Genomic DNA, 280,128 nt, shown 5'->3' on the forward strand with positions numbered 1-280,128 from the left:
CCTCCCTCTCCCCTCCACTTCTTCCCCCGCCCCTCCACCCGGCGCTCACACGCACAAACTATCGAAGCTTCTTCACGGATACCTTCCAAGTATTTTGGTTCAGGGCACCCACGGTCTCCGGCGGCTCGTTACAGAGCAGGTAGTGTGCGATTCCATGGAAAGGATTGTCTCTCTTATCGCGATGTACTCCAGGACCGAAAGGGCCATTTGTGTTTTCCACTGCAGTTCTGGATTTCAGGAGACAGTGCAGCTATCATCCATGCGTTATAGGTAGAGTCAACGTAGTTATAACGACACGTTCCGGTCTTAAGGCCGGCCTTCCGCCGCATTCAGTGGACGCACACCCGAGGTGCGTACCGGCCGACTCCTCGCCAGTAAACCTGTCTGTTCCCACTGCGGTGTCCAGCCGAGGCTGCCGGCACACAGCCGACCAGTAACTGAATGCAGGTTTGAAGACGGAGACGAAACAGCGGGGACGCTGACCGAATGAAACCGAGGCACACAGCGCATACGGCCGACGTTTGCACCGTTCTGCACTACTTTCAGTGCACTACAGACCCAGAGCTAAGTGGGAGAAGCGAACCAAACTAAATGCGGCAACTCGGTAAAGGGCCGCCGGAGGCAGTGGGTTCCTCTCATACCACAATACTCGGAACGTATCGCTGAACAGCCCTGAACCTATGTCGGTGGAGTTTTGGTTCACTTTCAGTATAAGTAAAAGGTTTGTCGACAAATAATACCAAATGCCTGTCTAGCAGCAAGAAATGACAACAGAGAAATAAATATTTATCGGTAGTATCAGTAACACCATCAGTTATTTATACTAGCTTTATTTAATTGCAACCGGTTTCGGTGATGCAATCTTCCACCTTCTGGCCCCTCTGCAGCTTAAAGAAACCGTCGGCGCCTCTGGAACTTACCGTTTATGGTGCATCTAGTTCCACCACATCAAACACACATTGCCGTGACAAGAGTCACGTGTCGTACCTCCTTTTCCCGGCGTAGTGCAGCGACATGGACTCAACAAAATGTTGGGAGTTCCGTGCAGAAATATTCAGCCGTACTGCCTCTGTAGCCGTCCGTAATAGCAGAAGTGTTGCCGTGCCGGTGCAGCATTTTGTGAACGAACTGACCTCTCCATTATAACCCATAAATGTTGGATGCGGTTCATGTCAGGGGATCTGTGCGGCCAAATCATTCGCTCGAATTGTCCAGAATGTTCTTCAAAATAATCCGGAACAACTGTGGACTGGTGCACTGTCATCCATAAAAATTCTATCTTTCTTTGGGAACATTAAGTCCACGAATGCCTGTACATGATATCAAATTAGTTAAACATGACCATTTCTAGTCAGTGATCGGTTCAGTTGGCCTAGAGGATCCATTCCATCTCGTGTAAACACACCCCTGACAACCACAAAAAAAAAAACACACACACACACACACACCCCTGACCACCGTGGAATGTAACAGACCTACTAAGAAGGAGACTGCCTACACTACACTTGTCCGTCCACTTTTAGAATACTGTTGTGCGATGTGGGATCCTTACCAGATAGGACTGACTGAGTACATCGAAAAAGTTCAAAGAAAGGCAGCACGTTTTGTATTATCGCGAAATATGGGAGAGAGTGTCACAGAAATGATACAGGATTTGGAATGGACATCATTAAAAGAAAGGCGTTTTTCGTTGCGACGGAATCTTCTCACGAAATTCCAGTCACCAACTTTCTCCTCCGAATGCGAAAATATTTTGTTGACACCGACTTAGATAGGGAGGAAAGATCACCAAGATAAAATAAGGGAAATCAGAGCTCGTATGGAATGACATAGGTGTTCGTTCTTCCCGCGAGATTGGAATAAAAAAGAATTGGAATAATAGATAATTGTGAAGGTGGTTCGATGAACCCTGTGCCAGGCATTTAAATGTGATTTGCCGAGTATCCATGTAGATGTAGACCCGGTCCCTGGAGTGCGTGGCGTACTGGACCTCTCTCTCTCTCTCTCTCTCTCTCTCTCTCTCTCTCTCTCTCTCCCCCCCCCTCTCTCTCCCTTCTCCCTCTCCCCCTCTCTCCCTCTATCCTGTTCCCTATCGATCTGTTCGCCGTCCTCGGGCGTCACCGTCTCGATTTCCCGCTCGGCCGCGGCCATTTCGCCGGACAGGAGGAAGTCACCCAGAGCGTAATTTATAATCTCAGCGCAGAGCAGGGGTGGACTGGTTGTGGTTGTGTTTCTCCAGCCTGGCGACTGCGCACGCGAGTCCGGAACTCTCCTTTACAGCGCAGCGTGTGTGCGTGTGGTGTACCAGTCTCATTCTTCCCCATTCTGTGCTATTCACTTACGTACATCAACAATACACATTTTTTTCTCACTACATTCATAGAACCAGTTTCATACCGTTTATCTGTCGTTCCACTCCCAAACACTACCTGGAAAAAATCAATGCTTAAATCTCTTTGCGCGAACTCAGGTTTACCTTATTTTATCTCTATGGCCACTTCTCCCTCTCTAGGCGGGAGTCGTCAAAACATTTTCGCATTCGGAGGAGAAAGTCGGCGATTGAAATTTCTTAAAAGGATCTCGCTGCAACGAAAAACGCATTTGTTTTCGTGGCAGCCTATCCATTTCGGGTAACGTCATCTGTGAGCGCTGTCTTCCATATATCGCGATAGTGCAAGACGAGCTGCCATTCTTTCGCCTTATTCGGTGTCCTCCGTCAACTGTAGCTGGTTAGGATGCCATAACGCTCAGCAGTACTCGAGAACAAGAAAGACAAGCGTAGTGCGGGCAGTCTTCGTAGCAGCACGTTGCACCTTCTGTGTGTTTTCCCAATAAACTGCACTCACGGTTCCTCTCCTCCACTACATTTTCTGTGGGCTCCTTCCACTTTAAGGGATTCGTAATTGTAATTCCTAGATATTTGGTTGACAACGCCTTTATATATATATATATCAGGTGTCCTCCACCAATTGTATCTGGTCATCTTAAACAGAGGTTGTACAAATGCAGTCTTGGGTGAGAAGTTGTCAAGTTGAGAAGACAGAACGTTATGGAACAGTGGAGACAGCCGTCTGACAGTTTTTATGTTATACATATGACAGAAAACAGTTTGTTTCATTTCCGTGTTGATAACATGGCAGTAGGCACTCAGAACTTAAAGCAGTCACATATAGTGTACCTCAGGGTTCTGTTTTGAGTCCTCTGCTGATTCCTATATACAGACATTGCATTGTCAGGGGACGCTAAGTTTATCCATTTTTTCAGAACGTCCGATTATAGAAATAACAAACGGCACACAGATGTTTCTGAAAAGGGACCTAATCAACTGACAGAAAACACCATCAGGCGGTTGATGGCAAATGCACTGTCAGTACAGTTTCGCAAGGTCCAGCAGGTACTTGAAGCCCACCATTTGTCACACAATTCCACAAGCTGTGAAGATAGCCTCCTCGCTGTTACCGTGGCGCTCTTCAGCGATCACTCAAACGAACCTGTGGCCGTTCGTGCTGGCCTCCTTTGTACTGGCCCGGTAGGCCCTGCTCGCACCGTCTGTGAGACTGCTTGCAGACGGCCCATATCACCTGCAGCCGGCCTTGCCCGCGGCTCTGCTCCCTCCCTCCCTCCCTCCCTCCCTCCCTCCCTCCTTCCCTCCTTCCCTCCTGCAGTGGGCCCTCTCAGCGTCCATTTCCGCGTGCGGAACGGGCCGCCGTGGTATTAAAATGAAAATAAGTGCCATTAGCACTTGAGCACCGAGGATTCTGTAGAAAACTTAATTAGGCACACTGATGGAAAAAGATTGGAAACCCAAGGAGTAGTTTAGCGACGTAAACGAAAGTTTGTAGTCGTGTTTCTACATCTGAAAGCTGTCTGCCCAAATATCAGGCGTCCTATAAATACACTCTATAACGGTCGTGAGCGTCATTTACCATTCGGGTTGGACGTGGTGAGTTGAGGTTAGTCAAGAATGCGTTTAAGGCGACAAAGAGGCCATTATCAACACATGAGTTTGAACGGGCTCGTGTAACAGTGCTGCGAGAAGCTGGATGTACCTTTCGCGAAACGGCAGAAGGATCTGGCACGAACGTAGCCACTGTACGTGACTGCTGGCGGCGGTAGTCAGGAGAACGTACGGTCGCCAGAAGACCGGGCTCCGGACGTCGACGTGGCTCTCCCGAGAGGGGAGACCGTCGTGTTCGACGTCCGGCTCTGGCGCGTCGTACTGCGCCTGCAGCAGAAATTTCATCTGCACTTGACGCCGCAGTGACTCAACAAAGTGTTGCAAATTGGTTGCTACAAGACAGACCCGAGCCAGACGCCCTGTAGCGTGCAGTACACTCACCCCAGAGCACCGCCGTTTGCGACTCGAGTGGTGTCAAGCGAGGGCTCATCGAAGGGCAGGGCAGGGTGGAGGTGTGTTGTGTTTCCCGACGGGAGCTGCTTCTGCCACGGTCGTGTGCTGGTTAGGTGGAGGCCAGTTGAGGATTTGCAGCCAACCTGTCTGCGTGCTGGACACACTGCATCTACACCTAGACTTGCGGTCTGGCGGGCGATTTTGTATGGCAGTAGGAGCACTGTCGTGGTTATCCCACGTAACCATTCGACTTCTTGTGCTGCCGTTCATGAACAGAACTCCGGGTGGTGTTTACCAGCAGGATAACGCTCGCCCACGTACCGCTGCTCTCCAGAGTGTCGACACGTCGCCTCGGCCTGCTCGACCACCAGATGAGTCGAGCACACAAGGGGCGTCGTCGGGCGACGGCTCCAGCGTCATCTACAGCCGTCGTTAACCGGCCCTGCGCTGGCCCACCAGGCGTGGTGCTCCATCCGTCACACGTACAACACAATGCATGCGCGCATTTAACATTCTGGCGGTTACACTAGTTATTAATATACAGCATTTCACTTTCTCACTTACGTTAACCATTTAAAATGTTACCTAGACAAACGTTTTCCCGAAATTTGACTACTCTACATTAATAAATTTTTCGTGTAGAGAATTTTTTTCCGTTCAGTGTATATATACATCATGCATCTCAAGAATGGAGAATGTAGACAATTTCTGTCTGTTACTTACATCGACCCTGGCGGGATACCAAACTATGTGCCATAAATGGCCGTTTCTTTTGATTGCATTGCCGTAGAATCTTAAATGTCGTAAACGGATAAGGGGCTGTAGACTTTAGTAGGTGACATAAATTTCAACTTGATACGTGTACCCGTTGCTAAGAGACGGAATTTTTAACAATCGTAAAGACAGACAGTAAAGTGATCGTGTAAGAAATCGTTTTCACCGGATGATCTACGAAACCCAAAAAACGAAACATAATTATAGAATGCATTTGGAAATCGAACACAGGCTCTCCGCTCCCGAGCCAAACGCCTTTCTCGCTACGTCAGGGAGTGTTTCCGGTGAACAGCGTTTAACTTTTATGGGTACGTATGCGACAATCACAAAAGACCCTTTTCTCGATTTCTAGGGAAATATGCGTTTGCAGACTCCATATGTGATGATGAAAAATGCTCAATTTTCAGTTACCTATCGATCCCCTCAAATTTTAGTCCATTGCGTGTGACGAACTTCAGGAGTCGTTTTCTCGAAAACGAAGTAGATGGTGAGCCAAAATTTTTTGGAGATTTTTCGTTTTAGGTTTACTCAGGCGATCTGCCAAATATGAGCAGAATCGTTTGGCCGTGTGTGAGGCTTTTCCATTGTTAGATGAATAGAGCGGGCGCAGCGACTGGCAACTCTTGTGATACTAGCAGTCATCAGCCACAGGAGGTCTAGTCTCGGAGTCTCTCTTATTTACACAGAACATCGAACTAACCGAAACTTGGGGGCAGCAAAAGTATTGGCGGGAAGGAAAATCGAATTACATACGGCATCCCCTTCACCTCTTTTGCCCGGTTCTTCCACCGACGCGCTTCACTCCAGAAATCGGCAAAGATTTGAAGCCTTAGCCCTCCCTCTTCCCTCTGTGCCTCGGTGGGAGCCAGTCTCTCCATGCACTCGTCACGGCCCTGTTTGGAGATGCCGAAATCACGGTTAAGGCGTTTTGAGGACAATGGAGGAGCCTTTTTCAGTCGCCCAGAAATTGCGGGTGTGACGATCCACAGACTGCTTTTTATCGTCCCCATATCATTTCCATCCAGAACACTTCCTTCCAGACAAATATCCTCAGGAACGACTTCCTAACACTTAAATTCACAAGCAATGTCAACATTTTGTTTTCTTTCTTCCAAGTTTTTCTTGCTTTCTACTTTCCCCCAGTCAGTTAATTTTATATTCAAATGCCAAAACCGTACTCTTAAGTTTATTTCCTAATTTAATTCCCTCAGAAACGCTTGATTTACTTCGACTATGCTCCATTACCCCTGTTTTATTTTAATCCTCTCAATACCCAAAGGTGGCGGGGGGGGGGGGGGGGAGAAGGTACTTTATGCCCAGTTCTTGAAAATATTGTAATCCAGTCAGTTACTTTATATTTTAAAATTTTGAAAAAAAATTTAATATCTTTTAATGGAATTCTCCTACCAGGTTCCATATACGAGTATATACTCGTATTATATTTTTCAGGTAAACTTAACCTAACAATTTGTCGTAATAGAAGATGTCAGTTGGCTCAATGAATGTCGTTCCAGGACCTTACAGTAATCTTTTAAAAAGTATGTTGAGAATCAAAGTCAACAGTAGTGGACCAAACCCTCCATTTTTAAAGTTTTTTATGGTGGTCATAATCTCGGTAGTGCACGGAATTGAAAGTGGTTTGATACTGCTAAGATGTGTCAAAAGGTATTTTCATGTTCTGGACGCTCCTTACACGTCAGTACCGCTTCAAAAATTAATCTGTTTATGTAAGTCAACACCAGTCAACAAATTTCGCTTTTTTAGGGTGGTACAAAGTGCCCTCCTCCCCACGCCGTTGGTAATGCGCGTTATGGAGAATGCCTTGGTATTGCTAGAGTTAGTCCATGTCCATCTTATAACCTTTACTACATTGTTTCAAGACTAATCGAGTCCCTTCAGCTTATCTTCCATGTCCGTTGCTATGTCTGCCAGCATTACAATGCCACCGGTCAACAAAGCTTTTGAAACTTCCTGGCAGATTTAAATTGTGTACAGCACCTTTGGTTCTATCTGGCAAACACTCTACCACTTGCCTGCCATTGACACAGTTTTAATCAGTCAAGATCGCTCTGCTGGAGTGTGAATAGTCGCTTCGGAAGCAGTTTTTATTCCTTCTCACTAATCTTTATTTCGTCTTCCGAAGTTGTCGTAGATTGCTTGTTCTATGGTGAATAGCCTGGCGGATAGGCTAAGCAACTGCTGTCTCCTTTCTCTTCAAATTCTAGATGACCTTTGTCATCTATTTCATCTGTGATAACATATTAAAATCAAACTGTCTATCCTGATCACATTTGTCAAAGGTGTTTTCTTCGTCCATAAACGTGGGTTTGTCTTCCTTCAATTTCACTTATTCGTACGGTGTTGCCTGTCCGTTCCAAACTGAACTTCCCTCAGATCACCTTCTGCTAGTCGTTTCATGCTCCTGTAGATGATACGTCGCGTCCTATTTTGCAACCGCGACAAGTTAAACTGATAATATTCACACCAGTCGGCAGCACCTGTCCTCTGTATCGCGATTATTACGCTTTTCGTGTAGTCTGGTGCTATCCGGTCACGCTGACTGGCTCAGACGTTGAGTGAAGCAGCAAACTCTACTAGGGGGCAGTCCTCGCCAGAGCCCTCTGGCAGCGAAGGCCTGCACTACGGGCGGCTGACTGGTAGAGACATCTACTAGCGGAGTGGCGAAAAGTGAGCGACTTAATTTATACGACTGTGACTAAACACACTGTGTCACCACTGCTTTGTGTGTGTCAATTACCATATTTTTGCGTACTTTACATGCTACATTGTACACAGTGCGTTGCATTCAACTTGCCTTACTTGTAAATTAATATTAATAAACCAGTTTTATCCACGCCTACACGCATTTGAGATGGACGTGTGGCACTGAATCTAGTAGTAGCAGTTATTTATGTTTTCATACCGAGCGTAGGAATCGTTTATTCATTTTCATTTTGTGCTATTTTTACATTGTACATTACGAAAACAGTCGCACTGTATTGTGGGTTCTAGAATTTTAAACAGCAAAGACAACTATATTTATTTGCAATGTACCTTCAGTTGTATATCAATAATAGAATTCCATCATACCTGTTTCTTAGACAGATTCAGCCCAACTTACGTAATGTGTAGAGGTGGTAATATAATTTTGCCGGATCCACAAGATTCCCTGGTACAAAGAAGAGCCAGAGTGCTTGTCTTAGTAGCCCACTTCACATTCATCAATTAATTCGTCCATTTGTGCTTTACTTTTTTTAAGTATGAATTTTGACAGAATTTTGTAAATAACTGGGAGCACTGAAATCCCCTTATAGTTACAGTTTCATCCACTTTCTCGTGTAATTGGTGGATTATGGCACACCACCATTTGTTACGGATTATTTCCTCCAGGCATATATCTGTAAGAACTAGTAGTATGTGATATGTATAGGCGTGTTAGTAAAATCGCTGATAAAATAATTTTTAATGTTCAGTGTTAACTGTAAACAAAAGATGAATGAAACAATATTTTTATAACATCATTCAAAATACTAAAAAGCTGAAGAATATCACTTAGGTGGATATCATCCATTTCTTTTAACAGAGAGATAATTCGTGTTCGTGGGACAGCATCACAGCATATGAAATTTGTATTTCTCAGACCGATGAGTACAATTTGTTAAAATAAAGTATTGAGAATGAACTATAAGAAAAATGTGTTATGTCGTTTTTTCAACACAGCAAAAATCACAGGAAAACCCAGTTTGATTTTCTAATAGTTCTTTCGATTATTGTAATATCGTGCATTTCGAATTAACAGTGAGTTACTTTTAGGAAAAAATATCGTGAAAATGTACGAAGTGTTCGAGTTTCTGTATAATATCTCACTGCACTATATTACAAATGAAGGAGTGCAACAATGGAGTGCATATATATGCCTATACAGGAAGGAATAAGAAAAATCTGGAGGTAATAATAACGGTTAGTGTCAGCGACAGCATAATTGGGTGGTGTTCGTAGTCTGTGAGTGGGCTCCACGTGGGATCCGAAGCACGGACCCCACGGGGGTTCCCGGCATGCTCCACATGCACGGGCGGAGGTGGAGGCCAGGGTAGAGAAATCTGAAAATTCCAGCGCCGGCCGGGGATTGAACCCCGGCCCGGCTGGGGCTATTCGCCCCAGCCGAGGCGCCGGAACGTTCAGACCCTCTGACCACTAGACCACCGAGGACCCCGGCTGCGTGTGGCTCTGAAACCGGTGGTCGTGCCACTTCCCGCTGTGTTTACAGCGGCAGACTGGCGGAAGTGTTGTGCTGTGTTCACCTCCGTCTCTCTGTGTTTACGTCGGACAGCGGCGCAGTCCACATGTACGCTAATAAGTTTTGTTTTAGTGGATTCCTCATTTATAGCGTTTATCGCTAAAACAACCGGTTTGCGGGTATATCAGACTGTTAAAAACGCTCAAAATAAACGGTTTCTGAAAGAGGTGTGCTTTTTGTGGCAATTAATGTATAGACAGATCAAAGGTTGAAAGGTTTGGTCTCTGACTTTTTCATTATACCTAAAACAAAAATATCGGACGAGGCAGGCAAAGAAATGAAAATGTAGTCTTTTTCGAGAAAAGTAATGAAGAGTTGAACACTACATTAAAATACCAGAGTTCTCCAACTGATTCTAATTAAGGCATTATGGATAGACAGTATAAAGGATGAACATTCAGATCGGAGCTATAGTTCATGTTGTCCAGTTCCAGGGGCTGCAAATAGATACAGGCAGCATATCAGCTGGGTTCTATTTTTATTATAAACACTGAATGAATTGTTCAGTTTTTAACCTATTACTGTTGTCTTTCTGTTTTACAGAAATGACAGACAAGATATAAGCTTTCGTGTAAAATTTGGAGCATTCGTTTTCTTCAACTATTGTGAATGAAATGGCTCTGGGCACTATGGGACTTGACATCTAAAAAGTCATCAGTCCCCTAGAACTTAGAACTACTTAAACCTATCTAACCTAAGGACATCACACACATCCATGCCCGAGGCAGAATTCGAACCTGCGACCGTAGCGGTCCCGGGTTCCAGACTGTAGCGCCTAGAACCGCACGGCCACTCCGGCCGGCATTTGTGAATGAAAAACCCGTATTGTAGGCATGTATGTTCAATTACTGTATAATATGAATTGATATACAATTGATCTTTTTTGTAACAGAAATAAAAATGTTCTTTCAAGAAATTCAAATGGCCAAATTAGGTAGTAATCGAAATACAGTATTCAGCAGGAACAATCACTTAGCAGTATTTAACATTTCACGAATGAATTAATCCATTGGCCAGTATTTGTTGTGCGGTCTCTCTCTCCCCCCCCTCCCCCCACCCTTCTAAGTTTCCTTATACTGCTCTTCATCCAATACCGTCGCCTTTTGTTTTGTTCTCGTGGTCCGACTACTCCATGCCGCGGCCGTGCGCCATATCTTATTCTACTGATTCTCTCTCTCTCCAGGCAGGTTGCTGATGCTGTAACAGCGAGTGTCTTATTTTTCCAGCTGCTGAATGATGAACGCGTCTTCAATTGTTCACGTCAGTTGTGAATACACATCGAATTATCAGTAACTCATAACTTCAAATACATCATGCAATATGTCTGACCACACTGAACTCAACTTTAAGATCTCATTGTTAGATGTACAGTCTCCACATGCCTTCAGCGGATACCTTATGGTATGCGTGTATTGTCGAGGGTGTTCGTGACACCTTCAAGGGGCTCCACCGAGGCATAAGCGTCCAGGAAGACACGACTACCCTTCCTTGGTCAGCACAAGCGTCTGCAGTGGAACACACGTCATTTTACGAATAACGCCGTTCAGTAAGCCGACTCCTTTCAGATACGATGTCATTCAAAAGTGATACAAATGCTCGAGAAGCCAAAAAACTTCGTACCTCCGACAAATATTTTTGTGCTACAAATGACAAGCCTGGCGAACACCTTCTGCTCTGTTCCCATTGGTCTTATAACAACTCAAGCAATGGAAGTGTTACGAATAAAAATTACTCGCTTTCGTTTATAAAAAAATTTATTTAAATCCCAGAAATGTTAGCACCACTTCTGTGACGAATTTATATATTGCTTCTTTACGTGGTTATTAGTAAAATGTTAGAAAAAGACCTGTTACAAACAAGACAGCACAAATACCGAAAAGTAACTGTTGTTCAAAACGGTTTTTCCAATCGCTACTCCACGGACACCCGCGTTCTCCAGTATGGCTCGGTTCGTCTTCGGAGGGCTGCTCGGACGCCACCCCCACTTGGCTGATGAAAACTCAGCCAGCCTACTGCGCCTCGACACGCCGCTAAATCACCGAATCCGAGTACCACGGGGAAATTTTCTCCCCGCCCCTTCCAGAACATCTGTCATTCGTTCTTTGCTCAGTTTCACTAACCAGAGTCTTCCCTGCCTCTGACCAGAACAACGGCCACGCCCTCTAGTCCAGCACAGTCCAGCTTACGTGTCTCCGGCCGGCAGGGCAGACGCGTAACTAGAGCGCTGTTGCCGGTGTACTATCTCGACACAGGACCAGAGCTGAAATAAATTGTTTTAACTACCATTGCAAAAGTTAGAAAAATACGGGATGGATTCGAAATAATACGGCACTCGGAGTCTGGCGGATAAAAACCGCCAAAATTCGGGATTTCCAGGGAAATTTGGGAACCGTCGTCGGGGAGTGTTTTCGGTGAACAGCGTTTAACTTTTATGGGTACATACGCGACAGTCGCAAAAGACCCTTCCCTCGATTTCTTGGAAAATACATGTCTGCGGACTCCGTATGTTATGGTGGAAAGTGGTCAGCTTTCGGTTACCTACCGATCTTCTCAGTTTTGAGTCGACTGCGCGTCATGAACTTTGTAAGCAATATTCTCAAAAAGGCTGAAGTATTGAGCCAAAATATCTTAGAGACTTCACGGTGTACGCAAGCGATCTGTCATGCATGAGCAGAATCGTTTGGCCGTGTGTGAGGCTTTCCCATTGTTAGATGGGTAGCGCGGGCGCAACGACTGACAACTCTTGTAACATTGTTAACCAGCCACAGAAAGTCTGTTCTCGAATTCTATTTAATTTACAAAGTACGTCGTATTAACCGAAACTTGGAGCAACAAAAGCACCGGCTGGAAGGATAGGTAAATCACGTACCGCATCCTCTGCAACTCTCTTGCCGGCTTCCTCGTCTCCCTCCAGAACCTCAGAAATCGACAAAAATGTTGAAACCTTGGCCACGCCCCCCCCCCCCCCCCCATACCACCCCGTGTCTCTGCGCCCTGGATGGGAGCCAGTCTGTGCACTTACTTGGCATGGCTCTTTTTGGAGATGTCGAAGAGTTCTTCAGTCACGTAGAAACTGTAGGTGAGATAAACCACAGACTACTGCATATTGTTACTAGGTGACTCCTGTCTAAAAACTTCCTTCCAGAAACATATTTTCAGGAAAGACTTCCTAACACTTAAATTGATATGCGATACCAACTATTTTTTTTCCTTTTTAAAAAGTTTAGCTTGTTACTGCCAGTTATCTCTTCGTATCCTTTCTTTAAAAAGTATCGTAATCTAGTCAGTTATATTATATTTTAAGACTCCGAATGAAATATTTATTGCTTTTAATGAATCCTCATTCCATTCATGTTCTAAACTTTTCCCTTAAACTTAACCCAAAGATTTAAATCTCAGTATCAGATGTCACTCTCCCGTGTCAGTAACAATTTAAAAATTATGTTCTTGATATAATTCAACATCACTTAACGAATTTTGTTTCTTAATTTTTTAGGCTTTGTATAAAGTAAGCCCCTCCATCCTCCCCCTTGTTTATGAATAATTTATTGGTATTGCTGGGGTTAAATTATGTTCATCTTCTTATGTCTATTATTCATACAGTATTTCAAGATTTTCCGGTTCTCTTCAGCTAATAATCCGTGTCCTTCGGTATCTCTGACAGCTTTAAATGCCACCGGCAAAGAAAGCTTTCGAAACTTCCTGGCACGTTAAACTGTCTGCGGATCTGGGGAACTCGAGCCTTTGTCTTCCTCTTACAAGCTCTGTACCAATTGCCTGTGAAAAACACAGTGTTAACCTGGTAGGAACATCTCTCTGCTGCAGAGCGAACTACTGCCATATGAAATACATAAGCCTTTTAATAAAATCCCTAAGAATGAATTTCCTTGTATATATGGTGTTAACGGGGACAACAAATGATGTGTTAAACGATATATTTCACCTTATTACCAGTGAACACAATAAAAATCACAAGAATAAGCCATTTACGTATCAAGACTTTTTCATTGTTGTTCTGTGTGACATCAGGCATTTGGTTTCGACACAGAAATAATTCAAGAAAGATAGGGCAGGAGAGGCTCACTCAGCCGTGGTGAAGGCAACCCTCCTAGGGATAGAGTACCCCAATATCAAGACTCCTGGTCCTCCAGGTTGGGGGTTGTGCAGAGGGCTACCAACCCACCCATTTAAAAATACGAAACGGCCAGGATACTCAAAACGCCAGCCTCGGAAACAGGACAGAATTTACTGGAACAAAAACTGGCAGAGCTACAACAAATTCTCTTTTGGATCATGGAATATTAGAAGCCTGTATCGCCCTGGAACTGCTCAAATACTAGCAAACGATTTAAGAAAATATAGAGTGCAACTGGTAGCTCTCCAAGAAGTAAGATGGCAGGGAACACGTTCACTGAAAATAGCAGACGTGACAACGTATGGAGACTGCGGTCAGCGCCATGCATTTGGAACCGGTTTCTACATTCATCAATCAATAGAGGACTCAGTAAGGGAGTTCAAACATGTTAATTACCGTATATCATATGTAATTATTCAGACGCAGTAGTTAAACATTACATTTCTAAGTGCACACGCACCCACAGAAGTAGGCACAACGTGAAAATAGTGTTAGAAGATTTTAATGCCAAAGTAGGAAAGGAAGAAATCTGCAAACCAACCATTGGCAATTTTACTTTACATGAGGAAGGTTGAGACAATGGGGGTTCGACTTATAAACTTTACAATGTCAAATGGTCTCACGATAAGCAGCACAAAATTTCAACATAAACGCATTCACTTAGGAACGTGGATATCACCAGCTGGAAAGGTAGTCAATCAAATAGATCATGTAGCTATCCAGAAACGATTCCAAAACTGTACTAAAGACGTCAGAACCTTTAGGGGGCGGATTGTGACACAGACCACATGTTAATGGTATCAAAAATGAAAGTGAAACTCAAAAGGAAAGTAAATAGAAATAGAGAAGAAATTACAACATATAACATAGGAAACCTGGCGAAAGTAGATATTAAAGAAAATTTTACAAAAGAAATTAAAAGCAATCTAACAAAACCGAGACTGACATGCAGAACCACAGGATGTCGAAAGCAGATGGCGACACCTGAAGGGCTGTATTCAAGAAGCAGCTTCCAAAATCATAGGTGAAAGAAAACGACCTAATAAAGTTTGGTTTAACACGAAGTGTCATGAAAAACTGCTGGAAAGAAGAAATGCGAGGAATGCATGGATTAAAGAAAGGGACAATATGACATTGAAGGAAATATACTATAAACACCGTCAAGAAAGGCAAAGAACCCTAAGACAAGAGAAAAGGGAATACTACAACAATATTTCCGCAGAAGCAGATCCACATTAGATCACTTATTAACCCTAAGACAAGTAACTGAGAAGGCGTGGGAATTCAATGTAGATGTCCACATATTATTCGTAGAATTTAAAAATGCCTATGATAGCATACACAGACTGACACTCCTAAATATAATGAAGGAATTTAAAATACCTTCAAAATTAATCAGATTAGTACAAATGTGTATAGATGAAACTTTACGTCGCATAAAGACACCGGTCGGAGAAACTGGAGATTTTAAGGTGTGCACTGGACTCAGACAAAGGGATGCCATTTCACCTGTTTTATTTAACCTTGTCCTAGAGAAGAGCGATAGAGAATTTTTTAAAACCAGTCCACAAGGGATCCAGCTACAGGTTGTGAACATTGTAAGACTTGTTTATGCATATGATGTAACACTAATAAGTAGTTCCAAAAGAGAATTAATCAGAATGATGCAAAATTACTACAAAATTGATGAGGGAACAGGATTACATGTTAATGAAGAAAAGACAGAATACCTGCCCATAAGTAAGAAAACCAGAAAAGATGCAGCTATCACTGTAGATGGATTCAATTTCAAGACTGTTGACCACTTCAGGTACCTAGGAAATCTTTTTACTAATAACAACAGAACAGACATAGAAATAGATGCCCGTTTATCAAAAGCAAATTAGACACTTTTTAGTTTCATCAAAATTCTAAGGAAAAGATCACTTAGCAGTAACCTCAAAATTCGCTTATATCAATCGAGCATTATACCTGTGATGTTATATGGATGTGAAACATTAATATTTAGAAAGAAAGATGAAGGAAAACTGTTAATATTCGAAAGAAAAATACTAAGCAAAATTTTTGGACCTGTATACGACGAAAATAACATGGTATGGAGAATAAGAAGAAATGAAGAATTAAGAGGGCTGTACAAACACCGTAACATCGTCGAAGTGCTCAAGAGGAGAAGGTTGTATTGGGCAGGCCATATAGCAAGAATGACAGAGAATAGACTAACTAGAATGGCATTCAGCAGAACAATAGATGGAACGAGAGGAAGAGGGAGACCCAGAATCAGATGGCGGGATATCATTCGGGAGGACAACAACTAGGATGAACAGCAACTGGACAACAGCGCATTGGACAGGCAGAAGTGGAAGAGGCTCATAGAGCAGGCGTATGGTCGATAAGGCCCTTGCCACATGTAAAGTAAGTGAGTGTCCTTTGTTCGTTACTGAAAATCTAGAAGGAACAGTATACGAAATATGTATTAGCGAAGTCGTGAAAAATAAATCTTTTTAACGATGTTCGGCATGTTGTCATATTGACATTCAGCACTCTAAAATACACAGTAATAAAATGCTTTCATTGTTATAATCCTAGAGATATCATAACGTCTATTTCGTACTTAAATTGAGACATTTTAAGAAAAAAGTATCTGCCATTTCCTTTCGTAGAAGATGTATCATAATATTTTCAGGATACTTGTATCAGAAATGTAGGATTAGAAATTTACGTATAGTGAGGTACTTCAGGAAAGAAAGGAAAACTACTTATATGATTAGCACAATAGAGTGCATTTCGTTTTACAGTAAGTTTCTTAAAGGAAAAAGTGTCCTGAAAATATACGAAGATGTGCTCTAGAAAAGAGTTTATATAGTCTTTTTTTTCGTAAAATATCTCGCAATACTATATTATAAATGTAGGAGTACAAAAATGAAATATACATTTATACATAGAAAGGAACAAGAAAAGTTTCTGTGGGACCAAACTGCTGATGTCCTCGGTCTCTAGGCATACACACTACTTAAACTAACGCTAAGGAGAAAACACACACACACACACACACACACACACACACACACACACACACACACACACACACACAAAGACACACGCACACACAAAGACACACGCACACGCACGCACGCCCGAGGGTGCACTCAAACCTCCTACGGGGGAGCGGCGCGAACCATGGCAAGACTTCTCGATCGCGAAAAGCGGATTCTCAGTCCGCCAAATGCAGTAATTCTGCTTATTGACGAACCCATCCAAATGAAAGTGGGCTTCGTTGCTAAACCAATCCATATATGCACATACTAATTACCATCATGCCCTGCGGCCAACCTTGCAGTTTGAACGTCCTAACGCAAACCGTTCAGGAGATACGACGATTTTATTTCGTATGACTCAATAACTGTCACCCTGTACTACCTTCAAGACGGTTATTGCCGCCGTAATATATTCTCGCGATAGAAATTACAGTGCCGGACACTCGAAGGTATGGAAAAAGGGAATGGTCCGATGTGTGCTGTGGGACTGGAGGAATAGATTGCAACATTCTAAAAAACAGTTTGTTTTGGTGCAGTGTGAGAGAGAGCGAGGAGAGCAGCCGTTCCGACGTCTGTTGCAGTGCACAGATAATTGCCCGACACTGGGAGCACGGTGCACTACATCCTACGTAACTGCCTTCATTGCTGCGCACAGGAAGTCATCCGTGATCAAGAATTGCTTCCTACTGACTTGCCAGCAACACAAACGTCCGCTCTGGAATTTCGTACTCTCGTGGAAGTGGAAAATGAATGCCCATAGAACGATGTGTGGACAGACGAAGCCCACTTCCATCTCGAAGGACGTGTCAATACGCAGAATTGCGAAATACGGCAACGGGAAACCCGCACGCACGTCAGCCTGTAACACTTTATACTCCAAAGGTGCAGGTTGGCGGCGTCGTTCCTCGTGGGGCCGTATTTTTACGAGCAGATGAGTCCTGTTGTCTGCACCGTCATTCGAGCCCTCCAGCAGCGTGGGTGGGATCATTTTTACGCGATATGGCGCTCCTCCGCGCGTTGCGCAACAAGTTAAGCGGCCTCTGCAGAGGCGCGCCTGAAGTGCGAGAATTGTCAGCCACTTCTGACGGTGGGGTCACCTGAAAGACGTTGTGTTCAACGCTCCAGTGACAAGCTTAACTGAACTGAAGGCGCGCTTTGCGCAACGCCACTTCCGAGGCACTCCGATGTGTTGTGGAACTCGCTGTTTAGCAGAAAACGGTGGACAGCATACTGAACGTGGCTTGCGCCAGTATCACGACGATTGAAAACTGATGCCATTTTGATGTTCTGCGGTCAATTTGCTTTTTCTGCCAATTTGGCACCAGGACAATTAAATACAGATGCCTTTAATTTTTATTGGATTTGTAACTTCAGAACATTTAAAGCACAATTCTTCCCATCCGCTGTATTACGACAGGTCCACAACTGTTGACGCCGAACGTGTGCAGTCATGCACAGTGAACTGGACAGGTGGTGTAACGTTTAACTGACACCATAGGCATCGTATTGCTATTCATCTGCAACCGACCCCCATCAACTGGTAAAGTTTTAGTTAATTTTTTGTTTTTTGTTCCATTACGTTTCTCTCTGGGTCAGAATATACTGTTCAAATTTGACGTCACTCTGATCAGTGGTTATCTTTGTACAACGTTTTGAAACTGGTGATTGAAACCCTGTAGGCAATTCGCGTCACCCTTTTACAAGCGCGGACTCGTTTAACTGATGATTCGATAATATTCGCACCAGTCGACAGCCGCTTTCTTCGGTATCGCTATTACGCTTTTTGTGCAGTCTGATATTTTTCGGTCACGTTGATATTCTCAGACGTTGAGGAGTGAAGCAGCACTCTCTACTAGGGGGCACTCCTCGCCAGAGCCCTCTGGCAGCGAAGGCCTGCACTACCGTCGGCTGACTGGGTACGGGACTATAGTAGAGACATTTACTAGCGGAGTGACGAAAAGCGAGCGACTTAATTTATACGACTGTAACAAAACACACTGTGTCACCACTGCTTTGTGTGTCAATTACCGTATTTTTGCGTACTTTACATGCTACATCGTACACAGTGTGTTGCATTCAACTTGCCTTACTTGTAAATTAATATTCATAAACCAGGTTTATCCACACTTTCACGCATTTGGGACGGACGTGTGGCACTGAATTTAGTAGTAGCAGTTATTTATGTTTTCATACCGAGAGTATTTCTACATTGTACAGTATCAAAACAGTCGCACTGTAATGTAGGTTCTAGAATTTTAAACAGCAAAGACAACTATATATATTTGCAATGTGACTTCAGTTTTATAACAAAAATAGACTTCCCTCATACCTGTTTCTTAGATTGCTAGATTCAGCCCAACTTACGTAATGTGTAGAGGTGGTAACATAATTTTCTCAGATCAACAAGATTCCCTGGTACAAAGGAGAGCCAAAGTGCTTGTCATAGTAGCCCTCTTTATATTTATCAATTAAATCGTCCATTTGTGCTTTACGTTTTTTAAGTAATTTGACAGAATTTTGTAATTAATTGGCAGCACTGAAATCCCCTTATAGTCACAGTGTCATCCCCCTTTTCGTGTAGTTGGTGCATCAGCATCCGTCACGGATTATATCCTCCAGGCATATATCTGTAAGAACTAGTTGTAAGCGATATGAATAGACGTGTTAGTAAAATCGCTGATAAAATCATTTTTTAATGCTGAGTGTTAACTGTAAACAAAAGGTGCATGAAACCATATTTTTTAAAAATTATCATTCAAAATACGAAAACCTGAAGGATATCACTTAGGTGCAAAAAAGAAAAAAAAAATCATTTTACACTGTCTTTGTGGAGATCGTCCTTTTCTTTTAACAGTGAGATCATTTAAGAAAAAAAATTTGTTTTCGTTATGGAAGTGTTCGTGGCACAGCATCAAAGCATATTAAATTTGTATTTGTCAGATCGATGAGGAATGTTAAAATAAAGTATTGAGAATGAATCGTTTTTTTGTGGTAATGCCATTCAGCACACTAAAAACCACAAGAAAATCCAATTTCATTTTCTAACTGTGAATTATTTTTAGGAAAAAATATCGTGAAAATATGCGAAGTGTTTGAGAAAAGAAAAATGAATAGAATCTTTTTTTTTCTGTAAAGTATGTCACTGCACTAAGTTACAAATGGAGCGCAACAAAGAAATATATATGCCTACACAGAAAGGAATAAGAAAAATCTGGAGATGATGGTAACGGCATAATCGGGTGTTGTTCGTAGTCTGTGAGTGGGCTCCACGTGGGATCCGAAGCACGGACCCCACGGGGGTTCCCGGCATGCTCCACATGCACGGGCGGAGGTGGAGGCCAGGGTAGAGAAATCTGAAAATTCCAGCGCCGGCCGGGGATTGAACCCCGGCCCGGCTGGGGCGAATAGCCCCAGCCGAGGCGCCGGAACGTTCAGACCCTCTGACCACTAGACCACCGAGGACCCCGGCTGCGTGTGGCTCTGAAACCGGTGGTCGTGCCACTTCCCGCTGTGTTTACAGCGGCAGACTGGCGGAAGTGTTGTGCTGTGTTCACCTCCGTCTCTCTGTGTTTACGTCGGACAGCGGCGCAGTCCACATGTACGCTAATAAGTTTTGTTTTAGTGGATTCCTCATTTATAGCGTTTATCGCTAAAACAACCGGTTTGCGGGTATATCAGACTGTTAAAAACGCTCAAAATAAACGGTTTCTGAAAGAGGTGTGCTTTTTGTGGCAATTAATGTATAGACAGATCAAAGGTTGAAAGGTTTGGTCTCTGACTTTTTCATTATACCTAAAACAAAAATATCGGACGAGGCAGGCAAAGAAATGAAAATGTAGTCTTTTTCGAGAAAAGTAATGAAGAGTTGAACACTACATTAAAATACCAGAGTTCTCCAACTGATTCTAATTAAGGCATTATGGATAGACAGTATAAAGGATGAACATTCAGATCGGAGCTATAGTTCATGTTGTCCAGTTCCAGGGGCTGCAAATAGATACAGGCAGCATATCAGCTGGGTTCTATTTTTATTATAAACACTGAATGAATTGTTCAGTTTTTAACCTATTACTGTTGTCTTTCTGTTTTACAGAAATGACAGACAAGATATAAGCTTTCGTGTAAAATTTGGAGCATTCGTTTTCTTCAACTATTGTGAATGAAATGGCTCTGGGCACTATGGGACTTGACATCTAAAAAGTCATCAGTCCCCTAGAACTTAGAACTACTTAAACCTATCTAACCTAAGGACATCACACACATCCATGCCCGAGGCAGAATTCGAACCTGCGACCGTAGCGGTCCCGGGTTCCAGACTGTAGCGCCTAGAACCGCACGGCCACTCCGGCCGGCATTTGTGAATGAAAAACCCGTATTGTAGGCATGTATGTTCAATTACTGTATAATATGAATTGATATACAATTGATCTTTTTTGTAACAGAAATAAAAATGTTCTTTCAAGAAATTCAAATGGCCAAATTAGGTAGTAATCGAAATACAGTATTCAGCAGGAACAATCACTTAGCAGTATTTAACATTTCACGAATGAATTAATCCATTGGCCAGTATTTGTTGTGCGGTCTCTCTCTCCCCCCCCCCTCCCCCCACCCTTCTAAGTTTCCTTATACTGCTCTTCATCCAATACCGTCGCCTTTTGTTTTGTTCTCGTGGTCCGACTACTCCATGCCGCGGCCGTGCGCCATATCTTATTCTACTGATTCTCTCTCTCTCCAGGCAGGTTGCTGATGCTGTAACAGCGAGTGTCTTATTTTTCCAGCTGCTGAATGATGAACGCGTCTTCAATTGTTCACGTCAGTTGTGAATACACATCGAATTATCAGTAACTCATAACTTCAAATACAAATGCAATATGTCTGACCACACTGAACTCAACTTTAAGATCTCATTGTTAGATGTACAGTCTCCACATGCCTTCAGCGGATACCTTATGGTATGCGTGTATTGTCGAGGGTGTTCGTGACACCTTCAAGGGGCTCCACCGAGGCATAAGCGTCCAGGAAGACACGACTACCCTTCCTTGGTCAGCACAAGCGTCTGCAGTGGAACACACGTCATTTTACGAATAACGCCGTTCAGTAAGCCGACTCCTTTCAGATACGATGTCATTCAAAAGTGATACAAATGCTCGAGAAGCCAAAAAACTTCGTACCTCCGACAAATATTTTTGTGCTACAAATGACAAGCCTGGCGAACACCTTCTGCTCTGTTCCCATTGGTCTTATAACAACTCAAGCAATGGAAGTGTTACGAATAAAAATTACTCGCTTTCGTTTATAAAAAAAATTATTTAAATCCCAGAAATGTTAGCACCACTTCTGTGACGAATTTATATATTGCTTCTTTACGTGGTTATTAGTAAAATGTTAGAAAAAGACCTGTTACAAACAAGACAGCACAAATACCGAAAAGTAACTGTTGTTCAAAACGGTTTTTCCAATCGCTACTCCACGGACACCCGCGTTCTCCAGTATGGCTCGGTTCGTCTTCGGAGGGCTGCTCGGACGCCACCCCCACTTGGCTGATGAAAACTCAGCCAGCCAACTAAATCACCGAATCCGAGTACCACGGGGAAATTTTCTCCCCGCCCCTTCCAGAACATCTGTCATTCGTTCTTTGCTCAGTTTCACTAACCAGAGTCTTCCCTGCCTCTGACCAGAACAACGGCCACGCCCTCTAGTCCAGCACAGTCCAGCTTACGTCGTCCTGCGTCCAGTTTGCGGGTCTCCGGCCGGCAGGGCAGACGCGTAACTAGAGCGCTGTTGCCGGTGTACTATCTCGACACAGGACCAGAGCTGAAATAAATTGTTTTAACTACCATTGCAAAAGTTAGAAAAATACGGGATGGATTCGAAATAATACGGCACTCGGAGTCTGGCGGATAAAAACCGCCAAAATTCGGGATTTCCAGGGAAATTTGGGAACCGTCGTCGGGGAGTGTTTTCGGTGAACAGCGTTTAACTTTTATGGGTACATACGCGACAGTCGCAAAAGACCCTTCCCTCGATTTCTTGGAAAATACATGTCTGCGGACTCCGTATGTTATGGTGGAAAGTGGTCAGCTTTCGGTTACCTACCGATCTTCTCAGTTTTGAGTCGACTGCGCGTCATGAACTTTGTAAGCAATATTCTCAAAAAGGCTGAAGTATTGAGCCAAAATATCTTAGAGACTTCACGGTGTACGCAAGCGATCTGTCATGCATGAGCAGAATCGTTTGGCCGTGTGTGAGGCTTTCCCATTGTTAGATGGGTAGCGCGGGCGCAACGACTGACAACTCTTGTAACATTGTTAACCAGCCACAGAAAGTCTGTTCTCGAATTCTATTTAATTTACAAAGTACGTCGTATTAACCGAAACTTGGAGCAACAAAAGCACCGGCTGGAAGGATAGGTAAATCACGTACCGCATCCTCTGCAACTCTCTTGCCGGCTTCCTCGTCTCCCTCCAGAACCTCAGAAATCGACAAAAATGTTGAAACCTTGGCCACGCCCCCCCCCCCCCCATACCACCCCGTGTCTCTGCGCCCTGGATGGGAGCCAGTCTGTGCACTTACTTGGCATGGCTCTTTTTGGAGATGTCGAAGAGTTCTTCAGTCACGTAGAAACTGTAGGTGAGATAAACCACAGACTACTGCATATTGTTACTAGGTGACTCCTGTCTAAAAACTTCCTTCCAGAAACATATTTTCAGGAAAGACTTCCTAACACTTAAATTGATATGCGATACCAACTATTTTTTTTCCTTTTTAAAAAGTTTAGCTTGTTACTGCCAGTTATCTCTTCGTATCCTTTCTACTTCGGCCACCGTCTGTTACTTTACTGCTCAAAAATCAAAACTCTACTCCTAGTTCCTTTTTCATTTCCTCAGAAACGCTTGACGTAATTCGAGTATACTCCATTACCCCTATTTTAATTCTCGCAATATGCACACACATACAGACACATAAGTATAAAAAGAAGAAAGATTACATAAACAAAGGGATTAATAGAAATCAATTATAGACATTAGTTTATGTTCATAATCTTTGATTACTCCTGGATTCTTATTAAAAACATATGCACGTATAAAAAGTAAGTCAGAAAGCTCTTGTCGTTGTGTAGCATGTAGAATATTTGATTCGTTCAGTTTTTGTTCTACTAATTCCCGGTTAACTTCAGTGTCGGTCTCATGTACGTTATCACATTTGTTCACATAATACACGGTGGGATACGAATACTGTACAGTGACATGGGGTTCTGGGTTTACTGTGTCATATATGTTGGGTGTGTTAATCGGGTAATTACCATTACCTATGTCTGTTTGAGTTTTGTAGGTTCTAAATGTGTCCATACCTATCAAGCAGTTGACTATGAGTTTGTCTACTATTAAAAAATTACACTGCACAGAGAATTGTTCGATGTTCACGGTGATAAGAACTTTGTGTGCACTGAGTCGGTTCTGCTGCCTATAGCGGTTTGTACTTTACAGTTTTGCACTGTCAGAACATGAAATTTATTCAATCTTTTTAATTCAGTGAAAATTGCTTCAGACATTACTGCTTGCACTTGTTCTTCCAGTGTATTTTTCGCCGATTTTAGTTCATATTGGTATAGATCGTCTTTTATGCCCCCTTGTTCATCGAATCGTACGAAACATGTTTGCAAATCTGGTTTGCCGCCATCGCTTATAAGGTCTATAGGATGGGGCTCCACTACGACCTATTCGGGTTTTCCTGCGGTGTAGTCTGATCTACTTCGGTACACGGGACAACTTGTCAGTTGTACTGAGTGATTGTTTCTCCAGTGTGTGTCATTTCCAGTTCGCGACATGCTTTCTCGTGTGTTCATATTGCTGTTGTGAAATGTTGCCGTATTGTGGTTTTGCTGCGCAAAGGTTGGCTGCGGTACGGTGTGTTGTATGTTATTGTTGTTGCCGCGCGCCGACCACCGATGCGGCTGACTCTTTTTCATATACACGCGGTGCATAATTTTGAGAGGAGGGATTGAAATTAGCTTGTGGATGGTAATCGTTCCGGTTATACGGAAAGTTTTGTTTAAATCTCTTGTTCCTACCATTTCCATTACCACGGTTAATGTATCCTTGCGGTTGCACGTACCAGCTTTGCTGTGTGTTCGTATCTGGCCCTTTGTATTGACCATTCGAGTTACGTTGTTAAGGTGTTTGACGCACTATTTGTTAATACTTTCTCTTGATATATTAGGTCGATTGAATCTAAAATGGATAGAAAATATTCTGTGTCGTGCTCAGGTGTATTAATTAATTTTTCACAAATGTGTGACGGCAAACGACTTTTCAAAACATCAACATGAGAAATAGGATTCGTCCAATAACGTGTTTTGTTGGGATACTTCTCTAAATATCATCGCAAGCTACCATATTTGCTATTAAAAGGGGCGGGGTCAAAAACTTTTCGCCCAAGTGTCTCCTGTACAGCTTCTGACAAGTATTTGTCACGAAATGCCCGATCTAATTGTAAATGTGTGGAACAACGCTCACAACAGAACACCGCCTTGCGTGTTCCCAACAACAAACCTGATCTTTTGTGCTTCGGCGCCCGCATCTCGTGGTCGTGCGGTAGCGTTCTCGCTTCCCACTCCCGGGTTCGATTCCCGGCGGGGTCAGGGATTTTCTCTACCTCGTGATGGCTGGGTGTTGTGTGCTGTCCTTAGGTTAGTTAGGTTTAAGTAGTTCTAAGTTCTAGGGGACTTATAACCACAGCAGTTGAGTCCCATAGTGCTCAGAGCCATTTGAACCAATAACCCTTTCAAACACATCATTGATTAATTTACATTCCTACACTACCTTTTCCGCTGCGGTGCTGGTTTTGAATAAAGTACCTGCTTCAGCTTGCGAAATTACGTGAGATAAATTTTCATTTATTTTGGCTCTTTCCTTTTTGGCCCAGACTGATTCGATTTCAAGTGATGTTACTTTTAAAGTGAGTTCAATTATTGCTGCTGGCATATTTTCGTACTCCTTGTGCAGTTTGGTTACTACGGCAGAGATGTTCTTTACTGTGAAAGTTAATTGTGTTTGTGTAGCTTCCAGTTTCTTGTGTGTCTTTCATCGCTTTTATTTGCTTCTCGACTGTATCAAAAATATTCAAATGTGTGTGAATTCCGAAGGGACCAAACTGCTGAGGTTATCGGTCCCTAGACTTACACACTACTTAAACTAACTTATGCTAAGAACAACACACACACCCATGCCCAAGGGAGGACTCGAACCTCCGGCGGGAGGGGCCGCCCAGTTCGTGACATGACGCCTCAAACCGCGCGGCTCTCTACTGTGTCAGTCTGCTTGTTAAGAGTGTCTAATTTCTGTTTTATACCCGTAATGTCACTGTCTGCTTCGGAAAGTACATCCAGTTTTAGCTGTTTTTCCATGTCTTTAAATTTTACATTCATCTCCTCGCGGAAATTCTTTGGACAAATCACTGATCTGCTGTGTGACTGTATCCTGAAAATTTCTTAAAACTTCTTTTTGCTCTTGTTTTATGTGGTTTATGTCTTGTGTGACTATGGTAAGGTTTTGCGACAAACTGTCAAATTTTGTATTTATGTCCGTTCGCAAATTGGTGTTTATATTTTTTATGTCTGCACGCAATCTGGTGTAATTGATGTTCATACTATCCAGTTTTTGTAGTATAGCGGCAAGTGCGTCATTTTGGCTGTTATCTAATGTACTTTGCTTGTTGACAACTGTACTCTGCAAATCAGCATTTGAATTTCGTGTGATGGGTGACGGTAAAGCGTCGTCAAAAATCGTGTTATCTGTGCTTCTCTATGTTTTCCTGTGCGAACAGAATGTTGCTCGCAGAGCTGTAGTCTCATCCATTGTCATCAACGTGTCCTCAAAGTCAGAACTCTTGCAAAAATGCATCAAACATCCCCCATCTTTGAGTAAGGCTTTCACAGACTGTTTCATTAAGCTCAGCTTAAATAATGTGTATAGGGGGTACTGCAAATATTTTTCGGATCTACGTGATTCTTTTGTAGAGAGAAGAGCCTAATATCTTGTCATAGTACTTACGACATATATTAACCAGAGCAACCACTGCCATATGAAACATATTGGCCTGTTTGTCAGGGATTTTACTAATTCTTTTTCACAAGTAGTGTTAACTGGACAACAAATGATGAGTGAAACGATATTTTTCGTCGCATTAGCATTCAACTCATTAAAAATCAGAGAATAAGCGAATTACGTATCAAGATTTTTTTTCATTTGTGATGAGTTGGATTTCATTTAAGAAAAACGTCCGTTATTAAAAAATGTAGAAAGTAGTATTTGAAATATGTGTTAATACCGCCGTCAAAAAATGTTAAGTATTAACCGCAAAAATGTGCGGTATGTTGTCATCCCGCTACGGTCGCAGGTTCGAATCCTGCCTCGGGCATGGATGTTTGTGATGTCTTTAGGTTAGTTAGGTTTAACTAGTTCTAGGGGACTAATGACCTCAGCAGTTGAGTCCCATAGTGCTCAGAGCCATTTGAACCATTTTTTTGTTGTCATCCTCAAGACTAATATGCTTCATTTGCAAAATTGTTTTTCATTGTTGTAATTCTGTAGCGTTCATTTCGTTTTTACAGCGAGATTTCTTAATAATATGTGCCATTTTTCCCTAGAAATGTCTTCTTATATTTTCAGGATACTTGTAGTTCTAGATTTGTAACACAGCATTACATAAAGTGAGATACTTTAAGAAAACGAGGAAAACTACATAACATTATGTAATCAGTGTTAGCAACAGCATAATCGGGCTGTGGTTTGTAACTGGAGTGTGGGCTCGATGTGGGATCGGAAGCACGGACCCCACGGGGGTTCCCGGCATGCTCCACATGCACGGGCAGAGGTGGAGGCCAGGGCAGAGAAATCTGACAATTCCAGCGCCGGCCGGGGATAGAACCCCGGCCCGGATGGGGCGAATAGCCGGAACGTTCAGACCCTCTGACGACTAGACCACCGAGGACCCCGGCCGTGTGTGGCTTGGAGCCGGTGGTCGTGGCGCTTGCCACTGCCTCTCTGTTCAGGTCGGGCAGCGGGGTGTCATGCTCGCCACCGTGTCTTCAGCCTACGGCTCTCCTGTGCGACCGAGTTTCATTTTAATGAATACTTCTTTTGTGTGGCCATAATGTTAGTAACTGCTTTAAAATTACTCAAACTAGGTTATCCTTGCCCCTCTCCGCACAGGTTGATCGCAACAGCCGTGTAAAGAAACCTGTATACACTTGCGTTAAATGTTTTTGTAATTCCAATGTAGCCTGATAATGAGCTGTCGCTAAGTAAATAATTTAGTAGTCAACAAATTTTGTGATTTGTAGCGTTATTCGAAAACCTTTTCATATTTTGAAACAGTCAGGGTCGATTAATGGTCAAACTGGCTTCAAATTAAGGAAAAAGAAGTTCTGCAGTGCCAGGCGCTTTCTCCCGCTGCTGAAAAAATTTCCGCTCAGCAACGTGTAGAATGTGACTGGGCGGCCAGAGGAACCACGGGGCAGAGAGAGAACACGCCACAACCCAGCTTCAGAAACTTCCCAGGCCTCGGTACGGGAAAGCCAGTCTCAGTCTGCCAGTGCACGCGCGTTTCCCGTCACTCTCTCATTCGTAGAACTAGTAGCTCACCCGTGTGCAGGGGTTTTGGCAATGTGGCAGAGAGGATGCTCAAATCGAACTTAATCAATATCATGTCAGTTAGGTCGTTGCGCGACGTCGTCTTCCTCTCTGGCTTGAGAAATACTCGCAGAAAAACACGTTCTACATATCGCAGCCAAATTAACAAACAACCTGTGGGGTGTATAACGTGCCGCCGTGGGAGGCCCTGCCGCGAGCCGTGCTGACACCTGCAGTGTTTACAAAGGAAAGTCTTCGTATGTTACAGAGAAACCCCTGCGTTTAATTAAGACCGGTAAAACAGTTTTATGGTTACATGTAACAACACATGACGGCATGTTGAAAGAGAGACTGAAAGAGGGTGGCAGGGTGATGTACTCGTATACGTGCGTGTTATAAATCCTTTCTCTCCGTCGTACCTCCTGTGTGTTACCACAGGTGACGTGTCACTGAGGCTGCTGCAGTACGCGCGAGGTGCCTGTTTGCTTCCACAGCCCTGAGTGTAATCCTTAAGTTCTAACGAATGTTCACCATCCTGTAGTCTTCCACACTTGTTGTTCCCTAACAGCACGTCGGTCGTGAATCAGTTGTGTTGAGGCTGTAAGAAACTCTTAGCGAGGATCTGATACTATGTGAATAATGAAATTTTCAATTTTATACGGGATGCCACTTGCTCTTTACTAGCAGAACAATTAAATTGCACTTTAGTCACAAATAATTTCTTTTCTTCAACAAATTAATGAACTGCGTATTTGTGCAATTACGAGCACACTGTCCTCAACTACACGTCCATGTAGCCATACATCGCTAATGAAGTCTTAACCTGACACCGACCGCGGCAGGCAACATGTCTGTCCTGCGACACCGCCAAAACTAGCTCCGATCTTACAGCCGAACCACTTCGCCCGCCATCCAAGCTTGTGCGATCCGAAGTGCATCGTCTGCCTTTCCGTTTACCAGTTGTATATCGGTTATTAATACTTGCGAAATAGTGGAATGATAACACGCTATTGAGAGATGCTTTAATTTGTAATGTAAGTAAGTATGCTGTTTAGTTTGTCTAGTAATAATAATAGAACATCGTCATTTTGGCGCGCAGCTTCCGAACACAGCAGCCAATCGCGGAGAAGGAGCACAACTTAGGCGGTCTTTCTGACAATACCCGTACCGAACAAACCATCTGTCATCGGAACGTCATCTTGTCACTGCTGCCGTCTCAACTGCTCTAAGAAGAGCTTCTTGTACTCGAATATGACGGACCCAAAGCCAGAAATATTACAAAATGTTACGATGTTTGGATGACATAAAAATATCGCGAACCGTTGACCTGGCCGAAGTGACGCGGCTTCCCTGCCTCGACGACACAGATAGCCGTACCGTAGGTGCAGAGGCAGAGGCCGAGGCCAGACAAACGTGTACTGCAGTCACTTGAGTGGTTGCAGGGAAGCCAGTCCAGCCTCGTCACGTGTCCCCGCCGTGTACAGGGGATGCGTAGGAGTATGGGAGCACCGCAAACGCAGGTCATTAACATGCGTAATACGGCGTGGGAAAACCGTCCGTCGGCATTGAAAACACGTTCCAGTCGTCGCGGAATGGATAAATACAGGTCCTGTGTGGACAGATGGAGGGAGCATTGCGTACACGAGGTATAAAAGGAGAGTGAATTGGCGGGGCTGTCATTTTGTACTCGTGTGAAACGTTTTCCGGTATGATTATGGCAGCACGACGGGAATGAAGACTTTTCGACCCGGAATGGTAGTTGGATCTAAACACACGGAACATTTCATTACAAAAATCGTCGGGAAATTCAATATTCCGAGATCCACACTGTGAGGAGATGCCGAGAACACCAAATCTCAGTCACTACCTCTCACCACAGACAACGCAGTGGCCTACGGCCTTCATTTAACGACCGACAGCAGCGGCGTTTCCGTAGAGTTCCCAGTGCTGAAAGACAAGCAACACTGCGTGAAGTACCTACGGAACTCAATGTGGTACGCTCGACGAACGTATCAGTCAGGACAGTGCGGCCAAATCTGGCACGGGCTACGCCAGCAGACGACCGACGCGAGTGCCTCTGCTAAAGCACAGACATCGCCTGCAGCGCCTCTCCTGGGCTCGTGACCATAGCGGTTGGACACCAGACGACTGGAAACCCGTGGCCTCGATTTCAGTCGGTGAGAGCTGATGGCAGGGTTCGAGTGTGGCGCAAATCCCACCAAGCCATGGGCCGAAGCTGGTTGTCGCTCCATAAAGGTATGGGCTGTGATTACGCGGGATGAACTGGGTCCTCTGGTCCAACTGAACCGTTGGCTGCATCAGTTATTTCCGCCTACTCGGGGACCATTTGCAGCCGTTCGTGGGTTTTGTGTCGCCAGACATATCACTGGTCCACAGTTGTTCGCAATTGGTTTCGCGAACCTTTGGACGATTCAAGTGAAGGATTTGACCATTCACATCACGTGACATTAACTCCATCGAACATAATCGAGAGATCAGTTCGTGCACAAAATACTGCACCGCCAATACTTTCGCAGTCAGAGACAGGTATAGAGGCGACTTGACTCAGTATTTTTGCAGGGGACTTCCAACGACTTGTTGAGTCCATAACCACTTTGAGTTGCTGCGCTACGCAGGAAAGGAGGTGGTATCCCATGACCTTCCGTCACCTCATCGCCAATCATTCTTCCAGCAAAATAGTGAGGCGTTGGGGTAACGGCAGTGAAAGTGGATAGCAATCACACACCCTTCTCTCCAAATTAGACTCCAAAGGGTGAATAATATTGAGTTGTGGTGACAGTGGTGTGGCCAGGTGAGATGGGACAACTCATGTTGGCCCTCACAAAACCAGTCCTGGACAATGCGAGCTGTGTGAACAGGAGACTGTCCTCTGGGAACACTGCATCGCCACTGGGACACAAACATGGACCCCATCAGCCCAACTGCTCACATAATCCTTGACAGTATCTGCGTTTTGTTTAGCCCATGTATGTACTGACACTCTCGTATCATTTTAAAATTTTACGATAAATACGAACGAAAACGTTTTCCACTGGAAATCACTTTATTGTGTGTCAAAACATTAGCCTTTAATTTTATAGACTTTCGGATTGTGGGATGTTGAGTGACGAGTGGGGTAGTGGTTGGCTGATTGCAGGGCACAGTGCCGCAGTACCAGCTGTTCTGTGACTATCGCCGCCACCACCACCCATTTCGCTGCTGCTGCTGCTGCTACTACTACTACTACTACTACTACTACTACTACTACCCCCCCCCCCCCCCCATGCTGCTGCTACCACTACCACTAACAGTAGTTGTTTCGCGACCCCCGTTACAGCTTCTTCGTGGACACGCAAACGCATAGCTGAGACGGTTTTTGGACCCAATGATGGTTTGATCCTAGACCAAAATCGCTCGTCCCTAATAAAATATACTGATACAGCTGTGTATTGTATAATGCATTTCTAATAATTTAAAACTAATGACCTGAGAATAAGCAAGAACGAAGTTCCATTTAACATATTCAGAAAAAAGATAGATCAGTTAAAATCTATTCCTTAGTTGGCAATTTTATCCACATGGCTCAGAAGCTGTACAGAAGAAATGAGAGAATATCTATCGGAAAGAGAACATTTGAAAAAGGATTAAGAAGCAGTTACTAACATCTAGAAGAAAAGATTAGCTAAACGTTACATCTGAGGTGTAGTGTTATACAGTAGTGAATCATGGACAGTTCAACAGAAATCAGAGAGAGATTTGAAATGTGGATATGGAAAAATAATGATTAAGGTGAAGTGGAGTGACAGAGTTAAGAACTAAGATTATTGGAAGTACTGTAATTAGAACGAGAAAAAAATTTTGACTGCGGCATATACAGCGAAGGAATTGTCTGAAACGGAGACTTATGTTGGCAAAAGTGGAAGGAATAAAAGGAAGGGGTAGGAAGGACGACATTAGAAGAGTAGGAACATACAGATGACAGTAGATGGGCTCTCCATCGTGTCCTGTTTCGGGCAAAGTTTAAACCTGTCATCAGACAGATACACTGAAGAAGAAGATTGCATAAATTAATCTAATATTCATACGTAAGGCGTTTTGTTAAAATTCATTTTAATAGTTAAACACTGTTCAAAAACGTTCTTTAAGGACCGCATTTCGCTTGTGCGAAAGCTTATTTTTAACAGGTTTTTTTTCGAAACTGTTGCATCTGACACAGAGGAAATGTGTTTTACAGCCATAAAATTCTCTCTTTTTCATTTTTTAACGGAACACAAAGTTTTCTGCGTGTGCTGTGCTTTAGTTTCTGTAAACATCGTACCGACTACTTCAGCAATGTCACCGTTACTTACAGTGACTTGCTTGAGAACGGCTGTTTACTTTTTTTTCCTTTGCTGCGCCACATGTGTGACACGTGGAGCTGTATGACGCAGAAGGAGACGCTACACACCACACAATGTTGTTACAAGTCTGCTACTGTGTTGTCCCTCTTATTTAACAGCTATTGACTTGCGTTCGTGCGGTAAAAATTATGATTTTTCACAACTTGTGATTAATCAGGTACAGTTTTAAACATTTTTAATCAGTCTCATCTACTTCGATAAGTACGTATTTATGTTTTCTTTTTTATTGCTGAAGATGGCCAATAAGCGAGACTGTTCCAATAAATATTTTAAAAACTATAAGGTTGCGGCAACTCTCACGATACTATGTGATCTGATATTGAAATAGTGTCATCTAAATGAAGCAAAGTACATTTGGTTGTACAGTTTGTTTTTTCGGATAACGTTGCTGTTTTTCTCCTCTTCCACTCTCCGTGTTAATGTCTGTTCACACAGAGCGGTAGATGGTATCGCAACCAGATGTACGACACTAGGCGGAACGTCACTTAGCCCGGTGCCCAAGGGTCAGAGAGAGATTGTGAGACACCGCCCCTGACACAAAGATTCAGAGTATGTTACCGGAACTAAGGAACCTGCAATTTCATGACAGTCTGTCAGTGGCCTGGACAAGGCTCATGGCGGCTTTTCAACACAAACGTCGCATCGTAAACTCCAGAGCAGCGAAAGAAAAAACAGAAAAATGTCATATAAATATTTCAAAAGATTAGTAAATAAATGTCAGACTAAATTTCTCTCTCGACAGTTGGCAATTCAAGTGAGGGCAGTGGAAGTTTGAATAATTGATAGAGCGATTTAACGAAAGTTTGGCGGCTGAAGGAGGAATCAAGAAAACTCGAAGGACATTTTTCCCTTCGTCTTCCTGTCTTCACGTTACAACCCCACTCCAGTAGGAGGTTGCTGTTTCTTACCCCTGACCCCTACAGTATTTCTTTCCAGGTGCAGTAAATACTATGTGTACCAAGTTTGGTCGAAATGTACCCAGGGGCTCATGAGTTCTTCAGCCCCGGCTTTGCCCACATATCCACATGGCACATACACAGAAGAGCCGAAGAAACTGGTACACCTGCCTAATATCGTGTAGGGCACCGTGAGCAACGCGGCGTGGCATGGACTCCACTAATGTTTGAAGTGGTGCTGCAGGGAATTGTCACCATGGTTCCTGCAAGGCTGTCCATAAATCCGTAAGAGTGAAGATCTCTTGTGAACAGCATGTTGCAAGGCATCCCAGACATGCTCTATAATGTTCATGTCTGGGGAGTTTGGTGGCCAGTAGAAGTGTTTATACGGAGAAGAATATTCCTGGAGCCACCCTGTAGCAGTTCTGGACGTTTGGGGTGTCGCATTGTCCTGCTGGAGTTGCCAAAATCCGTTGGAATGCACAATGGACACGAACGGATGCAGGTGATAAGACGCGATGCTTTTGTTCGCGTCACCTGTCAGAGTCATACTTACAAGGGGAGGCCGCCAACTGTGAAATTCAGATTCGATTCATACTGCGCATAATAAAAGCTCATGGCCAGAGGTGTACTGTGGCAAAGCACCAAGATGCACTTCTCAGCCGTTGTCGAGAAAATCGACAGTTAAAAGAAATCGTTGCGGTGAAATACTCTCTACGATTAATAGTTTTCTATAGCGTCGTGGCGCAGCGGTAAGCGCTCCGGTTCGAAATCCGAAGGTCGCCGGGTCGAATCTCGCGCAATGCAATTTTTTTTTATTATTAGTTTTTTGTAATTCAAATTATATATATATATATACACTATTAATGAATTACTTATGCATGTTGGTGAAGGCGGATCGCTCTCCAATTGTACCGCCTCCATTTTTCCGTTTTTTTAACAGGGTGTACCAAAGCTCTCCCGTCCGCACTGATTTTCGACGATGTTATAAGTTGCGCTAGGGACCACATCTACCTTCTTTCGAAGTTAGCAGGCAACTACGCTGTTATGCGGCGGCTCGTTTCGGCCAATTCAACATCCGTCCTTCAAGTGTAACGAGCGAGTAACGGAGTTTATATATCATACCTGCCGCAGCAAATTTGTGTTCGTGGGGTCTCTGTTCTAATTCGAACGTTTGACTTACGCTATAAGTTTTCGTTTCGGAATACCGTTTCTACGTCTTCCGTTAACTATACGTGGTTAACATTATGAAGACAATTAATAACATTTGTGAAATACAACTTTGTTTGCGGAAAACATAATGATGTTCGAAGTCGCCAGTTTTTCCACGACAAACGACTTTCAACAACTTATTATATGCATAATTGTTGCAACTGATTGCCGGGTTTTATATATATATATATATATATATATATATATATATATATATATATATATATATATATTTATATATTATTTGAATTACAAAAAACTAATAATAAAAAAAATTGCATGGCGCGAGATTCGATCCGGCGACCATCGGATTTCGAACCGGAGCGCTTACCGCTGCGCCACGACGCTATAGAAAACTATTAATCGTAGAGAGTATTTCACCGCAACGATTTCTTTTAACTGTCTATTTCCTCGACAACGGCTGAGAAGTGCATCTTGGTGCTTTGCCACATTACACCTCTGGCCATGAGCTTTTATTATGCGCAGTATGAATCGCATCTGAATTTCACAATTGGCGGCCTCCCCTTGTTAGATGTATCAGGAGTCGCGTATCATTCCAATTGCACACGCCCCACACCATTAGAGAGCCTCCACCAGCTTGAACAGTCCACTGCTGACATGGAGTGTCCATGGAATCATGAGGTTGCCTCCATATCCATACACGACCATCCGCTTGATACAGTTTGAAATTAGACTGGTCCAACGAGGCAATATGTTTTCAGTGATCAACAGTTCAATGTCGGTGTTGACGCCCCCTGGAGAGGTTGCGCAGTCATCAGGGGTACACGAGTGGGCCTTCGGCTCCGAAAGCTCGTATCTATGATGTTCCATTGAATGGTTCACGCGCTGACACTTGTTGATGGCCCACCATTGTAATCTGCAGCAATATGGGGAAGGGTTGCACTTCCGTCACGTTGAACGATTCTCTTCAGTCGTCGTCGGTCCCGTTCTTGTAGGGTCTTTTTCCAGCCGCAGCAATGTCACAGATTTGATGTTTTACTGGATTCCTGATATTCACAGTTCACTCGTGAAATGATCGTACGGGAAAAATCCCCTTCATCAGAGATGCTGTGTCCCATCGCTCGTGCGCCGACTATAACACTACCCTCAAACTCAGTTAAATCATGATAACCTGCCATTGTAGCAGCAGTAACCGACCTAACAACTGCGGCAGACACTTGTCGTCTTATACAGGGTGTTACAAAAAGGTACGGCCAAACGTTCAGGTAACATTCCTCACACACAAAGAAAGAAAAAATGTTATGTGGACATGTGTCCGGAAACGCTTACTTTCCATGTTAGAGCACATTTTATTACTTCTCTTCAAATCACATTAATCACGGAATGGAAACACACAACAACAGAACGTACCAGCGTGACTTCAAACACTTTGTTACAGTAAATGTTCAAAATGTCCTCCGTTAGCGGGGATACATGCATCCACCCTCCGTCGCACGGAATCCCTGATGCGCTGATGCAGCCCTAGAGAATGGCGTATTGTATCACAGCCGTCCACAATACGAGAAGGAAGAGTATCTACATTTGGTACCGGGGTTGCGTAGACAAGAGCTTTCAAATGCCCCCATAAATGAAAGTCATGGGGGTTGAGGTCATGAGGGCGTGGAGGCCATGGAATTGGTCCGCCTCTACCAATCCATCGGTCACCGAACCTGTTGTTGAGAAGCGTACGAACACTTCGACTGAAATGTGCAAGAGCTCCATCGTGCATGAACCACATGTTGTGTCGTACTTCTAAAAGCACAGGTAGAGTATCCCGTATGAAATCATGATAACGTGCTCCATTGAGCGTAGGTGGACGTAACTAAAATGAGCTCTAACATGGAAATTAAGCATTTCCGGACACATGTCCACATAACATCTTTTCTTTATTTGTGTGTGAGGAATGTTTCCTGAAAGTTTGGCCGTACCTTTTTGTAACACCCTGTATAGGCGTTGCCGGCAGCAGAGCCGTATTCTGCCTGTCTTAGTATCTCTGTATTTGATTTCGCATGCCTGCACCAGTTTCTGTGGCACTTCAGTGTATACTTGCACACACATTTCACCTGTATCTCTAGGCACATAAAAATTTCCGAATTGTGTTGTAAAGACATCCTTAATGTGGAGTAGCGAATGTCATTTTTCGTGGTATTGTAATAACGTAAATGACTGTACGGTACGGCGCGCTGCCCCAGAAGTAGAGCAAGTTGTTGGGTACACTCAGTGCTGCTGTGTTTGGCCTAGCGGTTCTAGGCCCTACAGTCTGGAGCCGAGCGACCGCCACGTCGCAGGTCCGAATCCTGCATCGGGCATGGATGTGTGTGATGTCCTTAGGTTAGTTAGGTTTAAATTGTTCTAAGTTCTAGGGGGACTTATGACCTCAGAAGTTAAGTCCCATAGTGCTCAGAGCCATTTGGTGTGTGCTGCAGGCGGCTGATGCGTCCGGGCTCGTCGGCGCCGTGGCAGGAGGCGCTGCGGCTGGCCACCAACGAGTCGCAGCTGGACGGCTCGGCCGCCAGGGACTACTTCCGGCCGCTGGAGGACTGGCTCGCCCAGGAGAACCAGCGCACCGGCGAGTACGTCGGCTGGCTCTACGGTGGGTACCGCACGCTTCCAGGGACGGCTCAAACAGAAGACATATTATAAGGAAACACACACACAGGCTGATTCAGCTGCCCCTACCGCTTTCGTTTTATGCAACCCGCAATGTTGACATCCATAAACCACGCGCGAATGTTTAGGTTCCCTCGCTAAGCTCGACTAAGCCTCTGGCGCAATAATACGAGTGAATTGAGAAAAAAAAAAAAGCTGACAATGGTATGACGGAGTATAATCAACACCATGCTAGAAAACCTGACGGATGGGGCTGAGTATGGAAGTAGGGCTGCATTTGAAGGTCATTGTTGTATGTTTTACTTGAATGACTCCAAAATAACGGCGCCTAGCGAAAAGGAATCCCAGTACAAAATTTCCTACAAAAATGTCCTGTTAATTTTTACTGAAAGACTAACAGTTTGCATGCAGCGAATGAGAGAACACGAAACTGGCGTGTGGTTTACGAACGCCGACACTACGGGTTGTATAAAACGACGGAGGTAGGGGCAGCTGAATCAGCATATACTGTATAATTCATAGAATCTATATGCATTTTTCTGAAACCTTACGTAGTGACCACTTTTCCCAATGTAACGCAGCCGGTTCGGACATACGTATTGTACTCTGGAAGTCGGCAGCAACTCTCTTTCGGCTGATCTACCACTGGCTGGGGGCCTACCTTTCAATTCTAGCACTTGGTGCTGTTCTCGAATTAAACTATCGACGGTTCCATACATTCTATAAATGTGCCGAGTTGAAGAAAACTGTTTTTCTTGCATTGTTTATAACATGCCAGCGTTGATCTTGCTAAATGTTTCTCCTTTACCCATTGAGGTCGGCTTCTAGACTGAAGTGAGGGTGCTGTCTTTCCCTGACAGTTTGTTAAAATGAAGCGGTATTTTTTTCTGTCAACTGGAATGCTATTCTCCATACAACCGTTGTAAGTCCATAAAATCGCTTTTACATTTCAATAATATAATCCATTAATTCTTCACTGAATCCACTTCATAAACTTCTCACATATTTTTGTCTCCTGCTACATCTCTAGTTTTTCATAGAACTCTTATTTTGATCATGTTACAGGCAACATGAAACGGCTTCGCTGGTATAGAAAAAGGCATTTATCTTTGTCACCTCAGTCGGGACACGTTACAATGGGTTTTTGCTCTGATTTCCTGACATCTCCATACGCTAGTATTTGAAACAGTGCCGTTTTAATATTACGACAAAAAATAAAAGAACAGAGACTGTTTCAGTTAATTTGAATTAATTAATTCGAAATCGTCACAAAGGGAAATATTGACGGATAAAGGATCCAGAAGTGATTCAGTGAGATACATGGAAGTAACGGACTTCTGTGCGGGTAAGCATGTTGGCCGCCTTTTCTGATCGGACGCCGTGTCAGCATTAGTGGTTCACACACGAAACAACGAGCAACCATATCTGTACGACAAAAGACAGTTTTTAAACACTGATATAGTGTAAAATTGTCACTCTGTTTAGAAGCGACATACCTTATATCAGACTGAAAGCAGAAAGGTATTTACTGAAATATAATGGAAAAAAACGTCTTCTGCCAAACTCTCTGACAACAGTGATGGTGCATGCGACAGAACTAGTTTGACCACTCCTCGGCAGGCACGCAATTATAATGCTCACCGCCAAAAGTAAGACAAATTAGAATGTTCTCACTAAAGTATTTATTTCCAAAGACTTACTAAAAAAGTTTTTGTAACTTGCAAAGCGGACAACAGCAACTAACTACCGTTAATGTCATTTATTTACACAAATAGCAGCCTTTCCCATTTTGAACCGATAGGTTCATCCTCTTTGTATTACTTGCGGTGTTGAGGGGGAAAAAAATCTGCCTACAACTAATGTAGACGACAGCAAACGTAATATGAGCGTAAACGGTCATCTGGAGACGAACCTCTCTTTTAGATACTGGTAACGCCGCCCTTTGTGTAAAATAAATACTCATACCATTGTTAACAGTAGCTGGTTGCTGTTTCCTTCTTCTCAAGAATCACCTTGTATTCTGCGCACAGCCACAGCATCAAAAAATGTCACTTTATGACAAAATGGAAGGAAGAAAGTATCTGTTCCAAGTGCATCACATAGGATGAGAAAAGGAGAAACAATATGTGCAACACAATAAACACATTGACAAATATAAATGAGACATGTTTGATACAAGTTAATGATTAAGTGTAAATGCGCAACAGTACAACACAATAAGCATTTTCAGAAAAACTCTGGTTATATAGTGATCACACCATACATCAGCTTTAGTGGATCAGATCATTTTTATTACATATTTTAAATTCTTATATTGTATAGAAGTGTTTTTGTAATATTTCTGAAGACATTCAGTGACACACACTGTGCTGTAGGTGGAAACATACTAAATAAATAAATAAATAAATATATATACATACAGGGTGTTACAAAAAGGTACGGTCAAACTTTCAGGAAACATTCCTCACACACAAAGAAAGAAAATATGTTATGTGGACATGTGTCCGGAAACGCTTACTTTCCATGTTAGAGCACATTTTATTACTTCTCTTCAAATCACATTAATCACGGAATGGAAACACACAGCAACAGAACGTACCAGCGTGACTTCAAACACTTTGTTACTGACTTCAAACACTTTGTTACAGTAAATGTTCAAAATGTCCTCCGTTAGCGAGGATACATGCATCCACCCTCCGTCGCATGGAATCCCTGATGCAGCCCTGGAGAATGGCGTATTGTATCACAGCCGTCCACAATACAACCACGAAGAGTCTCTACATTTGGTACCGGGGTTCCGTAGACAAGAGCTTTCAAATGCCCCCATAAATGAAAGTCAAGGGGGTTGAAATCAGGAGAGCGTGGAATTGGTCCGCCTCTACCAATCCATCGGTCACCGAATCTGTTGTTGAGAAGCGTACGAACACTTCGACTGAAATGTGCAGGAGCTCCATCGTGCATGAACCACATGTTGTGTCGTACTTGTAAAGGCACATGTTCTAGCAGCACAGGTAGAGTATCCCGTATGAAATCATGATAACGTGCTCCACTGAGCGTAGGTGGAAGAACTAAAATGAGCTCTAACATGGAAATTAAGCATTTCCGGACACATGTCCACATAACATTTTTCTTTATTTGTGTTTGAAGAATGTTTCCTGAAAGTTTGGCTGTACCTTTTTGTAACACCCTATATATATATATATATCTGTGTGTGTAACTCTATATATATATATATATATATATATATATATATATATATATATATATATAATCTGTGTGTGTGTGTAACTTTTCTGCGTTTTCTGTCTTTTATATGTGTTACGGATACGTATAGAATCTCACAGCTTATGGCTGTTGGCTTTCCTTGATATGCACCAAGCAGCTGAGAGTAGACAGCATTTTGGGCTCTTCAAAGCTCAGATTGGATTAATATCTGAGCCTTATAGCCTTTACACTTGCTTAAAAAATTTCAGTTTACCGGTTCCTCGTATAATTATGTCTGACGGCGTTTGATCGTTACATAATACTGTGAATACCTCATCCTTAGGTTCTACAAAAAGGCATTCATTTGCTCTAATTTGTGTCCATACACTTTCGTTCAATATCACATACTTTCGAATACAATCAGCAGGAATTTTACTTATCAGTTGAAGCATTCTACCTTCACAAACGTCTGGTAATGGCCAGAGTTTGTATATATATATGAAACACACTGTTGTCGACTAATGGGATGTTTAGTACGCACTTTAATATATTACCAGCAACAAATACATCTAAATCAATCAACTTCCTTAACTGGTACCCCGTGTCTTCAGTTAGAACGACTGGGAATTGCTTATCTTAAGTTGAAGATATTTTACAACTGGTATAGGGTTTATTAAATGTGATTCTAATAGTCCCTTCTGAGCATTGACAATAGCTGTTATCGATAAATCAAAATCTCGCTCTAGTTCATTTAATATTGATACCAACCATATAAGTTGCTCATTTAGTGTCAGTGAAATAGCAGTTTTTCTTAATTGTCAATCTGTTGCAGTATGACAATTCAATATCCCTTGCATAATTATCTTTTCATTTCGCACTACTGAGTTTACAGTATGGTTGAAACTATGTAACATTGCCTTAACAACAGTTACCTGTTCTTTTGACAACCTAAGTAATTCCTTCTGTTCTCCTTCAAGCAGGTTGATCTTTCTTTTAAAATAAGATGCGTCATCTTCATCTAGTGTTCCAAAAAGTACTTTGCTTATTTCACCAACAAAGTTTAAAATTCCACGTTTTCTAATCCTGTGCACGTGACGTACTAATTGCCGTATTAGACCTTGTTATTTTATGTACATGCTATTGTAGCGCCTGTTTTGCACATATTCAATTGTAAGAGTTTTTTGCTGGCAAAACTCTACTTCCCTTGCTGCTAAGTTTTCAGTGGACTCAAATTTTTGTTTTAACTCTGCTAGATTAAAGTAGCTTATGATTCTCCGGGTAATGCTATATAAACTGACCGTACTTTCGTTGTCATGGTATAAACCTGGGGACAACTGGAATTCGGTAACCTGTAGATCGAGTTCTGTCCTTACTGATGCAGATCCCGTAATTAGGATTACCAATCCTATCTTCATGAACGTTGCCATTTTCCTGCAATTTAAAAGAACTCTTTTACTCCATTTGCATGAAATTTTAGGTACTTGTTCCTTCTTAACTGAAGGACCTTTTACTTCAGTTACAAGATATGGGCCTTGCCATTGACTAACTTCTTCGAGCGACTCCTTCATACGCTTTCATCCAATACAAGCACCTCGTCTCCTATCTCAAACTTCCGTGGATTTTGTGTTTTGTCATAGTATCCTACCCTTTGTTTGTGCCGTTAATTCTCGTGTGCTCTGATGCATATTTCGTAACCTTTCTTTCAATGTAAGAACATAATCATTGTAAATTACATCTTTGAGCCTTTTCTGTAATACACCTCGGACGTTGCATCTTCTTGCAAAGAACAGCTCATGTGGGGAATAACCTGTGGCACTATGCAGAAAAGTGTTAAATACAAACACTGCATATGGAACCCAGGTGTCCCAATTCATTTGATTTTTATTTATATAGTGTCTCAGTCAAAGTCCTATGTGTTCTCTCTAATGCTCCATTAGCTTGCGGATGGCAAGTAGTAGTGTGGATATTTTCTGTATGTAATAATCTATACTCTCTTCGCATAGTTTCACTCATAAAATTTGCTTCCCATGTCACTTAATAATATCGATGGTATGCCGTCTCTTAAAATAATTTTCTCTAGCAACCGTTTCTGCATCTTGTTGCTCAATGGGCTCCGCTACTAGAAATTTTGTTAATGCATCTTGGAACGTAAGTGTGTACTTACGGCCTTGATCCGTTAGTGTGTGTGTGCGTGGGGGGAGGGGGGAGAGGGGAGGTAACTGTGTCAACATCATAATGCTTAAATACGTGTTCCGGGATCCATGCTATTTCCATATGCATCTTAGTTTTACTTTGTGTTAGCTTATTTCTTTGGCAGTTTTCACACCATCCCATGTACAATATCGTTTAATTCTTTCATACGTCCTACCAATTCCTTGATGTCCCCTAATTGGTGAGTCATGATAATGCTTACGAATTTTCAATTTCTCTCCTGGGGTTAGGCTTTTTAATTGCTCTTGGGCTTTACTTTCATCTATGGCTTCTCCTGACTCGACACTATCATTTACTTCCTGTTCATTTACATTTGTTTCTACATTCTGACTTGTCTCAATGTTTCGTATTCGTGATAGCGCACCTGCTACCAGATTTCTTTGCCGCTTTTGTATACAATGTAATAGTCATATTCTTCGAGTTTGAGCCTAAATTTTAACAATCGCGATGAAGGGTCTGATACACAACTTACCCACAATAGTGGTTTATGATCCGTATAGACAGTGAACTTACATCCAAACAAATATGGTCGAAAATGTTTGACTGCCCAACATACGGCTACATTTCCCATTTGATTGTACTATAATTTTTCTCAGCTTTATTCAAAGTTCTCGATACATATGCAATAGGTAAATCTCTTCCTAACATTCCTTGTGATAAGACTGCTCCAAGCGAGGTCTGACTCACGTCTGTTGTGACAAAGTCCTTACTAAAATCAGGGTACTGTGAAATAGGGGCATTCAACAGTTTTTCTTTTAGCTGTTGAAACGCCTCTTCTTGCCCATTTCCCCCACTTATAGATAGTTCCCTTTTTCAACAATAGCTTTGCTATCTTACTATAATAAATAAATGAAGTCCCATAATCCTTTATTGAGCGTAGTGGAATGATGCGGGAGACCCGCACCGCTGTACTAGGCAAGGTCCTAGTGGGGGTGGTTTGCCATTGCCTTTCTCCGACCGTAATGGGGATGAATGATGAAGATGACACAACACCCAGTCATCTGGAGGCAGGTGACAATCCCTGACCGCGCCCGGAATCGAACCCGGGACCCCGTGCTCGAAAGCGAGAACACTACTACGAGACCACCAATTACTATAATTGTCCAAAAATCGCTGATAATAGCCACCTAACCCAAGGGACGCTTTCAACTGAGTTGTGTTCGCTGGCTGTGGATACTGTTGCACAGCTTCTTTTCGCAGGAATTCGCGTTCGTCTATAAGCAATTTTAAATTATACCATCTGAGTGTCTCAGAAACGCCTCTTCTAGTCTGCGATTATGTTCTTCTAATTAAGAACTGAAAAATTATCACATTGTCCAAATAAATGAATACTTTCTCACCTTGAAGTCCCATTAAGACCATATTCATTAACTTCTTAAAAGCATTTGGAGCTGTTTTCAATACCATAGACATCCTTTTATACTCATAATGTCCGGAGGGAGTGCTAAAAGCTGTCTTTTCTTGATCTCGTTCATCTAATAACATTTGATAATAGCCCTTGGCTGGATCCAGAGTGGGAAAATACTTTGCCGTACCCAATCCATCTAAAATATCATCTGTCCTTCGTAAAGGATATACATTATTAACTGTCACTTCATTTAATCGTCTTTAGTCCGCCACTACACAATATTTTTGCTTTCCACTGGCGTCCATCTGTTTGGGCACTAATATTAAAGGTGAACACCAGGCACTATTACTGGGTACTACAATGTCATCTTGTAACATCTTATCAATTTCGGCCTGTAATACTTCTCTGCCTGTAGTATTCGATAAGGCCTCATGTTAACTACCTTTCTCTTGGCTTCTGGAATTAGCGGAATTTCATGATTAACAGCCTCTGTATAGGTTAACTTATCTCCCACAATTGGAACACATCATTGTAAGCTAGACATATTTCTATTGTAGCTTTCTTCTCTTCACTATTTACGTGATTTACACGGAGCACTTATTTTAATTTACTGGCTCTGGATTTCTTATCTGAATTTACTTTTTGTACCTGTCTTACCGTCGCTTCTTCGACCAGAGGTAGCTCCTCGGTTAACAGTACAGGATCCTCTAATTCAACTTTCTTTTCATTAGTATTTAAGACACTTATTATACACTTACTTTCCCCTACAGCAACTAATGCATTGGGTACAATTATACCTGACTGTAATTCTTGTCTTGGAATGATCACTTCCGCTACATCCCATAAACTTGCTCGTACTTTTACAATCTTTTCTTCTCTAGGGCCTACAATTAACGTACACTTTTGTTTCACTGTACTTCCTTCACGTCTCACGGTAGGTTTACTATCATAACAGTTTTCTAATTCTGCAGCCAGATCGACTCTCAAATCTGTGTTCTGCAACACCTTTGCTGAACTGCGTTTAGACCTTTTGTCAGGTTCTACCTTTACTAACTCGAATTTTATCGAAACTGAATCATTACAATTTTCATTTCTTGCCTTTCCAAAATCATCTCCTTCTAGGCAGCAACGATTAAACCATTCCTTTGAGGGACTCATCAGCCTCTTACTAACATTTTTCTTACGTGCGGCTCTTACCGCCATAGACTACTTTCCAACGTGGCTCCTACCGCCGTCGAAGTACTCACTCCTTCCTTCGACACATCTTGACGTCGTTCCACGTTTCCGACCATAAACGGTTAAACATTTCATGGTGTCTCCATATCGCTAGCACCCTCAGTACTCTTCACGTTCCCAGTAGCGCTTCCCAATGCTCTCTTAACGACAAGTACTCGATACGACTCTTGTGCCGTTCGCAACTAAAATCGTTTTCCACAAATCATGTCTCTTGTACCATAATCTATAACTGCCTTACGCTCTGCAAGAAAATCTCGGCCTAAAAGTCCGTCTAATGGCAGATCCAATTCTGCCCCTATTACATGGAATTTGTGTCTTACAATTCCGTCTTTTTCAACCTGTAACTCAATTTCTAAGGCGCCTTCTGTTTTAACAGCATCATTACTAGTACCTTTAATTCCAATACTCTGAGTAGGATCACACTGTTCTTTTTCAATAGACTTATTTGTGCCCCACCAGGGTGTCTACGTGGACAAGAAAAAAAAATTCCCGGATTTTCCGCTTAAAAACACAGTTTCTCCCGGATGAAATTACGTATAAAGCGGGTGAAAATACATCCGTGTTAAGTAACAGTATGCTTTCCCTCGGAGCTGTAAAACCTATCAGTCCTTTGACTCGTAAGGACGTCCCAGCCCTTTAGGAAACGAAATCCAGGAAAAACAATGTGTTTGGAAAGTTGTTTGATGCGAGACAAATGCACAAAGTTTATTTTCGTATTGCGAAAGCATATACACAAATTACAGCACGGTAGCTTCCGAAACTCTAAAATAGAGATTGCGTTGAGCGATGCACTTTTGTCAACCAGTCATAGCTCATGTCACGTGATCTCGTTAGCGAATGACGGCAGTTATTCAGAGCACGAGGCCTAAGAGAAAGACAGGCCGCGGCGCGTACGTTACGAAGGTAGGCCGAGCTCGCTCAAATCAGCAAAGTGCGTTTCTACACCGGTTAACTCGTAAGTAGATGTGTATGTACGAGCGAGAATTGCATCGTCTATTGGCATCCACTGTTATTAGTTCTACAATGATAGGAAGTCCGTAGGCCTACTAACAGGCTCTAATTTGGCAATTAAAATCGTGCCAAAATGATTAGCAGTTGCGTAGAAAAGTCGAGCTGTTCTGGCATGAAGAGACTTGTGACATTGCTCAGTAACACATTATGCATATTTTTTTGAAGGTCAGTTACACTTTTTGTGATCGATTGCATAATTTTTTATCTATGGAAGAACAACATTAAATATGAAAACTAACCTGAAGCTCGGTCTTTTTTTAGTGTGTGTTACACGTAAAGTCATATCAAATACAAATGTGCCAGTAAAATTTTAAATAGTGGCATAAATGACTTATCTTCTGGGCCCGACATTTTTCAAATGGCTGATCCTCAAAGTGTTACGTTTTGAATGAGAGTTATAACGCTCTGTGATTTAAGAAATTCACTGCACATTCTCGCACGTAACATAAATCATCTTGCGTGGAAATTTACTTTGTAAGCAACGCATCTCAATCCACTATTTGTAATATTTTCAGGTGATCTGTTAGAAATGTAAACAATTGTGACGTGACGCACATCGAATGCACATTATTTGTTACGGACGTACTGCATAATCTTCGACCTAAAGCCTTTGACACTTTTCGGTGTCGGCAAACTGATCTGTGCATTGTGTAAATTACCCATTTCTATACAACTATTTTGGTGTTATTCTCTGATTTATGTTTCATTGCTGCAGTATTATTCAGCAGTAGTGGACTAAAGTTCTTTGTCAGCGTATTAGATCTTACACGTCAAACCTACAGAACTTTAACTGAAATCTAAAACAATGAAAAATCCGGGAATTCTAAAAAAAATTCCCGGGTTTTTCCCGGATGTCCCGGGCCGTATACACCCTGCCCACTATCTATCAAAAGCCTCATTGGATTCCATATGCCCTTTTCACATCTTACCGTGATATACTCATTTCTGTTAGTGCAGTCTACCTTAAATATCTTTCCCGATAAGTCGCAATGCGCCTCCTCTTAGTTTCCCTTTACCCCATATTTCTTTCGCATTAAGAGTAAATTCTTACAGTATTAAGCGAAATGACCTTTTTGATTACACTTAAAACACACAATATTTGCCATTGTGCCGTAATGTTCCCCATAGACCTTACCTTCTTTCTGCAAAACGTTCTTTGTCGCCCTTTTCTTCTTTTCGCAGTTTCATCTGCACTAGTTCTGTGCCTACACTGCGCACCCTCTTATCATCAGAACACTTCTTTGCTATGTGCCCCAGTTTTGCACAATTAAAACACTTTTGAATTTTATGAGATTCTATTTTCTGAGCTCTCCTTTCCATTGGTTTCTCTCGTTCAGATGCGATTGCGCTTTCTTCTGTTGATGCAATATCTACTTCTTCGGAGAGCGTTATTGACTCTCCTCTAGCCCTTACTATTGTCTCAATATTGGTGTCATATAAGCCTTGTATGACCTAATTTAAACACTAACGCAAGGCTGCCCGCTAACTCTGATTCTGTCATCAGCCCTTTTATTGCCTCACGGAACTGGTGCTGAGGTGCATATATTCGCGAACCTCATTGGGCTACGTTTTCCTACAGTTCCTGTCTGCTCGTGAACATTTTGCAAGCGTAATAGTCTAGCGTAACTTCCTACTAAGATAACTCTGACTGAAGGCCAAGTGGCAGTTACATCTCGCACTAGCAATTTGCTTCTAGCAGCCCCAACTATACGTGCTGCGCTGGTGCTACCAAGTCGAAAGCACTGCCACAGTTGTCCAAAAATTCATTTAATTCTGCCATATTTCCATCAAAAGGATGCGATAGCAATTTAGTAGACTCACTGATGTTCATTTATTGCTTTGGAGGTGCCTGACTATCAGAAACATTTTGTTGATTACTGCAGCGGACCCACAAGTCTGTCTTCTTGGCGATGTAGCTGCTGCTGGTGCACTACTACGGTCTCCGATGTCGTCTTCTTCCGTGGGTGGAGAGGATGGAATGGCGTGCCCTCACGCCCGTAGTCGACCTGCGATGCAGGGGCCTGGTCGAATTCGCTCGATTGGCGGGCCTCCTTAGCCCGTCCCGTCTTCTTCTGTGTGACTTGCCTCTGAATATCTGCCATGACTAATTTCTCTTTCGAAGCCATCAGTCAGTCTCAACTTCGGGCTGAGCTTTATCTGAAATAACAAACTTCACACCAGGTCGGGTTGACGGAGGAGATAGAGAAGATCCAAAGAAGAGCGGCGCGTTTCGTCACTGGGTTATTTGGTAACCGTGATAGCGTTACGGAGATGTTTAATAAACTCAAGTGGCAGACTCTGCAAGAGAGGCGCTCTGCATCGCGGTGTAGCTTGCTGTCCAGGTTTCGAGAGGGTGCGTTTCTGGATGAGGTATCGAATATATTGCTTCCTCCTACTTACACCTCCCGAGGAGATCACGAATGTAAAATTAGATTCGAGTGCGCACGGACGCTTTCCGGCAGTCGTTCTTCCCGCGAACCATACGCGACTGGAACAGGAAAGGGAGGTAATGACAGTGGCACGTAAAGCGCCCTCCGCCACACACCGTTGGGTGGCTTGCGGAGTATCAATGTAGATGTAGATGTATTCCTCAATTTTATGGGCCGTAACTTAATGGTTGGCAAACCTACGCCAAATCTTGTCCAAACGTTGCAAATGATACCCAAACCCCACACCTGGCACCAAATTTTTATGTCATGTCTGATTTGTTTCCTGCGAGCGGATCAGGAAGAGGGAGCTAGACACTAATCTGGCTGAGTGGGAGTGGGCTCGTCCAACTCGTAGTTCTGAAGCAGAATAACTTTAAACCAGGGAACTCGGTGTGATTGTAAATAAGCTTTTGAAGAAGAGTGTTGGAGTAAACATTACTCGAGCTTACGAGGCACTGACATCTGAACTGAACTGTGGGAGGTGTTACTAACATGTAACTACTACTCTGTGCAACTGAATGCCGCGAGAGTCTAAGTCCCGCCCCCTGAGGCGGAGTAGCGCAGCGATGACGTCGGAGGCAGAATACTATCGGAATCCCTGACAGGCTGTTAAGCTGTCGTGTATATAGTCTCCTGTGACGGTACTATGATGCCCGGGGAAACTACCATTGCTCTGTCTGCCTTCCGATCCCCGAGTCTGTCACGTAGCCACTGTGAGTGGAAGTTTCCTATTATCACGTGCTGCGCCGCGCCAGCTCTTCTTTCCATCTGTCAAAGCACCTTAATCCCTATAACAGCGGCTCCTACTGCTATGTTACAGGACCGTAACGTCACAGACAGCTTAACATACGCCTATTCGTGATTTATTCACGACATTTTGTTTCGTTCCGTTTTGTGTTGTAAGTCTTATTCTCACCTTTGTGGCATTGTTTCCTTCAGTACAAGGGACTGATGACCTCATACTTTGGTCCCTTCCCCCCCCCTCTTTTCCACCAACCAACAAACCATCTTTCAAAATTCTGAAGGGGGAGGTGTCACATACAGGGAGGGAAAGGCTATTTACAATTTATACAGAAATCAGTTAAAGGAGTTAAGGGGCATTAAAGGAAACAGTGGTTGGGAAGGGAGTGAGACAGGGTTGTAGCCTATTCCTGATGTTATTCCATGTATATATTGAGCAAGCAGTGAAGGAAACATAAGAAAAATTTTGGGTAGGAATTAAAATCCATGGAGAAGAAATAAAAACTTTGACAGAAAAACCTCAGAGACAGCAAAGGACTTGGAAGAGCAGTTGAACGGAATGGACAGTGTCTTGAAAGGAGGATATAAGATGAACATCAACAAAAGCAAAGCAAGGATAATGGAATGTAGTCGAATTAAGTCAGGTGATGCAGAGGGAATTAGAGTAGGAAATGAGACACTGAAAGTAGTAGATAAGTTTTGCTATTTGGGGAGCAAAATAACTGATGATGGTCGAAGTAGAGAGGATATAAAACGGTAAGAAAAGCGTTTCTGAGGAAGAGAAATTTGTTAACATTGAGAATAGATTTAAGTGTCAGAAAGTATTTGTATGGAGTGTAGCCATGTATGAAAGTGAAACATGGACGATAAACAGTTTAGACAAGAAGAGAATAGAAGCTTTTGAAATGAGGTGCTACAGAAGAATGCTGAGGATTATATGGGTAGATCACATAACTAATGAGGGGGTACTGAACAGAATAGGGGAGAAGAAGAATTTGTGGCGCAAGTTGACTGGAAGAAGGAATCGGTTGGTAGGACATGTTCTGAGGCATCGAGGGCAGTGTGGAGAGTAAAAGTCGTAGAGCGAGACCAAGAAGTTTGCACAGGATGGGGAGCTGCATCAAACCAGTCTCTGGACTAAAGACCACAACAGCAACAAATAAAAACTTTACTCTACCCTTAATCTTAATTATTTTCGTCCTTTTAATACCAAAAATCACATGAATGTTGGTTTACTGTGGCCCTATAAGGTAATATAATAATTTTGAAAGTGGTTAACATAGCCTCAATGTGTTATTCTGTCGTAAGATAATGGTTATACAGGGAGGGGCAAATAAAAGTGGACTGGAGAAATAAGTTCTTGTGTACAAATAATCACAGCAGAGGAAAGGAAATCCAGTACTCTCATGACTATAGCAGATGTTGAAAGTGACCACCATTCATCTCATGGCACTTTTGAGCCTGGGTCAGCCAGTTGCTGACGGCGGATCGAAGCTGGACTGCTGCTATCTCACCCGAAATGTTTTGCTGCAGTTCTTGAAGACTATGAGGGTTGTTGCAATACACCCAGACCTGAGAGCTCTCCACACAAAGAAATTGTATGCTGACAGATCAGGTGACTTGGGAGGCCAGCTAGGGCTGTGACCAGACTGACCTCTGTTAACAACTCTTGTCAGGTGTGAAGATTGAGTAAATATGCTGCCAGATTCAGCTGGCTGTACAGGGACTTGCTCCAACCTGTTGGAAGTAGCTGTAGGTCTTTTCCTTCTCCTTTATTGCTGCCCACATGGTTTCAAAATGTTGCCAATGTAAGCATCTAATGAAAGAAGATGGGACCAACAAAGCAGTGTGCAGACGCCACACTCCAAACCCCCAACATTCTGACCGTGGTGTTTCGTGGAAGTCGTGCAAATTTTCCGCTGACCAGAACCTCCTGTGATTCTGTGAATAGACATAGCCACTCAGGCGAAACAAGGCATCATCAGACATAAAGATCAGATCCACGTCCAAGCCAGTCATTGTTATCTCAGCACTCTCAAAACTGGAGGCGCTGAGGAGCAACTGCCGGTTTTAATACATGAACAACAGACACTTGGTAGGGATGCACGTGCAGGTCCATATGGAGCATTCATTCGCACAGTTGACATGATACGGTGGTCTCTTGTTATAGGCATGAGGTTGATTTGGTAGGACAAAGTTACTATACATTACAAGATTTTGTTGGAAAAACTATCCAAAAGTGGCACAAAGTAAGCCCACTTTATGGTACAAAGGTGTTGCAGTGAATGCATAAATATTAATTTTGATGTCTTATTACAAATACGTACTTTATTTATTTTGACATACTGTAATGGCCGATTAGCTGATACGAGGACTATCACGAATCTACCAAATTGTACCCTTCTGAACACATTATCGCATATTTTATAAAAACAATTCACAATTGTAAATACTGTAGTCACACTGACACATTCTGTATTCCAGCAAATCTAATGCTGTTACGACCAAGAGAACACACAACGAAATAAAATAACAATAAGCTGCAAGACAAGTGGTAGCATAGTATTAACACTCATTGTATGTGGAAAGAAGGACGCTACTAACTGAATCTATTACTGATGAATGATGATTGTCATTTTCACATAGAAATTGCACTAAATGTGTAATAAATGTCCACAGATTCGTTTATATGTGCATGAAACTGGACGCTGCATTTCTGTAAGACGGGTTGTGTCTGACAGCTGTTTACCACCGCTCGTCAGCGGCTGCTCCACAGAGGTGAGTCCCTTCTCGGAGGCATGCAGTGCCCCAGAGAATGCCGAAGCTTGTGGAAAGTGAAAGGATGACATCACGAGGGCAGTAGTAGAATTCATTACATCACTAGCCTGTGAAGTGGAAAGACTGTTACTGTTTATCAGAGAAATATATTACGAGACGTATTTGCTGCCATCTTATTCAGTTCAAATATAATGTTTTGTGAAGAAGCTATGTTTCTTGTTTCATCAGTTCAAAAGATACACTCCTGGAAATTGAAATAAGAACACCGTGAATTCATTGTCCCAGGAAGGGTAAACTTTATTGACACATTCCTGGGGTCAGATACATCACATGATCACACTGAAAGAACCACAGGCACATAGACACAGGCAACAGAGCATGCACAATGTCGGCACTAGCACAGTGTATATCCACCTTTCGCAGCAATGCAGGCTGCTATTCTCCCATGGAGACGATCGTAGAGATGCTGGATGTAGTCCTGTGGAACGGCTTGCCATGCCATTTCCACCTGGCGCCTCAGTTGGACCAGCGTTCGTGCTGGACGTGCAGACCGCGTGAGACGACGCTTCATCCAGTCCCAAACATGCTCAATGGGGGACAGATCCGGAGATCTTGCTGGCCAGGGTAGTTGACTTACACCTTCTAGAGCACGTTGGGTGGCACGGGATACATGCGGACGTGCATTGTCCTGTTGGAACAGCAAGTTCCCTTGCCGGTCTAGGAATGGTAGAACGATGGGTTCGATGACGGTTTGGATGTACCGTGCACTATTCAGTGTCCCCTCGACGATCACCAGTGGTGTACGGCCAGTGTAGGAGATCGCTCCCCACACCATGATGCCGGGTGTTGGCCCTGTGTGCCTCGGTCGTATGCAGTCCTGATTGTGGCGCTCACCTGCACGGCGCCAAACACGCATACGACCATCATTGGCACCAAGGCAGAAGCGACTCTCATCGCTGAAGACGACACGTCTCCATTCGTCCCTCCATTCACGCCTGTCGCGACACCACTGGAGGCGGGCTGCATGATGTTGGGGCGTGAGCGGAAGACGGCCTAACGGTGTGCGGGACCGTAGCCCAGCTTCATGGAGACGGTTGCGAATGGTCCTCGCCGATACCCCAGGAGCAACAGTGTCCCTAATTTGCTGGGAAGTGGCGGTGCGGTCCCCTACGGCACTGCGTAGGATCCTACGGTCTTGGCGTGCATCCGTGCGTCGCTGCGGTCCGGTCCCAGGTCGACGGGCACGTGCACCTTCCGCCGACCACTGGCGACAACATCGATGTACTGTGGAGACCTCACGCCCCACGTGTTGAGCAATTCGGCGGTACGTCCATTCGGCCTCCCGCATGCCCACTATACGCCCTCGCTCAAAGTCCGTCAACTGCACATACGGTTCACGTCCACGCTGTCGCGGCATGCTACCAGTGTTAAAGACTGCGATGGAGCTCCGTATGCCACGGCAAACTGGCTGACACTGACGGCGGCAGTGCACAAATGCTACGCAGCTAGCGCCATTCGACGGCCAACACCGCGGTTCCTGGTGTGTCCGCTGTGCCGTGCGTGTGATCATTGCTTGTACAGCCCTCTCGCAGTGTCCGGAGCAAGTATGGTGGGTCTGACACACCGGTGTCAATGTGTTCTTTTTTCCATTTCCAGGAGTGTAGTTTGGACTTGATGCTGAAAAACTTAAGATTTCAGTCCACAAACCCAAAGCAACAAGAAGACTTATGCAGGGTATGCAAGCAAAGAAAAGCAAATCAGATGATCTTACTATGGTTCCTGTACTCTTTCATTTGTCATTTTTAATCTAATTACAATTAGCTGAGGCAGAACGCCGGTAAGGGTTTAATGTTATGTTTACATTGAGGTCATTGGAGTTGGAGCACAAACTCGACAGGTTTCAAGGAAATCAGCTATGCCCTGCCTGGGAACTCTGAACTGTGCAAGTTGGAAGTAGCACTGCGACATGTTCTCAGTCTCACCACTCACCTGCCTTTAATTTATGTTAATCCCTTACATCTCAGCATTTATTCACAGTAACTACTCCTTCCTTCACTCCATTTTTCACCGTCCCCTGTCCAACCTCTGTTACGTACAATGCACTTAGCTTTTCACTCTTATTAACTCATGCATGATGTTTTATACATATAAAGATGATGTGACTTAACAAACGAAAGCACTGGCACGTCGATAGACACACAAACATACACACAAAATTCAAGCTTTCGCAACAAACTGTTGCCTCAGGAAAGAGGGAAGGACGAAAGGATATGGGTTTTAAGGGAGAGGGTAAGGAGTCATTCCAATCCCGGGAGCGGAAAGACTTACCTTAGGGGGAAAAAAGGACAGGTATACACACACATATCCAACCGCACATACACAGACACAAGCAGACATTTGTAAAGGCAAAGAGTTTCGGCAGAGATGTCAATCGAGGCAGAAGTACAGAGGCAAAGATGTTGTTGAATGACAGGTGAGGTATGAGCAGCGGCAACTTGAAATTAGCAGAGGTTGAGGCCTGGCGGATAACGAGAAGAGAGGATATACTGAAGGGCAAGTTCCCATCTCTGGAGATCTGACAGGTTGGTGTTGGTGGGAAGTATCCAGATAACCCGGACGGTGTAACACTGTGCCAAGATGTGCTGGCCATGCACCAAGGCATGGAGTTGTTCTTCACTGTGAGATCAAGATGTCATCAATAAATCTGTACCAAACTTTGGGTTGGCAGGCCTGAGTAACCAAGAAGGCTTCCTCTAAGCGACCCATGAATAGGTTGGCGTACGAGGTTCAAAATGGTTCAAATGGCTCTGAGCACTATGGGACTCAACTGCTGAGGTCATTAGTCCCCTAGAACTTAGAACTAGTTAAACCTAACTAACCTAAGGACATCACAAACATCCATGCCCGAGGCAGGATTCAAACCTGCGGTCTTGCGGTTCCAGACTGCAGCGCCTTTAACCGCATGGCCACTTCGGCCGGCTGGCGTACGAGGGGGCCATCCTGGTACCCATGGTTGTTCCCTTTAATTGTTGGTATGTCTGGCCTTCAAAAGTGAAGAAGTTGTGGGTCAGGATGAAGCTGGCTAAGGTAATGAGGAAAGAGGTTTTAGGTAGGGTGGCAGGTGATCGGCGTGAAAGGAAGTGCTCCATCGCAGCGAGGCCCTGGACGTGCGGAATATTTGTGTATAAGGAAGTGGCATCAATGGTTACAAGGATGGTTTCCGGGGGTAACAGACTGGGTAAGGATTCCAGGTGTTCGAGAAAGTGGTTGGTGTCTTTGATGAAGGATGGGAGACTGCATGTAATGGGTTGAAGGTGTTGATCTACATAGGCCGAGATGCGTTCTGTGGGGGCTTGGTAACCAGCTACAATGGGACGGCCGGGATGATTGGCTTTGTGAATTTTAGGAAGAAGGTAGGGGTGCGGGGTGTTGGTGGGGTCAGGAGGTTGATGGAGTCAGGTGAAAGTTTTTGTAGGGGGCCTAAGGTTCTGAGGATTCCTTGAAGCTCTGCCTGGACATCAGGAATGGGATTACCTTGGCAAACTTTGTATGTAGTGTTGTCTGAAAGCTGACGCAGTCCCTCAGCCACATACTCCTGATGATCAAGTACCACGGTCGTGGAACCCTTGTCCGCCGGAAGAATGACGATGGATCGATCAGCCTTCAGATCACAGATAGCCTGGGCTTCAGCAGTGGTGATGTTGGGAGTAGGATTAAGGTTTTTTAAGAAGGATTGAGAGGCAAGGCTGGAAGTCAGAAATTCCCGGAAAGTTTGGAGAGGGTGATTTCGAGGAAGAGGAGGTGGGTCCCACTGTGACGGAGGACGGGACTGTTCCAGGCAGGGTTCAATTTGGATAGTGTCTTGGGGAGTTGGATCATTAGGAGTAGGATTAGGATCATTTTTCTTCATGGCAAAGTGATATTTCCAGCAGCGAGTACGGGTGTAGGACAGTAAATCTTTGACAAGGGCTGTTTGGTTGAATCTGGGAGTGGGGCTGAAGGTGAGGCCTTTGGATAGGACAGAGGTTTCGGATTGGGAGAGAGGTTTGGAGCAAAGGTTAACTACTGAATTAGGGTGTTGATTGGAATTTTGAGGTTTTGGGGGGAGTGAAGCTGGAAGTGGGAGATTGAGTAGATGGGAGAGACTGGGTCTGTGTGCAATGAGAGGAGGTTGAGGTTTGCTGGAAAGGTTGTGGAGGGTGAGTGAGTTGCCTTTCCGGAGGTGGGAAACCAGGAGATTGGATAGTTTTTTGAGGTGGAGGGTGGCATGCTGTTCTAATTTGCAGTTGGCCTGTAGGAGGATGCTCTGAACAGCTGGTGTGGATGTGGGAGAGGAAAGATTGAGGACTTTTATTAAGGATAGGAGTTGACGGGTGTGTTCATTGGCTGAGTTGATGTGTAGGTGGAGGATTAGGGGGGTGAGGGCAATGGATTGTTCAGTTTGGAACTGGTATAGGGACTGATGGAAAGAAGGGTTACAGTCACAGATGGGAACTTTAAGTGTGAGGCCTTTGGGGATAATGCCAAATGTCAGACAGGCCTGGGAAAATAAAATATGGGAGTGTAATCTGGCTAGGGCGAAGGCATGTTTGTGGAGGGAATGTAAATAAAACTTAATGGGGTCGTGGGGATGTTGTGAGGGTGACATGGTATTAGAAGGTGGAAAGTGTAACATGAGGCTGAAATGAATATAAAAACATATGGGGAGAGATAAAGGTGAACTAGAAAGCAACTGGAGATCTGGTGTGAAAAAAGGCGAAAAAGTGTTGGTTATAGCTGGGCTATGGTGAACTTGGGTTGGTAGACAACGATGTGCACAAAGGTTAGGTGGTTGTGTTGCCGCCAAAACACGTTAAAGGGTGGAGCAATTCGGGAAAATTTCGAAAATTAAAGGGAACAGCCATGGGTACCAGGATGGCCCCCTCGTACGCCAACCTATTCATGGGTCGCTTAGAGGAAGCCGCCTTGGTTACCCAGGCCTGCCAACCCAAAGTTTGGTACAGATTTATTGATGACATCTTCATGATCTGGACTCACAGTGAAGAAGAACTCCAGAATTTCCTCTCCAACCTCAACTCCTTTGGTTCCATCAGATTCACCTGGTCCTACTCCAAATCCCATGCCACTTTCCTTGACACTGACCTCCGTGTGTCCAATGGCCAGCTTCACACGTCCGTCCACATCAAACCCACCAACAAGCAACAGTACCTCCATTATGACAGCTGCCACCCATTCCACATCAAATGGTCCCTTCCCTACAGCCTGGGTCTTCGTGGCAAACGAATCTGCTCCAGTCCGGAATCCCTGAGCCATTACACCGACAACCTGGCTTTTGCATCCCGCAACTACCCTCCCAACCTGGTACAGAAGCAAATAACCAGAGCCAATTTCCTCAACTCCTCAAACCCAGAACCTCCCACAGAAGAACCCCAAAAGTGCCCCACTTGTGACAGGATACTTTCCGGGACTGGATCAGACTCTGAATGTGGCTCTCCAGCAGGGATACAACTTCCTCAAATCCTGCCCTGAAATGAGATCCATCCTTCATGAAATCCTCCCCACTCCACCAAGAGTGTCTTTCCGCTGTCCACCTAACCTTCGTAACCTCTTAGTTCATCCCTATGAAATCCCCAAACCACCTTCCCTACCCTCTGGCTCCTACCCCTGTAACCGCCCCCGGTGTAAAACCTGTCCCATGCACCCTCCCACTACCACCTACTCCAGTCCTGTAACCCGGAAGGTGTACACGATCAAAGGCAGAGCCACGTGTGAAAGCACCCACGTGATTTACCAACTGACCTGCCTACACTGTGACGCATTCTACATGGGAATGACCAGCAACAAACTGTCCATTCGCATGAATGGACACAGGCAGCCAGTGTTTGTTGGTAATAAGGATCACCCTGTGGCTAAACATGCCTTGGTGCACGGCCAGCACATCTTGGCACAGTGTTACACAGTCCGGGTTATCTGGATACTTCCCACTAACACCAACCTATCCCAACTCCGGAGATGGGAACTTGCTCTTCAATATATCCTCTCTTCCAGTTATCCACCAGGCCTCAATCTCCGCTAATTTCAAGTTGCCGCCACTCATACCTCACCTGTCATTCAACAACATCTTTGCCTCTGCGCTTCCGCCTCGACTGACATCTCTGCCCAAACTCTTTGTCTTTAAATATGTCTGCTTGTGTCTGTATGTGTGGATGGATATGTGCGTGTGTGCGAGTGTATACCTGTCCTTACTTCCCCCCTAAGGTAAGTCTTTCCGCTCCTGGGATTGGAATGACTCCCTACCCTCTCCCTTAAAACCCACATCCTTTCGTCTTTCCCTGTCCTTCCCTCTTTCCTGATGAGGCAACAGTTTGTTGCGAAAGCTTGAATTTTGTGTGTATGTCGACGTGCCAGTGCTTTCGTTTGTTAAGTCACATCATCTTTTATATATATAAAACTTCATGCATGAGTTAATAAGAGTGAAAAGCTAAGTGCATTGTACGTAACAGAGGTTGGACAGGGGACGGTGAAAAATGGAGTGAAGGAAGGAGTAGTTACTGTGAATAAATGCTGAGATGTAAGGGATTAACATAAATTAAAGGCAGGTGAGTGGTGAGACTGAGAACATGTCGCAGTGCTACTTCCAACTTGCACAGTTCAGAGTTCCCAGGCAGGGCATAGCTGATTTCCTTGAAACCTGTCGAGTTTGTGCTCCAACTCCAATGACCTCAATGTAAACATAACATTAAACCCTTACCGGCGTTCTGCCTCAGCTAATTGTAATTAGATTAAAAATGACAAATGAAAGAGTACAGGAACCATAGTAAGATCATCTGATTTGCTTTTCTTTGCTTGCATACCCTGCATAAGTCTTCTTGTTGCTTTGGGTTTGTGGACTGAAATCTTAAGTTTTTCAGCATCAAGTCCAAACTATCTTTTGAACTGATGAAACAAGAAACATAGCTTCTTCACAAAACATTATATTTGAACTGAATAAGATGGCAGCAAATACGTCTCGTAATATATTTCTCTGATAAACAGTAACAGTCTTTCCACTTCACAGGCTAGTGATGTAATGAATTCTACTACTGCCCTCGTGATGTCATCCTTTCACTTTCCACAAGCTTCGGCATTCTCTGGGGCACTGCATGCCTCCGAGAAGGGACTCACCTCTGTGGAGCAGCCGCTGACGAGCGGTGGTAAACAGCTGTCAGACACAACCCATCTTACAGAAATGCAGCGTCCAGTTTCATGCACATATAAACGAATCTGTGGACATTTATTACACATTTAGTGCAATTTCTATGTGAAAATGACAATCATCATTCATCAGTAATAGATTCAGTTAGTAGCGTCCTTCTTTCCACATACAATGAGTGTTAATACTATGCTACCACTTGTCTTGCAGCTTATTGTTATTTTATTTCGTTGTGTGTTCTCTTGGTCGTAACAGCATTAGATTTGCTGGAATACAGAATGTGTCAGTGTGACTACAGTATTTACAATTGTGAATTGTTTTTATAAAATATGCGATAATGTGTTCAGAAGGGTACAATTTGGTAGATTCGTGATAGTCCTCGTATCAGCTAATCGGCCATTACAGTATGTCAAAATAAATAAAGTACGTATTTGTAATAAGACATCAAAATTAATATTTATGCATTCACTGCAACACCTTTGTACCATAAAGTGGGCTTACTTTGTGCCACTTTTGGATAGTTTTTCCAACAAAATCTTGTAATGTATAGTAACTTTGTCCTACCAAATCAACCTCATGCCTATAACAAGAGACCACCGTATCATGTCAACTGTGCGAATGAATGCTCCATATGGACCTGCACGTGCATCCCTACCAAGTGTCTGTTGTTCATGTATTAAAACCGGCAGTTGCTCCTCAGCGCCTCCAGTTTTGAGAGTGCTGAGATAACAATGACTGGCTTGGACGTGGATCTGATCTTTATGTCTGATGATGCCTTGTTTCGCCTGAGTGGCTATGTCTATTCACAGAATCACAGGAGGTTCTGGTCAGCGGAAAATTTGCACGAAACACCACGGTATGGTCAGAATGTTGGGGGTTTGGAGTGTGGCGTCTGCACACTGCTTTGTTGGTCCCATCTTCTTTCATTAGATGCTTACATTGGCAACATTTTGAAACCATGTGGGCAGCATTAAAGGAGAAGGAAAAGACCTACAGCTACTTGCAACAGGTTGGAGCAAGTCCCTGTACAGCTCTCTTTCTAATTTACTTCATTAAACTCAGATGGCATAATCATGTACAGTATTAAGCACTTTCCTCTCCACAGTTAGGCCTGGAGCGTGTTCTAGTCTCGCCATATCTTCCTTAGTCTTCCCCAGACTTCTCTTTTTGATGTGTTTGCTTGTTTTGGAAGTCTTGTGGCGGCGTACAAAGTAAATGTAGTTAAGCACTAGACTGTTATTATAGTATATAGATTAAGTTTGTACGATTTCCTTGTCTCGTGTTAATGTATACTTCAACTCGTTCCACATGCTTGCTCCAACCATTTTCATCTCTACTGTAAGTCTATTTCATTATTGAACTAGACTGGAGGAAAACTTTCATACCATGACCAACAGTCATTATACAGCTTCATCATTCTGTATTCACTGCACTTACACTCCTTCTATGAGCAGTCACCATGTCAAACTTCTATACCATTATAGATGTGGGTGTACCCTTATTTCTCTTTATAAAAAAAAGAAAGTCGTTCCCTCACTGGATTGACCTGACCAAGGTATAGACCATCTCTTTTAAGGGTCCATCTAACCTTACCTCTCTCATACCTGTATTAAATGGTACAGGTCATTCACATGACTGAGGTAAAGGCCATTCCTCCTACGTATCTGCCTACCCTTTCCCTCTTCTACAACTCACCCATGATTTGGGTATGCCCCATCTGAACATCAGTTACTAGTCCCCTTTTTGTATCTTTTCTCACTAAACTATATGTTTCTCCTACAATTGCTTACTGCAGACACTACATGATTGCTCTCTATCAAAATATCTTAACTCCTCTCTTCTAACTTCCTTTTTTCTCTCTTGTTCATGATACATGTAACATCACTACATACACATATTTCTTACACTTATGTATCTTGCTTCTACATACAGATAAATGTAGCTGATCCTTTACTTTCTTATAATTACTAGATTTAGCCAATACAAAAGATTTTATTCCAGATATTTCTTTGCTTCTTATTTGGCCACACATGTTAGTACGCCATCAGTTTGTTTTGCCTTCCATCTCCTACCTAGACTCTTCTCCCCTACAATGTGTGGCAAGACTGACATGTCACTTACTTAACACTGGGGGGGGGGGGGGGGAATCCTGTTTGTCTATTGTCATCGTCCTATGTGAAATAGGCGATGGTGCAATCCTACTGTTTAGAGAGACAAGTATGTTAGGATCAAAGAAGAAAAGAAGACAGTACCATATAGATGGATTCCCTTACCACCCCGACCCCAGGAACCTCATCTGTTAGGTACTTCACCAAGGCACAGGAGAGAGAAATTGTTAGGCATTCCCTACAGCATGGACTTGCCACAGCTTCTCCATCTCAGACAACAAAAATCTGATCCTAACAAACATCTATGAAATGCAATGGAATAGGCAAGTATTTTCACGTAAGTCATCATCAACAATCATTATAATTTCTGTGATTGGTCTATTAGTCGATCTATGATTGATAGTGATGATATGATTAACCTTCCATAAAAATAATTCAATATGAATCAAGCAGTTCTATTATTTCTTCTTTATGTTTAAAAACATACAAAACAAAGAGCCTCTTATTCTAAATTCCAGAATATTTAGCTTACTAATCTTCAGATAGCTCATCCAAAGATCTTGTGATTTAAAGCATATGTCATAGTGCTAGAACTTCCTCCACTTTCTATTGATATCATCACATGATAAATAAGAGTTAAAAACATTCTTATTCTTGGCTTTTCGTGTACTACATATACACTGTATCTGTATAGAATTTTCCTAGAAATGTTGATTAATAGTTAAGTTTAATAACTACACTTGTGGCTGTCTTCATAAATGTGCCGAAGCAGTTACTATTGAATAAACACGAGATGTGGCTGGTGGCCAGCAAATTTGCAAAGGGTGTGAACTCTCCTGGGGCCTAAAATCTTTTAATCATATCTATATTGTATAATCTTTCATCTTGCTTTGTATCAGAGTCTATTGGATATACTGCTTTTGGATGTTAAAGTTCAGAATATATAAGTGGCCCCCTGCAGACTAAAAAAAATTTGCTCCTTTTCTTCCTTAAATTCGAGCTATGATGAAAATCACATACTAATCTTCCCATTACTCCTGCATCACCTATCAAAACTCGAGGCAAAACCTATGTTTTGCTATCTTCCCAGGTTTTTGGTAAAGATGTAGAAAATAGGTGGGGTGGACTTCTCCATCAGGTTTGAATTTTGGAAATTGCTTTGATAAATTAATATTACTTCCAAACTGTAACTGCTGTAATAAACTGCTCCATAACCCAATGTTATTTATGCTTGCCTTCTTAAGGATTTCCTGCTTAGTACTCTCAGTAGCCTCCCATAGACTCATTCATTCTTTTTTTGTGTTCTTCAGCACCTTTCTTGAAAAGAGCATTAGTAGTATGATTGTATTTTCTCTCGTATAGTAGAATTTACAAATTCATTTAATCACTCCTCCAAATTAGTTTTAGTTGTGTTCATAATTTCTCTAAATTCTTTGCATTGTTCTAAAACAAATACACGCTTATTTACTGACCTATTTTGCTATCTAATTCTTTGAATTGTACTTTTACTTCCTTGTGAACTGGGCCAAAGTGTTTGCAATGTTAGAAGCTACATTAACTATTTCCTGTTTAACGTGTTCTTTTACCTCTAATTTTAACTCCTCTTTCATATTTTCTACCTTGACAGACAGTTCATTAATTTTTTGGACCACTTTGTCAGATAGTTGCTTAATATTACAATTAATTTTGTCAGACTTTTTCGTAATAAACCTTTAAGCCATTCTGGAGTCTCTGCGGCCATTTTTCTAGTAATGACAGGCATATAATGGAAATATTCTCTATTATGTACCCTCTATTATTCTAATAAATTGTTATTGCACATTTTTCTTAAACGCGGTAAAACTGAAACACTGTCACTGTCACTGTCAAAAAGGTTTTCTGTATTTTCTGAACAGCTCACCTTTTCCGATGAACTGCACTCTACATCGTATAGCCACTGCAACCACCTGTACCAAAATGATTTGTACTGCCTGGCACAGCCGATATCTCAAACAAAGTGATAGAGGGACTGCACTGTGTCGTACAGCAGAACCCCTGCAGGGTTGCTCAGATACTACTGCATCCCTAGCGATGTTACGGTTCGAAATCTTCTTCTCCGAACCCGCCAAGCAAGTCTTCTCCTTCAAACCGCCAGAGAAATTACTCCGTCATTGTTAAAACATTCTTTTATTCATGTGAAATTGTTTACTTGACACATAAATAACTAAAATTCCTGTAATACTTATACCACTTTTATACGAGTATGGTATGTATTCAGATTTTGAGAATTGTTCTGATATTGCCTTTCGTTTTTTTTTTTTTCTTAATGAATCGTTGTTTCAATGCTCCGTGTCCCGTACTCTGGGAGCCAAATGAAGTGTTTTTCTTGTCAGTTTAGGGTTTTATGTAGCTGCTGGCATACCTAGCAATTTTCTTGTATTACACACTCATTTAATGTCTGCACATACCAAAATGAGCACCTGTGCACAGCATATGTTATACTTAATATTATTCTGTCACTATCACCTTCCCTTGTCCTACACAAATAAGTGTGAAATGTCATCTGTATACACAGCATGTAACACTTCAAAGTCCAATGAGACAGTTCCCTTTAGCAAGTTCTTCATAATGGTGATAGAGGTGACCAGTGAAAGTGAAGTAGTTGAACTTTAGAATGATTCTCAAAAGTATTATAAATTCTTTTATTTAATTTGAATTGAATTTCTTGTATTTAATGAAATTGTTTTCAATATTTCTTATACTTTACATAAATGTGAAGACAATATTTAAATTATAATTTTGTAGGCTTCTAAAAGTGACAAATTAATATGTCAAAACTGGTAAAGTGGGATAATATTCTTAAGTATAAATTTCTATTCTGAATTCATTTATATGATTGAAGCCTGCTGCTTGTTGAGAGCTCATCTCACAACCTGGTGCACGATGAAGTGGTAAGGATTGCTGACAGAGAGAGAGACTGACAAGTGTAAGTGCCGAACCTCGATCGATAGAAATGTACGAAAGGCTTATGCAGGCAACCGAGGATTGGTGCAGAGAGACTTTCTCTCTCAACCGCTGGCACCTGATATGACGACATGTCCTTCTCTTGTTTTCTACAATTCATTCGGAACTTTGGCCGTAAAGGCAACCTTGAACTTTTCATTGAAATAGCAGGCTCCAGACATATGGAATCTTTCACAGGGGTGCCATATGCACCCCTAATGACACAATAGATGCTGCAAGGATCTCCACATAGATGTATATGTCCCATCCTGTTAAGGGTATGGTTTTCAGTGTAATATTGAACTTCCTAATTTCACTTTTTTTTTTAACGTAATGTGCATAAAATCCACTGAATTTTGGATAATGTACCTTTTTTTCTTTTGTATTATGGAGCCCTTTGTTGGAAAATTAGGAAGTTACAAGTATTACCACACTTTAGAAAGTTTAAATAATGTTTTACTTACACTCGCAAAAAAATGTAAATAGATAGAATCCGGAATGTAAAGAGAAATTGGGTGGAATGATAAGACACTAAAGACATAGAGAGACCGAAGCAATGAGTGAGGGTACTGGCAGGAGCTGCTGCGCTGAAGAGTTCAGAAGCAGCCAGGTGAAGGAGTTCTGCCTGGAAGTCGACACCCTGCTTGTGCTTCTTCAAATCCACTCCTACTGATGGTATGTGGTACTGGCAGAAGGCTTAAATGTAACTGTGTTTACATGATTAAGACATGTAGCTTGCTGAAAACATTTTAATTCTGTACAAGATGACATAGGAGAGGGGAAGTTAGTTGAGTGGAATTGACAGTGTCTTCAAAAGAGATCGTAATGTGGACATCAGTTAAAGGAAAAGAAGGTAGAGGAGTGTAATCAAATTTAATTAGGTGCCAGAACTGCAGTTGATGCCTCAGAACGTGTCCCTCGCAACTGATCCCTTCTTTTAGTCAGATGTACCACAACTTTCTCTTCTCCTCCCCCCCCCCCCCCCCCCCCAATTCTATTCAGTACCTCCTCATTAGTTACATGATCTACCCATCTAATCTTCAGAATTCTTCTGTAGCACCACATTTCAAAAGGTTCCATTATCTTCTTGTCCAAACTGGTTATTGTCCACGTTTCTCTTCCATACATGGCTACACTCCATACAAATACTTTTAGAAGAGACTTCCTGACACTTAAATCTATAATCAATGTTAACAAATTGCTCTTCCTCAGAAATACTTTTCTTGCCATTATCAAGCTATACTTTATATTCTCCCTACTTCGACCATCGTCAGTTATTTTGCTTCCCAAATGGCAAAACTCATTTACTACATAGTGCATAATTTCCTAGCCTAGTTCCCTCACCATCACCTGATTTAATCCCACTACATTCCATTACCCTTGTTTTGCTTCCTCCTTTCAAGATACTGTCCAACTGCTCCTCCAAGTCCTTTGCCATCACTTACAGGATTACAATGTCATTGGCAAATCTCAATGTTGTTATTTCTTCTCCCTGGATTTCTTTTGTTTCCTTTACTGATTGCTCAATATACGGATTGAATAACATCGAGGATAGGCAACAACCCTGTCTCACTCCCTTCCATTTCATGCCCCCTCGACTCTTGTAACTGCCGTCTAGTTTCTGTACAAATTGTAAAGAGAGTATTCCAGTCAACAATGTCAAAAGCTTTCCTTTCCCTAAATCTACAAATGCTAGAAACGTAGGTGCCTCACGTGTTCCAACATTCTTCTACGGAATCCAAAATGATCTTCCTTGAGGCCGGCTTCTACCAGTTTTTCTATTCGTCTGTAAAGCATTCATGTCAGTATTTTGGAGCCATGACTTATTAAACTGATAGTTCGGTAATTTTCACATCTGTCAACACCTGCTTTCTTTCGGATTGGAATTATTATATTCTTCTTGAAGTCTGAGGGTATTTCGCCTGTCTCATACATCTTGCTCACCAGATGCTAGAGTTTTGTCAGGACTGGCTCTCCCAAGGCTGTCAGTAGTTCTAATGGAATGTTGTCTACTCCGGGGGCCTTGTTTCGGCTCAGGTCTTTCAGTGCTCTGTCAAACTCTTCATGCAGTATCATATCTCCCCTTTCATCTTTATCTACATCCTCTTTCATTTCCATAATATTGTCCTCAAGTACATCACCCTTGTATAGACTCTCTATATACTCCTTCCATCTTTCTGCTTTCCCTTCTTTGCTTAGAACTGGGTTTCCATCTGAGCTCTTTATATTCATACAAGTGGTTCTCTTTTCTCCAAAGGTCTCTTTAATTTTCCTGTAGGCAGTATCTATCTTACCCCTAGTGAGATAGGCCTCTACATCCTTACATTTGTTCTCAAGCCATCCCTGCTTAGCCATTTTGCACTTCCTGTCGATCTCATTTTTGAGACGTTTGTATTCCTTTTTGCCTGCTTCACTTACTGCATTTTTATATTTTCTCCTTTCATCAATTAAATTCAATATTTCTTCTGTTACCCAAGGATTTCTACTAGCCCTTATCTTTTTACCTACTTGATCCTCTACTGCCTTCACTATTTCATCCCTCAAAGCTACCCATTCTTCTTCTACTGTATTTCTTTCCCCCATCCTTGTCAATCATTCTGTAATGCTCTCTCTGAAACTCTTTACTACCTCTGGTTCTTTCAGTTTATCCAGGTCCCATCTTCTTAAATTCCTGCCTTTTTGCAGTTCTTTCAGTTTTAATCTGCAGTTCATAACCAGTAAACAGTGGTCAGACCACATCTGCCCCTGAAAATGTCTTACAATTTAAAATCTGGTTCCTGAATATCTGTCTAACCATCAATATGAAACCTCCCGGTGCCTCCAGACCTTTTCCACATAAACAACATTCTTTAACCAAATGTTAACCATAGTTAAGTTGTGCTCTGTGCAAAATTCTACTAGTCGCATTCCTCACTCTCATTCCATATTCACCTACTTCTCTTCCTTTTAATACTATCAAATTCCAGTCCCCCGTGACTATTAAATTTTCAGCTCCCTTAAATATCTGATTAATTTCTGTTATTTCGTCATACATTTCCTCAATCTTCCCCTCATATGCAGAGCTAGTTGGCACGTAAACTTGTATTACTGTGGTGGGTGTGGGCTTTGTGTCTATCTTGGCTACAATAACGCATTCACTATGCTGTTCATAGTAGCTTATCCGTGTTCCTATTTTTTTTTTTACTCATTATTAAACCTACCCATGCATTACCCCATTTTGATTTTATATTTATACCCCTGCATTCACCTGAGCAGAAGTCCTGTTCCTCCTGCCACCGAACTTCACTAATTCCCACTATATCTAACTTTAACGTAGCCATTTACCTTTTTAAATTTTCTAACTTACCTTCCCAATTAAGGGATCTGACATTCCACACTTTGATCTGTAGAATGCCAGTTTTGTTTCTCCTGACAACAATGTCCTCCTGAGTAGTCCCCACCCAGAGATCCAAATGGGGGACTATTTTACCTCTGGAATATTTTACCCAAGAGGACGCCATGATCATTTAGCCATACAGTACAGCTGCATTCCCTCGGGAAAAATTATGGCTGTAGTTTCCCCTTGCTTTCAGCCGTTCGCAGTACCCGCACAGCAAGGCCGTTTTGGTTCATGTTACAGGGCCAGATCAGTCAGTAATCCAGATTGTTGCCCCTTTTCAGGAACCACATGTTTGTCTGACCCCTTCATTGTAGTTGAACCTACAGTAAAGCTATCTGTATTGCTCAGGCACACAAGCCCTCAGTCACAATATTACAAAGTGATGCATTGTGATTGTAAGTTTACAAAATTAATACAAATAAAAAATAAATAAATAACTTGTTGTTTCCACTGGTTGAAACATGGTTTAGAATGTATGAGTAAACATGTTTATGTTCGTATATACGTTCTGCATGCTCCAGCACATTTTATAATCACGTAAAGAATTTCGAATGTAAAGATGCTGCATTTCTACAAATACACAGATGCTTATTACACTATCAGTTAGACAGGATATCATTTACAGAACAAATATTTGTGAATGTCAAATATGGATTTGTTATCACAATAAAATTTTAAAATTACTGGATTAGACACAGTTGTTTTTAGTAATTTTGAAGCTTTCTTCACTGTTGTCACACTGACCATTGTTTACCATTTTCTTATTTAGGACAGCCAATGCCCTACTGAAGCAGAGAACAGTAAAGATATGGAGGCACTGGCCGAATTCTGAAGTTGAGACCTGTGGAATACAAATGCAGCTTCCTGCTCTGTGCTGGTCCCACAGCTGCCCAGCTCCAGGTACTGAGTGTGTGTGGACACTGATAATGGTGTGACTAGTCATCATCCTCTTGATCTGTGAAAAGTGCGCCAAGGCTGCCGTCCACCCTCAGGTCTGGCATCTGGGCAGTAATTCTGTCCAGGACGTCTTGGTCTCCATCACAGTAACCAATTTCCAGCTCTCTGTACAACAGCACAAGTGGATGACAGGTATCACAAGGTGTTAAGTTAAATTTTTGTTCTATGTATAATCCCCTCAGCCTCCCACCTACACAGACAGACACAGAGAGAGAGAGAGAGAGAGAGAGAGAGAGAGAGGCAGGCAGGCTTATACTTGTTCGTACGAAAATTTGATTTGCAGTGTGGACAATATGAGGCAGGAAACTTATGTACTATTCAGGAGTGCATTGTCCTGAATAAAACATGAGAACTATCAGAAATGAAACTTCCATTATAACATAAATAAAATAATGGAACAGTTACAGCACATTTATTAGAATCATCCGAAAACTTGTAAGGGGGTCTGCAGTCACTTACCTAACAATGAACACATTTTTGCCTCACACAGGTTGACGGTAGGCAAAATCAATTGATAAGTGCCATGGCGCTAATGAATGAAGAGACAGTAAGTCAAGTCTGGGAAGAGTTCAAGTTTGATGCCAGTAGAGTGCAGGTGGAGACGTGAGCTGAGTGAATCCCCACCGCTGTTACATTACTGATCTGTAACACGTGATATTCCCCACAAGTATTTTTATTAAGGTCTTCTCAGTGTGCAATATATTTCCGTTCACGTTAACCGTGCCAGCCACATTTTGGGTTGCAGTGAGGAATAGTGTGTGGTAACTTGTTACAGCATGCGACGTAATTCCAAGAATTCTGACCCGTGACGAGGTTAAGCGTAACTAACAGTGTGAGACAAAAGTAGTGTCTGCCTCGTATTGTGTCTAAACAGAATTTGTAAGTCAAACAATGTGAAATATTTTGGCACTGGTTATTGCAAACACTTTATCACTGTGTGAACATTGCCGAGTAGTCACACCCTGATTAGAAACGACTCCTGAAGCAGCTAAATCTGATTAGCATTTACCTGCCACATCAAAATTAAAGCTAGGCTATTATTTTTTGGTTAATAACAACCAACGCTATCATAATTGGGAATGTTTCCTGGCTTGTTGTGAAAAAATGATCTCAACCTTTGGTGAAGAATAGACTGCAGAAGACAATATTTCATTTAGGTGCCTTATTTCCTCTTGGCTTGTTAAATGGAAAGTATACAGAACTGGCACCTTACTACATTTGCAACCCGAGAAGAAGAAGAAGAAGGCCTGACTGACATGTAACTGTTCATTAGTGAGGTTGCAGTGCTGCTTTTAATATTGTTAGAACACAAGGAAGCTACGAGACTAAATTTCCATTGTAGCGAAATCGAATACATTCCAAATGTTGCTACATAACTGTAAATGAGGCATTCGAAGTAAATATTAATTTAGTGTGGAAATAATGTGATAAATTCCCAGTGTTGCACGCATGTAACAAGGGCATTATAGGTTTAATTCAATTTTGTAATAATAATAATAATAATAATAGTTATGACAGAGCACAGGACCCAAACTTGAAACCTGCCATTTTGGAAAAGAAATTGGCAAACCTCTTGAAGTATTCTGTGAACACCCTGGCGTTCACGAACCACGGGTTGAGACAAATAGGAAACATGTGTTAAATAGCATGTACATGGGGAGACACTCTCATATATAAATAATATGAAGTGTGGGGATGTTTCGTATGATGAGAATAATGATGTGAAGAGAAGTTATGGGGAATAGAGGCATGTTTGTGTATTGCTTAAGGTAATTAAGGAGGATTAATAGAAGTGGAAGGACCATAGTTGATATCATTCACTGTTCGAGTTTTAGAGAGATATATGTAGTGGAGTTTTTATGAGAGTGAAGAGTTATACGACATATTTTAGGAGCTAATGGTTGAAAACTATCATTTTTTTTTTTTTTTTTTTCACACACATTATCCTGTTTGTACATATTTAAATTGTAATGACGGTAATAAATAGAAGATTACTCATCAAAAGAAAAGGATGATGATTCTGAGACATAACTAGCTATACAGTGGTAATTAACATTTTTGTATTGAGTTTAAAAAAATGCTTGCAGTATGTAAGAAAAAATGCAAGAGATTAAAACAAAATTTGACATTCAATGTGTAATTTTGATTTATAGAGGCATGTAATTCTTTTCAATCAATTCCTTGCGGACTTTAAATTTATAATTAATCAAGAAAACAGGCATATGGAGAGAGAGAAAAAAAAAAGTGGAACAAAAGTAGCATAGACGGGTCTCGAACCCGGGTCGTCTGGACAGGAGTCTCGCTTGCCACTCAGCTACTCGCTCACTTGACACACTAATGAAACTTTTCTGTATATAAAGAGCTGCCCAAACTTTAACAGGCAATATTTCAAAAATGACGCCACATTGGCACTTACAGTTTCAGGGTGTGATAGGTGCCCACCCGCACTATAAGCAGGCGAAGTGGGAGCTCATAACACAATGCACCTCCCAGAAGGTCCCCTCGTGAGTGAATCCCCACCACCAATTCGTGACATCTGATATTCCTGGCTTTACATATGTTTTTTCAGTGCCGTAGATTCATGTTCACATCAACCAGGCTGGGCACATTTTGGGAATTCTGACTTGTGGTGAGATTAATTGTAACTAGAAGCGTGAGACAACAGTGGTGTGCCTCATATTGTGTCTAAACAGAATATGTATGTCAAACAATGCAAAATATTTTATCATTGGTTATTGCAAACCCTTTATCATTGCGTGAACATTGTTGTAGCAGCCACATCCTGATTAAAAATGACTGCTAAAGCAGCTAAATCCAATTAGCATACATCTATTAGGCCACGGCCACATCTAAATTGGAGCTAGGCTGTTATTTTGGTTAATAACAATTGACATCATATTAATTGAGAGTGTTTCAAACTGCACGTTACTTCTCTACACAATCACCATCCCGATTTATGTATTTATCACACCTCTTTAATGAGTTGACAAATTCCATCAGTATTAAATTCTGCTATCTAAGATTGCAACTAGGTGAAGTTCTTCATAGTAGCCGAGTCTCTTTCTCATCTGTACAAAAAGATGGAAACTGGTACGAGCCCAGTCTAGGCTGTAGGGCACGCATTCAAAAATGTCCCATTCGAACTGACACGACAAATCTCGTGTTTGGCAGACAGAATGGTGCTGAGGACTGTCATCCACAAATGGAATCCCAGTAGTCGAGACACCACATTGCTCTACATTATCTTAAAACCTTACACTATACTCAAGAATTAACTGTCCTCTACATAGCATAAAACCAACAAACAGGAGTACATTAAGGTCCAAAAAGATGGTATCCTAAACCTCTCTAGTCAACAGTTCAGAGTGATTTTTTATGGTTTGTTAGGGTAGGTAGTATGACCACACACTACTGTCTGCTATTTAGTTTGCACATTAACATCAGAAAGATCTCGTCACTGGTCACAATTCCACTCAGAAGGGCTTCTCCTTGAGAAACATTCAATGTTGACTTTTTGTCATTCTCAGAAAGAATCTTTGGAGCCAACGACTAGCAATCCCTATACGCTTCACATTTGGTCAGTATAAGGAGCAAACTTTGTCACGAATGTCAACAGGTTTTTGCCACTAATAATGTATTACAGAGTGGGTTTCACACTTGGCGAAATTATCAGTTCTGTCACTCACACTGAATGACACGCAGTGGCATAATGTCCGAGTCTGCGGAGCAACTGTTGCGTTTCACCCAATGCTTGAAAGCAGAGGTTACTCTCTGGATAGCCTCCGCTCAATACACATGATTAACATTACATTTGAATCTCTCTCACACAGAGACACTCCTGCCACGTAGATTACTACACTACTATGAATCTAGTGTTACCTGAGGTTCACCAGTCTGCCAGGAAACTTGTCAAATGGTATGGCCCAGCAGATACACTCGTGGAGGTAAAGTCGGCGCAGCCCTGACATTTCGAGGATGCAGTCCACACTGGGTTTTAACTTTCCAAATTTAGTGTAGGTGAACTCCAAGGTGTGCAATGTAGTCAGCTTAGCAATGTGTGACATGCTTTTTCCACCAAGGCATGTACAAGAATTAATTTTTAATCTGAAAACAGTAAAAGTGTCTTCTTTTAAGACTGGTAATATTAAATATTTGAGCAGGAATCTTAGTAAAATTTATAAATATATTTGGATAATGTAAACAGCACACTACTGTTAGTGGCTCAAGTCATTCATAAATCGAACAGCATAGTGTTAAAGCAGCAATATTTCACTTATTTACAATCCATCTTCTCTCTCTCTCTCTCTCTCTCTCTCTCTCTCTCTCTCTCTCTCTCTCTCACACACACACACACACACACACACACACACACACACCATAAAAGGGATGTAACAATATTATGAAAAGGATAGTCATGGCCATCACATTTGCAGTGATGAGTGGTCACTCTCGAAGACACACACACACACACACACACACACACACACACCATAAAAGGGATGTAACAATATTATGAAAAGGATAGTCATGGCCATCACATCTGCAGTGATGAGTGGTCACTCTCTAAATATGCCGAGGGTCTCACTGAGACCGTAATTATCCTCCCAACCTTGTACAAAAACAAATCTCCTGTGTCTTTAACATTTCAGTTACCCACCATCTCTTTAAGTCTCACTGTCCGGCTGCAGTGAAGCATTCCCCTCATAACTCAGTACCACCCAGGACTGGAGCAACTACACTACACATTCTCTGCCAGTGTTTCAGCTACCTCTCATCATGCCCTGAAATAAGAAATGTCCTGCCCATTATGATTCCCACCCTCCCAGAGCGATATTCCGCCATCCATCGAACCTATACAATATACTCGTCCATTCCTGAACAACCTTTGCTCCCAACCCCTTACCTCATGGGTCATATCCCTGTAATAAACCTATATGCAAGACCTGTCCCATACATCCTCCCACCACCCCCTACTCCAATCCGGTCACAAACATTACCTAGCCCATCAAAGGCAGGGCTACCTGTGAAACAGATCATGTGATCTACAAGCTAAGCTGCAACCTCTGTGCTGCATTCTATGTGGGCATGATAACCAACAGGCTGTCAGTCTGCATGAATTGCCACCAACTAACTGCGGTCCTTTTCTTTGGATCGTTCCATGCAAATGGCACATAACATTCGGTTAGTATTCGTTACAGACCGTACGACCAGAAGGCAGGAACACACAATACACTATCTCACTGTAATCAAAGAAAATGGCGAGAAAAACCTTTTTCAGTCTTTGCTCTTCAGTCAGTTTCCATTGGGACAATTGGGCTTCGATTTCCACACCATACCCATACATCCACATTTCATCACCCGCTATAACCTTCATTAGAAGTTCTGGATCATTGCTGACTTCGTTCAGGAATTCCTGAGCGATATCGACACGATATTCAACAATTTTAGAACTAACTTTCCTGCTACAAGGTTCGTGCCCTAAAAATCTGCAAAAATTGCTCGGCACGAGTGAAAGAATATGGCGACATCAGCAACAACCTCTCTCGTGGTGGTTCGATGATTTTCCAAAACGATTTTCTTGACCACTTCCATACTGTCAACAATAACTGATGGGTGGTTGTCATGTTCAATGTCCTCTCGACCCTCTTTGAAATATTTATGCTGTTCGTAAACTCTTATCTTACTCATAGTAGTTTCATCAAAAGCCACACTCATCATTTCGAATGTAGTGCTGCATTTTCTTTCATTTTTGTAGCAAAATTTAATGCAGATTATTTGATCTATCTTTTTCGAAAGTAAAAATTCACCGAGCACTCAAAAATTCGTATAGCCTTTTCACATGTCAACAATAAACAAAATATTCAAAACAGCTGAAACAGCAAACATAAATCAGGAACACGTGTGCCATGCCAACAATTTTTTTTTAAGAAATTTCTGTTACTTTTTGACTACCCATAGTATATTGCACAAGTACAAAGAAAGAAAGAATGAAAGAAAAAAGGAATCATCCTATTAAATGTTACCAATAATATCAAGTGGAAATATGGAGTGCTGCAGTCCCACAGTGTCTATATGCGAGCCACCACTGCTAGTACATCCATTGAAGAGAGAATTTCTCATTTTTCATTATTACCAATCCAAATTATGGCTGTTCTGAGATGATCCCCAGATTGCTGCTTACTGCTTCTCAAATACTTTCCAGCTGTAACAAATGTCATGTCGCCTGCACAGTGGACTTACACATCGTACTACTTAGCAAGTTATTAATCCCATAGGTCATGCAGAGTACACATCTGAACACAGAACCTTGTGGCACACCGTGAATGACAACCTTCCACCACTTTTAAAACTTACCAAGATTCCCCTACATATCTGCACAACTTTCCAGGCTTTCTTTCATTATGAATAACTAGATTACCTGCAAAAATCTTAGTTTTCTGTAAATAATGTCTGCCAGGTCACAGAAAAGGTAATACAATGAAGTTACTTCTAAACCTGATGACGAATCCCCATCCAAGATAACATACTACTTCTTCCCTAGCAAGAAAACCTCAAACGAATCACATATTTTGTTCAGTATCCCATATGATCACACTTTTGTTAACAAGCATCAATGTGGCATCTAGTCGAATGAGAAAAAGAAGAAGAAGAAGAAGAAGAAGAAGAAGAAAAGTCGAGACATATGGTGTCCACCTGATAGTACCGATCCATGGCATTCCAGTTGTTGCATACGAAAACCAATAATATTTTTGGAATCTGGCTTATCATAATGGAAGAGGTCATTCTGTTCAAGGTAACTTATTGCATTTGAGCACAAAACATGTTCTAAAATACTACAAGAGGCACATGTCAGACATGTTGGGTCTATTAGTACTGAAAAGTTAATAATTAAATGCTTTGTACAGTACTCAAAGTCCTATTTATACATGCAAACAACATCAGCGTAAATGTAAATTTTAATCTTATGTTGTCTAGGAATGTATTTTGTTTTTCTTTCCCTTCAGTAACTTTACGAATCCATATTTTTTTTCTTTTCTTTTTGATACCTTGTGCTCCCCATTTAGTGTTATCGTACCCCCTTAGAAGGTGCAATCCACAGGTTGAGAATAACTATCTTAAGTTGAGGGCAAGTGTAATCTATTGTAATAATAGGCAGTAAAATAAGTAGCATGGAATTTTGCAATTTCTTGATGCAATCTATATCTAAATTCAACATTTGGTTCAAATTGTACGGAATTCTTAATCGAGTGTAGCAGTACAATTGAGGAAAGTGTGAGGTTACATACGGAGATACAGAATGACCGTGGGAGAACTGAGGCGGCTAAAAATTAGTGACAGTGTTTTCCCAGAGAGGGGCAAAAGAAGCACCTCAAATGTTCAAAAATGTTGACTTTGGAGTACTTCTGGTGAAGTAAGATGCAAACACACTCGTTGGAAACAGCAGACTGGAATACTGGAATTGTCCGTGTCCCAGGAGGAGGAGGAGGGGGGGGGAGGGGGAGGGAACAAAACAGTCCATCAGTAACGATATTGTTAGGACAAGAAAGATACATTTTAAAATTCACACAAGAGTTGCTGCGAGTGAATATAAATGTTAGTGACTGTCGGATTTAGTGAAAATATTTTAATTACGGATGTCACAGGCCGAGAAAAGTTTACACGGTTCCCTTGCTGGAGACAGACAGTAATGAGGATCGGCTGAGAGTGGACCCTATTGCTCGAGGTGGTCCAGCCTCTTCAACAACCTTACATCATAAATGAAGTGCATGCACTGAGATGACAAAAGTCATGGGATCCTCCTAATATCATGTTGGATCTATTTTGGCCTGGTGCAGTGCAGCAACTTGACATGACATGACATGACATGGCATGGGCTCAACAAAGTGTTGAAATAATGAGCAGTGCTGCTTGTATAGCCTGTGAATGTGTAAGCGTTGCCTATGCAGGATGAACTGACCTCTCGATTGTGTTCCATAAATGTTCAATGGGATTTATGTCGGGAAACCTGGGTAGCCGTGACCTGTGACATGATGCACTGTCATCCTAAAAAATTCGATTGTTATTTGAGAACATGAAGTTCATGAATGGCTGCAAATGGTCTCCTAGTAGCCAAACGTAACTGCTTCCAGTCAGTGATCAGTTCAGTTGGACCAGAGGACCTAGCCCATTCCATTATGGAGCCATCAACAGCTTGCACAATGTCTTATTGACAACTTCTGTCCACGGCTTTGTGGGGTTTGCACCACACTCAAACCCTACCATCAGCTCCTATCAACTGAAATCGGGGTGCATTTGACCGGGCCAAGGTTTTCCTGTCATCTAGGATCCAACCAATATGGTCACGAGCCTAAGAGGGGTGCTGCAGGTGATGTTTTGCCGTTAGCAAATGTACTCGTCTCTTGTCGTCTGCTGCCACAGTCCATTAAAGCACGATTTTGCCGTACGGTCCGAATGAATATGTTCGTCATACGTCCCACATTGATTTCTGCAATTATTTCGTGCAATGTTGTTTGTCTGTTACCACTGACAATAATATGCAAACACCACTGCTCTCTGTCGTTAAGTGAAAGCCGCCAGCCAGTGCATTGTCCACGGTGAGAGGTAAAGCCTGAAATTTGGTATTTTCGGCACATTATTGACTCCAAATACTGAATTCCCTAACAATTTCCAAAACAAAATGTCCCCTGCATCTAGCTCCAACTACCATTCCACTTTCAATATCTATTACTTCCGACTGTCTGGCCATAAATCACCTCAGTACAAATGACATCTCTGCCACAGCACTGCTCTTTTATGCTTTGTGCACAACACTATTGCCATCTGTATATGTGCATGTCACTATCCCGTGACTTTTGTAACCTCAGCGTATTTCGCACAGGAATGTGCTGGTGGTAATGGTCGCCTATTGGCTTATATTCAACTGCTGTCGCTAGTTCTTACAAGGGAACATCCCCATCGCACCCCCCTCAGATTTAGTTATAAGTTGGCACAGTGGACAGGCCTTGAAAAACTGAACACAGATCAATCAAGAAAACAGGAAGAAGTTGTGTGGAACTATGAAAAAAATAAGCAAAATATACAAACTGAGTAGTCCATGGGGAAGACGGAAATACCAAGGATAATGTGAGCTCAGGAGTACCGTGGTCCCGTGGTTAGCGTGAGCAGCTGCGGAACGAGAGGTCCTAGGTTCAAGTCTTGCCTCGAGTGAAAAGTTTAATTTTTTATTTTCAGATAATTATTATCCGACATGGTTTTCTGTGGAGGAATTGGTTGACCTATGACCTTGCGATTAAATGTTTTCGGTTCCCATTGGAGAGGCACGTCCTTTCGTCCACTAATCGCACGGTTTTGCGGTGTGCTCACAAAACACAGACACTAAACTCATTACAGTGAACAGAGACGTCAATGAATGAACGGACAGATCATAACTTTGCGAAAATAAAGATAGTAAACTTTTCACTCGAAGGAAGATTTGAACCAACGACCTCTCGCTCCGGAGCTGCATACGCTAACCACGGGGCCACGGCGCTCCTGAGCTCACATTATCCTCGATATTGCCTATCTTGCGCATGGACTACTCAGTCTGTATATTTTGCTTATTTTTTTCATAGTTCCACACAACATCTTCCTGTTTTCTCGATTGATCTGTGTTCAGTTTTTCAAGGCCTATCCACTGTGCCAACTTATAACTAAATCTGAGGGTGGTGCGATGGGGAGGTTCCCGTGTTAGAGAGTACGGTGGGGAGGTAATTACTTGGAACTACTGGGTCCCACAAGTTTATGGAAACAGCCATTTCCAGAAGGGAGATATGGGACAACCGAGTATGTTTGTTGTAAAGAACAAAACCCAATAAATGGATCTGGGTGACCACCGTCAGATGACAGTTATCGAGGCACAGCTCCGGATTGGATGGACTGTGGTACTGTGGCTGAAATGCACCACTCAAAATTGAAGAGGAGAGAATTGAAACCCACGTGAGGGAGTCCACACAACAACGCGCCAAATGGCATCCTCGAGCTATCGCTCCGTAGAGGCTGCTGAGTGCGAACTAACCCAGATATGGCACTTATCCACACAGAGAGCAGTGACGACTAATGGTCTGTCACGGGCCACGAGTCCATTTATAATGACGCGCGGAAAGGAAGGGCACTTAATACGGAAATCTGTAGAGCGTCATGCTCCTGGGAGAGCAGAGAGCTGACGACGGTGCTGACCCAAACGCAAAACCACCAGACCAGTGGGACAGGAACTGGTAAATAAAAATGCCTTCCCACATGAATCACGTGAGTACCAGTGACAATTCCACCATGGCATGGCCCTTTTATACCTCGTGTAAGTAAGTAAGATGTGAAGGCGTAATGCCGCATCAAATGCCTTACGAAGATTGGAGAAAACTGCAACAAGATGGCGAAGAAAGGCCTGCCTTTTTGCAGCCTCCAACCAAAACTGATGATCAATTGTGGAGTGTCCCTCCTAAAAGCTGTACTGATTAGAAGACAACAGGTTCTGAGATTTGAGGATCTGACAGGGCCGATGAGCCACTGAAGAATGTAGGGAGGAGAGAAAGTGTTCTCGACAAAACTGCTTGCTCTGTTTGAGTAACAAATGGGCTTTGCCTTGAAGGTATTAAATGTAATGGGACCTGTAGAGGACAGGTGCCACTTCAGGCATTGCAAGCCTCAATGGCAGTCACAAATGGCAGTGAGTAATTGTACTGGACATGTCACAGATGACTTCTTCAATACAACCTAACAGAGAGAGGGTAAACATGACCTGGGAGGTTAATTGGCACAATGGAAAGCCCTGCGGGATAACCTGGCCATCAGGTGGCAGGAAGGGAATGAGAGAATTGACTGTAATTGGTTGTTATCACACAGGTCATTTTAGGCGACTAGTGTAATGACAGGAGAAAGGAAGGAGAAGTGAGCAAAAGATCAGTGGAAGAGAAAGTGCCACAAGCAGCTCTAATGTGGGTAGGTGAACTGTCACGAAGAAGGCACAGTTCGTGGTCTATAAGGAGACCGCAACTAGACAAAAAAGCAGTGCCCCACAAGAGGTGATGGGCACAAAATCCCCAAAGAGGAGGAAGGGAGATGAGAGTTGCTGAAGGAGGGCAGTTAGAGCAACAGATGTAGGTGGCCTGTCAGGAGGGAGATAGAGACTGTAATCCGTGACCACAAAGTCCAAATGGACAAAGACGACAACTGCTTCCAATGTGGTACAAAGATGGAGATCCGTGTACTAACAACATCCTTACAAAGGTGCAAACACCACCTGAAGCCCTCAAAAGGCCAACCAGGTTCCGTCAGAAAACATGGAACCTATGAAGGGACGGTGAGTGAGCATCAGTAAAATGAGATTCCTGTACAACAACACAAGCTGCAGAGTAAAAGGAAGTAAAGGATATCAGTTCTGGAAAGTGAGGGGAATACCTGTTACAATTCCACTGCACAGAATGCAGACCCAAATAGGAGGCGAAAGGGCCACATCAAGTCACACCGCCAGGTCACCATCTGTCACCGAGGATGGGGTGACATCCATAAACAAGATGTCAGTCTCAGGTTGCGAGGAGGGAGTTACCACCTTTGGAGGCACAGGAAGTGTCTTGTCCTGGTACTTATGTTTCTTCTCCTCCTCCTCCTCAGGTCAAGGAGAGCAGGTTTCAGCAAAATCTGGAACTGATACAGAGCAGACGACCTAGGGGTGCACAGACTGTGGGTTAAGTGGTTGATGTGTGGCAACAGGCCTATGGTCTGGGAAATGTAAGGGGGAGGGATCCTGGTATTGGAACCCATCACTGATAAACGCCTTAGAAGGAGGACACGTCTCTGACTAGCTAGGGGGAGTAGCACCCAGAGGGGTGGGCACGGGAACTGCCAGGGAAGGGGGAGAAGAGAGGGGGTAGAACTGGGGGTGGCAGGAGCAGGAGGGGGTGGCGTGGAACTACGTTAGATGGAAAGATGGTCGTATTTGTGAAGAGCCTCAGTGTAGGATAAATGATAGAGGAACTCATATTTCTGCATCTTCTTTTCCTTATAAACCGGGCAATCTGGTGAGCATAAAGTGTGGCAGTTGTGACAACCAATGCACATAGTTACCAGAACACAGGACCTCTCCTCACAGAGTGGGCATCCACATCGACCGCACAGAGGGCCCATCATACAGCAGGAACACTTGCACGAAATGGAAGCACTGAAAACACCTCACGGTTTGGTGAGATGTACTGCTTCATGTCACACCGATAAAACGTAATCCTGACCAGGAGGATAGCTGGGCCGACACTGCTGTGAAACTCAGCTTGCCATTTTCTCACACGATGCCCTGCGAACTAGGAATGAAAGGCAACAGGTGGATTCTATATTCCCAAATTTCTGTAAAGCATCTGATACAGTGCCACACTGACAACTGTTAATGACGGTACGAGCATATGGGATATGTTCTCAGGTACGTGATTGGCTCAGTAACAGAACCCAATATGTTGTTCACGATGGCAAGTGTTCGGAAACAAGGGCATTGTCAGGAATGCCACAGGAAAGTGTGACTAAACTCTACTGTTTTTTATACATGGGGTTATTGCAATTAAACTTTCAAAATGCTGTAGAAATAACACCACTGGACAGAATGACATCAAATTGCAAAGGAAGATTATCGGAGAAAGGGGAAAACGTATGGCAGAAGAAAAAAAAAATAGTGTGAAAACTGATAAATAGATGGCCCTGTATACACCTGTCACGCGCACGACCCACTTAAGTTGATATAAACACACCAGGTACACGGCTTTTCCTCATTTCGTGTCTGCGATGTTCACCGTGACTGTCTCAATGCAGGATCGCGCTCTGCTCGTAAAGCTGTATTACAAGAATGATGGCTGTGCACACGTCGCTCTGCAGAAGTTCCGGACACTGAAGGGTTTGAAAAAGGCGTCGGTCCGATGAATCTGGATAGAACGATTCAGAAATTTGAAAAGACAGGTTCTATTGGTGTGCAACCTGATAGAGAGAGAAAACGAACTGATTCAACATCAGTGGCCACAGCAATGCAGGAAGAGACGAGTGGTAGTGAGCAAACGTGTAGTGCATGGAGAATTGCCCAAACATTGGACATACCCATGAGCACTGTGCGTAAAATTCTACGAAACATCCTTCTTTGCTGTCCATTCAAAATTACTTGTGTGTACGAGTTGCTTTCTGTTGGCCTGCCAGCAAGAGAGACCTTTGCTTTAGAATTTCTTGCTCGCATGGAAGTGGATAATGGTTGGCCGTGAAAGATTTTGTGGACAGCCTTCCATCTGACAGGATATGCCAATATGCAGAACTGCTGAATATGGGCAACTGAAAATCCACACGGAAATCAATAGTACCACTTCATCCTGAAAAGGCCACTGTGCGGTGCGAGTTTACGGCTTCATTTACCACAGGGCCATATTTTGTTTAAGAGACAGGTGCTTCCGGTCCCATTACCTGTACCATCACTGGTAAGCACTAAGAGTGTCTTTTGCACAACCACATCATTCCAGCTCTCCAACAGTGTGGATGGAATCGTTTCTATGCAAGATGGTGAACCTCCGCGCATTGCAAATCCAGTTAAACAGCTGCCGAAGTGCTATTTCGGAAATGCTAAAATTATCAGCTGCCATTTCCCTACAGCCTCACCGTCCCGATCACCTGATCTTAATACGTGTGACTTCTGACAGTGGAGTTGTCTGAAAGATTTTGTGTTCAGTGTTCCAATTGCAAACTTAGCTGCACTGAAGCACACACTGTGCCACACATTCTGAATGTGACCCCGGAAACACTTCGATCAGTTGTGGAACACGCTGTTTCTCGATTTCAACTTGTTGCAGAAAATGGTGGACAGCATATTGAATATATTTGTGCCAGTCACATGGAAATTAATAATCTGATTTGATTTTGATTCATGCCTTTTATGCGGTTTTTGACCTCAGGACAATTAAAAACCAATAGGATTGATGCTTTTTATGTAGTTTTTTGCCTCAGGACAATTAAAAACAGATTTTTCCATCCAATGTGATGGATGGGCTTGCATAACTAACAGTATCACACCTGTACACCCATGCACAGTTTGTTTAATGATTCATTTGTCATTTGTAGTTGATCACTATTAAATTATGATGCTTACAGTGCCATCTATTGCTACATTTTGTAACTATTTATTTTTCTTCTGCCAGACATTTTTCCCCGCCTCTGATAATATTCCATTGCAATTTGACGCCATTCCGACCGGTGGTGTTATTTCTACAGCTGTTTGAAAGTTTAACTTTAATTATAGTCACCCTGTAGATCAATGATCTGGTGAACAGAGTAAGCAGCAGTCTGCTGACGATGCTGTTGTGTACAGGAAGGTGTCATCATTGAGTGACTGCAGGAGGATACAATATGACTTTGTCAAAATTTATAGTTAATGTCACTAATGCAACTAGCTCTAAAAGTAGAAAAATTTAAGTTAATGTAGATGAGTAGGTAAAAAAAGGAAAAAAATATATATATTTGAGTACAGCGTAAGTAACACGCTGCTTTGCACAGTCGTGTCGATTATATATCTAGGTGTAACATTGCAAAGCAGTATGAAATGGGATGAGTATGAGGCGTATAGTAGGGAAGGTGAATGGTTGACTTCGGTCTATTGGGAGAATTTTAGGAAAGTGCAAACGAGATTGCAAATAGGACACTAGTGTGACCCATCGTTGTGTACTGTTCAAGTGTCTGGGATCTGCACCGTGTCCGATTAAAGGAAGACATCAAAGCAATTCAGAGGCAGGCTGCTGTATTTGTTATCGTTAGGTTCAAATAACGTGCAAGAATTATGGTGATGTTTCAGGAACTCTAATGGTAATTACTGGAGGGAAAGCGACATTCTTTCTGAGTAGCACTATCGAGAAAATTTAGATAATCAGCATTTGAGGCTGACCAGAACCATTCTCCTGCCATCAACTTACACACGAAGGTACGATTAGAGGGATTAGGGCACATACGGAAGCACATAGACAGTCTTTTTCCCTCACTCTTCTTGCGAGTGAAATATAAGAGAAGATGTAGTGGTACAGGGTACCCTCTGCTGTGCACCGTATGGAGGCTTCCAGAGTATGCCTGTAGATGTAGATGGAGACATAAGCGAGGACACCGAGAGAGGGGAAGGAGTGAGGACAGGGAGGGAGGGAGGGGAACGGGGAAGGAAATGCAGCCCACGAGGAAGAAAGAACTTCAATAGCTCGGGGCCCCGTGTGCGCCACGCTCGAACTCGCGAAAGAGCTGTGATCCCGTGGGGGCAGCTCCTTCTGTAGAGATGTCGTGTACGTTCTGCTTTTCACCTAGCTCGTAGAAGTTGATGTACTATTAAGAGAGAGGTGTCATCTGCTGTAGGAGAAATATACTATCACGTTGCCCACTTACGTTTCCAGCTTTTTGAGTCGGCGGAGTGTCTCGAAAAGAGCATCCGTATGTCCCTCGCAACCGTGCAGTTCGAGTTCCCGCAGCTCTGGGCAGTGCTCCACCACGCCGCGCATTGTCTCGTCCACCACGATGCAAGCGAGCTGAAGCTGCTGCAGTTTTGGAAATCCTCCATTCCTAAAGACGTGGTAAACAGTTGTGAACTATACTTATTACAAAGAATACAATACACATAAATGATCTAATCATCTAACAGATAATGTCAGAAGCTCCGTGAGGCTTTTCTCGCGCAGTACTCTTGTCTACAGGAAGGCTGTAATGCCAGAACATTGTAGCAAAACACAGGAAAAGGGACTGGAAGTCAATGCTGAGGGTAAGAAAATGTAACATGTTATACATTAATATATGGAGACACTCATTGATGTTTGATTATGCTATTGCTGATAAATCGGTGAATAAGTCACCAATGAAATGTTTGGAGGTAACCATCTCAAATGACATAAAATAGAGTGAGTGTACAAAATTAGTTCTATGAAAAGAGGATGCTGGGCTAATTCCATGAAATTGTGTCTTAGAAACACTCATTTGACTGATCTTCACATACTGCTTATAAGCCTGTGGCCTTTAGCAGGCATTATTAAGAGAGCAAGTAGAAAAGATTCAGCAAAGGGCAGCCAGTTCTCTCTCTTTGTAAAGTGCATGCAAGAGTGTTACAGAGATTCCCAAACAACTCCGGTGGCACATGCTACAAGACACGCTTGTAGTGTTGGTATCTTGTGCCTCCAGGTATGTAAAATGGTAATTTTTTATGGCAACATAAGCATAAGGAATTGAACCTGCACCCCTTCACTTGGCAATCTGTCTTTATGATCGTGCAGTTGCTGAGGCAGACAATAAATGATTCTTTTTCTTGTGCTGATAAGGTACTCTTGCCTCCTGATACGCTGGTTTATCTGTCAGTGTATCTTCTTGGATAATAATTAAAATTTTAGGACATGAAATAACATTTTTTCACTACATATGTGGCTCTCAGGCTCAGTCATAGGAACTTCCATTCAGTGTGTTCTGCAGATCTCCCTAAGTAGCAGAACCTATGTACGATGTGTCTGAAAATGGAGAAATTAAGATTTAACGCGATTCTTATTTTACTGGAAAGGAAAGAATCAGATCAATTGAGATGTAATGTTATCAAAAAGTGTCGACAATAAGAAATGAGGAGTTTCTTCGCAGAGTAGGAGGGGAATCGCTCGTATCAAAAACACTGACAAGAAGAAGGGACAAATTAACAGGATGTGTGTTCAAAAATCACGGAATAGGTGCACATATTAAGGTTATTTCAAAAGTAAAGTCCGAGTCGCCAAAGCTAATCAAAAGTCACGCAAACACTGAAATGGGCATGCGCATCAACTTCCTGATCACCTTGTTTGTCAAACAGCACCATTTACATTGGTACGGTTGCAGTGTGTTGTTACACTGTCAGTTCAAAATGTTTAAAACAACTGATCAGCCTGCCGACTGTGAAAGGACACTGATTCAGTCTTTGACAGCTAGGAATGTTGCAGCAATGGAAACACACTGACAGATAAGTGAGACAAATTACCCCAATGTGACGGGTGACAGCAAAGTGTACGAGTGGGTGAGATCTTTCGAGGATGGGTGGGGAAATGGCAGTGACGAACCGTAAGCAGGCCAACCGTCAGTGATCTCAGAATATTTGGTCAAAACTATTGACAAAAATATTGTGGAGATAGGCAATTCACAATTTCAACTTTAGCACTGGAATATCTGAGTGTGTGTAGAGCCACTCTGCAGAAAAGTTGAAATTTCGTAAACTGTGTACACGTTGGGTCCCCAGCCTGCTTACTGAGTCACACAAATTGGAAAGAATGGCTTGTGCTATTGTTTTTTTGGACTGATATCATAAGGGAGGTGATTAATTTTTAGAGAACACTGTTACAGACCTGGGTTTTCTCACACAACAGTCTAATTGTGTCAATGGAATGGTGTCACGTGACATCACCAGTCAGTCTAGGGCGAGCACACAATCTCAACTCCCAAGGTTACAGCACCCACATTTTGGTATAGTAAAAAGTTTCCTTAGTCAAGTTTATGCACCAACAGCAACAATACATGCAGCCACTTACTGCGCAACCCTGACGAAACTTCGGTGTAGTGTACAGAATAGCGAGGCCAGGGGCACAATCTCAACCTGCGAGGTTATATCAACTGTGTTTTGGGGCAGACACTGAGTCTCATCAGTTGAGTTTATGCATCAAGAGAGAACAATAAATGCAATTGCTTATTGTGCTTATCGTGTCTAAAATTCAGTGTGTGGTACTGAATAGTGACGAGGTCTACTAATGTCTGGACTTTCGTTGCTCCGTGACAATGCCAGACCCCATTCTGTCAATCGCACCCAAAATCGGATCAAATATTTCAGATTGGAACAGACTGCCAACTGTCCAGACTTGGCGTCAAGCGATTGTCATTTGTTCTGCTACCTAAAGGAGTTTCTCGGAGGCAAACACTTTGCAACAGAGGACAAGGTGGAAGAAGCAGTTAAAGATTGGTTATCCCCACAGCCGGCAGATATCTGTGACTTAGGGATACAAAAGCTTTTAGAACATTATGACAAATGTTTAAATAAATACGTAGAAAATAGAGGAAACATGTACAGAATTAAATAAAAACAGATTTCTGAAAAAATCTGTGTTGTTTTATATTTTATAACAAATCAGACCTTACTTTACGAATAATCCTCATACCAATTCTGTTTCCAATCTCTCTCCCTCTTTTCTATTTCATTCACTAGCTCTCTTTTCTCTGGTTTTTCTGGCTTTGGTCAGTTCCCAAGATCCTGGTGGTTTTTTTCTTCTGAATTGGTAGGACAGCAATTTGTGACTTTATGTTAGACAGAAGCTTGTTGAATATGTTACCACAGCAATAAATAAGCATTAAGGAGTACATGTACTGGGAAGTGAATGTAAAAATTCCAAGATCCTTAACCCTTGACCTGGAATATCTCTTAATTGTGGATAACTAGATACAACCTTGCAGACCTCTTAATATTTTTTTGTTGTGTAACTTCACATTAACTTGCAAAATTAAGCGAATAGTCAACTATTTCGTGTTATAAGCAGGTAAAATATTGTTAAGCACTTCTAAAGATTTCATTGATTGTTATTCAAAATGAACATGCAAAATAATGAGTATGTGTAGTCATTTAGTAAAAGTCTTGATATCAGTTATGAGAGTCATAAGAATAAATTAAAACAGTACACAAAGGTAATAATCAAATGAACTCAAAATATTAATTTGCAGCATTTTTGCACACTCAACGCACATCTTCCTACTACATTCCAGACAAATTGGCTGACCACATTTGGTGCACTTATGCATCATTTTCTTTTTTTTTTTTTTTTGCTCCAGGACACTTCATACATGTCGTCCTCTTACATTCTATCACTTGGTTTACCTCTAACATATCATCATCAAATAATTCTTCTGTCTGAGATTTTGTAGGTGTTTGTGCCAAAATCTGATTGTGTCATCAGTCCTTGCCTGTTTCACCAATATGATTCTATATGCTGAATGTCCTGCACAGTTTGTAGCTCCCATGGAGTTCACCTTTAATCTTGACGGTGTGAACTTTTGTGATCACTGTGGCACACCATTTTTCATTCAGTGTTCACAGTGCAAGTTAATGGTTTGTTTTGAACATTTCTCTATGCCTTCTGCACACACACATTTCCTGTCATCTCCTGATGCGTCTCGTGAGTCATTAGCAGCTAATATTTTTCCTGTCGTGAGTGTTAACACAACACTTTCAGATGAGCCTTACTTGAGATTGAACTTGTGACCTTGCACTCAAGAGGTTCCTTGGAAGCTTCTTGATTAGTTTATCTGTGTGTTCGCTCCATCCTGACTTGTTATCCAGCTGGACATTCAGGAATTTTGCACGCTTTTTACATTTAGAATATGATCCTTAATGACTACTCACAGTTTCAATGTGCCTTTTTTGGCTTGTCTGAAAGAAAGATATCAGTTTTTGGTAGATAGAAAAGGAAGTAAGGAAAACTAAGGTTTAATGTCACATTGACAGCAAGGTCTTCAGAGACAGAACACAAGCTCAGACCAATTGCAACTACAGAAGGCATATTTCATCTACGGTGAACAGCTGACACCTGATACTGTAGACATCTCCGCAGCAACTGTGGTCCTACTGGATACTTTACATGAAAGATCCCTGCAACTTGTCACTGTTACCAGCCCTTGTGAGGAAACAAACTCCTTTTTTGAGAAAAATGTGATTCCTGTACTGTAAAAACCCGCTACAAGGAAAAGGAAATAAAAGGAATTTAGCTTGGGATTAAAAAAAAGTAGAGAATTAGGGTGGAGTGTCTGGCTTTCGTGGACGATGTTGCCATTCTAATGAACAATAGAGAGGAAGCCAAACTTGCATTGGAAAAACTACACGAAATCTCACAGAAAACTGGGCTACATCTCCCATGAGAAAACACAGTATATGGAAAACAAACCTGTAGATAATACGGGAAAGTGGCACAAGTTGCCCACTTCAGATATCTGGGAGAGATAATCGAACCATCAGGACTGAACTCGATAGTCAATAAAGATAGAATCTCCAGATTACACAAAGCATATAAGCTCACTTGGAATCACTATAAAAGAAATCTATTTCTGTCAATGTGAAACTAAGGCATTACAACACAGTAGTCCTGCCAGAAGCACTTTATGTTGCAGAAACTACAGTGATTCATGGTCATACTAAGATCAGAGAGACTGAAAAGCAGGAAGGAAAAATTCTGAGGAAAATATATTAAATAGTGTTTTGGAAAGGAATTTGGATGAAGAGGCCAACTAGAGAGATTTACAAAGACATAGAAACAATAACAGACACCATTAGAAAGAGAAGGATGAAATTTTATGGACATATCAGCAGGATGAATAAAAGCAGGCTCACAAGACAAATCTTTGAGATAGTAAACAAAAGCAAAAACAAGACAAAGTGGATCACTGAAGCAGAAGAAGACATTAAAGAACTGGGGATCACACAAGATAACATAAACAATAGAGAACAGTTTAGAAACATCTTACACAAACATACATTTAAACAAGAACATACAGAGAACAGAACGGGAAAAAGATGGTCGGAAGAACGCAAGAGAGAACACAGTGAACATATGAAGAGAATTTGGGAAGAATGAAGAAAATAGAAGAAATCATGACTACTCAGGTTCAATTGCTCTCTCAAAAGGAAATAATCGAAAATAATAATAAAAACCCACTTTTACACTTTTCAAGGGACTTGAAAAAAAAAAATAGCATAAACTGTGGGAAAACGTGAAATGTGAGGAATGACTTTTTCAAGTTTTACTGGTTGTGTATGGGGCCCCATTTCCATTTTCGTAGTTTTGTGCGATATATGTAGATAATAGGCAAAAAATACTCATCAGAGAATGTTTATTTTTATTAAAGGTTATCTGAATTTAGTGCTATGTTTAGCAGGTGACACGACATTCACGAACAGTTTCGCGCACAACAAATCTCATTAAAAATAATGTAAACCACACAGCCACCACGTTGATTTACGTGTTTGCAAAGCTTAAGTGATGCAGTTGGCAGTTTTATATTTGATGCCTACAAAAAATGCATGTCAAGTGTATACTGCATTAAAGATCTCTCTAAACTGCACCATTTTTAGTGTAACTTTCCTGTGAAAGTGGTGTCAGCAGATGTATATAGTACCCGCCATTTATCTTGCTGTTTGTGATTTTGTATATATAGGTGCATGAAATATCGCAAAGTGCGTTAAATATGGCACCACACTACAGATCAATCTGTCACTGCAACCTTTATTTCACTCTCACTGACTTAGTCAGCTCCCAGCCAAACCGACACTTTCAAATCAACGTAGACATCGGGGTTACGATAGAGATCGGTCTGTATCCACAGCCAAAATTACAGGGAAGGAAAGCATACTATGCTTAAGCATTTTATGCACACATTTACAAAACATTAAAATGTCATTTATAATAATAATAATAATAATAATAATAATAATAATAATAATTTATTTATATTATTCTGACCTATTCTATAAACACGACATCAACAAATGAGTACAGTAGTTACTACTTTCTGGCAAAAAAATCCAAAATTGTGGGTTGTTTTTATTTTGAATTTTTTCAATGTGGTTTTTGAGTTCATAAACACAATGGAAAACTTTGTCATTAACATCTGCAGCTGAAATATATTTTTTAATTTCTTCCACTGCTGCATTAACAACTGCAAATGAGGGAACCTCGTTGTCCACATCACTCTCTCTGTAACTTTCACTTTCTGCATTTTCTTGTGTGTGAAAGTCGATAACGTCATCAACAGAAACACTTTCCACAGTGACAACATCTTCGTCAATGTTGAAGCTGCAGCTTTTCCCATGATGAAGCAAGCAGTTTTTCACCGTTGTCACTAACACTCACGTCTGGTGCGTCAGATCCATTTCCGTCATCACCTTCGATGAATCCCGCTTTTCGGAAGCAATTCGAGATGGTGGCTGCCATAACTTCTGTACGTGCCTTCGCAATATAATGCAAAGCACTAAAACTGACACGTTAAAGGAGGCTGAGACTTAAAAGTTAATGCCTTTCTGCACAATCGCCTTCCTATAGTGTGTTTTGAAGGCACGGATGATACCCAAATCCGAAGGCTGTAATTTGCTTGTGCAGTTTGGTGGCAGAAACTGTAACTGCACATTACGCAGGCTTATATTTCTAGGATGCGCGCAGGGCAACAATCCACTAACATCCACGCTTTTTTGTTGGCACTATAGTTCATTGGGAGTTTTTATGTTTTTAAAACACCGTCGTTTTTTAGATTTGCCAATCACAAACAATTTAATTTTTTCGGTACCATCCGCATTCGTGCCTAGCATTACTATCGGGTGAACTTTGCTACGTTTACCTCCGTGGCAGTTTTCACCTTTAAAGGCAAGCATTTTATTTGGCAATACGCTGTAAAAGAGACCTATTTTGTCAATATTGAATATATCCTTTGGTTTATACTGTATCAAAGGTCTTGTAACCCGACACTAAGCCAATCCGTAACACATTTTGTGTCCACACTGTTTTCTTCACCACATAGTTTTGTACACTACATTGTACCGCTTCTCGAACCTATATATCAACCCGGCGGATGCTGTGAAGTCCTCAAGCCCAAGTACACTGGCGACTTTCAGTGCTTTTTTGCTAAACATCACACCGTTTATTGGAATATTCAATGCACGTGCTGCCTGAAACCAGTTCTTCATAATTTCTTCCAGTTCTGCGCATTTCGAATAGCTGGCATATTTCATTTTTTTGGAATTTGGCCCACTGTTACTTACACTTTCCAAAATAGTCTCTCTGTTTTTCACAATAGTGTTCAATGTAGATACCGGTAGTCCTAAACTATGTGCTAATGAAACACATGTTCCACGGTGAGCGTCAACTCTTTCCAGAATTTTGACTTTTCCTTCCACAGAAAGGGTTTTCCTATCTCTTTGGGCAGTACGTGCGTTTTCCATCCTAAACTGCGACAGAAAACAACAGTGTGAAAGAAACAACTAACCATAGACTTCAATCACTTCACACAAGGCTACGAACACACTACATGGTACACACAAACAATGCAACAAATACAAACTCTTCACATTGCAGTTGTCGAGATCAGCTGTGTCGACTGAAATCGACTCACTTCGGCTGTAGGCACGGGCTTGTCGTCGCGTTGCCGACATTACACAGTAAACAACACTGTACAATGCGTATATGTACCATAAAGGAAACTACCGTATCTAGCAAGTTAGAAATACTGGAAAATGGATATCCTCTGTATGCTATCATTATTACAGGGTGAAGTTAATGCCGAAATGATGCGGATACAATAAATTAAGGGTACTACAGTACTGACAGATACAGTCGGTATTGACTCGAAACAAATGAATGTTCCTCAGAAGTTGCGCATTCTTCCGTCTTCTATCACAACAGTTACTCCCATCAACCACCACAGTGACCACACCAAGTTGTGGTTGACAGCGGCAGGATACAAATCACATTTTTTTCTGACTTAAGATTTGCTGAGTGGAGCAAGCACCCTGGTGTCACGAAAGTTAAACGTATAACTTATGTAAACACTACTTGAAGGCAAACGCTGTGCTTGTGTCATCTGGGGGCTGAGGATTAGCTAAAGAATGGGGAGGGTAATTTTTTGTTGCGGATTGAAATTGGCAGGCCTGTAAAACCATTAAAATGTTTATACATTACAATGCATTACTGTGCAGCAGTTATATTCCATTTATCTTGTGGAGAGGCATTGTCAGATGTGGAAAAAAGTCAAATGTGTGTATTTATTTGCAATTTAATGACCTGGCCCATTATTGTAAAATATTATTGTTATTACAGTGCTAATACAAATTAAAAAATAACCTAAATACTAATTTTAAGTGTTTCTGTGAAGATACTCTGCAATGGACTACAAGGAATTATCAACAGAAAGTTCCAGCATGTTACCTGCATAACTTCAGTGTGCTCTGGGGAGTTGTCGAATACGTGTGTGTCCACCTATCTGGCACCTTTCAGCACTAATTTTAATGCTTTGAAGTCTTTCTGGAGATTTTTTTTTCTTGGCTTTGGGTTCTTCTACTTTGATTCTGATATATCCGTAGTGCCTAAAATTTAACATATCGGCTTCTTGTACTTGTTCATTTGAGAGTACTGTATTTATAGTTTGTGCTGTTATCTTGTATCATATGCAATAATTTAATAATAATCCATTTGGGTTGAACTATATGCAGTTATTTTCAAATATTTTATTACCTGTATCTTCACTGAGGGGGCTGATATTACTTATTGCTATACGTGTATTATTTGCAAAAAGGACAACATTTGTGTTTTCGGAAAATACAAGACAAAGAGATATATATACTAGAAAAAAAAACAAGGGTCCCAACACAGAACCCTACGGAACACTGTGTCTGGTTGTAAGAAATCTTCTCGACATTCAGTTCACATCAAATGGGAGATAAAACTCTAACATTAATGCCGTCGTCTTCATCGGGAGATAATTGTCTGCTGGGAGTGAAGTCTGTTTCCTTTATAGTGGCGTCATTGGTCTAGTGATGTCACTTGGATATCAAACTTCTATTTGCAGTTCTGTCAGCTAAAAAGTGGGATTCACACTGTCAAGTATAAAAAATACGCAAATAGAGCATTCCATTTAGACCAATCGCTACTGCCATCAGTTTCCCACTTACAAGCTGGTGAAACAAATGAAGAAGTTCTTGGTGCCTGAAGTCAACAACTGTTACTGTCACAGCTGGAACTCTAAAACTTTTGTTGAGATAATTAAAGGCATACAGTTGGCCATGAATGACATTACAGTGAGCCTAGATAAATAAATGTAAATGTCGTGTGATTAGAGCCTCCTGTCTTGTAGACCGTTCGGCCGGGAGCAAGTCTTTTGATTTGACGCCACCTCGGCGACTTGCGTGTCGATGGGGATGAAATGATGATGATTAGGCAATACGACACCCAGTCCCTGAGCGGAGAAAATCTCTGACCCAGAGAATATCTCTGACCCAGGTGGGAATCAAACCCGGGCCCTTAGGATTGACATTCTGTTGCGCTGACCACTCAGCTACCAGGGGGCGGATGGTGAACCTAAATGTGGTGTCTTTATTTACACAGGTAGCAATAGCATAAGCTCTGTAATTTTTAACTGGCTACTTTCCGCCTTGTGCTCTCAAATGTATTCAACATGTCTTGATGCTACTTATTTTCTGTACAGTAGGATATACTGGTTGGTTATAATTAAACTGAAATGTTCAGAGTGCTGCAGTGCGAGTTGTATACACTGGAGGAGCTGAAACATTGTAGGTATGTTCAATAATCGGTATGCTCACATGGTCGCTGAAAAAATAATAGTTCCACTTTCTGCACCAGGTGAAACTTGGTGTTGTAAGCATTCAGAATTTGTAATGTTTCCTGCTTTGATGTCACAATGCTGTTCGTCACTTGATGTCACGTGTTAATTTCTTTTGTGAAGCAACTGTTGGTGTAACGGGCTAAGAAGCTCGAAGTATTCTGTACGAAATGCAATGGCTATTGAGAACAAAGGGCGTGTGGTGGTGGCGGCAAAGTTGTTTTATGAGAATGGCAGAATGGCTAAATCTTTTGAACTCTTGACCACGGGTGAGACAATTCCCATGACACAGCTTGAGCACTGGCTGCTGATTTGAGGCATGTGCTGCACTTTTGGCTATAACTACAGCAACTTCATCAACAGCTGCCAAGGGAATGGGCCACCTCCCTCTGCCTGGTGCACCAGCAAATTCAGCTGTTTCTTCAGATTTTGCAATCAGGTTCTTTAGCCCATTTGTTGACGCAGGGATCCTCTGCAGTTGTTTCTGTCAGTGATATTCCCACAATGCAGTGTCACTTACCAGATGAAAGATTTGCTTCAAAGAAAGATTTGCTTGTAAAAACAGGCATAAACCTGGTAGCAGATGGAAGAAGGAAAAACCGTGGGATTGTTCCCGTTCTATAATGTAACCTCACACAGATACTACATAAATATAAGATTATGCCAGTATTACAACCTCCAGGGAAAATTATGGATTCGCTGCAGCCAATGAAAGGCTGCATGGATTTAGGAACAGCTGTTGTATTTTTGTCTTCAAAGATATTTTTAATTTTATTTTTTCTATCACTCTTTTAGTTTTTGTTTTTCCTGTGTATAAAATCCTCTGAATCTTTCTCAAAAGGCCAATTTCAAATGAATCAATTATACTGCAGTCCACTTTTTTTTTATTGTCCACTACTTGTGTACATATAAAAGTGTGGACGACGTCAAAGTTCCACATTGGAGCAAATGATGCCTGTCGTCTGGGCTCCAAGAGCATACTTTGATCATTCCAGGGACTGGCAGAGAAGGCTGAGAAGATTAGCCTTTTGCATGGAGTTTCAAAGCAGCTCACAATTTGCACCATTGTCCCCAGAACTGATTGTAGCCCTTTGGTTCAGAGTCGAGTGGAAGGAGTGAACCACATACTTGGAAGGTTCTGTGACAAGCTAAGATATGACATCCTAGACTTGAGCCATAGGGTTGAGAACTGTAGGGTCCCGTTAAATGGGTCAGGCATGCACTGCACATCAGAGGCTGCTACTCAGGTAGCTCACTGTAACATCGAAAGAAATGTCTTTTGCAGATGAGAGCATTAAAATTATAATGGTTAACTATCAAAGCAGCCACACCAAAGTGCCAGAGTTTGAAGCACTCCTGAAAAGCAGTGAAGCTCACATAATACTAGGCACAGAAAACTGGCTGAGACCTGGAATTGATAGCAGTGGGACTTTTGGGGAAAATCTGAGTGTATATCGAAACCATAGGCAAACGGGAAATGGAGGTGGCGTATTTGTCGCAGCAGACAATAAACTCAAATCCAGTGAGACAGAAACTGAAGCTGCACGTGAGATTGTTTGGGCAAGACTCATTATCAGGGGTGGGCATAAAATAATTGCATCCTTCTATAGCCCACCAGACTCATCTGCTGATGTAACAAAAAACTTTAGAGAAAATCTCAGTTCACTCATATGTAAGCTCCTCAAGCGTACTGCAATCATCGGTGAAAACTTTAATCGTCCAACAATTACTTGGCAAAATTCCAGCTTAATAAATGCATTCTCTGAAAACTACCCATAACAAACAGTTAGGAACACTCACAATGGAAATATATTGGATCTAATGGCAACAAATAGATCTGACCTCTCTGAGGATGTCCGCATCGAAATTGGTTCAGTGACCACGAAGTGGTTGTGGTAACAGTGATTACTAAATTACAAAGGACAACTAAAACAAGCACAAAGATATGTATGTTCAGTAAACTAGATAAAAAAAAATCAGTAGTGGCACACCTCAATAAGGAATTTGAAACTTTCAGCACAGGGCCAGGAGCATGTAGAGAAACTAAGGCTCAAGTTTAAAAGAATAGTTGACCAGGCACTCAACATGTATGTGCCCAGAAGAAAAGTTCATAATGGGAGGGACCCTCCATGGTACACTGTCACTGTAAAGAAACTTTTAAGGAAACAGACATTACTCAGTAATAGGTATAAATTAAAGCATAGGACTATAGATAGAGATATGTTGAATGAATATGTGATACTTTCAGTGACTACCACGGCAGAATGTCGTCCAGTGATCTCTCACAGAACCCAAAGAAATTCTGATTGTATGTAAAGGCTGTTAGTGGCACCAAAGTTAGTATCCAGCTTCTAACGAATAAGACAGGAACTGAAATTGAGGGTGGCAAAGCAAAAGCTGAATGATGAACACTGTTTTTAAATGTTCCTTTACAAAGGAAAAACCAGGAGAATTGTCTCAATTTAATTGTCGTACCACTGAAAGGATGAATGAAATAAGTATCAGTGTCAGTGGTGTTGAGAAACACCTGAAATCGTTAAAATTCAACAAAGTTCCATGGCCTGATGGGATCCGTGTCAGATTCTCTACTGAATTTGCATCTGAGTTAGTCCCTCTTCTAACTATAATCTAGCATAGATTCCTCAAACGAAAAAATGTACTAATTTCTTGGCAAAAAGCACAGGTCACACCCATCTATAAGAATGGTAGTAGAACTGATACACAAAACTACTGTCCAATATCGTTGACATTGATTTGTTGTAGAATCTTAGAACATAATCTAAGCTAAAACTAATGAGGTACCTTGAACAGAATAACCTCCTTAATGCTAAGCAGCATGGATCTCAAAAACATCTATCATATGAAACCCAACCTGCACTTTTCTCACATGACATACTAAAAGCTTTGGATCCATGCAGTCAGGGAGATGCAGTAATTCTTAGTTTCCAAAAAGCATCTGTCTCAGTACCACATCTACACTTTTTCTCAAACTTGCATTAGTTTTGTGAATCAAATAATGGTACAAAAATGTCAGTGTCAAAAAGGAGAACAAATAAAAAACACTGATAGGCCAAAACAAATGTACCTTTAGAACCACTACATATATGATTGGCCACCACAGCCATGGAAATGTGAAATTAATTTACAAGTATAGGGGCTTTTAATCAAATTAAACTATATGGTTCCAGCGATCTTTTCAAGTCTCAAACATCTATGATGTATACATGCAGACTGAAATGACATGTGAAAATCTGTGCCGAAACCAGGATTTGAACCCAGGACTCCTGCTCAGCAGGGAGATGTGCCAAGCACTACACCACCCCATCCCGGCACAACTCCTCCTCAGTCCAAATGCCCGAGTTTCAGGCAGGATCCCCATTTCGTTCAATGCCGAGATGCTATTCCAATGTTGTTGGAGAGCCTCTGCAGTGCTGTTTGAGTTTAGGGGTAATACCTAGTGGGCTGAGGCGTGACTGGGAATTTGGACCGAGGAGTGAGACGTGCCAGATGTGTAAGATGCTTTGCCACAGAGCGCATCTGTCTGGTGAGCAGCAGAACCAGGTTCAAATCTGTACAATTTTTCATTCGTCACTTCAGTCAGCATACGTACATCGTATATGTCTGAGACTTGGAAAGGTCTCTGGAACCACACAGTTTTATTTGATTAAAAACATATGTTTCTCTTCTACTGATAGCTTCGTATTTACTCAGTTACACTGGAATTCCTCAGAGAAAACAGTTACCTACTGTCAGAGTTTCGATAGGTAACATCTCTGTGATGGTCTCGTACCTAATAAATGATACCGTGATGAAACTTGCCACCCTCTGTCGGATCTTCCCTCTAAGGGTCCCAGACTGACGAGCAATACTCGAGATTGGTTTAATGAGTGTTTTTCAATTCCCGATGAATGTCAGCCTGACACCTGTCTATCGGAAAATTTGTTTTATGCTACCATTCCACTTTAGGCCATTCCAAGTGGCTACTCACAAATATTTTATGGTAGTCAGCTGCCATTTCCAGTCATCTGTCACCGACAGCGTGATCCCACAGTAGCGAATTTCTTCGCCTGTTCATGAGCGAGTGCCAGTCCCTATAACCTATACTAGTCACACCTGTGTGTCGTACTCCATTTTCCTACTGTCTTCCGGCACAGAAATATCCTACAGACGACAGCACCATCTCCAAATAACCTCTCACAGTCTCCGACATTATCCACCACACTGTTTACACGCAAAGTGCAGCTATAAAATATCGGGACTCGGGCTGTCGCAGCAGAGTTAGTACACACGCACCAAACATTGAGCGACCGATAACTGGGAAGCCTTCTCCATCAAAACTGGTATTTCTGTCATCTGTAGACAAATCGGTGTGGCTGTTGCCTTTGTTTTTGTAGGAGCTGTTATTCTGTTTTGCCAAAACAATGATAAGTGTAATAATAGAGCAATAAACTGTCACAAAGTTTCAAATGAACGATAGAAAAACTGCTACTTAAACCTATCATTTACTAAAAGAAGTGTACGGCGAAGACAGTTTATCGCATATGTGTGGTTCATGCATTTCCGAGACTGCTAAGAAGACACTGAAGGTGACTGACACTCGGGACGCCCTCTGACATCAAGAAAACGGTTAGAAGTATCGAAAAAGTAGGTAATCGATTCAATCTGACTGTCAGTCAAGTATTTGATCTATTACTGAAACTGGAGGAATTAACAAAGAATGTGGAAGGAAAATTTTACCTAATCAACCTAACACGAGAAAGGTGGGTGTGAAACTAGTGCCGAAAATTACCACGAATGAACAAAGGTTGTGAAAATGTTTGTACTGACATTTTGAATACCACTGAAAATGATCTTAATTTCTGGGAAAGGGTTATAATATGCAATGAATCTTTAGTTTTCACTTGTGAGCCACAAACTAAGTGCCAATTCATACAATGGGAGGGACCAACTTCACTGAGAGTGAGAAAAGATCGAAAGAGCAAATCGACATTCAAAGCAATTATGATTGTTTTTCTGATATTCGTGAAATTGTGTCTACCTTCACTGGGTTCCAATATGTACAATTATTAATCAACATTACCACGCTGAGGTTCTTGCTCAACTCTGTGAGAAAAAACGAAAAAAAGGACTAATTGTGGACGAACAAGTCATGGGTTCTGAATCAAGACAACAAACCAGTTCGTAACGATTTGTCTGTGAAGAGGTTTCTAGTGAAGTACAGCATTTCAGTGTTAAACTGTCCGCCTTATTCACCTAACATAGCACCACATGAGTTTTATCTATTCCCCAAGGTCGAATCTGCATTAAAAGGAACAATATTTTAGTCTGTTGAAGCAGTGAAATAAAAAAGCAGCACGAGTATGTAGCTTTGTTTACATACAGTTGCAACTAGGCCTAATTTTTGTAATCGCGTTTTTCTTCTTCTTTTCAGTAACCTAACTTACTGTCACTAAAGTAAGTTTGTTTACATACGATTGAGACTAGACCTAATCTTTCGTAAATGTGTTTTCTTGTTTTTTGTAATTGAATTTGACTTATTCTGGCTAAAGTAAGATTTTTACCATGAGTGAAAAGTGCCCGACGTGCCGTAGAATTGTTAGCTATGGGGTTTGGTGTGATGGGTGCAGTAGTTTTTTTACATTGGGGTGACTGTAGCGGCATGGGAAAAGGGGAAATGGATCAGACTCTTCAGTGGTTCTGTGGGAGATGCAGTAGAGATAGGAAAATAGTGAACAGGAGTGGAAAATTGCTGCCCTTCAGGCACAGTTAGAGCAGGCTAGGGAATATCTGAACAGGTTAAGGAGGGAGAAGGGTAAAGAGAGGTGGGAAGTGGCAACAGGTAACAGGAGTAACAGACCTAGAACTTTGTCAGGCAGCTTTGTGTGAATGTGAAGAATAAGTTTGACCTGTTGCTTCAGTTAGAAGCTGATGAGCCTCAGACGGAGGTAGGTGTAGAGAGGGCACAACAAACTTCCAGTAGAAAATTGAATAAGAATGTGGGGAAGTCAGCAAAGAGAAAGAAAGTTTTGTTGTTAGGTAGTTCACATGCCAGAGGTGTAGGCCAACTTTTGCAGGACCAGAATACCAGGTCACAAATTTTTTTTAAAACCTAGTGCTGGTGTGGGTCAGGTGACACAGGATTTAGGTTCACTCTGTAAAGATTTTACCAAGGAAGATACCGTGGTTATTCTGGGTGGGCCAGGCAATAGTATTGACAGAGCTCCTGGGTACAATATAGAGTGTGACCTGGCAAAGATTGCATCAGCAACGAGACATATCAGTGTTGAGTTTGTGTCTGTTCTGAGATGCCATGACCAAACTCATTTCAACTCTTCTGTCGGGAGAGTTAATTTGGAGTTGGAACGGCTACTTGGGTTGGGTGCGGGGTCACATATTGGTTTGGTTCCTGTTGATTCTCTCAGTAGGTGGGATTATACTAGACATGGCCTACACCTCTACAGGAAAGGGAAGGATAACCTGGCTGGGCTAATAGCAGGAAATGTAAGGGGGGGGGGCAGAGGGGGGGGGGGGGGGGGGGGGGAAGGAGACACTGCCAGGAGTGGTAATATACCAGTGGTCATAGGTGTTGGAGCAGCACCTTTTTTAGACTAGGTAGGACAGAATGAAGTCAAGTTCTGAGAGAAGTAAAGATTGAAACAAACCTTCACTTTGATAAAGAAATCAAACAGCATAATCCTGCCACATTGGATCAGTGAACACAGCTGTTGGTTAAAAATTTACAGCAATCAGCAGAAATTTTATTTCCACCTCATTTCATCTCGGTAAATGTGAAATGCCAACTATCTTTAGTGCATCAAAATATTCGAGGGCTTAGAAGTAAAATTAATGAACTACTTATGTGCACTGATGAGTTAGAGTCATCGAACCCAGTTGATATAATCTGCCTCTCTGAACATCATGTGACCACTGGTATAGATACGTTAAACCTTACAGAATTTAAATTAGCCTCCTACTTCTGTAGGCAAAAGATGGAGAAAGGAGGAGTTGCCACATTTGTTAAAAAACAGTTTTAAATTTAAGAATATTGACATTAATAAATTTTGCTTAGAGCAACACTTAGAAGCATGTGCAACAGAGATAGAATTTCATAATAGGTCCTTTATAATAGTAGCCATATACAGAGCACCTTCAAGAAATTTCAACCTGTTTATAAACGGTCTTGAAGATTTATTATCTCATCTAAAATTTAAAAAAACAAAGAACTAGTGGTTGCTGGTGATTTTAATATAGATGTCCTGAAAAACACTCTCAGTGAACAGTTACTGAAATCCGTTACATTGTCATTCAGTTTAATTTCTACTGTAAATTTCCCAACTATGGTATTCAAATGTCATAATATATTTATAGACAATTTTAGGCAACTAAGCCACATTACAAAACCAGTAGTAAATGGGCTATCTGACCATGACATGCAACAACTAACATTAAATTTTGAAAATTGTCAGGGTAAAACATCTGTCAGAACTGAGTACAGAAGGCCAACAAAACAGTAAAAAACTGAGAAATTTAGGAGATTGCTCAATGAAATTAATTGGATAGATGTTTACAGCATCCAAGACACATATGGAAAATACAAAACATTTATTAATAAAGTTAGCACCTTATTTGAAAATTTTTTTCCCCTGAAGGTAACTCAAATTAAGCAGAAGTCTAATAAGAAACCATGGATCACACAAGGGATAAAGATATCATGTGAGACAAAAAGGAAACTCTATCTGATACGTAGGGACACCTTTGATACTAGCATTATCGCTCATTACAAAATATTGAAGAAGGTTACCCAAAAATCTAAACGCCTGCATTATGAGGAGAAGATAAATACATCCAGGAATAAAATAAAAACAGTATGGGATATAGTTAAGTCAGAGACAGGTAGGAACCAGAAATGAGGAGGAACAAATAGCTGTAAAAATAAATAAAACCCTGGTAACAAACGCATCTTGTGTTGCAGACTATTTAAGCAGGTATTTTGTCTCTGTTAGTGATAGCATGGGGTTGTCAGGTTCAGTAAATAATGCAATGGAATAACTGAGACCAGTGCACACAAGCAATCTCAGTAAAATGGAATTGACACTTACTTCACCCAAAGAAATAGAATCCAGCATAAAGTCCTTGAAATCGAAACATTCTAGTAGTTATGATAACATATCAACAAAGTTAATAAAAGAGTGCTCATGTGAGCCTAGTCATATCTTAAGTTATTTGTGTAATCAATCACTTGTCACAGGAACATTCCCAGACTGGCTTAAATATGCAGAAGTTATACCTCTGCACAAGAAAGGGGACAAAGAAATGCCGTCAAATTACTGACCAATCTCACTTTTGCCAGCTTTTTCAAATATCTTTGAAAAGGTTATGTTCAAGCGTCTACTTAAGCACCTTAGTGAAAATAACATACTGTCAAAGTCACAGTTTGTGTTCTTATATTGAGAAAGCTATTTACACTTACAGCGAAAATGTCCTTAATTCATTGGACAACAAATTAGAGGTAATTGGCATATTCTGTGACCTGTCAAAGGCATTTGACTGTGTGAATCACAGCATTCTTTTAAGTAAATTAAAATATTATGGCATCAGTGGTAGTGCTGCAAAGTGGTTTCAGTCATATCTTACTAATAGAAAACAAATGGTGTCATTACATAACACTTCAGCAGTAGGCAATCAGACATCATCTGACTGGGAAGAAATTACAAGTGGTGTTCCCCAAGGTTCCTTAATAGGTCCACTGCTGTTTCTTGTGTATATTTGTTGTAAATAATACATCTCTTTTTCCAACTAACTGATTCGCACACTGTATCAATACTAGGAATGAGAACAATATACATACAGATTTAAAATCACTTACTCTCGCCCAGAAAGGAGTCCAGTATTCAGCAACGCATATTTTCAATAAGTTACCAGCAACCATTAAGAGTTTAGTTTCAGACAAGGCACAATTTAAACATAATTTAAAAGAATTTTTGGTGGCCAACTCCTTCTATTCCATCCATGAGTTTCTCAACAAGTGCAGTGGAACATTTTAATGAAATTTTATTATACTTTAATTTTTGACAATACTTGGTTGTAACAGCCAAGTAACTACCTACTGTGTGAATGATGGATGTATGGAAAGCAGATGTAAGTCTTAAGTCTGTAAATAGTGGAAGTTAAATTTTAAATCTTGTACATAATCTGACTGTTTTTAACAGAGGATCACTGAAATGAACAATTTACTTTAATTTTTGACATTACTTGGTTGTAACTAGCAAATGTCTGAATGATGGATTTAATGAAAGCAGATGTAAGTATTAAACCTGTAAATATTAGAAGTTTAAATTTAATTCATGTACATAATTTTACTGTTTATTGACTGAGGGTCATTAACATTAATGAAACTCAAGTTTTCATAATTACATTTTTGTAATGTGTTTATCTGACATGTTCCACACCCAGGAGGATTCCCTCTTTTATGGGTCTACGGAATGAATAATTAATCTAATCTAATCTAAAAGAGTCATCGAGGAGTACATAGAGGAATACTTCCAGCACTGTTCACATCAGCAGAAAATTCACATTAAGCATTGTAGGGATAAAGGAGGGAATATATTGTGAGTGACAATAACTATTTATGTGTTTTTGAAATAAAATGTTTCAAGCAATAGTCCTGTGAAGATCTCTGTAACAACAGTCATGTTTACAGTACTTTGCTACTAGTCTTGCAGCTTCAAAACGAACACTTCTACTTATCACATAGATAACAGAACCTTTCAGTGTCTGAATTCAGTTAATTTATAGCAAGAGTAGATAATGAGGTGTGTTATTAATTTTCTTTGAAATTAGCAAGGATTTCCAAATTATTGCTTTATGATAGATGAGAGATTGTTGAGTATCACACTGCAAAAGAACGTAACTCCATTCTAAACCCTCAAGGCGGAGGAAAAGTCTACACAAAAATTATTTTTATGTCTCGTAATGTGACTGTGTAAATCACAAGTCAGCAGAAATTAAATTTTATTGCAAGCAAAGGGGGGGGGGGGGGGGGGGACTATTAAGGAGTAAGTGAATTGAGAAATGAATATAAATACTGGAACCTGAATAAGGCTTCTTTGTTTACTTTACACAATATTCTTGTGGACTGGTTTTGCTGACCTAATACTTAATTAGTTTCAGGTTCACTGCCACACATACACAATAGCCAACACACTTGTATCAAGGACAACAAATGAGAAATACTTCTAAGGGCATAACATGATGAACTAAGCTTCTTGCTTTGTTTGTCTGCGTGTTGACCCCATCTCAACCTGGTATTCAGGTAGCGGAAATGAATTTTTCCCTGTGCGTTTCATTTCGAGTACGATCATTAGTGACTACTCAGAGTTCTAACATGTTTTTTGGCTTGTCTGAAACTGCAATGTATCAGTGTTTTCGAGGTAAACACAAAAAGAAGGAAGGAACACTAGTGCGGAATGTCCCTCAGTGTCTTACAACACTAATAGAGAGGACCACATTAATGGACAGTCGATCCCAGATGCACAGACATCATCACCAGTCTGTATCCTGTTATAACATACAGGTCGGGATTGATCTATGAGGTCTTTAATATCTTATTTGTATCTGTCAGCTGGTATGGAGAAATTGAAATTTCAGGCATTTCTTTATATACTTTTGCGTGATTAAGTTCTGACGCTATGCAAAGCTGTCATTTAGTTACGTGCGATTTGCAATCTGTTATGTTTTATTTTCTGGTAATAAATCATATTTTTTCTGATTACTGTTAAAATATAATGAAGATAAATGTTTGAGGTCATTTGGAATAATATTTTAATAACTATGTAGATGACATGACATCATTCTTTCACTCTTACAAAAAAAGTGTTAACTGTGCATTTATGAACGGTCAGTGTCGGGATCAGTGATTACGATTCGAGAAATAATTGATTTGATGAAGTTCAATTGCACACAATTGCGTGGGGCGAATTATGACCTTGGAATTGACTGAAGATGTATGCAGGTCAATTTCGTGACAGGCTAGTAAGCGTCGTGATTGTGTCGGGGTATCAAGACCTCTTTTGCACCGCAGACAGTTTGCTTTAAACTCACGAGAATACAATTTACACGAATTCTTAATTATTGCAAAAGGGTAGAATATTTGATGGTTATCCCACTGTTGATGGGCCATTGTGGAGGACGTGAGTTTGGATAGAAAGATCAATTTCAAAATCCAGTATAAATCCTGTTGATCGATGTAGCCTAGCAACCCAAAAGCTCATACATGGTTATCAGCAGAAACAGTGTACTATTTTTCATGCATACATTTACACTCTACATCAAGGTGTGAATGATTTGTGGGTGCGAAATAAACATTTGAATGCATTTGATTATTTCATGAACAGTGATATTTTCTTACAGTGGTGTAGAGCCTTATGTATTATTAATATTGTGACAGACTGGTCGTAAGTGCTCTTGTTACAAGTCAAGTTTTGGGCCTGATTAACAGTATCTGGTTCTTAGAGTCTCAAAGATTAAAATCACACTTAAATAATGCTGCATCAAAACCCACTATCTTTACACTATATTAAGCTAGCTATTCTGGAATCGGGTGGTACCATGGGCGTGTAGTTGTGTGTTGTCAACAACAAATAGGTAAACACAAACAAACATTTCTCATGCTCTGATAAGGAGAAAGAAGAGACGACAACAATGACATACATGTATACATGTGCAAATGGTATACGTGGCGTGGCGCCTCACAATACAACACGACATTACGGTATATGCGGCGCCTCAACAAGTGGCTCGATCATGGAGGATTTGCTGCATCGAGTCGAGTGGCATACGGATTCACGAACCATGGAGTTGAAGAACACTGTAGCAGCCAGCAAATCAGCCCAGCAAAGGAGGCACACTTCAATAATAAATAGCATTAGAATTGAAAAAGGAATTTTGATGGCAGTGATGTTAGTATATATTGAAAAGTGTATAATGTAGTACTGAATGATCATGTCGAAACGAGCCAAAAGAGTACGTGATAATGTGCAGTAGAGTATGGAAAAGATAAGAGAGAGGGAGGAAAGTGATGATGATACAGATGATGTCTCCAATGACCCTAGTATGGAACAGTAGACGTGTACAGATGATCATACTGTTATTGATTTAGAGCTATCAATAGAACTAAATACAATGGCAAGTAGGATAAGCAACGTGGAGAAACAAAGATATCGAGTTTCCATTGGAAATATTAATAAAAAAATGTTCGATATGTTAGTATCAATAAATACTCAGATGGGTTTGATGAATGTAAGATGTAGTTCGCTAGAAGAGGGTAATAAGCACTTAAAGGAGGACAATAAAAAGTTAAACAAAAAATTTGAGGCCAAATTTGATTTGTTAGAAGGGAAAATGGATTCGTTTTAAAGTAAATTTAATACCTTTGATCAGAAATTGGAAAATACTAAGAAAGAATTAAAGGCCAACTGGGAGACCCAGTTAAATGCACAATTTAGAGAACTGGACTTAAAGTTTTCTGACACCTTAGAACATCAACAGAATAAATTAATTACAAAAAAATCACTGATGTAGAAAACAAATATGAAATAGTTTCGAAGAGTTGTGATAATCTTTCCAACAGGATGGCAAAGTGTGAAAGTAGTTGTTTCAGTATTAATGCACAGATAGAAGACCTTTCAAAACAAATAGCAGAGCTTGAGTCGGATGTGCTCATAAGGGGATGGACAAATATTTAGTAGATCAAACTAAAAGGCTTGACGAAGATCTATCTGAATGGACAGAAGTAAAGAAAAACGAAATTACAGATAAGGTCAAGACTGCTATTGAATTCCATAAAAAAGAAGCTACCAATGAACACCAAAGTAGTAATGATGAATTAGTTAAGCTATTCACTAGCAAATTTCAGCTAATTAAAGACAAAATAGTTGATGAGTTCCCTAAATGGCAAAAGGAAACCAATCATAAACTATCGGAGTTAGAACGAAAATCATAACACAATTTGTTCACTGAGGACGAACGTTCAGAGAGTAGGTCGAAAAACAACTGAGTTTGTGATGATCCAAAATGCAACTGTTATGAAAATCTACAGTGGGATGTTGATGATTCTTTTGGGAAAGAATATGATCCTTTTGGCCAGTGAAGATATTTGTCTTCCTTAAAGGTGGAGAATAGTATTTTCAAAAGTAGGCAACTCTCAATATTCTCCACTGAAAAGAACAATCTCCACCCGAAAATTTTTATCAATAATTTCAAAAGAATATTTCTGCACAGCTGGTCAGAACACGACAGACTTCAATTTATAGTATCCAAAATTACAGGAGAAGCAGCATTGTGGGCTGCAGAAGCAAGCGATTGTGGGCTGCAGGAGCAAGTGAAAGTTGCAACACTTGTGCTGAGTTTGAACAACTTTTCTTAGCTAAATACTGTGCACCGAGTAAACTGGAGAAATTACAAAAAGATAAACCTCAACTTGAATATTTTAACAGCAAAAGAAGTACTTTAAGGCAATACTTTGAAAAGTACATAAATAAGGCATGATATTGGAGTGATCCGATTTCTCACAAAGAAGTGATCAGAAATTTGAAGGGAAGGTAAGGTTGCCCTTCCATAACGCAAAAAATTAATAAATGTTTCTGATTATGACATGGAGCAATTCTTATCAGTAGTAGTTAAATGTCTACTCACCCTCGTAGCAACTTGCTTAACAATCATAATAATAATTTGACCTATGATAATAATAATAATAATAATATGGAAAAGAATGTCAAACACACGTCACAAGATAAGAGGACAATCTCAGTCCTATTGTTACAATAAGAATAATAATCATAATAAATATAAAAGAGATACTTACTGAGCTAAAATAATGATTGAGGTAATGTTAACCAAGTAAATCAGATTAGTGCAATAAAGCCGAATTGTAAACATCAATATGGAGACGTGAATGTGCATAGCGGTAATACCAATAAGCGTAACATGTATCCGGAGGATGATCCTAATTGTATTCGACCATGGGAAGATAATCCGAAGCATAACGTTCGTTGGGATGATGGAAAAAATACTTCGAGTCCTCATCAAACGCAGGGAGGCTTACCAATGGGCGATGGAGCATCAAATATGCGACATGATAGGCATCATAACTCGGATCATACTGTATGGATCGTGGAAGTACATGAACCACCACCAATGACACAGCAGGAGAGATTAAACTAGAACTGGTCACCGAAAGCCTTCCTAAGATGACTAGAAAGGAGGAGGAGGGCAGGCATCATTTTGAATTCAATGTACCAAGGTGTAATAATGATATGGATAGAAGGGATGAATTAATTGAAGAAAAACCTAATGTTTCTAACAAGTGCAGACAGATTTTACAGGCAGTAATTCCAGCAAGCATAAATAATGCTAATGTCGAAGTATTGGTTGATACTGGAGCGACCATTAGTGTCATGACACGGGACTGTTTAAAACAGATAAGACGAGGAGTAAAAGTGCTCACATTTCCTGTCACAGGATGTACCGCGGCTGACGCATTCAGCCCACAAGCACAAAGAGTCTTAAAATAGGTATGTGTTGATGGGGGGCTCAAATAGAAAGCACATTCCTTGTTGTTCCTAAAATGACAGTACCATGTATTTGGGGTTTGGACTTTCTATGTGAGACCAGTGCAATCATTCATTTGAAGGAAGGTGTGTGAGTATTTAATTCCAATGGTAATGTTTTGACAGTCACAAAGATAAAGGACAGAGAAGTTCCCAACCAATTTTGTCTGAACTTAATGGTGAATTATGTCGGTATCAATCATGAAACAGTAGATGATATTTACCTTATAGAATGTTCCAAAGAGACGAGAAATAAAGTGTTCAGGAAAAGGTTTTGGAATCAGAATGTTTATCTGTGATCCAAAAGGACAAACTATACTACTTGTTGGAGCAATATTTGCCAGTTTTCAGTAAACGGCTGGGTGTGATTAAAGATTTTGAATACACTATAAAGACATATCCGCATAAACCATTTTGTCGTACATCCTATTCTATACCCTGGACAAAGAAATAGGTAGTAAGAAAAGAAATCAATATAATGTTAGAATGGGGTATTATTGAGCCCTCAGAGTCTGAATTTAGTAGCCCCTCTTGGCGGTAATTAAACACAACGGTATCATGACATTGGTGTTAGATGCAAGAGAGATAAACTAGAAATTTTATGGTGCCCGCTTGTTAACTTCTTTGGACGTGCATGGCTCATACTGGCAAATGAGAATGTCGAAAGAATCTAGAAAATATACTGCATTCATTTTTGTAGGCCGGAGTTACCAGTTTACAGTCATGCCATTTGGATTGAATGTAAGCGGTGGTGTTTTTATATCTGCATTGGACACTGTACTTGGCAGAAACCTTTTGGATAAAGTTATTTTATATGTTGATGATTTGTTAATTGCCTCTGAAACCTGAGAGGAACACCTGGATTTATTAAGAAGAGTTTTTGCAAGATTTTTAGAGTACAGAGTTACTGTAAATTTGAAATCCAAGTTTGCTCGTAACCAACTGAAATTTCTTGGACATATAATTACTCATGAAGGGATAAAACCAAATGCTAAAAAGAAGGATGCGATTAACATATGTCCATATCTGAAGAATAGAAAAGAATTAATGTCTTATCAGCTAGGTTGCTTTTTTCCGACGATTTTTACCCAATCAGCTTCATGCCAAGACAGTTTGTTACAGCTATAAGAAAAAATGTCGTGTGGAAGTGGACGACCAAATGCACGCAAGCTTTTGATAACATTCGCAATGCGTTGGTCAATGCTTCATTGTTGCATCATCCAAAACTTGAACAAGATTTTTATATTGCTGCAGATGCCTTGGAAATGGGATTAGGTACTCTTTTCCAGATGACGATCTGACAGATATCAATACAGTCAAAATAATTTGGTTTGCCATCAGAACACTTTGTAGCTGTGAACGTGCATATTGTACTACTGAACTGGAAGTACTGGCTGTAGTCTGGTCCCTTAGAAAGTTTCGCTATTTTGTTGACAGAAAGAAGATTATCATGTACTGTCACCACAATGCTTTAAGAATGACAATGAATGCAAAGAATGAACAATTGACTTTAAAGTCATGAATTTATCAATGAGATATTGTGAGAAGCAGATTTCGCAGCTATGTAGAAAGCTACAACAGCTACAAGATGATGGTATATTGTGGAAGCCCATTAAGGATGCAGTTGAAAGCAGAATGATAAGTCACTTCAAAGAACAGCATCAGTTAAAATCCAGACTGTCATACAGAAAAAAAGATGAAGATAATGATTGGAAATTTTGTATTCTGAGTGAATACTTGGAATCACTAACACGGTATACTCACTTAAAATGGGGTCCTTTTGAGTCCACAAAATGTACAGCCAAATTAGTGCAATACTGTTATCATCCAAATTTGGGACATTTAGCTATGGATATTCTCAAGAAGTGCAAGATATGTCAGAAGGCAAAACCCATAAATTATTGTCGTAAGATGGAACTACACCCGATAATTCCACAGCAGCCTTTGATGTTGGTTTCCTGTGACGTCTGTGGACCGTGCCCTATGAAACATGGACGGTTCAAATATGTTTTGGCATTCTATGATCTTTTTTCAAAATATGTGAAATTATATCCTTTGAGAAATCTCCACATGTGACAAATGTTACGCAAATTTATTAACAACAATATAACCGAGCTTGGTAAACCTACGATGATTTTGACAGATAACGCTGCATATTATACAAGTAAAGTATGGACAGACACTATGAAAGAACAAGGATCAAACATATTTACATCTCACGATTTTACCCTTGTGACAATCCTGTTGCAAGAATATTCTGAGAGCTAAATCAATTCCTACGTACGTACATACCGAACCAACATTATAAGTGGATCGACTGAATTTACGAATTTGAAAAGGTGTGTAATGACTTACCTCACTTATTGACAGGCTATTCACCCAACCAAATAGTACTTGGTGAAAGTAGCTTGCCAGAATCGTTGAAGGAATTACCTCAAGTGGAAGGAAAGAATATCAAGAGAGAAGGTTTACGAAAACCTGAAGCACCAAACACGATTCAGATCTCACCAAACGAGATAAACTGAAGACTGTTAAAGGTCTGAAAAGGGATTTAATCGAAGTGTATTATGTACGATGTCTACATATCAACTGTTAGTGAACAGTTAATGCAATTAAACAATTGTAACAGAAAATGAATAACCTAACCATATTGCAGAAGTCATAGGAGTTTTAGCAAACTACTGTATTTAGAGAGAAATTCTAATTAACTAAAGTGCCGGAGCTAACTGAACAAAAACATCATAGAAATCAGTAATAGTGTGAAAGGTACTCACATTAACGCTAGGAGTTGATTATTTCGTAAAGCACCAAAGATCTTCATCCAATAGCTTCTTGAGGAATACTCAGCTACAGTAAACAATCGACAGCTGATCAGTCCTTCAAAGCACGATCCTCGCGCGACGTAACAGATGAAGCTCATACGTACCAACTTGTGACAAACAATATCGTGTCATAAGTCAACTATTACACGTACGCTACTTCAAAATTTTAATGAAAGCATTGTTTTGACATAAACATCACTGATTCTCACAATTAATGCAACAAGGAAGTTTGTGGACAACTGTGATTTAATGTACTTTAATGTTGCTAATCCAGTTGCAGTGTGAGTAACATAACTGCTTTCATCAGAGATGAATTTGCAATACACTGTACAACGACAAAGGCAATATTGAGATCCGATGTGTCATCTAACCTGACAGCAAGAGTGGCCGATTTGAAATTGGAACTGGGAGAGGAAGACAATGACTGGGTTGTATCCAGCCAACTATGCAACCTGATGCAGTTCGCAGCCTTGGGCGTCAATCGTCGAAACCGGCTGTGATCCCTGCTTTGAACAGTCTGCTGGGGAACTGAGGACTTCATTCAAGAGAATGTGTTGTGAGAATATGTGATGATTTTTCAGAATGTTTCTGATACAACCCAATAGACAGATTTGTAATTTATTTAAGGGCATTTTGTCTAGGCCCACTCATTAACCATAAAATTGTTCTAACATATATGTATGTACTTATTGAGTGAATAAGAGTGTGAGTGAATTCACAAGGACAAGTACACCATCCTATCAAAATACACAACAGATAGTCCTGTTCTGCCTGGAACCCTCTTCAAGACATCATTGTCCCAGGGGCTGTATAACATTACAGGTCGGGATTGAACTAAAGTCTTGAATATCTTATTTGTATCTGTCAGCTGGTACGGGGAAATTGAGATTTCGGGCATTTCTTTATATAGTTTTGCGTTATTAAGTCCTGACGCTATGCAAAGGTGTCATTTAGTTACTTGCAATTTGTTATGTTTATTTTTCGATAATAAATCATATTTTTTCTGATTACTGTTAAAATATAATGACGATAAATGTTTGTGATCATTTGGAATAATATTTTAATAACTATGTAGATGACGTGACGTCATTCTTTTACTCTTACAAAAAAAAGTGTTAATTGTGCGTTTATGAACGGTTAGTGTCGGGGATCAGTGATTACGATTCGAGAAATAATTGATTTGACGAAGTTCAATTGCACACAATCGCGTGGGGCGAATTATGACCTTAGAATTGATTGAAGATGTATGCAGGTCAATTTCATGTCAGGCTAGTAAGCGTCGCGAGTGTGTCGCGGTATCAAGACCTCTTTTTGCGCCGCCGCCGGTTTACTTTAAACTTGTGGTAATACAATTTACGCGAATTCTTAATTACTGCGAAAGGGTAGAATATTTGATGGTTATCCCAGTGTTGATGGGCCATTATGAAGGACGTAAGTTGGGATAGAAAGATCAATTTCAAAATCCAATATAAATCCTGTTGATCTAAGTAGCCTAGCAACCCAAAAGCTCATACGTGGTTATCAGCAGAAACAGTATACTATTTTTCATGTACACGTTTACACTCTACATCGAGGTGTGAACGATTTGTGGGTGCGAAATAAACATTCGATTGAATAAAAGGAAAAATATAAATAAGTTTATTCATATATTTTGTTATTTCATGAACAGTGATATTTTCTTATAGTGGTGTAGAGCCTTACATATTATTAATACTGTGACAGTCTGGTCGTAAGTGGTCTCGTTACAAGTCGAGTTTTGGGCCTGATTAAGAGTAGCTGGTTCTTAGAGTCTGAAAGATTAAGTGAAGAATAAAATCACAATTAAATAATGCGGCATCGACACCCACTATCTTTATACTATTCTGGAACCAGGTGGTACTATGGGTGTGTAGTTGTGTGTTGTCAACAACAAATAGGTAAACACAAACATTTCTCACGCTCTGATATCGACGAGGGAAAGAAGAGGAGACAACGACAACATATACGTATACATATAGTAAAGGTATACATGGCACCTTACAATACAACATGACGACGTCACGATATACTGTGATCATGATAACAGATTTTTTGTAATGATCACTGTGCAAGTGTGGACAAGGAGAGGTGCCACATAGAAAAGAAAGTGCGATACTTAATCTGGTGGAACTCACTCAAACACTGCAGGAACCAAGTGTCGGACATTCCAGTCGGTGACAACGATGAGGAGCTGCCGCAGGTTGTGGAGCTGCCCCAGGGCGGTGAACGCTTCTGCGGCCTCCTCGAGGCTCACATTCTCGTAGCAGATCAGCTCGAGTTGCTGCAGCGTCTCAGCACAGGTGGGCAGCAGCGGGGCAATACTCCTGCGGACCAGAGCAAAGCATGGCTTTAGTCAGTTAGTTTATTTCATACATCATCTGAATGATTCTTTTATCAAAATGATGTGGAACTTATATATACAGCATATACACGAGTATTGTTAACATTAATGAAGACATTATTATTTTTAATCATCCCTATGCGATTACACTTTTTTTAAAACTGGCTACCAGTTTTTAAGTAAAAATTCAGCAATGGAATAGAAGGAGTTGTCAGGAAAAATGATTTTAAATTATACTTAAGCCTCAAGTGGGTGTGCCTATGTAAAAAGTACGCCAATGATGAAAAACATTGCATTGTACTATTCCACTGTTGTTTTACAACTGTGAGCCCGTATTGGTGGAATCGCCAATGCTTTAGCTAATACTGTGATAAGTAGTGTTGTCATACCTCCAAGTGAGCAGCAGTACTTTAAAATAAAGAGATAGCTTGGTGGGAAAAAAAATTATGATCTGTCCCAAGACAATGATCCAGATTCCAAACTAGCAGCACAATCTCACACTGAGGCAATTATCTGCGAGATAATTAGTAATCAAATAAGTGGTTGGCAGGGATATGATGCAATTGCACTGGTTGATGTTTAGAGTGGGTGATAGCGTGGAGTAACACTTGTACATGGTAACAGAGAAGTCTAATAGGAGTTTATTTTATTATTATTTAATTAAACAGTGATATATTTCAAATAATGTATGTTCATTTTATTGGTTTTTAATTAAACTAAGATTAAACTGTAATTTTGCTCTTGGTAACATAAAGACAACTATTCTTGACATGTGTACAAAAGGAGCATTTGCTACTGTTATGGAAAACGGCTTGCCCACACGAGGGTTAAAACTTGCTTTGCTACCTGTCAGATACTTTATGTTATTGGGCAAATGATCAAATATTTTCACTGTTGCATAGCGAACTCCTTTATGAGCCACTGATGGCTTTAACAATGGGTAATACTGGGTTGTAGTTATGGACATCACTGTTCTTCACGAGTTGTGATGGATTATTTAGGCCCAATGTCATTAGTGAACATATATGTTGTGACAGTGCAGTTAAAATGCCTAGTTGCTTGAAGAGATACCTACATGACATTTGTGGGTAAACATCACATATTAATCGTACTACTCGCTTTTGTACAACCGTAACTTTCTTTTTACAAGATGTGTTACCCCCAGAAAATTATTCCGTGTCACACTATTGAGTGGTAATACGCAAAATATGTCAGGAGTTCATAAGTTTGTTTCCAAGATTAGCAATTACGGTATACGAAGAGTAAAAGTAGCTGAACTTAGTTGTCTGAGCAGCTCAGAAATATGGTTCTTCCAATTAAAGTTTTCATCAGTACATAAACCTGAACATTTACAGCATCCTACCCTATTTACCGACTCCTGCTCGTGGGCTGCATCAATTGCTGGTATGACTATTTGTTGTACAGAACTGAATGCGGTGTGTTTTTTCAAAATTTAGGTAGAGTCTATTTTCAGAGAACCACTTAATAATTCTTTGGGAAATATCATTTGCCAACTCTTCTGTTGCGCTCTCTCTAATGTGATTTATTATAATATTAGTATTATCTGCAAAAAATCCCAGTTTTGATTGTCAAATGTTAAGCAGACGGACATTCACATATATAAGGAATTAGAGTGGACATAAAATTGAACCCTCTGAAACTCCGTTTGTGATTTTTCCCCAGTCACTAAAATTTTCTACCTTTCCAAATTTGTCTGAATTATTCATCACAACCTTTTGCATTCTGTTTGTTAAGTATGATTCAAACTAGCTGTGCCACCAATTCCATAAAACTTGAGTATTTCTAAGAGTGTGTCATAATCCAGACAATCAAAAGCCTTGGAAAGATTATAAAAAATACGGACTGACGAGGTGTACGACTAAACACTGTGACCCAACTCTATCGAATTCACCTTTCTGCAACAGTCAAATGTGGCATGTGAGCATTCTATCGACATCAATTGCTTCCTATTGAATGATTAAACTTAAAAAATTAATTGAACAGAAACAAATCTGTGCTATAGTGTTTATACATTCAGAGCAAGCTTTAGACATTTTTTCATGGAGTATACTGTTTACTGTTCTGAAGATAGTGGGGATAAAACACAGCCACCTTATCATCACCTACACCGTACATCTCACTCCGACGACACCCCGCATACTCACCTTCCACATGCTTCCGAAAATCCACAACCTCAACCACTCTGTTGGCCCCATTGTAGTTGACTGTTGTGTTCTCTCTGAAAGAACTTTCATTCTTGTTGACCGTCACCTCCAACCAACTGCCTGAAACCTACACTCCACAAAGATACGGACCACTTCCTCCATCAAGTTTCCATCATCCCCACACCTTTACCTTCTGGATCCCTACTCATCACCGTTGATGCCACCTCCCTATATACCAACACCCCTCATGCCCACAGCCTTGCCACTATCAAACATTACTTCTACCACCATCTTTCAGATTCCAAACTCACCACTTCATTCCTTATAAATCTCGCCAACTATATCCTGCCCCACAACACTTGTCCTTTGAGGGGAAGGTATACAAACAAATCTGCAGCACAGCTGTGGGCACCCGCATATCACCCTCATATGCCAACCTGCTTATGAGCCAGCTAGAGGAAACCTCCCAAAATTCCCAAACTCCAGTCTGGCTTAGGTTCGCGGATATCTTCATGATCTGCACTCACAGCCAAGACACTCTATCCTCATTCCTTTACAACCTCAACTTCGTCTCTCTCACCCACTTCACCTGATCCTCCTCAACCCAGTGTGCCACCTTCTTAGACATTGACCTCTTCCTCTCTGATAGCTCCATGTACATCCCTGTCCACATGAAAACCACCAATATTACTTGCATTTCGGCAGCTGTCATCCCTTCCACACCAAAAAATCCATTCCATATAGCCTAGCCACCTGTGGAGGAACTATCTCCAGTGACAAGTACTGGCTCAGCCAGTACGAGGAAGGCCTCACAAAGGCCTTCAAACGCAGGCAATACCCCCCTCCCCCCAACCACCTCCCCCAAATCCAGTCTACAAACAGATTTCCCGTGCCATATTCTCACACAGGCCCAAAGAATCCTAGTCCACACCCCAGCCATTCCCACTGCCAACCCCTTGGCCTGTGGCAGACCAAGGTGCAAGACCTACTCAATCCATGCACAAAGCACTTTCTATTCCAGTCACGTCATGGGTTTATTCTACCCCTCAGAGGCTTGGCCACCTGTGATGTCAACCATTTATCTAGCAACTCTGCTACAAACACTGTACAGACTTTTATGTCAGTACGACAACTGTTGTCGTGAACAAAGTTGACCACCCGGTGGCACAACATGCAGCTGAGAATAACGTGCTCAATTTCAATGACAGCTTCACAACCCGAGCCATCGGTATCCTTCCAACCACCAGCAGCGTCTCTGAACCGTGCCGATGGGGTAAAAATCTACTCTTTTGGTAATATTGTTATTATTTCATCCTGGATTTTCCATTGTTCAGTAGTTTAACTAAACATTAACACATTTGATACATTACATATGACCCTTAAGCTGTATATCAAAGTTCTTTTTCAACATAAAAGTGATGTATTTATATTCGGTCTCCGTCGACACCATCGGTAGCGCTTTTATTCTGAGCCACCCGTGACACCAAAGACTCGGGAGTGCCAAAGCATACACACAGCCTGGTACAGCAAGCCAACGGCGTGCATCACACGATTGCTCACTGCTGCCCTCCTCGTTATGGTGCACGCACCTTTCTGTACAAACACAGGCCGAGGTGCACACAATCTGCTCCTGTATCACGATCATCCTTAGCTGCTACAAATATCCACAGAGGACCAGGGGATTTAATATGAGGCCTTTTAAATTACGTAAGCTATCCTTTTCTAATATTGTTGATATTTCAATCTAAACTTTCCACTGTTTGAAGATGGCAAACACTTGGAAAAACCTGTAACACAAATATTTTTCATAAATCTAAGAGATCGTGACATAATAAATTATTATAGAAATGTTTAAAAAGGTTGCTAACTTTCAACTGGCAATATGACAATTTTTTAAATAGAGCTCTGCAGCTAGTTGTTAAACTGTAAGCCGTAAACGATTCAGGTGAGTCTGGCACTGAGCTCAAACACCAGTACGAGAAGATTGCACCTATAGTGAATGTTTGCAAAGACATGGCAGAGGTGCCGCAGATTGATACGGGATGAGTGATATGGGACGAGTGCTACGAGTTTAGACAAACCTTCCTTCAACAGACGTCCACCTCATACGCAGGCGCTCCAGCACGCATCTGTGGGAACTGACAAAATACTCGGCATCTCGAATCTGGTAGCAAATGCTGTCCAAATTCAAGTCGCACAAATGGGGGCAGACGTCAGCTAAAATGTGCAGAGGTATCGCCATCTCCGTGTTTACAAATCCGTACAGGTGCAGCACTCGCAGGTCTGTCAGTCGTGCCATGGCCTCCAGGAACCTCACGTCCTCGCGGAGACCCCTTTCGGTAACGGCCAGCGTGCTGATGTCTCTACAACTGGTGAAGAGGTTGTCTGCTTCCTGCGTCAAAGGGGGGTGGATGTCAGTCGGGCACATAATATGCTGCAAATCATCTACGAAACTGGTACGAGAACAAAAACAAAGTATATCTTGTATACACAGTACAGGTCTATCAAAACTGCGTAGCTTCAGGAATCGAATCATCACACGAGGAAGGAAAAACAGTTCAGACAGTGCAGAATTACACGGACTGCTTTGTTAAGAACAGCTGAATTACTGCAAATTAGAATTTGGAAATAAATGAAAAAGGGGTTTTTGATTGTTTCAGGTCGTACAACCAGGGATCACAGCAACATGGCTTCGTATTCTTTGCTGGAGGCAAACCAACACTGTGCCAGACAGTGCACTTATTTAGTCAATGGCGTCCGACCACAAGGAGATAATACCATTTTGTTCTCATTCCCTTTGGTCACTTATTTTAAACAGTGTGTGTCTGTGTGTGTGTGTGTGAGAGAGAGAGAGAGAGAGAGAGAGAGAGAGAGAGAGAGAGAGAGAACACAAGCGGTGAGGGGGAGACTAAAAAATTGGGAAGGTGAGTGAAAGATACAGTATTTACTAAATAATTATGGTGTACTGGTTAGCTGCATATTTGTTTCTCATACTGAAAGGTTGTTTATAACATACCTAAATGGAACATCATGATGCACACAATGCTAGATGCAATTTTTTAACTGTGATTTTATACAGTCACAAAAGGTGAATGTAAATATTTATTACTGAAGTGTGAAATAAGCTAAACTTCATTACCTGGCATATGCCAGTATGCCACCTGGGAAATAGCGGATGTACTGATAATGGTTTGAACATCATTCATTACAGATACGGTAGTGGCATAGCTACTAGAGCACTGTAACAAAAGCCACATGAAAAGGAACTTCAATAAAAAAAACCTAACTATATTTAGCAATAAGTTAAGAGAGGTAGAATGGCCTTACGACCACTGTATCTCAAGTAGTACTAACTTTAACAAATTTCTTGGTAGCTTTCTTGAAATATTTAATGAAACTTTTCCACTTAAAACCAAATGTAACAAAACGACTAGGAAGATTAAATGGATAACTCAGGGTATAAAAATTTCTAGTGCCAGAAAGAGGCAACTACATAATGAACTGAAATATAACAAAAACAGACATTTTGCTGTGTATGTGAAACATTATAAAGCCATATTCAAAAAAGTTGTAAAGGCAGCAAAACAAATGGCAAACAATAAGTTTATTTTACAACATAATAGTAAGACAAAGGCAGTGTGGTCTGTTGTCAAATCAGAGTTAGGTGTTAAAGTCAGTAGTAATGAAATAACTAAGATTAAAGTAGATGATAATGTTGTTGTAAACCCAGCTCAAATATCAGAGTGTTTAAATGAATTCTTCATAAATGTAGCAAAGTCAGAAGTTGATGTAGCAGGATATCAGAGTAAAGTAAATCCATTTGGACTCGAAGCTGAGTATCTCACAGATTTTAACCCTTTATTTGGCAAATGGTGAAAACAAAAAATTTTTTCAGTGCTTATATTTATTTATTATGCTTAAAGAAATACAATTCAGTCAGTTTTAGAAATTTTTGACAAAAATTATGAAAATTATGAAATGTTGCTTACGAGCAACATTGCCAGTAGACCACATTTATACATATTATAGGAAAAAAAAAAGTGTTTGCCAATAACCTCAAGCAAAAGGTTTCCTGTACGTGAAATATTTAATTTATAAACACATTTATACATTCCTGCTGTGTAGTAGAACTGTTTCATTTACCCTTCTAGTTCCTCTTGCAATGGAATTTTTGGAAACAGTTCCTCTTTGGAACGAAGCACAATACTAGATTGCATTTTGAACACATGACTGTAGACACTCCAGATGGGCAATAACGACAACGACCTTTGGAACTGTATACAGGCCAATGTTCCATATCATCAAATCGGACATCTTGTGTAACAGTCGGAGCTGTTGGCTTCCTCCTCGCCTTTTGTGGTGGTGTTATGTCTATTGAGGGACTTCCTACTTTCCTTTTCCCTGAAAACATCAAACCATTGGCAATATCTGCCCTGAATGACTTCAGTGAGGTCTTCTAGTCCAGAGATTCTTTTCGAAATATCAGCCAGGCATTTACAACACTCAGATCTAGCATAAATCCAAACAATCTCATGTACCAACAACACCTAGTTTTCATTGGTACTCTGTAGAGCTCTATCAGCATACCAGCAAGATCAACTCCTCCCATATGCTTCTTGTACTGACATACAATACTGGCACAGGGCACTTCAATTCTTCTTTTTTCATTGCTGTCCCATCATTTTACTGTTGAGAGTGATTGGACACCACAAAATGAGCTTGCAAGTGTCACGATTTTATTGTTTTGAATATCCGCCATAAGCATATGTAATATAATAATGGCACATGTCCCAACTATGGGCAATGTTGCTCACAGGCAACATAAAAGTTTTATACTATTTACATAATTCAAAACAATATTGGATTGAAATATTTCTACTGTAAACTCACCTCTGGGTATTTCTTGAAGAAAATCTGCTAAGATTACTGCCAATTTATTGAAATCCACTCTTTCAGACCCAAAATAAGACACCCCTGTTGCTCACATGAGGAGATCTCTGTTAACACCACTGCACAAACTGCCATCTCGTGTGGAAAACCTTGAACTATTACAACAACTGGCATTTGCAATGTGTAAAGGAACATTGCCTGGAGGCAACAATGCCAGTAAAAGGCACTGGGGAGTATTTGTTGTCCCATAAGGCCAACGTAAATTTGACGTTGCTTGAAAGCAATACTGCCACATAAGGGGTTAAAAAAGTCACAATAAAGGATGTGAAAAATGTTATATTGTCATTAAAAAATAAAAATTCTGCTGGATGGGATGGGACACCAAGTAAAGCGATTAAAGCAGTATACGACATAATAGCACCCCCGCTAGCTAAAAGAATCAACCAATCTTTTGAACAGGGGTGCTTTTCTGATGTGTTAAAATATGCCAAAGTGAGACCTCTGTTCAAGAAAGGGTTGAGGGAAGATATGGGAAACTATCATCTTATTTCTATTCTCCTAATTCTGTCAAAAGTGTTAGAGAAAGTAGCTGCAAATCAGATCAAAAATTTTATCGTAAAAAATGATATTATTGTAAGTAACCAATTTGGATTCAAACAAGGAAAAAACACACTGGATGCAATAAATAACTTTATTGAGAAAACATGCAAATCATTGGATCAGAGGAGTAAAGTTGCAGGTATCTTCTGTGATCTTTCGAAAGCATTTGACTCTGTGAACTATGACTTGCTTATCTACAAATTAAACAAATACGGGATTAAGGACAAAGCTCTGAAATGACTCACATCATACTTGCACAACAGAAAGCAAAGGGTAAGTGTCACATCAAATGCAGTGAATTATTATTCTAAATGGAGTACAGTATCACAAGGTGTGCCTCTAGCCTCCATTTTGGGGGCAATCCTGTTCCTATTCTATGTAAATGACTTGCTCATAAATATAAATTCCCCGTCAGTTCTGTTTGCGGATGATACTTCTGTTTTAATTGAAGATGATGCAGAAAAAATTCAGACCTCCATTGTGAGCACAATGGGTACTCTAGAAAACTGGTTCTAGTTAAATGGCTTGAAATTGAACACTGCAAAAACCAATATGGTACATTTCAAAACCAAACATTTGAAATGTGTGGATCTTAAAATACATCATCACAATCATCCTATGGAAGAAGGTAACACAGTCAAATTCCTAGGACTAGATGTGGACAACAACTTAAACTGGAGTACACATGAGTTCCTATAAAATAAACTAAGCAGCTTTGCATTTGCAATGCAAATATTAGCAAACTCTACTAACATGAGTACACAAAAAATAGCCCGAGAACTCTTCGCTAGCATATCATAGTTATCTTGAATCTGTCATTAGGTATGGTATCTTTTTCTGGGGAAATTCAAGTAGTGTATCTCAAATACTGAAACTGCAAAAGAAAATTATAAGATACATGTTTAGTGTACAACAAACAGAATCTTGTCGCCCATTATTTTGGAACCTGCAAATCCTAACAGTTCCCCCCATATACATTTATGAAATTATAATCTTTGTACACAGCAGACAAAAATTATTTGAGGAAAATCATTTGAACCACGCATACAACACAAGAAATAAAAATAATTTTCTGTTACCCACACACCATTTGAAATTATATGCACGAACCCTATAGTATATGGGGATGACAATATATAACAAGCTAATGGGAAAAAATATATTTAATATGAAACCAGAAAATCTAAAAATAAGGCTACAGCAGATTCTGTGGGAGAAATGCTACTATTCAGTAGAAGAATTCATAGAGGATGACATGATAATTTGAGCAAGGGGTAATTAATTGTTAGTCTTTTATTGTATGTGTAACAAAATTGCATTATTATTATGATACCATTTGTTAAAATCAGTTGTTGTAATTAATTGTTAGTTTTTTTTATTGTATGTGTATTTTTATACTGTATTAATATTATGGTACCATTTGTTAAAATCAGGTGTTGAATGTATATGGTAAAACTTTACCAAAATTTTGACATGTCTCCTGCACCTGAATCAAATGATTTAGATTATGTACAATTCACAAATGTCTGTGTTTACCCTTTAATATGGAAAGTAATCACTTAATGTACTCCATGAACACCATTGCAAAAATAAATCTTGAGTGAATTGGAAACCTCTAAAAAAGTGCACTAATTTAATTTTGGGCAGTGTGTACGTGTTGCTGAAAAGTAACAGTACAATGAAAAGGATTGTTGCTACTCACCATATAACAGAGAAGCTGAGATACAAACACACACACACACACACACACACACACACACACACAGTCTCTAGCAGCTGGAGCCAGACTGCGAGCAGCATGGCGTTATGGAAGACACAACTGGGTGGAGGAGGCTGGGGTGGGGAGGGGGAGGGATATCAGGGTAGGAGTTGGGGGACGATAAAGTGCTGCAGGGAGTGTGCAGGGATGAGGTGGACAGTGGGACAGTTAAGTGCAGTCGGGAGGATAGACAGTGGGGAGAGGAGAGGTGGGGGTAGTGGAAAAGGAGAGAAGAAAAAAACTGGGTGGGTTGGTGGAATGAGGGGTTTACAGTACTGAAATGGGAAAAAGGAAGGAGCTAGGTGGGTAAGGACAATGACTAACAAAGGTAGGGTGATGCGAACGAAGAATATATAGCAGGGAGAGTCCGACCCGCGCAATTCAGAAAAGCTGCTGTTGTCGGAAAGAATGGATCAGGATCCAGTAGGATTTCCAGTCTCTACTCAAATCCTCAGGCCCATCTCAGAATCTCTTCCCAGAGTACATCTCTCTCCTCACCCCTACCATTCCCTGAACTCACTCCTTCTACATACTTCGTAAAGTCCACGAACCCAATCACCCGGGACAAGTTTACAGTGCCCCCACTGAGAGAATCTCTGTTCCTATAGACCTACACCTTCAGCCTATTACCCGGAACCTACCCTCCTATATAAAAGATACCAACCATTTCCTGCATCGACTCCACAGTTCCTGTCCCTTTACCACACAGAGCCCTGCTCGTCACTATTGATGCCACCTCCCATTACATTAATATCCCCAATGCCCATGTACAGCTGTCGAACACTACCTTTCCCAACACCCATCGGATTCCAAACCGACCACCTCTTTCCTACTTGCCATGACCAACCCACAACTACTTCTCCTTTGAAGGCATTACCTACAAACAAATCCGAGGTACGGCTCTGTGCACCTGCATGGCACCAACCTATGCCAACCTACTCGTGGGTCATCTACAGAAATCCTTTCCATACACCCAGAATTCCAAACCCTATACCCGGTTCAGATTTAGCGATGACATCTTCACGATCTGGATCGAGGATGAGTACACCCTATACACCACATTCCTCCGGAACCTCGACACCTGCTCCCCCATTTGCTTTACCTGGTCCTACTCGACCCGTCAGGCCACCTTCCTCTATACAGACCTCTGCCTCACAGATGGCTACATCAGTACCTCTGTCCATATCAAACCTACCAGCCACCAGCAATACCTCCATTTCGACAGCTGCCACCTGTTCCATACTGAGAAGTTCCTTCCGTACAGCCTAGCCACCCGTGGTCGTCGCATCTGCAGTGACGAGCAGTTCCTCTCAAAATATACAGAGGGTCTCACTGAAGCCTTCACACGCCATAGTTATCCTCCCAACCTCATACAAAAGCAAATCTCTCTTGCTTTATCTTTCCAGTCTCCCACCACCTCCCAAAGTCCCACCGTCCGGCCACGGAGGAGCATTACCCTGGTAACTCAGTACCACCCAGGACTGGAGCAACTGAATTACATTCTCCGCCAGGCTTTCAACTACCTCTTGTCGTGCCCTGAAATGAGAAATGTCCTACCCACTATCCTTCCCACCCCTCCCACAGTGGTATTCCACCATCCACCGAACCTACACAATACACTCGTCCATCCCTACACAACCCCTGCACCCGATGCCTAACCTCGTGGCTCATACCCCGGAATACACGTAGATACGAGACCTGTCCCATACATCCTTCCACCACTGAGTTTTGCAGGGTCGTATCACTGTGAATGCAGCTCCGGCAAGCCTTTGAGGGAGGCAGTCAGCCTCACGGTTGACAGGATTAGTGTCGGCACCGAAGTCCTGCGAATTGGGACAGACAACACGGGGGTGCATGTTCGGTCTGGGTTACTTCCGCTTGCCAGCTAACACAAACATCTACCACTACGAAGGTGGGTGGTTATTTTGAAACCTGCTGGAAAGCCGACCAGGATGGGGAGGTAGGCGAGTCGTCACTGCCAATGAACTTTTAAGTGCTAAATTATTTCTCTGTATGATAACTAGGTAATGCCGAAAGTATACATGGGGTGTTCAGCATGACTTGTTCTACGTCACTCTCATAAGGCCTCGTGCTTCAAAATCTTCACCCCCAAATGTTTGGGCAAGTCGTAATTGCCCTCACCTGGCGAGAGTACAATTAAGCCAAAAGGATCTATGTTCCTTCAAAACCTCAAGTCTGCTAATAAATTGTCGACTCAGCGGAGATAAAACAAAAAGATAAAAAGATTTGATATGGCAATTACCATAGCAAAATTAATGAGATTAGTAATATTAACAACGAATCTTGTTTATAGGTGTATGTGATAACTGTTATTAAATAGGTCTAATGTGACTTTCTGGGTACTTTGTTAAGGTAATATTTTGCAACTGCTGCCATAAGCTAATATAACAAGTAAATAATATTTACTTACCATGAATATAGATTATACGATTACTTGCCCAATTAAACAAGAAATATGTCAACTTGATCTGACCACAATCGCACCTTATGCATTTGCAGGAAGGTGAAGATGTCAAAACTGGTTTGCAAGGTTATGTGCTCTCATGCTCAGATAAAAAAGTTCATGGAGTAAGGAGGTTCAGCTTAGGTAATATATATTAGCCAAGCACTGCCAAAAAATCAAGAATAAAATAGTAGTAGTAGTAGTAGTAGTAGTAGTAGTAGTAGTATTTTTCAAAAGTTTATCTAAAAAGATAATACCGGCCACAGCACACATCCTGTTTCGAGCAGACTGCACATCTACGCCATAGCCTGTGTTTCTTGGACTGGTCACTTGGAGTGACACGAGGAAGTGCCTCCCAGTAAAGCGAAGAGGATTCTTGTCATCAGAGCGTCTTCCTTTATTATCTCTTCTCCGTTCTGTAGCAAAATTTTTCCAAGCGTTATTTTTTCAGAGGGCGGCGCGGCACTCCGTCACGTCATCATCGGCAGCCTTTGGAATTTGCGCCCCTGGCAGGGGCCACTCTTGCCAACCTGGGTACACCCCTGGATAAGCATCAACCACTGTGCTGCATTCTACGAGGGTGGTTTGAAAAGTTACCGGAATCACCACGAGAGGTTAGCGCAAGCGCAACGAGTTGTTCACGTGATATTCATTGGAGTGTTGCCTGTAAACACGTGCCACATCAGTGCTCTTGGAAGAGAGCTGTGGCGGTGACATAGCTCTGTTGTTGTTCCTGCGCAGTGATTTGCAAAGACATTGGGAGGTAATCGAGATTCGAACAGTGATTAAGTTCTGTGACGAAACAAGCTGGGATATTTTTACTTGCCCTCTTGGTTTGCCATCTGCCTCCTTAAATTCATTTTTTCAATTTAACTAAGTACCATTAACTTATGTGCATGTAATCTGTATTTTCATAAAAGAGAAAGGTTGGTCCTCAGCCTTAAAGAATATACCACCAGATCTAATTTTGTGCTTAGTTTTATTATGTAATTGAATTTCCTGATTTATTTCGACTATTCCTAGTTAATAACTTTTATTATAGGGTGAAATCAGTAATTGTTTCGTAATTAAAATTCCATTGTTGATGTATAAACAAATATATAAAGTCTGTACTAATTATAAACATTTGAAGGAACAACTAATAGTATTCTTAAAGCATTTATTTGGCTCTATTCGAAAACATGTTAGCAAAGACAGCCCTTAATTAGTCCTTAAGTAATTACCAGGTTTGTCGAAAGTATTGTTCGTATAACTATATCATCATTTAAACAAATAATTCGGCTTAACCCCTGTAGCAGAAGCAACTGTTAGAAAGAAAGAATTTTTCCATGTATTCAAGTTAATTGAATGGAATATGTTTTAATTGTAATTTCTGTAACTTTAACATCGGACAATGTCTATTTTCAGTACCTATTATTGTTATGATATATAAAGGCCAGATTTTTGGGCTCGACTCAGTCAGTCCGTGGCCAATTTTCAGATGAAAAATCCATGCTGGTTAGCTCACAACAATGCATCAACTTAGCCCTGAAACAACTGTTACACCAATAGTCTGTGTGTTAAAACAAAGACTGAAACATGTGGTTAGGTTTTTACCACTCATAGATGTTCAACAGTAAACTATTGTAGCAGTATGCTGATGTTTGCCTGCAAACTATTAATGAGGCTTATCGAAAGGTAGACAATAGTGAACTGGCCATATAACTCTGTATTATTGGTCGGGGGTTGTGAACAGTGAATGTAAAGAACTAGGAAACACAACTGTTGGCTACATACTTTATAGTAGTCAGTGTTGAACTTCCACCCCCACCCCCCCTCATTTTTCAGCCAGTATCACAATGCAGTACGTCGACACCGAGGACCATCAACGGCAAAATAAAGCAGGTGAATGTCACAGTACTTCATAAAGAAAAGTATGAAAGCAAAAGACATTCATGCCAATTTCCAGAATACACTGGGGGACTCCGCTCCTTCATATTCAACTGCTGCCAAGTGGACAAATGAATTTAAATTTGGTCAGGAGAGCTTAGATGATCCACGCAGTGGTCGGCTGAGATGTGTCACTACTCCAGAAATCATTGCGAAAGTGCAGAAAATGGTCACGGACGATTGCAATTGAAAGTGTGTGAAATTGTGCACGCTTGCCAGATGTCATCTGAAAGGGTATATCACATTTTAACTGAAGAATTAGAAATGAAAAAATTATCTGCAAGATGGTGGCCGTGACTCTTGACGGACGCCTGCACACATGCGCCATCGCTATGGCAAAATTACTCGCACTAAGGTATGAATTGTTGCCACACCCACCTTATTCACCTGATATGGCTTCATCAGACTTCCGTGTCTTCCAAAGGCTGAAAATTTTTCTTGGGGGATGAAGATCTACTTAAAACGAAGAACTGATAGCCAGCGTTGACAACTATTTTGTAGGCCTGGAGGAAACTCATTTTCGAGATGGGATCAAGACACTGGAACATCGTTGGTCCAAGTGCATTAATCTACAAGGAAACTATATTGAAAAATAAAAAAACTTTCAGTGATGTAAGTAATTTTTTCCTGTCCTGTTCTGAGAACTTTTCAAACCACCCTCATACTCGCACATGGGCGTGACAACCAACAAGCTGTCTGTCCACACAAATGGCCTCTGACAAGCTTTGGCCGAGAAACAACTGTATCATACTGTAGCTGAGCACATTGCCCAACATGACAGCCTTCATTTCAATGACTGCTTCACAGCCTATGCTACCTGTACGAATCATCACCATCTGACAACTGAAGGATGATCACCAGAGTGGTATACAGTTTTTCGTATTGGTATCACAGTTCTCGGACAAACTGCTTTTAACCAATATATTCATACCAGAGTATCAGCATTCTGAAAAGGTATGTATCCAGCATCAGTTTCTGAGTTAAAAGTTTTGGATTTCTTCCAAATTTTTTGTCCTTTGTGGCAAGCAAATGAGAAGAAGCACATTCACTTGCAATAGCTCACTTTCGTCCACTTCACAGCCATAGTGAGGCTTGTGTAAACACTTCTGACTCGGCTACATTTTTCTACCAGAAATCGGGACACGAAAATTGGTGATGGGGTCTGAGGGCCCTTCCTTGGAACTTTAAAAAAAATTGACAACAAAAATCTTGATCTGAAACCAATTTCTAACATTTGAAAATTAAGTATTTAAACATGAAAGGGTTGATTTAAATGCTTTATGCTCGGCAGTGACGTCACAGGGTGAACATCAGTATGCCAAAACGCAACTTAACTACAAGTTCACACACTCGCAGTACTGAAGTTTGGGAAGTGTTTGTGTATACTATATAGCCTGTGCTAAACAGATCACGAAAGGGTAATTCATCACTTCTGAAAAAACACTGGTTTCAAAACAGTGCAAAGAAAAACATTGTATTATCAAACTACTAAAATAAATAAAATAGTGAATTCTATAATTTTAGCAGGGGCTCCTGTAAGACCGTAATTTTAGCCTAGACATCATGATAATTATGGAAAAATCATAACACTTGGCATGTCTGAATTCCAGGCAACAGTGGCCGGTAATGTTGGCATACATGTGGTTACAATTTGCATGGCTGCAATATTGCTGGCATAGCCCTTATAAATGTACTTTAAACGTCTGTCACTGAGGTTTGGGTCATTTTGGTGGTCCCTAAAAAGACTCCATTTGGGCCAGCCTCAATTCTTGGGAACAGGAAAATGGAATCAGTCTGCCACAGCACGTCAGTAGGGCTGATGGGGCGGTATTGTCAACACCACTCAGCTACAACTGGGGGAGGTGTGCCCCGAGCCTCGCTGCCATGCTATTGGAGCTGTCACCTCGTGTTAAAATGACCTTTTTCCTCAACCTCGCTAGTGCATCAACGTAGTAGGCAGCATTAGCTTTCTGTCCTCAGGTTATCAGTGGCCTGTCGAACTCAAAGATAATATCAAAAAGGGCAACTCGTACAGTTTTCACTTTTGACGCACTCGTCCTGACCACCTCGGCGCGAGAAGTCACCGACGTGTGACATTTGAAACTATAGCTCCTAATCTTGGTGTCATACTCTAGCAGCGACATTTTGTTGCTGATAATGAAGTGACAAAAAAATGTATATTTCAAAATATTTCTCCCAACACCATACGGTTGTTCCCACAGCCAGCAGTCAACAATTTGAGGCTCGAATAGGCACACACTTCCTGCACATCGAGTGTGTCACTGTGTATCACGTATAGTGATTTTCTGAATACTGACCATCTAAGTTTGAAAAGTCACAAACATCGTGACACTTTTCATTACTTTTGCTGGTGGGAGACTCCAGAAAATGGTTCGCCATTCACGTCTTACTGGCACTGCTTAATGACTCTGACCATCTTGTAACTTGAGAATTTGACAAGGCCGAGTCCTCGTACTCTTGCCAAATCATTTTGTATGTCACTGCAAGACTTTAATTTTAATGTAATCTGACACTGGCAAATTGGTACACCTGATCTATTTCAGAAAATATTTTCTTATTCAAAATTTTACAAACAGTTGTCCTGACCACACTGGATTTTTTACTTTTATGAGTCATCAGAGATAAAAAATATAGAAATAATGAAATGCAAATGTTACTGTCGTATATATAGAACAAATACAAACTGGAAGACAGAGAAAAAAAATATAGCCAGTGTCACTTTACAAAAGTAGTCACATAATGCCTGTCTCCCTCACTTGACATCATCTGTTGGACCTACTCATGCACCGTACTTGTAAAATGGAACAGTTATGTTTGTAGACAGTGCTCATTTTGCTTGGATTACAAGTCTGAAAAGAACAATAAAAAATAAGATTAAAAAAATTATAACTAATAATTATTTTTATTTTTTATATATACCGGCCACAATTTTGAGTAGTTGACGAAACTAAGATAAATGCTTACTGCGACCTAGCAGACCACTTGTTCAATAAACAAATGAGAAACAGTGGTCTTGTTATTGCTTTTTTTTTTAAACAAACATATTTTTAAATTGTTCTTTCTGCCCAAGTAAGACAAGCACAGTCGTGTACCCTTTGTGTGTCCAACTGTTCCACTTAATAAGTACGACACACAAGCAGGCAAAGCAGAAGATGACAAGAGATTGAGATGGGCGGTATATGAGTGTTTGGCATGTTACTTTCGTATAGTTTTACCCCCTTCCCCTCAACAGTCTCTCTCTCTCTCTCTCTCTCTCTCTCTCTCTCTCTCTCTCTCTCTCTCTCTCTATTCTGTAATATTCAACAGTAACTTTGACTTCAGTTTTTTCTGCACTTTTTAGTTCTGACAATGACTCACAAGAGTCAAATCTGTTACGTTGTTGCAAGTTCACCAGCTGAAATCAAAAAGAGGACTTTACTTTGAGTTTGGGACAGAACTCAATGGTGGACACCAACACCATCACCTGGCCCCCATACTCTATAAGGAGTCTAATAGAAACATCAGTCTTGATGCTTCCCAAATTAGAAGATAACCCAGCTAGTAAGTACTGGAAAGCCAGGAGACCCCTTCCCCCTCCCCACAATATAACTGATCAGTTCACATCAGTCAAGGTATGTGGGTGGCACCTTAAGCCGGGATCTACAGAAGCACCAGATCGAAGATAATTTCATTAGTCATTACTTTCTGGACACATTGTGCAGTGTGATGTTTGCTCCATAGCAGGCATCTGTGCTCAGAGCACTGCAGCCAGACAGAATCAAATTTGTGCTACAGCATAAATACAGGACACTTACTGTGTATGTCAGCATCTGCCACGGACTCGTCTGCAGAGTGGTGAGGTGCGGGCAGCTCCTGGACAGAGCCTCGAAGACTCTGTGCGAAACATCCTTCTCCATTATCACAGTCCGCAGCTGTGGCACAGCGTCAAATGTCGCGATGGCCTCCTCTTCACTCGTTTCCCATCTGAGTGGAGAGCACAAGATCGACTGCATGAGCAGAGCATTTTCAGAAATAACCCTGTTACTGCAAATAAAGCACTATTGGTGCAATTGTGTCCATTGTCTGTCTACTACAGTATGAGAGAGGAATTAAGATCTCTTCACTTTCCAAACAGTGTACGACTCAGGTGACCTGATCACAGTACAAGCATATTTCCGTCAACAAATTTGTTTGAATCACAATCTAGAAAGCAGTTTCGCACTAAGAAGACTTGGTATAACTGCAGCTGCTGACACAAAAGCATTGTGTAAAATTCAGCCTCATCTACATGTCTTTTGTGTATCACAATTTGTTTCAGACCTATCAGTCTGTTTCCATATGGTATCTAAAAAGAAACACCTTCAAAATGTAGTAGAAATGGGGCCTTTCTAACATGCTACTATCTAAAAATAACATTAGTGAACTCAGTTTTTTTAAAAAAAAAAAAAAAAAAAAAAAAAAAATCAAGAACCTGACAGAGCTGGTACACCACAATAATTATGAACAGCCCACTGTTCAAATTGGCAATCACCAAACCATATTTCAGGGTCATTCCATTCCAACTGGTCCAGGAAAAAATAATTGGTTGCTCGAGCATCTCATCTCAGAAAAATTTGATATTTGCTGGGTGAATTCCCTCATGTGTAGTGGCCTCAAAAAATTTGTTTCATTCTTTGGCCTGCAATATATTTGTTAGGGGACCAGATAAAAATCTGAAAATTACACACTTGATAGACTTTTATGATATCAAACTTCAGTATAAATTTCAAAGGCAAGTGATGGAAAAAAATTGCCGATATGAGTCAAAAATACTTTTCTTAATATATGCAACATCTGGATCAAAGGAATAAAATATATTAATTGCATAATTTAAACACACAAAAAACACAGGAGATTAAATAATGAATGATTATTTGTCGAAACAATCCTCCGCAGAAGGTTTCAGCAGGCTAGCGGAAAGTATTTGGAAGTCTGTACAGGTTCACAGACAAGCCCGTACAAGTCTGTGTGTTGTCTTCCGACTTTCACCAATGTCTGTTCACTCACACTAAATTAACAACGTGCTCTTGAAGTGTGCAGTTTAACACTGGAATCTTTATTAATGAAGCTCCCCATATGAGAAAACATGTTGTTTTTACTTACAAGTTGCCTCACACGTTAACTCAAGTTGCAAGTACCATGAAATTGACTACTTAAAGAAATTTCATCACCTTTATGGCCAGTCTTCTGTGGACCCTTTCAAGAAACATTAGAAGCCTATAACAAAAGGTCTGAGAGATATAACGTTTGACCATTATTTTAAAAATAAAAGCCCTTTTGCCAATATAATTCCAGAAAAGTCATCATTTCCCACATGTTATTATGAGATATTTGTCATTAACAAACAAAGGGATAGTAATAGTTGAGATAAAAAACTTTGTGACTCATCAGAAACTGGAAAAAAAATGGATTTAGCTTGTGAAGTCCCAGGTGTGTTGATAGCTGCTAGTAAAATTAGAAAACTAAGCAAAGCAAACAGACCTTTTGCAATGAATGCAAAAATTGAGAATGTAGCAACTCCTATCAAAAAGAATTTGAAAGTTTCATTTCAAAAGGACGATTGCACTAAACCAAATGAAAGTTCTAAAAATACTCTGTACAAATTATGATTTGATAGAAAAGCCAAACCCTAAATGCCATATTTCAAACAAAAAGAATAAAGCTAATATTATCAGTTTCCTACCAAATTCATGGAGTTGAGCAAAAGATAGTGGTGAATTTAATGTGTCAGAATGTTTGGTTAAATTAACAAAGCAGTTAGTAAAAAAGACAGAATTTTTTTACCTGCATTACAAAATAAAAACACATCTAATTTCACAGATGAAAATACAGTCAAAAAGATTATTAAGTTTTATCAAGATGACAATAACAGCTGTTTGATGTCTGACAAAAAAGAATGTGTTTCTGTAAAGAAAATGATACTAAGTCTCAGAGACACAAAAGGTTAATATTGTGTAATTTAAATGAACCGCTCACTAAATTCAAAAAAGAAAATCCTGACTTTAAAGCTGGGAGATCAAAATTTTGCAAATTGAGACCCAAATGGTCTATTGTTGCAGGGGCAGCTGGCACCCATAATGTTTGCATTTGTTTGTATCACCAGAATATAAAGCTGATAATAGATGGGGCCAATCTCAGAGTTGACTATAAAAACATTTTGGAAATTCTGGTTTACATCATTGACAGATACAATTGTATGATCATGGGAAAATATCAAGACCGTCCAGGCAAACAAGTTTGCTTTGACATGTTTGAAGAATCTGAAGACAAAGAATTGATGCCTGACAATACAGGATACAAACAATGGGCGACACTAGACACAATGGATATGGTGACAATTACAAAACTGTGATGAGTTTTTTTAAGTGTTGGTAACTAACCCTGAAATTCTGAAAATACATCATTTAATTACCAAACTCAAAGCAAGTAAATTTCTGAAAGACAAAAATGAAACATTGGCTGGTTGATGAATGTTTAGTTCTTGCGACTTTTCGGAAAACTATTCCTTTGTTGTGATGTTTAAAGCTTTCCCAGCGTACTGACTGTTCCATTTATGGGACCATTCCTTTGTTGTTCAAGCTGAAGTACAAGGGCATCACTGGATAAACAAACAGGCCACAGGTCATTCGTTTGTGATCTATTATAATAATCAAGATAAACGAAAGAACCACAGTTTTTTTTTGTCATAAGTGACTGCCTTGAACACAGTGCATGGTTTTCAACTGCAATTAACGAACTACATAAAACAGTACCATCCTCCCACAAATAAACTAATATACTTGTCTAATGATGTTGCAAGCCAATAAAAAAAAAAAAAAAAACATTATTAACATCTCATTTACAAAGAAGGCCATGAACTTCATCTACATCTACATGATTACTCTGCAATTCACATTTAAGTGCTTGGCAGAGGGTTCATCGAACCACAATCATACTATCTCTCTACCATTCCACTCCCGAACAGCGTGCGAGAAAAATGAACACCTAAACCTTTCTGTTCGAGCTCTGATTTCTCTTATTTTATTTTGATGATCATTCCTACCTATGTAGGCTGGGCTCAACAAAATATTTTCGCATTCGGAAGAGAAAGTTGGTGACAGAAATTTCGTAAATAAATCTCGCCGTGACAAAAAAGTCTTTGCTTTAATGACTTCCATCCCAACTCGCGTATCATATCTGCCACACTCTCTCCCCTATTACGTGATAATACAAAACGAGCTGCCCTTTTTTGCACTCTTTCGATGTCCTCCGTCAATCCTACCTGGTAAGGATCCCACACTGAGCAGCAATATTCTAACAGAGGACAAATGAGTGTAGTGTAAGCTGTCTCTTTAGTGGACTTGTTGCATCTTCTAAGTGACCTGCCAATGAAACGCAACCTTTGGCTCGCCTTCCCCACAGTATTATCCATGTGGTCTTTCCAACTGAAGTTGTTTGTAATTTTAACACCCAGGTACTTAGTTGAATTGACAGCCTTGAGAATTGTACTATTTATCGAGTAATCGAATTCCAACGGATTTCTTTTGGAACTCATGTGGATCACCTCACACTTTTCGTTATTTAGAGTCAACTGCCACCTGCCACACCATACAGCAATCTTTTCTAAATCGCTTTGCAACTGATACTGGTCTTCGGATGACCTTACTAGACGGTAAATTACAGCATCATCTGCGAACAACCTAAGAGAACTGCTCAGATTGTCACCCAGGTCATTTATATAGATCAGGAACAGCAGAGGTCCCAGGACACTTCCCTGGGGAACACCTGATATCACTTCAGTTTTACTCGATGATTTGCCGTCTATTACTACGAACTGCGACCTTCCTGACAGGAAATCACGAATCCAGTCGCACAACTGAGACGATACTCCATAGGCCCGCAGCTTGATTAGAAGTCGCTTGTGAGGAACGGTGTCGAAAGCTTTCCGGAAATCTAGAAATACGGAATCAACTTGAGATCCCTGTAGATAGCGGCCATTACTTCGTGCGAATAAAGAGCTAGCTGCGTTGCACAAGAACGATGTTTTCTGAAACCATGCTGATTACGTATCAATAAATCGTCCCCTTCGAGGTGATTCATAATGTTTGAATACAGTATATGCTCCAAAACCCTACTGCAAACCGACGGCAATGATATAGGTCTGTAGTTCGATGGATTACTCCTACTACCCTTCTTAAACACTGGTGCGACCTGCGCAATTTTCCAATCTGTAGGTACAGATCTATCGGTGAGCGAGCAGTTGTATATGGTATTGACTGCGTCTTGCCGCTTGTGTACTTTACATATGACCAGAATTTCTTCGGATTTTCTACCAAATTTCGAGACAATGTTTCGTTGTGGAACCTATTAAAGGCATCTCGCATTGAAGTATGTGCCAAATTTCACGCGTCTGTAAATTTTAGCCAACCTTCGGGATTTCGTGTTCTTCTGAACTTCGCATGCTTTTTCCGCTGCCTCTGCAACAGCGTTCGGACCTGTTTTGTGTACAATGGGGCATCAGTTCCATCTCTTACCAATTTATGGGGTATGAATCTCTCAATTGCTGTTGCTACTATATCTTTGAATTTGAGCCACATCTCGTCTACATTTGCATAGTCTGTTTGGAAGGAATGGAGATTGTCTCTTAGAAAGGCTTCTAGTGACACTTTATCCGCTTTTTAAATAAAATTATTTTGCGTTTGTTACTGGTGGATTTGGAAGAAACGGTATTGAGCCTAGCTACAACGACCTTGTGATCACTAATCCCTGTATCAGTCATGATGCTATATATTAGCTCTGGATTGTTTGTGGCTAAGAGGTCAAGTGTGTTTTTACAATTCGCGTGGGTTCGTGGACTAACTGCTCGAAATAATTTTCGGAGCAAGCATTTAGGAAAATCTCTGAAGATGTTTTCTGCCTACCACCGGTTCTGAACAAGTATTTTTGCCAACATATCGAGGGAAGGTTGAAGTCCCCACCAACTATAACCGTATGAGTGGGGTATTTATTTGTTACGAGACTCAAATTTTCTTTGAACTGTTCAGCAACTATATCATCGGAGTCTGGGGGTCGGTAGAAGGAGCCAATTATTAACTTAGTTCGGCTGTTAAGTATAACCTCCACCCATACCAATTCGCACGGAGTATCTACTTCGACTTCACTACAAGATAAACCACTACTGACAGACACAGACACTCCACCACCAATTCTGCCTAATCTATCTTTCCTGAACACAGTCTGAGACTTCGTAAAAATTTCTGCAGAACTTATTTCAGGCTGTAGCTAGCTTTCTGTACCTATAACGATTTCCGCTTCTGTGCTTTCTATTAGTGTTTGAAGCTCAGGGACTTCCCCAGCACAACTACAACAATTTACAACTACAATTCCGACTGTTCCTTGATCCAAGCACGTCCTGTATTTGCCATGCACCCTTTGAGATTTCAGCCCGCCCTGTACTTTCCCGAGGCCTTCTAACCTAAAATACCGCCCAGTCCACGCCACACAGCCTCCGCTACCCATGTAGCCGCCAGCTGAGTGTAGTGAACTCCTGACCTATTGAGCGGAATTCGAAACCCCACCACCCTATGGCGCAAGTCAAGGAATCTGCAGCCAACACGGTCGCAAAACCGTCTGAGTCTCTGATTCAGACCCTCCACCCGGCTCTGCACCAAAGGTCCGCAGTCGGTTCTGTCAACGATGCTGCAGATGGTGAGCTCTGTCTTCATCTCGTAAGCAAGACTGGCAGCCTTCACCAAATCAGATAGCCGCTGGAATCCAGAGAGAATTTCCTCAGATCCAAAGTGACACACGTCATTAGTGCCGACATGTGCCACCACCTGCAGCTGGCTGCACCCTGTGCTCTTCATGGCATCTGGAAGGACCCTTTCCACATCAGGAATGACTCCACTCGGAATGCACATGGAGTGCACTCTGGATTTCTTCCCCTCCTTAGCCGCCATATCCCTAAGGGGACCCATTACGCGCCTAACATTGGAGCTCCCAACTACCAATAAGCCCACCCTCTGCGATTACCCGGACCTTGGAGGTTGAGAATCATCCTCTGACACAGGACAGGCAGCTGCATCTGGCTCAGCCAGAGACAGTACCTGAAACCTGTTTCTCAGACGCACTGGGGAGGCTTTCTGATCAGCCTCCCAGGACGTCTTTCGCTGCCTGCCACACCTTTTAACGACCTCCCAATCAACCACAGGCGAGGGCTCAGCCCCACTGCGGGCAGCAACCGGGGCAACTCACTGAACTTTTGACCTAACACCCAAATCGAGTGAAGAAATTTCTGTTGTTCAATGAACAATGAAGTAAAAACAAATAAGGTGAGCATATGATAATGTAATTAGTTGACTAATTAAAAAAAAGCAATCACAGATATGTATAAATTATGTAACTGGTGCACTTTATCCATTAGTGCAGATATCACAAATATTAACAAACGTATTTTTGACTCATGTTGATAACTTTTTTTCATAAACTTCCCACTGAATCTCAAAGTTGAAATTTATACTGAAGTTTGACATTATAAAAGTCTACTAAGTGTGTAATTTTCATATTTTATCTGGTCCCCTAACAAGTATATTGCAGGCCAAAGAATGAAAACATTCAAAAAAATCTTTTTTTTTTTTTTCAACCAGCTTATTTTTTTAAGCGCAAGCTTCTCATCATTGATGCTCTGTGTAGTGTAGTCACACAAAAAATATTAAGGCTGAGAAATTACTCCTTTGAAAAAACACTGTTCAAAAATTGAGCTTTTTTTTTAAATTTGCAACCAATAACTTTGAGCCATTAAAAATATATTAAGGAATACATTCAGCTAGGTGATCATGGTTTTTAATTTACAGTCCACTTTGTGCAGAACTAAATGCTTCTTATCTGAAAGGTCTGGGGGCAACCCATTACTGAGTAATTTATAAAACCACAGATGTTTGTAAATGCAAAAGAATACCTGAAACAAAAATAGCTAGTAATTGATAACCAGTAATTTTTTTAAAAATATTTTTGAGTCTACCAAACATGAGGGAATTCACCCAGCAAATATAAATTTTTCTGAGATGGTCAAGTAACCAGTGCTCAACCACTTTGCATGGATCGACTCTTCATGATAGTACACTTGAGATGCAACATTCAATCTAATTTTTTTCTACAAATAACTGACAATGCTATTAATATTGACATTCAAATTACAAATTATATACTTGTGGTTTCTATAAATCATTTTTAGATTTATAATCACACCCCTCATATATCACACGATTTATGGCTTGACGTTCATCGACATGAACAGTGGACTGTTTGCAATTACTTTTATATTACAGCTCCTTCCAATTTACCCACTACAATTCACTTGTTTTTTTTATATTGGACATTATGTGAGTCATGTTAGTGTGTTTTAGTTTAGTCCCAATATATTGCTGTTATTTACTTTGATAAACTGCATAAGAGAAAACCTTATTTCTACAACATTTTGCTTGTGTATTTTCTTAACATACTACTAACAAATCAATTTGTAGGTAAATTCATTTCTTTCCCCTCCCCTTCCCTCCCCTTGTCACTCCCTCTCACCATCCCTCCCCTGGACAAAAGGGACTAGCGAAGGTCGACACCACTGATGTTACGAGAATTAAGGATATGTTGTAAGGAGAGAGCCTGTCGGCACAAATCAGAAAAGCTGGTGTTGTTGGGAAGAATCCGTGTGGCACAGGCTGTGAAGCAGTCATTAAATTGAGTCGTACTGTGTCGGGTGGCATGTTCGGCAACTGGGTAGTTCAGCTTTCTCTTGACCACAGTTTGGCCAATATCGTCCCCACTCCTCACACTGTAGAAGTAAGCCCGTCCAACCAACCTATGCAATACCCATCTCTGTGCTTACTCCTCCCCTGCTCCCAATTGTGTGTCTCACTGCCCATGTCCCTGTAAAAGACCCAGATGTAAGTTGTGCACCATACATCCTACCACTACCACTTACTCCATCTTATCACTGGCATCTCCTACCCCATCAAAGGCAGAGCCACCTGTGATAGCAGTCATGTGACTTAGCTGTGACCACAGTGCCCTGTTCTATGTGGGAACAATAACTAACAAGCTGTCTGTCCACTCGAATGGCCACTGACCGACTGTGCCAGAAAGAGAGCTGAACCTTTCAGTTGCCGAACATGAGCCCAACAGCGTGTGCTTCACTTTAATGTCAGCTTCACAGCCTCTGCCATTCGGATTCTTCCCATGAACAACAACTTTTCTGAATTTCACAGATGTGAACTCTCCCAACAATATATCCTCCATTCCCGTAACTCCACTGGTCTCGATCTACACTAGCCCTCGCACACAAGCGCACTCGCGGTGCTGTATCTAGCAGCCCTATCCTGTCCCCACTACAGCCTTGCACACTCCCACAGGCAGCACTAGTATATCTTGTTAAGGACGGCACTAGCATCGTGTAAGACACCCGGAGACAATGAAAAATATGAGTTGGGCAGGAAGTGCCAAATAATAAATAGGGATGGGTAGAGGAGAAATATAACATTGTGGAAGGATGTATGACTGTAGTAAAAATACAAACCACACAAAGAAAAACTAAAGAAACCTTCAGAGATAAGGGAAATGGTTGATAGACCATATCATAAAAGAAGGTGAAGATTAAATAGGAAATATGAAATCGAGACAACAGTTTTAAAGGGAAAGACCTAAATCGAAACGGTGCCCTGGAATAGACAACAGAAGAGACAACTGTTCCACCTGATGTGTAATATACACTCATGCTCATAAATTAAGGATAATGCTGATACATGGTGAAACAACACTCTGGTGGGCAGTTTGCGGGTTTAAATAACCTCGGGGTACAACCGTGTGGTGCATTTGACCTGGGGTCGTCGCAAGGTGGTGCTGGCAGCAGACCACGTACGCAGAGGTGTGTCAGTGCATGTCAGAGGACGGTGCAGCGAGTAAGTGTGCAGACGTTTTCAGACGTGCTAACGGTGACTGTGTGTTGAAAATGGCTCAAAGAACACAAATTGATGACGTTATGAGAGGTAGAATACTAGGGCGACTGGAGGCTGGTCAAACACAGCCGGTCGTAGCACGGGTTCTCAGTGTGCCACAAAGTGTGATCTCACGATTATGGGAACGATTCCAGCAGACAGGAAACATGTCCTCGAAAGGGACCTGTACGGAGGTCATGGTTTGATGGTGTGGGGTGGGATCATGATTAGTGGCCGTACACCCCTGCATGTCTTTGACAGAGGAGCTGTAACAGGTCAGGTGTATCGGGATGTTATTTTGCACCAGTATGTCCGCCTTTTCAGGAGTGCAGTAGGTCCCACCTTTCCCCTGATGGATGATAACGCACGGCCCCACTGAGCTGCCATCGTCGAGGTGTACCTTGAAACAGAAGATATCAGGCAAATGGAGTGGCCTGTATGTTCTCCAGACCTAAACCCCATCGAGCACGTCTCGGATGCTCTCGGTCGCTGCACGTCTTCAAACCCCTACGGCACTTCAGGTGCTCCGACAGGCACTGGTGCAAGAATGGGAGGCTATACCCCAGCAGCTGGTCGACCACCTGATCCAGAGTATGCCAACTCGTTGTGTGGCCTGTGTGCATGTGCACGGTGATCATATCCTGTACTGATGTCAGGGTACATGTGCAGGAAACAGTGGCATTTTGGAGCACATATGTTTCGGGGCGGTTTTCTCAACTTATCACCAATACCGTGGACTTATACATCTGTGTCATGTGTGTTCCCTACGTGCCTATGCCATTAGTGCCAGTTTTGTGTACTGCCACGTTGTGTGGCACCACATTCTGCAATTATCCTTAATTTATGAGCATGAGTGTATTTGAGACACACAAAATACCCTCAGACTTAAAGAATAATGACATGATTCAAATTCCAAAGAGAGTATTTACAGTTATGAATATTACCAAATCTTGAGTTTAACAAGTCATGACTGCAAAATACCAACACTATTAATTTACAGAAGAATGGGAAGATCCTGTAAGGTAAGAGGATGAGATTCAAAAATAGCATTACACAATATGTCCTTTTAGTGTTCTTTATGATAATATAAGGTGTTTATGAGGTTTGTATTTTTGGCTGAGAGTCTCCCCTGATATTTGTTAGGATTACTGCGGACACTGGGTCCGTAAGGCACAGAAATACACGAACTACAAATTATTAGCCATCACCAGTTTATTTCTAGGAACCAAACAATGAGCAATCCAGGATGGAATGCAACAACATTATGAAAAGGAAAGCTGCTACTCACCATTCAATGGAGATGCTGAGTCGCAGATAGGCACAACAAAAAAAGTGTCACAAATAAAGCTTTTGGCCATTAAAGCATTCGTCAACAATAGACGACACACACACACACACACACACACACACACACACACACACACACGGTTGGGGGTAAGGAGGAGGCTGGGGTGGGGAGGGGGAGGAATAGTATGGTGGCGGCGGCAGACAGTGGAGTTCTGCAGGTTAGACGGTGGGCAGGGGAGAGGTGCGAAAGGGGGAGCGGGGGAGACAAAGCGGAAAAGGAGAGAAGTAAAAAGACTGGGTGTGATGGTGGAATGATGGCTGTGTAGTGCTGGAATGGGAACAGGGAGGGTGCTGGATGGGCGAGGACAGTGACCAAAGAAGATTAAGGCCAGGAGGATTATGGGAACGTACGATATTTTGCAGGGAAAGTTCCCACTTGCGCAGTTCAGAAAAGCTGGTGTTAGTGGGAAGGATCCATCTGGCACAGACTGAAGCAGTCATTGAAATGAAGGATGTCAGGTTTTGTAGTCTTTCCTTTCCTCGGATTTCTGCCGTGAAAATACAAAATAGAAAATCTGATTGGGTTTTGAATTTTGATGGAATAAGTTACAGATAAGGCGGACTTCGTATTATTGATTGAGATAGTGCTGTAATTTGACCGTGCATGGCAGACCGGGTCGGCAACACTACAAAAAGCGACTGTACGGAAATAGCATCAGAAACTAGTGGAAATTTACCTTATAATCTTGTTAGAAACGCAGTACTAATTACAATCTAGTCTTCATGGCTGTCCTCCTAATTCTCTTGTAGGACAACCCGTCTTTCACTTTTCTCCGTCTGTTGAAAACTTCTTCAAGTTGTCACTTTCATGATCAATTTACAAATTCGGCGATAACCATTTCGAATCACTATTGAAACAACTTCATTTCGTAATATAATTTTAATTTCCACCCAAAAGCATATGTAACACAGCGCCGAAAAATACACGTCTTTCGGATGAAGACAAGAGAGAGAGAGTGTAATCAATTAGTTGTTAAAAACAAACACCTACGCAAAAAAAAAAAAAAAAAAAAAAAAAAAAAAAAAAAAAAAAAAAAAAAAAAAAAAAAAAAAAAAATTAATCAAAATTATTTATAAAAATCGGTCGCTGGTGCAGCGCTCTTCTGCGTGCGCGATCGTAAATTATATCTTTGTATTGGCGGAGGCGCGATAGTCAAAGTACCATTACAGTTTGACAGCATGTTCAGCAATAGGGTGGTCCACTTGTTTCTCGGCCACAGCTTGGCAGTGGCCATTCGTGCGGACAGACAGCTATTTGGTCGTCGTGCCCACATAGAATGCAGCATGGTGGTTGCAGCTTGGCTTGTAAATCACATGACTGGTTTCACAGGTAGCCCTGCATTTGATGGGATAGGTGATGTTCATAACCAGACCGGAGTAAGTGGTGGTGGGAGGGTGTATGGGACAGGGTCTATTAAAAGGGTATGAGCCATGAGGTAAGGGGTTAGTAGCAGGGGTTATGTAAGGATGGACAAGTATATAACATAGGTTTGGTGGATGGCGGAACACCACTGTGAGAGTGGTGCAAAGGACAATGTGCAGGACTTTTCTCTTTTCAGTTCACGACAAGAGATAGTCGAAGCCCTGACGGAGAATGTAATTCAGTTGCTCCAGTCCTGGGTGTACTGAGTTAAGAGGGGAATGCTCGTCTGTGGCCAGATGGTGGGATTTTTGGAGGCAGTGGGAGACTTGAAAGATAAGGCACAGGAGCTTTGTTTTTGTACAAGGTTGGCAGGATAATTACAGTCTGTGAAGGGGCTTCAGTGCGACCCTCAGTATATTTTGAGGGGGACGACCACGGGTGGCTAGGCTGTACGGAAGGGACTTCTCGGTATGCAACGGGTGGCAGCTGTTGAAGTGGAGGTATTGCTGCAGGTTAGTAGGTTTGATATGGTCAGACTTAGTGATGTGGCTGTCTTTGAGGTGGAGGTCAACATCTATGAAGGTGGCTCGGGTTGAGTAGAACCACGTGAAGCAAATGGGGGAGAAGTTGTTGAGGTTCCGGAGGAATGTGGATACGGTGTCCTTACCTTCGCTCAAGATCACAAATATGTCATCAATGAGTCTGAACCAGGTGAGGAGTTTAGGATTCTAGTTTTTTAGGACGGCTTCCTCTAGACTGCCCACGAATAAGTTGGCATAGGATGGTGCCATGCGGGTGCCCATAGCCATACCCTGGATTTGTTAGTAGGTAATGCCTTCAAAGGAGAAGTAATTGAGGGTGAGGATATAGTTGGTCAAGGTGACTAGGAACAAGGTTGTCGATTTGGAATCTGTCGGACGTTCGGAAAGGTAGTTTCAATAGCAGTAAGGCCATTGGCATTAGGAATGTTAGTGTAAAGGGAGGTGGCATCAATAGTGACGATCAGGGCTCTGTTTGGTAAAGGGACAGAAACTGTGGAGAGTCGGTGCAGGAAATGGTATCTTTCGTACAGGAGGGTAGGTTCTGGGTAATAGGTTGAAGATGTTGGTCTACAAGAGCAGAGATTCTCTCAGTGGGGGCACAGTAACCAGACACAATGGGGCAGCCTGGGTAGTTAGGTTTATGGACTTTAGGAAGAATGTAGAAGGTAGGAGTGCGGGGAGTTGTGGGGGTGAGTAGAGAGATGGACTCCGGGGAGAGATCCTGGGATGGGCCTATGGATTTGAGTAGCGACTGGAGATCCTGCTGGATTTCTGGAATAGGGTCACTGTGGCAAGGTTTGTCGGTGGAAGTATCTGACCCCTCGCGGTGTCCTCCTGCCGGGTAATCCTTGCAGTTCAAAACAACAGTGGTGGAGTCGTCGTCCGCATGCAGGATTATAAGGTCAGGATCAGTTTTTAGATGGTGGACTGCAATTTTTTCTGCATATGTAAGGTTAGTTTGCACATTGAGGGATTTGTAAAATGATGGTGAGGCAGGGTTTGGGGTTAAGAAATTCTGGAAAGTTAACAGAGGGTGATCTGGGGGCAGTGGGATTGGATCACAGTTGGATGGGAGAGTGAAGTGAGTTAGGCAGGGTTCAATATTGGTCTTGGTTGAGTCTGAATGGTAGGGTTGGTGGCAAAAAACTGTTTCCACTGTAGGGACTGGGAGAAGGAGAAAGGTCTTGAACAAGTTCTGCATGATTGAATTTGGGAGTGAGGCAAAAAGAGAGGCCATTTGAAAGTACTGATATTTCTGTGGGGAAAGGTTCACGACTGTTTAGGTTCTGGATTCCGTGTGGTGGTGGGAGGGAGCTTTTGAGGGTAGGGAAAGTGAAGTAGGTCGCAAGACAGGGTTTGTCAGCTACGATGGGACGTGGGGGAGATTTGGAGGTGGTTGTAGAGGTGGTGGACAGTGGTACTCCAAGGTGGGAGTAGGAAGTGAGCAGGATGGAGAGTTTTTTGAGGTGGCATTGTGCATGTTAATCAAGTTCCTGAAAGGCAAGAGTTTCAATGTGTGTTATTTGTAACAGGAATTTGGGATTGCATAGCTGGAGAATTTTGTGGATGGAGAGAAGGTACTGCAAGAAGGTTTGGGCTAGGTTGATATGGTTTTGCAGGACTATGTTGGTGAGGGCTAAGGATTGGCAGAATATGAACAGGTGGATGTCCCTGTGGAAGGTGGGGTGGCAGCCAGAGATGGGTAATTTGATGGTAAGGCCATTTTGGGGGATTCCATGAGCCAAGCAACAACACTGCATCAGTATGTGGGACTGGGATCTGGCTAGGGATAAGGAAACTTTTCTGTACTGACGCAGATGGAAGGAGCAAGGATCCACGGTGGTGGAAAAAATTTGAAAAATTACGCAAATAACTTAGAATTACCTACAAAAAATTTCACAAAAATACACCCAAATATGTGTGAAAACTCACGAAAAGGATGCAATGGATGCAAAAGGGAGAAAACAAGATTTGAGCTGATACAGAGGCTACTGAAAACCATTCTTCCTGTGAGTTATTCACGACTGGATGGTGCACAAAGTACCCACTGTCACACACTGTCAAGTGGCTTACAGGATACAGATGAACATCGGGATCTAAATAGGGACAAAAGCAAAACATGGGTAAAGGAATGTAGTTGAGACAAAGTATGCAATGCTGAGGGAATTGGATTAGGAAATGACACTTACAGCAGTAATGAGCTTTTGTATTTTGACAGCAAGATGATAAATGATGGCTAAACTAAGAAGATACACGTATACAATCTGCAACATTGACTGTAAATTTATCATATGTGCCTGTGTCTATGCCAATTTTTTTTGTTTCGAAACTAGACTCCAAAACTGGCTGCATCTTATATGTCAGTATCAAGTTGAGGCAGGTTCCTATAAACTACATTTCTTGAAAATTTCAATGTTTCAGCTTCAAGCAATTCACTTCTAGCTTGCTTCCGAACTTTGAGCATTCCAGTTGTACAGACTTCAGTGGATGAACATGTGCCATTGTTAACAGTTTTCATATTGTTCGTTCAAGTTTCAGTTATTGTTATGTTTAATGTGGAGATTCACTTGTGTTGCACCTATATTGTGGTTTTATTTGCAAACTATGGCAGAAATGCAGTATTGCTATATTATTGCATTTCAGCTTCAAGTGATTACATATGTCAATGCATATGGAAATAATGCTACAGGAAAGTATTTCGGGCAACCTCCAACCAAAAAAAAGCAGTAGGAGCATGGCAGAATTAAGATGATGTTTTAAAGAAAGCACTACACAGTCAACATAATCTAAGAAGTGGGACTGCTAAATGGCCAAAACTTGAAGCAGAACTCAATACTTGTATTTTAAAGAATACGCATGTGGAGAAATTATCATTCATAAAGTGAAAGCGATATACACTAACAGAGGGATTGCTGACTTTACTGGATCAACATTACGGTGTTCAGTATTTATCAAGAGGTATTGGCTTTGTATGCGGACTGAGTTACAAGTGACAGAACAGCAGTTCTTTTCAAGTAGCGAGGGCAGATACAAAAGATGTTCAGAGATAGGCTGAAAATGACATCCACATTGATAAAACAGGCAGCCAGAAAGCAAATTTTAATGTACACAATTCACGCATACAGCCTCTGATTGAAACTAAAGATACTCAAAAACTGACAGGAAAATTAGGTTCATCCAGTCATCCTTAATGCATCAGAATATCAGTGGACTAAGGGGTAAGCTTAATGAGTTGCTTATTTGTGTTGAAAAATTAGAGTTGAGCAAACCAGTTGATATAATCTGCCTCTCTGAACATCATGTGACCACTGGTATAGATTTGTTAAATGTTACGGGATTCAAGTTAGCTTCTTACTTCTGTGGAGAAAATATGGAGAAAGGAGGAGATGCCACATTTGCCAGAAACTGTTTTGATTTCAAGAATACTGATATTAATAAATTTTACTCAGACCAACAATTAGAAGCTTGTGCAACAGAAGTAGTATGTCATGATAAGTTCTTTATAATAGTAGGTATATACAGATCACCTTCAGGAAATTTTAACCTCTTCATAAAAAATCCGAAAGCTCTGTTGTCCCATCTCACAGTAAAACAAAAAACAAAAAAATAGTTGTTGCTGGTGATTTTAATGAGAATTTATTGAAAAGCTCTGTCAGTGAACAATTATTGCAGCCAGTAACCTATCATTCAATTTAGTTCCCACTGTAAACTTTGCAACTAGGATGCGTAAATGCTCTGAGACCACTATTGATAATATCTTCATAAACAAGTCTAGGGAAAACAGTCATATCACAAAAAAATAGTAAATGGGCTATCTGATCACGACATGCAGCATCTTGTGTTAAATGTTGAAACTTGTCAGGATTAAAAATCTATTAACTCTGAGTACAGGAGGGTAATAAATAAGTCAAAAATTGAGAAATTCAAGAAACAGCTCAAAGACATGAACTGGATAGACGTTTACAATACTTCTGGCTCAAATGGAAAATACAAAGCATTCATTAATAAAGTTACTTCCACTTTTGAAAATTGTTTTCCCCTAAAGGTAACTCAAACCACACCCTAAAGGTAACTCAAATCACACATATGTCAAAAAATAAACCATGGATTACACAAGGAATAAGTATGTCATGTGGGGCAAAAAGGAGACTACATTTACTATCTATGAGCAGCTCTGATATTATCATTGTAATGCATTACAAAGAATACTGCAAAATATTGGAGTAAGTAATCCAGAAATTGAAGCAGCTTTATTATGAGAAAAAGTTCATCGGGAAACAAAATAAAAACTGTCCGGGACATAGTTAAGTTAGAGACAGGTGGGGCCAAAAAGGAAAAGGAACAGATAGCCCTAAAAATAAATGAGACTTTGGTGACAAGTGCATGTAGTGTTGCAAACTTCTTAAGCAACCACTTCATTTCTGGTTATCAGGTTCAGCAAACAGTGCAATGAAGTATCTGAGACCATTCTTTAAAAATGACTTCAGCAAAATGGAAATGGCACTCACATTTTCCAAAGAAGTAGCATCCATCATAAAATCCTTAAAACAGTGGGTACGATAACATATAAACGAAGTTAATCAAAGAGTGCTCATGCGAGTTGAGTTCTATCTTAAGTTACTTGTGAAATCAATCTCTCTATCAGCGGAACATTTCCAAACTGTCTAAAATATGGTGAAGTTAAGCCTCTTTACAAGAATGGAGATAGAGATATACCATCAAACTATCAACCAATTTCACTTTTGCCGGCTTTTTCAAAAATATTTGAAAAGGTTGTGTTCAAGCATCTACTTAAGCATCTGACTGCAAATAATATATTGTCCAAGTCACAGTTTGTTGTTGTTGTTGTTGTTGTTTTTTATTTTTTATTTTTTTTTTTTTTTTTACGCGTTCTGGTAAAGAGAAAACTGTTTATGGTAACAGTGAGAACATAATTAATTCACTGTATAATAAATTAGAGGTTACTGATATTTTCTGTGACCCGTCAAAAGCCTTTGACTGTGTGAACCACAAGTAAATAAGAATATTATGGTGTCACCGGCAGTGCTGCGGAATGGTTTGAGTCTTATTTAACACGAAACAAAGGGTGTCACTGCGAATTACCTGTGCAGTACGCAATCAGTCTTCATCTGACTGGGAATTAATTACATGTGGTGTTCCTCAAGGTTCCATCTTGGGTCCATTGCTTTTTCTTATGAACATTAATGACCTTTCGTCTATTACACTGTCAGATGCTAAGCTTGTTTTGTTTGCTTATGATACAAACATTGCAGTAAGCGGCAAGTCATGTAGAGATTTAGAAATGGCTGCAAATCAAATTTTCACTGACATTAATAAATGGTTTAAAGCTAATTTACTGTCATTAAACTCTGAAAAGACCCACTATATGCAATTCAGACTCTGTAAGAGATTTCCCTCTAGCATGTGTATAACATACAAAGACATGCAGATCAAAGAGGTTGACAGTGTTACATTTCTGGGATTACAACTTCATAGTAAATTCAGTTGGGGAGGGCATACCACAGAACTGCTTAAGTGCCTAAACAAGTCTGTATTTGCAGTGAGAATGTTTAATTCTATTATGTAATACAGTATCATATTTTGTGGTAACTCTTCAAGCCGAGTGAAAGCTTTTAGCACGCAGAAGCGTTTGATAAGACTTACTTGCAGTGTAAATCAAGAACGTTATGCAGAAACCTGTTCAAGATCTTTGTATTCTAACCACTGTTTCTTAATCCTTAATGAAATTTGTTGCAAGTAATATATCTCTATTTCTAACCAACAGCTCAATACATAGTATCAATACTAGGAATAAGAACAAACCACACAAAGACCTAAAATCACTGGCCTTGCTCCAGAAAGGGGTCTAACATTCATGAACATACATTTTCAAAAATTTCCAGCAAGCATTGAATACTTGGTTTCAGATAAAGCACAGTTCAAACAGTGTTTGAAAGACTGATAGGCAATGCCTTCTACTCTATAGATGAATATCTTAACAGAGGCCGTTAGGCCAGCATAAGTAAAAAAGGCTGTTAGATTTCAGTTTTGACAGCACCTGGTCACAACAGTAAAGATGAGGTATTTTGTGAATGCTAAATTTATTAAAAGTGCATAACATTGTTTCACTCTGACAGCATATTAATTCAGTAATTATTAGCTATTCCAGTTTACTGTACGAAATTCACCTATTTTGGCAATCTCCTAACATATGATCAGGGTAGTAAGTATTATATTCAAATGTTTTATGGTTTTCATGTTGTCCTTTCTGACAAGTTCCATATCCACGAGAATCATCTCAATTTTTGTGTCTATGGAACAAAAACTGAATCTAATCTAGTCTAATCACAAAAGATGCCAACTGAGTACAAAGTATAAATTGCTGAATTTCACCTGTTTGTCATTAAGATGAGAAAAACAGAAAAGTTTGAATTTCAGAAGTTGGAAACAAGGAAAAGACTCTAGTAAACTTTGATATGCCTTCTACCAGAACTGTATTGCAACAGCACAAAAAGTAGTGTTGTTAAAACTCATTAGAATCATTTTATCCTGCTGCACTAACGGGACAAAATTGCCGCCACTTTTGATTTTTAAAAGAAAGCTGCTTCCTAAAGACCAAAATTGCCAAAAGGAGTATTTTTCCATGTACACAAAGACTGGACGAATGGAGGAGAAATGACGTATTGGATAGATAAAATTTTGTATAGTGACATATACAGTTCTAGATGATGACAGATCAACTACAGCTGCACATATACCAATCAGACAAGAGAATGACCTGAACGAGCCTGGCCCATTAGTATGAGATCAGTTTCGTTCTCACAGAACAGAATACATTAAAAATAGACTGAATGAACAGAAGACTCAGTTAGCTGTAATTCCATCATGGCTAACTACTTTACTTCAGCCATTAGATGTATGTATAAACAGACCATTTAAGGGACTCTGAAGTGTGACATTTCACTCTGGGAATAAGATGTCCCACTGGCTGACAAAAGATGTTCACGAGTTAAGGTAGTTAGTTAGTAGAAATCGCACCACTTGTGGGAGATGTTTTACATTCTGTACAGATCGGAACTGTACCGATCCCTCGCTACCGGCGATGCGGGCCACACAGGGCACTTCTACCAGCCAGGTAGAGTCGTCTGCTCTGTGGTGTCATAAGTGAATGGCGCGGAGAGAGTGTGACCTCCACGATATCAAAGAAATGCTTGCCAAAGAACAAATGATGATATATATTTGTACCAAATGTTACTGTCTTGATGAACAGTCAGAATACATTCTCTTATCTAACTGGAATACATGCAGATATACACTCCTGGAAATGGAAAAAAGAACACATTGACACCGGTGTGTCAGACCCACCATACTTGCTCCGGACACTGCGAGAGGGCTGTACAAGCAATGATCACACGCACGGCACAGCGGACACACCAGGAACCGCGGTGTTGGCCGTCGAATGGCGCTAGCTGCGCAGCATTTGTGCACCGCTGCCGTCAGTGTCAGCCAGTTTGCCGTGGCATACGGAGCTCCATCGCAGTCTTTAACACTGGTAGCATGCCGCGACAGCGTGGACGTGAACCGTATGTGCAGTTGACGGACTTTGAGCGAGGGCGGATAGTGGGCATGCGGGAGGCCGGGTGGACGTACCGCCGAATTGCTCAACACGTGGGGCGTGAGGTCTCCACAGTACATCGATGTTGTCGCCAGTGGTCGGCGGAAGGTGCGCGTGCCCGTCGACCTGGGACCGGACCGCAGCGACGCACGGATGCACGCCAAGACCGTAGGATCCTACGCAGTGCCGTAGGGGACCGCACCGCCACTTCCCAGCAAATTAGGGACACTGTTGCTCCTGGGGTATCGGCGAGGACCATTCGCAACCGTCTCCATGAAGCTGGGCTACGGTCCCGCACACCGTTAGGCCGTCTTCCGCTCACGCCCCAACATTGTGCAGCCCGCCTCCAGTGGTGTCGCGACAGGCGTGAATGGAGGGACGAATGGAGACGTGTCGTCTTCAGCGATGAGAGTCGCTTCTGCCTTGGTGCCAATGATGGTCGTATGCGTGTTTGGCGCCGTGCAGGTGAGCGCCACAATCAGGACTGCATACGACCGAGGCACACAGGGCCAACACCCGGCATCATGGTGTGGGGAGCGATCTCCTACACTGGCCGTACACCACTGGTGATCGTCGAGGGGACACTGAATAGTGCACGGTACATCCAAACCGTCATCGAACCCATCGTTCTACCATTCCTAGACCGGCAAGGGAACTTGCTGTTCCAACAGGTCAATGCACGTCCACATGTATCCCGTGCCACCCAACGTGCTCTAGAAGGTGTAAGTCAACTACCCTGGCCAGCAAGATCTCCGGATCTGTCCCCCATTGAGCATGTTTGGGACTGGATGAAGCGTCGTCTCACGCGGTCTGCACGTCCAGCACGAACGCTGGTCCAACTGAGGCGCCAGGTGGAAATGGCATGGCAAGCCGTTCCACAGGACTACATCCAGCATCTCTACGATCGTCGCCATGGGAGAACAACAGCCTGCATTGCTGCGAAAGGTGGATATACATTGTACTAGTGCCGACATTGTGCATGCTCTGTTGCCTGTGTCTATGTGCCTGTGGTTCTGTCAGTGTGATCATATGATGTATCTGACCCCAAGAATGTGTCAATAAAGTTTCCCCTTCCTGGGACAATGAATTCACGGTGTTCTTATTTCAATTTCCAGGAGTGTAGTTGATCTGTCATCACCTAGAATTGTATATTATAGGCAATACATCGAGTTCAAACTACCTGGAAGTGTTGTTCCAGTGGATACATCGAACACCAGAAATCTCTTTCAGTGCCTTTTGACACAAAAGGACAAGAAGTCGACTGAGATGAGCTGATCCGCATTAAACATTAGCAACACACAAAATACAGCAAGTGATCAATATATTGCAAGTACTTTGAAGAATTAATCTACAAAATTTGAACAGGCTTACTAATACACTGTTGTACCTATCAACACCCTTCACCAAATTAGGGCCTTCACCAAAATAGGCAATGTAGGAAGAAACATTTCAATTTATGGAGGAAGAATGGAACAGATGGATGCAACCTACAGATTTGGAGGAGGACAAGACATAGAATTTCTCAAGTTTGTGAGTGGGTCAGCACTTCATAGTTCTCTGTAAAAACTGAAACAATGATTATATCATTCAAGAAGTGTCGAATGAGTAATGCACTGGATGGTACAGAGGATAATTTATTGTATGAGGATTCAGATTCTGAGATGGTGGCTTCAAGTATTTCTTCCTTCAGCTCCGAGGATGAATTTTGCGGATTTGAGAACAAAAATTAAAATGCGAACATGTTTTACTACTTATATGGGGTGTTTCAGAAGTGATGGTCAATCATTCACGCATGGAAAGTACAGGCCAAAAGTAGCTGAAAAGCTCCAATAAACATCAGTCCACAAATCAACCGTTGTCAAGATACAACACATTTTCCTTTGCACTTCATCAGTGTCAGGAACACATGGCATATCTAAACGTTAAAGAAGGTGTTCAAAACGTTGTCCATGCGTCTGAATGCAACATTGGTGTGTCTGAATGCAACATTGAAGTCATCTCTGAAGTGAGTTGTGAATCCTCTCAGGCAGTCCTAGGGAATTCTGCAAATGCCGGAAGGCTGCTTCAATCTGAAAGAGTAATTTCTCAAGAGAGTTGACCTCGGTAGTGTAGACCAGTCTTTTGACATGACCCCACATACAGAAATCCATGGGATTTAAATCTGGAGACCTTGGAGGCCACAGCACAGGTCCTCCTCTACCTAACCAATGTTGACCATACATCTGAGTTAGAAGCTGGCGTATTCATAAATGAAAATGTGCTGGAGCACCGCCACATATGAACCCCATGTTCAGGCATTGGTTCAGTGGGACATCACCACGAGTCCTCAGAAACGGCATCTACTGCTGCCCGATTAGTCTCTGTGGTAGGAAGATGTGGTCCAATTATGCAGTCTCTGAGAAGTCCTGTCCAGACCTTCAACAAATAACGCTGCTGATGTCGTGATGTGCGTGTTGCATTAAGATTGACATCATCCCAAATGTGACAGTTAGGTTAGTTCAAAATACCATCACGGGTCAATCCAGCCTCACCCATGAACGGAATACTGCTTACAAACAAGGGATTCAAGGGTACACTGTTGTTGCACTCATTGGTAGAAATTCTTTCAAAGAGGGAAGTCTGCATTGTTGAGAACTACGCTCACTGGAGATGATGTGGATAGAGTACTTGCAATGTAAAATCCACCACCACACTCCTACGACTAAGGTCACACTCTCGGTAGCAATCCTCCTTGTTGAAATACTCGAGTGTTTATGTACAATGCATAACACCCTATCCCCCAACATCGGGTGTTACGGATCCGAGTCGACCTTCTCGTAAACGATGTGCGAAACTTACGGTTTCTCTAAGGCACTGACTGCTTCCGGAGAGGAAAAGCTCCTTCATATAATTGTGCAGCCTGAAGAGCACTGCCACTCACTTTGCCATGTGTGAAGTGCATGTCAGTGTATTCTCGATTGGTGTAACCTCTACCCACGGTGCCTTCACATTTGTAACTGTAACAGAGCACAGTGCACTGAGGGGGAAAGAGAAGTATTTGCGCACGCATAAAAAAAAAAAAAAAAAAAAAAAAAAAAAATCGACTAATGTCAATACTGTGGTATCCAGGGGCGTTTACAGTTGGTTCCCAACTCGAATTAATGCAAAACCTCGGCAATGGTTGATTTACGGACCCATGTTTATTGGAGCTTTTTAGTTACTCTTTGGCCTGTGCTTTCCATGTGTGAATTATTAAGCATCGCTTCTGAAACACCCCATATTGCCTAGATATTTGATGTACATGCACATGTGTTATATTATTGTTTCACAGCAGATGTATTAGGTAAGAAATTTTTCAAAAGTCTTAGAAAGTGGGGAGTGTCAGTTACGCTGGTGTGTCTTACATGACAGCAAATATGTTAAGTCTCAGGTAGTCACTTATCTGTTATGGGAGCAGCCTCTTATCGAAGTGGAGGATGGGTGAGATTAAGAAGAGAGAAGAGGATAATAGACACTTTTTAAGAGCGCTGTTACAGAACAAAGGTTATCAGATGGATAGATTGAATAACTATTGAAGAGATACTCATTCAAATTGGGGAGAAAAGAAATGTATAGCACATCTTCACTAAAAGAAAAGATCAGTTCAAGTCACATACTGAGACATCAAATAATCATCAATTTGCTAACAGAAGGGATTGTTGGTGATAAAAGTTGTGGAGGGACACGTAGGCCTGGCTACCATCACCAGGTTCTAGTGGATGCTCATTGTCAACAGTACGATCATATGGGGTCTCAAGTAATATTAGTGACTGGTGAAGGATGCAGTACGTTATCTCTGACAGTGTGTCACCGTCAGAAGTAGAAGTAGCTTCATGTGTGTCCCAGGGAAGTGTGTTGGGACCCTTTCTGTTCATGTCGTATTTTAATGAACTCGCAGACAATATTAACAGTAACTTGAGATTTTTTGCAGATGATGTACAAGGGTAATCCCAAAAATAAGGTCTCCTATCTTTTTATAAGTACTTAGGCCTGTTTATTTCTATTTACATCAGTTTACAGCTTGAACATTTAGCTGTTTTTCAACATACTCACTATTTCTGTCGATGCATTTTTGTAGACGCTGTGGCAGTGTTTGTACGCCCATGTCATACCATCTCGCCACCACGCTGTTCATAGAGTTATGAACCTCTTCTTTCACCTCGTTGTCATAGCTGAATCGCTTTCCGGCCAAATGTTCTTTTAACCTAGGGAACAGGTGATAGTCACTGGGCACCAAGTCAGGACTATAGGGTGGGTGGGTGATTATGTTCCACTGAAACTGTTGCAGGAGAGCAACAGTTTGCAGAGCGATGTGTGGGCGAGCGTTGTCATGGAGACTGTGTACGCCCTTGCTCGACATTCCTCTTCTCCGGTTCTGAATTGCCCATATGAGTTTTTTCAGAGTCTCACAGTACCTGTCAGCGTTAATTGTGGTCCCAACGATTCAGCTCTGATGACAAGGTGAAAAAAAGAGGTTCATAACTTTCTGAACAGCATGGCGGTGAGCTGGTATGACATGGGCATACAAAAACTACCACAGTGTCTACTAAAATGCATCGACAGAAATGGTGATTATGTCGAAAAATAGCTAAATGTTCAAGCTGTAAACCGATGTAAACCATTGTAGAAATAAACAGCCCTCGTAGTTATCTGTAACTAAGTACTATCTGAATGAATCTGCATAAATATTCAGTCAGTTCTTGATAAGATTCCAAAATGGTGCAAAGACTGGCAACTTGCTTTAAATGTTCAGATATGTAAAATTGTGCACTTCTCAAAATGAAAAAACGTAGTATCCTATGACCATAATATCAATGAGTCATGGCTGCAATCGACCAACTCATCCAAATACCTGGGTGTAACACTTTGTAGAGGTATGACATGGAATGATCACATATGCTCAGACGTGGGTGAAGCAGGTGGTAGACTTTGGTTTATTGGTAGAATACTGTGGATATGCACTCAATCTACAAACGAGATCGCATACAAATCGCTGGTGCAACACATCCTAGAATACTGTGTAAGTATGTGGGACCCATACCAAATAGGACTAATGGAGGATATTGAACATATACAGAGAAAGACAGCACGAATGGTCACAGATCTGTTTGACCCGAGGGAAGCAAGACAAAAGGTGGAAACAAGATTGAAATCTCGTAAACCTGCCACAAACTCAAACCGAGCATTGGACGGCATAACTTTTACACCAGAAGATGCACAAATACGTGAATGTACACTGTCACAGTCTTACCGACATCTGTGACGCTCGTGCATTAAATGTTGGTTGTAACTTCCCTCATTACACCTGGACCACACCTAATAGGATACACTGCGTCGACAAGAATTGCTTCCGGTTTCTATCAGTGGGGCTCGTCGGCCAGTCTGACTGACCCGACCCATTACTGTGGTGTTAAAGTACGAAGTGTAGCTCCATCACAAAAAAATGCCTTCAGTGAGTATTCGCAGGTCAGTGGGAGAGGTACATCTTGTATCTTCTGAGATACTAACCTTTCTCAAAGGACTGGACGTTCAACTAGAGAGACCTCAGAATGTTTCGTGACTTATTCTCCTACTGGGGGTGATAGGCACATGCCATTGAAACAGTCCAGTAGTCCATCTGCAGCTCTCATATTTTATTGGATTTTCCAATTCTCTTACGTTTTCTGCCAGTCGCTGTTCAATATCGATACTGCAAGGATCCTGCTACGCGTGTCCTCTAATCACGAACCAGCTTCTCAACCCTCAACTTCAATCTGCAGTGTCGATGATTCTGCACAAATGTGTCTCACAAGAGACTGAACAACTATCTGGATCTGAATCGTATTTTCGGCAATGACTTCTGTGACATTGTGGAGGTCATGTGCACTCCATACCCTCCATCTGCAGCCCCATGGGGCAAAAACTCCACCCAGCTTCAGTCTCAGGTCCTCATTGCCAGCAGCACAGAACTAGTACAACTTCAATCTGCACAAACCTTCAAACACCTACCGAAAGTGGGGTGTTTCCTACCTGTTAAGTACCTTAACCCGTGAATGTTTCATCTGTCAGTGGACATCGAGGATGTGGGACATCTCATTCTACAAATGACATGCACCTCAATTGGTGGGTTGCTGGAAGCTCTACATCACTGTTCTATTTAATATTCTACTTTATAAATACAAGGACGGTTTGGCAAGTCTGGTAAGTTTCCACGAATAAATGGGACATTTCCGTTGTGGCTTTGGGGTCAGTAAGCTCGATTATTCTAAGGATTGTATAAAGAATTTCAGCAATTTACATCATACAGTTCATTGTTGACAGCTGTCTGAATTAGTCAGTGTCTTGACTGTGATTGAAAAATGGAGTTTCGGACTGTTATTAAACATATTCATTTTAAGGGTCGGATTGCCATACAAATCAAAATAGAATTGGCTGAAGTTCACAGTGACTCTGCACCATCATTAAAGACCATTTACTTTTGGATTAATAAATCCAAATGTGGCCGGGCAAGCACCAAAGACGAACTGTACATAACAGACAGTGTATCGAGTACAAGATCTGTACGTATAACTCGATTATATGAGGGATAACATTCAGATATCTGCAGATACGTTCTATATGCACATTTTTTTTTAGTTTCTGACATCAGCTGGAAACACGAGATAAAAATCCTGCGTACTAAAGGTAAAACGCTACTGGAAACTTTTAGAAACCAGAGCCGTGTGGCATTTTGAGTTGCAGGGAGAATAGCAGTGAATGGCAAAGTAGTTTTGAAGTTCTACAACAAATGCATCTGGGCACACTGATCACTACTAGTCAACATGCATTATACTTTCTGGCTTTCATCAGACTGACAATGAGCTGATACACCTGTTTGTGGATATTTTAACTCATTTATCTTGGGAAAGGGCACACTTATCTTTTTGTGTGAATTTTTAGCTATACCATTGATGGGGATTGCAACAGTGGGGTATAATCCCCCCCCCCCCCCACTCAGATCTTCACAGTGTCACGCACAGCCGTCTTCCACGACAGTGAGTGACTGTGGAAAGACGGCAGCCACTTTATCGAGAAATTTCACGTTCTTTATTGCAAAATTCAAATAAAAAATAAATATTTATTGTGATCCTCGAAACTTTCCCAGTGTAAAATGTATTCCACAAAGTTTCAAGATTGCAGCCGGGTAATGTGAACTTCTGGCTGCGATACTTCGGCTGACGATCGTTAAGCCGTCTCCAGTCAAGTGTTTCGTCCCGGAGATTGCTATTTCACCTCCCTAACTTCATAACAAAAGTTGTCACAATGATGCACGCACGATGGCAGCTGCTACACGAGCGACCTGTGTCAAGTTTTGTGTGCTCTCCAAATATTGCTGTGTGTATAAGATGCACATGCATGCCTAATGCGACACTACCGGAATGTGTACTTGACAAGTTAAAATTTGGATATCAAAATTAATAACATTTTATTAATTTTAATATCCCAATTTTAGCTCCATTGCTCACATTCTGACAGAGAGCGTGCACGTAGTGCCACATTTGGCACATGCCTGCACACAATATTCAAAGACGGTGCAAAACTTGACAGAGGTCGTCCATGCAGCAGCTGCTTTCGCACGCGCATCTCCGCACCAATTTTTGGCATAAAGGCAGCTTCAGAGCAAAACCTTCACCTGAAATATCGTGACAAGAAGTCGACATTATCTGGCTGTAGTTCCGAAACTTCACCATATAAATATTTACAGTAAATAAACTCTATCGTGTGCTGTAACGGTAAAGCAGTATTCGTCTGTCAATCAAAATGTACAGATCTGTCACTCAATTGTATGAAGTGGGGTGAAAGCACATGTCTGTACTGAAACTAATTAACTCTGATTCAGTAAGATCTATTAAAGAAAAAGAACCGAGTGGAGCTACTTCCCGAAGAACTTACTTTATTTTGTAAAACTGGCATTGCAAAACGAATCTAACTGAAGTTTGCGTAAGGTGAGTGATACGAAGTTTTTTTCAAATCAAGTACCCGAAGAGAGTACATCAGAAGAAATTAATGTTTCCAGAAGGCCTCTTCTCTTCTTAATCGAGTAACTCAGATGTTCAAGAAAAGAAAGAACCCAGAACAATTTATTTCAGTAATGAATTAGTTCATAGTTTTGAAATGTCCTGCAGCCTATACCAGTGAAGTCCATTAAGTACTCGATCAATTAAGCTTCAAATACCAATATTAATTCACAACAAATAGATAGAGTGTGAAAAAATATTGATTCAGTTGACAGAAACACAACAAACTTTGTTTTTTGAAACTTGGTGCCAGATTAAAACTGTCTGCCGTACTGGGGCTCGAATCCTTACTGTTGCCTCTGACTGTCCGGGCGTGCCTCGCAACCCGCCCTCACAGCTTTACTCCTGCCAGTACCTCATCTCCAAAAACTTGCAAATTTCACAGAATCTGTCCTGTTTCACTTTTTAGACCGGACACAATTCTCTGGTCTTGAAAGGAGAATATAAGATGAACATCAACAAAAGCAAAACGAGGATAATGGAATGTAGTCAAATTAAGTCGAGTGATGCTGAGGGTATAAGATTAGGAAATGAGACACTTAAAGTAGTAAAGGAGTTTTGCTATTTGGGGAGCAAAATAACTGATGATGGTCGAAGTAGAGAGGATATAAAATGTAGACTGGCTATGGCAAGGAAAGCGTTTCTGAAGAAGAGAAATTTGTTAACGTCGAGTATAGAGTTAAGTGTCAGGAAGTCGTTTCTGAAAGTATTTGTATGGAGTGTAGCCATGTATGGAAGTGAAACATGGACGATAAATAGTTTAGACAAGAAGAGAATAGAAGCTTTCGAAATATAGTGCTACAGAAGAATGCTGAGGATTAAATGGGTAGATCATATAACTTATGAGGAGGTATTGAATAGGATTGGGGAGGAAAGAAGTTTGTGGCACAACTTGACTAGAAGATGGGATCGGTTGGTAGGACATGTTCTGAGGCATCAAGGGATCACCAATTTAGTATTGGAGGGCAGCGTGGAGGGTAAAAATTGCAGAGGGAGACCAAGAGATGAATACACCAAGCAGATTCAGAAGGATGTAGGTTGCAGTAGGTACTAGGAGATAAAGAAGCTTGCACAGGATAGAGTAGCATGGAGAGCTGCATCAAACCAGTCTCAGGACTGAAGACCACAACAACAACAACAACAACAATTCTCTGGCCTGTGGCTAAGCCATTTTTCTGCGATTTCCTTTCTTTCAGGAGAGCTGCCCCTGCAAAGCACGCAGGGCGCTTTCGTGAACTCGTAAGCTGGGAAAGAAATTCTATTGGAAGCGAAGTTGTGGGGAGAAATCCTGACTCGTGGGGCTAGCAAAGTTCATTCGACGAGACTGTCGCTCACAAAAAGCGACGTTCCGGGTCCAGGTCCTGCTACGGCACAAATTTTTAATCTCCCAAAATCTTCTCGGTGTTCAGACAGTATCAAATTGGAATAATACTCCAGCTTTTGAAGACTGACACTGTCTTCTTTGTCCACAACTCAATAGCAGCCCGGGGGGGATGGGGGGGGGGGTGATGTGCTGACTACCACATTACCGATCACCCACACTTTCACATGTGAATCCTGTACTCCAGATGATGTCACTGCCAACAGATATTAGAATTCTAAGCAATGTCACCCGAACAGCAATGAGCTTAGCTTGAACACCATTTGGATATCACTCCTGCTAGACAGGCATCTCCTGATGAAGATGACAATGTCAATCTTCGAAAATTCTAGTTTTTATTCTGATTTTATGTGGTCTGAATGCTGAGAAAATTTTATACAAAAATGCCACCTGCGAATTTCAATGTCATAGCACAGACAGTGCTGCAGAATGGAAGACTCATTCTCGAATCTTCATTACTGCTCAGCAAGTAACACTAAATTGTAGGTTCTTACCTGACAACGTACTTCTTGTTAAGCCACAAGTGAGCATCCTGGGCCAGAATTTTCCAGCGAGTGCACACCTTCTGTAAAACTTCAATGTTTTCACTGAAGCTCATGTATGAGAAGATTTCTACCACAAGTTCATCTGGGAGATCATCGATAGTGGTGCCCCTTTTGTCCAGTTTTGAAGTGCTACTGCCTGCTTGTAACGGACTGTCTCCTTCCGAATGACTCGTGTTATTCAGTTGGAGGTCTGAAATCAGCGGCAAATCTGATACGTTGTCCCTGTCTGTAGCAGACGTAGGAGAGACACTGCTGTCAGAAGCCGTATTGGCATCCTCTGATGCTCTCGAAGGCAGACTAGAAGAGCTCATGGTTGTAACCTGTAACAACCAAAACAAATTTCACAAGCATGTTCACTTTTGAAACATAAAAGCTTGCACTGTAACTCTAAATGCGGTGCTGTTTAAACCGTTCAAGACAAATACACAGCACTACTGGTTAATGGTTTCCACAGTCTCAAAATCTAGCAGAATATCCAGAGAGATTCTGGTCATATGTAAAGTGCACCAGCAGAAAGACACAATCAATACCTTCACTCCACGATAACAATTGGGATAATACTGATGACAGTGCCACTAAAGTAGAGTTAGTAAACACAGTTTTCCAGAATTCCTTCACCAAAGAAGACAAAGTCAATATTCCACAATCTGAGTCAAGAACAATTGCCAACACAAATAACTTAGTAGTAGATATCCTCAGTAGAGCAAAGCAGCTTAAATCACTTAATCGAGGTAAGACCTCTGGTCCAGATTGTACAACAGTTAGGTTCCTTTCAGAGTATGCCGATACAATAGCTTCACATTTAGCAATTGTATACAACCGCTCACCCATTGTAAATTCTGTGCCTAAAGACTGGAAAGTTGCACAAGTCACACAAATACTCGAGAAAGGAAATAGGAGTAATCTCATTAAGTAGTTAGTACTATTAGCAGGGACTGTCAAAATTGTACCATATTTTTAGATTTCCAGAAGACTTTAGGCACAGTTCCTCACAAGTTACCTCTAATCAAATTGCATGCCTATGGAGTACCATCTCAATTGTGCAAATGTATTCGTGATTTCCTGTCAGAAAAATCACAGCTCATAGTAACTAATGGTAAGTCACTGAGTAAAACAGAAGTAATATCTGGCATTCCCCAAGGGAATGTTATAGGCCCTCTGCTGTTCCCAATCTACTGAAGTCATCTATGTGACTACCAGAAGGAATGGACTAAATTTTGGTTCACAATAAATCACACAAATCTAAAGGTTGTAAATTTAACTAAATATCTAGGGATTACAATTACAAATAACTTCAATTGGAATGACAATGTAGATAATATTGTGGGTAAAGCAAACCAAAGACTATGATTTATTGGCAGAACACTTAGAAAATGAAGGACTACTAAAGATACTGCTTACACTATGCTTGTCCACCTTCTGGAGTATTATTGCGTGGTGTGGGATCCCCATCAATTAGGATCAACAGATGACATCGAAAAAGTTCAAAGGAGGGGCAGCTCATTTTGTATTATTGTTATATAGGGGAGAGAGTGTAACAGATAAAACATGCGAATTGGAGTGGCAATCAGTAAAACAGAGTCTTTATTGTTGTGGCAGGATCTTCTCATGAAATTTTGAGAAGCAACTATCTCTTCAAAGAGTGAAAATATTTTGTTGGTGCCCACCAATATAGGGTGGAATGGTCATCATACAAAAATAAGATAAATCAGAGCTCACAGGGAAGGATTTAAGTGTTCGTTTTTCCCGCATGTTGTTCAACAGTGGAATGGTAAGGGGAAAAAGCCTGAAGGTAGGTTGATACAACCTCAGCCAGGCACTCAATTCTGGATTGCAGAGTAATCATGTAGATATCTACTGGAGATACCATTTATTTTTCTGTCATATATTGAGTACCTAAGAGGTACAAACTGAAAATGAAACATATAGATATCAATGAAATGATGCTCTTGAAATCACAGACAAAATCAAAAATGTACTACAGATGCACTGTATCAGCAGTAGCTTAACAGTAGAACTAGGAAATATCAAATACCCTAAAATTGATTAACTTAAAATTCTACTTTCAAAATGTGTAAATGTCAAAATAATCTGCCCAAGAAAAAACTAATTAACAGAACATTGTTTACAAATTTTAAGGTAGCTAGTAGATTTTGTAGGAGAAACATATCTTTGGGAGACTCCTGCATGCTTGTTCATTCTTCAGGAACCTATAGTGTAAGAGGAAACTTTGATTATTAAAATGAAGAGATACTGATTGAGAGTTGCTCTACAGAGCTAAGCGATCTGAATACTGTGATCACAGCAACTTTTAGAATTCCTGGATGTGGTGTAACACAAATGTTCTTAACAAAATTCCAATGCCTCCCAGAAAAACTTCAGAATGAAGGTAAGAAAAAAGTTGAGATGGCAGCAGGTTTCAACTTAATGTGTGTTTCAGGTTAAACTTTTCTGAAGGCGCTAGAGATACCAGGAGATCAATGAACCGCATTGACAACATTACTAAAAACTACCAGTTTGAAAATGTAGTAAGTACTGCTTAGACCTAGTTCACATCATTCAGTTCTGTTTATAGAGCTCCCAAAAGCACATACATTGAAACTTCCACATATGTATAAAAAGGAATTTCAGCAAAAGTAATTGGTCATATTCTGCAGTAAAGTAAGTATTGTAAGCTGGCCTGTAGACCACTATAGTTGAAGTAGCTAAAATATGAAAAATGATTAATTTCTTTTTTTAGGTATATTTAATGAAGCTTTCCTCCTAGATCTTGGCAAAAGAAAGTAAGTAATAAACAAAAATGAATTACACCAGGAATAAAATTTCCTAGAGCCACAAAGAGAGACCTCAACAATGAGATAAAATCAAATAGAAATCCAGATTTTGTTCTGTATGTCAAATGATATAATAATATATTCAAGGAAGTTGTAGTGGCAGCTAACAAAAGCAAGCAGTGTGGTCAGGTGTTCAATCAGGATTAGGGACCAAGTCAAAAGTTAGTAGACTTTGAAAATTAAATTTGAAAATGATATTATGGGAAACACTATTCAGATGTCAAAATGTTTCAACAAATTCTTCTTAAATGTAGCAAAATCAGATGTACATATGGTAGCCTATCAGAGCAAGGCAAATTTCATAAGCTTGGAAAACAACCAGAACACTTCTTTTAAACAATTTGAAAACAACTACCCAAAGGGACACGAAAAAGGAAATATTGTATTTAAAAAAACAAAACCTCACCTAGATGGGATGAAATACACATATCTGCAATCAAGAGAGTGTATAAAAGTAGTTTCACAACCACTGTGTACTGATATAAACCAATCTTTTCAGCAGGGATATTTTTCAAATGTAGAGATCCATTATTCAAAAAGGGAATGACCGAGGATATGGGATATTACTGTCCATCTCTCTTGTACAGTCTTCTCTAAAGTGTTGGAAAATACTGCAGAAAAACAAATTCAAAAATGTCTTACTATAAATGATGCAATTGGATGGATTAAAAAATCTACTCACGAAGCAGCAGCAGCAGAACACACATATAAAAAGTATTGTGTATGCAAGCTTTTGGAGCCAAAGGCTCTTTCTTCTGGCAGATGGAAGAGTCACCCAGAACCCCAGGTCAGGGGAGATTTACCAGACATGAGAAGGAAAGACTGATTGTTGGGGACTGCAAAGGGAAAGATTTGAAAACCTGAGAGCGTAAAGATGGGAGACAAGGTAATACGTAAAACAGTGAGCACTGCTAAAACATCATGCATGAGTTAAAAATAGAGTCAAAAGCTAAGTGTATTGTATGTAACAGAGGTGAGAGGAGGGGACAGTGACAAATAGACAGGTCAGGAAACGAAAGTAGTAGAAAACTAAAATGAAGTGAAAAAAGGAGTAGTTACAGTGAAGAAATGCAGAGACAGATGGAACTAGGTGTAAATTAAGGCCAGGTGGGTGGCGAGAACTGAGGACATGCTGTAGTGCTAGTTCCCACCTGCAGATTTTTGAGAAACTGGTGTCTGGGGGAAGAAACCAGATAGCGCATGTAGGGAAACAGGCTGTCACATTGTAGAGCATGCTCTGAAACAGGATATTGTGTGTTGCCGGTATGCACCCTCTGCCTATGTCCATTAATCCTGACTGATAACTGAGTGCTGGTCATGCCAACGTAAAAGGCCGAACAGTTCTTACGTGACAACTGGTATATGATGTGTCATTTCATATGTGGTTTTCCTCTGGTAATGTATGTTTTGCCGGTTACTTGGGGCTACAATAGGTGGTGGTAGGAGGATACATAGGGCAAGTCTTCCAAAAGGGGCGATCACAGGGGTAGGAGCCACATGGTAAGGAAGTAGGTGCAAAAGGAGCATAGGGTCTGACAAGGATATTGCATAGATTGGGAGGGCAACAGAATGCTATTCTAAGTGTGGTAAGCAACATTTTAGACAGAATGGATCTCATTTCAGGGCACAATTTTAGGAAGTCACAGCCTTGTCGAAGAAGCTGGTTAATACATTCAAGACCAGGATAATACTGAGTCACATAGGTGTCTTCTTAAGTTGTTTTCTGCAGGGATCTGGCTGTGATGGTCTGGGAAATCTGCTTTTGAACTAGGCCAGTGGAGTAATTACGTCAAGTGAAGGCTGAGGTGAGAACGGAGGTGTACTGATGTAAAGAGTTTTCATCTGAACTAACGGTTTGCCTCAAATGCCAAGGCTATATGGGACAGAATAGTTGACATGGAAAGAATGGTAACTGTCAAAATGTAAATACTGCTGTTTGTTAGTAGGTTCAATATGTCCAACATGGTGCCCAACGTGAAAGTTCAACATGTTTCTGCGGAGAAGAGAGTTAATTTTGCCATTAAAATGAAGGTGTGTGCAAATTGTAAAGCTGAAATTACGAAGTTAAACAAACGTGTGTCCAGCTTACAATTTATTATCAGTGCTCTGAAAGCGAATATCTCGAATTTTCGGCTTGGAAAAAATGAGCCAAATACTCGACAAGTTCCACAAAGCGTCACGCCTGCTAGTGAAAAGTGGATTAAAGACACTTACAAAAACAGCACACAAGAACTGCAAAATCGTGTAAATGGCAAAAGTACCGGTGAGACAATATTTGTGCACGAGAACCCTTTTGAAGTGCTTTCAACTGTAGACCGTGATATCTCAACGAGCTACTTTGAACCACATGGAAAGAAAAAGGACATCAGAAACAAAGAATGACAGTCACTTTAAACCACAGGGAAAAAACAGTTCCACCGTGACTGTAGTCACCAATAGTGAATCAAAATCAAGTGTTCCTCAAGTTGGGTTATTGACTAATATGGACAAAAAAGACAAAACAAATAGTGCCACCACACAACATCCAAGTACAATTATGTCTAAAAACTGTTATCATTCACCAGCAAAAAAGTGTAAAATAGACCTGTTTGCAGACAGCCAAGGACGGAACATAGCAGCCGAATTTCAGTCCAGAGGCAGTCACAAAATAACTAGCATAGTGAAACCAGGTGCAAAATTTCAGGCAATGGTTTAAATGACTGAGCATATGGGACTAAACATCTGAGGTCATCAGTCCCCTAGAACTTAGATCTACTTAAACCAAGCTAACCTAATGGTATCACTCACGTTCATGCACTAGGTAGGATTCGAAACTGCGACCGTAGCGGTCACGTGGTTCCAGACTGAAGCACCTAGAACCGCTCGGCCACACCGGCTGGCTTTTCAGGCAATGACTTCCATGAAGCATGACATCAAAACAGCAACTACAAATAATGACTTTTTTGTGTTCTTAGCAGAAACCAATGACATAGTAAAAAAGGAAATGAAAGACCAAGTGATCTCACTTAAAAGAAGGCTACATGAGTTAAGAAGTTCCACATCGACATGACTTGCCAATCTGGTCGTGTGTTAATAAAGAAGTGAAGCACAAATAAACAGATCCTAAATATAGGCACGAGGTTCAAAAATGTTACATTTGTGGACATAAGCTGTGTAGGAAGAAGATTTCACACATCCCATCGCTTACATTTCATCAGACTACGGAAGGATTTAGTTACAAAATGTATCCAAGAACTAGTGACCAGCAAATTGAATGTGAATTTTTGTGCTACACAGGCCATCCCTCTCAAGGACACAAATAATGAATACTTGGGAGAATCAACCATGAAATGCCAGGTCAGTATAACAATACATCAGCAGGACAAGGCTGATGTTTCTTTAAGGTAATAAAACCTTCCACCAGCACAACACCAGATGCAAGTGTATGTGTTTCATATGTGCCTCAAGCAGACGTCAGTCCACACGAGAATAATTTATCATTTTTGCATTATAATGTACAGGATTTAGGAAACAAACTAGATGCTTTTGAATCATTTATCACAAGACTATCACAACGTGTAATAATAGTTACACAACACCAGAAAACAGTGAACAACATTCAATATTGCAAATTAGAAGGCTACAACCTAGCTACGTTCTACCGCAGAACACACAATAAAGGTGGTGCTGTTGCCATCTACTGAAGAAAAGGCAAGTTAGATTAGATGATTAGATTAGATTAGTTTATCGTTCCATAGAACTGTGCTGAGGAGATCCTCGTGGATGAGGAACATGTCGTAACCACCACCACCACCACCACCACCACCACCATGGAGAAAGTCTTATGGGGGAACAATTTCTTTGTTGACAAAGATTTTGAAATTGCAATTCTTAAAATCACATTTTGCACTGTTCTTTTCTATGTTATAGGTGTGTATAGGTCCCCCTGTGGAAACCTTGATGCTTATCTGAAATCACTTGGAGTTTTAAGTAAATTAATGTCAGCCCGTAGAAGTGTAAATCCTGTCACACTGGGAGATCTGAACATCAACACTTTACCTGATGGTCAGGAAAACAAATGTTTTACAGATTGTATTCTGTCTTACGGGGCTAAAGATCTTCTGGATGAGTACCCACCAGAATAGCTAACACACATAGTAGTTCAATTGATCACGTTACCACAAAATATGACCACATCATCTCAACAGACGTAATAAATTGTCACCTCTCAAATCATTTAGGTCAAACAGTAGCATTAAAAAGTAATACCAAATTCAAACGAAGAAATTATGGAATACGGGGAGTAGCTCACAATTGGTTCACATCTTACTTCAACAACAGACAGCAAACAGTCATTATCATACACAATGTTGAGAATGGCTATGATGTGGGGTCTGACTGAGGCACAGTTGTGTTCAACATTGGCATTGTTTCGAATAGTGCAGTTTATGACTTAAGTTCATGGCTTGTAGAAAATAAACTAATGCTAAATCGCAGTAAGACTCAGTTTCTGACACACAACTCAATAAAACCTGACATTTTAATTTCACAGAAGGGGTATACAATTAGTGAAACTGAATAGTTCAAATTTTTAGGTGTTCAGATAGTAAAATGCTGACGTTCAGGATCTTGGGTCACAAGTGGTGCTCCAAAAACGAACAGTAATACTGTGCATTGGCAGTCTGCCGTGGAGGAATGTAATACGTTAGGATAGCACCGTCACAGTTGTACACGAGAATCATCGTAACTTTAGACCGCTCCAGTCGCACCATCAACAGAACAGGATCTGCTAACAGTATACTACACCTTCCACATCGCTGGCAATGGGTTCTACACAACACTGGTGACTACTTTGAAGGACAGTAACATGTGCAAACATGTAACTCTTTTGTATCGGTTGTGAATAAATAGTTGCCACTATTTAAGTTCCAACCCTCGTATATTCTTTACTGGCATTTCTTGTTGACTATATCAGCTTATTACCAAGAATTAGCAACTTTCACTCAGTTAATACTACACATAAATCCAATCTGCATTTGGATCGCACTTTCTCGACTCTTGTGCATATAGGTGTGCAGTATACTGTTGCATTCATTTCCAATAAGTTACCACAAGGATTCAAAAACCTTAGCAGTAATCCACACTTTCAAATCAAAACTGAAGTGTTTCCTCTCGGATCACTACTTCTTTTCTGTCGAGGAGTTCCTTGAAAAATTAAGCCGATTCCTGTGTTATATTGTCGATTGCATTTACATAAACTTACAGCTTGTCTTTCTTTCTTTAGTTCATAAACATTTTGTTTTATCTGTTACGACTTTTATGTTGTAACTTTATGTACTATCACATTCCATGACCTTGGAGATTTTCTCCTCACTTTGGTCCTATGGAACTAGAAGTGCCAAAAAAACCATCACGGAGCTGCTTTTGCCCAGCATAGTGCAACAACTGGATGTGGTACGGCGTCAACAGTCATTGGAAGTCCCCTGCAGAAACACTGAACCATGCAGGCTCTATAGCCATCCATAATTGTGAAAGTGTTGACGGTGCAGGATTTTGTGCGCAAACAGACCTGTCAGTTATGTCCCATAAGTGTCCAATGGCATTCACATTGTGTGGTCTGGGTGTTCGAACCATTCACTCAAATTGTCCAGAAAGTTCTTCAAACCAGCCACGAACAAAATTGGGGCCCAGTGACACGGCACATTATCATCCACAAAAATTCCATTGTGGTTTGGGAATGTGAAGTCCCTGAATGGCTGCAAACGGTCTCCGAGTAGCCAAACGTAGCCATTTCCAGCCAATGATCCATCTAAAAACAACCGACACCATTACGGAGCCACCATCAGCTTGCACAGCACCTCGTTGACAACTCGGGTCCACAGCTCTGTGGGGTCTGCGACACACACTAACCCAACCACAACACTTACGAATTGAAATCGGGACTCATTTGACGAGGCCACAATTTTCCAGTCATCTAGGGTCCTACAGACACGGTCAAAACCCAGCTGAGGCACTGCAGGCGATGCCGTGGTGTTAACATAGGCACTCAAGTCGGTCGTATGCTGACGTAGCCCATTAATCCCAAATTCCGCTAAACCGTCCCAACGGATACATTTGTCGTATGTCCCCCATTGATTTCTGCAGTTATTTCACACAGTGTTACTTCTCTGTCAGCACTGACAACTCGACACAAACACCGTTACTCTCGGTCGTTAAGTAAAGGCCGTCGCTCACTGCGTTGTCTGCGGTACGAGGTAACGCTGAAATGTGGTATTCTTGGCACACTCTCGACACTGTGGTAATTACTGAATTTCCCCTAATGATTTCCAAAATGGAATGTCCTATGCGTATAGCTCCAACTACCATTCCACCTTCAAAGTCTACTAAATCTCATCATGTGGCATCACAGATCTTTTCATCTGTATTACCCCAGTAAAAATAAGAGCTCCACCGATGCACTGCCCTTTTATACCTCGTTTACACGATACTAATCAGTTTGCACTAAACTCTTTCCATTTTGACCACAACTACAGAATTCGCCACAGAGACAATTTTACACTCCCGACACAAACACCAGATTATACAGGGTGTAGCACTTTTAATTATTTACTGCACAAGAGCCAAACACTGTACAGATGTCACACATGTCATTTTGAAGAGAAACCCTGAAAGTTGTTTTTCATGTATAACACGACAGCGTAGTTTCGTAATTTGCCGATAGTCAGTGCTAGTCGCAAACGTGAAACCGTGCTACGGACAGGGACAGCTGTTTCACGAAATGGCCTCCCCAATCACCAGATCTCACTCCGTGTGACTTTTTTCTGTGGGAACACATTAAAGATCTGGTGTATGTACCGCCTCTACCATGTGATGTAGCAGAGCTCCAGGAGAGAGTACAGGAAGTGACTGCCACAGTCGACGACGCCATGCTGGGACGGGTATGGCAAGAATTCGATTACCGTATTGATGTCTACCGCATCACTCGTGGTGCGCATACCAAATGCTTGTAAAAAAGCTGTCAGGGTTTCTCTTCAAAATGCAATATGTATGACACCTGTACAATGTTTAGTTACTGTGCAATAAATAATTGAAAGTGTTCCCAGACTTTATGTATGCCCTGTATTAGTTTAAAAATTTACACTTCAATAAACTGCAATAACACATTTAATATAGAGCATGTTTCAATAAAAATATTTCTCTTTACTCTTCTGCTACAGCCGTAATTTTTCCTGAGGACAAGCAGCTTTACTGTATGATTAAATGATGATGGCGTCCTCTTGGGTAAAATATTCTGGAGGTAAAATAGTCCCCCATTCGGATCTCCAGGCGGGGACTACTCAAGAGGACGTCGTTATCAGGAGAAAGAAAACTGGCGTTCTACGGATCGGAGCGTGGAATGTCAGATCCCTTAATCGGGCAGGTAGGTTAGAAAATTTAAAAAGGGAAATGGATAGGTTAGCAGATTCAGAAGGATGTAGGTTGCAGTAGGTACTGGGAGATGAAGAAGCTTGCACAGGATAGAGTAGCATGGAGAGCTGCATCAAACCAGTCTCAGGACTGAAGACCACAACAACAACTCTTCTGCTAGAAAATTGCAGTTATTCTATTAAAGAATTCATTGTGGACAGTTTCATAGTCTGCACAACGCAAATATGGATTTTGTTTCTGTATACTGAATACTGTAGTATATATTTGCATTGCAGTATCTCAGAAATGTATAAAATCGTGTAAATGTTTGTATTTCTCTTAAAATAATGATCCTTATTGTAAATCTTGATATGTCTCCAATACATCAAATCAAATGATTTGAAAATTGTATGTTACTAGAAGAATAAATCACATTCACATTTCAGTTGGTTCATAATCCCTCTTCCAGGCTCTTATTTTCCAAATACAAAAGCTTAACAGTTATAGTCACGGTGAAGGTACAAACCCGGGTGTTCAGTTCATTCTTCCATTGTGCTCTGTAGATCTCATCAAGAAGAAAAACATTCATGGATGTGAAACAAGTAAAGGCATACAATGACAAGAGACACAGAAACGTCAGAAACTTAAGCTTTGTATTGTATTATCAGCAAACTGTCACTATCCCTTTTAATGCTAGGCACGATTATGGTAGCTAAATTTGGTTAAATTAATCAGAAAGAAAACTCTACTCCAAGAGTAGCTCTCAATTAGGCTAAACAGATGCTGTTTGTCTAGTGTTGGTAGCTTAATAGTTAGGTGATTACACCAGTTTTTTTTTCTTTTCTTTTTTTTACATATAGTTCTCTAAATCTGAAAATACTGAGTCATGTTTACAACACTGAAATCCTTGTTACCCAACTTTACAATGAACACTGCTATCTTTCATGTTTCTAAAAGAACTTTTCTATTACTGATATTCAGATTATTTGCAGGAAGTGTGGCTACCAAGGTATTTATTTTTGTTTTTAATTGTTTGCTATTTCCAATTTATTGCTTTATGTTGGATGGGAGGATGTTCAATATCTTACTACCAGCACACATGACTCCACTCTGGATCCTATACCAGGAGACAAAACCCACAGTAAAATTATTTTCGTGTAGTATTCCAGTTGTGAAAATCACAGTTATTATTTTCAATGTTAGAAAAACACATTAAACAGTAAATGTGCTGAAAGTGAGTGCAAGAATTCCAGCATCCTTATAAAATCTTCTGTAAGTTGTGAGATTATCCACTTTACATAATATTCTTACTGTTCACATATGCTGGATAAATATAATATTTACTTTACATGCACTGTCCCATAATCTAATGCCATAAGATAGCAATTAGAAAAAAATATGCGAAATACAGAAGCACCTTTGCCTTTATTTAACCATTTATTTACTTAAGTGTTTATCACAACTGGCAAGGCTGGTGCTCTCAGACCCTCACTAATATCTAACCAGACATCCGCAGCATTACATGTGTTAGCAATACTATATAACTAGAACAAGACTAGTACATAACACTTATAACAATAGTAATAGTAGCAAACATATGGATTTCTATCAATTTTGGTCTTAGGCCTATAAAAATTGTGTTAAGCACTGCCCGAGTATGTTCTCGTAAAATGTCAATAACTGAATGCCAACAGCACTGAAGGAATCAGATGTCAGAGGAAGAATGAGAAGTAATAGAGAAAGGCTGGCAGATGACACGGAAGTAAGAAAATGGAAATAGTGGCATCAACGTGCACTTTGTCAAAATGCTCTGGTACTACAAGCGACTGTGCCTTAATAGTGCCATAAAGTGTATTAGTGCAAGGCTGCGGACTGTGCTTACGATCACTGACTTCGGATATGTTGCACTGGCATCAGCTGGAACTACTGACAGGCAGGTCTTCAAAAGGCAGAGCTTACATCCAAACAGGGCTGCAAACGGAAGATCGGCTGAACTAACTGAGGGAAAGCATAGTGGATGGGTATCAGGTCACACATGGAAATTTTAAATTGGAAATTTGTGGTAGGGTCCTATGGGACCCAACTGCTGAGGTCATCGGTCCCAGGCTTACATACTACCTAAACTAACTTACGCTAAGGACAAAACACACACACACACACACACACACACACACACACACACACACACACACACACACCTGTGCCCGAGGGAGAACTCTAATCTCCGACAGGGGGAACTGGGCGAACTGTGGCGAGGCACCTCAGACCGCACGGCTACCCCCGTGTGGCGGCGTACACGTGTTGTCCCTCATAGGAGGACTAGGCCTTTTTTTAAATAAACACAGACAACAGGTGCCCTTGCTTAAAAAAAATCCTCATTAGTGTAGAAATAAACTTCTCTAAACAGCTTACAAAAGACAAATTCCATCACAGCAAACAGCTAGCTTATTGGGATTCAGAATCGGAAAGAAGCCAGAAGGGCAAGTATCATTAGAATTAATACAGAGCTAACATTCCTTCATCAAAACAATCAGTCAATGAAAATTAAAATACAGCACTTCTGAAGTTCCTTTCTTGGGGGGGGAGGGGGGGGGGATGATCATGTCAACGAGGAGATAGTTTAAACTTGGACACTATGTTATGGTACTCAGCGATGAAGATGTTCTGAAATATCAGATATTGAACGAAGAGATATTGGCATTAAATATAAGTATTTGTAAGTATTGATCACCTAGTGGAAACATAGACACCTTTTGAAATACATTAACTGAGAATCTGGACAAAGTTTCAATACCAGAGAATGTGAAGACATAATTATAAATGAAAATCTTATGTTCATCTTTTGAATCAGCTGCCCTTGTCATTTATTTTCCACTTTTGCAGTTAAATTATTGGATATGGGTTCTGCCTTTTTGCAAACACTCTGTTTTTTCTGTTTACCCAAAATGTTTCAGCACCTCTGTGCCATCATCAGTGGGTTTTTGTTTATTGGAAACTGTAAACAGTGAAAATATTTTAGGTTATAACTGATTAACAAAGTGAAACCTAAAGGAAGTTTTTGTTTGTTTTGCTTCTTACCGTGATTTTACATTACATGGATTTGCATGACCAACTGTATGGTGTCTTGCGCTTATAGCTTGCCATCTGCAAACCAAACGTAAATGTAAATTTCATCGGTAAGTTAACACGTCACTTGGCTTTTAAAACTCACATTTGGTTGTGACAGAACCTTCTTCTTTTAAGTTCCAAGGACACTGCACATAAATATTAGTGTACTTTGTGTAGTCTCTTTCTTTATAAATGTCTTTTTACTTCGCCGAATTTGAAGTTTGTTTACTTTTCTCTCCACTTCTGTGTGTGTGTGTGTGTGTGTGTGTGTGTGTGTGTGTGTTTCTGTAGCTGTTTGTGTTGTCTTTTCTGCAAAGGTCCTTTAATGTGTTAAATAATGTACCTTTACAGAGTGTCTCAATTTGTTTAGAACTTGATTCCCTTCGGCTATTGCCTTCTGTATGTGGAAGTCCTCTTCTGTTGTCAGTTTTTGGTATAGGCTGTGGCTGGATTTCAATATTTTCAAATCTGTTGCTACTGTGACTGGGTGGTGGTTATGGGCTATTAGGTGGTCAGCAAATGTACTATGGGTTCTGTTACTTTTTAGTGCTCTGAGGTGTTCTGAGTATCTCACTTTAAATTCAAAGTTCATGTATGTTTGTCCTACTGGTGTTTCATGTGAGTTCAAATATTACTTATCTGTTGAATTTATCTATGGGTGCCTCCTGTGTTCCGAGTTTTTTCTGTACTGTATTGTTTTCCTGTATCGTATTTGAAGTCCCTGTTTCTTCAATATGTTGAATTTTCTGTGAACTATTTTGTTATCGTAGGTGAGCATGTACCAATTTGTTTTGTGTTTGTGTTTTTGTTGTTGCAATGTTGTGTCTTGCATGCAGTCATTGTTTGTATGTTGTGTTGATCTGTGTTGTGTAAGATTTTGGGTGTGTTATGCTTTTGTTTCTTTTCTGTTTACAAATTTGTTGGTTTAATTTTTCTGCCATGTGGGACTTGTAACCATTCTCCTCTGCTATCTGTTTAACTGTGTTTAGCGTCTGTGTGTAATTCTGTTTGGTTACGGATGTTTGTTCAGTCTGTGGAGCAGGAATCTCAAGCTTGCTTGCTTGACAGATTGTGAATGGTGGTGCACACGGATGTCGGTTTCCCGAATATTCTGAAATCGTGGGTGGCATTTGTTTTTCATATGGAGAGGTCCAGCAAATTTAGTGTTTTGTCTGCAAATGTGGAAAGAAGGGACAAGGGCTGCAGATTCAAAAGATGAATATTTCATGGTCCAGCCAGGCATTCCCCAGCAGGCTCTACAATAAATACAGAAGCACCTTAATGAAACTGCAGAAAACAGACTTCAGCATAAAGTTTAATAAAAATTGTATAACCCATAATGTAATTCCAGACTATATAAAAAAAATCTCTGTAAATAGCGTGTATCTGTACCAAGTAAAGTGGAAAGGCTAGAACACGAAATTAGGGAACTACACACTAAAAAACAGTTACTCGAAAACGAACTTTACAAAATACAGTAGAATTGGTCAATAAATTTGCAATATCAGCTCAGTTTGACAAAATAACAGAGAGAGAAAAGACATACATACAGCAGATAATGCAAGAAGAACGGGATACACAAAACAAAAAACTAAACAGCCCAGTCACACCCACTAGAAACAGTCACCACAACCAGAAACAGCTATTCCATGACAGAATCATCAACTTGCCCGACATTAATCTCACCGAACAAGAAAAAAGCCTGCTGTATAAAAGCCCGTAACACAACATTAACACACACATCACATAAAACAATACAAGACATCATAACAGAATCTGAACACATTATAAAAGAAAAAGAAAGACTGGGTAGACCAAATTTTAATGCAAACTTAACAAGGGAATTAGTTGCTGCAGAGATAACACAAATAATAAGAACACAGAAACCCAACATAATGTCTAATGAAAAAACACCAAAGGAAACCACGTCACTAAACTGACCAGTGACCCAACAGCAAGATATCAGAAAAATATCCAGAAAATATTAAAAATGCATTCTCAATAGGCCAGGTAAAATGAATGACACAAAAAAACCAATCTCTACCAAAGGTGCACAAAAAACATACCCTTTAAGGCCAGTTATAGACTTCAGAAATACTCCGTAATACCACCTAGTCCAACATACACACACATTACTAAAAAACATACACACTTTTAAAAACAACAGAAACCTAGAGAACTCAATCCAGCTAGTAGAGAGAATCAAGAACATAGACATACCAGATACAGAAAGCCTCATATCATTTGATGTTGCATCAGTGTACACTTCTGTTCCAATAACTGAAACAATCGAGATCACCATAAAGAGACTAAAACAACAAAGAAACACAGCAGTCTCACACATTAATGAAGTAGCAACCATATTCAAGACCATAACAGCACAAAAGAATAGGATCTTCACACACATAAGACCAAAAAAATACAAAGTCATACATTGGTACCATTACATTGATGACATAATATGCCTAATTGATGAACCACACACACGTACAGAACAGCTACACAAGGAAATAAACAACTTACACCCAAAAATTCACTTGACATTAGAAACAGAAACAGACAAACACTAAATTTCCTGGACCTCACCATACGAAAAACAAACGCCACCCACGATTTTGGAATATTCGGGAAACTGACATCCACGAGCACCACCACTCATAATCTGTCAATGGTGGCACGCAAGCAAGTTTGAGATTCCTGCTCCACAGACTGAACATACATCCGTAAGCAAACAAGATTATACACAGGAGCTAAACACAATGAAACAGATAGCAAAGAAAACTGGTTACGAGCTAAACACAATGAAACAGATAGCAAAGAAAACTGGTTACAAGTCCCACATGGCAGAGAAATTAAACCAACAAATTTGTAAACAGAAAAGGAGTCAATGGAAGCGTCCGATTCCACCCTTTGGCTTTGACCCGTGACTTAAGGCTGTTGTGGTGTGTGAAGTCACAACGGCACGGAGTTTAGTTTGTGAGAGTGGCGTGTTTGTAGGTGTCATTTTGATGTGATAGGTGGTGCTCTCTGGTGGTGTGTTCATGGGTAGCGTGTTATGTGACGTATGGGGTTCATTTGATGGTAGCATTGCAGGTGTATGGTATCGGTGGAGACTGTGCTTTCAGCAGAATATTTTTCAGCGCGTTAGCGATTTTGGTTTTGTTATGTCGACGTTATTGTACTTTTTTTTTTGTTCATCACGTGTGAATTTTGGTAAATTGCTTTGTTTATGTCTTTGGTAGGTACGGATATGACTGACAAGTCAATAGTTTTCGGTTGTCCACGATGTTGGGGGACAGTGCGTTGCCTTTAATAAAATTTATTCAGCTATTCGACCTGTTGGCTGAAGTCGTGAAGTGTTCAGCATGTTGTGAAGAAATGAGGCTTACTAAAGTTCCGGCATTTGGACCAGGGACGGCTATATGCGGAGATGTCTTAAGGATAACTTATGGCGCTCCGTTAGGTGAGGTTCCTGGTTCAAGAAGTCTATGTTGGGCATGTGAGAAATTGTATTAATGACAAATCATTTTTGTTATAAATACTCTCACAGTATTTGTGCGCATGAGGCAGGTGTGAGTGTGGGAATAGTGCTTGATTGACATTCTTATTGTCATGAGGTGTGTCCTGAATATATTAAGTACAGGGGTAGGTTGGGTGAGCCTGGTGTTGTCGTGGAGATTTGTAAGTCACAGTTTGGGAAGAGAAAGTATGGGAGGGGTAAGTCTTTGGTTGGTTTATGAGTGTTGGGGGGGCTGTGGTATCGAGGGGGGAGGGGTTCAGAATTTGTATTTAGGGTTTTGGAGTATTAAGTGTGGTGATCGTTTTCAGATTTATAGCATGGTATCGGCAGTTGCTGTTGACCTATATAGGTCAAGGGAAGTGTTCGATTCCAAGTTTGATTTTCTAGGGGGTTTTTTTGTGGTAGGTGTAAGTGTGGTGGTGGTGAAATTTTTGAGATTTATAGTGTGGTATCGGTTGTTTCTGTTGACCTATATAGGTCAAGGGACGTGATCCATTCCAGAGGATTTTGTGTGTAGTGGAATTTGGGAAGGTTGAGGGGTCTTGTTATTTTAGTGTTTTTTTTTTGTCATTTGGTGTAGTGGCGTGTGTATATATTTAATTTGTCCCCACACCAAAACCCCCAATTTCCCCCACTTGTCCCATTAGTTTCATTACATTTTTGGAGGAATATCTGTTTGGTGGTTTTTCGATTTTCATGTTTGTTGTCATGTTTACGTGATGACGTCATAGGAGCAGTAGGGGAGTTGTTGTGAATGGTTGTTTCCGCCATATTGGTGACGTCATTGGTCAAAGCAGAGGGGTGGAATCTGACGCTTCCATTATCCCCAGAAAAGGAACAAAAGCACAACACACACAAAAACTTACACAACACAGATCAACACAACATACAAACAATACCATGCATTATCTGCAGTTGAGCTATATAGGTCAAGGGAAATGTCCGATTCCTGTAGTTTTGTTGGTGTAGCGGAATTCTGTAATTTAATTATTTTGGGGTATTATTTGTTTTGGAATGGTGTGGTGTTTTTTTTTTATTGTTGCATATTTAGCTTGTCCCCACACTGAAGACTCAATTTTCTGTGGTTGTCCCGTTAGCTTCATTTCATTTTTGGAGTGTGACATTACTGTGTCACATTTATTTCTGTTCACATTTGATGGCATTTTTTATTTCTGTTCACGTTTGTTGGCACATGTACGTAGTGCCGTCAGTGTTGTCACTTTGCATACGCTGGAAGTAGCCGTTTCCATTATATTGATGATGTCGTGTGTCAAAGCAGATGGGAGGAATAAGATGCTTCTGCAACCCCCAAAATTGTCCACAGAATATTCAACATATTGAAGAAACAGGGACTTCAAATAGGATACATGGCAGACAATACAAGACAGAAAAAAATTAATAACACAGGTGCACTAAAGATATCAGGAATATGTGAACACATGCCAATCAATATACATAGGACAAACATGCAGGAACTTTAAAATAAGATACTCAGAACACCTCAGAGCACTAAAAAGTAACAGCAGCCCTAATACATTTGCTGACCACCTAATAGCCCATAACCACCATCCAGCCACAGTAGCAACAGATTTGAAAATATTGAAAGCCAGCCACAGCCTATACCAAAAACTGACAACAGAAGAGGACTTCCACATACAGAAGGCAATAGCAGAAGGGAATCAAGTTCTAAACAAATTGAGACACTCTGTAAAGGTACATTATTTAACACATTAAAGGACATTTGCAGAAAAGACAACACAAACAGCTACAGAAAAACACACACACACACACACACACACACACACACACACACACACACACACACACACACACACACACACACACACAGAAGTGGAGAGAAAAGTAAACAAACTTCAAATTCGGCGAAGTAAAAAGACATTTATAAAGAAAGAGACTACACAAAGTACACTAATATTTATGTGCAGTGTCCTTGGAACTTAAAAGAAGAAGGTTCTGTCACAACCAAATGTGAGTTTTAAAAGCCAAGTGACGTGTTAACTTACCGATGAAATTTACATTTACGTTTGGTTTGCAGATGGCAAGCTATCAGCGCAAGACACCATACAGTTGGTCATGCAAATCCATGTAATGTAAAATCACGGTAAGAAGCAAAACAAACAAAAACTTCCTTTAGGTTTCACTTTGTTAATCAGTTATAACCTAAAATATTTTCACTGTTTACAGTTTCCAATAAACAAAAACCCACTGACGATGGCACAGAGGTGCTGAAACATTTTGGGTAAACAGAAAAAACAGAGTGTTTGCAAAATGGCAGGACCCATATCCTATAAAATCTTTCGGGCGAAGGCAGTAACGGTCTCAAACATTCTCCATAGTTTTGGCTTTTTCCAGTGAAAAATTCGTCAACAGCAGAAAAAGAGTGACAAAAACCTCAGTATCAGTATTTGATCATTTTGTTACAAGCATAGAAAGGGATCACTCAGTTGTACATGTTTTTGTACCTGTAAACCATCCTTGATGCTCTTATCATTTTTGCCAGTTAATAAAGGTAAAACCTGCAATGCCTTGGATAAGCCCCCACCACCGCCAGCAGAGTGCTAATCTGCAAAAGAGCTCACACACACACACACACACACACACACACACACACACACACACACACACACACGAAAGGTCAAGACTTTTGAAGAGTGTTATCAGACCAAAGTTGGGCTGAAGAGTCCCCAGAAACCAATGCAGTTGTAAAATTCTCCAAGTTCTATACAATATTTAGACTATACTTATTTCCACATTGACAGCGATGAAAAAACAAGTCAATACAGTAACAGCAGGATGAGAAAATACTCCCCAGAGCAAGGAGTATCTCAATATCATATAGTGAGCCAGAGTTCCAAAACAGTTATTAAAGATTCAAAATGATTTAAAATATTTAATAAGGTCTTGCTTGCCATAAACAGACAGCAAATGACAAAAAAACTAAATTCTGGGAAAAAACCAGACACAGAATCACAATAAATTACAGGTAAAAGACTGAGTTAGGTTGACAGGTAGAACACAGAAGCTAGCAAATTTTGTGAATGAATATTTTCAGGTATAGCAGAGACAACAACAAAAATTCCTAAAATCGCATTACTCCAATAAAAAAATTACACAGCAAGTACAATAATGAATTTAGGAAAACAGCACAAAAATTAAAAATAAGAAGTCAGTAACCATAATGAGATTCCATTCTATGTACTTAAAGAATGCATAGGTAATATACAAGCCCCATTAACTGACGTAGTACGTGTCTTTCAGCTCGCGTAACTTTCCATAGAACTTGAAACAGACAAGTGTTGTGCATCTACTAAAGAAAGGTGATGCAGAAGCCACAGAAAACTACAAGCCCATTTCTCAAAAATAATACAATCCATTACAAAGGACAGACTAATAAATGACCTCCTCTATGAAGCACAGTTTGAATCTAGAAGTGCAGAACTGGCCACAGCAAATTTTGCAGAAGTGGTACTTCATGCACTACGCATCGATGGATGTGTCACTGGTGTAACTTTCAATCTATCAAAGGCCTCTGATAACATTACACTTAAAAAACTATAATCATTAGGGACAAGAGGAGTTGCCAATTATTCTTTCCATTCATATCTGCATAACAGGGTCCAAAGGACAGAGGCAACACAAATAAAGCAAAATTTTTATAATATATTAACATATGAGACCCTTTGGGTAGCACCTTAGGAGCAATATTGTTTTTTATCTAGGCCTACATCAATGACTATCCAGACGATGTTAGAGATGGAGGAATAATTCTTTTTGCTGATCACAGCAACACTGAAATCACAAAACACAAACTCCTATCACAGATATCAAATGAAACCATAGAGTAAGTTTATAATCGGTTATCATGCTATAAACCTACACTAAATATACAGAAGAAAATTAGCATATAGGCCTTATTTTGCCTAAACGTGTCAAATAAATCTACAAAATTATATGTGACTGAAAAGTCGTAGATTGTACAACAAATACAAAATTTTTAGGAATTAATATTGACTGTCCCCTTAAATGGAATGAATACACAAATACACCATCAATGCAAATGTAACCATCATGGTATGCCCTTAGTATCCTGTTGTTAGTGTGTAACAGACAACACTTACAGTTTCATATTATATGCACTCAGTTTTTAGCTATGGAGTCATTTTTTGATTCCCATATACAGTGACACAGCCTTCAACCTACAGGAAAGTGCCATTATAATAATAACAACTGAAAGCAGCAATTGAGCTCCCTGTACAGATCCGGGCACTTATGCAGTTTAGCAGGTACGGAAAAAATTTATCAATTTTTTTCAAAATTTGATCGATTATAGTCAAATTTGATACGCTGATTACGAATACGATAATTATTTTCGCCCCAGTCAATTATTTACATCAAAAAAATTGTTTTAAATTTTTTTATTTTTCAATATTTTGTCGATATAGTGAATTCTGATGCGCTGATTTCGAATATAACATCCATTTTCATTTTGCCTTGACCGTCGGCGATATCTTCTGCCCGATAAGCGCGGCGCTGCCGATGACGCAACATTGCGTAATACACTAACTAATCAGTATTTTCAAATCATAGGCGGCCGCTGCCGCGGCCGCATTCCAAAAAAAAAACTCCCAACCTAACCTCAAGTGGGCTACGCTACAGATCACTTTATTTATGAAAATACAAAGTACAATCACCAACAAACTTTACATATTCACCCACAAAGCTCTCCAAGCCAGATACATTTGGAATGAAAAATTTTTTCCGTACCTGCTAAACTGCATAAGTGCCCAGATCCGCTTAAAGCAGAGAATTCAAAGTGCACCATAGCTCATAAATGCTTCAACCTTTTCCACCTAAACTGTCTACATAAGAAATTTCTCGTTTGTATTCTTCTCATAATTTCTCTCACTGTGATTGCACTGGCTGTTAACAATTCTGGATTATAACACTCTCATTTTATAATCTATACCCAACCCTATTAAATGTATTTTACTGTTTACATTTTCACTTCATGGTCATATTAACCATCAACTATTGATTCTATGTCTGAATCACTACTGGTTGACTTCACAAACAGGCAAAGATGCTCCAGTTACAATTGCATGACCTTATTAAAGCTGTCAGAAGCTGCTGGCCCGTAAACTATCAGTACTACATGCTTGTGAATTTCCTGAATGCTGTGGCACTGCATTCAGAGAGCTCTTCAACATAATGTTCAATAATCTGTAGCGTCGAGCGCGTTCGGCCTGTATAAAATTTTCTTGCCTGTGCAGATTTGGGATAATCGCATTTGCGTAATGTTGGTTGGCAATGAGTTTTCTGTTTTGTTGAGCTTCAAATTTTGCTGTCGTAAGATCACTGAAATTTGCAATTCATTGTCAAGTCTCAGTTCTGCGTTTCTTCTTCTACGACTTAGAAGTTTAAGGCGGTTTTCGTTTCTGGCCCCGAGTTTAAGGAGCTTATATGTCACCTTTTTTAAAAGTGTTGACTACTGTCATCCAAACACGCTACTGTCGTTAAAATTTATTTCTTACAAACTGTAGTCGAGAAACAAAAGTGAGCTACACAAACATGAAACTGGACGACAGTCACCCAAGAGTAAGGTTAGACATCTCCAAATTTTCACAGAAATTTTTTTTAAACAAATAATACGATTATCCAAAACTTAGGTTTACACTTCCCAACACAGAAAACTCTGTTATTCTTATTTAATTCCCTGATCTGTGGATCATTTACACAATAATTGCTAATTATATGGAAGGTTTAGAAAATTCTTAAACTAATTGCGGTTTCGTAACGAACCTTTCAGGCGTTGGCTGTGGTACGACGTGCTGGTTTTTAAATTAGTGGCACCAACATAGGGCTAGTGAAGCACTACTGTCAACTTAGTTTACGTCCTTCTTCAACAATTACGTTAAACTCAATCATTATACACTGGCGGCTGTTTTCTTATGCCACGATATAACTACCAACTATCTACAAATACTTTTCGCCACCATGTACAATTTTTCACTGTGCTGGAAAATGATAGTCTCCTATCATATACGTCACAATTTCGAAGAAATACTTTCCCCTCCATTTCCCTAAGTTGTTTACCCCGCCCACACAAACAGTCAACATCTTTGTAAAAAGTGGAACACCTGTGGAAGTCTCTCGTAAATGCAGGAGTATTTCTACTCTGGCCAAAGCTGAAGCCAAACAGTTATTTTTATTTAATTAATTTATTTTTGCATCTTGCATGACAGTATTTAGCACAGATGTTAGCCTGTGCTATTTAGCATGTAGGTAAAACTAAGAGGAGACGGCATTACGAGTTGCGCGCTGCAGGCTTACGCTGTAGACTGTTTTGAAGCCGTCGCCGCCATGTTAGATGCCCCTAACATTTTTAGCAGCCCCTAAGCTCTAGATAAGATTGGATTAGTACTTGTTCCATAGATCATGAATACGAAACTTCGTAATGATGTGGAACGTGTCAGGTTAATAAAAGATGTCTATACAAGGTAATTGGCACAACCAATAGATTTGCCTCGCTACCACCGTTAGTAAGGAAGAGGCTCCAGTAGAAGTAGATGTAGTTAAGATGTAACAGAATCTCACTAGGAAACCAACTGTTTCAAAAAATGTAGAAAGTAAGAGGAAAGTTCTGTTGCTAGGTGGCAGCCATGAAGGAGGTGTGGGCCAGATTTTGCAGGAAAAATTAGGTGACAGATACCAGCTCACAAACTTTTTCAAGCCAAGTGCATGTCTTAGCCAGGTGGTAGAGGATATAGATTCCTTGTGCAAGGGTTCTCAAAGCAGGATCGTGTGATTATAGTGGTTGGAGTGGGAAACAGTGTTGATAGGGATCAGGGCTACAGTATTGAGTGTGACCTGGTGAAAATAGCCTATGCAACGACCCATACCAATGTTGGGCTGGTGCCTGCTTTCGTGCGGCATAATCAGCCCCAGTTGAACCGCTCTGTCAGGAGGGTAAATATGGATTTGGATCAGTTGTGTAGGGCGGCCACTCTGTCAGACATTGAATTGGTTCCTGTTGAGGCTATTGATAGGGGGGATTTCACAAGGTATGGCCTACACCTCAGTAGAAAAGGGAAGGTTAAACTGGCAGGGTTGTTAACGAAATCTGTAAGGGAGGACACTAGTACTCATGGATGTACCTCTTTTTTACACTAATATCAGTGTCCAATGAGTAGTTCAGGCAGGCAGGTGCTAAAGAGGTCCAAAACTCACAAGATTCTCAACAGTAAAGTAAATAATAATGTTACCATATTTAACCAAAATATTGGTGGATTAAAGAAAAAAGTAGATTCTCACAAAAGTAAAGTAAAAATTAATGTTACCATTTTTCACCAAAATATTCCGGGATTGAAGAATAAAGTAGATGAGCACCTGGTTTGTTTAGATGACATTGAATCTGATAATGTAATAGATATACTATGCCTGTCTGAGCATCACATTGTGTCTGATATGGAAAAGGCAAATATCAGGGGTTATAAACTAGCTGTACATATGAGTAGAGAGAATAAGGTGGGAGGAGGAGTTGCCATAAATGTCAAAAGTTATCACTGTGTAAAAAGCTTAGATACAAAAAGTTTTGTCTAGAGCAACATATAGAAGCATGTGCCTCTCAACTTAAACTGAAGGAGGGCTCTTTTATAATTGGAACATTATATAGGTCCCCTTCAGGAAACTTTCATTTATTCCTGGAAAACTTGGATGCCTTGTTGTGCTATCTGTCAGATACGGGAAAGCAAATTATTATTTGTGGGGACTTCAATGTTGATTCACTGAAAGAGTGTAATAGGAAGAATGACCTGGAAGTCTTGCTCGGTTCTTTCAATTTAACTTCTGTCATTAATTTTCCTACTCGGGTAGTAAAGGACAGCAGCACATTGATAGATAACACTTTTATAGACCAAGATAAGTTTAAAAACATAAATTCTTGTCCTTTTGAGAATGGCCTTTCTGATCATGGTGTGGTTTCAGCTCTCTGAGACTGCAGATGTGTGCAAGTTGCGTTTACGTGTGTGTGTGCGCGTGGGGGGGAGGGGGGGGGGGGTCGCGCGCGCACGTGCTTGTGCGTGTGCATAAAGGGCTTAATGGCCGAAAGCTATAACTGTGTGAATCTTTTTTGTTGTGCCTATCGCGACTCAGCATCTCCCCTATATGGTGAGTAGCAACTTTCCTTCTCTGGTATTGTTACAGTCCATCCCGGATTTTCCATTGTTTGATTCCACATATACAGGGTGTTACAAAAAGGTACGGCCAAACTTTCAGGAAACATTCCTCACACACAAATAAAGAAAAGATGTTATGTGGACAAGTGCCCGGAAACGCTTAATTTCCATGTTAGAGCTCATTTTAGTTTCGTCAGTATGCATTGTGCTTCCCCGATTCACCGCCAGTTGGCCCAATTGAAGGAAGGTAATGTTGCCTTCGGTGCTTGTGTTGACATGCGACTCATTCCTCTACAGTACTAGCATCAAGCACATCAGTACGTAGCATCAACAGGTTAGTGTTCATCACGAACGTGGTTTTGCAGTCAGTGCAATGTTTACAAATGCGGAGTTGGCAGATGCCCATTTGTTGTATGGATTAGCATGGGGCAATAGCCATGGTGCGGTACGTTTGTATCGAGACAGATTTCCAGAACGAAGGTGTCCCGACAGGAAGACGTTCGAAGCAATTGATCGGCGTCTTAGGGATCACGGAACATTCCAGCCTATGACTCGTGACTGGGGAAGACCCAGAACAACGAGGACACCTGTAATGGACGAGGCAATTCTTCGTGCAGTTGACGATAACCCTAATGTCAGCGTCAGAGAAGTTGCTGCTGTACAAGGATATGTTGACTACGTCGCTGTGTGGAGACTGCTACGGGAGAACCAGTTGTTTCCGTACCATGTGCAGCGTGAGCAGGCACTATCAGCAGCTGATTGGCCTCTACGGGTACACTTCTGCGAATGGTTCATCCAACAATGTGTCAACCCTCATTTCAGCGAAAATGTTCTCTTTACGGATGAGGCTTCATTCCAACGTGATCAAATTGTAAATTTTCACAATCAACATGTGTGGGCTGACGAGAATCCACATGCAATTGTGCAATCGCGTCATCAACACATATTTTCTGTGAACGTTTGGGCAGGCATTGTTCGCGATGTCTTGATTGGGCCCCATGTTCTCCCACCTAGGCTCAATGGAGCACGTTATCATGATTTCATACGGGATGCTCTACCTGTGCTGCTAGAACATGTGCCTTTACAAGTACAACACAACATGTGGTTCATGCACGATGGAGCTCCTGCACATTTCAGTCAAAGTGTTTGTACGGTTCTCAACAACAGATTCGGTGACCGATGGATTGGTAGAGGCCTCCACTCTCTCCTGACCTCAACCCTCTTGACTTTCATTTATGGGGGCATTTGAAAGCTCTTGTCTACGCAACCCCGGTACCAAATGTAGAGACTCTTCGTGCTCGTATTGTGAATGGCTGTGATACAATACGCCATTCTCCAGGGCTGCATCAGTGCATCAGGGATTCCATGCGACGGAGGGTGGATGCATGTCTCCTCGCTAATGGAGGACATTTTGAACATGTCCTGTAACAGAGTGTTTGAACTCACGCTGGTACATTCTGTTGCTGTGTTTCTCCATTCCATGATTAATGTGATTTGAAGAGATGTAATAAAATGAGCTCTAACATGGAAAGTAAGTGTTTCTCGACACATGTCCACATAACATATTTTCTTTCTTTGTGTGTGAGGAATGTTTCCTGAAAGTTTGGCTGTACCTTTTTGTAACACCCTGTATAGTTTTCTTACACGATTCTTAAATCAAGTATTGGTGATAATTCAATTATGCCTGTAGAAGGATTCTATCAAGCACCTTCCTCTTTTGTTCTTTTCCCCCGTACCATGTTCTCTTAATACATTCCTGGAAATTGAAATAAGAACACCGTGAATTCATTGTCCCAGGAAGGGGAAACTTTATTGACACATTCCTGGGGTCAGATACATCACATGATCACACTGACAGAACCACAGGCACATAGACACAGGCAACAGAGCATGCACAATGTCGGCACTAGTACAGTGTATATCCACCTTTCGCAGCAATGCAGGCTGCTATTCTCCCATGGAGACGATCGTAGAGATGCTGGATGTAGTCCTGTGGAACGGCTTGCCATGCCATTTCCACCTGGCGCCTCAGTTGGACCAGCGTTCGTGCTGGACGTGCAGACCGCGTGAGACGACGCTTCATCCAGTCCCAAACATGCTCAATGGGGGACAGATCCGGAGATCTTGCTGGCCAGGGTGGTTGACTTACACCTTCTAGAGCACGTTGGGTGGCACGGGATACATGCGGACGTGCATTGTCCTGTTGGAACAGCAAGTTCCCTTGCCGGTCTAGGAATGGTAGAACGATGGGTTCGATGACGGTTTGGATGTACTGTGCACTATTCAGTGTCCCCTCGACGATCACCAGTGGTGTACGGCCAATGTAGGAGATCGCTCCCCACACCATGATGCCGGGTGTTGGCCCTGTGTGCCTCGGTCGTATGCAGTCCTGATTGTGGCGCTCACCTGCACGGCGCCAAACACGCATACGACCATCATTGGCACCAAGGCAGAAGCGACTCTCATCGCTGAAGACAACACATCTCCATTCGTCCCTCCATTCACGCCTGTCGCGACACCACTGGAGGCGGGCTGCACGATGTTGGGGCGTGAGCGGAAGACGGCCTAACGGTGTGCGGGACCGTAGCCCAGCTTCATGGAGACGGTTGCGAATGGTCCTCGCCGATACCCCAGGAGCAACAGTGTCCCTAATTTGCTGGTAAGTGGTGGTGCGGTCCCCTACAGCACTGCGTAGGATCCTACGGTCTTGGCGTGCATCCGTGCGTCGCTGCGGTCCGGTCCCAGGTCGACGGGCACGTGCACCTTCCGCAGACCACTGGCGACAACATCGATGTACTTTGGAGACCTCACACCCCACGTGTTGAGCAATTCGGCGGTACGTCCACCCGGCCTCCCGCATGCCCACTATACGCCCTCGCTCAAAGTCCGTCAACTGCACATACGGTTCACGTCCACGCTGTCGCGGCATGCTACCAGTGTTAAAGACTGCGATGGAGCTCCGTATGCCACGGCAAACTGGGTGACACTGATGGCGGCGGTGCACAAATGCTGCGCAGCTAGCGCCATTCGATGGCCAACACCGCGGTTCCTGGTGTGTCCGCTGGGCCGTGCGTGTGATCATTGCTTGTACAGCCCTCTCGCAGTGTCCGGAGCAAGTATGGTGGGTCTGACACACCGATTTCAATGTGTTCTTTTTTCCATTTCCAGGAGTGTATTTTTCCACCTCTTCTTTTTCCTACAACTAAATTCCAGTCACCCATCACAGCTATCTGAACAATTTTCCTTATCTCATTGTACATCCTGCCAATCACTTCATCACTTGCAGAGCCAGTAGGTATATAAACTTGTACTAATGTGTTGTCTGTCAAATTTATATATATCTCAGCTATAATAATGCATTTGTTATGCTGTTGCCTAATTCATTATTGGAACTGCTCCTGCATTATCCCTATCTAATTTTATGTTGATAACCCTATACTGACCTGACCACAAGTCATGTTCTTCCTACTTGTGTACTTTACTAACTCCCACTATATCTAACTTCAGTCTACGAATTCCCTGTTTTAAATTCGCTAGCTTGCCTCCTGACTGTTGAGGTATCTAACACACTCCAACCCATAGATACCAGTTTTGTTTTTCCTGATTACACCTTCCTCCTAACTAGTCCCCGTGCATTATTTTACCCGAGGGGATGCCGTCTTCATTTAACCATTTAGTACAACAGAATACCCTTAGGAGAAAAAAGTCCTGGCTGTAGTTCCCCTTGCTTTCAACCTTTGCAGTACCAGCACAGCAAGGCTATGTTGGTTGATGTCAGAAAGCCAGATCAGTCAGTCATCCAGCAACTACTAAAAAGGTTGCTACCCCCCTCTTAAGGCACAAAAGGTTAGTGTGACCAACAATCCATTGTTGTGGCTACACTTACAGTATGGATATACGTATCACTTCATTCATATAGCTCATTTAAGAAATACCTTTTCAATGACAGTTTGTTTATATTAAACCCGTTCTACAAATTACAAAATTTCTTAAATGTATCCATAAAACATCGAAACACTGCAAATTGCAAAAACATTGTTTTTCTGAAGGGGAGGGGGGGGGCGGGGGCAGGTACGGCAGCCTTAGTAGTTTCGCCAAGGGCACAGGATCACCTCGGTACAGCTCTGGGTGAATTATGTTCAGGTTGAGTTCATTTTAGTAAACAAAACTGGGTTGCTGTACAGTATAATATATGTTGCAATGAAATGTGGAATATACACTTAATAATAATAATAATAATAATAATAATAAATTAAAATGATCATATGGCATTGTTGGCCAGGAGGTCCTATTCAGGGGAGTTCAGTGGAGTTAGGCCACCGTATTGCAATTCCTTTTTAGCTGACGCCACTTCGGCGACTTGCGAGTCAGTGACGATGAAAATGATAATGAATGACATACAACGCCCAGTCCCCTGATGGGAATCGAACCCAGGCCCTTTGCGTGGTAGGCGGTAATGCTACTGCTACGCTACGGAGGCGGGCCGTAATAATAAAAAGATGCACCACATAGGAATTATCTGAATGGATGAAAACCAGTAAGTGTGATGTACATTGATTGCAAATCCAGAAAAATTGGATGATTTATTCAAGAGAAAAGGATTCACAAACTGAGCAAGTCAATAATACGTCAGTCAAGCTCTGGCCTTTACGCAAGCAGTTATTTGGCTTGGTATCGACTGATAGAGCAGTTGGGTGTTCTGAGGGATATCGTTTCAATCGGTGTGTTCAATTGTCAAAATACTGAGCTGGTCAGGGGTCCTGCACATAATGCTCGAAACGTGGGGTGGGCATCGTCTTGCTAAAATGTAAGCCCATGACAGCTGGCCACGAAGGGCAACAAAACGGGGCACAGAATATTGTCGACACACTGCTGCACTTGTAAGGCTCCCACAGATGACAACTGAAGGGGTTCTTATATGAAAAGAAATGGCACCACAGGCCATCACTTATGATTGTCAGACCATACAGTGGGTGTTGCCGCACCATTGTCTGGGGCATCTCCAGGCACATCTCACACTCGGAATATCACTGACAGGAGTAGAAGTGTCTCCAGTGTCGAGACCTACTTCGAAGTGAGTCCCGATGACAGGCGAAGGTGTGTCTCCCGACACCCCGGACAGTTGTGAGACGGCAACCCGACTGTCCCCACCGTACGGCCCGACAACCGGGATCGACGATCCGGTGTACCATTTCTTTACGTAGAAGCATTCCATCGGTCTTCGTCCACGACACCCTTACAGCACAGAGGTACGTCGACAATATTCTACACCTCGTGATGGCGAGCTGTAAGATAATGTCTGCCTGCACACGGCAAGAGTTTCTACCGCTCGTCTTCGTGCTCGCCGGCCAGCGAGGTTGTAAGACCTCTTCCCACTTCCGAATGTGTGGAGTATTACGGGCAGGGCCCTCCTACCGTCTCGAGGTTCTGACGCTCTGACGTGCCAGTTAGACATAATTTGGCACAATATCCCTCAAGAGGACGTCCGACTACTCTACCGATCGATGCCGAGCTGAATAACGGCTTGCGTAAGGGCCAGAGATGGACCAGTGCATTAGTGATGCACCCAACTTGTGAAGCTCCTTCTCTCGAATAAATCGTACAATTTTTCTGAAATTATCATCATTTGTTTGTATGTACACATACGAGACGTCTACTGATTTCCGTTTCTGTTTCTGTAAGGATGAGAACGATTTCACAATCTGCAACACCAGTGCATAGTGATAAAGGGGAGCACATGTTATAATTTATTTGAATGCCGTGCTGAAGTTCAGTGCGATGCATAACAGGGAGTGTTTGGCAGTCCTTGCCAAAATCAAGATTTCACTCGGCTGCTGAGCAGCACGTTTCTGCACAGCTATCCGTGTTATAGGAAAAGTGTGGTGGTGATAACACTCAAATTCACAACTAGCACAAGCGAAAAGTAGGAAGATCTGTGCATTTAAATTATCAGGAAGTCTAGACAAGTGCACTCTGACAGTGTGGTAGTAAGGCAGAGCCCCCAAACGGCATAGATCATTTCTGTACACGGCAACAAGTGAAATGAAATATTTATTAAGATGCATAGGGAAAGCTCGGTGGGTGTCAGCAGATTAGGACTTAGGCTCTGCTGCAGTCCCAGTCGAATAATGGGATGCAGGGTGCTGACATGTAACTGTGTTGCACAGGTGTTATAAAACGGAACTTGCAACATTTTTGTCATGTCCAAAGTAGCTGTGAAGTTGGATAGTTCCTCGTGGACAGTTACCAAATCATGATGGACAGAATTCCCGAACCTCTTCTTGCTGCTGTACTAACTCGGAAGCTATATTCCAGGTCTACCTAGTGGTAGCTAGAAGGTACCCTCGACAGGGGTAAGCCGTATGTGTCGGCGAACGAGGATATCACAGTTTTTGAGGACAGAGGATGTAACTCGATAGACGGTCCTATTTCAGATTGTTATCTGACAGATCAGGAGTACCAAATATTGTCTTTGACACAGCATTGAACCGAGCTTACTTAACCCGATGTGGTGGTGCAGTGTCAAAATGCTTCTCAACTGCTCTTGAGAATTAGTGATTACTTGCTTTAAATCCCATAGTGTACAAACAGTTCCCCTCTGTCCAGAGTGTACCAGCAAGGCATTTTGTAACATGTTACAATGCTATTTCTTCTTATTTCAGTAATCTAAGATTGACATAAGTGGCTATCACAACCCAATGAGGAGTATACAGTACACTCTCCAGCTGTCTGAACATTATACCATAAGTGAAAGGATGATTTTGGAATGGTGAAGGGCCAACAATGCCGATAAGCAAAATACAGCACATCATTTCATTTGGCTGGTGACAATACGTAGAGACACAATGGCTCAGGTAATCAAATCGACAAGCAAGTCTATACCCAATATCACCAGTTTGGGCCATGAGCACGGTCTATCGTAACCATCCCTCAGTCACAAGGTGTGATGAAGGAAAGACATGATCTGTACACTCACTTTATACATAGTGGGACTGAAAATTCCAGAAAGAAGTAATCTTCTGAGTGGATTCTCCTCATATAAAAAATTTGGGATTACATGAACGGGGCTCAGACCTTAGGGTGTAGTGTTATCCAACAACTTCCTATGATAGGCAGTAGGCTGATGTAAATTCCTAATATTTTATTGACATGGCTACGAAGTTTTTTTTGTGACAGAGTCTTTGCATGCAGTTCATTGGTCATTAGGCATTTATGAACAATGTGACCATTTGCATCATAATAGAAAATGAACAAGTGTCTGTTAAAAACAATAAACGATAAAAGTTACTTAATTTTGGCCTTGTTGATGCAGAATTCTTCTTTGGCAGGTTGTCTAGTTCAATGATTTTAGTTTCTTACAAGAGGGATGAGTTGTTGCTTTCATATATGTGTGATGAATTGTAATAATGAAGCAGGAAATCACATTTGTACTCAAGATTAATGTATGTCAATTCTTTCACTTCATAACATCAGTCAAAACACTTTTCATAATTTGAAGAAAACATTTACAGAAACCAGCATTGAATAAGGGCCGACATGACTGCTTGCACCTCATTCCATCTTAACTCCCACCAACTACATCATCACTCAAGTACTACTATATCACAACTGTTTGCTACAATACATGCAGTAACAGTTCAGAGATATTTGAATACATCGCTGTCTCATGTTACAAAGGTGTGTGTGTGTGTGTGTGTGTGTGTGTGTGTGTGTGTGTAGTACTGATATGATTAATACATAGGTTGGAACTTAAACAATGGCAACACTGCTGTGGAGACACTATGTAATGGAATCGCTGATAGTACACATTGTTGACATACCTACCTTACCTCTGAGCAAATGGAATTGCCCGTCCGACATCACTAGCGTGCACACATCTGAGGGAAACACAGTCACTTGTGGATGAGGCTGTCTAATGTAACGGTGTCACTATATTTTCAAAACAAGAACGATGGAGTTGGATCAAGATCGACTGTGTCAGAGAGCATACAGCACGGAATTTCAACAAGGTCTTCAAAAGGTGTGTGGTGAATCGGCATTGCCGTACAGAACAGTGGCACGCTGGGTGAAAGCTGGAAAACTGTGGCAGACATGCATTGGGCAGGTCGTCCTAGCGTCTCTGAAGAAGAATTGCATGCTGTTGCCGCGTTAGTGGACAGTGATCGACGCCATGCAATTCGTGAGCTCACCCACAAAACCGGATTAGTGCATATGACTGTGCTTCGCATCCTGAAGGAAAGCCTGGGCATGTGAAAAATTGCATTACGATGGGTTCCGCATCGTGACTTGACGGAATTGCAGAAATGGATTTGTTACGACGCTGCTCAGACACACTTGGAGCACAATGAGCATGAAGGAGAGGCTTTCTTATGCTGTATCCTAACATAGGATGAGACGTGGGCCACATCATATGAGTCAAAACTGAAACACCAATCCAATGAATGACATCATTATGGGTCGCCATAAAAATTGAAAGTGTGTCAGAGCCCCAGTGTGGTGAAAGTTATGGTGATTCTTGCATACGACTGTGACGGTGTTATCCTGACGCGTTACATTTCTCAATGGCAGACCATCAATGCCCAGTATTACTGTTTGTTTTTGGAGCATCACCTGCAACCAGCTTTGTACAAGAAATGGCAACACTTTCTGTGCAACCCAAACACCATTTTGGACGACAATGCGTGGGTGCATACAGTGCAAGTTGTGGCTGCTCTGTTCAGTCGATGGGACTGGGAAGTACTGTACCGTCCACCATACTCCCCAGACTTAAGTCCTCGTGACTTTGATTTGATTCCAAAGATGAAGGAACCACTTCATGGCATTCACCTAAGAACTGTTCCAGAGATTTGACAGGCAGTAAACTGCTCCATTCACACCATCAACAGAACAGGCTCTGCTAACGCTATACTACGCATTCTACATCACTGGCAACGGGTTTTACACAACGCTGGTGACTACTTTGAAGGACAGTAACAGGAGCAAACATGTAACCCTCTTGTATTGGTTGTGAATAAATAGTTGCCAATATTTAAGTTCCAATCCTTTTATTACTTACAAAGAGGTCAGATACATTTTACATTTTATCAATTATACATTTGGTTGATTATAAGAAACAATAATTGTTATATAAATGATGAATCAAAAAGGTGATTATTTTACTATTTATTATATTGTAATCTGAAATACTTCACAAAAGTGAGGTATGTTAAGCAGTTCCAAGCACTGTGTGAATGCTGTATAGATCTTTCAGAAATCACCTTGTCAGATACTTCCATGGCTGCCTGCAGCTTATCTGCAGGTAGACGTCCACACTGTCTAACCAGATGTTGTCTTAACAGTTGGCTGGTGTCATTATCGCAGCCTGAGCAGCCATGGTGGTGGTGGTGGTGGTGGTGGTGGTGGTGGTAGGTAGGAGGAGTGGGGGGGGGGGGGTGTATGGGGGAGGGGAACACCTGGCCCATGTTCTGTGAGCCGGCTGTACCACACAAGCGTCATACCTCCTTGTACGCCTGCTCCAAGTTGACGTGAACATGTTATATCTGTGATCTCAAATGCTGATTTTGCCTCTGTACGTTTGGCACTGCCTCTTCCTTCTCTACACATTGTTTTGCTCTCATCAATCTGGACCCTAAGGGCCTTACAATGATCCTTCAATTCGGAGCTCTTTCAAGAAATGCAGGCAGGAAAACTTGAAGCATGTGTGTGTGCTCCGCATTCTGATGGACAAAGACCTGAGAGGTGAAATACTGATGCAGAAAACATGGTTTGTCCACGTGATCCATTGTATGGGTACCATATGTATCTCGTCCTGACATGGTAGTGAGTTGCGGAGTGAGAGGCTCTTTAATGAAACACTTATTAATTAGGTTGGGCTTCTTATTATTTTTCTTCTTCTTCTTCTTCTTCTTCTTCTTCTTCTTCTTCTTCTTCTTCCTGTAGGAATTCTGCCCCAATAAAATGTTACATTTTATAACATCTTACTTTACAATGAATTAGTCTGTAAGTTACAAATGATATTCAAACATCTTTTTGTTGTGCGTATCTGTGACTCACCATCTCCGCCATATGGTGAGTAGCAACTTTCCTCTTCACAACATTGTTACATTCCATCCTGGATTTTCCATTGTTTGATTCAGCTATCTTATAATGATTTCAGACCCTTGCTTGTATGTGAGATTATATCAATTCACAGATTAAAATTGCAATTTGGTAAGAAAAATTCTATTATCACACTAATGTTCTTCATATCAGACAATTCCCTTTCAAGTTCATTACAAGGTATGTGTGCACTATACACAAATAAGATTGTCCATCGAGAACATTCCAGGTTCAGCTACTAACCATTTGCCAGCTTGTTTCAAGACACTAGCCCACAGAAAACTCAAAAACAAGACTCTCCCATAACAACATTTATGAACCCAACTATGTAATTCAACACTCTCCTATTACTAGCACTTAACTTGGAATACGGTTAGCTTTTAAGCAGGGCCGGATCTAGGAGTTTTACGAAGGGGGACAAGCTTAAATTTTCCGCCTCTTCTTTCACCCGCACTCATAAAAATCAAAAAATTTTTGAGAGTAATTTGGGTAATATATTTCGAAATAAATGTCTGTATCTGACAACATTAACTTATTTTATTAAATGAAGTAAGGTCAAAGAAAACAAACATACACAATTTTAAAATATACAAGAATATACCATAAATCTTTCTGGGCTGCAAAAACATTTATGATATCATCATAGTTTATGGAAGCAGCTCGTTTGTGCTATGTAGAGATTATACTGAGATTTGTTAATCTTTGTTGAGCAGTCACACTCCTCAAATGATTTTTAATTAGTTTCAGCTTGCTGAAACTTCTTTCTCCAGAGAAAACAGAAAATGGTATGGTAAGGAATGTTCTTAAGGCTGTAGTAATGTTGGGATACTCCTCTACCAATTTATTTTTATAAATCAAACTTAATGTGGATGATGCATTGGCATTTTTCAAGTCTCTCTCTATCACCAGGGCATGGTGTTTGAAACTTTCAATTTCAAAAATAAATTCATCCATGTTTAGGTCTTCTGTGTAGGTATCAGATAGTTCTGCTCCACTTCCATTTCTTGAATTTGGACACCACACACAAAACTAAATTTTGTACTAATGTTCTCCAGTGAAACTCAGCTCCATTATCACTCTGTCAATTAATTCTAACAGGAACATTCTGAATAAATCTTCCTGTGAATGTTTGGATACTTCATCCTCACAAAGCTCATTGGTCATTTTTTTCTTTCTTCTGATCCTTTTTTTCTGAGAATACCATTGATACCTCATTATCTTCTGCTAGCACTTTGGCCTCAGAAGTTTTCAGAAAGTTCAAAAGGCCTCGAATGTTTCAACAGATTTATCAATTGTAAGGTCTTTTCTTTGCAGAAACTGATTAACGTTATCTATTTTTTTCAATATTGCATACCAGAAACAAGTTAAGGCAATAAATTTGAGTTCCCTCATATTTTTTAAAATAGACCTTGCCTCTGTTTTCGTTTCTGGTGTTGAGAATTTATAGGTTTCAATTTTCTCCAGAGCCTTTACAACTTTATGAAAATGCTTATAAACTGCTTCAACTACCTCTACTCTTGCAGACCACCTGCTCTTGCTTTGGGGTTTAATATTGTGGGAACATATTTTTGTAAGATTTCCCATCTTAATGTGGAATCCACAAAGAAGTTTGGGCTTCAGCAGATGTGTCAGCTGCATGTGCTCCTACTAAATTTAAAGAGTGAGCAGCACATGGTATGAAATAGGCCAAGTTATTCTTCTCAAGTATTCTTGACTGGACCCCTTTGTACTTTCCAGCCATGTCTGCCCCATTGTCATAAGACTGGCCTCTGCAGTATTTAATGTTCAACCCATCTTGTTCTATTTTTTTCAGTATTTCTTGACTAAGACCTTCTCCTGTTTTGTCTGTAACTATAAAAAAGTCAACAAAACTTTCCACGGCCTCTGGGTCATTTGCCTTGACATAGCGAACTACTTGAGTCGTCTGCTCATTGTGGCTGATATCTGGAGTGCAGTCAAACATCAATGAAAAATATCTTTAATCATGTCGTCTTATTTTGTTGGCAATCGAGTCAAGGAACTCACCTTGTATATGTTTGGAAAAATAGCTAATCTGCCCTTTCTTGTGGCGTTCAATACGCAGATGAGGGCGGACACTATAGTGTGATATAAGATCAATGGTATTTAGAAATTTCCCATTCTGTGGATCACCAAAATCACCAACTTCTTTTGTTTCTATAAATGGATTTCCTTGCTTTGCTAGAAAAATGACAGCATCAATAATACAGTGCAACACTGCTCTCCAGTGAGATTCCTCTCTTTTATCTGGTCTTGTAGTTCTCTATCAATGTCTCCGCTTCCAAGAGAAAATTCTAGAACCTTCCAAGACCAAAAACAAAATTTATGGTTTGGTGAGTTTTCATGGGCAGGCAATTTTCCACTAAGCTTATTCCAAATTAATCCCTTCCTCTTTACCTAAGAATAATTTGACAAGATAATCTGCAGGAAATACAACATATAGCGTTTTTGCTCTCACTATAACCTAGCCATGATCTTTTAACCTTTGTCCCATTTTTTAACTGCTTTAGAAACCAATCTTTACTAAAATAGCGCCTTCTCTATAGCTCTTATTGATGTCAAGATCTTGTTCATTTTCTGCTCTCATTTTCACAATGTTACATCTTTCAGAGTCAGAAAACCTCTTCGGCCATGTACCAGATCATTAAAATCAAACTGAAACTCAGAAGTTTCATCCTTTTGCTTAACACTAGCTGATGTTCCTGGAAGTAGTGTTTCATTCCTTCACAGTGTCGTCTATAACCTTCGTACTTGGGCAATCTTCAGTTCACCTGAAACCAAAATATATATAATCCATACAGAGCTTGAGAGATTTACTGTTTTTGAGTAGTTTGTTTACGTCCTTTTCTGTTGTGATAGTGTTACAGTACCTGTAAGAGATTCAGCCTGAGTCAATCGATATGAAGTGGTGCAGTGAGGATTGCTTGACCATTTTTAAATATTTTGATTTTTTTATGTGATTACCCTATAATCGAGAAGTTCAAAACAGCTCCAAAAAAATCACCTTGTACCGTTACTGAATTTTATCTGTAAGTGCTAGACGATTTTCGAGTTTGGAGACGTTAGCGATAATTTGAAGATCTCTGATTGGGATTAAGTTACAACTTTGCAATTGGTATGCTTGTTTTTAGAAAAGTCTCCTTGACAACATTATCCTTTACGCAAAATACCCTAAATTCAATTTATATTATATAATCTTACCTGATGTTTAGTTTTCTTTACTGACAGCAGGCTTTGTGAAAAAGGAATCCAATTTTCATGTCTGAGATAACATCTCACTTTTTTTCTTCTTCTCTTCTGCTGTTTTTCTATATGTCACCCCACTACTCCCATTTTCGACCATCCATTGCTATATAAGTTAATAAACAAATTTAAACACACAACAGAAGAACAACAGAGAACAGTCTAAAAGAAAACAATGATACGTCATGCAACGCCGTCACGCCCCAACAATAAATGGCGCATCATGTCTGAGAGCTTTAGTGTGAAACTATTCCCTGTCAGCTGGTGTTGACATCTTAGCCACTTTTTGGCTGATGCTCGCCAATTTAAGGAATACAAAGCCAGAAAATGTTTTCATTAGTCGACAGCCGAAATTCTGGCAGTTTTCTTGTATTGCTGCAAATACAATTAAATAGTTTAATTTAACTTACTTTATGCACATTGTTATTAAAATATTGACATTCAAGCAAGAAGTTCCAATAAGTTAGTAATGGTATTAATATTTTGGACAGACCTTTAGAACAGATAGCTTAATACACTGTTTGAGTCAGTATTCTGATTACTGCTGCCAACTGCGTGACATCTAGTGCAATAAGGCTGCAGTGTGACAACAGTCGTTTCTCGAATAACTATTGCACTTCATAGGTGCAGCCAGGATTTGATTATGGGATGATTTTTCAATAAATTGGCATTCTAATAACGTAGATTTGTAATAAAACTCAAAAAGGCACTAGTACTGTATGTATTCCAAAGAACTGTTTGCTAGATAGCCATAATAATATTAATGCAACATTAAGGATCTTCCTAAGAGAAAAAAAAAACCCTCCCAAAATTTGCAGCCTCCCCAAATTCTGCTACCTGGGACAGCTGCCCCCCCCCCCCCCCCCCACACACACACACACAGATCCATCCTTGCTTCTAAGCCAGGATACATGCATTTGGTCATGCAAATGTATATTCATTAATTTGTATCTTTCACTGACACTTTATATAATCTAATAACTACTCATGGTTACACTTAAGTAGAAAGCTAATAAGTCTTACATGTAAGACAATACTTACAAAACCGCGAATCATTCTATTGAAGAATTACAGGCCATGCAACTGTTTGTTGCTCCTTACCTGATACTCACGTTCCCTGCACCTTACATAGACCATGAAGCTCTCACATGTGCATTCTTGTTCATATATTTGGCCAAATGTGTAAATTCAAGGAGCTGCACTATCCAGGTAAATTCTTCTGCCTTACTATCTTTGTGTAAGCCTTCAAATAACGACAGCATCCTGTTGTTGAACAGACGATTTAATGCAGAAAAATACTTCCAACAAAATCCTGAATTGTAATGACAATATTATCCCCCCGTCTCCTCTTACTCCTGTTGTGCTATAGGTCTTCTGATAATGGGGTCCTCCTAACCAATTTGTATCCTTAAATGGATGCCCTTTCTCAAATAGACTTTCAGTATATTTGAATCTTGTAAGATGTCTGTTTATGTATTTCTTGGAACTCCCACACACACTGCTGTAATACTTGGGACTGAGAAGTTCAAGTGTTAGATTCTTCTGAGTGCTTGAAGACCAGTACATTCTTTCAAATTTCCCCTGGAAATCATCTCGAAAAGTAAATGCCTCAAAGTGTGCCGTTCCACACTCAGCTATGCACCTTTTAAATAAGTGAGTGTGAAATCTGTCATTTTTTAATCCTCCTCCTACTTCGGGAGCAACTTAGGGAATACCCTTAAAAAGTAAATGCGGGCATCTCACCATTTGGTTTAAACTTTGGGAATCGTATGGATAAATTTACCCCATTTCCTTTCTGTAATTCCTCCTGCAGTTCTGACGACAATCCATTACCAGCACTAGCTCTCTTTCTGTCTAATTCCTCTTTCACCTTTTCGAGTTCCTCCCAGATTTTTTTCGAAATTTCTCTTTGTGCTTACTAAAATCATCTGCAGTACAGGGTCTACTGACACTCAAATCTACTTTCTCTGTACTTTCTGGTCAGTTATCTCACTCACTTACTCTCTCCTTGAAGTTAACAAAACGGATCCTACAATAGCTGTCACGTCTGAACCCTTCTTTTGCTCCAGCACAAACAGTTTCCCGTGCACGTCTAAGATTTTTTGATTGAGTGTTTTAAATTTCCATTTGTTACCCTCTGTCAGGTGCTTTACATCATTATCAACATCTTGTAATTGTTCGTTAACTTCGCTTCCCCCAAGATCGCATTGTTTAGAGATTTCTCACTGCAACTCCTCAGCTAACCCAGTTATTGTTGTTTGTAAGTTAGGAATGGGAGTACACATTTCCTTTTTCTCATCTCTAGATTTCTTTATACATTTTTCTAAATTTGTATTTTCTGTGGAAAATTCTGTTCCTTTGATTGCCTTATCAAATTTGCAGTCATCCTATCCATAAACACTCTTACACTCCTAATGCCTCTTCTAAAGGTGGTAACACTTCAGGTGACTCCAGTCATACACCAAACATTAACATATCTACTCCTAAATATTCTGTGTGGCCCAGAGTCTCAGATCTGATCTTACTACATACCAAACTAACAAACTTCATTGGCCTATTTGCACTCCTGATTATCTCACCCATACACCACAACACTGCAATGAGACAATTTTTTTTTTTTTTTTTTTTTTTTTTATAAAAAAAAAAGTCAAACAAGGCTCAGTAAAGGCTCGTAAGAATCTCACCACATAGGGCGACTGATAAGAAGCTACTATGACACGGTGGGTGAACTGTTATGGCGATGCTGCCTCTCGGTAAATAGCCAACCAGACCGCAGCCACCTGCTGCACATCGACACGGGACCACTGGCATGCAAGTGTCGATCTTTCCAGCTGTAGACTTAATATTTTCTTCTGATTCTCAGGTATTGTTGCAGGAATTAATATTTACTCTTCAACTGTTTGCCTTCTCACAATTTTTTTTTCAGCTGCTGATAGTAATAACTCAAGCACCAAACAATCAGAGCTGTTGACTTGTTGCTGTGAACAGTCAGCTGCAAATCCTGGAGATAATTTTTTTCACAAGGCAATAATTTCCTTTAGTTTGACTTCTTCTCATATCCTCAGTCAAATGTTGTTACTTGATAATAAAGACCCAGCCGATCGTGCAATGACCCGAAGTGCAATCTAGCGACATCTGTAATGGTCCATTCGCCTGTATATGTTATGGTCACATGTGGATGACATCGGAAGTTCACTGAGGCTTTTTGCGAATGATGTTGTGGTACATCGAGAGGTTGTAACAATGGAAAATTGTACTGAAGTGCAGGAGGATCTGCAGCGAATTGACACATGGTGCAGGGAATGGCAATTGAATCTCAATGTAGACAAGTGTAATGTGCTGCGAATACACAGAAAGATAGTTCCCTTATCATTTAGCTACAAAATAGCAGGTCAGCAACTGGAAGCAGTTAATTCCATAAATTATCTGGGAGTACGCATTAGAAGTGATTTAAAATGGAATGATCATACAAAGTTGATCGTCGGTAAAGCGGATGCCAGACTGAGGTTCATTGGAAGAATCCTAAGGAAATGCAATCCGAAAACAAAGGAAGAAGGTTACAGTACACTTGTTCGCCCACTGCTTGAATACTGCTCAGCAGTGTGGGATCCGTACCAGATTGAGTTGATAGAAGAGATAGAGAAGATCCAACGGAGAGCAGCGCACTTCGTTACAGGATCATTTAGTAATCGCAAAAGCGTTACGTAGATGATAGATAAACTCCAGTGGAAGACTCTGCAGGAGAGACGCTCAGTAGCTCGGTATGGGCTTTTGTTGAAGTTTCGAGAACATACGTTCACGGAGGACTCAAGCAGTATATTGCTCCCTCCTACGTATATCTTGCCAAGAGACCATGAGAATAAAATCAGAGAGATTAGAGCCCACACAGAAGCATACCGACAATCCTTCTTTCCACGAACAATACAAGACTGGAATAGAAGGGAGAACCGATAGAGGTACTCAGGGTACCCTCCGCCACACACCGTCAGGTGGCTTGCGGAGTATGGATGTAGATGTAGATGTTATAAATTTCACATTATTGTACGTAAACCAGTTGCAGAATAGCCTTGGCCCAGGTACCATGGCTTCAGGCTCTGTTTCCTATATTGCAATGCCAAAGTCAGCCTGAAAAGTAACTTAATAGACCAATCACTGATCAATGATCTAACTCTTCTTCTTTGCATTAAGTGTATTCAAATCCCATTAAAAAGTGTATGTGGTGCATTTATAACATCATACCTTTGTTCACTGCAGGATGATAGTTTCACATCACAATACAACTGTCTGTGTCTATGCCTCATTGATGTGACTGGCAGTGACTGTCTTTCCTCGGGATGCCGACTTTTGCACGAGACCTTATTCTGCTGACAGCACCTCAGTGTACATTGCATCTTTATGGTTGCTTACAAATCCTAGTTACACAGCCTTAGCTTTTTATAATTTCTCTCGTGTATCAGAGCTGTCAACCGACAACAGACTTTTCTTCACAGAGACGTGAACGGCAATGTCTCCGAAGCCCGGGGGTTCTGTGGACCAGAGTGTGTCACCTAGGCAGGATGTTACCGGCATTGAGTAATCGCTTACTGCGGCAACTGTCGCAACGTACCGTCTGCCGTCCCATTTCGCAGATACACTACTTTCACCCTGGCACGCGTCACGTGTAAAAAGATAACAAAAATTCCATGCACAGAAAGCGAACATCTACTACACCAAAAAGAAAATTCCTTTTAAAAATTGTAGACACCATTTGTCAGATTTGAAGATTGTGATGTAATGCATCACTAAGTGAAAGCAATTTGTTACACCTCAGGGTATGATAACTTGTTCAGTAGATGAGAAGTTTCACAGTATTGAAGATGAGCAAGAGCTCATATCTTTTAAGGTGTGCACTTTAGAGCCTATGTTACTTTGCATTTTTTTTCTTATTTCTGTCCATACTACCACCTTTTAAAACATGGAAAGCAAAGAACATTCAGTTGAAGAGATTTGCTTCACATTGTAGAAGATGAAGATGTGTTCATACCTCTTAAGCTAGGCATTTTAGAGCCCACGTTTACTAGACTTTCTTTGCTTCGAATGATTGTTCCTGTTGTGATATCACTGAGTACAGACAGTTCCTTCTGGGATGTATTGGCATGTAAGTGAAAGAACCACGAGATCCCCGAAAGGCCTTCTGCAAGATGTCTGCTCATCAACTTTACACAATATTCTTATTCTGTACTTCTGCAGAATAAACACTATTTTTCACCATAGCTGCAGTGCCCAACAAGAATATGCCACAGGACAGAACTAAGTAAAAGTATGGAAATATATTGGAGATGTTAAGATCAGTTTATATTCAAACACTTGATTTATGCAGAATTCACATCCCTGACTCCAAATATTCTGACAAATTGTGGAAGGAGCAGCTAATGAGGAAATCTTTTACTTTTCTTTTGAATATCTTGGATTTTCAGTTTCCTGCCTGATGTCTACCAGTAACCTGTATAGACTTTTGCATCACAGTATGAAACATAGTTCTCAACCACGGAAAGGAATGCATAGCCATTTAGTCCAGACTTTTACGGTTGGTGGAACAATCCGCACGCCACAAATACTACGAGTACATGAAATGTGGGTGGAGTACCCTCTATAAAGTATTATTTCCCAAAAGCTTCAGTTTTTGGAGTTTGTTCTGAAATGCATTGTATATAGACTTTATTTAAGAACAAAGGATTTTTGGAAATATTTTTTCTGAATATTTTTCACTCGCTATGATGTACCAAATTTTCCCTGAAAAACTTTGCCTAGGCAAAGGTCCCGAGTTCGAGTCTCGGTCCGGCACACAGTTTTAATATGCCAGGAAGTTTCATATCAATGCACACTCTGCTACAGAGCGAAAATCTCTTTCTGTAAAAATACTTCTGTCACAGCCTTCATATTTGCAAACAAAGGCTGTCTGATGACCATCTCTCTAGTACGGTACATCAAAATGTAATGTGTAAAAGAAACAAAAGAAGAACTGCATTACACAATGTTGTGTATGTCTCCAAATTAGTGATTCTGAGCTTATCACAATGTAATTATGTTCCTACTCTATCTGACTTGACTACTGTAATAAAGATAGCATGAAGTGTCTTCTTATCTAGCTGTGAGCTGTGCTTATTTATACAGTCAAAAAAGGAGCTCATAGCTGCCAGATGCTATTTTATTGCTTTATTCTGCTACAGCACTGAGAGTAAGAAAATGACTCACAAACTGGAATACGTCACATTCTTTAATGGCCAGAAGATGCCGATTGTCGGCCTGGGAACATGGCAGGTAAGATCAGATCGCACTGCTAGGTTAATACTGATCAATACTGTGATGTTCCTCCTAGTCCAGGGCCCAGACTGAAATTCCCATATAGCTCTTTTAAACTTATTTAATCCTTCCACCATCTGTTAATCTCCCTGTAAAGTAACACCAAGTTCCTACAGACAAGTCTTCTGTCATATTTATATTTGCTAATTAGAGAAGACAGCAAGCATAAAATTGTTTCATCAGCTGGGAGCCAATGGATATGGACATAAAAACAGAATTTGTCTATATTGCAGTGTGCTTATTATATCTTCTACCACTTTTCAGCTGTAAAAAAAAAAGGACAGATAATTGAATATGAAACACACGAACACATACATACATATACACTGTTAAGACAAAACATTACGATCACAATGGCTGTGGCATTGCGGGCACATGATGCGATAAGGAAAGTGTATAAATGGGGAGCACAAATGAATGGGAAATTATTCTAGCAACAAGGCAGGCAGGAACTGGGGAAATGCACAGAAGTAAAAGACTTAGGCAAAGGTAAGAGTGTCGTGGCACAGTGCCTAGTTGGTCAGCTGTTCATGTGCTACTGTAGTCAGCATCTATGGAAAGTGGTTGAAGGATGGCGAAACCACGAGAGTGTGTACAGGCATTGGATGTCCACACCTCATTACAGAATGTGGAATCAGAGGCCTACCTGCTCTGTAAAGCAGGACGGACAGCAATCTGTGACAGATCTGACTGCAGAGTATGACGCCGATGACCCCCATGTGTTCCAGTGTCGACCCAGTGATCGAGGCAGTTACGATTGCAGTGTGTACGGGATCACTAAAATTGGACTGCGGATAAATTCAAACACGCACGCCCAGTCGGACAGATCGCATTTCTCATATCACCCGGTCGACATTCGTGTACAGGTATGCTGTCATCGGGGCAGATGACTGCTCAAAATGTGAACCGTACCTCAGATGCTCACCAGTGGGGCCAGTGTTATGCTGTGAGAGACATTCACCTGGGTTTCCTTGTAACCTGTGGTATTAACTGAAGGTAGGACAACAGCTGTGGGCTGCACAAACACTATTGCAGACCACACGCACGCTCTTAGTCTTTCCCGGAGGCAATTACATTTTCCAGCGGGATAGCTGTCCGCGTCACGAGGCCGTAACTGTGCTAGTGGTTTGCAAAATGTGCTAGTGAACTGAAACTGACATCTCGACCACCAAATTCACCTGATCTGAACCCATTGGGAAACAGGTGGTACATCAGCTCTCGGGCCACAAACCACCGACCTGTAATTTACGGGAATAGTGTGACCTGTGGACAGATATTGAGGAGTTTTCAAATCCTTGCCGGATGGCATTTCAAGGATGAACCAACATGCTAATAAGTGGGTGATCATAATACTTTGGCACACGAGTGTAATGTGCAAGTATCACTTGATATGATCAGATGACATACACAGGAGGGTATGAGGTTAGCTTTGTTGTGTTTTTTTTATTAGGTTGTGTTCACTTTATTGAGAATATAAGACACACAGCACAGATTAGAAACTGATTAAGTTGCTACATTGCTATAACAATTGACCATACACATATTTTTTTGTATATAAACTCTTATATAACTCAGATGATTCTTATTATGACTGCCAAATCTTAAAAAAGCACACAGTAAACATTGTTTTGTTACCTCTGTTTCAACGTTTTCAACATACTCCTTTAAAATAAAATGTTTGCTTCCAATAAATCTAAATCATAAACGCCGTATCCTGCCTACGGACGTGAGGAGCAGCACTGACTCACCCTCACAGTGTTCTTCCAGTTTGTACCCCTCACACCAGTTGTTCTATGTATCGCTTATGTTGCACCTTCTGTATTATTCTTTTGTCTTGTTGTGTGTGGAGCCATAAGAGGCTTATTTCAATTATTGTTCAGAGGTCTATGGATAAAGCCTTATTTGTGTTACTTGGATTAATTTTGTGTATTACATGACTGGTGATGACTTTATAACGGTTTCTGCACGTGCAGTTTTTAAGTGTGGGTTCACCAGGTTTAGTCATTATGAATCCCATGCTACCAGCCCTGACTGAACAGCTTACTTCATCAGTGACCACTTGGTCAGCTTCCATTAACAGACAGGATACCATTCCACCAATCTACCCCGTACTTTTCCTCCGTATGATGATTCAACTGAGAAATGTGAAGCACACAAAAAAAGAGACGGACAGAATTTTTTAGCTTTCGGTGCAACACACTCAAATTTGTGCAAAGCCTTATTCCTCTCACGGATTCCACCTAAGGTGTATTAATTACTGCATCAGCTTGCCCATTTACAACATCTACATCTACGCGATTACTCTGTAAGAACCGTAGCTCTTATTGTGCAGTTTATTGTCCGACTACTGTCACAAACAAATGCCTGTCATAGTGGTGAAACTCGAGAAACCAGACCAGTCGTACAGGTTCTAGGCAGCTAAACTTCACAGCCTCTGAGACGAGCTTCAGTTCGTTACTGGTGCCCGTAGTGACTCTTACGCAGACTCAGTGGTGCAGAACACAATTATCTGTTTAGCTGCAGACGAGGAAGTGCACCGGAAGGCTCTACTCTCTGAAAACACCCGTTGGCAGAAGATTTGCAAATGCCACAATTTTTTGAAGTTCCTCAGTCAACGTGGGACCAAATTGAAGTGTGGGGCAGTGTGGCAGTAGCATCACAAGATGTGCCCACTAAGATGACAGGTAGCTCGCACGAGGAAGTGGCATTGGCGGTGGTAAACATTCGGGCCCGGGGACTAGCGGACCGAGGCCAGCCCGAGCAGCTGCGACCACCACAGCACCGGCTTCGGCGTTCTCTGGTTCCGTCTTGTCCTTCCCGATTTGTCCGGCACTAACATTCGGCATACCCTCAGCAGTGGGCTACTTATAATGCTTGTCAGAAGGGAGGCCACGTTGCCTCTGAGTGTCGTTCTCCAAAGGTTCTTAGGATACGGATACAGACATAAACTACGTGACTCCGATGCTTGTGACTTCACCCGAGTTGTTTACCGAGTTAAGTGTTCTTAGCCGAGTGCTCCGACTATAGGTCGACACCGGTACGGCAGTGATGTTAACGAATTTCCGCTGCCATTGACACTGGTCGCACAGAAGCTAGTCAGTTTTAACAAACGAACACTATGCTGTCGGAACAATTTATGGCATCTGCTTCTTACAAGTCAATGGCTCGTTCCATCACATTTTTGGTGTTTGGTGATGCCAGTGTTGAGAACTTGTTTGGAATGGACACATTTCAGGCAGATGGATTTTCTATCACTAACACAGTTCACTTTGTGTCCAATCGAGTACCATATTCTCAATTGGAAGCACTATGTGAGGAATTTTTGCACTTGTTTTCGGAAGGTAAATGGTGCGCTACAAATTTATTTGCGCATATTTCTTTGAAATCCACATCTCGGCCTCAATTTTGTCGTGCACTTCTTATTCCTGTCGCCATGAAAGCTCACGTGAAAGCAGAATTCAACAGACTTCCATCTCTAGGGGTGGTGCAACCTGTTACGTCTAGAGAATGGTCGTCTCAGAAGCAGTCAGGGAAACTTCTTGTCTGTGGAGACTTCAGTTTTACTGTCAATGCAGTCGATCGTGGACGCTTATCTTCTCCCGTGCCAGGAAGAACTGTTGGTAAAACTGTCAGGTGGCCAGCACTTTTCTAAAATTGATATGTCTGAAGCATATCCGCACGTTCCTATGGAGGGAGAGTTTCAGCAAGTCTGGCTTTGAAAATTTCCTTTTGCTCTCTATCGATGTTTGTGCCATCTTTTTGGTGTGGATAGAGCCCCTGCGATTTTCCAATGATCTTTAGAGCAACTGACTATGCCTGCACAGGTTGCATTAATTATCTGGATGATACTGTTGTCACAGGCTGCTCTGTGGCCAATCATTCGAAAAGACCTGAGCACTTTGTTTGCTGTCTTACAGTCTGGAGACTTACAGTGCGTCCTCGCAAAATCTCAGTTTTTTCATACTCCTATTGTTTATTAGGGTTTCAAGGTCTCGTGTGATGGTGTTCACCCTCTGGGAGACCACATCTCCGCTGTTATCATCTCACCTCTCATCCACAAGGAACTTCAGGCCTTTCTAAGGAAGATAGTCTACTACCATAAATTTCTGCCGGGGGTGGCCACATTGGCCCACCTGTTGCATGCCTCGTTACGCAAGAATGTACCTTTTTGTAGATTAAAAATGTGCTTTTCAAATGTTGAAATCCAAACTACTCTCCTCCCCTTGATTAGCTACGTTCTCTCCCGGTCAGCACCTAGGTTTGGCAACTGATGCCTCAGTGCGGTCCTAGCACACCTATATGCTAACAGCTCTGAATGACCTGTTGCTTTCACCTCTAAATCCCTCACTCCATTACTCTTATGTGGAAAAAGAGGCTCCTGCCATAGTCTATGCTCTCCAGAAATTTCATAGTTTTTTTTATGGCTCCACATTTCACCTTATTACTGACAATAAATTACCCCACCAGCCTAGTTAAAAAACAGATTTCCCAGGCCATCACATCCAATCCTGGTATTGCTGATCCCTCCAACAGCTTTGGAGCACACCATTGGTGACTCAGTATTATCCTGGTCTGAAATGTGTCAGTCAGCTACTTCGACAGGGCCGTGACTTCCTAATATCGTGCCCTGAAATGAGATCCATTTTGTCTGAAATTTTGCCCACAACACCTAGAATAGCTTTCTGTTGCCCTCCCAATCTCCCCTCCCCAACATTCTTGTCAGACACTATGCTCCTTCTGTACGCATCTCCCTACCCTATTGCTCCTACCCCTGTGACCGTGCCTGCTGCAAGACTTGCCCTATGCACCCTCCTACCACCACCTATAATAGCCCTCTAACTGGCAAAACATATATTATCAAAGGAGAGACACCTTCAAAATGACACATCATACACCAGTTATTATTCAAACCCTGTTCAGCCTTCAACATCAGCATGACTACCACCAAATTATCAATTAAAATGAATGGGCATAGGCAGAGGGTATTTACTGGCAACTCACAATATCTTGTTGTAGAGTATGCCCTACAACACAACATTCGTGACCTCGGTGCCTGTTTCACCACATGCACCATCTGGATTCTTCCCCCAGCACCAGTTTCTCACAACTCTGCACGTGGGAATAGCACTACTACATGTCTTCGGTTCTCTCCACCCTCCTGGTCTTAATTTCTTCCGACTCAGCTTCTCTTCACTGTATCTACCCTTTGCTTCACTCCATTTTAGCTTTCTACATCTTTCTTTGTCTTTCCCGTCTATTTTTCACCACCCCCACCCCCACACCTCACTGTTACGTCCAATGCACTTATCTTCTCACTCTTATTAACTCGTGCACAATGTTTTAATAGTAATTTTTGCCTTGCATATTACCCTTTCTTCCACCTTTAAACTCTCAGGTTTTTCAAATCGCATCCAATATAGTACCCAACAATCAGTCTTTCCTTCTCATCCTGTACGGTAAATCTCCCCTGACCTACGATTCTGGGTGACTTTCCCAAGATTTACCCCTTTTCCTAGACCTCTCCAGTACTTTTCCTTCACCCTTCTTCCTTCCCCTCGAGCACTCCTGCCTGAAGAAGGATCCACTGGCTCTGAAAGCTTGCCAATCACAACAGTATTTTACGTGTTTGTTCTGCTGCCACTTGGTGAGTAGATTTTTTATCTATCCAATTAAATAATCTGTATATAAACTGATAGATAACCCACAATATTCTTTTTATGGTTTTTAACCCTTTAAGAAACACACAGGAAAATATATTTTTTGCAGTTCTTCAACAGATGTGTGACACACAATTTCAGGGGAAATGATAGGTCACCTATGTCCTTCTAGATGAGAAAAAGAGATTGTCACGTTAAGACATCATTGTATTTTAGAATTTAGGCATGAACAGCCCACCGTACGAGAAACGGTACGCTGTCGTATGCAGATGTCGTGGGTTCCACGGGTGCAGCATTTCAATCACGCAGAATGAGGGACACGGTGGCACCACTTGTGGAAGGGGGGCTGCCTACTCTCAGAAGGCGCAGACCAAACATGTACTGTGACCATTGAATGTCAGCCACAAATAATCCACAATAAGTTATAAAAACAATGGAAATTATGTTGCTATGTGAGCCTTAATGAACTGTGTAGCAGGAGATAGGATCCCGTCTTATGAAATAAAATATACATGCCTATGTAAGGAGATGAGAATATATACGGACAGTCAATCCCAGAAAGGCTCGCATCGTGCTGACAGAGAATCTCTCTCTAAGCGATTACACAATGAAGTTATTTTTTTTCCTCTGCCTCCTTCTGCAGTCACCAAACGGCGAGGTGGGGCAGGCCGTGGACGCGGCACTGGAGGCCGGCTACCGCCACATAGACACCGCCTACGCCTACGGAAATGAGGCGGAGATAGGCCAGACCCTGAAGAAATGGTTCGATTCTGGGAGACTGAAGAGGGAGGAAGTTTTCATTGTGACCAAGGTAAGTGAATTGTACTGCTCACACTGTTAAAAAATGATTGCTTTTAACATTATCATTCAGCACTGACCTAAGTGTAGGGGTTAAACAGAGTAGAACTATAAATTGTTGGGACATTTCATTAAGTTACATTTTCACCAGACAGTGAACTGTGACAGGAACATCTTTCTTCATTATATGTATCAAGCCCTCACTAGACAGTAGTAGTTTTAATTTATTATGCTGCAATATATGAGGAAGAGTTAAGCAGTAAAACTGTTGTATCATCCAGTCAGGTGTATCCAAATATCAACTTGTCACAAGAAATGGAAACTAGTTTTTACTGTAGATAAAAGTGAAGTTGTGCACTTCATGTAATATAAAATCATAATAGCCTTTGAGTGCAAGATTAACAGGTCACATTTAGAATCAGTACCACCAAAGAAATATCTATGAGTGTGGAGACATCGAGTGAAGCTATATTGTAGCACCAGTTGTAGACTTTAATGCATTGGTAGGCTACCTGAGACACTATAATGTGATTGCAAAATTGATTGCATACAAGGTCTTTACAAATTCCACATTACTGCCCATGTGTGTATGCACAAAACAACCTGTAATGTTTGGATATACAAGGCATGTCAAGAAATTAAGAGTATACAATTGTTTAAAATGAAAAAGGCAACAAAATAAATAAATATGCACGAAACACTATTTCTCAACATAGTCACCTACATTGTCCATACATTTTTTGGGCTGAGGGATGAGCCTTCTGACAACCACATCAAAGAAGTCTCCCGCTGCCTCTACGGCCTGCCGTTTGATGGCACTCTGGACCTCATTAGCTGAAAACGTCTTTCTACTCGTAAACAACTTCAGAGAGGTGTAAAGATGAAAATCTGAACGTGTCAGATCAGTGCTGTGAGTGTGCCGGTTGATGATGTTCCCACCAGTGTCAGTCGTGTGGCGTCAGATATTGTCAGGCAACAAGCACTCTCCTTTCATTAACAATCCGTGTCTTTTGTTCTGTGTCATCCTTCAGGTTTTCACAGTACTGTACATCATTAATTGTTTCCCCAAAGGGCAAAAATTTGATGAGGAGAGTCCCTTTACAGCCCAAAGGACAGAGGCCACATTTTTTTTGGATAAAAGCAACAGTTTAGAATTTTTAAAATGATGGTGAGGTGCGGTGCTATCACTGCATCAACTGTCCTTTCATATTAGGATTGTAGTGGACCACCCGTGTTTTGTTGCCATCACCACAGAGTCAAAGAATTGTTCACTTTCAGTTCGAAGCACTTTGTGTCGATCTATGATTTGTTCCGGTACCCACCTCACACGCAATCTTCTGAGATGAAATGTTCCAGTAATGATTTTGCACTGAAGAGATCTGGATATTTCTGGAAACATTGTGTTCATCTTGTCCAGAGTCAATCAACAATAGCTGCAAATTATTCTTTGATCTTGTTCACCATCTCATTAGTCATGATTAAGGGATGCCCATTTCTTTTTCATCAAGAAAATTCCTTCTGCCATGGTTAAACTCGTGACACAACTTGTAGACATCAGTATGATTCACCACATCATTCTTGTGAACAGCTTTGATTCCATTTTTAAAAAAATCTGAAATGGTTCATTTCTATTGGCAAAAAGAAACTGAATTATGTTTCTCAACTCACAGCTGGCAGAATTCACAACAGAGATACTCATTTCAACATGACACTACAACAAGAATTTTCAGCTGATTGAGGCAAACACACGTGCATTTTATTGCTAACACTGTGAACACAGAGCTGCCAACTTTGTTGGAAAAGATCCCTGCGAGCATCAGAGGCTACTTCTACCTTCAGGACATGCCTGTATCATAAACAAAGTTCATTATCAATGTTTGTTTGCAATTAAGTCTGCTGTTCTTAAGAGAATCTACTGTACAATCTATTTGTGATGCGTCATCTGACCCAAAATGTCCGCCTGCTAATATAATGGTATTGTGGTTACTGAAAATCAGAAATTTGAATGATTTAAATGATACTGCTTCATTTCAATAATTTTGACTAGATGTACTGCACAAGCCTTGGATGATCTCTCTACAGTCACTCCTCAACTCTCTTTCTCTATTTATTATTATTTCTTGGGATTATTCAGTAAATAGAATTCAGTACAGTTTTAATCAATCAACTTTGTTATTTAATTTCAGCTTCCATTCAATGGGAACAGAGCAGAGTCTGTGGAGAAGTACCTCAAGAAATCCCTGGAAGCACTGCAGCTAGAATACGTCGACCTGTACCTCATCCACCATCCCATAGGTCACTTAGATGTGGATGGATCTGTTTTTCCAAGAGACAAAGATGGAAAAGTTCTGCTTGACATGAATACTGATCACATCAGCCTGTGGAAGGTACAACTTTAGTATTAATAGCTGGTGCTATGGGAATACTGAACCTACAGATACCACTGACCAACTTTGACCTGTGATGTTACCAAATGACAGATATAAGCGTCTTGTCAGTTCTGAGTAAATGTAAAGTGTGCACCTCAACAAGAATGACAGTTTTTCTTATGCCACCAAATTTGCTAATTATTCCAATTCACAATAAAAGTGACATCTTCCGATGTGACTAGAAATTGAGTTACACTATAGGTCCATCTGTCACTAAAACCACCAGTCATAATAAAGGACTAAATAAATATTATCAGCATTCTGTCCTACCTGCACTGGGACACATACCACATCAGTACATCACAAGTCATGTATATATTTGATTACTGTAGGTTCAATAGATTCTAATACAAATAACAGAAATGGGAATATTCCTGGATGGAGCAATATGTAAAATAAGTGAACTGATGTGTGGAGCATAAAGACGTGTAACAGGAAACATTATTCACACTAGCTTCTGAGTTGTTGATCTTTTTCTAGTAGGTGATGAGGTAGGGTCACCGTATGGAAAGACGCAAGGCGGTGGTAGGGGGGAGGGAGAGGGAGAGAGGGGGAGAGAGAGGGGGGGAGAGAGAGAGAGAGAGAGAGAGAGAGAGAGAGAGAGAGAGAGAGAGATATGCCCATATAGGTGGGAAAGGAGTGGTATGGAAGGGAAAAGGTAAGATGAAGTAGTGGGAATAGGTTAATGGATGTTTAGGCCAGGGGGACTGTGAGAGCACAGGATATGCTGGAGGGACAATTCTGACTGTGTGATGTAAGTTCCTCTCCATGGATATCGAAAAGAGTAGTGGAAAACAACATCCTTACCCCCTTTTTGAGTCATCAATCTACTGACTGGTTTGATGCAGCCCGCACACAAATTCCTCTTCTGTGCCAACTTCTTCACCTCAGAGTAGCACTTGCAACCTACTTCCTCGGTTATTTGCCGGATGTATTCCAATCTCTGTCTTCCTCTACAGTTTTTGCCCCCTACAGCACCTTCTGGCACCATGGAAGTCATTCCCTGATGTTTCAACATACGTCCTATCATCCTGTCCCTTCTTCTTGTCATTGTTTTCCACATATTCCTTTCCCCTCTGATTCTGCACAGAGCCTCCTCATTCCTTACCTTATCAGTTCACCTAATTTTCAACATTCATCTGTGGCACCACATCTCAAATGCTTCGATTCTCATCTGTTCTGGCTTTCCCGCAGTCCATATTTCACTACCGTATAATGCTGTGCTCCAAACATACATTCTCAGAAATTCCTTCCTCAAATTAAGGACTATGTTGCATACTAGTAGACCTCTCTGGGACAGAAATGACCTTTCTGCCATTGCTAGTCCACTTTTGATGTCCTCTTTGCTCCATCTGTCATTGGTTATAGTAGTAGAATTCCTTAACTTCGCCTACTTTGTGACAACAATCCTGATGCTAAGTTTCTCACTGTTCTCATTTCTGCTCCTTATCATTAGATTCATCTTTCTTCAATTTATACTCAATCTGTGTTCAGTACTCATTAGACTGTTCAGTCCATTCAGCAAGTCATGTAATTCACTCAGTATAGCAATGTCATCAGCAAATCATATCACTGATATTCTTTCACCTTGAATTTTAATTCCACTCCTGAGCCTTACCTAATAACTGTTCAAATATCAATCTAGCCTATTTCTTTATCATTACAGAGTTCCCAATTTATATCTTCCTTCCTTCCAGCATACACAGATATGTTTTAGAGCCTCTGGCAGGACACTCAAATCTGCTCTGTTGAACACCTGTTTCCAATCGACAAAATGTATGTACATATGTAACTTCAGCTTCTAGCGTTCTTAAATGAGAGGTACTCCACTCAGAGACCATTTGAATCTTGTAGGATAAGAAATTTTTACCACCGGTACCACACGAACTAGATGAGGCGCAGTGGTGCAAAGTTTCCAGTTGCCAGACTTTGTGCCAAAGTCCCAGATTTAGTTCCAAACCACTCCATAGTGTCTCACGGAGAGAGGCTGCATGATGCTGTCTGTGATAATCTGTCCATCAGATGGGGCATTGAGCCCGGTGGCCCTCTCTGTGCTATCTGAGAGGCTTAGACCACCTGTCGGCAGCAGGTTTTGTCCTCTCCCTTGTCTCACTGTCATACAACACAAATGTTGCATCACTCTATACACACAGTCACCTACACTCAACAGATACACTTAAGATAAATGAAAGGGCCCATGCTGCATAGGAGGAGAAAACACTTTCTGATTAGATGACCGAAGCTACCCTTGCAGTCTGCTAGCCGGTGATCTTGGGTGTGACTTTCTTACTTTTGAGCATGCTACGTTTTATGTTCTTCAGCCATCCACTACCAGCTCGTGTTCTTTTTTCTTTCTGAATCCAGACTCATTTTTTCTTCCTAATTTTCTTAGTAGAAAAGGGCACATACAACTTTTATGATGTGGCATGTGAAAGTAATTGTGAACTGCAATGTGACATAGACCACCACAGCACAAGACACAAGAGTAAGTTACTTCCTTGTCTGCAGTTAAGACTGGAGCCCCTCTGGTGGTAAGACATTCAAGTGGCTCCCATCTAACATAAAGCAAGAAATTGGGAATCTCTACTAGCTCAAAAGAGCATTTCTATAAATTCCCTCTGTACCTTGATTCACAGACTTAAAAGTTCTGTTAGCTATGTGACATCTAGCAGAGCTTTATTACAAAGCTGCTTGCCAAGTAAGAATGTACTGTAAAACGGGCTTTGTGTCTATAGATGTAAAAATATTTTCTTTGAAAAATTCCATTGTAATCAAGTAAATATTAAGCTACTAACAGCACATAAACACCAGCTATATAGTACAACTGAGGAGGCAGCAGCTTCCTTACCAATTTATTTGATTAAATTTAGATGACATAAGTGTGAAAAGCATTAAGCAGTATACTGATAGTTGTTGTCAACACAGTATACACATAAAGTTTCTATGATATCTTTGTCTCACGTACACTTGACTGGTTCCACATCCCAAAAGGTTTTCTTTCTCAATACAATCTATGAAATATCGCAAAGGAATTAATTAATTAATGAGTACAATCTTTATACTCTTCGAGATAATAGTGATGAAAAATCTTTCCATAATTGTAATAAAGGATATTAAACACCAATAAAAACTGTTAAGAGACATGTGTGATGGTAAGAGGACAAAATATAAAAAGTTTCAACAAAGAGGCAAGAAATCAAAATGAGGAAAATTATGTCAGATATTTGGATACAGAGTATGGGATCTGTGTGCTGGCTCTAAGTATTAGAGGAACTATAACAGTATTCAGTTCCTAGCGAATGAGACAGAAACTGACATTGAGGATACCAAAGCTAAAGCTGAAATGCTTAACTCCATTTTGAAATGTACCTCTACAAGGGAAAACCCAGGAGACTTGCATCAATTTAATCCTTGTACTATTGAAAATATGAATGAAGTGAGTATTAGTATCAGTGGTGTTGAGACACAGCTGAAATCATTAAAATTAAATAAAGCTCCAGGCCCCGATGGAATCCCTGTCAGATTCTATACTGTATTTGCAGCTAAGTTAACCCCTCTTCTAGCTATAATCTGTTGTACATCACTTGAAGAAAAAACCGTACCCAGATCCTGGAAAAAGGCACAGGTCACACTCGTCTGCAAGAAGGGTAGTAGAAGTGATCCACAAAACTACTGTCCAATATCCTTGACATAGATTTGTTGTAGAATCTTAGAACATATTCTGAGCTAAAACATAATGAGGTATCTTGAACAGAATGACCTACTCAATGCCAGCCAGCAGGAATTTTGAACACATCGGTCACGTGAAACCCAACTTGCACTTTTCTTACATGACACACTGAAAGCTTTGGATCAAGGCAACCAGATACAAGTAGTAGTTCTTAATTTCTGTAAAGCATTTGACTCAGTATCCCACCTATACTCATTGACAAAAGAGTGATCACATGGGGTATCAAGCAAAATTTGTTACTACGTTGGGGATATTTTGGTAGGGAGCACACAGCATGTTATCTTGGATGGAGACTTACCATCAGATGTAGAAGTAGCTTCAGATATGCCCCAGAAAGTAAGATTGGACCCTTGCTGCTAATGTCATATATTAATGACCTTTCAGACAATGTTAATAGTACACTCAGACTTTTTGCAGACGATGCAGTTATCCATAATGTAGTACTGTCTGAAAGGAGCTGCATAAATATTCTGTCAGATCTTGGTAAAATTTCAACATGTTGCAGAGATTGGCAACTTGCTCTAAATGTTCAGAAATGTAAAAATTTTGCACTTCACAAAACAAAAAAATGTAGTATCCTATGACTATAATATCGGCGAGTCACTTCTGGAATCGGTCAACTCGTACAAATACCCGAGTATAACAATTTGTAGGGATATGAAATGGAACAATCACATAGGTTCAGTTGTGGGTAGAGCAGGTGGTAAATTTCAGTTTACTGGTAGAATACTCGGGAAGTGAATCAGTCTACAAAGGAGACTGCTTACAAATCACTCGTGCGACTGGTTCTACAGTATTGCTCAAGTGTGTGGGATCCGTGCCAGATAGAACTACCAGGAGATATTGAACATATACAGAGAAAGGCAGTCCGAATGGTGAAAGGTTTGCTTAATCTGTGGGAGGGTGTCACAGAGATACTGAAGAAACTCAACTGGAAGATTCTTGAAGATAGATGTAAACTATCCTGAGGAAGTCTATTACCAAAGTTTTAAGAACCGGGTTTAAATGACTGCTCTAGGAATATACCAAAACCACCTGCATATCACTCACGTAGGGATTGTGAGGACAAGATTAGAGTAATTACTGCACGCACAGAGGTAATCAAACAATCATTCTTCCCACACTCCCTATGTGAATGGAACAGGAAGAAACCTAATAACTGGTACAATGGGACGTACCCGCTGCCACGCACCTCATGGTGGTTTGCAGAGTACAGATGCAGATGTGGAAAGAAATGGCTGCACGCTTATGTAAGTCGGCCAGAGCAGAAATCCAAATAAGTGGCCCGTGGTCAGACCTAAATGCAGGTAGAGATTCAGTGCCACTACAGTCTAATAACCCACAACAATCCCCCCCCCCTTCCCCCGCTCCCTCCCCCCTTACCTCACAAAACTTTAGCTAGAGATGTACTTATTAAAATTGTGTCGAACTGGACAGTTCCGTCACAGCCACTGTGGATGGACAGAATGGAGGAATTGTTTGAAAGAGAAAGAGAGAGATAAAGGGAGAGGGTGGGGGTGAGGTGTTGAGTGGAGGGGAGAACACTACCATCTAAGTGTATTGTGTGAACAGAATTCGTCTGGTCTCTGAACCGTGTCACACTGCAGCACCAGCAGCTCGGCCACGACCCACTGTGACTGTCGACGGCACGGGGTGCCCGTCTCCTCAGTACACACATTCCGGCTGAAGTTCCATTTCAGTTGCCGGCCACCGACCACCTCTCGTTCACTACAACTACGGCACGCGGCGACAACTCAGGCCCGAGTCACACCCCGTACGAGCCCAAACGGTGACCCGTAACGGTCCCGGAATCGCCCCACGACTCGTAGGCCACCGGGCAGTGCGGTTTCTGGCCGTTCTCGAGGTCCGTCTCCCAGTTGTGCCGACTGACACGCCTGGGCCCAGCTCGCCGGTACGGACGACCTCGGCTGCGACGAAGTGCCGCGGCTCGTTCGCCTCCGGCCTCCGTGTGGCGTTTCCGATACCTGTCGCTGCAGCTGACTGCCCTCTTCCTCGTCACGACACCCCAAATGAGCTCAGACTGGCACTACTACAGCACCCACTGGCCAGTCTGTGAGTGGAAGAGCAGTGCTGCCACAGCCAGCTCAGTGAGAAGGAAGTCGAGTGGGCTGAAAAATTCAGTTTTGTGGCATAGAACAACAAATAGAAAATAAAATTCTTTTTACTTCTAGAGAGAGCACACTGTTACTGATAATGTCACTTTTTAAATTTCACAATATGGCATTCCACACGTCTGTAACAAATTTTAAATTTTCTTCATGTGATTAGGAATTAAAAGTCAAACAACGTTATTTTTGTTAACAATTATGATTCAGTGTTTATGAATTAACATTTGCATTTGACAATATAGAATTGAAGTAAAAAAAAAAGAAGTCTGCTATCTGGCAGAACTGGAATGAGGACTTTTGCATTATGAGACACATGCAGTGTACACTCGGCTTCTGGTGTATCTTCTGAAACGACAGAAATGTGTCGCACTTAACAGCGCTCCAAAATCTTCTCAGTTCGAAGGGAATTTTCTTTTTGGTATTTTTTACAACTGTCTCACACTAGTTCAATTTCTATAAGTATGAAGAAAATTAAAGAGATCCACCCTGTAAGATCTCCTCATCAATGTTTTGAAATGATGCAGCACAATTCCCAATAGGATTTTATTAAAAGCTTTTTTTCCTAGATTTCTCTTTTCGTAACCGTTTCGTACTTTCACGCGCTCTGGGAACAATTGACCTTTTTGTGTTCCAGGCTATGGAGGCACAAGTGGACTCGGGCCGAGCACTCTCCATCGGGCTGTCCAACTTCAACTCGAGGCAGGTGAAGCGCATCTGGCAGGCAGCGCGCATTCCTCTGGCCAACCTGCAGGTGGAGCTGCACGTCTACTTCCGGCAGCGCGAGCTGGCCGCCTTCTGCCGCGCCCTCGACGTCACCGTCTGCGCTTACGCCCCCCTCGGCTCCCCGGGGAGGGTCGACTTTGAACGGAAACGCGGCAGAGACACCAGCAAGTGAGGCTGTGATGTAACGACTCCCTAGTGCTTCTCCTGTACCTCACACTATCGAATTCATTGTTTTAAAAGCCACTCCCACCAATAGGGCATTCACTAAATGCTTTCTGCCTACCAGAACCACACTTTGGAAATAGCTCATTTACAGAATATGCCATACTTTACAACATCCACGAAATTATTTGCCCAGTCACATCTGAGGACATTACCCACCTGGACAGAGACCAATTGTAATCTACATTATGAAACACATAATGTGTACAGGTCAGGTTTAGACAGTTTCCACCTAGTGGCAGAAAAGGTGAAGCTGCAATTTCAGCAGACGGTTTTTCCACTGTAAAAAAATAGGAACCATTCTATTCTGCCGTGAATCCACACGCGTGAAATAGAAGATGTGTAAGCACGTGTGTGTAAAATGCAGTATTTTGAGTGGTCTTCCTACTCGTTACTGTTTTCACTTGCAGGCAGCAGACAAGAAACAGGTTAGCTGTTGTGGACATTTGGATGTTTACACAAGAAAATATAAGCATGCTCATTGAGGCATACAGCAAGGAAATGAGTCTGTATCATCATCTAGATATGCTGTACAATAATAAGGTACACCTGCAAATGTTTAGTTCTTGTTTAATTCTAAGTTTAAATGTTTCATGTAAATGTGCACAGAATTTTACTTGCATTGTGTGAAGATATCACCTCAACTGGGGAAAGTACCACATGTGTTTGATTTGACTGCATCTTTTGTATTATTTCAGCATGCCAGGGAGGACAGTGTCACAGTCAAACATAATACATATTAGACTGCCATAGTTTTGAGAGAAAAGCCATAAGAATCAGAGCAGCTGTGAAGGCCACAACCAGTGAGGACTGTAAAAGCCGTTTTGGACAAATCCCATCACGTACAATCGACAAGGCAGTGCCATTCTGATGATGTTCTTAAAGTCCTGTTGATCTTTGGGTCCCAATACCTTCATTAGCAGGGAGTATATGTCCCTGCCTTCATCCCTTCTTCCCAGCCAGGGTTGAACCCAATTTCTACTCCTCGCATTACGTCACATTCTGCCCTTCTTCTAACGTCCAAGGCAGACACTGTTACGGCAAATGTTGCGTAATTACATCATGTATAAAATGCTTTGTAATGTAAATATAGATAATCATTTCCTTGCACCAGCTTGACATAAAACAAACACATTACTCCATAACTCTATATAATAGTAACAATTTCATTATAGCTGCACACAATAACAAAATGCTTAATAAATACAAAGCTAGACATCTCAGAAATTTCAATATGTGTAAATAGCAGCTTTACAAGAATATCAACTTTTAGACTCAACAACGTAAATGAGCCATCGGTTTTGAATATGGACCTTTGCAGCACTGGTGCAGACTTACACAGTAAGTGCATCACATAATAGGGCAAACAAGAAAGTTGGCAGTTCCAGACACACATGCTCGGAATGCCGGAGCAGATGTACACGACAGGTGTTCCGTGTAATATCGGCTTAGTGACTATCCCAGACCTTCGTACCAGTTCTAGGTTGCCTATCTAACAGCTTCCACGGGCAACAAAAATTTGATTTTCAATATTTTGCATAATTATTGGCAGAATTTAAAAATTTTAAATTCTGACATAATCCAAAGCTTAATAAACTTAAGTTTAAATTTCAGCACAGTGAGGCAAGGACTACAGTTAGAAACTGTGTGTCTGTCTCAAAGCAGCATCACCTCAACTTTATTCATTGAGTATTTCAAAATGAGGGCACTTAGCGACTTCAGACGTACTTTTCACATTGTTTCTAACGTTAATTCACTGACATTCCCCACAAAATTAGGAAAAGAAAAATGTTTATCACTTACTACATTTTCGCTGTTCATGCAATAAAACTTTGGCACCAGCCAAAACATTTTAATTTACTACTTCTTTACTACCAACTCAATCTGCAACACAGTTTGCAGACGGTATCCACACATGCCACTGAATATACCTTCAAAATCATAGTTTGACAATTCAAAAGATATGACATCATAAACGTTGAGATGTAAGAAAAACTTGCTCCTCCTTAAAATGGAGTGTAAATTACCCAGACCATATTCATGCAGTATTTCATAATAAGAGAAAATAGCAGCTTCCAACAAACTCTCTTGTAATATGCTTAACACCAAATATTTAACACATTAACTCACTTGTAAACTAATCAATATTATGAAAAGGGTAATTACTACTCATCATATGGCGGAGATGCTGAGTAACTGGGTGAGGTAATGAGGGATAGCAGGGTAGGGGTGGGGATGGTGGATGGGAAAGTGCTGCTGGGGAACAAGAAGGAATGAGGTAGGGAGGAGGTAGAGCAACTTTGATTTTGCCTGACAGTTTGTAAAGTAATCAGACATTTGAAGCTGTTTTATATGTGGGAGCAATAGTACTACCTGTTTATTTCACACATTCTTTTATTTTTTTAAATGTCAATGCTACTTGCTAACTGTTCTGTTATGAGTACGGCTACCATCTAACAACAACCTGAAAAACTGTAAACATGTCTGACCAAAGACTTTTGCAGAACAATAAGAACTTTGTGTCTTTTTCCCTTTTGGAATTAAAAATTGTAATTCCTATCCATTTAAAAGCTCTTGACTCATAACTTGTATACAGACAAAATGTTGTCAGATTGTTACTACGAATCCTCCCATCAGAAATACTACATAAAGAAGAATGTGTGGCGACCCTTTCCTCTGACGTCTTCCCTTCCACCTGCTCGCAGAATCGTGCAGCTGAACCCCATGTCGGACCCTACCGTAGTGGACATCGCGCAGCGACACGGGAAGACTCCTGCCCAGGTGCTGCTGCGCCACCTCGTGCAGCACGGGATAGTCGTCATCCCGAAGAGTGTCAACCCGGAGCGTATCCGACAGAACTTTGATGTAAGTACACATGCTGAGTCATTGTTTCATTAGTGATACAAATAACAATTTTTGTATAAAAAGCTGAGTTGTGTTCACCTGTTTCCCTCAGTATTAACAATTATTACCCTTATTTTGTTATTTATTTCCATTTGTGTAATATAAATGACACAGTCCACACAAGAACAAAGGATTTTGCAATTGTGGGGTGGCCTGACAATAATGTACGACTTTATTATGACAAAATTCTCTTTGGTAACATACCTAACAAGTAAAATACTCTGCAATTTGGATTTCTGGACAAAGACTTATCAGGAGGATGTTGTCACTGGGAAAGAAAGACTGGCATTAGACAAATCAAGAGCAGGTAAATGAAGCAGGTAAATGAGAGAAAATGAAAAACGGTAGGTTTAAGTGAGGTATTAGTGAAATGAGAAATTAGTGAAGTGCAGTGGCAGGAGGAACAAGATTTCTGGGTAGGTAAGGACACAAAATCAAACACGTATTACACAGACGTGGGTCTAATAGTGAATAAGAGAATACGAATGTGGAGGAACTGCTATGAACCGCATGATGAATGCATTATTGTAGTCAAGATAGATGCATAGCCAACACAAACCATAGTAACATAAGTTTATATCCCTACTACCTCTGCAGATAATTGAGAGATTGAAATAATGCATGATGAGACAAAAGAAATGACTCATATAGTCAAGGAAGACAAAACTAATGAGCACGTGATAAAGTGAAGTGAGCTGAAATCTGCAATTGAAATTAAAATTAATTTTCTTATAGATGGCAAAGGAAATGAAAGAGGAACTGAATGGAATGGGTAGTGTTTTGAAGACAGGTTATAAGATGAGCATAAAAAAATCAAAATAAGATTAATGGAATGTAGTTGAATTAAATCAGTAATTATGAAAGTGAATTTAAAAATGCTGGTAAGCATCATAAGCAATACACATCCAGATGGTACTGAATCCTTTTCTGTACCTCATGATGTATTTTGGGCACAGTCCATCATCAGATAATCAGATGATCTGATGAAAAATAATAAAGAGAACTGCAAATAATGATATTACACAAGAAGTGAGATCTCAATTGAAAAAAATTGTGCACGATTTTGGAAAACATAAGTACATACCATCCACGATGATTACATTCATTAACAATGACACTGAATAATATCTGTACAAAGGTCAAGCAAAATATAAAATAATAACAACTCAGTCAGTACTAATGTGCAAGAATGTCATTTGTAAAGCACAGTACAATAGTACAAGAAATACTATTTACAACACCATCATACAGAACCACATTCAGTGTGATTTGTTCATAGTTTCAACAGAGTGCATCACACTTAATGCAATGTTAATTAAAGTAATTATTTTTCAATAAAACAAAATTAATTAAAATAATTAATTTGTTTTTACTAGCACAACTGTGAAAGATTTTCAACAGTAAAACACAGTGCAACAGTACAGGTTTCATCAAACAAAAATACTGTTAATGTCATCTTTGCATTTGAAAATCTGACTTATGAAAAACAATTCACTAACAAAATTACACATGGTCATTAAGAATTCCATAAAACATACAAAGTTGAACAAAAGAGTGGCCAGATAGGGGTTCATTTTTTTTTTTTTTTTTTTTTTTGACCCGCAAGTAAATCACTGAAAAAATCAAAGAAACACCAATGACCACTTGAGATCTGCTCATTTTTTATAAGTCCTGGGTCACCTTGATAACTCACATATATATTTCAATTTCTTCGAAAATGTCCAGCACTATTCTTTTAATACCAACAGGCAAAACGGACATGTCATCTTCAATGTTTTTAAGCTGATATCAGTTCTCCTTCAAATGATATCCCAATGCACATCCACTACTTACAAACTGCATCCATGTTCATGAAATAGTTCTAAGCCTTGTTGCACCAATTTAACCAGTTTATTTTTCATTCAAAACCCCATCATAACGTTATATCTGCACAAGTATAACATTTTCACTTCTCTTTATTGATTGTCACAAATATAACATTTTCACTTCTTTTTATTGTTTGTCATCAGATCATCTGATGATGGTCTACACCTGAAGCGTGTTATGAGCATAACAATGGATTTGATACCACCTGAATCTATATTACTTATGTGACTTACCAGCATTTTTAAATTCACTTTCATAGTTACTATAATTATGGTCCACAACTCCAACAGGACTTCAGGTCTAATTTACATTGAACTGAATCAGGAAACAGTGAAAGAATTACTTTAGTAAATGAGACACTAAAAGTAATTGATGAGTTCAGCAATTTGGGGAGCAAAAAAACTGATGATGGCCATAGTAGAGAGTATGTAAAATGCAGACTGGCAATAGAAAAAAGTGTGTTTCTGAAAGACAAAAAGTTACTAACCTAAGATATAATTTAAGATGTTAGGAAACCTTTTCCAAAGGTATCTGTCTGGAGTGTAGCCTCACAGGGAAGTGAAATTTGGACATTAAACAGTTCAGGTGTGAAGAGAATAAAAGCTTTTAAAATGTGTTGCTACAGAAGAAAGCTGAATATTACATGGGTAGATTGAATAATTAATTAATTGAGGAAAAAAGTAAATTTATGGCACAGCTTCACTAATGGTCGGTTGAGGTCGATACAACATATCCCGACTCATTGAGGACTCGTCAGTTTAACAATGGTGGGAAGTGCAGAGGGCAAAAGCCCTCTCCTGGAATCTGTGGAAGACTTTTACAATTTCAAAATTCACAAATGTTTCTAGAACCAACTCCCTCTTATTCTGCTCAACTGCATGCAGGAGTAAACAATGGCTTTAGTAAATACTACGCTGTTTTGTAATAAAGTTGTTCACAGGCAGTTAGACCAGGTCTTATCACGGCAGTGGTTTTGGCACCATTTCACAATCCTGGGGGGATGTGAACCTTTGGAGAACACTTCCAAAATAAAATAACTGATCTTTCTGCTGTCCCTTTCTTTAAGGACAACAGAAAGGGCTAGTTCCAACACCTAGCATTTGGCTGGATTATATCTGTGTTCTCAACTCCTTCAAGAACAGCTCTTTTGCTTCCACACACAGTCTCAACAGTAAGTTTGTGCTTGCCCTGTCGAAACTTGCTGAGACTTCACTGAGTGTTTCACAATAGAGCTACGGTGTACAATAAGAACAACACATTCACGCTCTTATGTACTTCATCTGCAGGCCCAAATACAGAAAAAATAAAATTTCTGCACTCAACATGAGGAAAAAATGGTGAAAAATTGAGGTAAAAGGGGTAATTGGACCTACGTTTTTACTACACACTTCTGAAGCTATGTGGAGTGCAACCATGTGCAACATCTGGCCACAGAATTATAAGTTCTGTGGTCCAGTTGTGACGTCTACAGAATAATGTGGCAAACCAAGGAGGCAAAGGCTAATTTGGTTGAGTCCTTGATGGGTTTCTACCAACCAATCTGAAAGTTGTTTCTGGCATTTCCTACATCCACATTCATATTAGTAACATAAAAAAATGTATCTACCAATAAAATACTAACTAGATCACTTAATTGCTTGACCCCTTAACCTACAACCACATGTGAGACTCATAGTTCAGTATTCAGGTAAAAGGTGGTTATTATGAGCCTGGCCCCTGGTATGTCAGTCAGGCGAAATGTAAACTTAATGTGCCTGGCGTGCAGTTTGATAGTCGTGACTTGCAATGTCGCCCACCACACACAGCACAGGTCATGCTAGTGAAATTATTATTATATCTTTGTATCTCACTTAGTTACACGTTATTCTCAGTCACATTTGCGTGCTGAAATATATTTCTTTAATATTAGGAATGTATCTTCACAAGATGTTTTCATAATGTAAATGTCACGACGAGAACAGTGAGCATTATGTCGATACTTGTGTTGCTGACAGCGGCGGTGGTGACATCACACACCCTGTACGACAAGACTGTGGGCGATTAGTTATTGAGGATGACACTGCTGATTAAGATCGACTATCAGAGCCTTGAATCTGGAAAGGAATACAAACCAGTTCAAAAATCTGTAACCATACAATGACTTCTGGCATAAGAAAAGGCAACCTTATGTCAGGTAGGAGTAAATAAAAGAGAACTAGATGTACTTAATATAATATTTGATAATATGTTCTGGGACTAATAGCTGAATCATTAATTAAGAATATATCAAAACCAGATTTTAAAGAATGAGGACTAGTATTGAACAGAGATTTTCTAGAGAGACAGCAAGCATAACACTGCGCCCAAAGAGCCGTGTCATCCATTATTTAGAAAACTTAAACTATTAACTCTGCCATCCATATACATAGATAAGATTATTATATTTTTGTACATCAGCATGAATTATTTGAGGGGAACCATTTTGTCCACACACGTAACATAGAAACAATGAAAATTTTATGCTCCTCACCCACCGCCTCAGACTGTATGCCCAGGGACCTCAATACATGCAAATGAAAATTTGTAATAAATTGAAAGGGAACAAGTTGATGCAGCTGAATTTAGATCCACTTAAAAGAAAGCTATATGAAGTACTGACAATGAATGAAATGTTATTACACAGTGTATAAATTCATACAGGGCAAACTGGAAATTTGAGCTGGATGAAATGTGTTACATATTCCAAGAAATATCCTTATAGTGTTATTATTTACTGTAGTGCTATTATTTATCGATGTAAAAATCATTGTAGCTGTACAGGGTGTTTATAAATGAATATCAGGGTTTTAACGCTTTATAATATTTATTACATTAAACTTACAGTTATAAATGATATGACAAAAGAAAGAGCAACTCAAACAGTTTTACCAAGAGCCTTATAAATGTTCACTGGCATAGCGAAGTACATGATTGGTTGAACTTCACTCTACCCGAGCGCTGGAGAGGCCGTAAGGGGCCCAATGACATGGCTCGCTTTGCACGGCCTCCACGATCACCCGACCTAACACCGTGTGATTTTTTCTTCGGTGCTTCACCGAGGATCGTGTGTACTGCCTCCGCTACCAGCAGACCTCCCTGAATTAAGAAACCAGATTGAAGTAACTGTTGCTACAATCACTGAAGACACACTTATCAACATTTGGGAAGAACTCGGCTATAGACTTGATGTGTGCCACGTGACAAATGGTGCTCACATTGAACATTTATAAAGTTCTTGGTAAAACTGTTTGAGTTGCTCTTTCATTTGACATTTCATTTATAATTGTTAGTTTAATATAATAAATATTATAAAGTGTTAAAACCCCAATATCCATTTATAAACACCCTGTATTATAAATTTTTGGCACGTCTTCTGTATGCAAACCAATTGGATTGCAAATGTACGTCATGAGATAAATAAAACACAATTCACCCATTATCCTAAATATATTGAACCAACAGCTTCAAAATTGAGGCTACTGAGTCTCCACAAAATTTGCACAAAAAATAAAAAAAGATAGTGAAACAATGTGGGAGTGCAAGAGATATGAAGTTTCATTACATGTGGCTGTATGTTTCAAACAATATCACACCATTGAGGATTATTGATTTGTGTTTTGTAAAAGTGCTAATTATGTGAATTGTGAATGTATTCAGAAATCGTACATAAACGATATAGATTTATAGTATACTGTACTGATTGATAATAAACATTTTATGGTGTTTCTAACACAATTATTACACAAAGTTGTAATTAATTATCAAATATTTCATAAAATTAAACCAGCTGGATCTTACACACGTACTTACATTCCATAAATCATGCACAACTGGTACAATATTGGACCCATTTGCCAAACCACGGAATGGCTCGAAGGTGGGAGATCGTGTTTACATTTTGAGCCCAGGCTGTCAGAACCTAAACCGCAGATTAAGGGGACAAGATCCAATAAGTTTGTGTACTTCCTGTCACTTTTATTTCTTGGTGCATGGCATGATCTCAAGCACAATTCATCAGTCCTATCAAAAACTGAACTTTTGCTCTGATGAATTTCTGTGGATGCCCATGGTGTGAAGCATGTGTAGGTAAAACTGTAGAGCGAGACTGAGAGGTGAATACAGTAAGCAGACTCAAGTGGATATAGGTTGCATCAAATTATTTGGAGATGAAGAGGCTTGCGCAGATAGAGCAGAGTGAAGGGAGGCATCAAACCAGTCTTTGGACTGAAGGCTACAACAACAAATCTCACAGTTGTACTTTTAATACTGTCCTTTGGCAAAATGTATGCTGTTACAAGTGCCATCTTAATGTATGTGTCTCTAAAGTAGCTTTGAGCAGATCTGAAAAATAGTCTCTCAAATCAGATGCATTCCTGATATCTAATGGTTCGGAGGGAACTGGTTTGGAAGGTTTTGTTCATCTTAGTTGATGTTTGTGTGAGTCTATGGCTGAAATAATACAGGAAGACAATGAATGATTCTCTCACACCACAGTTCATTCTTTTTTATTAGTCGAAATGACCAGTTTTGAGGTTGTCAATTACATTACCAAATGTTACATTAACTATTATGTTTGACAGTCAAAAATCATACAGACAGATACAATGAAGTTGGTTGTAGTTTATTTGTATGTCAGGATGCTGTGTCACCCAGAATCCTCATTGACGGCTACAGGAGGCCTCATTCAGTTGTTACTTGCACTCTGGCAAATGAGAGTGTAGGCAAAACCCAATTGAAGACCAAGGGACTACATTCAGTGTTTGTCGTTTCCTTCCCACTTTTCGATATTGTTCTCCATTTTTCTCTCCTCCTCTCAAGTGAGAGACTGAAAGGAATTACAGGTACTCACTGTCCTGTCCATCTCCCGGCCGTTACAGGTAGCACACTCGCTCAGACTGAATGAGGATTTTCGAAGAGACCTCGCCCAGAATTAAACTAGGGTAATTAACAGAAATCTGAACTCACCACTGCTTGGCACGAGTCCCGTGCCTTGACCACTTTGCTTCCGGTGTACCTGTTGCTAAAATTGTTCCCAGTTTTCTACAACAGGTGGCTCCTTTCATCATCTGTGCTTCTCAGTCATATTTCAGATAATATAAAACTTTCAGGTATTCGATTTTGAGCTGACACCGGAGGATATGGAGAAACTGGACGCGCTCGACAGGGGCCCGAAGGGACGGATGTTTGGCACTGTTGCCGATCCAGAGTAAGTATTTTTCTTCACTCTGAATAGACTGTCAGATTCGTAAATGCATCATTATCGATTGACCGTTACCTGTGTTTCAGCCGAATGAGACATCCAGAATACCCGTACAAGGAGCGCTATTAGAACAACTGAGGCTGCATTACATCATTTACATTCGAGACTTGGACAAGATGTAGGTGATAGTAACTCTGTACACTCATCTTTGAGTTGTATCTATAGACACATAATTTACTACTACACTTTTATAATTCACCTGAATACGTAAGAATTATTACACGGTAGAAAGAAAGGAACAAGAAATACCTTTTGCTTCATTTTCCATGTAGTAACTGCACATTTTGATGGGAATAGAATGAAGGAAACCTAGATGCTTTTCAGTACATTAATCCTGGTGCATTTATTTGATCCCTGTGTTAAAACTGATACTGAAGGATACTGTTGCATATCTTTTTTGCTTTACCTGTTAGATTCTTGGGGTAAGTCATCTGCTGGAATTGTGTAGGCTGCAATATTTAATTTCCTTTTAAAGAAACTAGTCTTCTTCCTCTGCTGCATCAGCAATTTCTGCCAGAAAATGGCACAGTTAGTTCCCCATCTGCCATTCAGCTTTAACTCACTGCAGTTAATCGACGTGGCAGAGACTCGACCGAAGATCGCGATACTCGATTTCCCAGTTACAGAGTGTGACAGAGGACAATGTGTATCGAGTGTTGTCTGTCGTACGTGGTATTTGTTTGACTGCTGTTGCAGAATGGTTTCTGTCATCAGGAATAGTGATAGGTTTTAAAGTACATTGGATTTTGCATGTGATCAACTAATACATATATCAAACCAGGTTTTCAGATATAGAATTGTGATTTTAAAACTATATAATAGTTATTAGCTCGGATTCATGTTTGTAAAAAATACAAAAAATGAAAAAACAAATAAAACCTTTGTTCTACAACTGTTCAATATAAAGACCATTTGCCAGTTGATATATGACAGTTATTTCCAGACATTCATCAGTGTGTGTGACAGTAAATGGTGCAGCAAATGTCTCAATAGTTTCCCTAAGGGCAGGAAGGTCAGCTAGTGATGGAGGCACGCACACGCATACCCACATAAGTATCTCCAAAAATCCTCAGGCTGGAATGACACATCAGATTTTATGAAAACAGTGACAAAAGAGCTGAGTCACTCTGTCCCCTCTAGCTGTGGGAAATAATGTCATTCACTTAACGACATATGGGGTGTAGTGTAACAGTATGGAATTATACAACTTGATTGCTTGTAAAATTCTCCAGTTTGTGTTACTGTCAAGAGAAGACCCACAGCTGTAAGATATCAAGATAGACAATTCGAGTCACATTTGCTACAGTGAATAAGAATGGCTCAAAAATTTCTCTCCACGACATGGAACAAAATGCATTAAATATTGGGAAGTTTCATTTGCATCACAATACCACATTGGACTGTGGCTGTGACCTCACCAAAAACCTCAGTTGTGGGGACTGACTGATGGTGGTGCTGGGAATGTAAAGCTGGAAGGTGTAAATCTGGTTGTGAGTGATGGTTAACCAAATGAATACAACTATGAAATAAAGGTAATGGCAACAGACTGATGTGCACTACAGAATAAGACAAACTAGTGGCAAGTATTTTTGTGTGTATTACGTATAAGGGCGAGTCAAATGAAACATTAAATATTTTTTTACTCGTGTTAATCACCGTGTGCAACGCCTGTCGAGTGTTGTGGGTGCGGAGGAGAACCAAAGTTAAGTTTGGTGATGGCTGCAGCTGTTACACAGGCAGCGTAGGGTCAAGCAGTGTTGTGTGAAATCCACAATCATACGGCTACATCAATTCGATATGACTGCAAAACGAAGGCAGTACTTTTCAACAAATTGCTTTATAATGCACTCGTGACAATGTTTTCCATAGGTTTGTAGTGTGCCAAGGCAATGTCTTTTGCATCCCAAAAGGAAGTCAGCCGTCTAAGAGTCAGAATATATGTGAGATATCCACTAATATCCTCAAGAAAATTATCCATGATATTGCTGAACCATTAACTATGGTAATTAATAAGTGCCTCCCTGCTGAAGTATTTCCGGACTTTCTGAAACTTGCAAGGACAGTCTTAGATTATAAAATGGGTGATCCAGACATAGAAGCAAGCTTCAATCAATGTCAATCATTCCAGTCTTTGTTAAAGTCATTGAGACTAAATGAAAGACCAACTCTCAAATTTATTTGAAATTAATGGACTCTTCTCAGATGCACAGCACAGTTTTGGGAAAGCCAGATCTACAACAATGGCAGCACTAGTTCTGGTTATTAGGATAAAAGCACAGTTTTGAAGAAAAAGAATCTGTAGCAGTGACACTTTGTGAGCTTAGGAAGGCATTTGACAGCATTCCTTACAAGGTCCTTCTACATGAGCTCTGTCAGTATGGAGTTGGAGGCACTATTCTGGCAATCCTCAGACCTTATCTGGAAAACAGATTGTATCAGTCCAAGGAGTACTGTCATGTGAATAAAAATTGGAATACAACATGCCACAGGGATCAGTAATGGGCCGCCTCCTGTTCCAAGTTTTTGCAAATGACTAAAGCTCTCATGGATAGTTCTTGCAATTAGCAGATGATACAACTTTGTACTCAAAAGTCATCAATGCCAGCAAGGTTGAAGAAGAAGCGGAACCCTTGTCTGATGTGAGAAACAAACAAATATCAGTGAAGAAAAAAAATGCAGTCAGTGTATGAGTTGTGAAAGTTCTGGGGTTCATGGCGGACAGCAAACTCACTTGGCAAGACCACACTACATGCTGTCATGAGTCATATACCTCCTGAGTGATACCTTATCAGTATCTCTTAACAGTATATTATTCGTTTTTTGCAGCCATATTGGCTATGGCCTGATAATATGGAGTGGAGTCACTCTACTAGTTGCAAGAATGTATCACTAAAAAAGCAGTATGGCAGTAAGGAACGTAGTATTGAGCAGGTGACAGGGGCACTGCAGGCCATTATTCAGAAAACTGAGAGTAATGACTGTTTATTGTCATTACGTATTTTTGTGCCTCCTTCACATTAAGGAACACCTAGATTCCTTCAGCAGGAGACATGACATACCTGAACACAACACCTACAACAAAAAGGGCGTAAATGTACCAACCCATTGACTGTCAAAAACAAGAGACAGCTTTCTAAGCACTGCACTGAGAATGTTTGGATCATTACAAATGGATGTGTAGGTGCTGCCACTGGTGATGCTCAAGAGTAAAATTTCAAGAGACCTGAAACTAAGTCCACTCTACTCCACCCAGGAATTTTTTTACTGTGAAGAAAGTGAATGGATTTACTGTACTTTCTCCAAAACTAGTGTATCTTTCAGAGAACTCAAATGTCAATAGCAGATTAAATGTATATACAGTAAAATGCTTAATCTGCTAATTTTTTTGTATTGTTGCATATTATTTGTACATATCAGTTTTGTAATTTTTGGCACATTCTATCTGGCCACGGTTGGCAAACAATACTGACCCAGTAATAAAGTAACCTTCCCTGTAGGTAGCTGCACCTGGACCTGCTCGGTTTTTGACGACGAGGGTTGGTGCCGTCCCTCGCCCGTTCTTCGAAACCCCACCACAGTTCTTTGCAGATGTCAATGCCTTGTTCGGTCAGTTATGGAGTGTGATTTCGTGGCACCCACCTCACAGATACTTTGTGAAATCCAAGTGTACTGTGAGTAATGTGAAGTTCTGATCTGTGACTAATGTTCAGTTTTGCTGCTGTATCATCCGCTACCACAAAGAAACTGTCCATCACAGTGGCTCCATGTGCTTCACTAGACTCATAGTGCTCCTGGCCTGGCCAGACCACACCATGTAGCAGCATATCTCTTGCCTGGTGTGTGCTGCCACTTGTTGAGTGTCCTTTAAAGCACTTTTAATGGACCTGCCAAATGTTGGTTGTGAAAATTTGCAATCCTTTCTCTTACAAATGTTACTCAAGCAGTAAACAAGACCAAATTTATCAGCAGCAAACTGGCAGTTCGACCATTTATCTGCAGAAGTTTGCATTGTGCAGTCAGTCATTTACACATAGTATGGCATGAGGAGAGCCTCCAGGGATGTGGAATAACTCAAGTTATACAGGATCAGCCACTGCTGGCTACTTTGGTAATATATACTGACAACAAATTATGACTAGTGCTAATGCACTTAAACTGGCATTTATGGTAAGTACTTCTAGATTACTTTATACACTGGGGGTGGACTAAAATACAGAAACACCAAAAATGCAACACATTACCATGCCTAATACAGTGTAGGAAAACCGTTGGCATTCAAAACAGGTTCTGTACGGTTTTTGAGGGAACCTTATGCTATTCTTCTTCTTCTTCTTCTTCAGCACTACAGCCCACAATAGGCCTCCACCTCCTCAACAACCTTCCTCCACACATCTCTGTTCTCAGCTTTTCTTTTCCATTTTCAGATCTCCAGCAAGTTAAGGTCAGCCAACACATCGTCCAGCCACCTAATTCTTGGTCGACCCTTCTTGCTGGGGGAATACAATCTGCCTTTCATTATTTGTTTGGGCATCCTGTCATCTGTCATCCTTTCCATTTGTCCTAATCAGTGTGTTCTTGGAAATTTAACAAATTTCATTATATATTTCACTTGCAGAAGCTCTTGTATTTCGCAGTTGTGATGCTGTCTGTCCAGCCACGGCTGGTGCATGACAAAGAACTGGTAATAAAGGTAATACTCTCCAACACTCTGCTATTCTCATGGGTCCATAAATTTTTTACAAAGTTTTCGTTTCAAATGCCCTTACATTGTTCATATCTGCTTCTGTCGTTGTCCACATTTCTGACCCACATGTAACAAGTGGTCACACAAGGGAATAGTATACTCATAACATGGTTGATCTTGTAAGTAGAGAATTCTTGAATACCTGTAAGTTTGCATAACAGGTTCTGTTTCCTGCTTGTATCCTGTCTGCAATACATTGCCTCATATTATTATTGCTGGTTAAGAGGACATCCAAAGAATGGAAGGAGCTGACACCTGTAAGACATTCATTACAGACCTCCAGGTCATGTGGTATTTTTCAGGCCTTAGAATTGGACATTACCATGTATTTGGTCTTGATTTCATTTACTGTAAGTTGTGATGTTACAAAATAAAAGTGATGTTGTTATTCAATGGAAAGTTGGAAATTGAGATTTAGCTTACTGTTTTATCAATCACAATTGGCGTAAGAATCATGGATTGACCATTGTTATAAAATATTGCATTATGAGATGTGAATAGTTTTTTTTTACTTGCAGTTTCGCGTGGCTTGAGGCAGTCACAACTAGCGTGCTATTGATTAAGAAATCGCATTATCGTCTTTCTAATTACTTCATGATCGTAGATACGATCATACCCGGTTGTGAAGTTATTGTTATGACAAAACAATTTCCTAAGGGACCAGAAAGTTCTTAAGGGCGCAAAAACAACTGTAACATCACACAAAAGGGAAATTCAATATTAAAGCTGATGCAAGAAGACGATAAAACAGTTTTCTTTTTATCAATGTAACACGCACATTGGACTGCTGATCTTGGTGTCTGTAATATTAGCAAAATGCATAATTAAAATGAAAATAATACTGAGGAGATGATAGAAACGAGCACTGCTAAATGATTCAGTATTCCCAGAACAAATATTTATTATAAACTAAAACATATATCGTACCTTAAGCTTAGTACTACGATGACGGTAGATTTTTATGTCCGTATCATGTCCATTGAGCGCTCTTTTATATGGCCATTGTCTTCTTTGAGTCGCTCGTGCGTCGTCACGGTAAGTTATAACAGTTCTTTACACTTCACTCAAACTTAGACATAACACGTTTTTATACATTTAGTAAAAATTAGATCAGACTGCCACAAATCTGCGTCCGTCTTACTTGAGAAAAGCAGTACAAGTCTTTTTAGCGCTCAAGGCTTCATTTGTTCTCCAGCGAACAAAATAGTGAAGGATCGCATCTCTATCCGTATTTTTCTGTTTGCCGCCCAAAGACGACGAATTACATTATTTAGAAAATTCCACCGTCGCCATGCGACGCCTCATTATACATTAATCATTATTTACAAACAAGTATCTGCGTTCTGGCTGAAAGTATTAACTACTCGTATTTGCTGTTTTAATGTAGTCAAAAATAGCGAATATCACAAAGTCCAATTTTTGCTCCCTCTAGTGCCATTATTTTATACATTTGTCTAAGAGTGTTTACATCTCTTTCCACAATTGCAACACCATCTAGCACGTATCTGACTGGATTTCATCATTATTATTCCTCTCTTGTCTATTTTTTGTATCAGACTATGCAGTGATAAGTTGGCTGCAGACAGGCCATCAGCCTATTTCACTCCATCTGTAAAGTTAAAGCTCTTGATCATTTTGTTGTTCACTTTTATTTTTGCCTTTGTGTCCACTGTTAACTCAGCTAACCTTCTTAACTTGTCACAGATGTCCCATTCTTTTAGTAGGCTATAGAATGCTGACCTGTTAACACTACTGAATGCTTATTTAAAATCAACAAACAGGAAGTGGAGATCTATGTCATAAAATTTCGTCATTATTTGTCTAAGAACAAAGAACTGCTCAAACAAAGCGCCTCTATTCAGCCGCAAACCACATTGGTATTTTTGTGGATATTTTCAGTGTATTTCTTTATCCTTTCATTCAGCACCCCAAAAACTATCTTGTAGGCTGTATTCAATAAAAGTATGTCTTTATAATTATCACAAACCTACTTTTCTCCTTTCTTATGTATAGGGAATATAATTCATGTTTTCATTTTCTCATATGTTATCTATTAGTGCCTGTATTTCACATAGTGGAGGATGACCAAATTTTATAAGTTCTGACACTATCCCATCTTCACCAGATGCATAGTCATTTTTCAATTTATATATCACTAACTCCACCTCCTGCAATGTTGGTCTTTTTTCTTCTTCTCTTTCATATTCTCCTACTTATGTGATTTCTTCCTGCTAGAAATCCCCTGATACCTGGTCTGATTTGGTACTGAGCATATCTTCAAAGTATTCTGCCCATCCCAGTGATAGTTTTTTGTTTATCTCTGATTATCATAACATTTATATTCTTACATGCATTTTGCATTCATTGAAAATTTTTTTTCTTGTCTTCCTTAGATAGTATTTTTTCTGTTTCATTCTGTTTCTTTAGTTCTTCTTTCTTTTGAAATTTTTGCTTTCAACCATTCCTTTTTCTTTTTATTATGTATCCTATGAGCACTCTCTCACTCTCATATTAATTATCGAAACATTCTTTTCCCAATTGTTTTTTATGCTGCCTCTTTCACCATTTTCTGGATCCTATTCTGTCTCTCTTGCTTTCCCTTTGTTTCCTTGCTTGCTGTTAGGACATCCCTAATTTTTATTTGGTATGCTTTTACAATTTATGGATCACTGAGTTTCGCTATATCCAATTTCCTTTTTTTCCCATTCCTGTTTTGTGTATTGCTGTCAACTTTTCTCTCACTATAGCTTTTACAGCATAGTGGTCTGAATCACAGTTTGGGCTCCTGATGCTCTGTATATCTCGGACTGATGTGGCATGTTGTGCTTTTACTAACACATCATCTGTTTGGCTAACTAATCCACTTACACTTCATTTCCCTATTCCAAGATGTATTCCTTTGTGTGGAAAACACATACTCGGACAAGTAAATTATTCCCAGCACCAAACATGCCTCCACTCTCATTACTTTCTTCATGTAATATGTGTCTCCCCAATACTCTTCCATATCCATTTCACCCAACCTGTACATTAGAGTCTCCTGCAGCTAGCAGTAGGTCATAGTTTTTTACTTTACTGCACATACTTTCAAAGTCTGCACAAAACTGTTCTTTTTCCTGTCTTCTGCTTCCTCTGTTTGTGTGTACGCTCTTCTTATTATTATGTTCCTGAATTTCCCTTTTAATCTCAGTATGTTGAGTCTTTCATTTATATGTTCAAATTCCAAAAGACCTTTTTGTAATCTCTTTTGTTATTATAAATCCTGTTCTTCTTTCTGATCTACTGTACAGCAGTGAATACGGAGGCATATCTATCTGTCCTTGCCCTTGCCAACTCACTTCTTGTAATGCCACAATAATGTTCTTAAACTTCATGTGGTTTCATTGTGGTTCTGTAATATGACAGTTTCACTGTGTGGGGTTATTGGCCCCACACTGGAGGCCAGGGATTTTTTTAGGGTTAGGAAGGTTGGCTTACCTGTGCTTTATGAGCCCTCCTCTTCCCGTGTTGTGGGACACACTTTGTCCAGCTCATCTGTCGAGATCACTCCAGCTCACACGACCCCACCAATAGCTACGCTACCACCGGCACAGCCGTCGACTCCGTTGGAGCTCGCAAACCCTCCTGCCCAGCCCCGAAGGTGCCTTTGATAAGTTTGTGTGGCCCAGGAGAAATCTTGTACCACTCTTCCTGCAAAACAGTCACAGGTTCAAGTAACAATAACAGAAGTAGATAGTGATCAGGCATGCTTTTCTCCAAAATAGAGCACAAAGGGTCAATAATACTGACTGTAAAGGCCACAGGAGATACCACAATTTGTATTCGTGCTCACAAAACTGGTCCCAGATGACGTGAGCTGTGCGAACGGAGGACCCGTCACCGTAACACGGCATCACCGTTACGCGACAGACACTGTACCACGGGACGGACACGATTGGCCAAAACGGTCACCTAATCCTCTGCAGAAATGCAACCTCGCAGAGTACACACGGGGTTCGTGGAATACCATGGTACAGAGCTGCCCGAGTCACTGTCGAACCCCCGCTAGTTTCATTCGGTGAGTGTAAACTCGGCCACAAGTTGGAAACAGTGTTCCAGCTCACTCGGAAACTCCCTGCTTCGGGTGCTACTTTCATGTCAGTGATGGTGTGACATTCAGTTCTGCAGTGTATTTTGCAGCTGTTATCCTCTTATTTTTCACCAGAGTCCTTGTCATCACTATCACGTGGCAAATACTTTTGTCTGTGTCGGGACTTAGCGGATGGGGTTTTTCCGCTTTCCCTGTAAGTGGTGTAAATTTTTGACACGGTGCTTCTCAAAACGACGAACTCTTTGACCACCTCAGATGTGGAAGCACCGACCGTACGAGCGACAACGATTCGCCAACATTCAGCTGCACTGAGCTCTGACACAATGCACTCACAACTACACAGAACACTTTTCTGACCGTGACTGACACTTGCAAGCTATTAGGGGCACTGCTATTAGGGGTTCGTGGCCAAATACAACAGTACAACCTGCAGGCTTGGCTAGCACCTGCCTTTAAGTTCAAGCACGCACCTCTCGTGCTGTTTCCACATTTTTGTCCACCCCTGTATACTAATAATAGATTGTTAGTAGTATTAATCTACTCAAACCGAACGCAGTAACTTCAACATCTGAAAATGTAAGTAATATTTTCTTGAAAATTAATAAGAGTTTCTCTGCAAATGTACTGTCACTATTTAGATAAGGCACAATATGTGCAGTCCACTAGTGTCCATGTCCTGACCACAATATCAGAAATAATGCACGAGGGTATATCAATAAGTGAAACAGAATATTCTGTATTATTAGGCGCTTATATTGATGAGAACCTGTTCTGGAAGTCTATTGTACAAATGTTAAATGTTTAAGTTCTGCAACCTTTGCATTAAAGATAGCAGAATTTTTTGATGAAAATTCAAAAAATATTTATTTACTTTTCCTATTTTCATTCACTAATGTCTTATCATATATGGGGTGACTTGCCTTTGAGGACAAACATTGGCTCAAAAGACTGTGTCATAATTTGTGCGGCAGCAAATGACATTGCCAGGCATGAGGGTAATGTATTTGTCACAGTTCTTGTTGTGTTTTACTCGCATTAGGTAACACACATGTAACTTTGTAAATCTAGCATGCAGATATCGGCTACCTCTGTGGTAAAGTATAAATAAACTAATAGAAAGAGTGAACGATGACATAAATCAAGCACACAAAGAACTTCCGTACATGAATGTATGTATGTAAAGCGTATCTGCGTATAACAGCCAAACTCTTCATTTAAATTACAGTGGTAAGCAATTCTTGGTTGAGAAAAATCTGTCATTTAGTAAACTTGAGTTACAAGAGGCACAGCATCAAATTAACTCAACGTACTTTGGATAAGTGGATCATAAACAAAGATTCTAACTAATTTTTCTTAGAAGATTGAACAGTATTTTTTTAGGGAAGTAAGCTGTATAAGAAAATGTGAAGTAGAATGAAGCTGTAAACACAATCTATAGATAGTACATCAGAATGTACAACTATTAACAGAGTTAATGAAATAAACAGATTTCTTAGCAGGAAATCGCTGGATGTTTCAGTATGTTTTTGTGAACACTGGGTACATAATGTGTGTTTTCATCACTTAAAATATTAGCTTTTGAGCTTGCAAACTGTTTTTCTAGAATACAATCATCAAGGAACATCAAGAAATTGTAGTTACATAAAACAAAATTTAGATTATAAGAGCTTAGCCTCTGTATGCAAACGATGTTAGAAAAGAGATTTTGAAGTCTCAGCTATTGAGCTAGTGATAGAAAAAATTATTTTATGTACGTACAGATCTCCTGATATCAATGTAAGTGTTGTTGTTTTCAAACAACTGGACGTTGCTCGAGGTAACCTGAAGAGTCCTGGGAAAACTGTGACACTTTGAGGAGATTTTAACACTGATTTTCTGACTCAGAGCCCTCACACAGAAAATTTCTTGGGTATAGTAAATGCTAAAATATGTCTGTGATGGTTAGTTCTCCAACACATATAACAAAAACTAGTGCCACTCTTCTTGATGAGGTATGTGTTAACAAGGACAAGTGAACATCAGAAAACTACAGTACCAGCTATAGAGCACACTTATTGCAGTCACCAACCATACCTATACATCCCATTCTGTCCATTGTACACTGTTATAGTCATAAAAATAGTGATACATCTATTATCAATGAAAAATAGAAATTTTTGGAACATTTTCAACCAACAAAGGTGGTCAGCATTGTATGGGTAAGTATATGCCTGTTGCACTACAGTCAGAGCTTTCAAAAATTATTGGTAAAGCAAGCCTCTCACAACTGACTACATTCTTCGAGAAAAATGGTATTTCTGGATGTCAACATAGCTTTAGGTCACAGCATGCAACTGAAACAGCCTGATAAACTGTGTTTGAAATGCAGTCCAGACCAACACAAAAATCTCATGATTATTCTTAGACCTAACAAAAGCATTTAATGTGACTGATAATTCTGTGCCCCTAAGAAAACTTGAACAAAATGGTGTAAGAGGTGGGCCAAATGAGTGAATTAAATTATTGTATTTGCTCTTACATAACAGAAATAAAGTACACCCCGAAGTAAGTAAACCCAGGTACACTTTTCATAACCATGTGCACTAAGTCATGGTGTTCCACAGGGATCAATTTCAGGTCCATTTTTCAATATACATAAATGATTTTCATGGTGCATTAGGTATTCAGAGCCAATACTGTTTCTTGATAATATCTGTCTATTGATTGAAGGGAATAACGAAGAAGGTATTACTGCATTTGCAGAAGGTGTTATGAAACTAGTATTTCAATGGTTTACCAGAAACAGCATTCATTAATTTCTGTACATATCAAAATAAAAATGCAGAACAATCAGTAATATACAGGGTGGTCCATTGATCGTGACTGGGCCAAATATCTCACGATATAAGCCTCAAACGAAAAAACTACAAAGAACGAAACTTGTCTAGCTTAAAGGGGGAAACCAGATGGCGCTATGGTTGGCCTACTAGATGGCACTGCCATAGGTCAAATGGATATCAACTACATTTTTTATTACATATAAGTGTAGTACATAAAGAAATATGAATGTCTTAGTAGTACATAAAGAAATATGAATGTTTTAGCTGGACCACTTTTTTTTGCTTTGTGATAGATGGCACTGTAATAGTCACAAACATATGGCTCACAATTTTAGAAGAACAGTTGGTAACAGGTAGTTTTTTAAATTAAAATAAAGAATGTAGGTATGTTTGAACATTTTATTTCGGTTGTTCCAGTGTGATACATGTACCTTTGTGAACTTATCATTTCTGAGAACGCATGCTGTTACAGTGTGATTACCTGTAAATACCACATTAACCCTCCGTTACACGCACCGCGGACTGTGAGTCTGCAGTTTTATCTTTCCATCAAGAATCACTTATAAATTCAAGATTTCCATTAGCGGCTTTTTCTACCCTCCCCTCCTTCCATAACAAATTATTGGCAGCAATTGAAGTTAGTCATTATTGCCAGAAGCAGCGGTCTGGTGAGCTGCAGAGTGTCAGTCCGCATGTGTGCATTCGTGTTGCACGGTTCTATCATCAGTTCTTTTATGATGTATTGCAGGTAACGTGGTTTCTTCCTTTATAACATTACAAAACATAGACAGTCACGTTTAGAAACTTTTTTTATTTATTTATTATCCAAACTGTCATACAATTATGAGCCTTTTCATTGACCAACACCGATTAGTGAAATAAGTTATACACTTTTTCTTTTTCAGGAGAACGGTGGATGATGATCAGGTTTTGCAGTGGTTGGACGAAGAGCTTGGTAATGAAGAATGTAGTGATATGGAGTCAATATTCGAAAGTGATCACTATTCAGATAGTGAACAGTCGCTGGACGAAAGTGATTCTATCGAAAAATTTGACTCGTATTTTGGGAAACTCAGTATACAATGGAGCCATCAACCTCTAATCTAAAACAGAAGAGTAAGAAGACCTCAACATAATATTGTCAAGCATTTACCAGGAGTCATAGGCAAAGCAAAAAATGCCAAGCGTCCAATTGATTGTTTACAACTTTTCTTCACAGATGACATTTTAGAAGAAATTGTTCACTGCACTAATATTTACATCGCTACCATCTGTTCTAAATATTCCAGAGAAAGAGATGCTTCAGACACTAACATTACAGAAATCAAAGCTTCTTTAGGACTCCTTTTCTTGGCGGGTGTGCTACGGACATCACACACAAATTTACTAGATCTCTGGGCTGCAGATGGTACTGGAGTGGAGCACTTGAGACTTTCAATGGGCATAAACCATTTTTGTTTCTTGCTGACATGCCTGAAATTTGATGTCAGAAACAGAGCTCATTGGAAGGAAACAGACAAATTAGCTGCTGTCCGATTCTTGATAGATCAGTTCAATGAAAACTGCAAGAAACATTATAGATTATCAGAACTAGTTACAGTAGATGAAATGCTGGATGCATTCAGGGGCAGATGTGGATTTATACAATACATTCCATCAAAACCGGCAAAATATGGTATAAAAATGTTTGCACTTACAGATGCAAGGATGTTCTATACCAGCCATTTAGAAATATACTGTGGAAAGCAAGTGGATGGGCCTTATCTCTGTGATAACACACCTCATGCTATTGTCAAAAGAATGGTGAAATGCATATCCAAATCTGGCAGAAATGTAACATGTGATAATTGGTTCACATCAATTCCCCTTGCGGCTGACTTGTTGGAAAATGACAAGTTGACAATGGATAGAACAATTTGAAAAAATAAACGTGAAATTCCTCCATTTATGACAGTAACAAAAGATCTTCCTGTGGAATCCAGCATTTTTGCATTTAGGAAGAATATGACACTGGTTTCATATAAACCTAAGAAAGACAAGGTTGTTCTGGTACTGTCTACTTTACATGATGATGACAGTATTGACAGTGATTCGGAAAAGTGCAAGCCGGAAATAATAACATTGTACAACGAGACTAAATGTGGTGTGGATAAAGTTGATGCGATGAAATGTGCATACTCTGTGACAATAATTACCAGAAGATGGCCATTCATAATTTTTTCCTCTCTTATAAATATTGCTGGAATCAATGGATACATAATTTACAAGAGCAATTCGGATTCAACAATTCCCAGAAAAGACTATCTAAAAGTTCTTGCCAAAGAACTGTTGCATGATCATATGACAATGAAGGTCAATCATCTAAGTACACTGGTGAACATCAAGAATCGTATCAAGGAAATTTTGGGATTACCAATATCTGAAGCTCTTCCTAGACCTCCACAAACAGCAGCTCGAGGAAGATGCAACTTCTGTGATAGGAAAAAAAACAGACCAACGAGATTTTCCAGCAATGTGTGCAATAAATTTGTATGCCTGGAACATGTCGGTGCATATCTGTGCAGTGAGTGCAGTGAAAATGGCAACCACCACGAGTGATTTACTCGAATTCGCGGTGCAGCTGTAAACTATAGTTTTCTGAAAAAGTTTCTGAACTAATTTACTTAAGATAAGTGTTGGTTAATATTCATTTGGAAAAACAGTGAAAAAACAGAATGTACGTAAATTTCAGCGAGTACAATAAATGTTCTTATTGGTTTACAGGTAAATTATGAGTTAAAATATTTTATGTACACTACTGATGCTGAAGTACATTGTGTTTATGAATTCATTGTTTTATTTATGCCATCCAGACTCAAATATATTATATTTTCCAATTGTAATGTCAGAATTGTTCATGAAAATGGTATAAAACGCAATGCGGACTCACATTCCACGCGCGTGTAGTGGAGGTAAAAAAATCGCGCGGGTAGCGGAGGGTTAATGCAGTAAATGCTCAAAATGATGTCCATCAACCTCAATGCATTTGGCAGTACATGTAATGGTATTCCTCTCAACAGTGAATAGTTTTCCTTCCCTAATGTTTGCACATGCATTGACAATGCGCTGACGCATGTTGTCTGGCGTTGTCGGTGGATCACAACAGCAAATATCCTTCAACTTTCCCCACAGAAAGAAATCCAAGGATGTCAGATCCGGTGAATGTGCGGGCCATGGTATGGTGCTTTGACAACCAATCCACCTGTCGTGAAATATGCTATTGAATACCGCTTCAACCGTACGTGAGCTGTGTGCTGGACATCCATCATGTTGGAAGTACATTGCCATTCTGTCATGCAGTGCAACATCTTGTAACATTGGTAGAACATTACATAGGAAATCAGCATACATTGCACCATTTAGATTGCCATCAATAAAATGGGGGCCAATTATCCTTCCTCCCTTAATGCCGTACCATACATTAACCTGCCAAGGTCACTGATGTTCCACTTGTCACAGCCATTGTGGATTTTCCGTTGTCCAATAGTGCATATTATGCTGGTTTACGTTACTGCTGTTGGTGAATGACGCTTTGTCACTAAATAGAACGAGTGCAAAAAATCTGTCATCGTCCCATAATTTCTCTTGTGCCCAGTGTCACAACTGTACACGACATTCAAAGTCATCGCCATGCAATTCCTGATGCATAGAAGTATGGTACGGGTGCAATCGATGTTGATGTAGCATTCTCAACACCAACATTTTTGAGATTCCGATTCTTGCGCAATTTGTCTGCTACAGATGTGCAGATTAGCCGCGATGGTAGCTAAAACACCTACTTGGGCGTCATTTGTTGCAGGTCGTGGTTGATGTTTCACATGTGGCTGAACACTTCCTGTTTCCTTAAATAACGTAACTATCCGGTGAATGGTCCAGACACTTGGATCATGTCATCCAGGATACCGAGCAGCATACATAGCACACGCCCATTGGGCATTTTGATCGCAATAGCCATACATCAACACGATATCGACCTTTTCCGCAATTGGTAAACAGTCCATTTTAACACGGGTAATGTATCACGAAGCAAATACCGCCCACTCTGAATGTTAGGTGATACCACGTACTTACACGTTTGTGACTACAGCATCATCTATCACAAAGTGAAAAAAAGAGGTCCAACTAAAACATTCATATTTCTTTACGTACCACACAAATATTTAATAAAAATGGGAATTCCTATTTTAAAAAATGCAGTTGATAACCATTTGACCTATGGCAGCGCCATCTAGCGGGCCAACCGTAGCACCCTCTGATTTCCCCCTTCAAGCTAGACAAGTTTCATTCTTTGTAGTTTTTTCGTTTGATGCTTTTTCGTGAGATATTTGGCCTGGTCACGATCAATGGACCACCCTGTATTTGGATAGCCAAAATATTAGTGCTGTTACTGAGACTAAATTTCTTGTGAACCTTTCTTAAAAAAAATCTAAAAAGTTTAACCATTACCTGCTTTTCAATTCTGGAAGTAGTTACGCGTCTCAAAGAAATATACTTGGGAAAGAAATCTTTATTACTCAGAAAAAAATTATCCATCATTACAGTACCAGACAAAACAGTGCTACACATCCAGAATGATAATGCCACTCTGCAGATGATGTGCCAGACCGAGACTTCAACTAGGGAACTTTGCACTTCACAGTCAAGTGCTCTACTAACAGAACTACCTGGGCACAACTCACAACCCATCCTCACAGCTTGACTTTCACCAGTGCCTCATTTTCTACCTTCCAGGCTTCACACAAGCCCTCCTATACATTTTGCAGGACTAGCACTCCCGGAAGAAAGAACACTATGAAGACAGGAGTTAGCCACACGTAGGAGATTGTTTCCAGGACGAATTTTCACTCTACAGTGAAGTATGTGCACTAATTTAAAAGTCTGAGAGGTAGGATATGACATACTAGCTGAAGTGCAGCTGCAAGAGTGGGTCACGAGTACTACTCAAATAGTTGGTTCGGAAGAGCACTTGCTTACAAAAGGAAAAGGTCCCAGGTTCGTATCTCAGTCCAACGCACAGTTATAACCTGCAAAGTAGTGTCTATAACATACATGTCAGTCACTTTCCACTTTCTCTTTTTGAACCACAAACTTATAAAAAATCTGTGACATACAGAGCCACACCGAGGTGATCCTGTGCCCCTGGTAAAGTTTCCATTGCTAAGTCCCTGTTCCCCATTCCATGAAACTACCTTTCTTATTTTTCCTGCCTAGGTGTAGGAAATTTTATATTTTTTAAATACTTTTGGATAAAGGAGACCACTCACCGAAAAGCAGAAGTGTTAAGTTGTTGATTGATAGGCATACACAAAAGAAAGAAAGAAACCTAGGTAACTTTCGGAGCAAAAAAAAAAAAAAAAAAAAAAAAAAAAAAAAAAAAAAAAAAAAAAAAAAAAACATGCACACACGCTTATGCTGACATTGTGTAAAGTACTTACATCCTAGAAGAACTTTGTGGTAACAAATATCCTATTTATGTGTGCTTGTTTGATAAAAGAAACCATTATTAAGAAATGTTGGTTAAATGAACTATATAAATATAAAACGTGGCAAAGACCAAAGCAAATGTATCATTGGAGTAAATAAATTACAGATTGTACAAATGTTTTAGAAACATTTAAACTAAAACAAAATCAGCTATTGTTTATCAATTTTATTATGGCATATAATGAAGAACATCCCCCCCCATCAACCATGGACCTTGACGTTGGTGGGGACGCTTGCGTGCCTCAACGATACAGATAGCCGTACTGTAGGTGCAACCACAATGGAGGGGTGTCTGTTGAGAGGCCAGACAAATGTGTGGTTCCTGAAGAGGGGCAGCAGCCTTTTCAGTAGCTGCAGGGGCAACAGTCTGGATGATTGACTTATCTGGCCTTGTAACACTAACCAAAATGGCCTTGCTGTTCTGGTACTGCGAACGACTGAAAGCAAGGGGAAACCACAGCCGTAATTTTTCCCGAGGGCATGCAGTTTTACTGTATGATTAAACGATGATGGCATCCTCTTGGGTAAAATATTCCGGAGGTAAAATAGTCCCCCATTCGGATCTCCGAGCGGGGACTACTCAAGAGGACGTTGTTATCAGGAGAAAGAAAACTGGCGTTCTAGGGATCGGAGCGTGGAAAGTCAGATCCCTTAATCGGGCAGGCAGGTTAGAAAATTTAAAAAGGGAAATGGAGAGGTTAAAGTTAGATATAGTGGGAATTAGTGAAGTTCGGTGGCAGGAGGAACAAGACTTTTGGTCAGGTGAATACAGGGTTATAAATACAAAATCAAATAGGGGTAATGCAGGAGTAGGTTTAATAACGAATAAAAAAAATAAGGGATGCAGGTAAGCTACTACAAACAGCATAGTGAATGCATTATTGTGGCCAAGATAGACACGAAGCCCATGCCTACTACAGTAGTACAAGTTTATATGGCAACTAGCTCTGCAGATGACGAAGAAATTGATGAAATGTATGATGAGATAAAAGAAATTATGCAGGTAGGGAAGGGAGACGAAAATTTAATAGTCATGGGTGACTGGAATTCAACAGTAGGAAAAGGGAGAGAAGGAAACATAGTAGGTGAATATGGATTGGGGCTAAGAAATGAAAGGGGAAGCCACCTGGTAGAATTTTGCGCAGACCATAACTTAATCATAACTTACACTTGGTTCAAGAATCATGAAAGAAGGTTGTATACATGGAAGCACCCTGGAGATACTAAAGGCATCAGATAGATTACATACTGGTAAGACAGAGATTTAGGAACCAGGTTTTAAATTGTAAGACATTTCCAGGGGCAGATGTGGACTCTGACCACAATCTATTGGTTATGAACTGTAGATTAAAACTGAAAAAACTGCAAAAAAAGTGGACACATAAGGAGATGGGACCTGGATAAACTGAAAGAACCAGAGGTTGTAGAGAGATTCAGGGAGAGCGTAAGGGAACAATTGACAGAAATGGGGGAAAGAATTACAGTAGAAGAAGAATGGGTAGCTTTGAGGGATGAAATAGTGAAGGCAGCAGAAGATCAAATACGTAAAAAGACGAGGGCTGGTAGAAACCCTTGGGTACCAGAAGAAATATTGACTTTAATTGATGAAAGGAGAAAATATAAAAATTCAGTAAATGAAGCAGGCAAAACGGAATACAAACGTCTCAAAAATGAGATTGACAGGAACTGCAAAATGGCTAAGCAGGGATGGCTAGAGGACAAATGTAAGGATGTAGAGGCTTATCTCACTAGGGGTAAGATAGATACTGCCTACAGGAAAATTAAAGAGACCTTTGGAGAAAGGAGAACCACTTGCATGAATATCAAGAACTTTGATGGAAACCCAGTTCTAAGCAAAGAAGGGAAAGCAGAAGGATGGAAGGAGTATATAGAGGGTCTATACAAGGTCGATGTACTTGAGGACAATATTTTGGTAATGGAAGAGGATGTAGATGAAGATGAAATGGGAGATATGATATTGTGTGAAGAGTTTGACAGAGCACTGAAAGACCTTAGTCGAAACAAGGCCCCCGGAGTAGACAACATTCCATTAGAACTACTGACAGCCTTGGGAGAGCCAGTCCTGACAAAACTCTACCATCTGGTGAGCAAGATGTATGAGACAGGCGAAACACCCTCAGACTTCAAAAAGAATATAATCATCCCAATCCCAAAGAAAGCAGGTGTTGACAGATGTGAAAATTACCGAACTATCAGTTTAATAAGTCACAGCTGCAAAATGCTAACGCAAATTCTGTACAGACAAATGGAAAAACTGATAGAAGCCGACCTCCGGGAAGATCAGTTTGGATTCCGTAGAAATGTTGGAACACATGAGGCAATACTGACCCTACGTCTTATCTTAGAAGAAAGTTTAAGGAAAGGCAAACCTTCAATTCTAGCATTTGTAGACTTACAGAAAGCTTTTGACAATGTTTACTGGAATACGAGCAAGCAATAAAGGAAACAAAAGAAAAGTTCGGAGTAGGTCTTAAAATCCATGGAGAAGAAATAAATACTTTGAGGTTCGCCGATGACATTGTAATTCTGTCAGAGACAGCAAAAGACTTGGAAGAGCAGTTGAACGGAATGGACAGTGTCTTGAAAGGAGGGTATAAGATGAACATCAACAAAAGCAAAATGAGGTTAATGGAATGTAGTCGAATTAAGTCGGGTGATACTCAGGGGATTAGATTAGGAAATGAGACACTTAAAGTAGTAAAGGAGTTTTGCTATTTGGGGAGCAAAATAACTGATGATGGTCGAAGTAGAGAGGATATAAAATGTAGACTGGCAATGGCAAGAAAGCATTTCTGAAGAAGAAAAATTTGTTAACATCGAGTATAGATTTAAATGTCAGGAAGTCATTTCTAAAAGTATTTGTATGGAGTGTAGCCATGTATGGAAGTGAAACGTGGATGATAAATAGCTTGGACAAGAAGAGAGTAAAAGCTTTCGAAATGTGGTGCTACAGAAGAATGCTGAAGATTAGATGGGTAGATCACATAGCTAATGAGGAGGTATTGAATAGAATTGGGGAGAAGAGGAGTTTGTGGCACAACTTGACTAGAAGAAGGGATCAGTTGGTAGGGCATGTTCTGAGACATCGAGGGATCACCAATTTAGTATTGGAGGGCAGCGTGGAGGGTAAAAATCGTAGAGGGAGACCAAGAGATGAATACACTAAGCAGATTCAGAAGGATGTAGGCTGCAGTAGGTACTGGGAGATGAAGAAGCTTGCACAGGATAGAGTAGCATGGAGTCTCAGGAGTGAAGACCACAACAACAACAATGAAGAACATATTTTATTTGTGCCTCATAAATTATTAGTACTTAGTTCTTAAAGTATGAACTAGAAATAAAAGAAAAAGTGGAGAAAATCTCTCTATCCAAGAATTGTGTTTTCATTTCAAGTTTAGCAGCTGTGCCATATTCTATTGACAAGTTGGCTAACTTGTTGGAAACGTTACAGTTACTGAAACTCTATCTTAACTAGTTTTTTTAATCACGTTTAATTTGCTGAAACTCTGTTCAAGAGATGCTGCAGTCACTGGCATTATAAATATCCTCAAAGCCATTTTGATGTTTCTACAGGTGCCTCTTAACCCACTCCTTGAAAATCTCTTCAAAGCAGCTAGTTCATTACTTAGCTCCACTGTATCAACAACTTGCACCAAAACCAACCACACATTTTTGATTCAACGTGATTCCAGACAGGAAATTAAAATTTTCCATTTAACTTATTCTGCAAAACAGTTTCAAGTGCCAGTCTGTACTTGACAGAAATCAGAAGCCTTTCGTCAGACAACACATTTGCTTCAGGACTATCTCACCGACCTCTATACAATATGTAGCAAAGAAGCAGCAGGAGCTCCACTGTTGAAGATAAGTGAGCTTTGTAGGGGGGAAGCTGTTTGAGGAAAGTGCATCACTACCATGTAAGCTGTGTTAGCAACAGACCTCTGTCAGGTAGCACTCATTTCTCAACGATGCTATTCGGACAACATGACAACGCATTTAAAATGGTGGGGTGAGGGAAAGGTTTTACCTCCTAGGCAGAAGATATGAACAGGAATGATAGTATAACCCACACATCTTTTCCAGTTAATTCTTAACCTGTCTCTATTTCTTTTTTTCTGGTCCAGTTGTTGTGCTCCCTCTGTGCCTGCATCGTTGTCAGAGGTCTACTCCACTATGTTCTCAGTATGACCGTGATGAAGTCCTACTTACTGCAGAACTACTTTTATTCCCACTCTCACCATATCATGCATGAAAACAAGCAATTCCTACTTTCAGTTGTAGAAACAAATTGTAAATGTACAGTATATACCCAAATGTGTAAATATCCATTACATAGATGCAATTTCTTATAAAAATTTAAATGAGTAATGGGAGTTTTTGTTTTTCTTATAGAATCTCTATTTATTCATCAACATCACCTTTGTCCCCTTTGAAGTAATACCCCTCACATATAATATACTTGTGCCAGTGCTTTCTCCAATCTTGGAATCACTTCTGGAGTCACTTTTTATTATGGTGTTCAGTTCCTTCAGTGATTGTGTTTTATCTCATCAATGGGGGCAAAATGATATCCTTTCACGGTTCTCTTCAGCCTCGGGAACAAAAAGAAGTTGCAAGGGCCAATATCTGCCAAATATGGTGGCCGAGATAACATTACACTTTTTTTTGCCAAAAAAGTATGAACAAGCATTGATGTGTGAATGAGAACATCATTGTGATGCACTTTTCCAGAGTGGTTTTGCCACAATTCTGGTTATTTTCTTTGGATTGCTCCATGCAAATGGCGCATAGCTTCCAGGTTTGGCTCTTCAGGCAGTTTCCACCAGGATGATTGGCTCTCGGTTTTGACACCATGCCAGTATATCTACATTTTGTCACCTGTTTAACCTTCTTTAGAAGTTCTGGAACACTATCAACTTCATTCAGCAATTCCTGAGTGATGTCTATGCAATGTCGTTTATGGTCGAAATTCAACAATTTCGAAACAAACTTTGCTGCTACACATTTCATGTCCAAAACATCCAAAAAATTGCTTGGCATGAGCCAAATGATGTGCTGACATCAACAAATCTGATGGTTACTCAGTGATTTTCCAGAATCATTTTCTTTATTCCTTCCACATTGTCATCAGTAAATGACATGCTAGGATGTCCAGGGCGGTCATCATCATCTTAAGTGTTTTCTTGACCCTATTTGAAACATTTATACAACTTGCAAACTCTTGTCTTACTCATAGTATATTTGCAAGAAACCACAGTCTATATGTTACATGTGAGGCTGCACTTTACTCCATTTTTCAAGCAAAATTTAATGCAAATTCATTACTCCATCTTTTTCAAAAATAAAAATTTGCCAAGCACTCGAAAATGTACATAATCTTTTCAACTGTTAAGAATAAACTAAATATTCAAAACAGCTGAAAATGCAAACATACATCAAGAATGTATACCACCAAGATAAGAAAAAACATTTGAAAATCAAATGTATAAAGCCTGCAAAATCAAGAAATTCCCAATACTGGTTGATCACATCTCGTATAAGTGCTACGAACTTTTACATAAACAAAAAACCATATTACAATAACCTGAAGTTAGGTAATGAAACCATACAATGGGTGGAAAGCACAAAATTTCTTGGCATGCAAGTTGATAGTCAGTTGAAGTGGGAATGACATACAAAAATACTTCATAACAGAATCTCTACAGCATGCTATGTCCTCAGAGTTCTTACTTCAGCATGCAATATTTCATGTATTAGATCAGTATACTTTGCATATATCCATTCTGTTATTAGTTATGGGAAAATATTCTGGGGAGTCAACAGGAAAAATGTTGTACTGTATTCAAACTGCAGAAAAGAACAGTACGTGTAATGGCCAAGAGTGGCAGCATGGCTCACTACCTTGAACTTTTTAAAATGCTGGAAATCTTAACTGTCCCATGTGAATATATTTTTCAGAATGTTATGTACATTAAAAAAATATTGGACACTTTGTTAATTTATTTATGTATTTAATATAATAGAGGGAAACATTCCACGTGGGAAAATTTTTTCAAAAAACAAAGATAATGTGACTTACCAAACAAAAGCGCTGGCAAGTCGAAAGACACACAAACAAACACAAGCATACACACAAAATTCAAGCTTTCGCAACAAACTGTTGCCTCATCAGGAAAGAGGGAAGGAGAGGGAAAGACGAAAGAATGTGGGTTTTAAGGGAGAGGGTAAGGAGTCATTCCAATCCCGGGAGCGGAAAGACTTACCTTAGGGGGAAAAAAGGACGGGTATACATTCGCACACACACACATATCCATCCACACATATACAGACACAAGCAGACTGCATGTCTGATTTCTCTGTCAGGTAATCTTTGAGAACTTGTTTAAATTTTGGCAGTTCTGTATGAACACATTTGATATGTAGTGGTAGAGCATTGAACAGCTTAATGCTGGAGAAGGAAACTCCTTTTTTTACCAGAGTGAGACGTTTCATCTTTATTTATGTATTTATTTATTTCATGTTCCGTAGATCCAGTTAGTGAGTCAATCACAAGGATATGGAACGTGTCAAATTCTCCAGGTTTCAATTTAAACTTACAATAAATACAAGGGCAATTCAATGCCAAATTGTACATAGTTTAAATAAGACATACTATAAATACAGTAATAGATACAATGTCAGCTAGATAACGTAACAACCATTTAACAGAAAAAGGAGTTTCAAATAAAGGTTACAGATAAGAGCACAAAGTTAAATAAGATATTAGGCCTACAAGAGTAAACACAGGTACAGCCAATTTGTTGTTACAAAAAGTGTGCTAATGCTCAAATGCATAATAAAATCAATTGAACTACTTCTAGACACAATAAGTTTAGTGATGGTATACATTTTCTTTCAGATATTCATCCACAGTATAAAAAGATTTCTCTGTCAGGTAATCTTTGAGAACTTGTTTAAATTTTGGTAGTTCTGTATGAACACATTTTATATGTAGTGGCAGAGCATTGAACAGCTTAATGCTGGAGTAGGAAACTCCTTTTTGTACCAGAGTGAGACGTTTCATTTCGAAATGTAGATTGTTTTTGTTTCTGGTGTTATAGCCATGGAATTTACTGTTGCCTTGGTAGATAGAATAACTTTTGCACACAAAGGTCAGCAAGGAAAAAATACACTGTGAGGCAGTTGTTAGGATACCTATCTTCCGAAAAAAGTGCCTGCAAGAGTGTCTTTGATGGACCCCACACATTATTCTGATTGCTTTTTTTTGGATGGTGAAAACTTTTTTTGCAAGTGGTTCATTCCCCCAGAATATGATAGCGTATGACATCAATGAGTGGAAGTAGCCAAAGTAGGCAACCTTAATGGTGTCAACTTCAGCCACTGAAGAAATTACCCGTAATACAAATGTTGCCGAGCTAAGTTTTTTACATAGAAGAAGAATGTTAACTGACCAATTACATTTGCTGTCTATGTAAGCACCCAGGAATTTTGTATCTTCAACTTTAGTATTGGTTGATCTCTACATTTTATGTTAATTTCATCGAGATGTATGGAACCTCATATAATGAGTTTTATCTGCATAGAGTGAGAGACCATTTGAGGAGAACCAATTTAAGATGTCATTAAAAACAGTATTTGTAGTTTGTTCAAGATCGTGATAATCAAATTGTAAATTAGAATAGTGGTATCATCAGCAAACAGGGTAAATTTGCTGTTTGTCTCAGAACAAAGAGGAAGATCATTAATAAAGATGAGGAAAAGCAGTGGGCCCAAAACGGAGCCTTGAGGCACACCACACGTTATCGTGCCCCATTCAGACGAGGCAGATTCTCCAGAAGAGCCATTTAGCATTACAGTCTGCTTCCGATCCTGTAGATATGATTGTAGCCACAAGCCAACAGTACCACCTAAACCATAGTATTCTGCCTTTTTCAAAAGAATTTGGTGGTTTACACAGTCAAACGCTTTTGTAAGATCACAAAAAAATACCCACTGGAGACATTTAGTTGTTAATGGCTTCCAAAACTTGGATACTGAAAGAGAATATTGCCTGTTCAGTACAAAGATCGGCACGAAAACCAAACTGATTTTTGCTTAAGATACTGTGGAAGTTGAGATGGTCTACAATCCTCCTGTGCATGAGTTTTTCAAGAATTTTTGAGAAGGTAGTTAATAGGGATATTGGGCGATAGTTTGTAACAATGCTTTTATCACCTTTTTTAAAGAGAGGAATCACTACAGCAAACTTTAGTCTGTCAGGGACAATCCCTTCTAGTAGGGATGTATTGTATATGTTGCATAAGACAGGACTAACAAATTTATAACAGTGTTCCAGTATTTTACTAGAAATATTGTCCACACCAGCAGAATTTTTATTTTTTAATGATCTAATTACTCTTATGACTTTGCTTACAGTAACCGGAGGTACATCTACATCTACATCTACATTGATACTCCGCAAGCCACCCAACGGTGTGTGGCGGAGGGCACTTTACGTGCCACTGTCATTACCTCCCTTTCCTGTTCCAGTCGCGTATGGTTCGCGGGAAGAACGACTGTCTGAAAGCCTCCGTGCGCGCTCTAATCTCTCTAATTTTACATTCGTGATCTCCTCGGGAAGTATAAGTAGGGGGAAGCAATATATTCAATACCTCATCCAGAAACGCACCCTCTCGAAACCTGGCGAGCAAGCTACACCGCGATGCAGAGCGCCTCTCTTGCAGAGTCTGCCACTTGAGTTTATTAAACATCTCCGTAACGCTATCACGGTTACCAAATAACCCAGTGACGAAACGCGCCGCTCTTCTTTGGATCTTCTCTATCTCCTCCGTCAACCCGACCTGGTACGGATCCCACACTGATGAGCAATACTCAAGTATAGGTCGAACGAGTGTTTTGTAAGCCACCTCCTTTGTTGATGGACTACATTTTCTAAGCACTCTCCCAATGAATCTCAACCTGGTACCCGCCTTACCAACAATTAGTTTTATATGATCATTCCACTTCAAATCGTTCCGTACGCATACTCCCAGATATTTTACAGAAGTAACTGCTACCAGTGTTTGTTCCGCTATCATATAATCACACAATAAAGGATCCTTCTTTCTATGTATTCGCAATACATTACATTTGTCTATGTTGAGGGTCAGTTGCCACTCCCTGCACCAAGTGCCTATCCGCTGCAGATCTTCCTGTATTTCGCTACAATTTTCTAATGCAGCAACTTCTCTGTATACTACAGCATCATCCGCGAAAAGCCGCATGGAACTTCCGACACTATCTACTAAGTCATTTATATATATTGTGAAAAGCAATGGTCCCATAACACTCCCCTGTGGCACGCCAGAGGTTACTTTAACATCTGTAGATGTCTCTCCATTGATAAAGATAACTGTGGGATTCTGTTGCTAATAGCTTTCTGTAGGAGGGACAATGATTGTTCCATAGAACCATTACAGCCTGTCTTCTCTGCTGCTCTCAAAAAGTGGTTATTAAATATTTCTGCAACCAACTCAGGTTTCTTTATGATACTGTCCCCTGTTTTAATCTCTACCTGAGACATGTTCCCTGTTGTCCTGCCAGTTTCCCTCTTTATTACATTCCATATAATTTTAATTTTATTTTCTGAGCTTTCAATTTCTGATTTTATGCACATACTTTTAGATTTATTTATAACCTTCTTGAGGATTCTACAGTAAAGTTTGTAGTGTTGTCGTTTCTTTGGATCATTACAAGACCTGAGAGAACTGTATAACATCCTCTTTGTTCTACAAGATGTTATTATCCCTGTAGTGATCCAAGACTTCTTGGCATTGCCTATATGACTATTCCTAACTACTTTTTTGGGAAAGATGGACTCAAATACAGACATGAATTCATTTAAAAATGAATTGTACTTTTTGTTTACATCTGTTTCCCTATAAACTGGGCTCCAATCTATCTCTTTTAGGTTGTCATTGAATTTTTTAAGGCCCTGTTCATTTATTATCCTAAAAGATTTCCGAGAATGCTTGGAACTGTTGCACACACTGATGTAATTGAGCCTAAGCAAGTGACCACCATGATCAGAAAGGCCAAGGATTGGATTTACAGTGATCTCATGCATTTAGACTTATCTATAAATATATTATCAATCAGACTTTTACTGTTAACAGTAACACTAGTTGGGAAATCTACTATTGCCATCAGATTATAAGACTACATTAAATGTACTAAATCAGCTTTACTATTGCTCTCATTTAGGAAATCAATATTAAAGTCACCAGTAATTATCAAGTTTATTTATTTATTTACATTTTCTTTGCGTGGAGCCATCGTAATGATGGCTTTTGCAAACGTCAGACTTAATACTATGGTTATATTTATACTTATAAAATACACTATATTCTGTAGCTGTTGCTTCTTATGTCTATTTTTTACATTTATCACATTACAACTGATATGCTAATGCCTCGTGTTACAATCACTATCTTAAAATTCATTGAAAGAATATATACACTCCTGGAAATGGAAAAAAGAACACATTGACACCGGTATGTCAGACCCACCATACTTGCTCCGGACACTGCGAGAGGGCTGTACAAGCAATGATCACACGCACGGCACAGCGGACACACCAGGAACCGCGGTGTTGGCCGTCGAATGGCGCTAGCTGCGCAGCATTTGTGCACCGCCGCCGTCAGTGTCAGCCAGTTTGCCGTGGCATACAGAGCTCCATCGCAGTCTTTAACTAACCGCCGAATTGCTCAACACGTGGGGCGTGAGGTCTCCACAGTACATCGATGTTGTCGCCAGTGGTCGGCGGAAGGTGCACGTGCCCGTCGACCTGGGACCGGACCGCAGCGACGCACGGATGCACGCCAAGACCGTAGGATCCTACGCAGTGCCGTAGGGGACCGCACCGCCACTTCCCAGCAAATTAGGGACACTGTTGCTCCTGGGGTATCGGCGAGGACCATTCGCAACCGTCTCCATGAAGCTGGGCTACGGTCCCGCACACCGTTAGGCCGTCTTCCGCTCACGCCCCAACATCGTGCAGCCCGCCTCCAGTGGTGTCGCGACAGGCGTGAATGGAGGGACGAATGGAGACGTGTCGTCTTCAGCGATGAGAGTCGCTTCTGCCTTGGTGCCAATGATGGTCGTATGCATGTTTGGCGCCGTGCAGGTGAGCGCCACAATCAGGACTGCATACGACCGAGGCACACAGGGCCAACACCCGGCATCATGGTGTGGGGAGCGATCTCCTACACTGGCCGTACACCACTGGTGATCGTCGAGGGGACACTGAATAGTGCACGGTACATCCAAACCGTCATCGAACCCATCGTTCTACCATTCCTAGACCGGCAAGGGAACTTGCTGTTCCAACAGGACAATGCACGTCCGCATGTATCCCGTGCCACCCAACGTGCTCTAGAAGGTGTAAGTTAACTACCCTGGCCAGCAAGATCTCCGGATCTGTCCCCCATTGAGCATGTTTGGGATTGGATGAAGCATCGTCTCACACGGTCTGCACGTCCAGCACGAACGCTGGTCCAACTGAGGCGCCAGGTGGAAATGGCATAGCAAGCCGTTCCACAGGACTACATCCAGCATCTCTACGATCGTCTCCATGGGAGAATAGCAGCCTGCATTGCTGCGAAAGGTGGATATACACTGTACTAGTGCCGACATTGTGCATGCTCTGTTGCCTGTGTCTATGTGCCTGTGGTTCTGTCAGTGTGATCATGTAATGTATCTGACCCCAGGAGTGTGTCAATAAAGTTTCCCCTTCCTGGGACAATGAATTCACGGTGTTCTTATTTCAATTTCCAGGAGTGTATAAGGGTGGTGGCGTTTGTATATATATTAAAACAGGTACTCTATCAAAGAATGTAAACAGTGAAGCTGCTACATTCCCCATAGCTAGAGAAAAAGACTTTGAAGTTACTAGTATAGTGGCAGAGGATTTTAGAGTGTTTTGTGTGTACAGGTCACCATGTGGCAATGTTAAGTTGCTAGCTTATTGAGAATGAATATGAAGAGAAATCTTATTATATGTGGAGACTTCAACATTGACATGGGAAAAACCACAAAAATAAGACAGGATTTTGAAGAATTGTCAATACAGCATAACATGAAAGTGACAATAACTGCACCAACAAGAGTGACTTCACAAAGTGAGACAATTATTGACAACATAATTACTAATATGTGTAACTATGAGTCACATGTAGTTCAGACAGAAATATCTTATCATCATGGACAACTAATCAGCTTTTGCAGAAGTAATGACACAGTATCAGAACCAAAACAAACAACCAAAGAAATTAGGATCATCAGTGAACAAAATATCAACATCTTTAGAACAATGTTAAGTAAGGAAACCTGGAATGAAACCCTACAGGCCCAGAGTGTAAATGAAAAATATGATGCATTTATTTCAACAATTAAGTACCATTTTAATGTAGCATTTCCCAAAGTAAAGAGACAAGAAAGGCATCAAGATGAAACACAGTGGATTACGAGTGAAATACTAGAACAGTGAAGGAAGCTTCAGGATGTGAGACGGATGGGCGAAGCTGAAAACTATAAAATGTTAAAAAAGAAGTATAGAAAAACAATAAGAGAAGCGAAAGCAAGAGCAATTGACACCACTATAGCGAACTCAAAAAACAAGGCAAAGGCAGCTTGGAATGCAATCAATGCTGAAAGAAAGGAAAAAGATGGGTCAAACAAAGAAGAAGGTATTAGGTCAATTAAAGTAGACAACACAGTGGTCACAGATGGTATGGAAATAGCAAACATACTGAATAATAACTATATCAGTGTAGTAGAAAACCTAAAATTGGAAATAAATTGTCAAAAACAGAAGGGTATTAAGGTACCAAAAAGATCATGCAGTACTATGTTCTTAAGACCAGTCACGGAAGATGAATTGCGGAAAACTATACAGAAACTGAAGTCCAAGAAATCAGCTGGTGATGATGAAATATCAAATCATGTAATAAAGCTGGTATGTGAGGAGATGATAACACCACTGCTGAACATAGCAAACTGTTCTTTCAGAGATGCAATTTTTCCAGAAAAACTGAAGATAACGAAGGTAGTGCCAGTGTACAAGAAAGGGTGTAAGGATGATCCCAACAACTACAGACCAGTTTCACTGATATCAGGTTTCTCAAAAATCCTAGAAATGCTTATGTACACCAGATTAGTTAACTATTTGGACAAACATAACAGTCTCATGACCTCACAACATGGTTTCAGAAAGGGTAAATCTACAGAATCAGCAATTGTCAGTCTAACAGAATACATTTTACAGTCCTTAGATGAGAAAAAGGTTGTCTCTGCAATGTTTCTGGATCTTTCAAAGGCATTTGACACCATTGACCATGAAATGCTGATACAAAAATTAAGCAACTATGGCATTCGGGGGCAACCAGGCGAATGGATAAAATCATACTTGTGCAACCGCAAGCAGTATGTATCATTAGGAAACTCGTACCAATCAGAAACCAAATCCATCACATATGGAGTGCCGTAGGGTTCGGTAATGGGGCCATTGTTATTTAATGTATTTGTTAATGATATAGGTGTTGAGGAGGAAGAAAAGAAAATATTGTATGCTGATGACATGACAATGCTAAATAGTGACCAAAATATGGAACAGCTTGAGAGAAGAGCATACATATCTGCAAATGTCACAGCTCAATGGCTGTTGGAAAATGAACTGGTTATAAATCTAAAAAAGACTATGTATGCAGTGTTTAAAAACAAGGAAAAGGCTGTAGACATGGATTTAGAGGTTGATGGAACAAGGCTGGAAGAAGTAGAATCTGCTAGATTCTTAGGTATTCTTGTGGGTAATGAACTGAGATGGAAAAAACATATTACTAATGTCTGTAAGAAACTGAGCTCTGTCATATTCTTAATGATGCAGCTATCACAGTATTCAGACATGAACCTTCTGTGTACAGTGTATCATGGACTTTTCGAACCATACTTACAGTATGGAGTGACTGTGTGGGGAAACTCAAACAAACAAGAGACAAAACGAGTCTTCACATTACAAAAAAAAAGCAATTAGGACCATTTTAAGAAGAAAGACCTCTGAAACATGCAGAAACTGTTTCAAGAATTTAGGAATCTTAACTTTTTCATCGTTGTATATATACAAAACAATAATGTACATCACAAAAGGCAGTGAGGACTGGATTACAAATGCTAGTGTACACACCCACAATACAAGAAAGAAGAATGAAGTACGGAGCATACCCCACCGACTAGCGATGCTAGAAAAAGGAACCCAGTACTCTGGTATCAGACTACTAAGAAGTCTGCCCAAAACCCTGCAAGATAGTGTACTGCACAATGACTTTGCAAAGAAACTTAAAGACTATCTCATTGAAAAAGAGTTTTACAGCGTTGCAGAATACTTATGCCATTAAATTTGTATATATTGTTACTCATTATCAGTTATGTAAAAATGTAAGCTAAAGGTGTAGAAAAATAAGTGATAAAGAATTTTAATACTTTGACATGTCATATATTACATGTACATTTACTGTACACAATGTAATCTTACAGGATCAAATAAAATTCAATTCAATTCAATTCACATTTTTCTATTATAAAAGATTTTAATTTTGTTTTAAAAATATTTCCCGTGTATGTTCTTAGAGAGTTTGGTAGCTTGTTATACCAAATCAAACCACTGATATATGGACTTCTATCAGCCATTTTTAACGTTGTTCTGTTACGGAAATAGTTACACTTTGTTCCAGTGTTGTGATCGTGTACATCACTGCCCTTGATAGCTTCTGTTGGTTGACTTATAAAAAATACAACTATTTTGCAGATGTACAGAGAATATATCGTCAGATATTTGTGCTGCACAAACACTTCACGACATGAATCTCTACGTCCCATCCCATGTACAAGTCTTATTGCTCTTTTCTGTAGTAGTAGTATTCTTTTTAAATGTACATCAGCTGTACAGCCCCATAGTTCAATTCTGTAATTGAGAAAGAGGTAAAGTGTTCCATAATATACTAATTTCAGTGCTTGGCTAGAAACTATCTTTGCGAGCTGGCTGAGGAGATATATGGCACTACTAACTTTTCCGCATACGAAATTAACGTGGTATGTCCAGTGCAAATTTTCATCAACATATACATCCAGGAATTTACAGTTACCATTTTCTGTTGCAGAGATATTACAACACTATTTATATTGTTGTGATGAGAACTGCCTGTTTTAAATGTTAGTAGTTGAGATTTGGTGACATTCACCCTGATCCCTGATCATCGAAGTATTTTGTTACTTCTGTTACACCACTAGTAGCAAGAGGTTCTAGCTCGTTAGATTCACTCCCATAGAATAAGATTGACGTGTCATCTGCATAGCTTACAATATGGGAGTTAATGGGTTGTGCAATGGCGTTAATATATACAAGGAAGAGAAAGGGTCCAAGGATTGAGCCCTGTGGTACACCTTGTAATACAGGTTCACTGGTGGACTGGGAGTTCATGATTTTATTATCTAGTTTGTATGACAATTTGGTGCTTTGCTTCCGATTCAACAGGTATGTGGTTAGAAGATTCATGGCTTGATCCCCAATACTATAACATTTTAGCTTTTTAAGAAGTAACCTGTGGTTTACTGTATCAAATGCTCTTGTCAGGTCCAAAAATATACCTGCAGTCTGCATCTTCTGGTCCAACAGACAGTAAACTTCATGGGTGAACTGTGTAACTGCTGTGGTTGTACTTAGCGCATTTTTGAAGCAATGATGCGAATCTACAAGCAGTTTATGTTTTGTGAAAAAGCCACTTAGCTGAGAAAGGATAATGCTTTCAAATACCTTACTAAAAGTGGGAATTAATGATATTGGTCTATAGTTGGAGACTTCTTCCTTACTTCCCTTTTTATATACTGGTTTCACTACACTCATTTTTAGAACCATTGAATACATGTTTTCTCTAATGCTGCAATTAATCAGGTGAGTAAGAGCTTTAGAAATTTCTTTTAAGCATGCTTTAGTAATAGCACTGGATATGCCATCCCATCCCATCCAGATGAAATTTTTTTCTTTAGCATGTATATTGCCCTGCAAACCTCCTGCTCATTCACTTCCACAAATTCAAATTCAGTTCACTGGGTGAGATGGCACCGGATCTCTATCTGTGAATCTGTAATATGCATTGATTGTTCACCAGAAATGTAGTAGTTATTAAAAATATTACATATAGTATCTGGGTTTTTTATAGTGTTACCATCATGTCTTATGCTGAGTGGTTCCATGTTCATCTTGTTGGGACCTTTTCAGCATTTGTCAATCAGCTTCCAAGACGCTTTGCTTATGTTGTCAGACTGTTCTATTGTTTGCTGTTAATCTGCTTCCTTAGACTGACAATTTCAGTTTTAAAATTTTGCTTGGCCCTATTGTATTTTTCCTTGAAAACCTGCATAGTAGTAGCTTTATAAAGCTGGTTTAGATGATGTACTTGCTGCCTGAGCCTAATCAGATTTGTTGGGAGTTTTAGTCTGGGATTACTTCCATTTTGACAGTGTTTAACCACCTTCTGGATTCCTCTGACTGGACAACTATATTCATAATGGTGCAATAGGGTTGAGTAGAATTCATTCCATTTCTCATCCGACCCTTTTACCTGGTACACAGAATCCCGTTTCTCATTCGCTAGTTTGTCTTTAAGAGCATTAATATTTGAGGTATTCAGCATTCGTTTCTGTAGCACAATTTTTGTTATTTTAGGCACAACTGAATTTTTGTATTCTATCACCTGACAGAAGTGGTCAGAATAAAGAAAATCTAAGTTACTGTAATTTACCTTATCTATAACATCTTTGTTGATTATAGCATAATCTATTCTAGTGGAACATGTGTCCGTCACTCTGGTGTCAGAGTTCACTATATTTACAAGGTTGTATGAGGTCAGTACATCACTGAGTTTCAAGTTTACTATACTATTTGGGTTTGCATCTATATTAAAGTCACCTAATATAGTAAGGTCATTAGAACCAGTCTGACCAGCAACACTACTAAGTTTATCCATAAACAGCATTACATCAGCATTTGGTGGCCTATACACTCCAATCACTTTCTGCTTTGGTAACTTAAGATCTTTACTGTGGAGTACAATACCTGTCATTTCAATTGATCCTCCTTTGGTGTGGTGTTCAAGAAAGGAAATTTTTTTAGCTTCTGCATCCTTATTAACATAAATTGAGCACAGTATGGATAATAAAGAATATAAGTGCTTAAGAAATACATTCAAATTCCCGGAGGGAGATCTATACAGTGCTAACACTACAGCCGTAAAGTCATTTACAGTAATCTCAACACCACATACTTCAATTTGTTGCTCTATACAATGGCCCTTTAAATCTAATGCATTGTAAGATATGTTGTTTTTTACATAAATTACCACTCCACCTTTTTCCATGATGGTTCTAGAGTAATGCGCTGCCTGACAGTAACCACTTAGCTGTAACCTTTCAATATCTTTCACATGATGTTCACTAAAACATAATACATCAGTATCTTTTATTCCTTGTGGTTCCTCTAACAGAACAGTAATGTCATTTACTCTATTACCAAGTCCTCCAACATTTTGGTGAAAAATCGTCATTTCTTTGGAATTAGAGGCAGATGTAAACTTTTGCCTAAAAAATTATCTGTAGCTACAGACACAATACGTTCATTTCTGACAATTTCCTGAAACATTTGAGTTTAGAACCGAGTCTGACTTGATGGCTGGAGCCATTTAAGTGTGATTGGTTCCAACTTTGGGGTACATTTGTGGACTTCTTCCAATATTTTTGTTTTTAAGAGGGTACCTAATGCTTTTTTTCCTGATCTGTTCAGGTGCATACCGTGTCTTGTAAATAATTCTCATCCAAAACTGCTTATATCTACAACACAAGTATTGTTAAAATGCTTACACAACTTTGCTAACTTAGAGTTCGTTTGTGAGATAGCCTCATTTACACAGGATTGTGGGTTTGAGTCATGTCTCTTTGGAACGTTCACAAAAAATACCTTAGACTGATGAAGTGCAGATATTTTCTTCCTGAGCGACTGTATGACATCATTCCCTTCGTTGCACATCACACACTCGTTTTTTACTTTTTCAGGATCACACTCCGCTACAACTTCTTGAACTTTAGCACCTGGCTTCACGATTCCACAAACATCGGCAGCATTAAAACTGCTTTTCACTATATCAGCCACGCCTCTACCATGACTATCTGTGAAAATGTGAAGACGATTTGTTAATGTTTCACTCACAGCAGACTGGATCACGCCACTGCCACTTTCATTGCTGTTAACTGAACGTTGTGGCTTTGGAAGATCAAACCTAACCTTTTTCCAATAGTTTACCGGTACACTCTTCTTATGATTGTTTTCACTTTCTGTGAGACTATTAGTAGAACAAAATACATTAAAATTGTTTACATTCTCGAACCTCGAAGCATTTGTTGTATACGAAGTTTTAGTGCCAAATGTTTGACGGTTGTTGTGTACTACCTTCCATTCTGATTATTTATCAGCATCATTTTGCGGCAATGTATCCATGTTCTGGCGAAAGGTTTTGTCCTTCTGTCTGTCTTGAAGCAATGGATCCATGTTTTGTTTCGACTTAAGTTCCATATTTTCGGACTTCAGGCTGTCGATTTCTACTCTTAGACTGCTGATTACACATTGTAAACTAGCAATACGAAGGTTCTGTATATGGTTACGAAACTGGGAACTGCAATAATTTGCATCTGGATAGAAAAAATAAAGTTAAAATGCAACAGATTATACTGTACAATGCCATCAAATTATATAATAAATCACCCGAAAACATAAAAGACATAGAGACAATCTCCCCCTTCAAAAAAAAACTTAACAAATTTTTACAAAATACACGTTACTATACAGTAATGGAGTACTTGAATTAAAAAAGGTTACCTAAAATCTGAAAGTTCTCTGTTAAACTATATGAAGAAATAATAATTACATAAGACTGAAAAATGTTAATTAGATTGTAAGAAAATTTCACTGTCAACTATTGTGTAAGAAACAAATTTAAACTGTTAAATTGTCTATTATTAAATGACGAAATCCATACAATGTAAATTGTTTCATGGATTAATAAAGAAATCAAATCAAATCAAATCTGAAAGTTGTAAAGCCAACAAGCAGAAAGATTTTCTGTCCAATATCATGGGTATGATATATGTACTGAAAAGAGATTTACATGAACAAATAAGGAAATAAGAGGAAAAATGTGTGTGTTACACAAAACCCTGCAATAAGGATAATATGTAGTGTCCACCCTCGAACCTCTAGCAGAATGCTCTTTTAAACAGTTGGTAATACTGACAGCAGCCTTGCATCACTTTCACTACCTTGTGCAGTTTGTTAAAAATCTTTGATCACCTACACGTTGCTATACAGCCTTTGATGGATAATACAATTAATTTCATACAGAAACTGAATTCATGTCTTAGTGAAAAGAATCACTGTCTGCATGAAAAAACTTAAAAAATCATGTAAATGTTCTGCAGGTTGCTATCCATATTTTCCATTGAGATGATGTGCTATAATTATGAAACTCTCTTGTTCTGTACCATATCAAGAGGTTACGCTTATTATCCATGGAACACATAGACTAACTCACTAACTAACTAGCTGTTATAGACTCCATTCTGAACATAAAGGAGAGTTGCATATTCTATGTGGAGATTATTTCCATATCTAGTACTGTCATTGCAAATTGCAGAGAGAACTTACCTTAAGAGATTGCACTGTAACTACATCTGTAATGGTCCATTGGAATGTGTATTTTATGGTCACTGTAGATTATAGATTTTACCACCTTGCACTTGAGACCAGTTGCAGAAGCACTGTGACCCAGATATCTTGACTTCAGGCTCCTTTTCTTCCCTTTCAATGGCTGTGCCAGCCTGAAAAGTTGCTTAAAAGACTACTAAATGATCTCTAACTCTTTTTCCTTGCAATATTCAACATGTTAGTAATATATAAATTGCATTTTACGATTGTTTGCAACGTCAAGTTAGCATTTTACAATGTCTTTGATATATTGTGGCTTTCAACCAATAACTTGACTTTTATTCATAGATATGCCCATAGCAATGTCTCCACCTCCTGGAGATTCAATGGCTCTGCACGTATTTCCTAAGTGGGACGTAATGGCACCGAGTAATTGCTCTCTGCAGCGAGTGCCACCACACTCTATAATATCTCCATCTGCCCCTCTGTTTCACAGATACACTGTATTCACCGCATAGCACAGAACAAGTCTACGTCTAAAGCTACATGTACACTCTGCAAACTACTGTGAAGTGCACAGCAGAGGGTACGTCGCATTGTACTAGTTATTAGGGTTTTTCCTATTCCATTCTCGTACGGGAATGCCGGAAGAATGAGTTTTTAAATGCCTCTGTCTGCTCTACGATTAATCTAATCTCGTCCTCACAACCTCAATGTGAGCGATATGTAGAGAGCCATTATATATTCCTGGTGTCATCATTAAAAGACCGTTCTTGAAACTTTGTCAGTGTACATTCTCAGGACAGTTTATGTTTATCTTCAATAGTCTGCTAGTTCAGTTTCTTCAGCATCTCTCTGACACACTCCCACGATCAAACAAACCTGTCACCATTTGTGCAGTTCTTTGTATATGTTAATAAGCTGAGTTAGTCCTATCTAATATGGGTCCCACACACTTGAGCAATATTCTGTAATGAGCTGCATGAGTGATTTGTAAGCAATCCCCTTTGTAGACTCACTGAATTCCCCAATATTCTACCAATAAACTGAAATCTACCAGTTGCTTTAGCTACAACAGAGCCTATGTGATCATTCAATTTCATTTCATACCCCTGCAAAGTATTACACCCAGGCATTTGTAGGAATTGGCTAGGTCCAGTAGTAACTCGTTGATATTATAGGCAAAGGTTCCTACTTTTTTTTCCATTTTGCGTAGTGCACAATTTTATATTTCTGAACATTTACAACAACTGCCAATTTCTGTACCACTTTCAAATCTTTTTTTATCAAATATTTATGCAGCTTCTTTCAGACAGTACTTCAGTATAGATAACTGCACCGTCTGCAAAAAGTCTGAGGTTACTATTATTATTGTACGCAAGGTTACTAAAATACAACATGAACAGCAAGTGTCCCAAAACACTTCCCTGGGGCACACGCAAAGTTACTCCCACATCTGTCAGTCACTCTCCATCCAAGATAACATGCTGCGTCCTCCCTACCAAAAAGTCCTCAGTCCAGTCACAAATTTCACTTTGTGACCCATACGAATGCACTTTTGACAACAAGCATAAATGTGGTACTGAGTCAAATGCTTTTTGGTTACTGCTCTCAGTTTCAGTTCCTGCCTCATTCGCAAGTGACTGGACACTAACTTTGGTGTCACACACAGCCTTTACACACAACAATAATTTCTTTGTATTTTGCAAAAGTACACTTGACAGTGCATAAAGGCATGTGCAAAGAAAACAAAAATTCCATGTACAGAAGGCACAAAAATCTACTAAAAAAAAAAAAGAAAATTCCTGTTAGAAACTTCAGTCATCAGTTGTCCAATTGAAAGATCAGTGCTTTAAGCCAAAGTGATCTGCTACACCTCATAGTCCCCCACTTAGACAGAACAAGTTTGCCAGTCTTATTATACAAATAAACTAAATCAGTGCTAACTGCTTTTAAATCCACATCTTCAGTAAACCACAGTTCTTCTTCTTCTTCTTCTTTGTGTTCCATTGCAAGCAAATGGTTATACACTACAACACCTTACTTTAAATAAAATTAGTCTTTAAGTTTTAAACAATCCCCAGCCATCTTAGCATGGTTTCAAACTCTCATTTGTACATGGGCTTACATTAGTCCTTTAATTTAACTTGTAATCTGGATAGGAAAACTTCTATTAACACTCCAATGTTCTTCATATAATATGATTCTCTTTTAAGTTTATTACTGTGAATGTGTGTGTTGTATACAAATAACACTATCAATTTAGTACATTCCAGGTTCTGTCTGCAAACTGCTCACCAAATCACTCATGAAACTGATTCTTCAGCACAGAAAATTAATCCAGGTATCCAGGCTGCCCATAGTAAATGTGAAAAGGAATAATTACATTGAAGTAAAGCCCCTCCCCTACAACCATTTACAAATATAACCATATAATTCAATACTTTTGTCAAAACTGTATAAAATCCCCAATTACTAGAACTTAATCTGACTTACGGTTACCTAATGAGCCACGATACACGCATTTAACCATGTCGAAGTATATTCTTAAATTTGTGCCTTTGACACTTTATAGGATCTACTAACTACTCACAGTTATACTAATGCTGTAAGTGACCATAACTTAAGTGCACGACACTACTTACATTACTGTGAATCATTCTGTTGATGAGTTACTGGTCAACAGCAACACGCAACTCTTTGTTGCTCCTTGCCTGATATGTTCCCTGCACGTTACACAGACAATGACGCTCAGGCACACACATCCTCATTCGTTCATTTAACCAAATATGCAAATTTGGATCTGCAATATCTGTGTAAACTTTTCAGCCTTACTATCTCGGAATAAGCCTTCAAATAACAAGCAATTCCTGCCATTGTGAGACTGTCGAAAACACCACTTAATGCAGAAAAATACTTCTGACACTACTGTAAATTGTTAGAGCAATATAGTCCCCTATCTCCTTTTACCCCCATTATAGAATAGGGTCCCCTCGGGGTCCACATAACCGATTCGTATCGATGTGCATTTTTGAGCACATCCTGAAGTATTTTTCTACTCTTTGACCATTTTTCTATTTTCAAAGTAGCTTAATCGCTTTTACAGCTAGAACTTGCTTCTGGGCTGCCTAGCTTACCCACCTACTGTGGCTCACGTGCTTTCCTCTACCCTGAGGTCACATTATTAAAGATTTATGCGTTACTCTTACACAGTGCATACCTAGAAGCTGGCTCATCTCTTACTTGCCAAAGTACAGTAAAATAAAGTTAAAAAAATGTGATAAAATTGGTATATTCACAATCTGAAACACGGTCGCGAATGAAACAGTGACCCAAATATAAAATAAATTTCCTTCACTTTACGTCTGTGGTCACAAATTTTTTGTCATCAGACTGCCAGTTTTGGTCTATAACGATCATCTTCAGATCTGTTTTATAAAATTTAATAAAGATCTAATATAAGAGTCACGACTCTTGCTGATTTGGTGTTTAACATTTGATGATGCCACTATGGCTCCACTATATTAGGACATGTTTTTATAAAACAGATCTGACAATGGTCATTATAGTATAGACCAAAACCAGTAGTCTGATGGCAAAACATTTTTGGCCACACACTTAAAGTAAAGAAAATTGGTATACGTGATATAAATGTACAAACAAAAAATGATTAAATATTCAGAAAAATTGAATGATTTATTCGAGAGAAAGAGCTTTACCAACTAGCAAGCCAACAATGCATTGATCCACATTCGGTCCTTTTGCAAGCAGTTATTTGGTTCGGCATTGATTGACAGAATTATTGGATGTCATCCTGAGGGATATAGTGCCAAATCCTCTCCAACTGGCACATCAGATCATCAAAACCCCAAGCTTATTGGAGGGCACTTCCCTTAATGTTCAAAATGTTCTCAATTGAGGAGAGGTCTATCAACCTTACCGGCTGAGGTAGGGCCCGGAAAGCGTGAAGACGAGCAGTACAAACTCTTGTAGTGTGTGGGAGATCATTACCTTGCTGAAACGTAAGCCCAGGATGGTTTGCCACGAAGATTGACTTGGAATATCATCTATACATCGTGGTGCTGTGAGGGTGCCACAGATGACAACCAAAGGAGTCCTGCTGGGAAATGAAATTGCACCCCCCCCCACCATCAGTCCGGTTATCTGGTTGTTTGGTGGGCAACGGCCAGGCTGTTATCTCAGTGCTGTCCAGGTTGTCTCCAGAAATGTCTTCGGCCTGGAATCTCATTAGCTGGAGTAAAATTGTCTTCAGTGACGAGTCTTGCTTTGAGCTGAGCCTTCAGTGCAGTGACGTCAACATATTGTAGGTAGGATAAGCTATCATTTGCATACTGTGCTCTGAACTTAGATATTTTCAGATTTGTCCAAAAACTGATTTCGTCTAGAATATCTTGTGCAAAGAACAGTTTCCGTACCTCCAAAACGGCATGGTTTTCTCACAAACTTTTCAGTGTCTGTCGCAGTATGGGAGCTGTGTCGGCTCGTTCTTACATTAGCTGGTGGCTGCTGTTTTCTCCGTCAAAAACATCTGTTCTTACCACAGAAGTAAATTGCTCCATCATCATCGGCCATCACATCATCGTCACTTTTAGTTTCCTGCAGTGCGTTAGTGTCAGGATCACTAAATATCTTGAAATCAGGGTCGTTATTGCTACCGTCAAAGTCTTCATCTGAGGATTCAATGAGATGTTTTTGAACAACCACATCTGCCTTATACAAGAGACATTGCACAGGAGGTCCAGCTTTTTGCTGCCACAGAGAAACGGTAGCATTCACCGGGATGATCCAAACACTACGGTATTTCTGAGAGACCTCTCGAGGCCCACGAATAAGTACCAAAGAGCAGCAACAATAAAAGAGTTCTGGTACGTGTACCTTGCCATCCAATATGAAGGTACACAGAAGAGACCATTTCGCTTCGCAGGGGTGTGTGAACTATGACGAGACAAAAAACTTTTGCAGTCTCAGAGATAGCACGTAGTACTTAAGAGTTAGAAAGCAAGTGGGCTGCACACCCCTATCTGGTTTAAAGTTCATGGATTGTATGGATAAATTTATCTCATTTCCTTTCTGTAATTCCCCACGTAATTCTGCTGACCAACCATTAAACTGCTACCTTTCTTTCCGTTTATTCCATTTTCATCTTTTCGAGTTCCCTCAAATTTTTCCGAAAATCCTCTTTGAGCACCCCTAAATATTCTGCAGGAGATGGTGTACTGATAGTCAAATCTACTTTCTCTTGTATTCTTTGGCCAATTATTTCATTTAGTCTCTCCTCAAAGTTAGCAAAAACAGATTTTTCAATAGCCATCACCTCTGAACCCTTATTTTGTTCTAACATATCCAGTTTCCCACGCATGCCTAAGACTTGTTCATAAATTGTTTTAAATTCCCATTCATTGACTTCTATCAACTGTTCAAAATTTTTTTGTTAACTTCTTTTCCCACAAGATTGTATTGTTTAGTCAATTCTGCTAATTTTATAGCTTAGAAATAGAAGCATGCACTTCTTTTTTCTCTTCTCTAGATTCCTTTATAAGATTTTTTTGCTCATTGCAGACAATTCTGTTCAAAGATTTCCTATGTTTGTATTTAAGCATTTGATTGCCTTATTGAATTTTGCAGTCACGTTCTCCATAAACATGCTTAATACATGCTTAATAATAATAGGTTGTGACCTACTTTGGGTACTTCAGTCATATACCAAACAATAACAAACCGACTGCTAAATGTCCACTGTTTCAGCACTGACCTTACTCCGCACGAGACTAACAAATTTTAGCAGACAACTGCACGCTGGATTCCCTCACTTGTATGCCACAACACTGCATTTAGCACAAAATTCAGTCCAAGTCAAACACATCTCACCAAAGGCTCGTGTCCATCTCACAACCTAGCGCCGATAATGAGACACCAGTGTAATGTAGTGGTGACCTCCTATGCTGCCGTTGCGAGCCCTGCTGTCTCTTAGTGAACATTTAACCAGGCCATAACTACCTGTCATACTCTGACACACTAGCACTGATCTTTTCAATTGTAGACTTAATATCCTCTTATGATTCTCGGGTACTGTAGTGGGAATTAACCTCTACTCTTCAACCATTTGACTCCGTGTTAATTTTCCATTTCAACTACAATGCTAGAAATAACCCAGGCACTGGTTATTCAGAGTTGTTTACCGGTTGCTGTGGACACAAAGTGCCTACTCCGGAGAATTTTTTTTTCAGAAGGCAATAATTTCCTTTTAATTTTGACTACTTCTCAATCGAATGTTATTACTTGCTGACACACACGTCCAGTCATCCATCTGTGCAGGCACCACAAAGCAATATAACTATGTCTGTATTTGTGTGTATATTCTATTGTCACCATAGATTATAAATTCCATCTTTTTGTAGCTGAAACCAGTTGCAGAAGTACCGTGGCCCAGATATCTCAGCTTCAGACTCTGTTTCCTCCATTGCAATGGCTGTGTCAGCCTGAAAAGTTACTTAATAGACCAGCTACTTCTAAATTATCTCAGACTCTTCTTCTTTGCAATATATGTATTCAACTCCCTTTACAACATGTATGTGGCGTATTTAGAAACTAATGAGTACTTCAGGAGGAAGTCGAGCAGATATTACAACATGCATGTAAATTATTAGTCTATGTCTGAATGATATTTCTGCCATTTGACTGAACAACTACTTTATTTTATAATTCTATCACAATTTTGGCCTTAAACCATTATCAAGCACAACAATGTCAGGTGCAATTAGACTTTGTTAAATGAAGTAATTGTCAAGATCTATTGAACTGGGTATCTCACAGCATGTAGATAAGCAAAAAGTCAATGAAATGTATGATAGACAGGTAACAAATATGACTCCAGTCATAAAACAGAATGGACATCGACACAGAGCAGCATGTACAGTGAACACGGTCTGAAAATATACTATGGAAGTAAGGACGTTCTGGGGCTCAATTGCTTTATGGCCAGAAAACATGTATGCTACCTGTCTACGACACATTTTATTGATTTTTTACTTAGCTATGTGCTGGGACTCCCACTTCAATAAATCTCAAGGATGACTACTTCACTTAATAAAGTCTGATTATATATGACATTGTTGTTCTTGATAATGGCTTAAGGCCAAAATTGTGATAGTAATATAAAATAAAGAAGTTGTACAGTCAAATGCCAGAAATATCAGTCATAAAACAATGGAAACACCAGCTAGGAATATCAACAATGTAGGAAAAGATATATTGCTCATGCCCCCCCCCCCCCACCTACACACACACACACACACACACACACACACACACACACACACACACACACACACACACACACACACACACACACCCCTTTTCCTACATACTAGAAATATCATTCAAAAATTATTACATTAGTATGGGCCAAAAATATGAAAAGATTACCATATTAGCCATTTATTAAAACTTGAACATGATAAATACTTAACTTTCTAAGCAGTTGCTGTCCCCAGAGTTGACGTGTATTTGATGCTGTCACTGACATAATATTAGCACTTTGTTCACTGCAGATTGATAGTTTCACATCAGAGTACAACTGCCATTACCTGGATAAAGTACAGAGTAACCAACCTACTAGCATGTAGCTGGGTCTGCAGTATGGTGATACTGTCATAATTAGCAATGATTAAAACTAGTTGCCAATTACATGGAGACTGGACGAATACAGAGAGACTGGTGTGAGTGGAACTGCACTCAGACATAAATAACTTATTTGGCTGTGGCAGCATAAGAAAACACCCCGAGGCGTGTCTAAACTAAAAAAATAAAAAAATCCTTTTCAAAAATATGGACATCATTTCTCAGATTGAAAAATCAAGGTATAAGAAGTCACTTTAAGACAAAGCAATCTGTTAGACCTCAAGATATGAGCACTTGTTCAGTAGACGAGATGTTTCACAGTACTGAAGATGAAGAAGAGTTCATATCTTAAGGTATGCACTTTAGAGCCTACGTTACTTGGCATTTTTTTCTTGTTTCGTTTCATACTATCACTTCTCAAAATATGGGAAGTAAAGAATTTGCAGTAGAAGAGATCTGTTTCACAGTGCTGAAGATGATGCGCACTCCTATCTCTACGGCATTCACTTTAGAACCTATGTTTACTTGACTTTTTTCCCTTTTTTGTTTTGGTCCTTACTACCATCTCTCTAAATATGGGAGGCCAAGAGCTTTCAGTAGAAGAGATTTGTTTCGCAGTATGGGAGATGAAGAAGTGCTCATCGCTTCTAAGATACACATGTTAGAGCCCACATTTACTAGACTGGTTCGCTTCGAATGATCGTTCCTTCTGGGATACGCTGTATGTATTGGCATGCACATGTATGAATTCCTGAAGATGCTTCTGCAAGATGTTAGGTCATCACATTTACACAATATTCTTATTGCACCATTCTGCAAATTGAAATTTTTTTTTTCACCTTAGTTGCAGTCCAGAAGATTATTCTGCAGGGCAGAGCTGAATGAAAGTATGGAAATATACTGGAAAAGTTGAGATCTGCTAATATCAAACATTAGAAACATTAGAGTTATGCAGAATTTACATCCCCAAGTCCAGATATTCTGACAAATTGTGGAAGGAGTGCTTAATGAGGAATTCTTGCACTTTGAATATCTGGGGTTTCCAATTTTCTGCCAGTTTACCAGAAACCTGTATAGATTATTGCACCAGAGTATGAAACTCAGTTCTGCAGCAGCACTTGTAGTACTGTGATTGTGGATTTCAGAGTACAGACTTCTGTGGTCGGTGGAAGGTCCTGTACACATCTATATTGTGCGCACACAAAATACCGTCAAATACCCTCCGTAAAAAATTATTACTCGTAGGCTTGAGTTTTTGGATTCCATTCTGATATGCATTGAATGAAACTTTATTCGAGAACTCAGAGCAAATAATTTCTGGAGATATTTTTTCTGAACATTTTCCCCTTGTCATGATGTACCAAATTTTGGCTGAAAAACAGTATAAATACTTCTTCCACAATCTTAATGTTTGCAAACAGAGGCTGTCTGATGACCATCTCTCTAGTGTGGTACACCAAAATGTAATGTGTAAAAGAAATGAAGAAAAAATACTGAACTGTATTACGCAGTATTGTGCTTATCTCCAAATTAGTGATTCTGAGCTTATCACAGGGTAATTCTGTTACTACTCTATCAGTAGTGGAGTTGTGTGATAAAGATAGCATGAAGTGTCTTCTTATCTAGCTATGAGCTGTGCTTATTTATATAGTCAGAGAGGGAGCTTGTAGCTGCTAGGTGATATTTTATTACTTTATTCTGCTGCATCACTGGAGCTAAGAAAATGACACACAAACTGGAACACGTCACATTCTTTAATGGCTACAAGATGCCAATTGTCGGCCTGGGAACGTGGCAGGTAAGAGCAGATGACACTGCTAATTTAAAGTTGATCAATGCTGTAATATTTCTCCTAGGCTAGAATCCAGGCTGAAATTTCAGTATAGCTCTTTTAAACTTATTTAATCCTTTCATTGTCTGTTACTCTCAGTGTGAAGGAGCACCTGGTTTGTACAGATTGAAATTCATTTTAATTTTGTCCATCTCAGTTGCATTAATATACCATTTCTGCTGCAGTGGCTACCGGTTTCAGGCTGACACGGCCATTCTCAAACTGTGAACCTTCTTACTAACCGTAACTAGTCATAAGATATGGTGCTAAGAGGCACAAATAGCTTCTGTACAGAAAGTCAAACTGTGGGCAACAAGCACTCTCATTGATGTGAGCCTAAGTGTCTGCTGTTGCCCTTGACTGACACAGCACTTTCACTTCTCACTATAGGGGTCCTTGCACTGTGTAAGAAGCTCAGTCTCTTTCTACAACAACCTTCACATATTTCTGTACTTCTTCCAGGCACAACATATCCCAACAGAGAATGTCTCTGTGTTGCCTTTGTACATAACTACAGTGTCAGCTTTTTTTTTTCTTTCCCTCCTCCTGCAGTCACCGAATAGCGAGGTGGGTCAGGCTGTGGACGCAGCACTGGAGGCCGGCTACCGCCACATAGACACCGCCTACGCCTACGGGAATGAGGCAGAGATAGGCCAGACCCTGAAGAAGTGGTTTGATGCTGAGAGACTGAAGAGGGAGGATGTTTTCATTGTGACCAAGGTAAGTGAATCATACCATTCACATTGTCAGAGAAGGGTTGATTGTAACGTTAACAATGTCACTGAGCTAAGTGGACGACGGGAACAGAGTAAAACTATAAATTACTGGAATGTTTCATTAGACTACGTTTCCACCAGTACTGCAATAAAACCTCAGTGAACTGTCACAGGAACATCACTGTTCTTTTTTTTTTTTTTAATGTGTATCATGCCCTCACACGATAGTAATAGTTTTAATTTTTATTACGATGGAATTATCTATGGGTAAGTGTTAAGCAATGAAACATATTACATTATCCAGTCAGATGTTTCGAAATACAAACTTGATACAAAGGATGGAAAATAGTTCTTTCTACAGACACCTGTGAAGTTATGCACTTCACAGAAGAGTGAAACACAATAGCCTTTGAGCACAAGATTAATGCGTGACAATTAAAATCAGTTCCACCATAGAAATATCTAGGGGTAACAGTGTGTGGAAACATTAACTGAAACTACCATGTATCCTCAGTCATAGCCAAAGCAAAAGTATGACTCCAATTCATTGGTACGCTAGGAACAAATGCTCATTCTCAGTTGAAGTGAAGTGAACACACAAACGTACTTGCAAACAGAATGCCATCAGCATCCTTAGAGTCCCGTGTCTAATGGTTGGTGTCTTCTAATTACACAACATTCGTATGTACACTCCATTCTTAGCTATGACATTCTTAATACACACGATACAAAC

General features: G+C 40.6%; 2 protein-coding genes and 2 pseudogenes across 7 annotated transcripts; 2 read left to right on the forward strand and 2 right to left on the reverse strand.

Annotated features, from left to right (window-relative positions):
* Window positions 1-40,752: 40,752 nt before the first annotated feature.
* On the reverse strand, window positions 40,753-48,184 carry LOC124718780 (annotated as a pseudogene).
* A 20,458-nt stretch (window positions 48,185-68,642) lies between these two features.
* Window positions 68,643-184,721, reverse strand: LOC124718890 (F-box/LRR-repeat protein 4-like). Of its 6 annotated transcripts, XM_047244537.1 has the most exons (9): window positions 184,416-184,721; window positions 177,296-177,355; window positions 161,697-162,067; window positions 131,712-131,880; window positions 118,336-118,646; window positions 113,884-114,072; window positions 84,331-84,504; window positions 72,799-73,023; window positions 68,643-69,024 (listed from the first exon to the last, which is right to left on the reverse strand). In XM_047244537.1, exons 3-9 carry the CDS (start codon window positions 162,056-162,058, stop codon window positions 68,898-68,900), a joined length of 1,557 nt encoding a protein of 518 aa, XP_047100493.1. In that variant the 5' UTR covers window positions 162,059-162,067; window positions 177,296-177,355; window positions 184,416-184,721; the 3' UTR covers window positions 68,643-68,897. The 6 variants fall into 6 exon arrangements, with proteins under 6 accessions (XP_047100493.1, XP_047100491.1, XP_047100490.1 ...); XM_047244535.1 differs by lacking the exon at window positions 177,296-177,355; XM_047244534.1 differs by lacking the exons at window positions 177,296-177,355; window positions 184,416-184,721 and adding an exon at window positions 183,721-183,819.
* A 21,640-nt stretch (window positions 184,722-206,361) lies between these two features.
* Window positions 206,362-244,924, forward strand: LOC124718991 (1,5-anhydro-D-fructose reductase-like). Its single transcript, XM_047244662.1, has 8 exons — window positions 206,362-206,449; window positions 212,792-212,959; window positions 215,133-215,333; window positions 221,869-222,125; window positions 224,885-225,044; window positions 232,076-232,173; window positions 232,254-232,345; window positions 244,786-244,924. The coding sequence occupies exons 1-7, from the start codon at window positions 206,375-206,377 to the stop codon at window positions 232,294-232,296; spliced, it is 1,002 nt and encodes a 333-aa protein (XP_047100618.1). The 5' UTR covers window positions 206,362-206,374; the 3' UTR covers window positions 232,297-232,345; window positions 244,786-244,924.
* Window positions 244,925-278,571: 33,647 nt separating this feature from the next.
* LOC124718781 overlaps window positions 278,572-280,128 on the forward strand; it is a 22,482-nt pseudogene continuing 20,925 nt past the window's right edge.

Source organism: Schistocerca piceifrons, chromosome 10 (genome assembly GCF_021461385.2).
Source record: "Schistocerca piceifrons isolate TAMUIC-IGC-003096 chromosome 10, iqSchPice1.1, whole genome shotgun sequence".
Lineage (NCBI taxonomy): Eukaryota > Metazoa > Arthropoda > Insecta > Orthoptera > Acrididae > Schistocerca > Schistocerca piceifrons.

What these genes read in the sequence shown, in the direction of transcription:
- LOC124718890 (XM_047244534.1), bottom strand. Translation starts at nt 183,804, where the DNA reads ATGCAGTGCCACAGCATTCAGGAAATTCACAAGCATGTAGTACTGATA. An exon ending in TGGACGTCTGTTGAAGGAAG is followed by an intron (nt 114,073 to 118,335) that starts GTTTGTCTAAAC and finishes TCTGGTCCGCAG; the next exon opens with GAGTATTGCCCCGCTGCTGC. An exon ending in GGCAGACTGGTGAACCTCAG is followed by an intron (nt 69,025 to 72,798) that starts GTAACACTAGAT and finishes GCTGTTGTACAG; the next exon opens with AGAGCTGGAAATTGGTTACT.
- LOC124718991 (XM_047244662.1), top strand. Translation starts at nt 206,375, where the DNA reads ATGACTCACAAACTGGAATACGTCACATTCTTTAATGGCCAGAAGATG. An exon ending in TCGGCCTGGGAACATGGCAG is followed by an intron (nt 206,450 to 212,791) that starts GTAAGATCAGAT and finishes CTCCTTCTGCAG; the next exon opens with TCACCAAACGGCGAGGTGGG. An exon ending in GTATCCGACAGAACTTTGAT is followed by an intron (nt 225,045 to 232,075) that starts GTAAGTACACAT and finishes TAAAACTTTCAG; the next exon opens with GTATTCGATTTTGAGCTGAC.